Below are 288358 nucleotides of genomic sequence, written 5' to 3' on the forward strand. Positions count from 1 at the left end.
CGAGTATACATTAAATTTTTATTTACATTTCTTTTTTATTCAACACTTATCTTTCAATGGTTTTAAGAGAAACAGCCCTTGATAGAGAGACTCTAAACTCGTAAAAAACTGAAACAAAATGGTTTTATAAACAGGCAGTGCAATTACACTGGCCTGTTGAGAAGAGAAGACCCCGTTGGAGAGGGAAAATATTAGGCCACACAGAGAGGAAAATGTTTAACCTCCTCCTCGTAATACGAAAGGGAAAAAATTACACCACAGCACTACTTTTGAAACCACTACGAAGCAACAGAACTCTAACAAATCTCAGACTTCTGATAATTATAGTGTGATTTAACAGTTCAACCACACTTCAAATATTACAATACAATATAGAGAAAGCACCAATTCAGACACTTCAATATGGAATTCAAAAACTTACGAAATTAATGCACAAATGCTACCCTAAACATTAAAACATAATGTGACGCGTTCATGTAAAATAAATAACTAGTAAAGCTCCAATATAAAGCAACATGTGAAAGAGGACGGACAAATTATAACATTCAAGCATTTCTAGTGGAAATAAAGTTAATATACAACAAGACTTACCAGCCACAGATGTCTTTTTGCCCTGCATTATTCCTCCGTTCTTTTCATCATTGTTCGTTTTCTTTCATGATATCATGTTCTGCATTCGAAGAGTGCACAAAAGTGATGACAAATTACACTAGAAAAGGCCAAAAGGGGAAAAAAGGAATCATTAGATTTTAACTACTTTGATATTAAAGAATAATTATACACAAAGAGAAATATCTAATATTGTTTCTTAATATATAAGACATCAAAAGTTGCCTTCTTTGTTTTAAACTCCAGCAATGTGCTACATTGTTACTAAAAGCATGACTGCAATCGATAGAAAAGCTGATTTTCCTAATACGACAGAAGTACAGTAAGCGAAAGAGGTTTTTAATATATGGGTACAACATGCATAATGAAAGAAAAAAAAAATTACACAGTTATTACGGATACACAGAATAAAAGGGGTAATGATTTTCGAGAAGAGTAAATAATTGCAGCGCTGGTAGAAAGATGGCACCAAAAGACAAAGAGCAGGTAATTTTAAATCACAAATAAACAAAATAAACTTTACTGCTAGCTTTGAAGCAGGTGTTATATATTAAACTATCTTAATTCACACACAGAATTAGTGACACAACAGATCAAAATAGAGTCAGAATTAAACTCGCAATACATTAACATTAAAAGAGCTATACATATATACTTTTAAAGATTTTTTTAATAAAAGGGCGCAAAAACACCACTCTAAAAACAGACTTAGAAGAACATATTGGAAATAAAAGTCATATACCATAAAAGAAATATTTCATTCAGAATTTTAACGTAAGAACCGTTTCTAATTTTAAGTTCTTTCAGGGTTCATAGCCACATTTTAGTTAAAAAAATAAGCACCTATAAGGACTTTTCAAGCACATTTTAAGAAAAAAAATAAGCGCTTGTCTAATTACATTATACGCAACTGCATAACCTTAAAAGAAAAATTAGACTTGCAATTCAAAATATGATCAATGCGATATTTATTAAAAGAATAAGCATTACCTCAACAATGGAAAATAATTAATTTTTTTTTTTTTTTTTTAATTTTAAATGACAGTTCAATTTACAGAATTCGTTTACAATGAGAGGAAAAAAAAACTGTGCAGAACTAAACTATATTACAAGATTTAATGATGAAATTTCAGTTCAAAATATAGAAAATAAATAATAATAAGCCATATTAATTGTATTCGCTTGGCACCTAATAATAAATACAATTTATTTTTCCTCTTATATTAATATTTAAAGAATTTAACTTGAATCAAAATTCTGAACATTTTCTAAATTTTCATTGCATAACTGTTTTTCCTTAACATATATTCCAAGCAAAGTAATTTAAGTAAAAAAGAGGAACATTTCTGAAATCAGGAGATGGGAAATTGCTTCATGCAGTCATCCTTTAACAGTAAAAGCTTAACTAACCCGCATACTCGGAAATTGCCGAATATTCCGTATAGTCGAGCGTAAGTGGAAAAAGAGGAGGAGGGGAGATTGTAGCCGTTTTTTAGATTGCTCGGCTAAATAAATGATTTTGACATTCCGATATGTACTTCATATAAAAATAGACCAACGGAACTGAGAAATATTCTGCTTAGAAAGAACAGTAAAACTCTTTTAAGTGTTCATAAATAAATCTCAGACTGAACATCAAAATTAATTATCTCTGCAATATACCGCAAACGTTATTGTGCAATACGTGCGGCGTAATTCTTCCATACGTGATATTACGCAATCGGAATCAAGAGCTGCCGGTATTCCGACAATAAAGAACTAAATAAAGGAAAAGAAAGAGACTTACTACTCTGGGGTGTTTTTGATTCTAATTTTGAACAGACTGTTAAATTTCCAGAATAGAATCATTCTTCGCTTGGGTTGGGTAGACCGCAAAACTTTTAGTCCTATTCAATCCAGATTGGACAGTGACAAAAAAAAGTCCGCTGCTTCAATATTAGAGATTTTGCGGAGAAAGGGGAGAACCTCCCAACCTCCGTACTGTATAATGTATTGAAAAAAAAAAAAATTATTATGACTATTCGATTACTTTCCTTTTATTTAAGCCATTCCGAATATTATTCCTTAGAAAGCTAATGTGTGTAAAAATAAACCCATTTTTGGAAGTTTATCTACACTTCAGTAGCTACTGCAACTATATTATAAATATTCATACATATGCTCACAATATAAGCATAACGAGCATAATAAACACGAATATGAACTGACCACGCGGAACAAGAATGTAAATTATTAAAATCTTGATAGAAATTCAAACATGTGTAGTATTTGGGTGGGAGGAAAAGAATACCGAATGTATTGGAATTTCTACGGTTTTCGCAATTCTTTGACCACTAGAACGACGTGCACCTGTCTGTACTCTCGCGCGCACCATAGGTTACGTTAATGCGGAGAAAGGGGGAAAAGCTATTTCCCGGAGTACGATTCACCATCTGACATTCCATGTAAGGAAGAAAAGTTGCTTATTTAGTTTTTTGGCTTTGGTACGGGGGGAAACAGCACGTTCATTAAAAAAAACACTAAAAGCAAAAAATAAGCACTAAAAACAAATAAATAAGGGCTTTAAAGAAAAAGTAAGCACCTATAAGGGCTTTATATTTTATTTTTAAATATAAGGACTTATAAGCACTTGTAAGGACCGCTACGAACCCTGTCTTCATTTAGGTACTCTCAGCCATGAGAGAGGACAGCTTAGTCCTATATACCAGAAATTAACCTGAAATATTACCAGGTGACTTTAATGTAATTATAGAAATATTTCACTCAGGGAAAGAACATATTGTCTAGCTGCCCGGGTTCGAGCCCAGCTTTAATATAGCAAGCCAAAACACATCAAATGCCATTGAATGATACAGCCTTTTGAAATGTTACAAAAAATTTAAATGCAATTTCGTGGAAGAGCTATTGCAATTATGTACATACTAAAATTTTGAACAAAAATTCAAGAAAACTAAGATACTTCTTTTTCTTTCGAAGAAATCAAAGTCATATACTAATGTAGGGATGCTCAACCTATTGTACTATGAAACCTAAACATAGGAATGAAATTTTGTCAGCCATGTGAGATGTCCAATACCGAGAAATTCCGTAAATTGTAGAATAGAACCTGCGTCTGAAAACAGACGAAAGGTAAAACATTATTCAAATACTTTAACCTTTAGCCTTGAAGCAGGTGTTCTATATTAAACTGTGTTAATTCACATACAGAATTAGTAAAATAATAGCTCAAAATATTTTAAGAACCAAACACGCATTAAACAAACATTAAAAAATCTATATACATCTATTAGTGTTACGAGGGTTTATTCTGAAATTTTGTAAGGTCACTTTCAAAGAAATGATAGAACTTTTCACTCAGGGAAGGGACATTCTGTCTTGCTTGCCGGGGTCCATCCCAGCTTCTGTTACAAAAGTTTCATAGAAGAATTTTCAAAATCCAGAAACAAAACTTATGAAGAAATTATTGAACATACCTGGTTCTATGATTTAGCCATTCTTACAGACATAGTAAATAAATCTTAAATTTGAGGGGGGACAAGAAAACTAAAGTCTTTGAATTAAAGGGTATTATAAATTCATTTTAAATCAAAATTAATTTTGGGAAAATATTACACAAATTTGAAGAATATACATTTTTACCATAATGTAATGTACGTTTTGCCCCTCTGAAAATCTGGGGAACTAAGGCATGAAATATAAGAAAACTGAAACAATCATTTGGAAAATCTCATCGAGCTTAAATTAGTTTCTAAATTAGATGTTTCGAGTGTATTTAAAATTAGGCTAACTACTTCATTCACTTCAAACCCATTACATAATACTAGTATTTAAGAAAAATGGTAAAAGATTGCAAATATGTTAAATAACAATTCTATTGATCTAGAAATGGAAATAACTGATTTTCATCCTAATTAAGATCAAGAATATCACAAAACGCCATTTGAAGAGTCCTAGAACAGAAAAATCATGAACAGTTAAACTTTTAAAAAGATAAATTCCTGCTTCCGATCTACTTAAAAATGTGAAAGAGGATTTTCAACAATGAACTTGTTAAAATCAATGTTTAGATACAGGATAACAAATCAACATCCCAACGACTGCAAGGATTTACCCATATCATCGCATGTACCAGAGGGAAAAAAAAAAAAAAAAAAACTCGCAGAAGAAATGCAGTGTTAAATTTCACATTAAAATATGATTTCCCTGTATTTAACTTTCATCTTGCTGAATTTTTTGTAAATAATACAAAGAGTATACCTTTTCTTTAACATATTATACCACACATATTTATACTTTGTGTAATGTATTTATAACTGAAATATTAAAAGTGCACTAGATACTTGTAGCTCGCCAAAATTTTATAAACTCAAAATTTGCTCCCTTTAAGTTAAAGTTGCGCATAACTGCACTAAGGGAAGGAATGCAATTTTATGTCTTTGTCTGTATTTGGTTTCATTTTCATATAAAAAGAGTTAAAAATAGGGTTATCTAATTTTGTTATCTAGGTAACAAAATTTAAACACATATTTTCAGTAAAAAATTACAGAATAAAAGATTTTGTTTCCCTGAAGACGCAACACCTCGCTATTCCAGGTATGGTACAGACTGCATACTGTCAGAGAGAAATTCCTTTCTTAAACAGGGAATCCATATACTTTAATCTGTTTTTACACAAGTACTGTTTATGACTAATCCATGTCCAGGAGTAAAATACTTTATAGTTAATCCGTCTAAATTTTTATTATTTTCGGTCAACTGTATAGACTGTTTATTTATCACGACTAAACTACCAATCTGCATTCTACATACCTCATATCATTCTTCAAGTCACGTTTCGTAGCCTATCATTTCTAATACAGCAGGTACTTGCTGAGTGCAGACTAGTAAAGCGTAATTTCGCGTATAGCAGCACCTTACAGGATTCCATTTAATTTGTCCACTGCTAGAATTTCATTCATACGTGGTTCAACATGCATCCATCAACACCGGAAAGAATTTATCTGCTATTTTAAACCATTTCCATCAACTGAAAATGAAGTCCAAAAAAATCTTACAAATCTCAAATGCAAAGCATTCCGAAGAATTGTCACATCTGGAAGATAGAGAAGTCAAACAATGAATCAGAAAATTACAAAAGAAGAATTGGGTGCTTATAAAACCCATTGATAATAAAAGCGCTTATTACGAGAAACAGCTTTTAACTGAAGATAAGATGAAGGAATCGTTAAATAACAGAGAAGCAATGTCTGATCTAGCGGAGATTGACACAATTAAAGAAAAAAACGGACACTTTAAAAGAGCTACTGGGAAACATGTGCTCTTTACAGCGACACGGTTACAGTTGTATCAGTCATTCTTATAAGCAAAATCATCAGCTTTTTCAAAAAATAATTCTGTCATGTATTTGCCAAGAGAACGAAAACAAGTCCAAAAGAAACTGTCAAAGTGCTTTTCAAAACCAAGTTGAAAGATAGTCTGCAGAATTTTACTTCGATAATAATAAAACATCTCTGATTTTTATTTCAAAATGAATTTTTATTTATCAAATCAATTTTAAAGAGATCTTTGCAAATTGGTTCATAAAACTTCACAATATGCCAATATTGTTCAGATTAGGGAAAAATATAATAAATAAAGTATGCTTAAAACAACTAAGAAAAAGCACATTTTGAGCATCCTTAACAGAAGACAATTTGGCTCCACTAACTTTCTTTACGAGTATACATTAAATTTTTATTTACATTTCTTTTTTATTCAACACTTATCTTTCAATGGTTTTAAGAGAAACAGCCCTTGATAGAGAGACTCTAAACTCGTAAAAAACTGAAACAAAATGGTTTTATAAACAGGCAGTGCAATTACACTGGCCTGTTGAGAAGAGAAGACCCCGTTGGAGAGGGAAAATATTAGGCCACACAGAGAGGAAAATGTTTAACCTCCTCCTCGTAATACGAAAGGGAAAAAATTACACCACAGCACTACTTTTGAAACCACTACGAAGCAACAGAACTCTAACAAATCTCAGACTTCTGATAATTATAGTGTGATTTAACAGTTCAACCACACTTCAAATATTACAATACAATATAGAGAAAGCACCAATTCAGACACTTCAATATGGAATTCAAAAACTTACGAAATTAATGCACAAATGCTACCCTAAACATTAAAACATAATGTGACGCGTTCATGTAAAATAAATAACTAGTAAAGCTCCAATATAAAGCAACATGTGAAAGAGGACGGACAAATTATAACATTCAAGCATTTCTAGTGGAAATAAAGTTAATATACAACAAGACTTACCAGCCACAGATGTCTTTTTGCCCTGCATTATTCCTCCGTTCTTTTCATCATTGTTCGTTTTCTTTCATGATATCATGTTCTGCATTCGAAGAGTGCACAAAAGTGATGACAAATTACACTAGAAAAGGCCAAAAGGGGAAAAAAGGAATCATTAGATTTTAACTACTTTGATATTAAAGAATAATTATACACAAAGAGAAATATCTAATATTGTTTCTTAATATATAAGACATCAAAAGTTGCCTTCTTTGTTTTAAACTCCAGCAATGTGCTACATTGTTACTAAAAGCATGACTGCAATCGATAGAAAAGCTGATTTTCCTAATACGACAGAAGTACAGTAAGCGAAAGAGGTTTTTAATATATGGGTACAACATGCATAATGAAAGAGAAAAAAAATTACACAGTTATTACGGATACACAGAATAAAAGGGGTAATGATTTTCGAGAAGAGTAAATAATTGCAGCGCTGGTAGAAAGATGGCACCAAAAGACAAAGAGCAGGTAATTTTAAATCACAAATAAACAAAATAAACTTTACTGCTAGCTTTGAAGCAGGTGTTATATATTAAACTATCTTAATTCACACACAGAATTAGTGACACAACAGATCAAAATAGAGTCAGAATTAAACTCGCAATACATTAACATTAAAAGAGCTATACATATATACTTTTAAAGATTTTTTTAATAAAAGGGCGCAAAAACACCACTCTAAAAACAGACTTAGAAGAACATATTGGAAATAAAAGTCATATACCATAAAAGAAATATTTCATTCAGAATTTTAACGTAAGAACCGTTTCTAATTTTAAGTTCTTTCAGGGTTCATAGCCACATTTTAGTTAAAAAAATAAGCACCTATAAGGACTTTTCAAGCACATTTTAAGAAAAAAAATAAGCGCTTGTCTAATTACATTATACGCAACTGCATAACCTTAAAAGAAAAATTAGACTTGCAATTCAAAATATGATCAATGCGATATTTATTAAAAGAATAAGCATTACCTCAACAATGGAAAATAATTAATTTTTTTTTTTTTTTTTTTTAATTTTAAATGACAGTTCAATTTACAGAATTCGTTTACAATGAGAGGAAAAAAAACTGTGCAGAACTAAACTATATTACAAGATTTAATGATGAAATTTCAGTTCAAAATATAGAAAATAAATAATAATAAGCCATATTAATTGTATTCGCTTGGCACCTAATAATAAATACAATTTATTTTTCCTCTTATATTAATATTTAAAGAATTTAACTTGAATCAAAATTCTGAACATTTTCTAAATTTTCATTGCATAACTGTTTTTCCTTAACATATATTCCAAGCAAAGTAATTTAAGTAAAAAAGAGGAACATTTCTGAAATCAGGAGATGGGAAATTGCTTCATGCAGTCATCCTTTAACAGTAAAAGCTTAACTAACCCGCATACTCGGAAATTGCCGAATATTCCGTATAGTCGAGCGTAAGTGGAAAAAGAGGAGGAGGGGAGATTGTAGCCGTTTTTTAGATTGCTCGGCTAAATAAATGATTTTGACATTCCGATATGTACTTCATATAAAAATAGACCAACGGAACTGAGAAATATTCTGCTTAGAAAGAACAGTAAAACTCTTTTAAGTGTTCATAAATAAATCTCAGACTGAACATCAAAATTAATTATCTCTGCAATATACCGCAAACGTTATTGTGCAATACGTGCGGCGTAATTCTTCCATACGTGATATTACGCAATCGGAATCAAGAGCTGCCGGTATTCCGACAATAAAGAACTAAATAAAGGAAAAGAAAGAGACTTACTACTCTGGGGTGTTTTTGATTCTAATTTTGAACAGACTGTTAAATTTCCAGAATAGAATCATTCTTCGCTTGGGTTGGGTAGACCGCAAAACTTTTAGTCCTATTCAATCCAGATTGGACAGTGACAAAAAAAAGTCCGCTGCTTCAATATTAGAGATTTTGCGGAGAAAGGGGAGAACCTCCCAACCTCCGTACTGTATAATGTATTGAAAAAAAAAAAAATTATTATGACTATTCGATTACTTTCCTTTTATTTAAGCCATTCCGAATATTATTCCTTAGAAAGCTAATGTGTGTAAAAATAAACCCATTTTTGGAAGTTTATCTACACTTCAGTAGCTACTGCAACTATATTATAAATATTCATACATATGCTCACAATATAAGCATAACGAGCATAATAAACACGAATATGAACTGACCACGCGGAACAAGAATGTAAATTATTAAAATCTTGATAGAAATTCAAACATGTGTAGTATTTGGGTGGGAGGAAAAGAATACCGAATGTATTGGAATTTCTACGGTTTTCGCAATTCTTTGACCACTAGAACGACGTGCACCTGTCTGTACTCTCGCGCGCACCATAGGTTACGTTAATGCGGAGAAAGGGGGAAAAGCTATTTCCCGGAGTACGATTCACCATCTGACATTCCATGTAAGGAAGAAAAGTTGCTTATTTAGTTTTTTGGCTTTGGTACGGGGGGAAACAGCACGTTCATTAAAAAAAACACTAAAAGCAAAAAATAAGCACTAAAAACAAATAAATAAGGGCTTTAAAGAAAAAGTAAGCACCTATAAGGGCTTTATATTTTATTTTTAAATATAAGGACTTATAAGCACTTGTAAGGACCGCTACGAACCCTGTCTTCATTTAGGTACTCTCAGCCATGAGAGAGGACAGCTTAGTCCTATATACCAGAAATTAACCTGAAATATTACCAGGTGACTTTAATGTAATTATAGAAATATTTCACTCAGGGAAAGAACATATTGTCTAGCTGCCCGGGTTCGAGCCCAGCTTTAATATAGCAAGCCAAAACACATCAAATGCCATTGAATGATACAGCCTTTTGAAATGTTACAAAAAATTTAAATGCAATTTCGTGGAAGAGCTATTGCAATTATGTACATACTAAAATTTTGAACAAAAATTCAAGAAAACTAAGATACTTCTTTTTCTTTCGAAGAAATCAAAGTCATATACTAATGTAGGGATGCTCAACCTATTGTACTATGAAACCTAAACATAGGAATGAAATTTTGTCAGCCATGTGAGATGTCCAATACCGAGAAATTCCGTAAATTGTAGAATAGAACCTGCGTCTGAAAACAGACGAAAGGTAAAACATTATTCAAATACTTTAACCTTTAGCCTTGAAGCAGGTGTTCTATATTAAACTGTGTTAATTCACATACAGAATTAGTAAAATAATAGCTCAAAATATTTTAAGAACCAAACACGCATTAAACAAACATTAAAAAATCTATATACATCTATTAGTGTTACGAGGGTTTATTCTGAAATTTTGTAAGGTCACTTTCAAAGAAATGATAGAACTTTTCACTCAGGGAAGGGACATTCTGTCTTGCTTGCCGGGGTCCATCCCAGCTTCTGTTACAAAAGTTTCATAGAAGAATTTTCAAAATCCAGAAACAAAACTTATGAAGAAATTATTGAACATACCTGGTTCTATGATTTAGCCATTCTTACAGACATAGTAAATAAATCTTAAATTTGAGGGGGGACAAGAAAACTAAAGTCTTTGAATTAAAGGGTATTATAAATTCATTTTAAATCAAAATTAATTTTGGGAAAATATTACACAAATTTGAAGAATATACATTTTTACCATAATGTAATGTACGTTTTGCCCCTCTGAAAATCTGGGGAACTAAGGCATGAAATATAAGAAAACTGAAACAATCATTTGGAAAATCTCATCGAGCTTAAATTAGTTTCTAAATTAGATGTTTCGAGTGTATTTAAAATTAGGCTAACTACTTCATTCACTTCAAACCCATTACATAATACTAGTATTTAAGAAAAATGGTAAAAGATTGCAAATATGTTAAATAACAATTCTATTGATCTAGAAATGGAAATAACTGATTTTCATCCTAATTAAGATCAAGAATATCACAAAACGCCATTTGAAGAGTCCTAGAACAGAAAAATCATGAACAGTTAAACTTTTAAAAAGATAAATTCCTGCTTCCGATCTACTTAAAAATGTGAAAGAGGATTTTCAACAATGAACTTGTTAAAATCAATGTTTAGATACAGGATAACAAATCAACATCCCAACGACTGCAAGGATTTACCCATATCATCGCATGTACCAGAGGGAAAAAAAAAAAAAAAAAACTCGCAGAAGAAATGCAGTGTTAAATTTCACATTAAAATATGATTTCCCTGTATTTAACTTTCATCTTGCTGAATTTTTTGTAAATAATACAAAGAGTATACCTTTTCTTTAACATATTATACCACACATATTTATACTTTGTGTAATGTATTTATAACTGAAATATTAAAAGTGCACTAGATACTTGTAGCTCGCCAAAATTTTATAAACTCAAAATTTGCTCCCTTTAAGTTAAAGTTGCGCATAACTGCACTAAGGGAAGGAATGCAATTTTATGTCTTTGTCTGTATTTGGTTTCATTTTCATATAAAAAGAGTTAAAAATAGGGTTATCTAATTTTGTTATCTAGGTAACAAAATTTAAACACATATTTTCAGTAAAAAATTACAGAATAAAAGATTTTGTTTCCCTGAAGACGCAACACCTCGCTATTCCAGGTATGGTACAGACTGCATACTGTCAGAGAGAAATTCCTTTCTTAAACAGGGAATCCATATACTTTAATCTGTTTTTACACAAGTACTGTTTATGACTAATCCATGTCCAGGAGTAAAATACTTTATAGTTAATCCGTCTAAATTTTTATTATTTTCGGTCAACTGTATAGACTGTTTATTTATCACGACTAAACTACCAATCTGCATTCTACATACCTCATATCATTCTTCAAGTCACGTTTCGTAGCCTATCATTTCTAATACAGCAGGTACTTGCTGAGTGCAGACTAGTAAAGCGTAATTTCGCGTATAGCAGCACCTTACAGGATTCCATTTAATTTGTCCACTGCTAGAATTTCATTCATACGTGGTTCAACATGCATCCATCAACACCGGAAAGAATTTATCTGCTATTTTAAACCATTTCCATCAACTGAAAATGAAGTCCAAAAAAATCTTACAAATCTCAAATGCAAAGCATTCCGAAGAATTGTCACATCTGGAAGATAGAGAAGTCAAACAATGAATCAGAAAATTACAAAAGAAGAATTGGGTGCTTATAAAACCCATTGATAATAAAAGCGCTTATTACGAGAAACAGCTTTTAACTGAAGATAAGATGAAGGAATCGTTAAATAACAGAGAAGCAATGTCTGATCTAGCGGAGATTGACACAATTAAAGAAAAAAACGGACACTTTAAAAGAGCTACTGGGAAACATGTGCTCTTTACAGCGACACGGTTACAGTTGTATCAGTCATTCTTATAAGCAAAATCATCAGCTTTTTCAAAAAATAATTCTGTCATGTATTTGCCAAGAGAACGAAAACAAGTCCAAAAGAAACTGTCAAAGTGCTTTTCAAAACCAAGTTGAAAGATAGTCTGCAGAATTTTACTTCGATAATAATAAAACATCTCTGATTTTTATTTCAAAATGAATTTTTATTTATCAAATCAATTTTAAAGAGATCTTTGCAAATTGGTTCATAAAACTTCACAATATGCCAATATTGTTCAGATTAGGGAAAAATATAATAAATAAAGTATGCTTAAAACAACTAAGAAAAAGCACATTTTGAGCATCCTTAACAGAAGACAATTTGGCTCCACTAACTTTCTTTACGAGTATACATTAAATTTTTATTTACATTTCTTTTTTATTCAACACTTATCTTTCAATGGTTTTAAGAGAAACAGCCCTTGATAGAGAGACTCTAAACTCGTAAAAAACTGAAACAAAATGGTTTTATAAACAGGCAGTGCAATTACACTGGCCTGTTGAGAAGAGAAGACCCCGTTGGAGAGGGAAAATATTAGGCCACACAGAGAGGAAAATGTTTAACCTCCTCCTCGTAATACGAAAGGGAAAAAATTACACCACAGCACTACTTTTGAAACCACTACGAAGCAACAGAACTCTAACAAATCTCAGACTTCTGATAATTATAGTGTGATTTAACAGTTCAACCACACTTCAAATATTACAATACAATATAGAGAAAGCACCAATTCAGACACTTCAATATGGAATTCAAAAACTTACGAAATTAATGCACAAATGCTACCCTAAACATTAAAACATAATGTGACGCGTTCATGTAAAATAAATAACTAGTAAAGCTCCAATATAAAGCAACATGTGAAAGAGGACGGACAAATTATAACATTCAAGCATTTCTAGTGGAAATAAAGTTAATATACAACAAGACTTACCAGCCACAGATGTCTTTTTGCCCTGCATTATTCCTCCGTTCTTTTCATCATTGTTCGTTTTCTTTCATGATATCATGTTCTGCATTCGAAGAGTGCACAAAAGTGATGACAAATTACACTAGAAAAGGCCAAAAGGGGAAAAAAGGAATCATTAGATTTTAACTACTTTGATATTAAAGAATAATTATACACAAAGAGAAATATCTAATATTGTTTCTTAATATATAAGACATCAAAAGTTGCCTTCTTTGTTTTAAACTCCAGCAATGTGCTACATTGTTACTAAAAGCATGACTGCAATCGATAGAAAAGCTGATTTTCCTAATACGACAGAAGTACAGTAAGCGAAAGAGGTTTTTAATATATGGGTACAACATGCATAATGAAAGAAAAAAAAAATTACACAGTTATTACGGATACACAGAATAAAAGGGGTAATGATTTTCGAGAAGAGTAAATAATTGCAGCGCTGGTAGAAAGATGGCACCAAAAGACAAAGAGCAGGTAATTTTAAATCACAAATAAACAAAATAAACTTTACTGCTAGCTTTGAAGCAGGTGTTATATATTAAACTATCTTAATTCACACACAGAATTAGTGACACAACAGATCAAAATAGAGTCAGAATTAAACTCGCAATACATTAACATTAAAAGAGCTATACATATATACTTTTAAAGATTTTTTTAATAAAAGGGCGCAAAAACACCACTCTAAAAACAGACTTAGAAGAACATATTGGAAATAAAAGTCATATACCATAAAAGAAATATTTCATTCAGAATTTTAACGTAAGAACCGTTTCTAATTTTAAGTTCTTTCAGGGTTCATAGCCACATTTTAGTTAAAAAAATAAGCACCTATAAGGACTTTTCAAGCACATTTTAAGAAAAAAAATAAGCGCTTGTCTAATTACATTATACGCAACTGCATAACCTTAAAAGAAAAATTAGACTTGCAATTCAAAATATGATCAATGCGATATTTATTAAAAGAATAAGCATTACCTCAACAATGGAAAATAATTAATTTTTTTTTTTTTTTTTTAATTTTAAATGACAGTTCAATTTACAGAATTCGTTTACAATGAGAGGAAAAAAAACTGTGCAGAACTAAACTATATTACAAGATTTAATGATGAAATTTCAGTTCAAAATATAGAAAATAAATAATAATAAGCCATATTAATTGTATTCGCTTGGCACCTAATAATAAATACAATTTATTTTTCCTCTTATATTAATATTTAAAGAATTTAACTTGAATCAAAATTCTGAACATTTTCTAAATTTTCATTGCATAACTGTTTTTCCTTAACATATATTCCAAGCAAAGTAATTTAAGTAAAAAAGAGGAACATTTCTGAAATCAGGAGATGGGAAATTGCTTCATGCAGTCATCCTTTAACAGTAAAAGCTTAACTAACCCGCATACTCGGAAATTGCCGAATATTCCGTATAGTCGAGCGTAAGTGGAAAAAGAGGAGGAGGGGAGATTGTAGCCGTTTTTTAGATTGCTCGGCTAAATAAATGATTTTGACATTCCGATATGTACTTCATATAAAAATAGACCAACGGAACTGAGAAATATTCTGCTTAGAAAGAACAGTAAAACTCTTTTAAGTGTTCATAAATAAATCTCAGACTGAACATCAAAATTAATTATCTCTGCAATATACCGCAAACGTTATTGTGCAATACGTGCGGCGTAATTCTTCCATACGTGATATTACGCAATCGGAATCAAGAGCTGCCGGTATTCCGACAATAAAGAACTAAATAAAGGAAAAGAAAGAGACTTACTACTCTGGGGTGTTTTTGATTCTAATTTTGAACAGACTGTTAAATTTCCAGAATAGAATCATTCTTCGCTTGGGTTGGGTAGACCGCAAAACTTTTAGTCCTATTCAATCCAGATTGGACAGTGACAAAAAAAAGTCCGCTGCTTCAATATTAGAGATTTTGCGGAGAAAGGGGAGAACCTCCCAACCTCCGTACTGTATAATGTATTGAAAAAAAAAAAATTATTATGACTATTCGATTACTTTCCTTTTATTTAAGCCATTCCGAATATTATTCCTTAGAAAGCTAATGTGTGTAAAAATAAACCCATTTTTGGAAGTTTATCTACACTTCAGTAGCTACTGCAACTATATTATAAATATTCATACATATGCTCACAATATAAGCATAACGAGCATAATAAACACGAATATGAACTGACCACGCGGAACAAGAATGTAAATTATTAAAATCTTGATAGAAATTCAAACATGTGTAGTATTTGGGTGGGAGGAAAAGAATACCGAATGTATTGGAATTTCTACGGTTTTCGCAATTCTTTGACCACTAGAACGACGTGCACCTGTCTGTACTCTCGCGCGCACCATAGGTTACGTTAATGCGGAGAAAGGGGGAAAAGCTATTTCCCGGAGTACGATTCACCATCTGACATTCCATGTAAGGAAGAAAAGTTGCTTATTTAGTTTTTTGGCTTTGGTACGGGGGGAAACAGCACGTTCATTAAAAAAAACACTAAAAGCAAAAAATAAGCACTAAAAACAAATAAATAAGGGCTTTAAAGAAAAAGTAAGCACCTATAAGGGCTTTATATTTTATTTTTAAATATAAGGACTTATAAGCACTTGTAAGGACCGCTACGAACCCTGTCTTCATTTAGGTACTCTCAGCCATGAGAGAGGACAGCTTAGTCCTATATACCAGAAATTAACCTGAAATATTACCAGGTGACTTTAATGTAATTATAGAAATATTTCACTCAGGGAAAGAACATATTGTCTAGCTGCCCGGGTTCGAGCCCAGCTTTAATATAGCAAGCCAAAACACATCAAATGCCATTGAATGATACAGCCTTTTGAAATGTTACAAAAAATTTAAATGCAATTTCGTGGAAGAGCTATTGCAATTATGTACATACTAAAATTTTGAACAAAAATTCAAGAAAACTAAGATACTTCTTTTTCTTTCGAAGAAATCAAAGTCATATACTAATGTAGGGATGCTCAACCTATTGTACTATGAAACCTAAACATAGGAATGAAATTTTGTCAGCCATGTGAGATGTCCAATACCGAGAAATTCCGTAAATTGTAGAATAGAACCTGCGTCTGAAAACAGACGAAAGGTAAAACATTATTCAAATACTTTAACCTTTAGCCTTGAAGCAGGTGTTCTATATTAAACTGTGTTAATTCACATACAGAATTAGTAAAATAATAGCTCAAAATATTTTAAGAACCAAACACGCATTAAACAAACATTAAAAAATCTATATACATCTATTAGTGTTACGAGGGTTTATTCTGAAATTTTGTAAGGTCACTTTCAAAGAAATGATAGAACTTTTCACTCAGGGAAGGGACATTCTGTCTTGCTTGCCGGGGTCCATCCCAGCTTCTGTTACAAAAGTTTCATAGAAGAATTTTCAAAATCCAGAAACAAAACTTATGAAGAAATTATTGAACATACCTGGTTCTATGATTTAGCCATTCTTACAGACATAGTAAATAAATCTTAAATTTGAGGGGGGACAAGAAAACTAAAGTCTTTGAATTAAAGGGTATTATAAATTCATTTTAAATCAAAATTAATTTTGGGAAAATATTACACAAATTTGAAGAATATACATTTTTACCATAATGTAATGTACGTTTTGCCCCTCTGAAAATCTGGGGAACTAAGGCATGAAATATAAGAAAACTGAAACAATCATTTGGAAAATCTCATCGAGCTTAAATTAGTTTCTAAATTAGATGTTTCGAGTGTATTTAAAATTAGGCTAACTACTTCATTCACTTCAAACCCATTACATAATACTAGTATTTAAGAAAAATGGTAAAAGATTGCAAATATGTTAAATAACAATTCTATTGATCTAGAAATGGAAATAACTGATTTTCATCCTAATTAAGATCAAGAATATCACAAAACGCCATTTGAAGAGTCCTAGAACAGAAAAATCATGAACAGTTAAACTTTTAAAAAGATAAATTCCTGCTTCCGATCTACTTAAAAATGTGAAAGAGGATTTTCAACAATGAACTTGTTAAAATCAATGTTTAGATACAGGATAACAAATCAACATCCCAACGACTGCAAGGATTTACCCATATCATCGCATGTACCAGAGGGAAAAAAAAAAAAAAAAAAACTCGCAGAAGAAATGCAGTGTTAAATTTCACATTAAAATATGATTTCCCTGTATTTAACTTTCATCTTGCTGAATTTTTTGTAAATAATACAAAGAGTATACCTTTTCTTTAACATATTATACCACACATATTTATACTTTGTGTAATGTATTTATAACTGAAATATTAAAAGTGCACTAGATACTTGTAGCTCGCCAAAATTTTATAAACTCAAAATTTCCTCCCTTTAAGTTAAAGTTGCGCATAACTGCACTAAGGGAAGGAATGCAATTTTATGTCTTTGTCTGTATTTGGTTTCATTTTCATATAAAAAGAGTTAAAAATAGGGTTATCTAATTTTGTTATCTAGGTAACAAAATTTAAACACATATTTTCAGTAAAAAATTACAGAATAAAAGATTTTGTTTCCCTGAAGACGCAACACCTCGCTATTCCAGGTATGGTACAGACTGCATACTGTCAGAGAGAAATTCCTTTCTTAAACAGGGAATCCATATACTTTAATCTGTTTTTACACAAGTACTGTTTATGACTAATCCATGGTCCAGGAGTAAAATACTTTATAGTTAATCCGTCTAAATTTTTATTATTTTCGGTCAACTGTATAGACTGTTTATTTATCACGACTAAACTACCAATCTGCATTCTACATACCTCATATCATTCTTCAAGTCACGTTTCGTAGCCTATCATTTCTAATACAGCAGGTTCTTGCTGAGTGCAGACTAGTAAAGCGTGATTTCGCGTATAGCAGTACCTTACAGGATTCCATTTAATTTGTCCACTGCTAGAATTTCATTCATACGTGGTTCAGCATGCATCTATCAACACCGGAAAGAATTTATCTGCTATTTTAAACCATTTCCATCAACTGAAAATGAAGTCCAAAAAAATCTTACAAATCTCAAATGCAAAGCATTCCGAAGAATTGTCACATCTGGAAGATAGAGAAGTCAAACAATGAATCAGAAAACTACAAAAGAAGAATTGGGTGCTTATAAAACCCCTTGATAATAAAAGCGCTTATTACGAGGAACAGCTTTTAACTGAAGATAAGATGAAGGAATCGTTAAATAACAGAGAAGCAATGTCTGATCTAGCGGAGATTGACACAATTAAAGAAAAAAACGGACACTTTAAAAGAGCTACTGGGAAACATGTGCTCTTTACAGCGACACGGTTACAGTTGTATCAGTCATTCTGATAAGCAAAAGACATCAGCTTTTTCAAAAAATAATTCTGTCATGTATTTGCCAAGAGAACAAAAACAAGTCCAAAACAAACTTTCAGAGTGCTTTTGAAAACCAAGTAGAAAGTTAGTCTGCAGAATTTTACTTTGATAATAATAAAACATCTCTGATTTTATTTCAAAATGAATTTTATTTATCAAATCAATTTTAAAGAGATCTTTGCAAATTGGTTCATAAAACTTCACAATATGCCAAAATTGTTCAGGTTAGGGAAAAAATATAATAAAGTATTGCTTAAAATAACTAAGAAAAAGCACATTTTGAGCATCCTTAACAGAAGACAATTTGGCTCCACTAAATTTCTTTACGAGTATACATTAAATTTTTATTTACATTTCTTTTTTATTCAACACTTATCTTTCAATGGTTTTAAGAAAAACAGCACTTGATAGAGAGACTCTAAATTCGTAAAAAACTGAAACAAAATTGTTTTATACACAGGCAGTGCAATTACACTGGCCTGTTGAGAAGAGAAGACCCCGTTGGAGAGGGAAAATATTAGGCCACACAGAGAGGAAAATGTTTAACCTCCTCCTCGTAATACGAAAGGGAAAAAATTACACCACAGCACTACTTTTGAAACCACTACGAAGCAACAGAACTCTAACAAATCTCAGACTTCTGATAATTATAGTGTGGTTTAACAGTTCAACCTCACTTCGAATATTACAATACAATATAGAGAAAGCACCAATTCAGACACTTCAATATGGAATTCAAAAACCTACGAAATTAATGCACAAATGCTACCCTAAACATTAAAACATAATGTGACGCGTTCATGTAAAATAAATAACTAGTAAAGCTCCAATATAAAGCAACATGTGAAAAAGGACGGACAAATTATAACATTCAAGCATTTCTAGTGGAAATAAAGTTGATATAAAACAAGACTTACCAGCCACAGATGTCTTTTTGCCCTGCATTATTCCTCCGTTCTTTTCATCATGGTTCGTTTTCTTTCATGATATCATGTTCTGCATTCGAAGAGTGCACAAAAGTGATGACAAATTACACTAGAAGAGGACAAAAGGGGAAAAAAAAGGAATCATTAGATTTTAACTACTTTGATATTAAAGAATTATTATACACAAAGAGAAATATCTAATATTGTTTCTTAATATATAAGACTTCAAAAGTCGCCTTCTTTGTTTTAAACTCCAGCTACATTGTTACTAAAAGCATGACTGCAATCGATAGAAAAGCTGATTTTCCCAATACGACAGAAGTACAGTAAGCGAAAGGGGTTTTTAATATATGGGTACAACATGAATAATGAAAGAAAAAAAATTACACAGTTATTACGGATACACAGAATAAAAGGGATAATGATTTTCGAGAAGAGTAAATAATTGCAGCGCTGGTAGAAAGATGGCACCAAAAGACAAAGAGCAGGTAATTTTAAATCACAAATAAACAAAATAAACTTTACTGCTAGCTTTGAAGCAGGTGTTATATATTAAACTATCTTAATTCACACACAGAATTAGTGACACAACAAATCAAAATAGAGTCAGAATTAAACTCGCAATACTATAACATTAAAAGAGCTATACATATATACTTTTAAAGATTTTTTTAATAAAAGGGCACAAAAACACCACTCTAAAAACAGACTTCGATGAACATATTGGAAATAAAAGTCATATAGACTAGAAGAGAAAGACGCTAATGTGACAATCAAAATCGTAAAAAACAACCTTATATTTAGCGTAGGTATAATGAAACACTCAATCGATTTCGAGGGCAGCTAAAGGTCCCTCCTCATCAGGAGAAAGAAATACATAGAAAGAAGAAAATAGGAGAAGGAGTCACAGAAACACGTAGTGCTTATCAGCACTGCACGTGGTTATAACTAGATTTTTAATCAGAGTTGCACTGGCCGCCCATTTTTACTGAGCCAGGCTGTCTGATCAAGCATAAAGAAATATTAGCGAAGTTAAAATAGGGAGCGAGGGGCAAATGCACATTATGCTCAAAATCTGAACTTCAAATAATGGAAAGCAACCACTGAACGGATTTTTATACCCTCTGGTAGTACCAAGCGCGAGGAGGTAACGCCATCTATCGGCAAAAATAATGAATTAAGATAGTAGAATTTTAAAGGCATTAGGAAGGACTGGATTGGACTTGAAATCATTAACTAAACTTTCTAAATCTTTGTGAATGTGAAAAGCCTCAAGAAAATCCAATTCGCCTACGGAAGAAGCCTTTTGGATGATTTTGCAGACCCAAAATCAAAATTTTGGTTAAAAGTCCAGCTATGATACGCTATTGAAGACTTGTTAATTTCGCCTTTTTTGACATAAGATTCATGTTCCTTGATACGAAACTTCAAAGCTCTATTTGTTTGGCCAATATATCTTAAACCACACTGACATGGTATACTATAAATTCCCCAAGAATTCAAGACAGAAACGCAATCTTTTAGAATCGAAGGGTGAATTTTATTAATAGGGGAGAAACCGACTTGAAAATTGAATTTCTGGAGAATCCGTGCAATTTTATAGCTAACAGAAGGATAAAATGGAAGCACGACAAGGTCATTAATATTATTTCTAACAGTGGAATGTCTTCTTTGATGGGAATCTGAAAATTTTTTGACGGCTTTATCAATAATCACGGGAGAAAATCCACGGTCAATCGCAACTGCTCTCAAATAATTAAGTTCATTGGTAAGCAAAGATTCAGAGGAACAAACTTTTAGCGCGCGGAAAACATAATAGTAAAAAGAAGCCATTTTTTGCTTAACAGGGTGGCATGACTTGGCATGGGGTGGTAAACAAACTGCAAAGGTTTTACGGTACACAGTGGTGCTAAAATCGGTTTCATTGCGGATTATAAGAATATCGAGGAAGGGGAAGGAATTGTTGGATTCAATTTCAAGAGTGAATTGGATGGCTGGATCAATTGAATTCATAATAGATAGAATCTCGGATAAATCCTCTTTATAACCGTCAAAAAGTGCGAAAGTGTCGTCAACATACCGAATCCAAAGACGAAAAGATAATTTATCAAATAATTTCATCTCAAAATAGTGCATATAAATGTCAGCAAGTACCGGACTGAGAGGATTACCCATAGCCAATCCTTCAACTTGACGAAAATATGCATTTTGGAAAACAAAGTGGGTTTGACTTAGAGAAACTTTAGTAAGCGAAACCAACTCATTAATTTCAGTATGTGTGAAGTGAAATTCCCGAAGCCTAGTTTCAAGACAATTTAGTGCTCCTTCGACCGGAACATTAGTAAACAATGATTTGACATCAAATGAAACCATAATGGAACGAAGTGGGGAAATTTTTTTTATATATATATTTAAAAAAAAATTTTGCATAAATTCAAAAAAAAAAAATTTTTTTTGCATAAATTCAAAAAATTTTGCATAAATTCAAATTGGCACTTCTTCGTCACATTATAAGGGACACACGCAAATGTTTATCTAAAATTGAATTTGAATTATATTACCTCCATTTAAAAATTGCTAATTCCACTGAAAATTTTTCCTCATTTGAACATACATCCTGGTCTAGAACCGATACCGTTTGTCAACGGCATAAAAATGTGCTCATTTATAAATTCCTAAAACTCACACACCAGTTGGATAGTCCCAATTATCTAGCTGATCTTCCCACTGTAAACGTTAACTCCATCGTTAATATCTCCAATAGGAATCTTTCGGAGGATCAGTTAAAAGTATTAAAATATAATTTCAACTTTTCAAAGACATCTAAACCTTCAATTCCTCAAATCATCGCCCCTATAGAGAAAGCCTTTAAATTCTCCAAAATTTCGGAAACGCAGAAGGATACAATCCGCCACCTAATTACTCATAACGTTAATTTTAACAATAAATCTTTGGGTTCTAATCTTAGCAAAAAGGAAAATGAGATCTTACGTGAAATTCATTCTGATACTAATATCATTATCTCTAAAGCTGATAAGGGCGGACAGATCGTTGTTATGGACAAACACACATATATTACTGGAGTCTCTAAATTGATAAATGAAGGCCCATACTGCTCTCCCTAAAGATCCTTCAACTTCGGACCTCATGAAAGTAAAAAGTGCTATTAATTCTTCCCACATTCTGCCAACTCAGTTGAAGAAATCACTTATTCCGCCTATTACTAATTGCGCTAGACTTTATGCTCTTCCAAAAGTCCACAAAACCGGTATTCCTTTTCGACCAATTGTTTCAAACTTAGGTACTGCTTCATGTCCTTTGGCCAAATATTTAGTTTCCAGATTTTCTCCTCTACTTGCTAACAATATTCACACTGTAAAAAATTCTGTTGAAGTCATTGATAAACTTAAAAATATTTCCCCACTTCGTTCCATTATGGTTTCATTTGATTTCAAATCATTGTTTACTAATGTTCCGGTCGAAGGAGCACTAAATTGTCTTGAAACTAGGCTTCGGGAATTTCACTTCACACATACTGAAATTAATGAGTTGGTTTCGCTTACTAAAGTTTCTCTAAGTCAAACCCACTTTGTTTTCCAAAATGCATATTTTCGTCAAGTTGAAGGATTGGCTATGGGTAATCCTCTCAGTCCGGTACTTGCTGACATTTATATGCACTATTTTGAGATGAAATTATTTGATAAATTATCTTTTCGTCTTTGGATTCGGTATGTTGACGACACTTTCGCACTTTTTGACGGTTATAAAGAGGATTTATCCGAGATTCTATCTATTATGAATTCAATTGATCCAGCCATCCAATTCACTCTTGAAATTGAATCCAACAATTCCTTCCCCTTCCTCGATATTCTTATAATCCGCAATGAAACCGATTTTAGCACCACTGTGTACCGTAAACCCTTTGCAGTTTGTTTACCACCCCATGCCAAGTCATGCCACCCTGTTAAGCAAAAAATGGCTTCTTTTTACTATAATGTTTTCCGCGCGCTAAAAGTTTGTTCCTCTGAATCTTTGCTTACCAATGAACTTAATTATTTGAGAGCAGTTGCGATTGACCGTGGATTTTCTCCCGTGATTATTGATAAAGCCGTCAAAAAATTTTCAGATTCCCATCAAAGAAGACATTCCACTGTTAGAAATAATATCAATGACCTTGTCGTGCTTCCATTTTATCCTTCTGTTAGCTATAAAATTGCACGGATTCTCCAGAAATTCAATTTTCAAGTCGGTTTCTCCCCTATTAATAAAATTCACCCTTCGATTCTAAAAGATTGCGTTTCTGTCTTGAATTCTTGGGGAATTTATAGTATATCATGTCAGTGTGGTTTAAGATATATTGGCCAAACAAAAAGAGCTTTGAAGTTTCGTATCAAGGAACATGAATCTTATGTCAAAAAAGGGGAAATTAACAAGTCTTCAATAGCGTATCATAGCTGGACTTTTAACCATAATTTTGATTTTGGGTCTGCAAAATCATCCAAAAGGCTTCTTCCGTAGGCGAATTGGATTTTCTTGAGGCTTTTCACATTCACAAAGATTTAGAAAGTTTAGTTAATGATTTCAAGTCCAATCCAGTCCTTCCTAATGCCTTTAAAATTCTACCATCTTAATTCATTATTTTTGCCGATAGATGGCGTTACCTCCTCGCGCTTGGAACTACCAGAGGGTATAAAAATCCGTTCAGTGGTTGCTTTCCATTATTTGAAGTTCAGATTTTGAGCATAATGTGCATTTGCCCCTCGCTCCCTATTTTAACTTCGCTAATATTTCTTTATGCTTGATCAGACAGCCTGGCTCAGTAAAAGTGGGCGGCCAGTGCAACTCTGATTAAAAATCTCGTTATAACCACGTGCAGTGCTGATAAGCACTACGTGTTTCTGTGACTCCTTCTCCTATTTTCTTCTTTCTATGTATTTCTTTCTCCTGATGAGGAGGGAACTTTAGCTGCCCTCGAAATCGATTGAGTGTTTCATTATACCTACGCTAAATATAAGGTTGTTTTTTACGATTTTGATTGTCACATTAGCGTCTTTCTCTTCTAGTCTATATGACTTTTATTTCCAATATGTTCATCGAAGTCTGTTTTTAGAGTGGTGTTTTTGTGCCCTTTTATTAAAAAAATCTTTAAAAGTATATATGTATAGCTCTTTTAATGTTAATGTACTGCGAGTTTAATTCTGACTCTATTTTGATCTGTTGTGTCACTAATTCTGTGTGTGAATTAAGATAGTTTAATATATAACACCTGCTTCAAAGCTAGCAGTAAAGTTTATTTTGTTTATTTGTGATTTAAAATTACCTGCTCTTTGTCTTTTGGTGCCATCTTTCTACCAGCGCTGCAATTATTTACTCTTCTCGAAAATCATTATCCCTTTTATTATGTGTATCCGTAATAACTGTGTAATTTTTTTTTCTTTCATTATTCATGTTGTACCCATATATTAAAAACCCCTTTCGCTTACTGTACTTCTGTCGTATTGGGAAAATCAGCTTTTCTATCGATTGCAGTCATGCTTTTAGTAACAATGTAGCACATTGCTGGAGTTTAAAACAAAGAAGGCGACTTTTGAAGTCTTATATATTAAGAAACAATATTAGATATTTCTCTTTGTGTATAATAATTCTTTAATATCAAAGTAGTTAAAATCTAATGATTCCTTTTTTTCCCCTTTTGGCCTTTTCTAGTGTAATTTGTCATCACTTTTGTGCACTCTTCGAATGCAGAACATGATATCCTGAAAGAAAAAGAACGATGATGAAAAGAACGGAGGAATAATGCAGAGCAAAAAGACATCTGTGGCTGGTAAGTCTTGTTTTATATCAACTTTATTTCCACTAGAAATGCTTGAATGTTATAATTTGTCCGTCCTTTTTCACATGTTGCTTTATATTGGAGCTTTACTAGTTATTTATTTTACATGAACGCGTCACATTATGTTTTAATGTTTAGGGTAGCATTTGTGCATTAATTTCGTAGGTTTTTGAATTCCATATTGAAGTGTCTGAATTGGTGCTTTCTCTATATTGTATTGTAATATTCGAAGTGAGGTTGAACTGTTAAACCACACTATAATTATCAGAAGTCTGAGATTTGTTAGAGTTCTGTTGCTTCGTAGTGGTTTCAAAAGTAGTGCTGTGGTGTAATTTTTTCCCTTTCGTATTACGAGGAGGAGGTTAAACATTTTCCTCTCTGTGTGGCCTAATATTTTCCCTCTCCAACGGGGTCTTCTCTTCTCAACAGGCCAGTGTAATTGCACTGCCTGTGTATAAAACAATTTTGTTTCACTTTTTTACGAATTTAGAGTCTCTCTATCAAGTGCTGTTTTTCTTAAAACCATTGAAAGATAAGTGTTGAATAAAAAAGAAATGTAAATAAAAATTTAATGTATACTCGTAAAGAAATTTAGTGGAGCCAAATTGTCTTCTGTTAAGGATGCTCAAAATGTGCTTTTTCTTAGTTATTTTAAGCAATACTTTATTATATTTTTTTCCTAACCTGAACAATTTTGGCATATTGTGAAGTTTTATGAACCAATTTGCAAAGATCTCTTTAAAATTGATTTGATAAATAAAATTCATTTTGAAATAAAATCAGAGATGTTTTATTATTATCAAAGTAAAATTCTGCAGACTAACTTTCTACTTGGTTTTCAAAAGCACTCTGAAAGTTTGTTTTGGACTTGTTTTTGTTCTCTTGGCAAATACATGACAGAATTATTTTTTGAAAAAGCTGATGTCTTTTGCTTATCAGAATGACTGATACAACTGTAACTGTGTCGCTGTAAAGAGCACATGTTTCCCAGTAGCTCTTTTAAAGTGTCCGTTTTTTTCTTTAATTGTGTCAATCTCCGCTAGATCAGACATTGCTTCTCTGTTATTTAACGATTCCTTCATCTTATCTTCAGTTAAAAGCTGTTCCGCGTAATAAGCGCTTTTATTATCAAGGGGTTTTATAAGCACCCAATTCTTCTTTTGTAATTTTCTGATTCATTGTTTGACTTCTCTATCTTCCAGCTGTGACAATTCTTCGGAATGCTTTGCATTTGAGATTTGTAAGATTTTTTTGGACTTCATTTTCAGTTGATGGAAATGGTTTAAAATAGCAGATAAATTCTTTCCGGTGTTGATGGATGCATGTTGAACCACGTATGAATGAAATTCTAGCAGTGGACAAATTAAATGGAATCCTGTAAGGTACTGCTATACGCGAAATCACGCTTTACAAGTCTGCGATCAGCAAGTACCTGCTGTATTAGAAATGATAGGCTACGAAACGTGACTTGAAGAATGATATGAGGTATGTAGAATGCAGATTGGTAGTTTAGTCGTGATAAATAAACAGTCTATACAGTTGACCGAAAATAATAAAAATTTAGACGGATTAACTATAAAGGATTTTACTCATGGACCATGGATTAGTCATAAACAGTACTTGTGTAAAAACAGATTAAAGTATATGGATTCCCTGTTTAAGAAAGGAATTTCTCTCTGACAGTATGCAGTCTGTACCATACCTGGAATAGCGAGGTGTTGCGTCTTCAGGGAAACAAAATCTTTTATTCTGTAATTTTTTACTGAAAATATGTGTTTAAATTTTGTTACCTAGATAACAAAATTAGATAACCCTATTTTTAACTCTTTTTATATGAAAATGAAACCAAATACAGACAAAGACATAAAATTGCATTCCTTCCCTTAGTGCAGTTATGCGCAACTTTAACTTAAAGGGAGCAAATTTTGAGTTCATAAAATTTTGGCGAGCTACAAGTATCTAGTGCACTTTTAATATTTCAGTTATAAATACATTACACAAAGTATAAATATGTGTGGTATAATATGTTAAAGAAAAGGTATACTCTTTGTATTATTTACAAAAAATTCAGCAAGATGAAAGTTAAATACAGGGAAATCATATTTTAATGTGAAATTTAACACTGCATTTCTTCTGCGAGTTTTTTTTTTTTTCCCTCTGGTACATGCGATGATATGGCTAAATCCTTGCAGTCGTTGGGATGTTGATTTGTTATCCTGTATCTAAACATTGATTTTAACAAGTTCATTGTTGAAAATCCTCTTTCACATTTTTAAGTAGATCGGAAGCAGGAATTTATCTTTTTAAAAGTTTAACTGTTCATGATTTTTCTGTTCTAGGACTCTTCAAATGGCGTTTTGTGATATTCTTGATCTTAATTAGGATGAAAATCAGTTATTTCCATTTCTAGATCAATAGAATTGTTATTTAACATATTTGCAATCTTTTACCATTTTTCTTAAATACTAGTATTATGTAATGGGTTTGAAGTGAATGAAGTAGTTAGCCTAATTTTAAATACACTCGAAACATCTAATTTAGAAACTAATTTAAGCTCGATGAGATTTTCCAAATGATTGTTTCAGTTTTCTTATATTTCATGCCTTAGTTCTCCAGATTTTCAAAGGGGCAAAACGTACATTACATTATGGTAAATATGTATATTCCTCATATTTGTGTAATATTTTCCCAAAATTAATTTTGATTTAAAATGAATTTATAATACCCTTTAATTCAAAGACTTTAGTTCTCTTGTCCCCCCTCAAATTTAAGATTTATTTACTATGTCTGTAAGAATGGCTAAATCATAGAACCAGGTATGTTCGATAATTTCTTCATAAGTTTCGTTTCTGGATTTTTAAAATTTTTCTATGAAACTTTTGTAACAGAATCTGGGATGGAACCCGGGCAGCCAGACAGAATGTCCCTTCCCTGAGTAAAAAGTTCTATCATTTCTTTGAAAGTGACCTTATAATATTTCAGAATAAATCCTCATAACACTAATAAATGTATATAGATTTTTTAATGTTTATTTAATGCGTGTTTGGTTCTCTTACAAAATTTTGAGCTATTATATTACTAATTCTGTATGTGAATTAACACAGTTTAATATAGAGCACCTGCTTCAAGGCTAAAAGTTAAGTATTTGAATAACGTTTTACCTTTCGTCTGTTTTCAGACGCAGGTTCTATTCTACAATTTACGGAATTTCTCGGTATTGGACATCTCACATAGCTGACAAAATTTCATTCCTATATTTAGGTTTCATAGTACAATAGGTTGAGCATCCCTACATTAGTATATGACTTTGATTCCTTCGAAAGAAAAAGGTTTATCTTAGTTTTCTTGAATTTTTGGTCAAAATTTTAGTGTGTAGGTAATTGCAATAGCTCTTCCACGAAATTGCATTTAAATTTTTTGTAACATTTCAAAATGCTGTATCATTCAATGGCATTTGATGTGTTTTGGCTTGCTATATTAAAGCTGGGCTCGAACCTGGGCAGCTAAACACAGGGTTGCCACGCTACCTGGAGAACCGGGAAAAGTCAGGGAATTCGAAAATTGACCCAAAATATTCAGGGAAAAGTCGGGGAATTTAAGTATTTTTGTCAAAATCTGGAAAAGTCAGGGAAGTTCATACAACGATCCAGCCAAAAAAAGCGATTTTTGCACCGACGTCGGAAGAGGTAACTTTTTTGGCGAATTATGTATCACGTGAGTGTCATTCGGGTAGCTGGCATAGAGCCAATTTTCGCAGCTCCAATTTGATTGTCTTTTAGAAAGGCAAAGCAACTTTTGGTTTCCAATATTCTCGAGAATCGCATCTACAGTGCATGAACTAAAGAAAGTACCTGTTCTCGTATAAAACAAAGTGGGTTTAATCCTATTATACGGTACCATGGAGGTTAGAATCAAAGAATATGTATTGTAAAGAAGGAAAACCTCTCTGCAACAGACGTGGCTGTGGCTCCGTTCCATCATAGAGGGAAAACAGCTGTGCATGTCTGATATATCTGTTGCCAAAGCTCGAAACCGATGTCGAATTTCGAAGTTCACGTTATCAAGAGTTCATAAAATGAATATCGTTTAAAATTTCTTTAACCACTTGCGCTAAAAAGACGTGCCGCGCACGTCAAGATGCTTTTGTCTCAAACCGCGAGCGACGTGAACACGTTGATAAGCATTTTTCGCAAAAATGAAAATAACGTGGTGCACACGTCGCCTAATAACGAGATTGTTTATTTCTCGAGTTACAGCTCTGGATTGCACTCGCAGATGCGGAGCGGCGTAAATGAGACACTTTACCGCTTGTTATATTGTAGCGCACGGCACCGCAACCGTGAAGTTTAGTCTTAGCGCAAGTGGTTAAACTCTAAAGGAAAAGAAAATATTTTTTGTCGCAAGTAAATTAATTCATGGATTAGTTATTGTCAGGGGAAGAAAAAAACTACGAAAATCCGTTTTTAAAATTATTGCGAAAAATCCAAGAAGAAACGTCCTTTGATAAAACGTTTCTTCTTGGATTTTTCGCAATAATTTAAAAACGGATTTTCGTAGTTTTCTTTTTGTCAAAAAGCGTTTCTTCTTAACACGTGTTTCTCAATTTCCTGTACACATCGCGGAGAGGGAAATTCTGGCCGCCAGGTTCCGTCGCCAAATCCGTTGGCAAATTTTCCCTCCGCATTCTAGCGGCGTAATAGCATTTTACTTGTATGGAACCTTTTCTTCTTTACATAGACGTTCTTTGGTTAGAATAATAATGGGATTTTGCGACATCTTGATGCGCAGAAAACGGGTCATTTTGGTCTTGGCGACAATTTTCAAAATCGTGCCAAAGCCTTACCGTATACTAGAATTTTACCGCAAAATCTTTTTAAACCTTTTTTTTTTTTTTTTTTTTTTTTCTTTTTAATAAATATCTTGCCATTTTGCAGTAAAATAAAAAAATAATAATCAGTCATCTAGGCTAGCCATGTAATATAACTATATTCGCTAAAATATCGTTGATTATTCTAATTCAATTTTAAGTAATTATTTTTATGTTATTCATATAATTTAATGTCGCTTCTTCCCTCTAAATTTATTTATTATTAGTAAATAATATTTCCAAATTTCAGGAAATTTTCTCTGGCATAATCTGGAAATTTTTTATAGCAGTATGATGACATACCAAATTTAATACAAATTTAATGCACATATTTTTTCCTTATGTATGCTGTGAAATAAATATAAAATACCTCAATTTATTAAAATAGATTTCTTTCTTTCGTTTAACTGCAGAATGTCTGCAAAAAGAGCCTTATTTTATTCCAGATTGGGAAGATTCTAATTTCAATCTTCAGTGGAGAAAACAACAACTATTATAATTATATTTGTGTTTTCAAGTGTTAAGGTGACTTTTAAGAACATACCTCACGCAAATTAAATTTACCTAAAATCTAACCCAACTATTTAGCATTCCATTGTTAAGGACCGGATTAGCCTTGTGTTGAACTGGTGATGATCATGAGTAATAATTAAATAAAACATACATTTGTTATCCAATATATATATGTTAAATTTTATTAAGTTTAAGTGGAAAACTAAACAAAATTATCAAACAAAGTATACCAAGAATAATTAAGAATAAATGTCCTCTGGGATTTATTAAATAATTAAGTGAATTTGCTACACAATACAAGTAATACCATAATTAATTTACCTCTTAGTACAGCCAACGTACATTACGCGGATAGACTGGAATTTTCTTGAAACACACCTGGAAAACCTGGAAAAGTCAGGGAATTTCTTTCTCCTGTTTGAGTGGCAACCCTGTAAACAATATATTCTTTCCCTGAGTGAAATATTTCTATAATTACATTAAAGTCACCTGGTAATATTTCAGGATAATTTCTGGTATATCGAACTAAGCTGTCCTCTCTCATGGATGAGAGTACCTAAGTAAAGAACTTAAAATTAGAAACGGTTCTTACGTTAAAATTCTGAATGAAATATTTCTTTTATGGTATATGACTTTTATTTCCAAGATGTTCTTCAAAGTCTGTTTTTAGAGTGGTGTTTTTGTGCCCTTTTTTTAAAAAAATCTTTAAAAGTATATATGTATAGCTCTTTTAATGTTAATGTATTGCGAGTTTGATTCTTAAGGCCTCATTCAATTGAAACAGCGATCGTTGTATCCAGCATTAGCAATCACTTTTGAAAACGAGTGATTTTTCGTATTCATTTGAAACACTTCCCTACCAGTCGAACTCGTAGGGGCTGCCAGAGGTTACTTGATGCGCAATGCTGTTTGTCACGTGGTCGGAAGTTGCGTTTGTTTCGAAATAACCAATGAAAGAGCTACCAGATGTGCAGGTTGACTCCTCGTAACCGTTCTTTAAGGTTGCAGTTCACGTTTTGTGTGCCATCTTTGGCTTTTCAGCGCTATTGTTTTAAAGTTTTATCTATGAAAATTCTTCAAAGGTATTATTTTATTTTAATTCCTTTATGAAAACAGCTAACCTAAAAGACACATTCCATTCACATAAATCATATACATGTGAAAAATATAGGTCAAGTAAGTTTTGCATACTGAAAAAAAAGTGATTCAAAAGACCTTTTAAAGCAAAAGAAAAGAAAAATGTACCTAGTTCTATTAACAACTCAAAAAATACAATGTAATATATTCTAAAAGGAAAATTATATAATACGCAATGATGTAGATTACATATATTTAATAAATACATAAAACTCTATAATGACTCTAATGTTCATAACTATATAATAAACGCCAACACATATCACATCATGGTACATAACACTGCTATGAAAGGAAGAATTTTTAATTAGAAACATACCTTTTATATTTATTTGATAAAATAGACGAATAAAATATAAAGATGACAAGAAGTTATGAAAACACGTTATGCAACTTAAGAAACAGTAAGAAGCCTTTCAAGTTATTGCAATATCATAAGGCACTGATTAGCAAGTAAATATCATTTTTTCATTCTTTTACATCAGTAATACGTTTTTCATCAAAAACTTTAGCAGTTAAAGCCAAAACAAATTTATTATTGGCTCCTCTGATGCAAGGTCACACAAAAATAAACTTGATTTAGCAAATTTCTAAAACATTAAAATCAAAAATAGTAAATTACAGTAACATATATTATTAAATTATTTTAATTACACATAAAAAATTGTCTGAATTAAATTAAGAATCACTGACTAAGCTTGTACAGCATTTTAAAACATATTTTATGTTGATACATTGGAAATAAATTGACGGCAATCGCAGTTAAATGAAAGAGCTGGAAATACAGTCTACATGGGGTATAAAAGTAGTCAAAATTATTCGTTAAATACCTAAATTGATGCTTACCTTCTTCAAAATGAATATAAATACGATATATTAATGTTACTTTAAGGGAAACATTATATAATGCATAATTTCAATCATATTATCCAATGTTTACATTTTTTTTTCTTTTTTTTTACATTGGAAGCCGACTGACAGATTTGGCGACAATATAATAAGGTCAGAAAATAACATACGAATTTAAACCATGAATTCCGCATTAAAATTTAAATAAAAAGTGCACTTCATAGTTATAATCACGCACAAAATTGAAATCAAATGTATAATATAATTATTTAAACTTTGTCCTTTCGCGATATTAACAATAAAGAAAATCACATCGGCATCTACTTATCGCCGTCGGTATCTGTGTATTGACTATACACATTCTGATATTCATTTTGTACATATAAATGAGTTTGTCATTAATTAGTAATACTTAAATGATAATACACATTTCGCTGAAACATGAACACTTATTTTTTTAACAATTATAAAAACATACGAAGCTGAACTTACTTCAAAAGCGCACGGTCTTGCGATCGGAATCTATTCCAATGGACAAGAATTAATTACCCATTTTCTTCGTATTTCTTGGGAAATAGAACGTCCTAAAGTTATTTCTGGAATGATATGAATAATTTAATGCAGTGTATCCACGCATATTTCTCTGAATGAGGTAGCAATCCATCAACACAAATGTAAACAACACAATGCTAAATCAATGTCCACTAGCAACAAGTGCACTTAATTTGGATACAAAACAGATGATGTGTTGGCTACCCTTGCTAGGATCCTTATACACCCTATTCTTTGATATAAGTTGCTGCTCACTCAGCAGATCTAAAGCATTTTCTTTAGCACACTTGATTTCTGTCCTCGTGAAAGCACAAACAACACAGCCGCCATATTGATTCGATCGTCTTTCGCCGCGGAATGATGGGTTCCAAGTGATCGCTATGAGAACGAGCGATCGCGAGCTCAGAGTGATCGTTGCGTTTCAATTGAATACCAAAACAGCAAAATCAATCGCAACTGATGACGTATGACGACTAACGATCGCTAAATGTTTCAATTGAATGAGGCCTTTACTCTATTTTGATCTGTTATGTCACTAATTCTGTGTGTGAATTAAGATAGTTTAATATATAACACCTGCTTCAAAGCTAGCAGTAAAGTTTATTTTGTTTATTTGTGATTTAAAATTACCTGCTCTTTGTCTTTTGGTGCCATCTTTCTACCAGTGCTGCAATTATTTACTCTTTTCGAAGATCATTATCCCTTTTATTCTGTGTATCCGTAATAACTGTCTAATTTTTTTTTCTTTCATTATTCATGTTGTACCCATATATTAAAAACCCCTTTCGCTTACTGTACTTCTGTCCTATTAGGAAAATCAGCTTTTCTATCGATTGCAGTCATGCTTTTAGTAACTATGTAGCACATTGCTGGAGTTTAAAACAAAAAAGGCGACTTTTGAAGTCTTATATATTAAGAAACAATATTAGATATTTCTCTTTGTGTATAATTATTCTTTAATATCAAAGTAGTTAAAATCTAATGATTCTTTTTTTTCCCCTTTTGGCCTTTTCTAGTGTAATTTGTCATCACTTTTGTGCACTCTTCGAATGCAGAACATGATATCCTGAAAGAAAAAGAACGATGATGAAAAGAACGGAGGAATAATACAGAGCAAAAAGACATCTATGGCTGGTAAGTCTTGTTTTATATCAACTTTATTTCCACTAGAAATGCTTGAATGTTATAATTTGTCCGTCCTTTTTCACATGTTGCTTTATATTGGAGCTTTACTAGTTATTCATTTTACATGAACGCGTCACATTATGTTTTAATGTTTATGGTAGCATTTGTGCATTAATTTCATAGGTTTTTGAATTCCATATTGAAGTGTCTGAATTGGTGCTTTCTCTATATTGCATTGTAATATTCGAAGTGAGGTTGAACTGTTAATCACACTATAATTATCAGAAGTCTGTGATTTGTTAGAGTTCTGTTGCTTCGTAGTGGTTTCAAAAGTACTGCTGTGGTGTAATTTTTTCCCTTTTGCATTACGAGGACGGGGCTAAACATTTTCCTCTCTGTGTGGCCTAATATTTTCCCTGTCCAACGAGGTCTTCTCTTCCCAACAGGCCAGTGTAATTGCTCTGCCTGTGTATAAAACATATTTGTTTCAGTTTTTTCCGAATTTAGAGTCTCTCTATCAAGTGCTGTTTCTCTTAACCCCTTAACGCATTTGCACGTATCTCACACAGGCGAAAGTTTCTGGCAAATTTGCACATGCCCGTGTCTCACACGGGGGCCCTTGTATCTCGCGTTATTTTATTTCTAATGCTTGTCTGAGATCCGTTCCAGTAAAAATAAATAGGCTAGATTATAATTAAACTTATTTGACATAGATGGCACCACTATTCAGCATTTTTCTTGTGTAAACCACGTGGCGCATTTTGATGATTAGCTATAAGTTTGCTAGGAATTCTTTGCTATAAAGTAGTCGTTTGGTGTGGAAAAGGTAATATATCCATTTTTATTACATAAATATAATAAAAGTTAGCAGTTAACTGCAAATTATATTACTAAGTGTTTTTGTAATTTAAAAAAAGTTATCTGATAATTAGCGACTCTGACGATGACAATTTTGAATATGCCAATTTATCAGACAGTTTCAGCGATGTGAGTGATGGAAGTGAATCGGAAGATAATGACAACGAGATTTTGGATATAGCAAGGAATTGGTATGAAATTAGTATAAATCAACCAAACGTTGCACCACCGAGATTTCGATTTGAAGCTAACCCTGGCATGATTATGCAAGAAAAAAAATAGGTGATTTTTTGACCGAAAATTAGAAATTAATGTGTGCCTTAAGGGGTTAAAACCATTGAAAGATAAGTGTTGAATAAAAAAGAAATATAAATAAAAATTTAATGTATACTCGTAAAGAAAGTTAGTGGAGCCAAATTGTCTTCTGTTAAGGATGCTCAAAATGTGCTTTTTCTTAGTTGTTTTAAGCATACTTTATTATATTTTTTCCCTAATCTGAACAATTTTGGCATATTGTGAAGTTTTATGAACCAATTTGCAAACATCTCTTTGAAATTGATTTGATAAATAAAAATTCATTTTGAAATAAAATCAGAGATGTTTTATTATTATCAAAGTAAAATTCTGCAGACTAACTTTCAACTTGGTTTTGAAAAGCACTCTGAAAGTTTGTTTTGGACTTGTTTTTGTTCTCTTGGCAAATACATGACTGAATTATTTTTTGAAAAAGCTGATGAGTTTTGCTTATAAGAATGACTGATACAACTGTAAGCGTGTCGCTGTAAGGAGCACGGTCCCCAGTAGCTCTTTTAAAGTGTCCGTTTTTTTCTTTAATTGTGTCAATCTCCGCTAGAAGATCAGACATTGCTTCTCTGTTATTTAACGATTCCTTCATCTTATCTTCAGTTAAAAGCTGCTCCTCGTAATAAGCGCTTTCATTATCAAGGGGTTTTATAAGCACCCAATTCTTCTTTTGTAATTTTCTGATTCATTGTTTGACTTCTCTATCTTCCAGATATGACAATTCTTTGGAATGCTTTGCATTTGAGATTTGTAAGATTTTTTTGGACTTCATTTTCTGTTGATGGAAATGGTTTAAAATAGCAGATAAATTCTTTCCGGTGTTGATGGATGCATGTGGAACCACGTATGAATGAAATTCTAGCAGTGGACAAATTAAATGGAATACTATAAGGTACTGCTATACGCGAAATCACTCTTTACAAGTCTGCGATCAGCAAGTACCTGCTGTATTAGAAATGATAGGCTACGAAACGTGACTTGAAGAATCATATGAGGTATGTAGAATGCAGATCGGTAGTTTAGTCAAGATAAATAAAGAGTCTATACAGATGATCGAAAATAATAAAAATTTAGATGGATTAACTATAAAGTATTTTACTCCTGGTTGATGGATTAGTCATAAACAGTACTTGTGTAAAAACAGATTAAAGTATATGGATTCCCTGTTTAAGAAAGGAATTTCTCTCTGACAGTATGCAGTCTGTACCATACCTGGATAGCGAGGTGTTGCGTCTTCAGATAAACAGAATCTTTTATTCTGTAATTTTTACCGAAAATGTGTGTTTAAATTTTGTTACCTAGATAACAAAATTAGATAACTCTATTTTTAACTCTTTTTATATGAAAATGAAACCAAATGTAGACAAAGAAATAAAATTGCATTCCTTCCCTTAGTGCAGTTATGTGCAACTTTAACTTAAAGGGAGCCAATTTTGAGTTTATAAAATTTTGGCGAGTTAGAAGTATCTAGTGCACTTTTAATATTTCAGTTATAAATGAATTACACAAAGTATAAGAATGTGTGGTATAATATGTTAAAAAAAAAGGTATACTCTTTGTATTATTTACAAAAAATTCAGCAAGATGAAAGTTAAATACAGGGAAATCATATTTTAATGTGAAATTTAACACTGCATTTCTTCTGCGAGTTTTTTTTTTTTTTCCCTCTGGTACATGCGATGATATGGCTAAATCCTTGCAGTCGTTGGGATGTTGATTTGTTATCCTGTATCTAAACATTGATTTTAACAAGTTCATTGTTGAAAATCCTCTTTCACATTTTTAAGTAGATCGGAAGCAGGAATTTATCTTTTTAAAAGTTTAACTGTTCATGATTTTTCTGTTCTAGGACTATTCAAATGGCTTTTTGTGATATTCTTGATCTTAGTTAGGATGAAAATCAGTTATTTCCAATTCTAGATCAACAGAATTTTTACTTAACATATTTGCAATCTTTTACCATTTTTCTTAAATACTAGTATTATGTAATTCGTTTGAAGTGAATGAAGTAGTTAGCCTAATTTTAAATATACTCAAAACATCTAATTTAGAAACTAATTTAAGCTCGATGACATTTTCCAAATGATTGTTTCAGTTTTCTTATATTTCACGCTTTAGTTTTCCAGATTTTCAGAGGGGCAAAACGTACATTACATTATGGTAAAAATTTATATTGCTCATATTTGTGTAATATTTTCATAAAATTAATTTAGATTTAAAATGAATTTATAATACCCTTTAATTCAAAGACTTTAGTTATCTCCCCCACCCCATCAAGTTTAAGATTTATTTACTATGTCTGTAAGAATGGCTAAATCATAGAACCAGGTATGTTCAATAATTTCTTCATAAGTTTCGTTTCTGGATTTTGAAAATTCTTCTATGAAACTTTTGTAACAGAATCTGGGATGGAACCTGGGCAGCCAGACAGAATGTCCCTTCCCTGAGTGAAAAGTTCTATCATTTCTTTGAAAGTGACCTTATAATATTTCAGAATAAACCCTCGTGACACTAATAAATGTATATAGATTTTTTAATGTTTATTTAATGCGTGTTTGGTTCTTACAAAATTTTGAGCTATTATATTACTAATTCTGTATGTGAATTAACACAGTTTAATATAGAACACCTGCTTCAAGGCTAAAAGTTAAGTATTTGAATAATGTTTTACCTTTCGTCTGTTTTCAGACGCAGGTTCTATTCTACAATTTACGGAATTTCTCGGTATTGGACATCTCACATAGCTGACAAAATTTCATTCCTATGTTTAGGTTTCATAGTACAATAGGTTGAGCATCCCTACATTAGTATATGACTTTGATTCCTTCGAAAGAAAAAGAAGTATCTTAGTTTTCTTGAATTTTTGGTCAAAATTTTAGTATGTAGGTAATTGCAATAGCTCTTCCACGAAATTGCATTTAAATATTTTGTAAGATTTCAAAATGCTGTATCATTCAATGGCATTTGATGTGTTTTGGCATGCTATATTAAAGCTGGGCTCGAACCCGGGCAGCTAGACAATATGTTCCTTCCCTGAATGAAATACTTCTATAATTACATTAATGTCACCTGGTAATATTTCAGGATAATTTCTGGTATATCGGACTAAGCTGTCCTCTCTCATGGATGAGAGTACCTAAGTAAAGAACTTAAAATTAGAAATGGTTATTGCGTTAAAATTCTGAATGAAATATTTCTTTTATGGTATATGACTTTTATTTCCAAGATGTTCTTCGAAGTCTGTTTTTAGAGTGGTGTTTTTGTGCCCTTTTTTTAAAAAAATCTTTAAAAGTATACATGTATAGCTCTTTTAATGTTAATGTATTGCGAGTTTGATTCTTACTCTATTTTGATCTGTTATGTCACTAATTCTGTGTGTTAATTAAGATAGTTTAATATATAACACCTGCTTCAAAGCTAGCAGTAAAGTTTATTTTGTTTATTTGTGATTTAAAATTACCTGCTCTTTGTGTTTTGGGGCCATCTTTCTACCAGCACTGCAATTATTTACTCTCCTCGAAGATCATTATCCCTTTTATTCTGTGTATCCGTAATAACTGTCTAATTTTTTTTTTCTTTCATTATTCATGTTGTACCCATACATTAAAAACCCCTTTCGCTTACTGTACTTCTGTCGTATTTGGAAAATCAGCTTTTCTATCGATTCTCCAGATTTTCAAAGGGGCAAGACACACTGTAAGAAATTTTATGTGGAAATATATTTTAATCGCTAAAGAGGGCATAAATTTTCCATGATGTATACTTCTTGTTCTTGGATCTGGCACCGCCAGTTGAATGTGTGTTAAACATGAATAAACTTGGGAGTTTAGAAACCTGATTTGTAGTATTCATGTATCTTGATGTTATGTGTGATTCGAATTAGTGTTTTTTGAACTAAGATATCTTGCAATTCTTGACAGTTAATATAATGTTTTATATTTTTTGGCACCCAACAGTTGCGCACAATTAATTTTTTTTATTTAGAATGCGGTGTTTTTCGTGTTACTGAAAAATTATTCCTTTGCACTGAACGTGGCAGGATTAACGTTCGGAATACGTGTGAATGTGTTTCAGCGGGAAAGTGAGTTACCAAATTAGGAATTAACTTAACCATTTGGAGACTGCACCAGGTAAGAGAATAAAAATTACTTTTGTTGTTATTATGGCAGACGATATTATTAAATTGAAAGCTACTAGAAAAGTCATGAGACAAGCTATTTCTAAAATAATAAATGTTGTAGAACCTGAAATTAAAAAAGACATTTTGGATAAGAATATGGTAGAAGAAAATGTGTTTTTACTTACTTCTAAACAGTCTGCGTTAAAAGAAATTAATGAAAAAACATTGCATTGTTTTAAAGGGGATGAGTCTGAAATTGAGAAAGAATGTAATACTGTGTTAGAGCAGTGCTCCGCAACCGCTGTGCCGCAATCAAATACATGTATTTGACTATTTGCAATTTTTTATCATGTATTTAATACACAATGACAATTTTTTTCCTTAATAATGTCTATTTTAAATGTTTTTATAATTTCACTGTTGTGTGTGTGATTGTAAGTGTGTCAGCATTTGAATTTTTTCGGCACTTCCTTGATAACTCGGAACTCTTTGGTGTGCCACGAAATTCCAGAAAGATTTTTTGTGCGTCGTAGGTGAGAAAAGGTTGCGGAGCACTGTGTTAGAGTATGATGAAAAAATAAGTTTATGTATTTTTAGGGCTGAAAAGAAACTTAATTTAAATTCTCAGATAGTGAGCATTGAAAGTGAATCGCCTGGTAACCATACTGCTGCCGTAAAGGTCGAAAACAAAACTAACATTCGATTACCTAAAATTTCAATTCCTAAATATTATGGTGATCCTAGTTTATTTTTGGAATTTTATAATTCCTTTGAAAATGCTATTGGTAATAATAATGAGTTAACAAAGGTCGAGAAGTTTACCTATCTTAAATCCTTACTCGCAGGACCTGCTTTAAGTGCAGTATCCGGGTTTGCACTACCTAATGAAAATTATGACGCTTCTATAAGTTTAATTAAAGAAAGATTTGGTAATATCTTTGCACATGAATAAACTCTTGAATCTTGAACCGGTTAGAAGTTCGTCCAATGTGAAAGCACTAAGAACACTATACGATTCCTGTGAAATCAATATAAGAAGCTTAAATTCATTGGGTATTGTGTCGGAAGCTTATGGAACCCTTTTAGCACCTGTTATTTTAAAACTTTTACCAAACGATATGAATCTGTAGTTTAATAGAAAAAGAAACTCTAAACAGCAATATAGCCTAACAGAACTTCTCGAATTCATTAGATTGGAAGTTGAGAGTCGGGAAGCTTCTAATTTAATAATAAACTCGAAGAAAAGGGACACAAATTACGGTGTTAAACAGAATAAAAATAATTACTTAAAAGGGGCAAGTGTTCCTACTGCTTCGGCGTTAGCTACAGTGACTAAGCCGTATTGTTTCTATTGTAATCAAAATACACATGATGTAGGAAAATGTGAGAAAACAAATGAGCAAAAAAGAGCGATATTAAAATACGATGGACGTTGTTACTAATGTTTTAAGAGAGGTCATGTAGCTTCCAGATGTAAAATGAAACTTCAACCTTGTGAGTTGTGTAATGGTTTAAATCATAATAAGCTATTTTGTAAAAATATTCTTCCTAAAGTGGAAGCAGTTTCAGATGTTAAACAGAAAGTAGTTACAGTATCAGATTCTAAGCAGAATGTAGTTGCATCCCTGTTGTTTAACTCTGAGACTGTTTCTGAAACTGCTGATAAAGGTGTATATTTACAAACTTGCACTGTTAACGCTTCAGATACAGATAATACTAGAAGCCAAATAGTAAAAATCTTAATTGATGGTGGATCACAGAGGTCATTTATTAGATCTGATTTGGCTAAAGAACTAAAATTAAGGACTTTAAGGAAAGAAAGGTTATATATTTATTCATTTGGGTATAGCCAAGGTAGACTAATAGAATATAATGTTGTTCAAATTTCCCTGAAAAGTATGTATTTCCATAATGACTCAATCACTATTGAAGCTCTTGTTACAGATACAATTTCTGGAACGATCATAAAAATTCCCTCCAAAACATTTTAGAAATATTAAAATCAGAAAATCTAAAATTAACCGATAGTGGTGAAGCAGTTGAAATAAAAATATTGTTAGGATCTGATTCATGTTGGGAAGTGCAAACAGGCTAAAAGAAAAGAGAAACTAATAAATTATTTGTGGTGTCTTCTATATTTGGTTGGTCCGTAGTTGGATCTTTAGAAGGTGATCAGTCTAGTGCCTGTATTTTTACAACTAGTGCTTCTCATTGCTTGAAGGAAGATAATAATTCAGTTAATGACTGTTTGCGAAGGTTTTGGACTCTGGACTATTTGGGCTTAGAGGAGAACAAGAATCCTGACGATAAATCAGTCATTGAGAAATTTGAAAAAGAATTGCATTTTACTAATGGTAGATATGTATCTCGTTTGTTATGGAAATCACATCATGCAAATTTGGGTAATAATTTAGAAAATTCCAAGCGACGTCTAGTATCTTTGGTTAATAAACTAAAAAGTGATGAATGGCTTAGGGAAGAATTATGATAGCATAATAAACGAACAGTTAAAAAATGATATTGAAGAGTGCGAAATTGAAAGTTGTGATAGTAGTAAAATGTATTACGTGCCACATGCTCCAGTTGTAAGAAAAAATGTATAAAAAACTAAAGCCCGTATTGTGTTTGACGCATCTTCGAAGTGTAATGGGGTATGTCTGAACAATTGTTTGATGCCTGGCCCAAATTTGAATCCTTCTGTTTTGGACTTGATATTGCGGTTCAGACAATACAAACATGCGTTCTCAGCAGACATTGAAAAGGTCTTTCTCCAGATTGGAATCTCTGAAATTGATAGAGATGTATTACGGTTTTTATACTTTGATACTAATTACAATTTGAAACATTATAGAATGACTCACGTTCCTTTCGGTGTATCATGTAGCCCTTTCATTCTGGCTTGCACTATAAAAAAGCATATAAAGAAAATAGAGTTAGAAAATCCAGATATTTTTGAGATGTTGAACTGTTCGATCTACGTAGATGATGTTTTCTATGGTGCAGATTCTGTGGAACAGGCTTTTAAGTTAAGTACTGGAGCCTATTGCATGCTTAAAGATGCCGGAATGAATTTGCATCAGTTTAATACAAATTCCAAGAAACTAAAGAAACTTTGGGATGATTGTGGAATAATTAAATCAGAAAATGAACTAAATAGTTCTTTAAAAGTATTAGGGCTTAACTGGCGTACGAGTAAAGATGTAATTTCCTTGAACATAGACAACTTGTGCGAAACATTAAATAGTTGTAGAAAAACCAGAAAAAGAAATGTATTAAAGGTGACTGCTACTATTTTCGATCCAGTAGGTTTCTTGGCGCCATTTGTATTACGTGCAAAATTGATAATGCAGAACCTTTGGCAGTTGAGTTTAGAATTTGACGATGAAGTTCCAACTGAAAGTAAGCAGTTGTGGTCCAAGTGGAGCGGTGAAATTGAAAAGTTAAAGAAATTTGAAATTTCTCGAGAATATTTCCCCGGAAAATTGAATCAAAATAAGGATATCGAACTTCATTTATTTTGTGATGTATCTATTAAAGCGTATGGTTCAGTTGCATATTTTAGGTCAGTTGAAGAAGGACAGGTAGCATTCATTATGGCAAAATCTAGAATTGTGCCAATAAAACAAAAACTCACACTTCCAAGGTTAGAGTTGCTAGGAGCATTAACATCAGCAAGACTTGCTAAACATTTAAAAGAGCTGTTTTCAATTCATGAAGAAAATATTTACCTGCGGACTGACAGTATGATAGTGGTTCACTGGATTCATAGTTCACTGAACGATGGAAAAAGTTTATAAAAAATCGAGTATCTGAAATACAATCATTAACTTGCCCAAATAACTGGAGACATTGTAATGCGAAGTCCAATCCAGCGGACATTTTATCTCGAGGATGTTCAGCCGAATATTTGTTGTCTTCAAGATTATGGCAGTCTGGGCCAGACTGGTTAGTTGAATCAGTGAGTGCTTGGCCTAGTAAATTTATCGTGACAACGGAGTTTTCTGATGCTGAATTAAAGCGCAAAAAGTGTATAAATGAAACGACAATACTACCGTCTATTGCAGAAAAATCTAATTCTCTGTTGAATCTTGAAAATTATAGTAAATTAATTAGAGCTATAAAGTAACTACATGGATATTTAGGTTTATTCACAATCTGAAAAATAAAACTGACAAGAAAACCGGACCCTTGATAGCGGAATAACTTTTTGCCACAGAATTATATTTTATAAAAGAAGTTCAATATGAACATTTTTCTGATGAAATTAATAGTTTAAAGTCGGGACAGTTGATTTCAAAACATTTATGAAGTAAATCCTTTTCTAAGTGGGGAAAGAGTTTTGTTAGTAGGAGGAAGACTACAAAAATCAACTTTAAGTTTTCATGAAAAGCAACCTATAATTATTCCTTCAAAAACTCATTTTACAGATCTTCTAGTACGTGATGCACATGAACGAGTTCTTCATACAGGTGTAGCTAGTACTCTCATGTTCCTCTGTGAAAAGTACTGGATAATTAGATCCAGACAAAATGTGAAACGTGTTATAAGAAACTGTGTACTGTGTCAGCGTTATGTGTCAGCGTTATCCCGACCAATGCGACAAGTCATAGCACCATTACCTCCATCTAGAATAGAAAAAGCAAACCCTTTTGATGTTATAGGACTAGATTCTGCAGGTCCACTTTTTGTGAAAAATGAAGATACGAAGTATTATATCCTATTATTTACTTGCGCAGTAACTAGAGGCATTCATCTTGAACTAACAAAAGATCTCACAACTAAATCTTTCTTACTTGCTTTTCGTCGATTCATATCAAGAAGAGGGTTGTGCTCTCTGATATACTCAGATAACGTGCATACATTCAAGGCAGCTGATGCAGAGCTCAAAAAGATGTGGCAGGTATTAAGCCACCCCGATGTAAAGAATTATTATGCAGCAAAGGGCATTCAATGGAGGTATATCATTGAAAGAGGAGCCTGGTGGGACGGATTTTACGAGAGACTTGTGCGATCCGTCAAAACAATATTAAGAAAAATTCTTGGTAGAACATCACTGCTACCTGAAGAATTGGAAACTGTAGTGACTGAAATTGAAGCGATGATAAATCGTCGACCCTTGACTTATGTCCAAGATAATGAGCCCCAAGTTCTGTCACCTGCTCATTTTCTGCTAGGGCAGAAACTTGCTAATTTGCCTCCTGTCAAATACACTCATGAAGTGTGCAGTATTAAAGAAATTCTTTTAAAAGCGCATCTATATCGGGAAAAATTATTAAATAACTTTTGGAAAATCTTTTATAAAGATTATTTGTTGAATCTGAAATCTGCAAATTGTGTGAACAATCACCGTGCAAAACACGACTTAAGTTTGAACAATATCGTGATTTTACAGGATGAACATTTACCAAGTAACATGTGGAGATTAGGAAAGGTTTAAGGTTGTTGAAATGTATAAGTGTATTTAAAAATTTTAATTTAATTCTGAAAATAAGACAGGTTTCTTGTAATATTTTCTAGTATTTTAGTTGAATTATGATAATCTTGATTTTGAAATAATTTGTTTAATATTATCTTGAGGTTAATAAATTCTTGATTTAAATCCTGATGCTTGAACAGGAATGCAATTATAACAATAATTCTTGATGAAATTTACTTGATATTTTTGAAACATATGGTAAGTTTTACATGTTCTTGATATTTCTGTGACATTTCTTTATTACAAAACTTGAATTTGTATTGAAATGCATAATGATTCTTGAAAATAATTCTTGAAATGTTCATGTAACACTGATAATCTTGATTGTTCTGAACTACAGTTCAGCCAGGCCCAGTGTGTAAGAAATTTTATGTGGAAATATATTTTAATCGCCAAAGAGGGTGTAAATTTTTCATGATGTATACTTCTTGTTCTTGGATTTGGCACTGCCAGTTGAATTTGTGTTAGACATGAATAAACTTGGTAGTTTAGAAACCTGATTTGTAGTATTCATGTATCTTGATGTTATGTGCAATTCGAATTAGTGTTTTTTGAACTAAGATATCTTGCAATTCTTGGCAGTTAATATAATATTTTATACGTACATTACATTATGGTATAAATGTATATTCTTATATTTGTGTAATATTTTCACAAAATTAATTTAGATTTAAAATGAATTTATAATACCCTTTAATTCAAAGACTTTAGTTATCTCCCCCCCCCCATCAAGTTTAAGATTTAGTTACTATATCTGTAAGAATGGCTAAATCATAGAACCAGGTATGTTCAATAATTTCTTCATAAGTTTCGTTTCTGGATTTTTAAAATTCTTCTATGAAACTTTTATAACAGAAGCTGGGATGGTACCTGGGCAGCCAGACAGAATGTCCCTTACCTGAGTGAAAAGTTCTATCATTTCTTTGAAAGTGACCTTATAATATTTCAGAATAAACCCTCGTAACACTAATAAATGTATATAGATTTTTTAATGTTTATATAATGCGTGTTTGGTTCTTACAATATTTTGAGCTTTTACATTACTAATTCTGTATGTGAATCAACACAGTTTAATATAGAACACCTGCTTCAAGGCTAAAAGTGAAGTATTTGAATAACGTTTTACCTTTCGTCTGTTTCCAGACGCAGGTTCTATTCTACAATTTACGGAATTTCTCGGTATTGGACATCTCACATAGCTGACGAAATTTCATTCCTATGTTTAGGTTTTATAGTACAATAGGTTGAGCATCCCTATATTAGTATATGACATTGATTCCTTCGAAAGAAAAAGAAGTATCTTAGTTTTGAATTTTTGGTCAAAATTTTAGTATGTAGGTAATTGCAATAGCTCTTTCACGAAATTGCATTTAAATTTCTTGTAACATTCCAAAATGCTGTATCATTCAATGGCATTTGATGTGTTTTGGCTTTCTGTATTAAAGCTGGGCTGAAACCCGGGCAGCTAGGCAACATGTTCTTTCCCTGAGTAAAAATAAATTCTGTTAAAAATACATTTAAATCACTAAATGAAGAGGCTAAATGAAATATTCAAATCGTCTAGCTTCTACATTTAGTGTGACAGTAAAAAGTCTGAAAATAATATTAATTCTTTGGTAAAAATATCTTTATTTATACCAAGTGTTGCAAATCAATCTCAAGTTATTTCTCAGAATGATATATAAAGCTACATCCCTGAAAGTAAGCATTAAGTATGTAAAAAATAGATTTGATCATATTTTATGCATCATGCAGCCTATATTTCCAACTCTTTCATTTAACCCTTTAACTGTCAAGTTATTTTGCTGATTTGGGTACACAAATCGTCAAATTTTTTTATTGGAAAAACCAAATGTAGCCGAAATAAACATCTCCCGATATATATTCGGGTATGACAATACGATGCACTCAAAAAAAATTTACCCCGAGAAATACTCGGGCGTGTCATTTTCGAATACTATCTCGGGCATGACAGTTAAAAGGTTAAGTGCAATTTATTTCCAGTGTATGAACATGAAATATCTTCTAAACAACTGTACAAGCTTAGTCACTTATTCGTAATTTATTCAGTTTTCATGTGAGAATTAAAATTTACCAGACTATTGCTTTCTTAACATCTATTAAACTAAAAATAGTTTAATAGATGTTGCTGTAATTTAACAGTTTTGATTTTAATGTTTTCAGAAATTTGCTAAATCAAGTTTATCTTTGTGTGACCTTGCATCAAAGGCACCGACGTTAAATTTGTTTTGGCATTCACTGGTTAAATTTTTAAATAAAAACTTATTGATGTAGAACAGGATGATGTAAAAAAAGGAACAAATTATATTTATGTTGGTAATATGTCTCATGTTATTGTGTCTTATGGTTATTTATGGTATCTCATGATATTGCAGTAACTTAAAGGGCATTTCATAGAACTTGTTGTTTTTTAAGTTGCATAACATGTTTTCATAACTTCTTGTCATCTTTATGTTCTACTGTTCCATGTTATGAAATATATATAAAAGGTAAATTTCTAATCAAATATTCTTCCATTCACAGCACAGTAATATAATGTGTGTTTGCATTTATTATACAGTACTGATCATTATTCATTATTGAGTTTTATATATTATATATATTTAATTTATATCATTCTGTATTATATGATTTTGCTTTATAGAATATATCACAATATATATTTCGAGTTGCTAATAGAACTATTATGTTTTTCGTATGTTAATGAGATCTGTGTGTCTTTCAGGTTAATTATTTTCATAAAGGAATTAAAATAAAATCATACCCTTTTAGTGTAATTCACATTTTATCATATAAAAAAAAAAAAAGAATTTTTTAAAGTCACATTTGATAACATTATAAAAAATGTTGGTAGAAACTTTAAAATTATTCCTATTTTTATTCGCAAGTATTAAATATTCTTCACAAAATTCCATTTTTCAGCACACACCATCACAATTACATACCTGCCAACTTTTACGAATTTATCGTAATTTTTACGAAAATGTGTTTGTATTTACGATTTTACGATCGTAATCCATTTTTTACGATTTTTTTTTTTCTTTTCTCAAGTGTTTTTAGTGATTTTTGTCGAAATTTTAGAATTTTTTGCCAATTGCATCGACTACTTCGAATCCAGTAACCTGCGGTTTCTCCCAACTCGCCGCTTAACCAGCCAATCCAATGCGCTGAACTTGTTTCTCCCACTCTTTTCTTTGTGGGCGCCAGATTATTTTTTTCGCGTTCGCTTCAGCAGCAAGGGAATTACTCAGCAAGCGTGGATTGTCGCATTCTGTTTTTTTTTTTTTTTGTTGTTTTTGTTTGTTTGCACGTGCTAGGAATTTTCTTAATACGTCGTTGTTACGAAATGAGTTCAAAAAAACCGTACTCTCAATATTTTCGGCCTGCCTACAAAGCCGAATTTCCAACAATTAAAGAATCCTTCAAAGGAAATAACTATGTATTTTGCAACGTGTGCGTGTGTGACTTCATAATAAGTCACGGTGGAAGAAACGACATTGTGAAGCATGTTAAGTCTAAAAAGCATGAAGTTAATGCTTCGGCTTCGACAACGTCAAAGAAAGTGGATGATTTTTTTCCAATTCGGATGCCGATGTCATTTTGGCAGAGTGTTTGTTTACTGCATTCCTCATCGAACACAATGTGCCGCTGAGCGCTGCCGATCACGCCGGTCAACTTTTCAGACAGATGTTTCCCAACTCCAAGATTGCTCAGAAATATGCTTGTGCTCGCACAAAAACATCTTCTATTGTGAACGAAATTGCTTGCGATGCACAAAGTAAAACGATAGCTGCACTCCAGAATTCAGCATTTTTGTTGTCAATCGATGGCAGCAACGACAGCGATTGGAAGCTTTACCCCATCGTTGTCACATATTTCTGTGATGTTTCTAATGAAATGAAAACTCATCTTTTGTGTTTTCTATTGTTAAATGGAGACGCTACGGGGGAAAATATTGCCTCCTTGGTAATTAATGAGTTGAAACAACTTAACATCCCAATATCAAACTGCATTTCATTTGGTGCAGATAATGCTCATGCCATGGTGGGTGACAAAAACGGTGTAGCCTCTTTCCTCAAAAAAGAACAAAATGAATTAATTGTTATTGGATGCCCATGTCACTTAATTAATTTGGCAGCAGAAAAAGCTGCAGCTGCTTTACCATTAAATATTGACCAGCTTCTGATTGATGTGTTTTTCTATCTGGAAAAAAGTGTAAAAAGGAAAGAAAACCTAAAGAATTTCCGAGAACTGTGCTCTGGTGAAACGAGAAAAATTCTGAAACATGTATACACGAGATGGTTATCCTTAGGAAGGTTTATTGAACAGTGGGATGCATTGCTAAAATATTTCCACGAAGAGACCAAAACGAAACCACAGATCCCATCAAATTTGTCGGCATATAAGATTCCGAAAACCAACTTTGCTTCTAATCAAAATGCTTTAAAAGGGAAAAGCCAACACACAGAATCAACCCCTTTAAAAAGAAAATGCTTAGAAGACTCCTCAAAGGTCAACTTTGTTAAAGACTAGAAACTAGAAAACATTTTAATTGCTAAATGTTATGAGGAAACTAATTGTTAAGACAGGAAATTTTCCAAAGAATTTTTGGCTAAAGTCAAAAAATGCACTCTAAATTCATTGCAATAATTTTTTTTGTGTGTAACATAAGGTTCTTGTTTTATGTTTCCTAATAAATTTTTTAGTTACTACTTAATTGAGATTTACTAATGTAAGTACAATTTTCTTTCTTCTATTTGTATAAATTGTTATTTTTTTAATATCAAAGCATGATATTAATTCTTCGTGTTCTTCTGAATTTTTATCTTTAGAGGTTGGCAGGTCTGCAATTAATTTAATCGGTTTCCAAATAAAAATGAAATTCAGTATGTCGCAGAGTAAGTACCAAAAGTAGAACTGCATGAAACACACAAGAACATATCCATATTTAGCCAATCACTGTTCACTTCTAACTGTTACTAATTGAATAAAAAAAATACAAGTTCTATGAATAAAAGAACAGTTACACTAAAGAAAAAAAAATTAATATACATTACATCTTAATTCTATATAATTATTCTTTTGTTTTTCACTTGCCCTTGACATTACTTGATGACAACTGATTCATGTCAGAAATATTGTTCCTTATAAAAAAAAACATAAATTTTATGTTTTATATATAGAAAAATCTATGTACTCTTCTGTTATAGGGACTGGATTCAGAAATGTATGTATGTGTGTATGCACTTTTATATGTGTGTTTATACACAAACATACATACACTTCTGAATTCGGTCCTGATAACAGAAGTGTACCATATTTTGCCACAGTTGTTAAATGAATAGTCTAAGGCAGAATGGCTTTGGTTTATTTGATTACAGCAAAGCTTTCTCGGGCTCATCTATACCTAAGGGTATAGATGATGCCTTTGTGTAGTACTTTCCATTGAAAACTGGCACACATTAATATTACATGTGTATAACCAGCTATGAAATATGCACCAAGAAACTGAAATTGTCAACAGTAATTTAATATACTTTATTCTGTGTTACATACGAATAGTACACTGTTTTTGGACAAAGCTATATGAAGCATACACAATCAACCTCATTCAAATACTAAATATTTAAGTATTTTCTGAATATTCAACCCCTAGTTTCAGCATTTTATAAAAGTGTTAGGTTTTTTTTATGCATTCCTGTTACACGTGCGACCAAAGACAGCGCATACAAATGGTTATTATTTTATAGTTAACCGTCATTTCACTGGCAAATAGTTTTTTCATCATAATGAATTACAATAGAATTCTGGAGTCTATGTACTTTTAAGAAAGAAAGTGTTGGATTTCTTTAAAAATACAATGTTTTCCCTAAGAATAAAGAACCAAAAATGTGCATTCTTTGAAATTGTACTTTTTAAATGATAAAATTTTAAAATCTACAATCTAAATATTAGAATATGGTTGAAAAATTACCGTAAAATTTCTTGTTTCTACCAAAGTGCTTTTAATATTCTGTGATGGAATGGGATTGCTCTTATGAAAATTATGTTATGGTACTTGAAATGGTTTCTTGTTTGCTTAAGAATTATAACCAGATAATGAAGCTCTTACAACAAGTTTTATCTGATTAATATAATTTATGCCTTTTTTTTAATGAAATGGCTGTTGTATATAATGATTGTAGTTGTTTATCTAAGAGGTGTGTTATATTTTCCCATGAAACTGTTACGGCATACTAAAATTCATTTGATAAGTATAATTTTTTTCGTTGTTGCGTATTATATTTTTATTGCAAAGATATTATGGTATATTGATGATTATCTTGAAACTCCTAATATTTTTACTCAACCTTCGACCATTTTTGGCAAACAAAAACTGATAACAATGTATGTTAGCCCCAATAATGGATAAACGTGATATCAAAACATACTCATAAATTCTCGGTGGTTTCTTATAACACTGTCGTGAACATTGTGAGTTTAAGAGAAAATAATGAGCGGTTTGCTAAAATTTAGATCAGATGAAACATCTTTTAATATATAGCATTTTAATACTATTTAGCACAGTGTAATAAGTTCATTTTACAGTACGCAACATCCTCGAAAATGATCGTTACAACGCAGTTCGATCATTCATTTTTAGAACAACACTAACACTCCATACACTTTTGTCTCCACCTACATTCCTCCCATGAGACCTGTGGCTGTCGTTCAGGCAGACCTTGAAATTCTACTCACACTTGGTACACATGTTATTATTGGTGGAGACTTGAACGCAAGACACCGCGCATGGAACTGCTACACTTCTAATGCAACAGGCAGACTGATTTATTCCTTGGCCGCGTCGGCACGGTTTAAATTGGCAGTTCCAAGTATCCCAACACGGTATGCTGCTGGGTCCACCGCAATTATTGATTTTTTCCTGTTGCGGAACACCAGTTCTCCACTGGATATTTACGTACTGGACGAACTTTCAAGTGATCACAATCCTGTTAGGATTATTCTGGACCTCAGCAGATATACTACATCAGACACCAGGGCCTTTCGTACAGACTGGCAGGTCTTTGCCAAAGCCCTCTCCAACACCCAGTACGCTTTACCCACGATACACAAGGGGAGTGACATAGATAGTTTGGTCAAGGACCTCACTGAAAATATACAAAATGCTTATGCGAAAGCACAAGTTGAAGTTAAACCTGGTATGAAACACAAGCCTCAAGAGCTCAGATTATTGATTAAAGAGAGAAATGCTGCAAGACGAGCGTATCAACGTACCAGACACCGTGATGATAAAAGGAACTTCAATCGCCTGTGCGAAGCGGTCAAATTTCTTACAAATAAACTCTCACAAGATCGCTGGACTAACCACCTCAGATCTCTTTCTGCAGAGGATAACTCCTTATGGAAAGCAGTGAAGAGGTACAAAAAATGCTATAACGCCATTCCGCCCCTTCACGGCCCTCAACGGATCCATTACACCGGAACTGAGAAAGCAGAACTTTAAGCTCAGCATCTGGAATCTCAGTTCTGCATTAACAACATTTCAGACTCAGACACTGAACAGCTTATTGCTGACTTCCACTCCAATTTTACCACACAGCCATGCACAGACAACATTATATCAGCCATGCCATCGGAGGTCTGTCTCTATATCATGCGAATTGCGAAAAGGAAGAGCCCTGGAGTAGACGGGGTCACAAATGAGATGATCAAGCACTTCCCTGTCAAGATAATACTCTACTTCACCAAGTTAGTGAATATCATACTACGATGGCAGTACTTCCCAACTTGTTGGAAAACTGCCAAGATTGTCCCTCTGCTAAAGCCCAACAAGCCTGCGACTGCTCCTGAGAGTTACCGACCAATCAGTTTGCTAAGCTCAATTAGCAAAATCGTGGAAGCAGTTATTCTACATAGACTAAACATCTTCCTGGATGAGCAGAAGATCCTCATACCCTATCAGTTTGGGTTCAGGCGTAAGCACTCGACAACGCATCAACTCTACAGAGTTGTTGAATTAATAAGCAGTGGGATGCAACAACATCGTGTCACTGGTGGACTTTTCTTAGATGTCGCCAAAGCCTTCGATAGAGTATGGCTGGATGCCCTCATATACAAATTACACAACCTGGGACTCCCAGGTTACATCAAAAACATAATTAAATCCTACCTAACCGGTAGACACTTTGTCGTTCATGTTTCTGGTTCATTATCCACAAACCGGCCTACACGGGCTGGTTTTCCACAGGGATCCCTTCTGGGCCCTACCCTATTCAATATTTACGTGAACGACATCCCCACTACACACAACACAACACTAGCCATGTATGCAGACGACACAGCGATCCTAACTCAAAGTGCATTTGTTAGCTCAGCAATACAACAGCTACAACACCACATCCATTCGCTAGAGACTTGGCTGACCAAATGGAAAGTCAAAGTGAATGTCGACAAGACACATGCCATACTGTTTACTACTAAGAAGAATTTCCCGACTCACCTGCAAATGTATGGTGTGGACATTCCCTGGGTCAAGCAGGTCCCTTATCTTGGGGTGATCCTCAGTAAATCTCTTACATGGAACCCACACGTTACACATATTCTCAGGAAGTTTCGAGCTAGTAAAGCTTCACTCTTCCCCTTAATTGCTCGAAACAGTGTTCTATCTATTGATAATAAGTTGCTCATTTACAAAACCATGTTGCGTCCAATTCTTAGTTATGCATGCCCTGTCTGGGCATACTCGTGCAAAAGTTTGAAAAGGCAGTTACAAGCTGCCCAAAACGGGGTATTGCGTATGATATGTAATGCCCCCTGGTACATTCGGAATAGCCAAATTCGTAAAGAGTTAAGAATAGAGGATCTTTGTGATTTTTATTGCCGCCTATCTAGGGCATTTTATGATAAACAGGAACTTCTGGACAATCCTGTGGTTGTTAACTATTGTTATGATGCTAGGGACCCCAATTTCAGGAAACGCCCAAGGGCGATCCTAAATGTTAGTAATGTGTAATTTTGTATATGTGTTATGCAAATTGTTGCTCAGATTCTTTATTGTATATTGTTCTTTTTTTCTCCTGATTGCTTTTTGTTTTTACTAGTGGCACTAAGGCGTCGCACTTCGTATTTTGTTTCTCTTGTGTGTACATATATTCTTCTGTAAAATAGTTGTTAAAAAAATAGTTAATTATGTATGGATTAGTAATTAGGTACTTAAGGAAAAAAATTTGTATTTAACTATTAGCAATTATGAATTTAAACTCTTGCTCATTTAATTATTTAGCACATTCAGTTATATTTCTCATAATTCGAAACTTTTATCATGTTATTCGATGAGGGGTAGGGCTATGGCGCCCAGGCACCCTGGTGGTTAAGCACCGCAGTTCAACAGTTCAATCTCTCTCGTTGCCATTCCGTAACAGAGAAACTTACCTCTCATGGAGTTCGATAGTGGCGCGACATTCTCCCCACCTTGAGTTTGGGGATACAAACTCAAAACAGTAATATAATGATAATACATACATACAATTTTGAGATAACAATAACGTACATAATAATAATAGAAATATTTCAAAATATTAGAATGCAAATTGAAATCAATATTTTAGAGTTCAAACACAGAAAGTTCAAAAGTTTGTTTAGAAGTTTATAAATCCAGTCTTTTAACTGGTTTTAATTTTCGTCCTGAGCGAGACACGCGAACAGTTTCATTAGAGTCAGTATTAAGCTCAGGATTTTCAGCTACCACTTCCGGAACCTTCTGAGGTTCCGATACGACTTGCTCGTAATTTGGGGTCAATTCCAAAGGGTACAGTCGTTGGATTGGTCTTAATATGTTTCCCTTTTCAGTTCGCAGTTTCACAAGTCTGATGATTCCATCTTTTCCTGGAAAGAGTTCCAGTACTCTCCCTAGCAGCCAATGGAGCCTTTTTTTATCATCTGTACCAATTAACACTACGTCACCTACATTTATTTTATCTTCTCTTTTGTTAACTGAAGAACGAAGGAAGCCCAGATACTCCCTTTTAAACCTTCGTTTTAGATTTTCACGAACCTTTTGAATATGTCTCCATCTCAAAACAATATTAGTCTTTTCAATTTGATCCAAATCAGGAACATCATTTAATGGAATGTCCTGAAGAAACATTGAGGGGGTCAAGGTCTTCAGATCTTGTTCCTCGGATATGTAAGTTAATGGTCTGCTGTTCATGATAGATTCGCATTCACAGACGAGAGTCTGCAATTCCTCGTAAGACAAACAGGAGCATCCAAGATTTTTTCTCAAAAGATCTTTCAAAATCCCAATCAAGCATTCCCAGAAGCCTCCCAACCATGGAGAGGAAGGTGAGTTAAACTTCCAACGAATTTCGTTGACTCTAAATTCACTTTCAATTGTAGTCCAATGTAATTGTTTCAGAGCATTATTTAGTCCTGTAAAATTAGTACCATTGTCTGAATACATCACAGAAATTCGTCCTCTTCTGGCTATAAACCTACGCATAGCTTGGATGAAGTCATTGGTACTCAGTGAAGGTATTAGCTGAAGATGGACAGCTCTAAATACGGCGCAAGTAAAAAGTACTATCCACACCTTTTGTTTAGATTTAGTCAACAGAGGTCCAGCTATATCTACACCTGATACTTGAAAAACTGCTGCTACTTCTGTTCGGTCTTTTGGAAGAGGCGGAAAAGGTACCTCAAGATGTTTTACCTTTTGCCTTTTACATGTTAAGCATTCTTTGATAACACTCCGGACAGTTCTTTTCCCTTTCACTATCCAAAATCATTCCCGTAAAACAGTAAGAAGAGTTAATGTCCCAGCATGCTTGTTAGCAATATGTTCTTGGGCTATAAATCTTCTCACTGCCAGGTGTTTCGATGGTAGAATTATTGGAGAAATAAAATCTTTCGATTCTTCCTCATTTATCAATCTGGACTTCAATCGTAAAATTCCTTCTTCATTTTCAAATATTAGAAGACCTATCAAATTTTTTCGTGTTTCTTCATTAGAGTAACATTCCTTTTGTATTACACGGAAAATAGTCCTTTGTGCATTTAACAATTCTTCATTTTGAAGTTCCTTACATTTTCTTAAGTCCTTGGCCTTTGGTTGAAAATGCAGTATCCAAGCCATAACCATAATCATCTTTGAAAATCTAGAGAATCTTCTGGCTAACTGTAATGGAATTGACTCTAGCTCTGTGTTACTAGCAGAGATGACTGACTTTCGTTTCTCTATCTTTACTTCTTTTTCGTTAATATTTACAGCTGACTTTGGCCACTGCTCCTTCGGATTCTTCAACCAGGCTGGCCCCACCACTTGCCTTTCTGAAGTTGCCTGGGTCCACAACCTCTTGACAAAATGTCTGCTGGATTCTGGTCAGTTGAAATATGGAACCAATCTTCCGAAATTGTCAATTTTCTAATTTCGCTTATTCTGTTTGTAACGAATACCGACCACTGTTCTCGACGAGTTATCCACACAAGAACTGTGGAAGAATCTGTCCAAAACTAAGTCTTGATGTTGGGAGATTTTAGAGCTTGCTTCACAGAACTAAACAGCCTAGCACCTATGGTAGCAGCCATTAGTTCAAGACGTGGTATAGTACAGTCAAAAGTCGTTAATCCGGACTCGTCGGGACTTCGGCGATTCCGGATTATAGATCATCAGTTTAAATCTGGTAAGATGGCATGCAGAAATTACAAAATTAAAAATATGAAACCGTAATTTATGAAATAAAGAACAATTATGATCTAAAGGGTATCAAAATTTACAAAAAGAAAAAGCTTAATATTTATTTGTTTACTTTATTAAACATTTCCTTCAATGTAAGTTGCTTCGTTTCATGTGATAATACTTTCTCTTTAATTCTATTAAACAGACATAATTTCTTGTTTAGTTACAAAGTTCCGCTGTTTAAGTCCTATAATTGCTGTGTTGAGAATACCGACTAATTTGTCAATCGAAATGTTTTCGTTTTCAATAACCTCTGGGTCACTTTCTTCACTATCGGAAGCGAATTATAATGACGAGGAACTTGATTTAAATCATATCAAAGACGGAGTATATCGAGATGAAATACTACACTTAGTACGGAATTATAAACAAAATAAAATAAAAGCATCTACTCTGAAGATAAGGATAGTGCTGACAGATCAACTTCCAATCCACAGCCTGAAATTGATAAACAGATTTCGGATTTCAAAACATATTTTCGCTTTGTAGATACAAATTACATATTAGTAAATATATATCGGAAATTCTACTTGACATAATCTTTCTAATCTATCATAATCTAATAATGACGTTTCTGCCCCCCCCCCTCTGCCGCAGAGCAGCGTGAAATTGATAAACAGATTTCGGATTTCAAAACATACTTTCGCTTTGTAGTAAATATATATCGGAAATTCTATTTGACATAATCGAAAGTTCAAGCTTACTTTTATAAAATTGCTCTAACAGTCTGCAAAAAATAATAAGCCGGATCCAATTCGAAGATTAAGGAACAACGCAATCTGCAACATTAACTGAATTAGATAACTTTAGCTTAGCGTATAACTCCGTTACACATTAAACGCGCATGCGCACAAACATATTCGCAGCTGTAAGGGTCTTATGCGCTCTCGTAAACGCCTGTGCGCATGCGTGAACGCGACGCATGCGCAGAAAGTTTGTAGCTTTGAGGTCCGGATTATAGATCATTTCGGATTATGGGTGTCCTAATTAACGACTTTTGACTGTAATAGTCTTTCCTACCTCCATGGTTTCCAACAAACACGCCCACCCGGGGGCGCCAGAAATGTCGTGAACATTGGGAGTTTAAGAGAAAATAATGAGCGGTTTGTTAAAATTTAGATCAGATGAAAGATCTTTTAATATATAGCATTTTAATACTATTTAGCACAGTGTAATAAGTTCATTTTACAGTACGCAACATCCTCAAAAATGATCGTTACAACGCAGCTCGATCATTCATCTTTAGAACAACAATCTCTCTCGTTGCCATTCCGTAACAGAGAAACTTACCTCTCATGGAGTTCGATAGTGGCGCGACAACACTGAGAAATCTTTAATAAACCACTTTTATCTGTTGATTATCGAACCAAATAAATAGTTCCTCCCAAATTTCCACAAGTTTCAACATATAATTTTTCAAAGTTTTTTATATGCTATATCAGTATAGTTCCTGTTGATCATGTAACTCAAAAAGAAATATTTGTTTCTCCAAATATATGTCAGAATAATTTTTGTAAGGACAATATTTCCATCAAACTTCTTGACTGACAGGAAAGTGTGTAGATAATGTGTGAAGTTACTATAGCATAGGGAAAGACATGGCACACATTTTGCAACAAATCTGAAATTTTTTTTGTGTGTCTTTGGTTACTCTAAATGCTATAATTTATTTAGGAAATTTAAATAATTCTTTCGCATAATGTAATTCACATCATCTATGTTGCTACAATTCTGTTTCAATGCAAGAGCATCATGTCAGTGTAAGATTTCCTAAGTGGAGACTTGGTTTCTAATCTTTGTGTAATATAATATGGAGAAGCTCGTACTGTGAATTTTGATATGTATAATTTATTCTTGTATTAGATTGGAATGGACTCGGTGTTTTCATTTAGGATGTTTCATATTCAAAGAGTTAGTTCAGTGTTTCATATTCAAAGATGATGAAGTTCATACAATGTAATTAATTAATAGACTTATCACACAGATATTTTTAATAGACTCATTCTTAAATTTTTGGTTCAGACATAAAGTTAATAATTAAAAACAGCATTAGAAAAGCAAAACTGGTTAAAAGAAAACTTCAGTTACTTTTAAAATTGATATTTTATATTTAAATGCTTTTGTTAATATAAAAACAACAATAAACACATTTCTAAATAATAAGGTATTAAGAATCCTTAAGAAAATTTGGAACATTTATAAAGGTTTGCAAGGTGAAAACATAATCGATTTTGTTATAAATCACATGGTTTTGACATGTTTTGAGTATGCTCTTGCTGGAATGGTAGGAGCTTGGTGGTCCTGTTATGAACAAATCTTAACAGATAAAGATATAATATGTGAATATAGAATCTAAAGGAAAGGTAAGGTTAGATTAGGGTCTTTGAATATGACTAAGCACATTGGTTATCAGCCTGAAGAAGAATGTCTTTATGAAGAACTTTATAGGGAAAAGTAGTTCGTATTAAAAAAAAAAAAAAAAAAAAAAAAAACTGCACTGCTTGTTTACCCGGATTTGAGCTGAGATTGAACTACCACTTTTAACCACTCGTAGGACAAATCTAAAGAAAATGCTTGTAATAGTATGTAATCAAAAGTTAACTACATGTTATATGGCAGGATTGCTTTCTCAAGTACTGAGGTAGGGAATACTTAATCTGCTCTTTTTTTTAATTGTTTGATAATGGTATTATTCATTGCATGTATTTTCTGTAATACTTATAGAACACTAATATTTCTATTACAAGTGTCTTTTTTCATTTTTAAGTGCTTTGCTTGTTGATATTCTCAAAATTGCATCTGATAATTAGTGCTATTATGTATATAATAAATACATATATATTATGTCTAAATTAAAATATAATGCTAATACATATAATGCTATGCATTATGTGTGCTATTATTTATAAATACAATAAACGCATATATAGATCAATATATTTTTAGTATATAATGATTCAAAATAATTTTTATGGAAAAAAAAAAAAAAAGACACTTTTGATAGCAAAGTTTTTTTGGAAATCCCAAGTTAAACACATATGAAATCATTTGTTTACAATCAGTGAACGTTAAAATTAAAACAGCGACACAATACTTACAACAGCCAGCAGTTCCTCCTTTTCATGAACAAGAAATGTTTTTCAAAAAATTTTATTTCACCTTTTTCAACAATGAAATGTCCTTCGATTTCATGCGATTATTATGCTATAGAACTTATCCTTCAATAGGAAGCCAAAATTTGTGCATTGGGTTTTTCATGTAAAATTCCGTGCTTTACCAAATGATGTGCTTTTTAAAATTCTCTCTGCTTCAGTAATACAACGAGAATTTACGCCTCCTTGAACAAATCAAACCTTTCGGGAAAGCTAAGCAACTCCATTTTTAGATGGGCGAAATTAGATCACAAAACAAAATACCGGTTTTTATCCCACATAGTAATGTGTGAAAGTGCCACCTATATGTGAATTAAATCGCGGATAAAAAGAAAAGGAAAAGTAGTAGAAAATATCCTAAAAATATTATTGTGTCCATGGGTGTAGTCAAAAGGAGAGGAAGCTGTGATCATTTACAATAAATAGTGTCTCACAGTTGCATGTAGTGAGTATGTTTGCTAAGGCTGAATAGATGTGATGATGGGGGGGGGAAATGGATAGTGTTGAGATGCTTCATATTCAAGGTATTTAGCATGGAATACAAGGCAATATGTATGCTTTCATCCTAAGACACACAGCAAAAGACCTATAACATCAGACAAAAATATGTACAGTCAAAAGTCGTTAATCCGGACTCGTCGGGACTTCGGCGATTCCGGATTATAGATCATCAGTTTAAATCTGGTAAAATGGCATGCAGGAATTATAAAATTAAAAATATGAAACCGTAATTTACGAAATAAAGAACAATTATGATCTAAAGGGTATCAAAATTTACAAAAAAAAAACTTAATATTTATTTGTTTACTTTATTAAACATTTCTTTCAATGTAAGTTGTTTAAGTTGCTTCGTTTTTTATGTGATAATACATTCTCTTTAATTCTATAAACAGACATAATTTCTTGTTCAGTTACAAAGTTCCGCTGTTCAAGTCCTATAATTGCTGTGTCGAGAATACCGACTAATTTGTCAATCGAAATTTTTTCGTTTTCAATAACCTCTGTCACTTTCTTCGCTATCGGAAGCGAATTATAATGACGAGGCATTTGATTTAAATCATATCAAAGACGGAGTACTACATTTAGTAAGCAATTATAAGCCAAATAAAATAAAAACATCTGCTCTTAAGATAAGGATAGTGCTAACAGATCAACTTCCAATTCATTGCGCGGCGCCGCAGCGTTAAAGATAAACAAAGTTTAGATAGATAAACAAACGTTAAAGTTTAGATAAACAAAGGTTTTAACCTTTATCCATTTTTGCAGCAATTCCACTTTTTGTTGAATGGACTCCGAAAGATACTTTCGCTTTGTATATCCTTTATATATTAGTAAATATATATCGGAAATTCTATTTGACATAATCGAAAGTTCAAGCTTACTTTTATAAAATTGCTCTAACAGTCTTCAAAAAATAATACGCCGGATCCAATTCGAAGATTAAGAAACAACGCAATCTGCAACATTAACTGAAATAGATAATTAGATAATTTTAGCTTAGCTTATCCCGTCCGTTATACATTAAACGCGCATTCGTAAACGTATTTTGCGCACACGCAAATTCGCAGCCGTAAAGGTCTTACGCGCATGCGTCAACGCGACGCATGCGCAGAAAGTTTGTAGCTTTGAGGTCCGGATTATAGATCATTCCGGATTATGGGTGTCCGAATTAACGAGTCTTTAATCCGGACTCGGCAGGACTTTGCCCCCCCTTAGAGCAGCGTGAAATTGATAAACATATTTCGGAATGGTTAGAGAATCAAAGGATATGCCTTTATCCGTTTTTTGCAGCAATTCCACTTTTTGTTTGATGGCGAAACATGCTTTCGCTTTGTAGATCCTTTAGTAGCTCCAGAATCAGAAATTCTTTTTGACATAATCCAAAGTTCAAGCTTACTTTTATAAAGTTGCGCTAACAGTCTGCAAAAAATAGCCGGATTCAAATAGAAGATTAAGGAACAATGCAATCTGCAACATTAACTGAAATAGATAATTAGATAATTTTAGCTTAGCTTATACCGTCCGTTATACATTTAACGTGCATGTGTCAATGTAGTATGCACATGCGTAAAGGTATTATGTGCATGCGCTAACGCATTATGTCTTGACGCATTCGCAGAAGGTTTGTAGCTTTGAGGTCTGGATTATAGATCATTCCGGATTAAAGACTTTTGACTGTATTACTTTAACTAAAATAACTAAAGACAATAAACATAGATCCGTGGTATGTAGTAATATATTTATCGTAATTTATTACAAGTTTATGGATAAGGTTCGGAGAACAGCCTTAATGCCAAAACAGGGAGAAACAGCTTATTATGGTAGACCACGTTATGGTTGTCATCCGATGACGTACTTCTTCTAGGAGGACAGCGTGATACTTTTTCCCTGCTAAGGGATTATTCGTAGCAGCAGATTGGGATACGTATTCGGAAAATATTAATATGTTTGCTTATCAAGCAAAGAGTATTAAATTAGAAATAGCACATAACTGAATAAAATATAAAATATTTATAATATATGTAAAAATAAGTGTGTTGCACCTGTAAATATTTATTTAATGCTTTATTTTCTGTTTTTATTTGCTTTGTTATGCTTCCCTGTACTCATCGATGTTCAAACATTGTTTATTCTATAGTTTTTTAGTATTTATTTTATGTGCATTGATTGCAAGTAATCTATAAACATTTTATTGTACTTTCTTTCTTGCAATGTGTGCTTTCATATCGTAGTGCAATAAAATAAGTCAATGTGTGGTTTCATATCATATTCATAGTTATGTACAGTAATCTGAATTCAGAGGAACTTTAAATTTGCCTATAGAGTGGCAGTTTTACTTCACAGTTGCTAGAAATATCTGGCTTAAACAGACCTAAGTTCGCAGACTAAACATATTTGCAGTATATTTGTTCTGGGACATTTGTAGCCTCAGTCTGATATTTAGTTTATAGCACATTTAATATTTTTAGTATTTATTGTACGAATTAGAAATAATAATGACTTTTTAGAAATATGTATGCGATAAATTTGTGTGCTGTTAGACATGGTAATGCTCTCAAGTCTTAATTGTTCAAAATTCGACAAAATGCAATGGTATTGTATTTCATTTTTTAACTGCAGTATAAATATAAAAATTTCATTAAACCTGCTAGAAGGATACATATTTTGTAGTATTTAAACACATATTTAATTACATGCATTATGTAATGGAAAGAGTAATTTGCATTAAACATTTCCTCATCTTTATAGTATTTTATATATATATATATATAATGCATTATAAACTGAGAAGTCTCAATAAATTTTAATAAATTAATATTTCCTGATGTCATAAAATAAAGCTGTATGCAGTTAATAAAAGTGGCTTTAAATGCTATAAGAATAAACTAAAAATAGTTTGTTTCATTTTTTATTTTAATTGTCATAAATATAAATCATCTCCAACTTGCAGAATGTGATAGTGAAAATTTTGCAGCATTTTCTTCATGATTTATTTAATTTAATTAAGTAAACTGAAGTCCTTGGTAATTGTTTATGATTATAGCAAGATATTTGAGAATTATTATAAATGAATTGTACAAATAGATAATGCAAACTTCCTGCATTACAATGACAGTGGATCTTGTTTACAAAACAGAGATTGATTCTACTGCAGACCTTGTCAGCCAATTAGCATCACTGCAGCAGAGACTTGCTGGATCAAGGATCAAGGAAGTGCAATTTACGGAGTTCATAGGCAATTACGCCTTTACCTCCACATCTTCAAAGGAAATTAAATCATCCGAAAGAGGGTATTGTCAAATAGGGTAAAAATTTTGATAAGCCGAATGACTTGGAGTAAGTGCCTTCACACTGAGTCAAAAAAAGGCAAAAAACTCAGAAGGTCTTAATTTTGCGCCGAAAAAGGGCCAGAATAATTTAGATAGGGGCAGCCAGAAAAATTTTGACTAGAAAAATAATAGGTGAAGTTTCCTTGAACCTTGATAATCATTTTCTTTGCATACGTCAGATGAAGAACACGCAGGGGAATTCCGATGCGCGTTCTTCGAGGTGGGAGGGAGGGGGGAACCTGTTTACAGGTCGAAATCGAAAAAGTAGTTCTGTCAGTGATCAGCTGGGAGGGAGAAGTTTCATTTTTGACCGCTATTCAATGCGGTTTTTAAAAGCCAAAAGGACGGACGCTGTTAAGCGCCTAAGAAAGTTCCTTTTTAAAGGAAGAGAGAAGTTAAAGTTTAAAGAATCTTTTTCCATTTTAAAAACCTTTTTCAGTTTTATTGCAGTTGATAGATTAAAGTATGTTAAGTCAGTCCTATTTGACTGTGATGTTTCTTGTTAAAGAAACGTTAAGGAGGTTCCTCGAGTTAATGCCGTGTGCATTAAAGAACTTTAGAGGCGGGGGGGGGGGTTAAGGAACGAGAGATAGTTATTCACGTGGCTATCAGTGTGCTCATATCTAGCCCGTTTAAATGGCAGAGCTGAATATTCCCTGTTAAGAACCGCTCGGGGTCTTTTTCGGGAAGAAGCAACAGCAGGATCGTATACGGGTAGCATATGAAGCACAGGATTTGCAACACGTTGAATATTTTGAAAAATTTTTCCGAAAGTCGTTGTATATAGCGATTAATGGGCATAATTTTGAGGTCATTATGAATCTCTTCGTTCCGTACAAACCTTTTAGCTTTTAGAATTTGCCGAAGCATTTAAATTGAAAAATTTGGACATGTTTTCTGTTAGTCAGTGCACATGGGCCCCATACGGGACACGCATACGTAAGAACCGGCCTAATCATTGATTTGTAGAGCAAGATTTTGTTATCAGTTGACAGGTCGCTATGACTAGCTAAAAGGGGGCGTAGGGCGGTTTTGACAGCTGTCGCACCCGCTATGATTTTGCGGATGTGAGGCTGCCAAGTTAATTTTGAGTCTAGTAAAACACCTAGATATTTGTAAGAAGAGACCCAGGGAATGGGTTCACCGAAGAGCATTAAGTTAGGTAAATTTGGGATGTTTCTTCGGATGAACATGGTGGCAGCACATTTTGCGACATTAATTTTGATTTTATACAGACCGAGCCAGAGTTCTAAGGTCGAAAGGTAACTCTGCAATTGTGAGATTACCTGGAGGGTGTTGGAGTGTTGAGAAATGATGGCTGTATCGTCTGCGTATAATGCAAGATCTATATTTGGGTCCTAAGGAATATCATTTACATAAAGGTTAAAGATTGCGGGGGCGAGGAGATTTCCTTGAGCCACCCCAGGATAGATTGGGCGGGGAGAGGAGAATTCGTGGTTAACTCGTACGCGGAAACTGCGTCCGGTCAAGTACGAGTTAATAATTTTAATGAGATGAGCCGAAAAACCAAGCCGCATGAGCTTGTAGATAATCCCGTCATGCCAAGTCCTGTCAAAAGCTTTGGCAACGTCTAGATAGACAATTCCAGTTCTCTCTCGCTTACGAAAGCCTTCATGAATGAATTCCACTACACGGAGTAACTGGTGTACCGTGGAGTGTTTAGGTCGGAAGCCGAATTGTTCCGGGATTAGTAAATTTTGATCCCGACAGAATTCATTCAGGCGATTAAGTAAGACAAATTCATAGATCTTAGAGAAAGAAGATAACAGACTGATGGGTCTGTAATTGACGGGCAGGTTTAAATTTTGTCCCGGTTTTGGAATGGGGACGACTGCTGCAATTTTCCAGCAGTCGGGGAAATAGTTTCTCCTGAGCATTAAATTTATGAGTACCGTGATCCATACGATAAACATAGGGGGGAAGTTTTTGATCATGCGATTCGAAATAGAATCTATGCCAGGTGCCTTGTCAGGTTTCAGTTTGTCTATGAAAACCATGACTTCAGAAGGGTCCGTCGGCCTGAGTTCAGATGTGGTAGGTTGTGTTAAAAAATCTTTAACCCGTGCTTGTATGCGCCCGTGTAACCGGGCGGTTACAGTAGGAGTCGTGGTTTGTTGTGAATTGAGTTGCAAGGCTGTCAGCTATGACATTCGCCTTTTCTGAGTCAGTGTAGGCCATCTGCGCGCCATCGGCCGTTTGAAGGGGCGGAATGTGTGTTTTATGTTTACATAATCGGGCGGCTGCGCGCCAAATCGATTTGTCTTCAGTCGTTAGGGACTCAATGAATGTTTTCCACTCCGCTTGTTTTAATAAGCGGGTTTCGGTCCTTATCTCGTTCTGTATCTTGCGAAATTGGGCACGGATACTGGGATCTCGTGTCCTTTGCCAAATTCTTCGCAAATAATTTCGCTGCTTAATTTTGAATTTAGTCTCAGGTGGGAGCCTAGCACCTGGATGTTTGCGTGGTTTTGAAGCCGCAGCTCTCGCTTCTTTCAGTAAAGACTCCAAACTTTTGATATGCCTGTCAAAGTCCGAATTGCTGGAAAGTTTGATGGGAGAGAGTGAAGTTTTTTCCAAAATAAATCTAAAGTCGTCCCAATTTGTTGAGACTTGCTGCTCTAATTTTGAGTATCGATTTTGAATATCTAGGGATATCAAAACGGGGTAGTGATCAGAGTCCAATTCCTGAATCACTTTTATCTCATGCCGAAAACATATATTATAAAAGGCAGCCAGATCAAGAACTGCAGGGGACCCTCTGATAGGGTAAAAAGTCGGGAGGGTAGGAGCTATGATCTGTACATGGTTACTCTGGCACCATGAATTTAGACCAATACCATACCTGTTCCTATTAGAACAAAACCATGCGGTATGGCGTGAATTTAGATCACCAGCAATTATTAGGTGATTTGAAATATTCAAAAGTTTATCAAAATCACTGACAGGAAAAACTGGCCTTCCACGTGCTGTAGACATTGGAGGTAGATAAGCTGAGACTATTGTCAGCGGGGAGGAATTTTGAAGGAAAATTTTGATGGTTGTCGCTTCCAAAAAATTAAAATCAGGGGACGGTATCATGTGGTGCTTTAACGAACGCTTCACATAGATACAAGTGCCACCACAGGGATTTCTGCCCTGTGACATCCTGTCAGTACAATAAATGTCATAATTCCCAATTTTGGGAGTATTCCCTGGGGTAAGGTGAGTCTCTTGGACTAAAAACACGTCAATATCGTGCTCTGCTACAAAATCACGAACTTCGTGAATTTTTGATGTTAATTCATTGGCATTCCACATGCAAATGGTCAGTTCTCTGGTGGTATTTGAACTGTTATTCATACAATTGAATTTTAAGCCGTTATTAGAGGTTCATCACTGAAAAACAGAAGACATGGGTCTAAAAAAGCCTAATTAGGTTGAAAGCTCAACATAGCTTTCATAAATATAAAATGCCCTCATTAAAGCATCTGCATGCCTGAGTTTAGGCATTGCTTTTTTGAAGGCAAGGAGCAGAATATGCTTGTCTACCGCTGGGTCGCGGGAGATTTCGATTAAGCATTTTAGTGTAGATGAGAAGACATCGTCTGAATCATTGCTACACTCTGCTGTGGCTGACACTGCTGGGGCTGCAGGGGCTTCTGCAGCCGGCAGTCTTGGATTCGTGGATTTGAATCCGTGCTCGGTGGTGTTCTTCACCTTCTGTGCATAAGATGGTGAACTGACGTTGCTTGGGGGAGCAGGCATGGGACGTCTTGTCTCAGCATTTGCTGGGGGCTTAGAAGAACCCTGCGGGGGGGGGGGGGCTGTCTGAGCAGCTGCCCTAGTCCTAGGCGCGGAATTTTTACCGCGAGCCCGTTTATTACCTGGGTATCGGGGACAAGATTTATATGAAGCTGGATGATCTCCACCGCAGTTGCAGCAAGTGGCAGGTACGTCTAATCCTTTGGTACACTCACGTGCCCAATGGGGTCCAGAACATCTGACACAACGGATTGGAAGGGTGCAGAGTTCCGAAGAATGGAAAAAGCCCTGGCACCGAAAGCACTGAGTAGGGCCCTTGCGGCCGCGGTAACGCTCAATGCTGATCTCTGTGCCCCACATGTCAGTGACGGCAAACAGATGATCGAAGAAGGGGTGTGGGATAACTTGTAAATAAACAAGTGGCATTGGGTGTCTGGAGCCAGGCTGAGTAAGCCGAACGATGCGATGCACTTTAAATCCCATCGCCTCAACTTCCTCTTTGATATCCCCGATTTCAGTTTCAACAGGGAGGCCTCTGATAACAATTTTGACTGGCCGGTCCTGCTTTAGATCGAAAGTTTTGAACTGGATGCCGGCTTGCTTCATCCAGCAGGTGACCTCCCTGAACTCCAGCTCTGTCTGAACAAAAATTTTGAGATAAGGTCCAGTCAGGATGCTCCGTAAATTAGGGGCAAAAGACACTTGTGTCTTCCAGTTTTTGCTGCTTTTGAGATGTATTGCCGGAATCTCAGACTGCGGTGGGGGGGGGGTACGTTCCGTGCCTGCTCGGAATTAACTCCCTCACTAGTACCTGCAGTAGCAATTTCTGCGTCATTGGATTGATCATTGATTAATGAATTTTTGATATTTTCATACTTGTTAGTATTCCTCTCCTTTTTAGGAGTAGCATTTTTTGAAGTGGCTGTCAATTTGGAATTTGGAATAATATTATTTGCATCTTTAGTGTTTAAAGCCAAATCATCTATTGTGAGATCCACAATAGGCGCCTTCCCTTGCTTTCGAGCCACGGGGGTGATAAACCAAGGAGGTTAGAATAGAAGGAGGGAAGGTTCAACTCAAACGGTGAAGCTTCGCGGCCATCTTCCTGTTATCACCCTGACTTGTGCAAGGAAGTCTGTCATTGCAACATTTTTTCTTTTCTTTTTGAAGCATGTCAGCTTGTATTGCATATGGATGCATAAATAGATTTTCGAAAAAAATTCCGGGCATTATTTTTCCCACGTAAGTATTAATTTTCTTTTTTTTATGTAATATGACAACTATGTCAAAAAATATCACAATGTCACGTGGTTTTCTTTCCAGATGTGAAAAAAAGGACTTAAAATAGGTTATTTAATATAACTATAATCAAAATATATTAAATACATTTTAATGTTTCTGTTTATAGCTGGTATCTTCGTTCCTTAAGATACAATGCTATATGGTAGGATTTAAATTTTATAATTTGAACGTTTTAGTTAATTCGTTTTATAACTTTCATGAAAAGTAAGAAATCAATTGTTACTATTTTTATTAATTGTAAAGGTGTTAAATAAAGCAATGCTTTTCTTTATATATTCATTATTATTCACTTTTTTAAGTTAAGATAAACTGTTCTGTTGTTAAAAATTTTTTGCATAAACTTACAAATTTCTGGGCAGTATAGTGATAAAATTAAGTAAAATATTTACACAATTGAACATGTGGAAAAATGTATCCAAAAACTTATATAGGTGTATTTCTGTAATTCAACTTAATTAAAGGCAGTTTCTTTGAGATTAATAAATATGAAATGAGCATAAACTGAAATCAATGAATTCTGTTTTATTTTATTAAGATTTATTTTCTAACCTAAGCGAATCCTTGAAATATGCAGAAACATCATTTTTTAAAGGCTTTAATGTTATGCGCATGCATTTAGATTTCGAACTATTTCTTAACAATTTGCTGTACATAGTAAATTATGGATATCATCTTTATTAATTTAAAACAAAAATTCAACAATAGCGGGGGATTTCATTATAAATTTAACATAATTTTACTGGAAAATAAATGCACGGAACAGCTTAGAAACACGTACATGTCCCTGCCGTAATGTAATGCTTTGAAGTCACAAACATGGACGCCGCTTGTTCCGCGGAGTTTCATTCCCCGATAGTGGAGGAAACTGCGAACCCTCCCTCCTTCTATTCTAACCTCCTTGTGATAAACCCGTCGGAGTCGATAGTCTGCGTCTTTCGCTTCCGCGATGACGTCGATTGGACCGGTTTTCCCCGCACCTCGTGCGTGGGCAAGGTCCGTAGAAGGAACAGGTTAGCTCACTTGGAGTAAACAAACGAAAAGCCAGCGACTCGTTCGGCTGTGACATCACTGAAGTTCACTGTAGCATCTCCTAATAGTAGTTTCGTATTTACTTTTGAAAATATTTTCTGTTTTTCATCGGAAAAGTAAAAATTCGAATATTTGGAGTCGAAACTTAACTACCTAAAATATTCTTTACTGTGTAGAATAAGTCTTAATTACGAAAAGTTCTCTGAGTAATTTATTGTTTCACCGAAAGTCTTTCAAACTTCCTTACAGAATTTGCTATTCAAGGTTCAGCTGTTTATACCGTTACTCATTTTAGCTTCAACAGACTGAAAACCCACATTTCACAAGAACTGGAAAATACGTAGTGATGTTTAAATGTTGCAATAGAAGAAGTTCAAATTAAGAACATTTATTCTATAAAGCTGTACAAACTTGACCCTAATGTTTGGAATCTAATTTGGCTGAAATTTAAATTTATTTTAATTTGCTAAAGCCTACTTTGGGTCCATTTGTTTCTGCAGTACTTGTTTTATTTAGAAATCTTAGTTTACTTTTTTTTTTTTTTTTCAGATTAACTCGCATAAGCTTTTCCTGTAATATATGATTAATTTTAATACATAAAAAAGAAATTGCAAAAAATTATAAGTCACTAGATTCTAAAGCATGTTTGTAATTTCTTGATGTAAAGCAGCAACAAGAAACATGGACAATGAACTATTCAAGCTATAACTGAAAGGAAGTGTAATACTTAATCAGCATACTTTTAAATTCAGCAGTTGTATCATGTAATTCTATATAAAAATTGAGACTACATTTAATCCTTTGAATTTTACTTTTTAGCAAGCATAAAAAATAAAATTTTCCAAAAGTATTCAGATAGAAGATGTTAACTTTTTATATTAAAAATATAAGTAAAAGATATTCAAAGAATATTTGCATATCCTCTATTATTTTTTTGTTATTAATACTGTATATTTAGAATTTTATCTTTTAGGTTTCTATATTTATTTCACTTATGTATTATTTAATGTATAAAAATAATAACGAAATGAAGCGTGTAGTCATTTTCTGAATTGTTATCCTCATTTTTTATTTCAGGGAAGTAAATCCTAGATATTAATAGGACTAAATGCTGTATGTGTTTGTTTTGGTATTAAAAAAGAAATTTTTTTATATAATAACTTAAATATTACATTTCATTTAACATATTCAGTTTATCCATTCTATGAATAAAAAATTAGAGTTTATCAGTTTAGTTGGGGACAAATATTATTCATACACAGATAAATGCACTCATTAAAACATTATGCAATTTTTATTAACATCATTTGACTGTCATTGTACTTTCTGTGAACACATGGAAAAAGGGTGGATGTTTATTTAGTATGATGACCTGTATACAATATCACCACAGACATAATGATTACATTTGTAGATACCAACAAATATATTTTGCACATTTTGCTGGTAAATTTATATAATTAAATGCAAAAGTCAGAATTGGTACTAAATTTTAAACACTACTTTCAACAAAATCTTAGTAAATATGGATCTTAATTTTATAAATGAAATATATCATGATGCACTGTATAGTCAAGGAATGCATATTTTAAAACTATAATAAATAAAATATTTGCTTAAGTTACATTATTCATTCATAATACAAATCATTACAAAGTATAAATACAGATGGAAAATGAAATTTTATATTTTGCAAGAATTTTGGCATATTTGTTTTTTAAACTTTTCTATATTCTTAAATTATACATTTAGTCCTTCTTATTACTTACATGTATCCCGTGTATTACTGATATTTTAATTCTGGTATGTACCTTATTAACAGTTTAAGCATAATAATACAACTTAATTTGCTTGCCAACTGAATTGTGGACTTCTAAAATGTTGTTGTCTGTACTCTGCAATGTTGTTAGTCCTTCTTATTACTTACATGTATCCCGTGTATCACTCATATTTTATTTCTGGTATGTACCTTATTAACAGTACAATAGGCTCAAATTCTAAGTAATTGACGAGGCCCATCAGCTGAACACTGGTGGTTTGACTTCAATTCCTGGAGAATGGGCTGGTTGCATGGCAGTTTTTCCATGTGTAACAAAAGTTAGTTAATGCAGTGAGTTACATACACATTATTTAAAACTATTTAAGCATATTTGGTACTGTGTGTATTTTATGTAATATTATTTATATCTATCTCTACTCTACATATTTTTATTTACATTCAGTTTAACAACACTCAAGTATAGCTATAGTCTACATGTTACTGTGTACTTTGATTATTATAAAATGAAAAAGGTCTAAACACAAAGAATTATGACTACCTGATACTATACTAATGGTACACAATGTTTACAATTACTTTTTTTAAACACTCAGTGCATTTATGTACATAGCATCACTTGCATTTAATATATTCAAACTCAAGTGTAAAGTTTCTGTACATATAATAATGGTATTTATAATATTACAAATTGCATTAGTATATTGCTGTTTGTACATATATAGTAATGCTATATATTAATGCTATTTGCACTTACAAGCAATGCATAATATAACATGCTTGCACATAAGAGTACTAAAGGAATTGTATCAGATATTTTCTTATTTATTGTACATAATCGTACATACGGTATTTTATGTATGGAGTGTTATTACATATACTGTATTTGTAAGTATGTGCAACATCTCACCAATGCCCACTGTGGCCCAGCATTTAACTTGCTAACACTGGTAGGTCAACCCAGGTTCATATCCTGATGAATGGGCTGGCTGCATTTGAGTTTTCGTGTTTTTTTTATGTGTTATAGGTATAAAAGGCAAATTCTCTTAAAAAGGAATACACAAAGGCCTCCATTCCCTCGATGGACACGCTTGTATGCATCGGGGAAAAACATGCAGATTACTAAAACTATGTATCTTTAATAGATTTGTACTTATACACCCTTGAACTCGCTGTATTTTGTGAATTTTGATTTTAGCCATAGATGCATTATAACCAGTGTAATTTCAATCAATGCGATACTGTATCTTTAGTATCGCATTAACTAGTCGCATTAATTAGTTGCATTAACTTGTGATCTAGCCAAATTGTAATAAGCTAACATAGATTTAAATTTCCCTGTTATTCATGATATAGTGTTTTCTTTATTATGCATTTCTAAGCTTATGGTATTTTTGTTTACATTGGATTACTGAAAGTGTATGTGATATTATATAATTATATGCTATGTAATACTGTATTCCTTGCAGTATATGACATGTTTTGATGCTTTTTACCTCCATAAAAACTCTGATCGTAAAATCTAAAATGATATGCATAAAAACTAGGACTTGTATGCCCATGTAACTTTTTTTTAAATAATTCATTAGCTGCTGTCTGGTCTGCCACTTCAGACCCTGGTCATGGCTTCCATGGAGATATATGTATCACTAAACATTTCTGTTATGCAGCCATAGCTGGGAGTTGCTTCAGTAGTAAAAATGTTGTTACTTGATAAGTAATGCTTTATATTTATATGCATTTGTCACAATTCACAACAATATTGAAGACCGTTGGCATTTAAATATACCTAATACAATGCATAAAAGTTCTACATATATTAATGAATCAATTAATTTAAGTAACGCGAAAATTCAAAATGAACTTATATCACCACTATTTAAACATTAACTCGAATCAAAACACACTATAAGTTTCTATACCTATGAAATGATACATTTTGCTGATTATTTTTTATTTTGCCTGCATTATTGGTGCATAATGCAATCGCGCAGTGTGTACCAACCATTATACTATATAAATTTAATTATATTTGAGAACGCAAAAAAAAAAAAAAAAAAAAAAAAAAAAAAAAAAAGAACTAATGAGTTTCCACAGTCGATCATAAGCTTACGTTCAGCTTAATGCGGAAATCTCTGTTGATCTGAGGAGAGAGAACTTCAGTGACGTCACAGCCAATAGACGGCGAGAACGCATTTTCGTTTGTTTACCCAAGGCCAACTTATACTCAAGGCCTGCCAGACTGAACGAAATTCCGGTTCCCAGTTTTCAGTGGCTTTCGCAAAATTAATCACTAGGTGGCGCTCGCATTCTGCTACACGCTCACTATTTGTAACGTGGTTCGTTATTAACAAAAAGTGTATTTTTATGGCTAGCTGCTGTATATTTAATGGCTATACTTAACGAGCTTGGGTTTTTTGCGTAACTTTATATGCATATAGGTTTAAAATTGTGTATATACATCATTGAACTCAGTTCTGAAATTCCTCATTCTGCTTATTTAATTCTGAAATCTTTGTGCATCTAATGCTGTTATTTTCAAAACTTTGTTTGTAACTTTCTTCTGATTAATCTGCGCCCACCAGCGGCCGAGCGGTAAAGTCGCTGAACACTGGTAGTTCGGTCCGAGGTTCGAATCCCGCGAACGGGCTGGCTGCATGGGCGTTTTCGTGGTTTTCCCCATGTGTAACGTGTATACGAGCCAGTTTCCCTTAGAAAGTCCTCCACGAAAGGCATCCCTCCCCTTAGGCAGATAGCCCTCGTGTGCTTTGCCATAATTAAATACACCAACACCTTCTGATTAATCTGGAATGGGAATAATACACATGGATGTCAGCTAGTTACATGTAGGTAAGGTATCAAGATGGCACTCATGTATATGTGTGCTTAATAGTGATAATATTGTTTTGTGAAATTCAGTAATTTTATTTCATGTATACATTTTTCTTGATAATAAACTATATCAGTATCTCACGCTGCCAGCCATAAAATTTTGTACACATGTCATTCTGATTAATGTTGTATGTGTGTAAAAATGTCTAGCTGCTGTATATGTAAGGGCTATACTTAATAAGCTTGTTTTTTTTTTTGCCTAACTTTATATGCATATAGGTTTGAAATTTTGTATATACCTGTCATTTTATTTCATGTATACATTATTCTTGATAATGAACTATATCAGTATCTCACGCTGCCAGCCATAAAATTTTGTACACGTCATTCTGATTAATGTTGTATATGTGTAAAAAATGTCTAGCTGCTGTATATTTAAGGGCTATACTTAATAAGCTTGTTTTTTTGCCTAACTTTATATGCATATAGGTTTAAAATTGTGTATATACCTCATCGAACTCAGTTCTGAAATTCCTCATTCTGCTTATTTAATTCTGAAATCTTTCTGCATCTAATGCTGTTATTTTCAAAACTTTGTGTGGAATTTATTATTATCTTATTATTATACTATTAATCATCTTCTGATTAATCTGGAATGGGAATGCTACACATGGATTTATGTCATGTAGGTAATGTATCAAGATGGCACTTATGTGTATGTGTGCTTAATAGTGATAATATTGTTTTGTGAAATTCAGTAATTTTATTTCATGTATACATTATTCTTGATAATGAACTATATCAGTATCTCACGCTGCCAGCGTGTAAATAAATAAATTTTGTAAATAAAATTTTGTACACATGTCATTCTGATAAATGTTGTATGTGTGTAAAAATGTCTACCTGCTGTATATTTAAGTGATGCATTTAATAAGCTTGTTTTTTTGCCTAACTTTAAATGCATATATATCTAAAATTGTGTATATACCTCATTCTACTTTGCATTGTGGGCATGTGTGATGGATATATTATTTATATTCAGCCATTGCAAGTTTTCAAATTTTATCCTTGATATACAGAACTGAACTTTTCTTAAGTATATATTGTGATTATGAGAGTTATTATTTTTTTGTGTGCTGTTAAAATATATTTTATAATGCCTGTGTCTCTTTTATTTATAACAAACAGATTGATTTGATCAATAGCTTTATCAAAAATGTCATTATTTTCATTTGAAAAATTGAAGTTTCTCTAACACTGAAAATGTAAATTGATGCAGTGCACTTAATTCAGTAACTAGTTTCTTAATGTTAACATCAATGAAATTTAGAATACAAATGAAAGTGAAGAGAAACACACCTGTGTAATATTAAAATTAGTCAAAAAAGCAACTTTGGGTTTGAGTTTCATTCAAAATCTATGCCACAGTAAGACCCCCCCCCCTTTTTTTTTTTTTTGACTAATAATTTTATAATGTCTTTGAATATCTGCAATGCAAATACTGCACAGAGATCAAAATCTGCATTATTTAAACTTTTATTGTTTAAGATTTCCTAAAAACAGGTATTTAATAATTAAAAAAAATTCTTCAGTATGTAAAATTTAATCTCTTTAAGTAATATTCTTACTTTAATCTAAAGTAATATTTTTACTCCAATGTCGTGGAAACAGATATACAAATTTTAGATCACGGTGTATTAATATGTTAATTACATCTTTGATAGGGGATACTAAATTATTTTTTGGCCCAGTACAGCCGATAGAAATATTTTGAAAATTTTTCACTGAAATAGTACATGATCTGAAGCTATCTGTTAACTTCTTACTATATACATAATTAAAAAATAAGGTGTATACTCTGAATTACCTTTAAATTAGAATAAGTAGTTGTAATGCGTACAATTCAGAATAGCGCATGTCTAGATCAAAGCAGGAATTAAAATCGAGATCAAATAGCTGGTGTTTATGTGTGAAAAAAAAAGGTGAGATAGCTTAAAATTCCATGCTTTCCTTCTAATTAAAATATTTTTACTAATAAGAAATCAACAATTTCTTACTACTATGGATTAATCGTTTTTAAACTTTGCATATAACAAGACAGAATTCGTTTTTGGTACTTTTCCGATCTTTGTAAACATCGCAAAGTGTAGCAGAATTGCAGCGCCATCTTGCGATCAGTAGGAATATCACTCAGGCAACCGAAAACACAAAAGAATATTTTCACACTGGCAGGCCTTGAGTATAAGTTGGCCTTGGTTTACCCCAAGGAGGTTAGAATAGAAGGAGGGAGGGTTCGCAGTTTCCCCTCCACTATCGGGGAATGAAACTCCGCGGAACAAGCGGCGTCCATGTTTGTGACTTCAAAACATTACATTACGGCAGGGACATGTTCGTGTTTCTAAGCTGTTCCGTGCATTTATTTTCCAGTAAAATTATGTTAAATTTATAATGAAATCCCCCGCTATTGTTGAACTTTTGTTTTAAATTAATAAAGATGATATCCATAATTTACTATGTACAGCAAATTGTTAAGAAATAGTTCGAAATCTAAATGCATGCGCATAACATTAAAGCCTTTAAAAAATGATGTTTCTGCATATTTCAAGGATTCGCTTAGGTTAGAAAATAAATCTTAATAAAATAAAACAGAATTCATTGATTTCAGTTTATGCGCATTTCATATTTATTAATCTCAAAGAAACTGCCTTTAATTAAGTTGAATTACAGAAATACACCTATATAAGTTTTTGGATACATTTTTCCACATGTTCAATTGTGTAAATATTTTACTTAATTTTATCACTATACTGCCCAGAAATTTGTAAGTTTATGCAAAAAATTTTTAACAACAGAACAGTTTATCTTAACTTAAAAAAGTGAATAATAATGAATATATAAAGAAAAGCATTGCTTTATTTAACACCTTTACAATTAATAAAAATAGTAACAATTGATTTCTTACTTTTCATGAAAGTTATAAAACGAATTAACTAAAACGTTCAAATTATAAAATTTAAATCCTACCATATAGCATTGTATCTTAAGGAACGAAGATACCAGCTATAAACAGAAACATTAAAATGTATTTAATATATTTTGATTATAGTTATATTAAATAACCTATTTTAAGTCCTTTTTTTCACATTTGGAAAGAAAACCACGTGACATTGTGATATTTTTTGACATAGTTGTCATATTACATAAAAAAAGAAAATTAATACTTACGTGGGAAAAATAATGCCCGGAATTTTTTTCGAAAATCTATTTATGCATCCATATGCAATACAAGCTGACATGCTTCAAAAAGAAAAGAAAAAAATGTTGCAATGACAGACTTCCTTGCACAAGTCACGGTGATAACAGGAAGATGGCCGCGAAGCTTCACCGTTTGAGTTGAACCTTCCCTCCTTCTATTCGAACGTCCTTGGTTTACCCCATGTGAGCTAACCTTTTCTTTCTACGGACCTTGGTGCGTGGGAATAGATGCCTCGTGCTTTCTAGGATCTTCTGCGGATTGAGCGGCAGCCATCTTTGCTAAGCGCTCGCTGTCCAATATATTTAGAAATTCCTCTCTGGTTGAGGGAAGGTGAAAAATGGGTACATCTAGAGCATTAGCAATGTCATTAATCTTATGGAAAAGTGACTTACTCGCCCGGTCGAGCTGGTCGTATCCATTTTGATCCAGTGGCGTTGGCGTCTTCTTCATAAAATTCTTCTGACGCTGTATGGCCTCAAACTGCTGTTTCATATCATAAAACTTGATGACCAGGTCCATGCGTTCGTCATCTGGCGACACTGATTGCACAGAGGGAGCTTGATCCCTAATTTCATTCATATCTTCATCAATAATATCACTATTATCGCAAAAATTCGGAGAATTGCCCTGCGTTGGGAGGAGCTCGTTACACGAGCGACCGTCACCCTCGCCGTCCATCCTCGGAATCCCAGAGACTTGCTGAATAGCTTTCAAAGTATATGCCAATCACTTCTTTGTCATTGTGATGCATCAGGGATAAATAGAAGGGCTAGCTCATTTCTTTGTTCGACTCCTCGCCGACGCGAGCCTAATGGGGGGACATAACAGGCAATAATCTGACGTCACTGTGATGCCACCTGTCCTGATTTCCCGCGTTTAAAACAGTAGTTTCATTGAGCTGCGAGACGATTTTCTAGAGGTTACACATCCCAAATTAATTTTAATTTGGGATGAATTTATATATCTGTTTTCTAATAATGTATATATTTAAAATAATTTATACATATGTAATTTTAGTCAGTTTTTATTTTAAATTCTATATTGTAAAGTATCGTTTACGTAATATGGCTTTTTACGCTGCAGTAACGTGCCGTAGCACTTACAGAAGTATGAAAGGATGAGATATTTTATTTCATGGGACCAAAGGATCCAAATGACAGTTTACTTTTGACGAAAGAATGGATACACAAATGTTCAAGAGAAGATTCTATTATGTGAAGAGCGGAAAAATCTGCAGCGAACATTTTCTATGCAGTGTTTATGAAGATGATATGAAAAATCGCTTGTTTGGATAGCCACAAAAAGAAACTGTTGAAATAGAATGCTGTGCCAAAAGTAAATTATGATGACAATAATGAATCGAAATTGATGATGACAATAATAAATCAAATTTTAATGATTTTGAAATAAAACTCACAAATGAAAATGTAGATCATCCTGAATGTTTAAGGATAAACAAGAATGCATTGATAATTTGAAGAACAAAATAATATCCTTAGAAAATTGTATTAAATTGTATTAAAGTATTGAAAAATAGAGAGAAGAAAAATTTTAGAATGTTTGTTCAGCGACAAAGAAGGTGGACGACATCTAGACAGAAATTGGTATCAGAAATTAAAATATCAAATAGCGAAATTTGGGGGGGGGGAAGCACAAATTGGAGAATTTGGAAAAATTTCTAAGGCCTATTTTTATAAAGACTTAGATTAATGCATTACTGAAAAAGAAGAAAAAAATCAGGTGGACTAGTGAAAATATTTCACGTTGCATTGTCATAAGAGCTCTGTCATCTTAAAGCTATGATTTTTGGAAAGAAAAAAAATTAAGAAAAAAATTGGAATATCTTTACCTAGTATTATCAAATTAAAGAAATGGTGTTTATTTTATTTTTTAGTGTTTTCTAAATCTTAGTGTAGTCCAAGAATTCAAAGTAATGTTCTTACTCTAAAGAAGGAAAGAGGCGAATATTTGTATTCTGTAGAAAAAATATGCGTTCTCAGTTTCGACGAAATGCATATAGATTGGAAACTCTGCTATGACTCTAAATTGGACTAAGTTGGTTCTTTTTAAAAAGTGTGCAGTTTCTTTTAATCAGAGGTCTCATTTCGCGCTCTGCCTCAAATTGCTGAGAAACCGCGTTTTAGATAGAGAATTTGTTTTAGAAGATGTAACTGTTTTAAATTTTGATATTATTAAAGAGGTTTTAAATAGAGATTGAGAAGAAATCAAACTGTGTCACAAACTAAAACCAAATTATTTAATGGTCAAGGGAAACGAGAGACAAAAAGTCGCTCCAGAGAAGACATTATTTTCAAAAAGTACCGAAGCATCTGACTTCTATGAGTTAATCGATATCTTCGGTATTATGAATAGTACCAACAAGAATAACAAGTATTTAACAAACTAATTTTGTTAAGTACTTGTTAAAGTTATTCTTATTGTATCCATTGGCGCGCTCAGTGTCATCATGGCTACGTCATCACTTCTCACTTTCTGCTTCAGGGGGAAAAGCTCTATGAGCTATCCTTCTCTTCTAAGTCCTGGTGATGCATGTATTGCAGTTAGTAAAAGTTCATCTGAACAATTCTGATAAATATCAATCATTATTTCTTGTAAATATCTATGATTAAAATGGCATTTTATTCTCTATGTTCTTTTCACTTAATATGTTTCTATATTCAAGTTTCACATTCCACCATACATTGTATTGCAAAAATTATTACTTAAGCCATGCTATATTATACTTTAGAGAGTTGACTATAGAGGCAAATAAAAATTAAATTTTATGTATATTAGGAATAGTATTTATATGATAGTTGAATATAGAGTTCATAAGTCATATACATAACTACCTATCAAAATGTTTTGCAATGAAATTTATTATCCCCCTTTTTACTAAATAAAAACAAAATGAGGCATTTAACACCTGTAAGCTATGTAAATAATGAGGCATAAAAAATCTGTAAGGCATGTAAATAAGGAAACATGTAAAATCTGTTACTCATGTAAGAGCAATACAGTTATTCAACTAATATGTTTAACAATAATATTGATTCTAGATTAGCTAATTGCCCCCCTTCTTGAAAAAAAAAACATATAATGCATAGGGCATTTTAAAAAATTACAGCTAAACTCAAATTACATACTTTTTAATTTACTTATTTAGTAATAGTTTGACTTATTTTATTGTGATTTTCATTTTTATTTTAATTTGATTTGGCTTGGTCTGCATGATTTGTTTATAGCAAAGTATGTGAGAGCTATTTGCATAAGCAGAAGCATGCTTTCATAGAGGACTTTCTAAAAGACATTCACTCGTATCCTCATTACACATGCAGCCAATCTGTTTACCTAGAATTGCAGTTAGGTCAAACTACCAGCTTTGAGCTGTGATATTGAGACTATTGTGGTGTCATTTTGCAAATGACTTGTATTCATACATGTGCCCCCAATAATGTGTGTAATTAAAAACTTGCTCAATGCTTATTATGCAAAGTATTCAGTTTAAAAGTGTACCCTTCATAAAAATCATAATTGTACACATTCATAAGACATACCTTGTATATACATTCAGGTTTCAGCCTTAGAAGGCCAGCGAGTGATGTTGTTCCATTTGGAAAGATTGATTGGAATGAGCCTGTGCGTGAATACTTCATAACAAGATAGATACTTCATTTACTGAAGAATACTACTGAATTATATAGATATTGAAACTATCAAAGTGGTAGTACAAGAATTGGATCAGAGTATGGAATCATTAATCAAGGGATACTATGTATGGCTCGACAAATCTACTCCATAGATTGATCTTTGCATAAATTCACCTTTGACAACTGCCAAAAATATTTAACAAAAAAAGGGGGGGAAGAACTCTTAATGTTATGCAATGAAAGGAATGGGTTTTTATTTCTATAGCAGGCTTCTATAGCACACTTCCTGACAATAGATAAATTAAGTACACAAAGTAATGAAATCTTGCATCTTAAAATAATAAAAAATAGTGATTAAAATAATGAATAATTAAAGTAACATAATAATTAGCAACTGAAATATAAAATTTAATAAAAATGTAAAAACAAATAAAAATTTAAATAATTTTTAAATTTATGATGACTAATTAAATAATAAAGTAAAATACCAGATCTTGTCTTATTGGCTTAGTATCGTTTCGTCCTTTCTCATTTCATCCCCAGCTCGAAAAAGTGTTATTTCGTTCGCTGCCTTTCCCCCACCAATTCCCTCTTTTCCGTTTCATCCGCTGTTTGAAAAATAGGTGTTTACTTTACGATAAGGCAAACGTCTGTTTACTTCAATTAAAATGGTTTAGAAGAGATGACTGTTTCTACTTCGACTTAGCTTTTGATTTTTTAATAATATTTAATATTTTATGCTGACACATTATGTTTAGCAGAATAATGAATTTCAGACGTGTTCAAAAGGTGTGTATCTGAATATAATAACATTTTTGTTATATAGTATCCATTTTCTTAATTTCACACATTTCTAAAGCAACAGAAGTAAGGTATCACTATTTTGGCACACACATCAAAAATATGTATAATTAAGATTAATGTTACATTCCTTATTAAAAGTAATGGGTCCTCTTTAAATGCAACCATTCATGCTTCTAGAGGATTTTACATGTGGTGGTCTTAAAAAGATGATTTCACTACCAATGTTTGTTTATGTTCCCAAAAATAGAGATCTCTTAAAAGGTGACCTCTTAGAGATGTCGTAAATAGATGATTTGCTATAATTATTTTCCAATAGATAATAGAATTAATGTAATTTAATGTCAATAACTCGAGGAAGCAAGTTAAAATACGGTGCAACAAAAATACAGAAGTATATTAAATGATGAAAATATTCATATTTTGTCAATGTCAAATTTAAAAAAGAATTAATTTTGGACAAATTATGAAATCTAACTTTTAATGTCGTCTTCTGGTTTCTACATTTATATCTGGCAAAGTTTTATACTCGGTATGAAAAAATAAAAATACAAGAGGTTTGAGTCCCGTAGGACAAGGATTGACCGGGAAATTTAGTTTCAAAATTTGCAATGTTTGATGCCATTTGTAACTTGCCTTCAGGTATCGCTTAATTGAGTTAGAATAATTCGAGGAAATAAGTTTAAATGAAGTGCAGAAAAAATAAGCATAATTTAAATAGTCATAGAAGGAAGTCATGCGGAATCCATATCAAATTTTCACTTTTTCATAATGACCATAAAACTTTCCCAAATACTTATACAGAAACTGGGAAACCGCATTAAAGATTACCTTGCGTTATTTGTCCGTTATTCGTTATTTCGTTTGCTGCTTCCCCCATTCCCTTCATCAGAACCGCTAATGACGAAAAGGTGAAATTTCCCCGATTCATCCCCTTTCCCAAAACTTGTTGAGACTGTTATTTGTTGAGACAAGGAATGCTATATTATAAATGTCAACTTGCTTTCTACACTTAACAATAAAATCGATAAAAACATTCGCAAATGTATAGGTTAAGTACGAATAAGAACTTAAAAGAAATTTAGAAATCTATAAAATGTAAGGAAAGTTTTATGTTACTTTATTAGAGATAATAGTGAAGCACTAAATATTTCAATCAGTGTTATTTCATAATGCTATGAGTATACCTTTATTCATTTAAGAAATGGCCCACGAGCGGTCGAGCGGTAAAATCGCTGAACACTGGTAGTTCCGACCTGAGTTCGATCTCAGGCAAACGGGTTGGCTTCATAAGCGTTTCGTGGTTTTTTTCCCTTACCAGCTTACAAGCCAGCTTACCACGTACCATACGAGCCAGCTTTCCTAAGAAAGTGCTCTACGAAGGCATTTTTCCTTTTAGGCACATAGCCCCAGTGTGTTTTGTCATAATCAACTAAACCAAATCATTTAAGAAATATATCAGTTGATCACTGCTCAGTGTACATCTGCTGTTTGCTTATAAAAACACTTTGTAAAGACGTTTCCACTATTTTGCTAATAATTCTGGAAGGCTCATAGAATCCGAAATTATGTTACACTAACATCCGAAATTATGTTACACTAGCTAACAGAGAACTTAAGTCTGCTTAATACAACAAAAGTCTGCTTGACTTGCTTTCGTGTCTTTGGGAAACGTAAGTATATGCAGAAATAAATATTAAAATCTATCACGTATATTTGTAAGGATGTAAAGCATACTGTTTTGGTTCACGATAATGATAAATATGCATCATGTTACGACAGTTTTAAAAGATCACAAATAACTATACATATGCTAGACTTCTAACAAAATTTCTGTTACAATATGAATATGCGTTTATTATTATATGAGTCGTAAGACGGCCCACCAGCGGCCGAGCGGTAAAGTCGCTGAACATTGGTAGTTCGGTCCGAGGTTCGAATCCCGCGAACGGTCCGGCTACATGGGTATTTTTCCTCATGTGTAACGTGTATACGAGCCAGTTTCCCTTAGAAAGTCCTCCACGAAGACATCCCCCCTTAGGCACATAGCCATAGTGTGCCTTGCCATACTTAAATACACCACACATGAGTCGTAAAATTTAGTATTCGTCATTTTTAGATTCTAGGTATATGAAAAAAAAAAAAATTTTAATTTTCGTTTTGTTTTTAAAAATTAATTCACTTTATAGCTTTTCTTCAATTTATTATAAAGGAATAGGAGTTTAAATTTTGATTTATATATAATATGATATAAATTCATCATTCATTAATAATATTCTATGTATAACAAAAAATTATCATTAATGTTCCAAATTTAAATTTTTTTAATGATTTGTCTTACATTTGTTGTATATTTGTTGAATGCATAGCTAAATATTTCAATTATACACAATAAAGGTTATGCAGAAAACAATTTAGCTGGCATGATAGCTAATTGCGAAAGAAAAATTAGAGTCTTATTGCTCTTAACTCTTAGTACAAGCAGCCATTTTTAAATTGATCTTAAAATAAATTTATTCTATGGTCTATTAGAAAATAACTATACTGAATCATTTATTGACGACCTATAAGAGGTCGCTTTCTGAAAGAAACCTGTATTTTTGAGAACATAAACATACGTTGATACTGAACATAATTTTTTTAAGATGCCAGAGCAAATGCACAGAGCTCCAAAAATCCTGTAAAAGCATAGACGGTCACGTTTTAAAAGGCTGACTACTTTTAATAAAGCCTGTATATTAATGTTCATTATACATTTCTCACATTTTTACTTTCTTTCAAAACAGCGATGCTGTGGTTCATTTGCTTTAGAACTATGTAAAACTAATAAAATGTGCCCTATGTTATAAAAACCTAATTATATTCAGATACACAACTTTTGAACATGTTTGAAATCTATTATTCTAATCAGAATACTTTGTCTACAGAAAACATTGAATCAATATTAGAAATCAAAAGCTAAGTGAGATTAAAGTAGGAAGAGTCATATCGTCTAACCCATTTTAATTGAAGTAAACAGGTGCTTACTTTATCGTAAAGTGAACACCCGTTTTTCAAACAGCGAATGAAAAGAAAAAAAGAGCCCACCAGAGCTCGAGCGGTAAAGTCGCTGAGCACTAATAGTTCGGTTCGGGGTTCAATTCCCGTCTAACGGCTAGCTGCACGGGCGTTTTCATTGTTATTCCGTGTGTAACTTGCATATGAGTCAGTTCCCTTTAAAAAATCCTACACGAAGGCCTCCCTCCCCGTAGGCAATAGCCTAGTGCTTTGCTGTAACCGAATAAACCGAAACTGGGAAAAAAAAAAAAAGGGGGGGGAATTGGTGGTGGAAGGCAGCTACGGAACGTCGTTTTAGAAGAATGGGCTACATAACCAAATTTCTATCTATACTCTGGTAAACAGTACATTATTTGCTCATCAAAAGCCTAAATTTATCTAATGCTCGGCTTAGTTCTTAAATTGTAATTTTAGCCACAGCCCCCAAACAAGACGATGTCAGGTATTTTATTTCATTACTTAGTTATTCATCATTAATTTAATAATTAATTAAATTTTCATTTGTCTTTAAATTTTTATTGAATTATAATAATAATCATTTAATATTCTAGTTGCTAATTATTTTATTATTGTAATAGTTATTTTATTTTTATTTATTTATTTATTTATTTATTCATCTTTCCTGATGGCCTTCCATAGAGCTCCAGCACTTCTAATTTTAAAACTTAAGTCCTGACTACAACCAATGATTGCGAAAATAAAAGTCAAGTAACTTATTTAGTGATAATTAAATAAAATAAAAGCCAAGGCTTTTATTTTCGCCTTACTTGGCTTTTATTTTATATTTATATATATGTGTGTGTACTTTACATTTAATTATAAGGACATATATATATGTACTTTACATTTAATTATAATTTATTTGATATATATATACATATTTACGTCTGGTAGTATTACCGATTGCAATAAAAAGGGAGGTGCACATCTAGATGTTATAACGGACCCATATACAAAATTTCAACGTTCTATAACTAACCGTTTTTGAGTTATGCAAAATGCATACATAGTACTTACACATCACGAAAAAAATCCCTTTCAAGTATCAACTTAAAGTCATAATCATTAGTCATAAGTATCAGCTTAGAGTAAATGGGATTACATTTAACAATAAGTTTTTTTGAAAAAAAAAAAAAAAAAAAAAGAGAGAGAGAGAGAGAGAGAGTGTCCTTCATTATGTTCGTACGTACAGGCGTCAGCCCAAAAAATAATTCACATGGATTCCGTAATCATCAAAAACGGATATTTCCGTTAAAATATGATACCCAAAAGTTTTCTCGATTACAATAATTACTACCATTTTATTTGATACAAGGAAGTAAAGAACCTATATTAACCTACATATTCTTATGTAAACAATACCTAAGTGCAGTATATAAATATTTCAAATCAATAAAATCTGACTATGGCACGCTCAAAGAAAAAAAAAAAAAAAAAAGATGAATCATCTAAATTTTCAAATTACAAACATAAATAGGAATAGTAAAAAGCAAATACAAAATAACGCTTCACGCTATCAAAATTGCTCATTTTCTTAAATATCAACAACTAAATAGTATTTCAACTAAAACACATAATGTAAACAAGAGTTTGCCCGATGCCCAAAAAAATTCAAAATTATCTATGAAAAATATGAGCGCATTGTGACGCAACCGTATCATTCGTATTCGAACAGCAACCGCATCATTCGTATACGCATAGAAACCGCATCATTCGTATTCGCATAGCAACCGCATGATTCGTACTCGAACAAACCGCATCGTATGACAGATGCGAGTAACGAACAGATGCGAGTAATGAAATGAATTTGTGAGTACCGAATCGGTACTTCGAGTCAACCGATGTACCCGTTACTCAGTAACGAATACATGCAGTTTGCTCCAGCTCTATTCTAAAGATGAATGATCGAACTGCGTTGTAACGATCATTTTTGAGGATGTTGCGTACTGTAAAATGAACTTATTACACTGTGCTAAATAGTATTAAAATACTATATATTAAAAGATCTTTCATCTGATCTAAATTTTAACAAACCGCTCATTATTTTCTCTTAAACTCACAATGTTCACGACAGTGTTATAAGAAACCACCGAGAATTTATGAGTATGTTTTGATATCACGTTTATCCATTATTGGGGCTAACATACATTGTTATCAGTTTTTGTTTGCGAAAAATGGTCGAAGGTTGAGTAAAAATATTAGGAGTTTGAAGATAATCATTAATATACCATAATATCTTTGCAATAGAAATATAATACGCAAAAACCAAAAAAAAATTATACTTATCAAATGAATTTTAGTATGCCATAACAATTTCATGGGAAAATATAACACTCCTCTTAGATAAACAACTACAATCATTATATACAACAGCCATTTCATTAAAAAAAGGCATAAATTATATTAATCAGATAAAACTTGTTGTAAGAGCTTCATTATCTGGTTATAATTCTTAAGCAAACAAGAAACCATTTCAAGTACCATAACATAATTTTCATAAGAGCAATCCCATTCCATCACAGAATATTAAAAGCACTTTGGTAGAAACAAGAAATTTTACGGTAATTTTCCAACCATATTCTAATATTTAGATTGTAGATTTTAAAATTTTATCATTTATCAAAAGTACAATTTCAAAGAATGCACATTTTTGATTCTTTATTCTTAGGGAAAACATTGTATTTTTAAAGAAATCCAACACTTTCTTTCTTAAAAGTACATAGACTCCAGAATTCTATTGTAATTCATTATGATAAAAAACCTATTTGCCAGTGAAATGATGGTTAACTATAAAATCATAACCATTTGTATGTGCTGTCTTTGGTCGCATGTGTAACAGGAATGCATAAAAAAAACCTAACACTTTTATAAAATGCTGAAACTAGGGGTTGAATATTCAGAAAATACTTAAATATTTAGTATTTGAATGAGGTTGATTGTGTATGCTTCATATAGCTTTGTCCAAAAACAGTGTACTATTCGTATGTAACACAGAATAAAGTATATGAAATTACTATTGACAATTTCAGTTTCTTGGTGCATATTTCATAGCTGATTATACACATGTAATATTAATGTGTGCCAGTTTTCAATGGAAAGTACTACACAAAGGCATCATCAATACCCTTAGGTATAGATGAGCCCGAGAAAGCTTTGCTGTAATCAAATAAACCAAAGCCATTCTGCCTTAGACTATTCATTTAAGAACTGTGGCAAAATATGGTACACTTCTGTTATCAGGACCGATTTCAGAAATGTATGTATGAGTGCGTTCAGATATGCATGTATGTTTGTGTATAAACACACATATAAACGTGCATACACACATACATACATTTCTGAATCCAGTCCCTATAACAGAAGAGTACATAGATTTTTCTATATATAAAACATAAAATTTATGTTTTTTTTTATAAGGAACAATATTTCTGACATGAATGAGTTGTCATCAACTAATGTCAAGGGCATGTGAAAAACAAAAGAATAATTATATAGAATTAAGATGTAATGTATATTAAATTTTTTTTTCTTTAGTGTAACTGTTCTTTTATTCATAGAACTTGTATTTTTTTTATTCAATTAGTAACAGTTAGAAGTGAACAGTGATTGGCTAAATATGGATATGTTCTTGTGTGTTTCAAGCAGTTCTACTTTTGGTACTTACTCTGCGACATACTGAATTTCATTTTTATTTGGAAACTGATTAAATTAATTGCAGACCTGCCAACCTCTAAAGATAAAAATTCAGAAGAACACGAAGAATTAATATCATGCTTTGATATTAAAAAAATAACAATTTATACAAATAGAAGAAAGAAAATTGTACTTACATTAGTAAATCTCAATTAAGTAGTAACTAAAAAATTTATTAGGAAACATAAAACAAGAACTTAATGTTACACACAAAAAAAAATTATTGCAATGAATTTAGAGTGCATTTTTTGACTATAGCCAAAAATTCTTTGGAAAATTTCCTGTCATAACAATTAGTTTCCTCATAACATTTAGCAATTAAAATTCTGAAATTTCGACAAAAATCACTAAAAACACTTGAAAAAGGAAAAAAAATCGTAAAAAATGGATTACGATCGTAAAATCGTAAAGACAAACGCATTTTCGTAAAAATTACGATAAATTCGTAAAAGTTGGCAGGTATGTAATTGTGATGGTGTGTGCTGAAAAATGGAATTTTGTGAAGAATATTTAATACTTGCGAATAAAAATAGGAATAATTTTAATGTTTCTACCAACATTTTTTATAATGTTATCAAATGTGACTTTAAAAAATTCTTTTTTTATGATAAAATGTGAATTATATTAAAAGGGTATGATTTTATTTTAATTCCTTTATGAAAATAATTAACCTAAAAGACACACAGATCTCATTAACATACGAAAAACATAATAGTTCTATCAGCAACTCGAAATATATATTGTGATATATTCTATAAAGCAAAATCATATAATACAGAATGATATAAATTAAATATATATAATATATAAAACTCAATAATGAATAATGATCAGTACTGTATAATAAATGCAAACACACATTATATTACTGTGCTGTGAATGGAAGAATATTTGATTAGAAATTTACCTTTTATATATATTTCACAACATGGAACAGTAGAACATAAAGATGACAAGAAGTTATGAAAACATGTTACGCAACTTAAAAAACAACAAGTTCTATGAAATGCCCTTTAAGTTACTGCAATATCATGAGATACCATAAATAATCATAAGACACAATAACATGAGACACATTACCAACATAAATATAATTTGTTCCTTTTTTTACATCATCCTGTTCTACATCAATAAGTTTTTATTTAAAAATTTAACCAGTGAATGCCAAAACAAATTTAATATCGGTGCTTTTGATGCAAGGTCACACAAAGATAAACTTGATTTAGCAAATTTCTGAAAACATTAAAATCAAAACTGTTAAATTACAGCAACATCTATTAAACTATTTTTAGTTTAATAGATGTTAAGAAAGCAATAGTCTGGTAAATTTTAATTCTCACATGAAAACTGAATTAAATTACGAATAAGTGACTAAGCCTGTACAGTTTTTTAGAAGATATTTCATGTTCATACACTGGAAATAAATTGCACTTAAATGAAAGAGTTGGAAGTATAGTCTGCATGATGCATAAAATATGATCAAATCTATTTGTTACATACTTAATGCTTACTTTCAGGGATGTAGCTTTATATATTATTCTGAGAAATAACTTGAGATTGATTTGCAACACTTGGTATAAATAAAGATATTTTTACCAAAGAATTAATATTATTTTCAGACTTTTTACTGTCACACTAAATGTCTTTTCCTTTCGAAGGAATCAATGTCATATACTTATATAGGGATGCTCAACCTATTGTACTATAAAACCTAAACATAGGAATGAAATTTCGTCAGCTATGTGAGATGTCCAATACCGAGAAATTCCATAAATTGTAGAATAGAACCTGCGTCTGAAAACAGACGAAAGGTAAAACATTATTCAAATACTTCACTTTTAGCCTTGAAGCAGGTGTTCTATATTAAACTGTGTTAATTCACATACAGAATTAGTAATATAATAGCTCAGAATTTTGTAAGAACCAAACACGCATTAAATAAACATTAAAAAATCTATATACATTTATTAGTGTTACGAGGGTTTATTCTGAAATATTATGAGGTCATTTTCAAAGAAATGATAGAACTTTTCACTCAGGGAAGGGACATTCTATCTGGCTGCCCGGGTTCCACCCCAGCTTCTGTTACAAAAGTTTCATAGAAGAATTTTAAAAATCCAGAAACGAAACTTATAAAGAAATTATTGAACATACCTGGTTCTATGATTTAGCCATTCTTACAGACATAGTAACTAAATCTTAAATTTGAGGAGGGGCGAGAGAACTTTGAAATAATAAAAGTCTTTGAATTAAAGGGTATTATAAATTCATTTTAAATCAAAATTAATTTTGTGAAAATATAACCCAAATAGGAGGAATATACATTTTTACCATAATGTAATGTACGTGTTGCCCCTTTGAAAATCTGGAGAACTTAAGCGTGAAATATAAGAAAACTGAAACAATCATTTGGAAAATCTCATCGAGCTTAAATTAGTTTCTAAATTAGATGTTTTGAGTGTATTTAAAATTAGGCTAACTACTTCATTCACTTCAAACCAATTACATAACACTAGTATTTAAGAAAAATGGTAAAAGATTGCAAATATTTTAAATAACAATTCTATTGATCTAGAAATGGAAATAACTGATTTTCATCCTAATTAAGATCAAGAATATCACAAAATGCCATTTGAATAGTCCTAGAACAGAAAAATCATGAACAGTTAAACTTTTAAAAAGATAAATTCCTGCTTCTGATCTACTTAAAAATGTGAAAGAGGATTTTCAACACTGAACTTGTTAAAATCAATGTTTAGATACAGGATAACAAATGAACTCCCAACGACTGCAAGGATTTAGCCATATCACTGCATGTACCAAAGGAAAAAAAAAAAAAAAAAAAACTCGCAGAAAAAATGCAGTGTTAAATTTCACATTAAAATATGATTTCCCTGTATTTAACTTTCATCTTGCTGAATTTTTTGTAAATAATACAAAGAGTATACCTTTTTTTAACATATTATACCACACATTTTTATACTTTGTGTAATGCATTTATAACTGAAATATTAAAAGTGCACTAGATACTTGTAGCTCGCCAAAATTTTATAAACTCAAAATTGGCTCCCTTTAAGTTAAAGTTGCACATAACTGCACTAAGGGAAGGAATGCAATTTTATGTCTTTGTCTGTATTTGATTTCATTTTCATATAAAAAGAGTTAAAAATAGGGTTATCTAATTTTGTTATCTAGGTAACAAAATTTAAACACACATTTTCAGTAAAAAATTACAGAATAAAAGATTTTGTTTCCCTGAAGACGCAACACCTCGCTATTCCAGGTATGGTACAGACTGCATACTGTCAGAGAGAAATTCCTTTCTTAAACAGGGAATCCATATACTTTAATCTGTTTTTACACAAGTACTGTGTATGACTAATCCATGGTCCAGGAGTAAAATACTTTATAGCTAATCCCTCTAAAATTTTATTATTTTCGGTCATCTGTATAGACTGTTTATTTATCACGACTAAATTACCAATCTGCATTCTACATACCTCATATGATTCTTCAAGTCACGTTTCGTAGCCTATCATTTCTAATACAGCAGGTACTTGCTGAGCGCAGACTTGTAAAGCGTGATTTCGCGTATAGCAGTACCTTACAGGATTCCATTTAATTTGTCCACTGCTAGAATTTCATTCATACGTGGTTCAACATGCATCCATCAACACCGGAAAGAATTTATCTGCTATTTTAAACAATTTCCATCAACTGAAAATGAAGTCCAAAAAAATCTTACAAATCTCAAATGCAAAGCATTCCGAAGAATTTTCATATATGGAAGATAGAGAAGTCAAACAATGAATCAGAAAATTACAAAGGAAGAATTGGGTGCTTATAAAACCCCTTGATAATAAAAGCGCTTATTACGAGGAACAGCTTTTAACTGAAGATAAGATGAAGGAATCGTTAAATAACAGAGAAGCCATGTCTGATCTTCTAGCGGAGATTGACACAATTAAAGAAAAAAACGGACACTTTAAAAGAGCTACTGGGAAACATGTGCTCTTTACAGCGACACAGTTACAGTTGTATCAGTCATTCTTATAAGCAAAATCATCAGCTTTTTCAAAAAATAATTCTGTCATGTATTTGCCAAGAGAACGAAAACAAGTCCAAAAGAAACTTTCAGAGTGCTTTTCAAAACCAAGTTGAAAGTTAGTCTGCAGAATTTTACTTCGATAATAATAAAACATCTCTGATTTTATTTCAAAATGAATTTTTATTTATTAAATTAATTTTAAAGAGATCTTTGCAAATTGGTTCATAAAACTTCACAATATGCCAAAATTGTTCAGATTAGGGGAAAAATATAATAAAGTATTGCTTAACACAACTAAGAAAAAGCACATTTTGAGCATCCTTAACAGAAGACAATTTGGCTCCACTAACTTTCTTTACGAGTATACATTAAATTTTTATTTACATTTCTTTTTTATTCAACACTTATCTTTCAATGGTTTTAAGAGAAACAGCACTTGATAGAGACTTTAAATTCGGAAAAAACTGAAACAAAATTGTTTTATACACAGGCAGTGCAATTACACTGGCCTGTTGGGAAGAGAAGACCCCGTTGGACAGGGAAAATATTAGGCCACACAGAGAGGAAAATGTTTAGCCTCCTCCTTGTAATGCGAAAGGAAAAAAGTAACACCACTGCAGTACTTTTGAAACCACTACGAAGCAACAGAACTCTAACAAATCACAGACTTCTGATAATTATAGTGTGATTAACAGTTCGACCTAACTTCGAATATTACTATACAATATAAAGAAAGCACCAATTCAGACACTTCAATATGGAATTCAAAAACCTACGAAATTAATGCACAAATGCTACCCTAAACATCAAAACATAATGTGACACGCGTTTATGTAAAATAAATAACTAGTAAAGCTCCAATATAAAGCAACATGTGAAAAAGGACTGACAAATTATAACATTCAAGCATTTCTGGTGGAAATAAAGTTGATATAAAACAAGATTTACCAGCCACAGATGACTTTTTGCTCTGAATTATTCCTCCGTTCTCTTTCTTTCACGATATCATGTTCTGCATTCGAAGAGTGCACAAAAGTGATGACAAATTACACTAGAAGAGGCCAAAAGGGGAAAAAAAGGAATCATTAGATTTTAACTACTTTGATATTAAAGAATAATTATACACAAAGAGAAATATCTAATATTGTTTCTTAATATATAAGACTTCAAAAATCGCCTCCTTTGTTTTAAACTCCAGCAATGTGCTACATTGTTACTAAAAGCACGACTGCAATCGATAGAAAAGCTGATTTTCCTAATACGACAGAAGTACAGTGAGCGAAAGGGGTTTTTAATATATGGGTACAACATGAATAATAAAAGAAAAAAAAAATTAGACAGTTATTACGGATACACAGAATGAAAGGGATAATGATCTTCGAGAAGAGTAAATAATTGCAGTGCTGGTAGAAAGATGGCCCCAAAAGACAAAGAGCAGGTAATTTTAAATCACAAATAAACAAAAGAAACTTTACTGCTAGCTTTGAAGCAGGTGTTATATATTAAACTATCTTAATTAACACACAGAATTAGTGACATAACAGATCAAAATAGAGTAAGAATGAAACTCGCAATACATTAACATTAAAAGAGCTATTATACATGTATACTTTTAAAGATTTTTTTAAAAAAAGGGCACAAAAACACCACTCTAAAAACAGACTTCGAAGAACATCTTGGAAATAAAAGTCATATACCATAAAAGAAATATTTCATTCAGAATTTTAACGCAATAACCATTTCTAATTTTAAGTTCTTTACTTAGGTACTCTCAACCATGAGAGAGGACAGCTTAGTCCGATATACCAGAAATTATCCTGAAATATTACCAGGTGACTTTAATGTAATTGTAGAAACATTTCACTCAGGGAAAGAACATATTATCTAGCTGCCCGGGTTCAAGCCCAGCTTTAATATAGCAAGCCAAAACACATCAAATGCCATTGAATGATACAGCATTTTGAAATGTTACAAAAAATTTAAATGCAATTTCGTGGAAGAGCTATTGCAATTACCTACATTCTAAAATTTTGACCAAAAATTCAAGAAAACTAAGATACTCCTTTTTCTTTCGAAGGAATCAAAGCCATATACTAATGTAGGGATGCTCAACCTATTGTAGTATGAAACCTAAACATAGGAATGAAATTTTGTCAGCTATGTGAAATGTCCAATACCGAGAAATTCCGTAAATTCTAGAATAGAACCTGCGTCTGAAAACAGATGAAAGGTAAAACATTATTCAAATACTTAACTTTTAGCCTTGAAGCAGGTGTTCTATATTAAACTGTGTTAATTCACATACAGAATTAGTAATATAATAGCTCAGAATTTTGTAAGAGACCCAAACACGCATTAAATAAACATTAAAAAATCTTTATACATTTATTAGTGTTACGAGGATTTATTCTGAAATATTATAAGGTCACTTTCAAAGAAATGATAGAACTTTTCACTCAGGGAAGGGACATTCTGTCTGGCTGCCCGGGTTCCATCCCAGCTTCTGTTACAAAAGTTTCATAGAAGAATTTTAAAAATCCAGAAACGAAACTTACGAAGAAATTATTGAACATACCTGGTTCTATGATTTAGCCATTCTTACAGACATAGTAACTAAATCTTAAATTTGAGAGGGGGCGAGAGAACTAAAGTCTTTGAATTAAAGAGTATTATAAATTCATTTTAAATCAAAATTAATTTTGTGAAAATATAACCCAAATAGGAGGAATATACATTTTTACCATAATGTAATGTACGTGTTGCCCCTTTGAAAATCTGGAGAACTTAAGCGTGAAATATAAGAAAACTGAAACAATCATTTGGAAAATCTCATCGAGCTTAAATTAGTTTCTAAATTAGATGTTTTGAGTGTATTTAAAATTAGGCTAACTACTTCATTCACTTCAAACCAATTACATAACACTAGTATTTAAGAAAAATGGTAAAAGATTGCAAATATTTTAAATAACAATTCTATTGATCTAGAAATGGAAATAACTGATTTTCATCCTAATTAAGATCAAGAATATCACAAAATGCCATTTGAATAGTCCTAGAACAGAAAAATCATGAACAGTTAAACTTTTAAAAAGATAAATTCCTGCTTCTGATCTACTTAAAAATGTGAAAGAGGATTTTCAACACTGAACTTGTTAAAATCAATGTTTAGATACAGGATAACAAATGAACTCCCAACGACTGCAAGGATTTAGCCATATCATTGCATGTACCAAAGGAAAAAAAAAAAAAAAAAAAAACTCGCAGAAAAAATGCAGTGTTAAATTTCACATTAAAATATGATTTCCCTGTATTTAACTTTCATCTTGCTGAATTTTTTGTAAATAATACAAAGAGTATACCTTTTTTTAACATATTATACCACACATTTTTATACTTTGTGTAATGCATTTATAACTGAAATATTAAAAGTGCACTAGATACTTGTAGCTCGCCAAAATTTTATAAACTCAAAATTGGCTCCCTTTAAGTTAAAGTTGCACATAACTGCACTAAGGGAAGGAATGCAATTTTATGTCTTTGTCTGTATTTGATTTCATTTTCATATAAAAAGAGTTAAAAATAGGGTTATCTAATTTTGTTATCTAGGTAACAAAATTTAAACACACATTTTCAGTAAAAAATTACAGAATAAAAGATTTTGTTTCCCTGAAGACGCAACACCTCGCTATTCCAGGTATGGTACAGACTGCATACTGTCAGAGAGAAATTCCTTTCTTAAACAGGGAATCCATATACTTTAATCTGTTTTTACACAAGTACTGTGTATGACTAATCCATGGTCCAGGAGTAAAATACTTTATAGCTAATCCCTCTAAATTTTTATTATTTTCGGTCATCTGTATAGACTGTTTATTTATCACGACTAAATTACCAATCTGCATTCTACATACCTCATATGATTCTTCAAGTCACGTTTCGTAGCCTATCATTTCTAATACAGCAGGTACTTGCTGAGCGCAGACTTGTAAAGCGTGATTTCGCGTATAGCAGTACCTTACAGGATTCCATTTAATTTGTCCACTGCTAGAATTTCATTCATACGTGGTTCAACATGCATCCATCAACACCGGAAAGAATTTATCTGCTATTTTAAACAATTTCCATGTACTGAAAATGAAGTCCAAAAAAATCTTACAAATCTCAAATGCAAAGTATTCCGAAGAATTTTCATATATGGAAGATAGAGAAGTCAAACAATGAATCAGAAAATTACAAAGGAAGAATTGGGTGCTTATAAAACCCCTTGATAATAAAAGCGCTTATTACGAGGAACAGCTTTTAACTGAAGATAAGATGAAGGAATCGTTAAATAACACAGAAGCAATGTCTGATCTTCTAGCGGAGATTGACACAATTAAAGAAAAAAACGGACACTTTAAAAGAGCTACTGGGAAACATGTGCTCTTTACAGCGACACGGTTACAGTTGTATCAGTCATTCTTATAAGCAAAATCATCAGCTTTTTCAAAAAATAATTCTGTCATGTATTTGCCAAGAGAACGAAAACAAGTCCAAAAGAAACTTTCAGAGTGCTTTTCAAAACCAAGTTGAAAGTTAGTCTGCAGAATTTTACTTCGATAATAATAAAACATCTCTGATTTTATTTCAAAATGAATTTTTATTTATTAAATTAATTTTAAAGAGATCTTTGCAAATTGGTTCATAAAACTTCACAATATGCCAAAATTGTTCAGATTAGGGGAAAAATATAATAAAGTATTGCTTAACACAACTAAGAAAAAGCACATTTTGAGCATCCTTAACAGAAGACAATTTGGCTCCACTAACTTTCTTTACGAGTATACATTAAATTTTTATTTACATTTCTTTTTTATTCAACACTTATCTTTCAATGGTTTTAAGAGAAACAGCACTTGACAGAGACTTTAAATTCGGAAAAAACTGAAACAAAATTGTTTTATACACAGGCAGTGCAATTACACTGGCCTGTTGGGAAGAGAAGACCCCGTTGGACAGGGAAAATATTAGGCCACACAGAGAGGAAAATGTTTAGCCTCCTCCTCGTAATGCGAAAGGGAAAAAGTTACACCACTGCAGTACTTTTGAAACCACTACGAAGCAACAGAACTCTAACAAATCACAGACTTCTGATAATTATAGTGTGATTAACAGTTCAACATCACTTCGAATATTACAATACAATATAGAGAAAGCAGCAATTCAGACACTTCAATATGGAATTCAAAAACCTACGAAATTAATGCACAAATGCTACCCTAAACATCAAAACATAATGTGACGCGTTTATGTAAAATAAATAACTAGTAAAGCTCCAATATAAAGCAACATGTGAAAAAGGACGGACAAATTATAACATTCAAGCATTTCTAGTGGAAATAAAGTTGATATAAAACAAGACTTACCAGCCACAGATGTCTTTTTGCTCTGAATTATTCCTCCGTTCTCTTTCTTTCACGATATCATGTTCTGCATTCGAAGAGTGCACAAAAGTGATGACAAATTACACTAGAAGAGGCCAAAAGGGGAAAAAAAGGAATCGTTAGATTTTAACTACTTTGATATTAAAGAATAATTATACACAAAGAGAAATATCTAATATTGTTTCTTAATATATAAGACTTCAAAAGTCGCCTTCTTTGTTTTAAACTCCAGCAATGTGCTACATTGTTACTAAAAGCACGACTGCAATCGATAGAAAAGCTGATTTTCCTAATACGACAGAAGTACAGTGAGCGAAAGGGGTTTTTAATATATGGGTACAACATGAATAATAAAAGAAAAAAAAAACTTTACTGCTAGCTTTGAAGCAGGTGTTATATATTAAACTATCTTAATTAACACACAGAATTAGTGACATAACAGATCAAAATAGAGTAAGAATGAAACTCGCAATACATTAACATTAAAAGAGCTATTATACATGTATACTTTTAAAGATTTTTTTAAAAAAAGGGCACAAAAACACCACTCTAAAAACAGACTTCGAAGAACATCTTGGAAATAAAAGTCATATACCATAAAAGAAATATTTCATTCAGAATTTTAACGCAATAACCATTTCTAATTTTAAGTTCTTTACTTAGGTACTCTCAACCATGAGAGAGGACAGCTTAGTCCGATATACCAGAAATTATCCTGAAATATTACCAGGTGACTTTAATGTAATTGTAGAAACATTTCACTCAGGGAAAGAACATATTGTCTAGCTGCCCGGGTTCAAGCCCAGCTTTAACATAGCAAGCCAAAACACATCAAATGCCATTGAATGACACAGCATTTTGAAATGTTACAAAAAATTTAAATGCAATTTCGTGGAAGAGCTATTGCAATTACCTACATTCTAAAATTTTGACCAAAATTTCAAGAAAACTAAGATACTCCTTTTTCTTTCGAAGGAATCAAAGCCATATACTAATGTAGGGATGCTCAACCTATTGTAGTATGAAACCTAAACATAGGAATGAAATTTTGTCAGCTATGTGAAATGTCCAATACCGAGAAATTCCGTAAATTCTAGAATAGAACCTGCGTCTGAAAACAGACGAAAGGTAAAACATTATTCAAATACTTAACTTTTAGCCTTGAAGCAGGTGTTCTATATTAAACTGTGTTAATTCACATACAGAATTAGTAATATAATAGCTCAGAATTTTGTAAGAGACCCAAACACGCATTAAATAAACATTAAAAAATCTTTATACATTTATTAGTGTTACGAGGATTTATTCTGAAATATTATAAGGTCACTTTCAAAGAAATGATAGAACTTTTCACTCAGGGAAGGGACATTCTGTCTGGCTGCCCGGGTTCCATCCCAGCTTCTGTTACAAAAGTTTCATAGAAGAATTTTAAAAATCCAGAAACGAAACTTACGAAGAAATTATTGAACATACCTGGTTCTATGATTTAGCCATTCTTACAGACATAGTAACTAAATCTTAAATTTGAGAGGGGGCGAGAGAACTAAAGTCTTTGAATTAAAGAGTATTATAAATTCATTTTAAATCAAAATTAATTTTGTGAAAATATAACCCAAATAGGAGGAATATACATTTTTACCATAATGTAATGTACGTGTTGCCCCTTTGAAAATCTGGAGAACTTAAGCGTGAAATATAAGAAAACTGAAACAATCATTTGGAAAATCTCATCGAGCTTAAATTAGTTTCTAAATTAGATGTTTTGAGTGTATTTAAAATTAGGCTAACTACTTCATTCACTTCAAACCAATTACATAACACTAGTATTTAAGAAAAATGGTAAAAGATTGCAAATATTTTAAATAACAATTCTATTGATCTAGAAATGGAAATAACTGATTTTCATCCTAATTAAGATCAAGAATATCACAAAATGCCATTTGAATAGTCCTAGAACAGAAAAATCATGAACAGTTAAACTTTTAAAAAGATAAATTCCTGCTTCTGATCTACTTAAAAATGTGAAAGAGGATTTTCAACACTGAACTTGTTAAAATCAATGTTTAGATACAGGATAACAAATGAACTCCCAACGACTGCAAGGATTTAGCCATATCATTGCATGTACCAAAGGAAAAAAAAAAAAAAAAAAAACTCGCAGAAAAAATGCAGTGTTAAATTTCACATTAAAATATGATTTCCCTGTATTTAACTTTCATCTTGCTGAATTTTTTGTAAATAATACAAAGAGTATACCTTTTTTTAACATATTATACCACACATTTTTATACTTTGTGTAATGCATTTATAACTGAAATATTAAAAGTGCACTAGATACTTGTAGCTCGCCAAAATTTTATAAACTCAAAATTGGCTCCCTTTAAGTTAAAGTTGCACATAACTGCACTAAGGGAAGGAATGCAATTTTATGTCTTTGTCTGTATTTGATTTCATTTTCATATAAAAAGAGTTAAAAATAGGGTTATCTAATTTTGTTATCTAGGTAACAAAATTTAAACACACATTTTCAGTAAAAAATTACAGAATAAAAGATTTTGTTTCCCTGAAGACGCAACACCTCGCTATTCCAGGTATGGTACAGACTGCATACTGTCAGAGAGAAATTCCTTTCTTAAACAGGGAATCCATATACTTTAATCTGTTTTTACACAAGTACTGTGTATGACTAATCCATGGTCCAGGAGTAAAATACTTTATAGCTAATCCCTCTAAATTTTTATTATTTTCGGTCATCTGTATAGACTGTTTATTTATCACGACTAAATTACCAATCTGCATTCTACATACCTCATATGATTCTTCAAGTCACGTTTCGTAGCCTATCATTTCTAATACAGCAGGTACTTGCTGAGCGCAGACTTGTAAAGCGTGATTTCGCGTATAGCAGTACCTTACAGGATTCCATTTAATTTGTCCACTGCTAGAATTTCATTCATACGTGGTTCAACATGCATCCATCAACACCGGAAAGAATTTATCTGCTATTTTAAACAATTTCCATGTACTGAAAATGAAGTCCAAAAAAATCTTACAAATCTCAAATGCAAAGTATTCCGAAGAATTTTCATATATGGAAGATAGAGAAGTCAAACAATGAATCAGAAAATTACAAAGGAAGAATTGGGTGCTTATAAAACCCCTTGATAATAAAAGCGCTTATTACGAGGAACAGCTTTTAACTGAAGATAAGATGAAGGAATCGTTAAATAACACAGAAGCAATGTCTGATCTTCTAGCGGAGATTGACACAATTAAAGAAAAAAACGGACACTTTAAAAGAGCTACTGGGAAACATGTGCTCTTTACAGCGACACGGTTACAGTTGTATCAGTCATTCTTATAAGCAAAATCATCAGCTTTTTCAAAAAATAATTCTGTCATGTATTTGCCAAGAGAACGAAAACAAGTCCAAAAGAAACTTTCAGAGTGCTTTTCAAAACCAAGTTGAAAGTTAGTCTGCAGAATTTTACTTCGATAATAATAAAACATCTCTGATTTTATTTCAAAATGAATTTTTATTTATTAAATTAATTTTAAAGAGATCTTTGCAAATTGGTTCATAAAACTTCACAATATGCCAAAATTGTTCAGATTAGGGGAAAAATATAATAAAGTATTGCTTAACACAACTAAGAAAAAGCACATTTTGAGCATCCTTAACAGAAGACAATTTGGCTCCACTAACTTTCTTTACGAGTATACATTAAATTTTTATTTACATTTCTTTTTTATTCAACACTTATCTTTCAATGGTTTTAAGAGAAACAGCACTTGACAGAGACTTTAAATTCGGAAAAAACTGAAACAAAATTGTTTTATACACAGGCAGTGCAATTACACTGGCCTGTTGGGAAGAGAAGACCCCGTTGGACAGGGAAAATATTAGGCCACACAGAGAGGAAAATGTTTAGCCTCCTCCTCGTAATGCGAAAGGGAAAAAGTTACACCACTGCAGTACTTTTGAAACCACTACGAAGCAACAGAACTCTAACAAATCACAGACTTCTGATAATTATAGTGTGATTAACAGTTCAACATCACTTCGAATATTACAATACAATATAGAGAAAGCAGCAATTCAGACACTTCAATATGGAATTCAAAAACCTACGAAATTAATGCACAAATGCTACCCTAAACATCAAAACATAATGTGACGCGTTTATGTAAAATAAATAACTAGTAAAGCTCCAATATAAAGCAACATGTGAAAAAGGACGGACAAATTATAACATTCAAGCATTTCTAGTGGAAATAAAGTTGATATAAAACAAGACTTACCAGCCACAGATGTCTTTTTGCTCTGAATTATTCCTCCGTTCTCTTTCTTTCACGATATCATGTTCTGCATTCGAAGAGTGCACAAAAGTGATGACAAATTACACTAGAAGAGGCCAAAAGGGGAAAAAAAGGAATCGTTAGATTTTAACTACTTTGATATTAAAGAATAATTATACACAAAGAGAAATATCTAATATTGTTTCTTAATATATAAGACTTCAAAAGTCGCCTTCTTTGTTTTAAACTCCAGCAATGTGCTACATTGTTACTAAAAGCACGACTGCAATCGATAGAAAAGCTGATTTTCCTAATACGACAGAAGTACAGTGAGCGAAAGGGGTTTTTAATATATGGGTACAACATGAATAATAAAAGAAAAAAAAAACTTTACTGCTAGCTTTGAAGCAGGTGTTATATATTAAACTATCTTAATTAACACACAGAATTAGTGACATAACAGATCAAAATAGAGTAAGAATGAAACTCGCAATACATTAACATTAAAAGAGCTATTATACATGTATACTTTTAAAGATTTTTTTAAAAAAAGGGCACAAAAACACCACTCTAAAAACAGACTTCGAAGAACATCTTGGAAATAAAAGTCATATACCATAAAAGAAATATTTCATTCAGAATTTTAACGCAATAACCATTTCTAATTTTAAGTTCTTTACTTAGGTACTCTCAACCATGAGAGAGGACAGCTTAGTCCGATATACCAGAAATTATCCTGAAATATTACCAGGTGACTTTAATGTAATTGTAGAAACATTTCACTCAGGGAAAGAACATATTGTCTAGCTGCCCGGGTTCAAGCCCAGCTTTAACATAGCAAGCCAAAACACATCAAATGCCATTGAATGACACAGCATTTTGAAATGTTACAAAAAATTTAAATGCAATTTCGTGGAAGAGCTATTGCAATTACCTACATTCTAAAATTTTGACCAAAATTTCAAGAAAACTAAGATACTCCTTTTTCTTTCGAAGGAATCAAAGCCATATACTAATGTAGGGATGCTCAACCTATTGTAGTATGAAACCTAAACATAGGAATGAAATTTTGTCAGCTATGTGAAATGTCCAATACCGAGAAATTCCGTAAATTCTAGAATAGAACCTGCGTCTGAAAACAGACGAAAGGTAAAACATTATACAAATACTTAACTTTTAGCCTTGAAGCAGGTGTTCTATATTAAACTGTGTTAATTCACATACAGAATTAGTAATATAATAGCTCAGAATTTTGTAAGAGACCCAAACACGCATTAAATAAACATTAAAAAATCTTTATACATTTATTAGTGTTACGAGGATTTATTCTGAAATATTATAAGGTCACTTTCAAAGAAATGATAGAACTTTTCACTCAGGGAAGGGACATTCTGTCTGGCTGCCCGGGTTCCATCCCAGCTTCTGTTACAAAAGTTTCATAGAAGAATTTTAAAAATCCAGAAACGAAACTTACGAAGAAATTATTGAACATACCTGGTTCTATGATTTAGCCATTCTTACAGACATAGTAACTAAATCTTAAATTTGAGAGGGGGCGAGAGAACTAAAGTCTTTGAATTAAAGGGTATTATAAATTCATTTTAAATCAAAATTAATTTTGTGAAAATATAACCCAAATAGGAGGAATATACATTTTTACCATAATGTAATGTACGTGTTGCCCCTTTGAAAATCTGGAGAACTTAAGCGTGAAATATAAGAAAACTGAAACAATCATTTGGAAAATCTCATCGAGCTTAAATTAGTTTCTAAATTAGATGTTTTGAGTGTATTTAAAATTAGGCTAACTACTTCATTCACTTCAAACCAATTACATAACACTAGTATTTAAGAAAAATGGTAAAAGATTGCAAATATTTTAAATAACAATTCTATTGATCTAGAAATGGAAATAACTGATTTTCATCCTAATTAAGATCAAGAATATCACAAAATGCCATTTGAATAGTCCTAGAACAGAAAAATCATGAACAGTTAAACTTTTAAAAAGATAAATTCCTGCTTCTGATCTACTTAAAAATGTGAAAGAGGATTTTCAACACTGAACTTGTTAAAATCAATGTTTAGATACAGGATAACAAATGAACTCCCAACGACTGCAAGGATTTAGCCATATCATTGCATGTACCAAAAGAAAAAAAAAAAAAAAAAAAAAAAACTCGCAGAAAAAATGCAGTGTTAAATTTCACATTAAAATATGATTTCCCTGTATTTAACTTTCATCTTGCTGAATTTTTTGTAAATAATACAAAGAGTATACCTTTTTTTAACATATTATACCACACATTTTTATACTTTGTGTAATGCATTTATAACTGAAATATTAAAAGTGCACTAGATACTTGTAGCTCGCCAAAATTTTATAAACTCAAAATTGGCTCCCTTTAAGTTAAAGTTGCACATAACTGCACTAAGGGAAGGAATGCAATTTTATGTCTTTGTCTGTATTTGATTTCATTTTCATATAAAAAGAGTTAAAAATAGGGTTATCTAATTTTGTTATCTAGGTAACAAAATTTAAACACACATTTTCAGTAAAAAATTACAGAATAAAAGATTTTGTTTCCCTGAAGACGCAACACCTCGCTATTCCAGGTATGGTACAGACTGCATACTGTCAGAGAGAAATTCCTTTCTTAAACAGGGAATCCATATACTTTAATCTGTTTTTACACAAGTACTGTGTATGACTAATCCATGGTCCAGGAGTAAAATACTTTATAGCTAATCCCTCTAAATTTTTATTATTTTCGGTCATCTGTATAGACTGTTTATTTATCACGACTAAATTACCAATCTGCATTCTACATACCTCATATGATTCTTCAAGTCACGTTTCGTAGCCTATCATTTCTAATACAGCAGGTACTTGCTGAGCGCAGACTTGTAAAGCGTGATTTCGCGTATAGCAGTACCTTACAGGATTCCATTTAATTTGTCCACTGCTAGAATTTCATTCATACGTGGTTCAACATGCATCCATCAACACCGGAAAGAATTTATCTGCTATTTTAAACAATTTCCATGTACTGAAAATGAAGTCCAAAAAAATCTTACAAATCTCAAATGCAAAGTATTCCGAAGAATTTTCATATATGGAAGATAGAGAAGTCAAACAATGAATCAGAAAATTACAAAGGAAGAATTGGGTGCTTATAAAACCCCTTGATAATAAAAGCGCTTATTACGAGGAACAGCTTTTAACTGAAGATAAGATGAAGGAATCGTTAAATAACACAGAAGCAATGTCTGATCTTCTAGCGGAGATTGACACAATTAAAGAAAAAAACGGACACTTTAAAAGAGCTACTGGGAAACATGTGCTCTTTACAGCGACACGGTTACAGTTGTATCAGTCATTCTTATAAGCAAAATCATCAGCTTTTTCAAAAAATAATTCTGTCATGTATTTGCCAAGAGAACGAAAACAAGTCCAAAAGAAACTTTCAGAGTGCTTTTCAAAACCAAGTTGAAAGTTAGTCTGCAGAATTTTACTTCGATAATAATAAAACATCTCTGATTTTATTTCAAAATGAATTTTTATTTATTAAATTAATTTTAAAGAGATCTTTGCAAATTGGTTCATAAAACTTCACAATATGCCAAAATTGTTCAGATTAGGGGAAAAATATAATAAAGTATTGCTTAACACAACTAAGAAAAAGCACATTTTGAGCATCCTTAACAGAAGACAATTTGGCTCCACTAACTTTCTTTACGAGTATACATTAAATTTTTATTTACATTTCTTTTTTATTCAACACTTATCTTTCAATGGTTTTAAGAGAAACAGCACTTGACAGAGACTTTAAATTCGGAAAAAACTGAAACAAAATTGTTTTATACACAGGCAGTGCAATTACACTGGCCTGTTGGGAAGAGAAGACCCCGTTGGACAGGGAAAATATTAGGCCACACAGAGAGGAAAATGTTTAGCCTCCTCCTCGTAATGCGAAAGGGAAAAAGTTACACCACTGCAGTACTTTTGAAACCACTACGAAGCAACAGAACTCTAACAAATCACAGACTTCTGATAATTATAGTGTGATTAACAGTTCAACATCACTTCGAATATTACAATACAATATAGAGAAAGCAGCAATTCAGACACTTCAATATGGAATTCAAAAACCTACGAAATTAATGCACAAATGCTACCCTAAACATCAAAACATAATGTGACGCGTTTATGTAAAATAAATAACTAGTAAAGCTCCAATATAAAGCAACATGTGAAAAAGGACGGACAAATTATAACATTCAAGCATTTCTAGTGGAAATAAAGTTGATATAAAACAAGACTTACCAGCCACAGATGTCTTTTTGCTCTGAATTATTCCTCCGTTCTCTTTCTTTCACGATATCATGTTCTGCATTCGAAGAGTGCACAAAAGTGATGACAAATTACACTAGAAGAGGCCAAAAGGGGAAAAAAAGGAATCGTTAGATTTTAACTACTTTGATATTAAAGAATAATTATACACAAAGAGAAATATCTAATATTGTTTCTTAATATATAAGACTTCAAAAGTCGCCTTCTTTGTTTTAAACTCCAGCAATGTGCTACATTGTTACTAAAAGCACGACTGCAATCGATAGAAAAGCTGATTTTCCTAATACGACAGAAGTACAGTGAGCGAAAGGGGTTTTTAATATATGGGTACAACATGAATAATAAAAGAAAAAAAAACTTTACTGCTAGCTTTGAAGCAGGTGTTATATATTAAACTATCTTAATTAACACACAGAATTAGTGACATAACAGATCAAAATAGAGTAAGAATGAAACTCGCAATACATTAACATTAAAAGAGCTATTATACATGTATACTTTTAAAGATTTTTTTAAAAAAAGGGCACAAAAACACCACTCTAAAAACAGACTTCGAAGAACATCTTGGAAATAAAAGTCATATACCATAAAAGAAATATTTCATTCAGAATTTTAACGCAATAACCATTTCTAATTTTAAGTTCTTTACTTAGGTACTCTCAACCATGAGAGAGGACAGCTTAGTCCGATATACCAGAAATTATCCTGAAATATTACCAGGTGACTTTAATGTAATTGTAGAAACATTTCACTCAGGGAAAGAACATATTGTCTAGCTGCCCGGGTTCAAGCCCAGCTTTAACATAGCAAGCCAAAACACATCAAATGCCATTGAATGACACAGCATTTTGAAATGTTACAAAAAATTTAAATGCAATTTCGTGGAAGAGCTATTGCAATTACCTACATTCTAAAATTTTGACCAAAATTTCAAGAAAACTAAGATACTCCTTTTTCTTTCGAAGGAATCAAAGCCATATACTAATGTAGGGATGCTCAACCTATTGTAGTATGAAACCTAAACATAGGAATGAAATTTTGTCAGCTATGTGAAATGTCCAATACCGAGAAATTCCGTAAATTCTAGAATAGAACCTGCGTCTGAAAACAGACGAAAGGTAAAACATTATTCAAATACTTAACTTTTAGCCTTGAAGCAGGTGTTCTATATTAAACTGTGTTAATTCACATACAGAATTAGTAATATAATAGCTCAGAATTTTGTAAGAGACCCAAACACGCATTAAATAAACATTAAAAAATCTTTATACATTTATTAGTGTTACGAGGATTTATTCTGAAATATTATAAGGTCACTTTCAAAGAAATGATAGAACTTTTCACTCAGGGAAGGGACATTCTGTCTGGCTGCCCGGGTTCCATCCCAGCTTCTGTTACAAAAGTTTCATAGAAGAATTTTAAAAATCCAGAAACGAAACTTACGAAGAAATTATTGAACATACCTGGTTCTATGATTTAGCCATTCTTACAGACATAGTAACTGAATCTTAAATTTGAGAGGGGGCGAGAGAACTAAAGTCTTTGAATTAAAGGGTATTATAAATTCATTTTAAATCAAAATTAATTTTGTGAAAATATAACCCAAATAGGAGGAATATACATTTTTACCATAATGTAATGTACGTGTTGCCCCTTTGAAAATCTGGAGAACTTAAGCGTGAAATATAAGAAAACTGAAACAATCATTTGGAAAATCTCATCGAGCTTAAATTAGTTTCTAAATTAGATGTTTTGAGTGTATTTAAAATTAGGCTAACTACTTCATTCACTTCAAACCAATTACATAACACTAGTATTTAAGAAAAATGGTAAAAGATTGCAAATATTTTAAATAACAATTCTATTGATCTAGAAATGGAAATAACTGATTTTCATCCTAATTAAGATCAAGAATATCACAAAATGCCATTTGAATAGTCCTAGAACAGAAAAATCATGAACAGTTAAACTTTTAAAAAGATAAATTCCTGCTTCTGATCTACTTAAAAATGTGAAAGAGGATTTTCAACACTGAACTTGTTAAAATCAATGTTTAGATACAGGATAACAAATGAACTCCCAACGACTGCAAGGATTTAGCCATATCATTGCATGTACCAAAGGAAAAAAAAAAAAAAAAAAAAAACTCGCAGAAAAAATGCAGTGTTAAATTTCACATTAAAATATGATTTCCCTGTATTTAACTTTCATCTTGCTGAATTTTTTGTAAATAATACAAAGAGTATACCTTTTTTTAACATATTATACCACACATTTTTATACTTTGTGTAATGCATTTATAACTGAAATATTAAAAGTGCACTAGACACTTGTAGCTCGCCAAAATTTTATAAACTCAAAATTGGCTTCCTTTAAGTTAAAGTTGCACATAACTGCACTAAGGGAAGGAATGCAATTTTATGTCTTTGTCTGTATTTGATTTCATTTTCATATAAAAAGAGTTAAAAATAGGGTTATCTAATTTTGTTATCTAGGTAACAAAATTTAAACACACATTTTCAGTAAAAAATTACAGAATAAAAGATTTTGTTTCCCTGAAGACGCAACACCTCGCTATTCCAGGTATGGTACAGACTGCATACTGTCAGAGAGAAATTCCTTTCTTAAACAGGGAATCCATATACTTTAATCTGTTTTTACACAAGTACTGTGTATGACTAATCCATGGTCCAGGAGTAAAATACTTTATAGCTAATCCCTCTAAATTTTTATTATTTTCGGTCATCTGTATAGACTGTTTATTTATCACGACTAAATTACCAATCTGCATTCTACATACCTCATATGATTCTTCAAGTCACGTTTCGTAGCCTATCATTTCTAATACAGCAGGTACTTGCTGAGCGCAGACTTGTAAAGCGTGATTTCGCGTATAGCAGTACCTTACAGGATTCCATTTAATTTGTCCACTGCTAGAATTTCATTCATACGTGGTTCAACATGCATCCATCAACACCGGAAAGAATTTATCTGCTATTTTAAACAATTTCCATGTACTGAAAATGAAGTCCAAAAAAATCTTACAAATCTCAAATGCAAAGTATTCCGAAGAATTTTCATATATGGAAGATAGAGAAGTCAAACAATGAATCAGAAAATTACAAAGGAAGAATTGGGTGCTTATAAAACCCCTTGATAATAAAAGCGCTTATTACGAGGAACAGCTTTTAACTGAAGATAAGATGAAGGAATCGTTAAATAACACAGAAGCAATGTCTGATCTTCTAGCGGAGATTGACACAATTAAAGAAAAAAACGGACACTTTAAAAGAGCTACTGGGAAACATGTGCTCTTTACAGCGACACGGTTACAGTTGTATCAGTCATTCTTATAAGCAAAATCATCAGCTTTTTCAAAAAATAATTCTGTCATGTATTTGCCAAGAGAACGAAAACAAGTCCAAAAGAAACTTTCAGAGTGCTTTTCAAAACCAAGTTGAAAGTTAGTCTGCAGAATTTTACTTCGATAATAATAAAACATCTCTGATTTTATTTCAAAATGAATTTTTATTTATTAAATTAATTTTAAAGAGATCTTTGCAAATTGGTTCATAAAACTTCACAATATGCCAAAATTGTTCAGATTAGGGGAAAAATATAATAAAGTATTGCTTAACACAACTAAGAAAAAGCACATTTTGAGCATCCTTAACAGAAGACAATTTGGCTCCACTAACTTTCTTTACGAGTATACATTAAATTTTTATTTACATTTCTTTTTTATTCAACACTTATCTTTCAATGGTTTTAAGAGAAACAGCACTTGACAGAGACTTTAAATTCGGAAAAAACTGAAACAAAATTGTTTTATACACAGGCAGTGCAATTACACTGGCCTGTTGGGAAGAGAAGACCCCGTTGGACAGGGAAAATATTAGGCCACACAGAGAGGAAAATGTTTAGCCTCCTCCTCGTAATGCGAAAGGGAAAAAGTTACACCACTGCAGTACTTTTGAAACCACTACGAAGCAACAGAACTCTAACAAATCACAGACTTCTGATAATTATAGTGTGATTAACAGTTCAACATCACTTCGAATATTACAATACAATATAGAGAAAGCAGCAATTCAGACACTTCAATATGGAATTCAAAAACCTACGAAATTAATGCACAAATGCTACCCTAAACATCAAAACATAATGTGACGCGTTTATGTAAAATAAATAACTAGTAAAGCTCCAATATAAAGCAACATGTGAAAAAGGACGGACAAATTATAACATTCAAGCATTTCTAGTGGAAATAAAGTTGATATAAAACAAGACTTACCAGCCACAGATGTCTTTTTGCTCTGAATTATTCCTCCGTTCTCTTTCTTTCACGATATCATGTTCTGCATTCGAAGAGTGCACAAAAGTGATGACAAATTACACTAGAAGAGGCCAAAAGGGGAAAAAAAGGAATCGTTAGATTTTAACTACTTTGATATTAAAGAATAATTATACACAAAGAGAAATATCTAATATTGTTTCTTAATATATAAGACTTCAAAAGTCGCCTTCTTTGTTTTAAACTCCAGCAATGTGCTACATTGTTACTAAAAGCACGACTGCAATCGATAGAAAAGCTGATTTTCCTAATACGACAGAAGTACAGTGAGCGAAAGGGGTTTTTAATATATGGGTACAACATGAATAATAAAAGAAAAAAAAAACTTTACTGCTAGCTTTGAAGCAGGTGTTATATATTAAACTATCTTAATTAACACACAGAATTAGTGACATAACAGATCAAAATAGGGTAAGAATGAAACTCGCAATACATTAACATTAAAAGAGCTATTATACATGTATACTTTTAAAGATTTTTTTAAAAAAAGGGCACAAAAACACCACTCTAAAAACAGACTTCGAAGAACATCTTGGAAATAAAAGTCATATACCATAAAAGAAATATTTCATTCAGAATTTTAACGCAATAACCATTTCTAATTTTAAGTTCTTTACTTAGGTACTCTCAACCATGAGAGAGGACAGCTTAGTCCGATATACCAGAAATTATCCTGAAATATTACCAGGTGACTTTAATGTAATTGTAGAAACATTTCACTCAGGGAAAGAACATATTGTCTAGCTGCCCGGGTTCAAGCCCAGCTTTAACATAGCAAGCCAAAACACATCAAATGCCATTGAATGACACAGCATTTTGAAATGTTACAAAAAATTTAAATGCAATTTCGTGGAAGAGCTATTGCAATTACCTACATTCTAAAATTTTGACCAAAATTTCAAGAAAACTAAGATACACCTTTTTCTTTCGAAGGAATCAAAGCCATATACTAATGTAGGGATGCTCAACCTATTGTAGTATGAAACCTAAACATAGGAATGAAATTTTGTCAGCTATGTGAAATGTCCAATACCGAGAAATTCCGTAAATTCTAGAATAGAACCTGCGTCTGAAAACAGACGAAAGGTAAAACATTATTCAAATACTTAACTTTTAGCCTTGAAGCAGGTGTTCTATATTAAACTGTGTTAATTCACATACAGAATTAGTAATATAATAGCTCAGAATTTTGTAAGAGACCCAAACACGCATTAAATAAACATTAAAAAATCTTTATACATTTATTAGTGTTACGAGGATTTATTCTGAAATATTATAAGGTCACTTTCAAAGAAATGATAGAACTTTTCACTCAGGGAAGGGACATTCTGTCTGGCTGCCCGGGTTCCATCCCAGCTTCTGTTACAAAAGTTTCATAGAAGAATTTTAAAAATCCAGAAACGAAACTTACGAAGAAATTATTGAACATACCTGGTTCTATGATTTAGCCATTCTTACAGACATAGTAACTAAATCTTAAATTTGAGAGGGGGCGAGAGAACTAAAGTCTTTGAATTAAAGGGTATTATAAATTCATTTTAAATCAAAATTAATTTTGTGAAAATATAACCCAAATAGGAGGAATATACATTTTTACCATAATGTAATGTACGTGTTGCCCCTTTGAAAATCTGGAGAACTTAAGCGTGAAATATAAGAAAACTGAAACAATCATTTGGAAAATCTCATCGAGCTTAAATTAGTTTCTAAATTAGATGTTTTGAGTGTATTTAAAATTAGGCTAACTACTTCATTCACTTCAAACCAATTACATAACACTAGTATTTAAGAAAAATGGTAAAAGATTGCAAATATTTTAAATAACAATTCTATTGATCTAGAAATGGAAATAACTGATTTTCATCCTAATTAAGATCAAGAATATCACAAAATGCCATTTGAATAGTCCTAGAACAGAAAAATCATGAACAGTTAAACTTTTAAAAAGATAAATTCCTGCTTCTGATCTACTTAAAAATGTGAAAGAGGATTTTCAACACTGAACTTGTTAAAATCAATGTTTAGATACAGGATAACAAATGAACTCCCAACGACTGCAAGGATTTAGCCATATCATTGCATGTACCAAAGGAAAAAAAAAAAAAAAAAAAAAACTCGCAGAAAAAATGCAGTGTTAAATTTCACATTAAAATATGATTTCCCTGTATTTAACTTTCATCTTGCTGAATTTTTTGTAAATAATACAAAGAGTATACCTTTTTTTAACATATTATACCACACATTTTTATACTTTGTGTAATGCATTTATAACTGAAATATTAAAAGTGCACTAGACACTTGTAGCTCGCCAAAATTTTATAAACTCAAAATTGGCTCCCTTTAAGTTAAAGTTGCACATAACTGCACTAAGGGAAGGAATGCAATTTTATGTCTTTGTCTGTATTTGATTTCATTTTCATATAAAAAGAGTTAAAAATAGGGTTATCTAATTTTGTTATCTAGGTAACAAAATTTAAACACACATTTTCAGTAAAAAATTACAGAATAAAAGATTTTGTTTCCCTGAAGACGCAACACCTCGCTATTCCAGGTATGGTACAGACTGCATACTGTCAGAGAGAAATTCCTTTCTTAAACAGGGAATCCATATACTTTAATCTGTTTTTACACAAGTACTGTGTATGACTAATCCATGGTCCAGGAGTAAAATACTTTATAGCTAATCCCTCTAAATTTTTATTATTTTCGGTCATCTGTATAGACTGTTTATTTATCACGACTAAATTACCAATCTGCATTCTACATACCTCATATGATTCTTCAAGTCACGTTTCGTAGCCTATCATTTCTAATACAGCAGGTACTTGCTGAGCGCAGACTTGTAAAGCGTGATTTCGCGTATAGCAGTACCTTACAGGATTCCATTTAATTTGTCCACTGCTAGAATTTCATTCATACGTGGTTCAACATGCATCCATCAACACCGGAAAGAATTTATCTGCTATTTTAAACAATTTCCATGTACTGAAAATGAAGTCCAAAAAAATCTTACAAATCTCAAATGCAAAGTATTCCGAAGAATTTTCATATATGGAAGATAGAGAAGTCAAACAATGAATCAGAAAATTACAAAGGAAGAATTGGGTGCTTATAAAACCCCTTGATAATAAAAGCGCTTATTACGAGGAACAGCTTTTAACTGAAGATAAGATGAAGGAATCGTTAAATAACACAGAAGCAATGTCTGATCTTCTAGCGGAGATTGACACAATTAAAGAAAAAAACGGACACTTTAAAAGAGCTACTGGGAAACATGTGCTCTTTACAGCGACACGGTTACAGTTGTATCAGTCATTCTTATAAGCAAAATCATCAGCTTTTTCAAAAAATAATTCTGTCATGTATTTGCCAAGAGAACGAAAACAAGTCCAAAAGAAACTTTCAGAGTGCTTTTCAAAACCAAGTTGAAAGTTAGTCTGCAGAATTTTACTTCGATAATAATAAAACATCTCTGATTTTATTTCAAAATGAATTTTTATTTATTAAATTAATTTTAAAGAGATCTTTGCAAATTGGTTCATAAAACTTCACAATATGCCAAAATTGTTCAGATTAGGGGAAAAATATAATAAAGTATTGCTTAACACAACTAAGAAAAAGCACATTTTGAGCATCCTTAACAGAAGACAATTTGGCTCCACTAACTTTCTTTACGAGTATACATTAAATTTTTATTTACATTTCTTTTTTATTCAACACTTATCTTTCAATGGTTTTAAGAGAAACAGCACTTGACAGAGACTTTAAATTCGGAAAAAACTGAAACAAAATTGTTTTATACACAGGCAGTGCAATTACACTGGCCTGTTGGGAAGAGAAGACCCCGTTGGACAGGGAAAATATTAGGCCACACAGAGAGGAAAATGTTTAGCCTCCTCCTCGTAATGCGAAAGGGAAAAAGTTACACCACTGCAGTACTTTTGAAACCACTACGAAGCAACAGAACTCTAACAAATCACAGACTTCTGATAATTATAGTGTGATTAACAGTTCAACATCACTTCGAATATTACAATACAATATAGAGAAAGCAGCAATTCAGACACTTCAATATGGAATTCAAAAACCTACGAAATTAATGCACAAATGCTACCCTAAACATCAAAACATAATGTGACGCGTTTATGTAAAATAAATAACTAGTAAAGCTCCAATATAAAGCAACATGTGAAAAAGGACGGACAAATTATAACATTCAAGCATTTCTAGTGGAAATAAAGTTGATATAAAACAAGACTTACCAGCCACAGATGTCTTTTTGCTCTGAATTATTCCTCCGTTCTCTTTCTTTCACGATATCATGTTCTGCATTCGAAGAGTGCACAAAAGTGATGACAAATTACACTAGAAGAGGCCAAAAGGGGAAAAAAAGGAATCGTTAGATTTTAACTACTTTGATATTAAAGAATAATTATACACAAAGAGAAATATCTAATATTGTTTCTTAATATATAAGACTTCAAAAGTCGCCTTCTTTGTTTTAAACTCCAGCAATGTGCTACATTGTTACTAAAAGCACGACTGCAATCGATAGAAAAGCTGATTTTCCTAATACGACAGAAGTACAGTGAGCGAAAGGGGTTTTTAATATATGGGTACAACATGAATAATAAAAGAAAAAAAAAACTTTACTGCTAGCTTTGAAGCAGGTGTTATATATTAAACTATCTTAATTAACACACAGAATTAGTGACATAACAGATCAAAATAGGGTAAGAATGAAACTCGCAATACATTAACATTAAAAGAGCTATTATACATGTATACTTTTAAAGATTTTTTTAAAAAAAGGGCACAAAAACACCACTCTAAAAACAGACTTCGAAGAACATCTTGGAAATAAAAGTCATATACCATAAAAGAAATATTTCATTCAGAATTTTAACGCAATAACCATTTCTAATTTTAAGTTCTTTACTTAGGTACTCTCAACCATGAGAGAGGACAGCTTAGTCCGATATACCAGAAATTATCCTGAAATATTACCAGGTGACTTTAATGTAATTGTAGAAACATTTCACTCAGGGAAAGAACATATTGTCTAGCTGCCCGGGTTCAAGCCCAGCTTTAACATAGCAAGCCAAAACACATCAAATGCCATTGAATGACACAGCATTTTGAAATGTTACAAAAAATTTAAATGCAATTTCGTGGAAGAGCTATTGCAATTACCTACATTCTAAAATTTTGACCAAAATTTCAAGAAAACTAAGATACACCTTTTTCTTTCGAAGGAATCAAAGCCATATACTAATGTAGGGATGCTCAACCTATTGTAGTATGAAACCTAAACATAGGAATGAAATTTTGTCAGCTATGTGAAATGTCCAATACCGAGAAATTCCGTAAATTCTAGAATAGAACCTGCGTCTGAAAACAGACGAAAGGTAAAACATTATTCAAATACTTAACTTTTACCCTTGAAGCAGGTGTTCTATATTAAACTGTGTTAATTCACATACAGAATTAGTAATATAATAGCTCAGAATTTTGTAAGAGACCCAAACACGCATTAAATAAACATTAAAAAATCTTTATACATTTATTAGTGTTACGAGGATTTATTCTGAAATATTATAAGGTCACTTTCAAAGAAATGATAGAACTTTTCACTCAGGGAAGGGACATTCTGTCTGGCTGCCCAGGTTCCATCCCAGCTTCTGTTACAAAAGTTTCATAGAAGAATTTTAAAAATCCAGAAACGAAACTTACGAAGAAATTATTGAACATACCTGGTTCTATGATTTAGCCATTCTTACAGACATAGTAACTAAATCTTAAATTTGAGAGGGGGCGAGAGAACTAAAGTCTTTGAATTAAAGGGTATTATAAATTCATTTTAAATCAAAATTAATTTTGTGAAAATATAACCCAAATAGGAGGAATATACATTTTTACCATAATGTAATGTACGTGTTGCCCCTTTGAAAATCTGGAGAACTTAAGCGTGAAATATAAGAAAACTGAAACAATCATTTGGAAAATCTCATCGAGCTTAAATTAGTTTCTAAATTAGATGTTTTGAGTGTATTTAAAATTAGGCTAACTACTTCATTCACTTCAAACCAATTACATAACACTAGTATTTAAGAAAAATGGTAAAAGATTGCAAATATTTTAAATAACAATTCTATTGATCTAGAAATGGAAATAACTGATTTTCATCCTAATTAAGATCAAGAATATCACAAAATGCCATTTGAATAGTCCTAGAACAGAAAAATCATGAACAGTTAAACTTTTAAAAAGATAAATTCCTGCTTCTGATCTACTTAAAAATGTGAAAGAGGATTTTCAACACTGAACTTGTTAAAATCAATGTTTAGATACAGGATAACAAATGAACTCCCAACGACTGCAAGGATTTAGCCATATCATTGCATGTACCAAAGGAAAAAAAAAAAAAAAAAAAAACTCGCAGAAAAAATGCAGTGTTAAATTTCACATTAAAATATGATTTCCCTGTATTTAACTTTCATCTTGCTGAATTTTTTGTAAATAATACAAAGAGTATACCTTTTTTTAACATATTATACCACACATTTTTATACTTTGTGTAATGCATTTATAACTGAAATATTAAAAGTGCACTAGACACTTGTAGCTCGCCAAAATTTTATAAACTCAAAATTGGCTCCCTTTAAGTTAAAGTTGCACATAACTGCACTAAGGGAAGGAATGCAATTTTATGTCTTTGTCTGTATTTGATTTCATTTTCATATAAAAAGAGTTAAAAATAGGGTTATCTAATTTTGTTATCTAGGTAACAAAATTTAAACACACATTTTCAGTAAAAAATTACAGAATAAAAGATTTTGTTTCCCTGAAGACGCAACACCTCGCTATTCCAGGTATGGTACAGACTGCATACTGTCAGAGAGAAATTCCTTTCTTAAACAGGGAATCCATATACTTTAATCTGTTTTTACACAAGTACTGTGTATGACTAATCCATGGTCCAGGAGTAAAATACTTTATAGCTAATCCCTCTAAATTTTTATTATTTTCGGTCATCTGTATAGACTGTTTATTTATCACGACTAAATTACCAATCTGCATTCTACATACCTCATATGATTCTTCAAGTCACGTTTCGTAGCCTATCATTTCTAATACAGCAGGTACTTGCTGAGCGCAGACTTGTAAAGCGTGATTTCGCGTATAGCAGTACCTTACAGGATTCCATTTAATTTGTCCACTGCTAGAATTTCATTCATACGTGGTTCAACATGCATCCATCAACACCGGAAAGAATTTATCTGCTATTTTAAACAATTTCCATGTACTGAAAATGAAGTCCAAAAAAATCTTACAAATCTCAAATGCAAAGTATTCCGAAGAATTTTCATATATGGAAGATAGAGAAGTCAAACAATGAATCAGAAAATTACAAAGGAAGAATTGGGTGCTTATAAAACCCCTTGATAATAAAAGCGCTTATTACGAGGAACAGCTTTTAACTGAAGATAAGATGAAGGAATCGTTAAATAACACAGAAGCAATGTCTGATCTTCTAGCGGAGATTGACACAATTAAAGAAAAAAACGGACACTTTAAAAGAGCTACTGGGAAACATGTGCTCTTTACAGCGACACGGTTACAGTTGTATCAGTCATTCTTATAAGCAAAATCATCAGCTTTTTCAAAAAATAATTCTGTCATGTATTTGCCAAGAGAACGAAAACAAGTCCAAAAGAAACTTTCAGAGTGCTTTTCAAAACCAAGTTGAAAGTTAGTCTGCAGAATTTTACTTCGATAATAATAAAACATCTCTGATTTTATTTCAAAATGAATTTTTATTTATTAAATTAATTTTAAAGAGATCTTTGCAAATTGGTTCATAAAACTTCACAATATGCCAAAATTGTTCAGATTAGGGGAAAAATATAATAAAGTATTGCTTAACACAACTAAGAAAAAGCACATTTTGAGCATCCTTAACAGAAGACAATTTGGCTCCACTAACTTTCTTTACGAGTATACATTAAATTTTTATTTACATTTCTTTTTTATTCAACACTTATCTTTCAATGGTTTTAAGAGAAACAGCACTTGACAGAGACTTTAAATTCGGAAAAAACTGAAACAAAATTGTTTTATACACAGGCAGTGCAATTACACTGGCCTGTTGGGAAGAGAAGACCCCGTTGGACAGGGAAAATATTAGGCCACACAGAGAGGAAAATGTTTAGCCTCCTCCTCGTAATGCGAAAGGGAAAAAGTTACACCACTGCAGTACTTTTGAAACCACTACGAAGCAACAGAACTCTAACAAATCACAGACTTCTGATAATTATAGTGTGATTAACAGTTCAACATCACTTCGAATATTACAATACAATATAGAGAAAGCAGCAATTCAGACACTTCAATATGGAATTCAAAAACCTACGAAATTAATGCACAAATGCTACCCTAAACATCAAAACATAATGTGACGCGTTTATGTAAAATAAATAACTAGTAAAGCTCCAATATAAAGCAACATGTGAAAAAGGACGGACAAATTATAACATTCAAGCATTTCTAGTGGAAATAAAGTTGATATAAAACAAGACTTACCAGCCACAGATGTCTTTTTGCTCTGAATTATTCCTCCGTTCTCTTTCTTTCACGATATCATGTTCTGCATTCGAAGAGTGCACAAAAGTGATGACAAATTACACTAGAAGAGGCCAAAAGGGGAAAAAAAGGAATCGTTAGATTTTAACTACTTTGATATTAAAGAATAATTATACACAAAGAGAAATATCTAATATTGTTTCTTAATATATAAGACTTCAAAAGTCGCCTTCTTTGTTTTAAACTCCAGCAATGTGCTACATTGTTACTAAAAGCACGACTGCAATCGATAGAAAAGCTGATTTTCCTAATACGACAGAAGTACAGTGAGCGAAAGGGGTTTTTAATATATGGGTACAACATGAATAATAAAAGAAAAAAAAAACTTTACTGCTAGCTTTGAAGCAGGTGTTATATATTAAACTATCTTAATTAACACACAGAATTAGTGACATAACAGATCAAAATAGGGTAAGAATGAAACTCGCAATACATTAACATTAAAAGAGCTATTATACATGTATACTTTTAAAGATTTTTTTAAAAAAAGGGCACAAAAACACCACTCTAAAAACAGACTTCGAAGAACATCTTGGAAATAAAAGTCATATACCATAAAAGAAATATTTCATTCAGAATTTTAACGCAATAACCATTTCTAATTTTAAGTTCTTTACTTAGGTACTCTCAACCATGAGAGAGGACAGCTTAGTCCGATATACCAGAAATTATCCTGAAATATTACCAGGTGACTTTAATGTAATTGTAGAAACATTTCACTCAGGGAAAGAACATATTGTCTAGCTGCCCGGGTTCAAGCCCAGCTTTAACATAGCAAGCCAAAACACATCAAATGCCATTGAATGACACAGCATTTTGAAATGTTACAAAAAATTTAAATGCAATTTCGTGGAAGAGCTATTGCAATTACCTACATTCTAAAATTTTGACCAAAATTTCAAGAAAACTAAGATACACCTTTTTCTTTCGAAGGAATCAAAGCCATATACTAATGTAGGGATGCTCAACCTATTGTAGTATGAAACCTAAACATAGGAATGAAATTTTGTCAGCTATGTGAAATGTCCAATACCGAGAAATTCCGTAAATTCTAGAATAGAACCTGCGTCTGAAAACAGACGAAAGGTAAAACATTATTCAAATACTTAACTTTTACCCTTGAAGCAGGTGTTCTATATTAAACTGTGTTAATTCACATACAGAATTAGTAATATAATAGCTCAGAATTTTGTAAGAGACCCAAACACGCATTAAATAAACATTAAAAAATCTTTATACATTTATTAGTGTTACGAGGATTTATTCTGAAATATTATAAGGTCACTTTCAAAGAAATGATAGAACTTTTCACTCAGGGAAGGGACATTCTGTCTGGCTGCCCAGGTTCCATCCCAGCTTCTGTTACAAAAGTTTCATAGAAGAATTTTAAAAATCCAGAAACGAAACTTACGAAGAAATTATTGAACATACCTGGTTCTATGATTTAGCCATTCTTACAGACATAGTAACTAAATCTTAAATTTGAGAGGGGGCGAGAGAACTAAAGTCTTTGAATTAAAGGGTATTATAAATTCATTTTAAATCAAAATTAATTTTGTGAAAATATAACCCAAATAGGAGGAATATACATTTTTACCATAATGTAATGTACGTGTTGCCCCTTTGAAAATCTGGAGAACTTAAGCGTGAAATATAAGAAAACTGAAACAATCATTTGGAAAATCTCATCGAGCTTAAATTAGTTTCTAAATTAGATGTTTTGAGTGTATTTAAAATTAGGCTAACTACTTCATTCACTTCAAACCAATTACATAACACTAGTATTTAAGAAAAATGGTAAAAGATTGCAAATATTTTAAATAACAATTCTATTGATCTAGAAATGGAAATAACTGATTTTCATCCTAATTAAGATCAAGAATATCACAAAATGCCATTTGAATAGTCCTAGAACAGAAAAATCATGAACAGTTAAACTTTTAAAAAGATAAATTCCTGCTTCTGATCTACTTAAAAATGTGAAAGAGGATTTTCAACACTGAACTTGTTAAAATCAATGTTTAGATACAGGATAACAAATGAACTCCCAACGACTGCAAGGATTTAGCCATATCATTGCATGTACCAAAGGAAAAAAAAAAAAAAAAAAAAAAAACTCGCAGAAAAAATGCAGTGTTAAATTTCACATTAAAATATGATTTCCCTGTATTTAACTTTCATCTTGCTGAATTTTTTGTAAATAATACAAAGAGTATACCTTTTTTTAACATATTATACCACACATTTTTATACTTTGTGTAATACATTTATAACTGAAATATTAAAAGTGCACTAGACACTTGTAGCTCGCCAAAATTTTATAAACTCAAAATTGGCTCCCTTTAAGTTAAAGTTGCACATAACTGCACTAAGGGAAGGAATGCAATTTTATGTCTTTGTCTGTATTTGATTTCATTTTCATATAAAAAGAGTTAAAAATAGGGTTATCTAATTTTGTTATCTAGGTAACAAAATTTAAACACACATTTTCAGTAAAAAATTACAGAATAAAAGATTTTGTTTCCCTGAAGACGCAACACCTCGCTATTCCAGGTATGGTACAGACTGCATACTGTCAGAGAGAAATTCCTTTCTTAAACAGGGAATCCATATACTTTAATCTGTTTTTACACAAGTACTGTGTATGACTAATCCATGGTCCAGGAGTAAAATACTTTATAGCTAATCCCTCTAAATTTTTATTATTTTCGGTCATCTGTATAGACTGTTTATTTATCACGACTAAATTACCAATCTGCATTCTACATACCTCATATGATTCTTCAAGTCACGTTTCGTAGCCTATCATTTCTAATACAGCAGGTACTTGCTGAGCGCAGACTTGTAAAGCGTGATTTCGCGTATAGCAGTACCTTACAGGATTCCATTTAATTTGTCCACTGCTAGAATTTCATTCATACGTGGTTCAACATGCATCCATCAACACCGGAAAGAATTTATCTGCTATTTTAAACAATTTCCATGTACTGAAAATGAAGTCCAAAAAAATCTTACAAATCTCAAATGCAAAGTATTCCGAAGAATTTTCATATATGGAAGATAGAGAAGTCAAACAATGAATCAGAAAATTACAAAGGAAGAATTGGGTGCTTATAAAACCCCTTGATAATAAAAGCGCTTATTACGAGGAACAGCTTTTAACTGAAGATAAGATGAAGGAATCGTTAAATAACACAGAAGCAATGTCTGATCTTCTAGCGGAGATTGACACAATTAAAGAAAAAAACGGACACTTTAAAAGAGCTACTGGGAAACATGTGCTCTTTACAGCGACACGGTTACAGTTGTATCAGTCATTCTTATAAGCAAAATCATCAGCTTTTTCAAAAAATAATTCTGTCATGTATTTGCCAAGAGAACGAAAACAAGTCCAAAAGAAACTTTCAGAGTGCTTTTCAAAACCAAGTTGAAAGTTAGTCTGCAGAATTTTACTTCGATAATAATAAAACATCTCTGATTTTATTTCAAAATGAATTTTTATTTATTAAATTAATTTTAAAGAGATCTTTGCAAATTGGTTCATAAAACTTCACAATATGCCAAAATTGTTCAGATTAGGGGAAAAATATAATAAAGTATTGCTTAACACAACTAAGAAAAAGCACATTTTGAGCATCCTTAACAGAAGACAATTTGGCTCCACTAACTTTCTTTACGAGTATACATTAAATTTTTATTTACATTTCTTTTTTATTCAACACTTATCTTTCAATGGTTTTAAGAGAAACAGCACTTGACAGAGACTTTAAATTCGGAAAAAACTGAAACAAAATTGTTTTATACACAGGCAGTGCAATTACACTGGCCTGTTGGGAAGAGAAGACCCCGTTGGACAGGGAAAATATTAGGCCACACAGAGAGGAAAATGTTTAGCCTCCTCCTCGTAATGCGAAAGGGAAAAAGTTACACCACTGCAGTACTTTTGAAACCACTACGAAGCAACAGAACTCTAACAAATCACAGACTTCTGATAATTATAGTGTGATTAACAGTTCAACATCACTTCGAATATTACAATACAATATAGAGAAAGCAGCAATTCAGACACTTCAATATGGAATTCAAAAACCTACGAAATTAATGCACAAATGCTACCCTAAACATCAAAACATAATGTGACGCGTTTATGTAAAATAAATAACTAGTAAAGCTCCAATATAAAGCAACATGTGAAAAAGGACGGACAAATTATAACATTCAAGCATTTCTAGTGGAAATAAAGTTGATATAAAACAAGACTTACCAGCCACAGATGTCTTTTTGCTCTGAATTATTCCTCCGTTCTCTTTCTTTCACGATATCATGTTCTGCATTCGAAGAGTGCACAAAAGTGATGACAAATTACACTAGAAGAGGCCAAAAGGGGAAAAAAAGGAATCGTTAGATTTTAACTACTTTGATATTAAAGAATAATTATACACAAAGAGAAATATCTAATATTGTTTCTTAATATATAAGACTTCAAAAGTCGCCTTCTTTGTTTTAAACTCCAGCAATGTGCTACATTGTTACTAAAAGCACGACTGCAATCGATAGAAAAGCTGATTTTCCTAATACGACAGAAGTACAGTGAGCGAAAGGGGTTTTTAATATATGGGTACAACATGAATAATAAAAGAAAAAAAAAACTTTACTGCTAGCTTTGAAGCAGGTGTTATATATTAAACTATCTTAATTAACACACAGAATTAGTGACATAACAGATCAAAATAGGGTAAGAATGAAACTCGCAATACATTAACATTAAAAGAGCTATTATACATGTATACTTTTAAAGATTTTTTTAAAAAAAGGGCACAAAAACACCACTCTAAAAACAGACTTCGAAGAACATCTTGGAAATAAAAGTCATATACCATAAAAGAAATATTTCATTCAGAATTTTAACGCAATAACCATTTCTAATTTTAAGTTCTTTACTTAGGTACTCTCAACCATGAGAGAGGACAGCTTAGTCCGATATACCAGAAATTATCCTGAAATATTACCAGGTGACTTTAATGTAATTGTAGAAACATTTCACTCAGGGAAAGAACATATTGTCTAGCTGCCCGGGTTCAAGCCCAGCTTTAACATAGCAAGCCAAAACACATCAAATGCCATTGAATGACACAGCATTTTGAAATGTTACAAAAAATTTAAATGCAATTTCGTGGAAGAGCTATTGCAATTACCTACATTCTAAAATTTTGACCAAAATTTCAAGAAAACTAAGATACACCTTTTTCTTTCGAAGGAATCAAAGCCATATACTAATGTAGGGATGCTCAACCTATTGTAGTATGAAACCTAAACATAGGAATGAAATTTTGTCAGCTATGTGAAATGTCCAATACCGAGAAATTCCGTAAATTCTAGAATAGAACCTGCGTCTGAAAACAGACGAAAGGTAAAACATTATTCAAATACTTAACTTTTACCCTTGAAGCAGGTGTTCTATATTAAACTGTGTTAATTCACATACAGAATTAGTAATATAATAGCTCAGAATTTTGTAAGAGACCCAAACACGCATTAAATAAACATTAAAAAATCTTTATACATTTATTAGTGTTACGAGGATTTATTCTGAAATATTATAAGGTCACTTTCAAAGAAATGATAGAACTTTTCACTCAGGGAAGGGACATTCTGTCTGGCTGCCCAGGTTCCATCCCAGCTTCTGTTACAAAAGTTTCATAGAAGAATTTTAAAAATCCAGAAACGAAACTTACGAAGAAATTATTGAACATACCTGGTTCTATGATTTAGCCATTCTTACAGACATAGTAACTAAATCTTAAATTTGAGAGGGGGCGAGAGAACTAAAGTCTTTGAATTAAAGGGTATTATAAATTCATTTTAAATCAAAATTAATTTTGTGAAAATATAACCCAAATAGGAGGAATATACATTTTTACCATAATGTAATGTACGTGTTGCCCCTTTGAAAATCTGGAGAACTTAAGCGTGAAATATAAGAAAACTGAAACAATCATTTGGAAAATCTCATCGAGCTTAAATTAGTTTCTAAATTAGATGTTTTGAGTGTATTTAAAATTAGGCTAACTACTTCATTCACTTCAAACCAATTACATAACACTAGTATTTAAGAAAAATGGTAAAAGATTGCAAATATTTTAAATAACAATTCTATTGATCTAGAAATGGAAATAACTGATTTTCATCCTAATTAAGATCAAGAATATCACAAAATGCCATTTGAATAGTCCTAGAACAGAAAAATCATGAACAGTTAAACTTTTAAAAAGATAAATTCCTGCTTCTGATCTACTTAAAAATGTGAAAGAGGATTTTCAACACTGAACTTGTTAAAATCAATGTTTAGATACAGGATAACAAATGAACTCCCAACGACTGCAAGGATTTAGCCATATCATTGCATGTACCAAAGGAAAAAAAAAAAAAAAAAAAAAACTCGCAGAAAAAATGCAGTGTTAAATTTCACATTAAAATATGATTTCCCTGTATTTAACTTTCATCTTGCTGAATTTTTTGTAAATAATACAAAGAGTATACCTTTTTTTAACATATTATACCACACATTTTTATACTTTGTGTAATGCATTTATAACTGAAATATTAAAAGTGCACTAGACACTTGTAGCTCGCCAAAATTTTATAAACTCAAAATTGGCTCCCTTTAAGTTAAAGTTGCACATAACTGCACTAAGGGAAGGAATGCAATTTTATGTCTTTGTCTGTATTTGATTTCATTTTCATATAAAAAGAGTTAAAAATAGGGTTATCTAATTTTGTTATCTAGGTAACAAAATTTAAACACACATTTTCAGTAAAAAATTACAGAATAAAAGATTTTGTTTCCCTGAAGACGCAACACCTCGCTATTCCAGGTATGGTACAGACTGCATACTGTCAGAGAGAAATTCCTTTCTTAAACAGGGAATCCATATACTTTAATCTGTTTTTACACAAGTACTGTGTATGACTAATCCATGGTCCAGGAGTAAAATACTTTATAGCTAATCCCTCTAAATTTTTATTATTTTCGGTCATCTGTATAGACTGTTTATTTATCACGACTAAATTACCAATCTGCATTCTACATACCTCATATGATTCTTCAAGTCACGTTTCGTAGCCTATCATTTCTAATACAGCAGGTACTTGCTGAGCGCAGACTTGTAAAGCGTGATTTCGCGTATAGCAGTACCTTACAGGATTCCATTTAATTTGTCCACTGCTAGAATTTCATTCATACGTGGTTCAACATGCATCCATCAACACCGGAAAGAATTTATCTGCTATTTTAAACAATTTCCATGTACTGAAAATGAAGTCCAAAAAAATCTTACAAATCTCAAATGCAAAGTATTCCGAAGAATTTTCATATATGGAAGATAGAGAAGTCAAACAATGAATCAGAAAATTACAAAGGAAGAATTGGGTGCTTATAAAACCCCTTGATAATAAAAGCGCTTATTACGAGGAACAGCTTTTAACTGAAGATAAGATGAAGGAATCGTTAAATAACAGAGAAGCAATGTCTGATCTTCTAGCGGAGATTGACACAATTAAAGAAAAAAAACGGACACTTTAAAAGAGCTACTGGGAAACATGTGCTCTTTACAGCGACACGGTTACAGTTGTATCAGTCATTCTTATAAGCAAAATCATCAGCTTTTTCAAAAAATAATTCTGTCATGTATTTGCCAAGAGAACGAAAACAAGTCCAAAAGAAACTTTCAGAGTGCTTTTCAAAACCAAGTTGAAAGTTAGTCTGCAGAATTTTACTTCGATAATAATAAAACATCTCTGATTTTATTTCAAAATGAATTTTTATTTATTAAATTAATTTTAAAGAGATCTTTGCAAATTGGTTCATAAAACTTCACAATATGCCAAAATTGTTCAGATTAGGGGAAAAATATAATAAAGTATTGCTTAACACAACTAAGAAAAAGCACATTTTGAGCATCCTTAACAGAAGACAATTTGGCTCCACTAACTTTCTTTACGAGTATACATTAAATTTTTATTTACATTTCTTTTTTATTCAACACTTATCTTTCAATGGTTTTAAGAGAAACAGCACTTGACAGAGACTTTAAATTCGGAAAAAACTGAAACAAAATTGTTTTATACACAGGCAGTGCAATTACACTGGCCTGTTGGGAAGAGAAGACCCCGTTGGACAGGGAAAATATTAGGCCACACAGAGAGGAAAATGTTTAGCCTCCTCCTCGTAATGCGAAAGGGAAAAAGTTACACCACTGCAGTACTTTTGAAACCACTACGAAGCAACAGAACTCTAACAAATCACAGACTTCTGATAATTATAGTGTGATTAACAGTTCAACATCACTTCGAATATTACAATACAATATAGAGAAAGCAGCAATTCAGACACTTCAATATGGAATTCAAAAACCTACGAAATTAATGCACAAATGCTACCCTAAACATCAAAACATAATGTGACGCGTTTATGTAAAATAAATAACTAGTAAAGCTCCAATATAAAGCAACATGTGAAAAAGGACGGACAAATTATAACATTCAAGCATTTCTAGTGGAAATAAAGTTGATATAAAACAAGACTTACCAGCCACAGATGTCTTTTTGCTCTGAATTATTCCTCCGTTCTCTTTCTTTCACGATATCATGTTCTGCATTCGAAGAGTGCACAAAAGTGATGACAAATTACACTAGAAGAGGCCAAAAGGGGAAAAAAAGGAATCGTTAGATTTTAACTACTTTGATATTAAAGAATAATTATACACAAAGAGAAATATCTAATATTGTTTCTTAATATATAAGACTTCAAAAGTCGCCTTCTTTGTTTTAAACTCCAGCAATGTGCTACATTGTTACTAAAAGCACGACTGCAATCGATAGAAAAGCTGATTTTCCTAATACGACAGAAGTACAGTGAGCGAAAGGGGTTTTTAATATATGGGTACAACATGAATAATAAAAGAAAAAAAAAACTTTACTGCTAGCTTTGAAGCAGGTGTTATATATTAAACTATCTTAATTAACACACAGAATTAGTGACATAACAGATCAAAATAGAGTAAGAATGAAACTCGCAATACATTAACATTAAAAGAGCTATTATACATGTATACTTTTAAAGATTTTTTTTAAAAAAAGGGCACAAAAACACCACTCTAAAAACAGACTTCGAAGAACATCTTGGAAATAAAAGTCATATACCATAAAAGAAATATTTCATTCAGAATTTTAACGCAATAACCATTTCTAATTTTAAGTTCTTTACTTAGGTACTCTCAACCATGAGAGAGGACAGCTTAGTCCGATATACCAGAAATTATCCTGAAATATTACCAGGTGACTTTAATGTAATTATAGAAACATTTCACTCAGGGAAAGAACATATTGTCTAGCTGCCCGGGTTCAAGCCCAGCTTTAATATAGCAAGCCAAAACACATCAAATGCCATTGAATGATACAGCATTTTGAAATGTTACAAAAAATTTAAATGCAATTTCGTGGAAGAGCTATTGCAATTACCTACATACTAAAATTTTGACTAAAAATTCAAGAAAACTAAGATACTCCTTTTTCTTTCGAAGGAATCAAAGCCATATACTAATGTAGGGATGCTCAACCTATTGTACTATGAAACATAAACATAGGAATGAAATTTTGTCAGCTATGTGAGATGTCCAATACCGAGAAATTCCGTAAATTCTAGAATAGAACCTGCGTCTGAAAACAGACGAAAGGTAAAACATTATTCAAATACTTAACTTTTAGCCTTGAAGCAGGTGTTCTATATTAAACTGTGTTAATTCACATACAGAATTAGTAATATAATAGCTCAGAATTTTGTAAGAGACCCAAACACGCATTAAATAAACATTAAAAAATCTTTATACATTTATTAGTGTTACGAGGATTTATTCTGAAATATTATAAGGTCACTTTCAAAGAAATGATAGAACTTTTCACTCAGGGAAGGGACATTCTGTCTGGCTGCCCGGGTTCCATCCCAGCTTCTGTTACAAAAGTTTCATAGAAGAATTTTAAAAATCCAGAAACGAAACTTACGAAGAAATTATTGAACATACCTGGTTCTATGATTTAGCCATTCTTACAGACATAGTAACTAAATCTTAAATTTGAGAGGGGGCGAGAGAACTAAAGTCTTTGAATTAAAGGGTATTATAAATTCATTTTAAATCAAAATTAATTTTGTGAAAATATAACCCAAATAGGAGGAATATACATTTTTACCATAATGTAATGTACGTGTTGCCCCTTTGAAAATCTGGAGAACTTAAGCGTGAAATATAAGAAAACTGAAACAATCATTTGGAAAATCTCATCGAGCTTAAATTAGTTTCTAAATTAGATGTTTTGAGTGTATTTAAAATTAGGCTAACTACTTCATTCACTTCAAACCAATTACATAACACTAGTATTTAAGAAAAATGGTAAAAGATTGCAAATATTTTAAATAACAATTCTATTGATCTAGAAATGGAAATAACTGATTTTCATCCTAATTAAGATCAAGAATATCACAAAATGCCATTTGAATAGTCCTAGAACAGAAAAATCATGAACAGTTAAACTTTTAAAAAGATAAATTCCTGCTTCTGATCTACTTAAAAATGTGAAAGAGGATTTTCAACACTGAACTTGTTAAAATCAATGTTTAGATACAGGATAACAAATGAACTCCCAACGACTGCAAGGATTTAGCCATATCATTGCATGTACCAAAGGAAAAAAAAAAAAAAAAAAAAACTCGCAGAAAAAATGCAGTGTTAAATTTCACATTAAAATATGATTTCCCTGTATTTAACTTTCATCTTGCTGAATTTTTTGTAAATAATACAAAGAGTATACCTTTTTTTAACATATTATACCACACATTTTTATACTTTGTGTAATGCATTTATAACTGAAATATTAAAAGTGCACTAGACACTTGTAGCTCGCCAAAATTTTATAAACTCAAAATTGGCTCCCTTTAAGTTAAAGTTGCACATAACTGCACTAAGGGAAGGAATGCAATTTTATGTCTTTGTCTGTATTTGATTTCATTTTCATATAAAAAGAGTTAAAAATAGGGTTATCTAATTTTGTTATCTAGGTAACAAAATTTAAACACACATTTTCAGTAAAAAATTACAGAATAAAAGATTTTGTTTCCCTGAAGACGCAACACCTCGCTATTCCAGGTATGGTACAGACTGCATACTGTCAGAGAGAAATTCCTTTCTTAAACAGGGAATCCATATACTTTAATCTGTTTTTACACAAGTACTGTGTATGACTAATCCATGGTCCAGGAGTAAAATACTTTATAGCTAATCCCTCTAAATTTTTATTATTTTCGGTCATCTGTATAGACTGTTTATTTATCACGACTAAATTACCAATCTGCATTCTACATACCTCATATGATTCTTCAAGTCACGTTTCGTAGCCTATCATTTCTAATACAGCAGGTACTTGCTGAGCGCAGACTTGTAAAGCGTGATTTCGCGTATAGCAGTACCTTACAGGATTCCATTTAATTTGTCCACTGCTAGAATTTCATTCATACGTGGTTCAACATGCATCCATCAACACCGGAAAGAATTTATCTGCTATTTTAAACAATTTCCATGTACTGAAAATGAAGTCCAAAAAAATCTTACAAATCTCAAATGCAAAGTATTCCGAAGAATTTTCATATATGGAAGATAGAGAAGTCAAACAATGAATCAGAAAATTACAAAGGAAGAATTGGGTGCTTATAAAACCCCTTGATAATAAAAGCGCTTATTACGAGGAACAGCTTTTAACTGAAGATAAGATGAAGGAATCGTTAAATAACACAGAAGCAATGTCTGATCTTCTAGCGGAGATTGACACAATTAAAGAAAAAAACGGACACTTTAAAAGAGCTACTGGGAAACATGTGCTCTTTACAGCGACACGGTTACAGTTGTATCAGTCATTCTTATAAGCAAAATCATCAGCTTTTTCAAAAAATAATTCTGTCATGTATTTGCCAAGAGAACGAAAACAAGTCCAAAAGAAACTTTCAGAGTGCTTTTCAAAACCAAGTTGAAAGTTAGTCTGCAGAATTTTACTTCGATAATAATAAAACATCTCTGATTTTATTTCAAAATGAATTTTTATTTATTAAATTAATTTTAAAGAGATCTTTGCAAATTGGTTCATAAAACTTCACAATATGCCAAAATTGTTCAGATTAGGGGAAAAATATAATAAAGTATTGCTTAACACAACTAAGAAAAAGCACATTTTGAGCATCCTTAACAGAAGACAATTTGGCTCCACTAACTTTCTTTACGAGTATACATTAAATTTTTATTTACATTTCTTTTTTATTCAACACTTATCTTTCAATGGTTTTAAGAGAAACAGCACTTGACAGAGACTTTAAATTCGGAAAAAACTGAAACAAAATTGTTTTATACACAGGCAGTGCAATTACACTGGCCTGTTGGGAAGAGAAGACCCCGTTGGACAGGGAAAATATTAGGCCACACAGAGAGGAAAATGTTTAGCCTCCTCCTCGTAATGCGAAAGGGAAAAAGTTACACCACTGCAGTACTTTTGAAACCACTACGAAGCAACAGAACTCTAACAAATCACAGACTTCTGATAATTATAGTGTGATTAACAGTTCAACATCACTTCGAATATTACAATACAATATAGAGAAAGCAGCAATTCAGACACTTCAATATGGAATTCAAAAACCTACGAAATTAATGCACAAATGCTACCCTAAACATCAAAACATAATGTGACGCGTTTATGTAAAATAAATAACTAGTAAAGCTCCAATATAAAGCAACATGTGAAAAAGGACGGACAAATTATAACATTCAAGCATTTCTAGTGGAAATAAAGTTGATATAAAACAAGACTTACCAGCCACAGATGTCTTTTTGCTCTGAATTATTCCTCCGTTCTCTTTCTTTCACGATATCATGTTCTGCATTCGAAGAGTGCACAAAAGTGATGACAAATTACACTAGAAGAGGCCAAAAGGGGAAAAAAAGGAATCGTTAGATTTTAACTACTTTGATATTAAAGAATAATTATACACAAAGAGAAATATCTAATATTGTTTCTTAATATATAAGACTTCAAAAGTCGCCTTCTTTGTTTTAAACTCCAGCAATGTGCTACATTGTTACTAAAAGCACGACTGCAATCGATAGAAAAGCTGATTTTCCTAATACGACAGACGTACAGTGAGCGAAAGGGGTTTTTAATATATGGGTACAACATGAATAATAAAAGAAAAAAAAAACTTTACTGCTAGCTTTGAAGCAGGTGTTATATATTAAACTATCTTAATTAACACACAGAATTAGTGACATAACAGATCAAAATAGGGTAAGAATGAAACTCGCAATACATTAACATTAAAAGAGCTATTATACATGTATACTTTTAAAGATTTTTTTAAAAAAAGGGCACAAAAACACCACTCTAAAAACAGACTTCGAAGAACATCTTGGAAATAAAAGTCATATACCATAAAAGAAATATTTCATTCAGAATTTTAACGCAATAACCATTTCTAATTTTAAGTTCTTTACTTAGGTACTCTCAACCATGAGAGAGGACAGCTTAGTCCGATATACCAGAAATTATCCTGAAATATTACCAGGTGACTTTAATGTAATTGTAGAAACATTTCACTCAGGGAAAGAACATATTGTCTAGCTGCCCGGGTTCAAGCCCAGCTTTAACATAGCAAGCCAAAACACATCAAATGCCATTGAATGACACAGCATTTTGAAATGTTACAAAAAATTTAAATGCAATTTCGTGGAAGAGCTATTGCAATTACCTACATTCTAAAATTTTGACCAAAATTTCAAGAAAACTAAGATACACCTTTTTCTTTCGAAGGAATCAAAGCCATATACTAATGTAGGGATGCTCAACCTATTGTAGTATGAAACCTAAACATAGGAATGAAATTTTGTCAGCTATGTGAAATGTCCAATACCGAGAAATTCCGTAAATTCTAGAATAGAACCTGCGTCTGAAAACAGACGAAAGGTAAAACATTATTCAAATACTTAACTTTTACCCTTGAAGCAGGTGTTCTATATTAAACTGTGTTAATTCACATACAGAATTAGTAATATAATAGCTCAGAATTTTGTAAGAGACCCAAACACGCATTAAATAAACATTAAAAAATCTTTATACATTTATTAGTGTTACGAGGATTTATTCTGAAATATTATAAGGTCACTTTCAAAGAAATGATAGAACTTTTCACTCAGGGAAGGGACATTCTGTCTGGCTGCCCAGGTTCCATCCCAGCTTCTGTTACAAAAGTTTCATAGAAGAATTTTAAAAATCCAGAAACGAAACTTACGAAGAAATTATTGAACATACCTGGTTCTATGATTTAGCCATTCTTACAGACATAGTAACTAAATCTTAAATTTGAGAGGGGGCGAGAGAACTAAAGTCTTTGAATTAAAGGGTATTATAAATTCATTTTAAATCAAAATTAATTTTGTGAAAATATAACCCAAATAGGAGGAATATACATTTTTACCATAATGTAATGTACGTGTTGCCCCTTTGAAAATCTGGAGAACTTAAGCGTGAAATATAAGAAAACTGAAACAATCATTTGGAAAATCTCATCGAGCTTAAATTAGTTTCTAAATTAGATGTTTTGAGTGTATTTAAAATTAGGCTAACTACTTCATTCACTTCAAACCAATTACATAACACTAGTATTTAAGAAAAATGGTAAAAGATTGCAAATATTTTAAATAACAATTCTATTGATCTAGAAATGGAAATAACTGATTTTCATCCTAATTAAGATCAAGAATATCACAAAATGCCATTTGAATAGTCCTAGAACAGAAAAATCATGAACAGTTAAACTTTTAAAAAGATAAATTCCTGCTTCTGATCTACTTAAAAATGTGAAAGAGGATTTTCAACACTGAACTTGTTAAAATCAATGTTTAGATACAGGATAACAAATGAACTCCCAACGACTGCAAGGATTTAGCCATATCATTGCATGTACCAAAGGAAAAAAAAAAAAAAAAAAAAAACTCGCAGAAAAAATGCAGTGTTAAATTTCACATTAAAATATGATTTCCCTGTATTTAACTTTCATCTTGCTGAATTTTTTGTAAATAATACAAAGAGTATACCTTTTTTTAACATATTATACCACACATTTTTATACTTTGTGTAATGCATTTATAACTGAAATATTAAAAGTGCACTAGACACTTGTAGCTCGCCAAAATTTTATAAACTCAAAATTGGCTCCCTTTAAGTTAAAGTTGCACATAACTGCACTAAGGGAAGGAATGCAATTTTATGTCTTTGTCTGTATTTGATTTCATTTTCATATAAAAAGAGTTAAAAATAGGGTTATCTAATTTTGTTATCTAGGTAACAAAATTTAAACACACATTTTCAGTAAAAAATTACAGAATAAAAGATTTTGTTTCCCTGAAGACGCAACACCTCGCTATTCCAGGTATGGTACAGACTGCATACTGTCAGAGAGAAATTCCTTTCTTAAACAGGGAATCCATATACTTTAATCTGTTTTTACACAAGTACTGTGTATGACTAATCCATGGTCCAGGAGTAAAATACTTTATAGCTAATCCCTCTAAATTTTTATTATTTTCGGTCATCTGTATAGACTGTTTATTTATCACGACTAAATTACCAATCTGCATTCTACATACCTCATATGATTCTTCAAGTCACGTTTCGTAGCCTATCATTTCTAATACAGCAGGTACTTGCTGAGCGCAGACTTGTAAAGCGTGATTTCGCGTATAGCAGTACCTTACAGGATTCCATTTAATTTGTCCACTGCTAGAATTTCATTCATACGTGGTTCAACATGCATCCATCAACACCGGAAAGAATTTATCTGCTATTTTAAACAATTTCCATGTACTGAAAATGAAGTCCAAAAAAATCTTACAAATCTCAAATGCAAAGTATTCCGAAGAATTTTCATATATGGAAGATAGAGAAGTCAAACAATGAATCAGAAAATTACAAAGGAAGAATTGGGTGCTTATAAAACCCCTTGATAATAAAAGCGCTTATTACGAGGAACAGCTTTTAACTGAAGATAAGATGAAGGAATCGTTAAATAACAGAGAAGCAATGTCTGATCTTCTAGCGGAGATTGACACAATTAAAGAAAAAAAACGGACACTTTAAAAGAGCTACTGGGAAACATGTGCTCTTTACAGCGACACGGTTACAGTTGTATCAGTCATTCTTATAAGCAAAATCATCAGCTTTTTCAAAAAATAATTCTGTCATGTATTTGCCAAGAGAACGAAAACAAGTCCAAAAGAAACTTTCAGAGTGCTTTTCAAAACCAAGCTGAAAGTTAGTCTGCAGAATTTTACTTCGATAATAATAAAACATCTCTGATTTTATTTCAAAATGAATTTTTATTTATTAAATTAATTTTAAAGAGATCTTTGCAAATTGGTTCATAAAACTTCACAATATGCCAAAATTGTTCAGATTAGGGGAAAAATATAATAAAGTATTGCTTAACACAACTAAGAAAAAGCACATTTTGAGCATCCTTAACAGAAGACAATTTGGCTCCACTAACTTTCTTTACGAGTATACATTAAATTTTTATTTACATTTCTTTTTTATTCAACACTTATCTTTCAATGGTTTTAAGAGAAACAGCACTTGACAGAGACTTTAAATTCGGAAAAAACTGAAACAAAATTGTTTTATACACAGGCAGTGCAATTACACTGGCCTGTTGGGAAGAGAAGACCCCGTTGGACAGGGAAAATATTAGGCCACACAGAGAGGAAAATGTTTAGCCTCCTCCTCGTAATGCGAAAGGGAAAAAGTTACACCACTGCAGTACTTTTGAAACCACTACGAAGCAACAGAACTCTAACAAATCACAGACTTCTGATAATTATAGTGTGATTAACAGTTCAACATCACTTCGAATATTACAATACAATATAGAGAAAGCAGCAATTCAGACACTTCAATATGGAATTCAAAAACCTACGAAATTAATGCACAAATGCTACCCTAAACATCAAAACATAATGTGACGCGTTTATGTAAAATAAATAACTAGTAAAGCTCCAATATAAAGCAACATGTGAAAAAGGACGGACAAATTATAACATTCAAGCATTTCTAGTGGAAATAAAGTTGATATAAAACAAGACTTACCAGCCACAGATGTCTTTTTGCTCTGAATTATTCCTCCGTTCTCTTTCTTTCACGATATCATGTTCTGCATTCGAAGAGTGCACAAAAGTGATGACAAATTACACTAGAAGAGGCCAAAAGGGGAAAAAAAGGAATCGTTAGATTTTAACTACTTTGATATTAAAGAATAATTATACACAAAGAGAAATATCTAATATTGTTTCTTAATATATAAGACTTCAAAAGTCGCCTTCTTTGTTTTAAACTCCAGCAATGTGCTACATTGTTACTAAAAGCACGACTGCAATCGATAGAAAAGCTGATTTTCCTAATACGACAGAAGTACAGTGAGCGAAAGGGGTTTTTAATATATGGGTACAACATGAATAATAAAAGAAAAAAAAAACTTTACTGCTAGCTTTGAAGCAGGTGTTATATATTAAACTATCTTAATTAACACACAGAATTAGTGACATAACAGATCAAAATAGAGTAAGAATGAAACTCGCAATACATTAACATTAAAAGAGCTATTATACATGTATACTTTTAAAGATTTTTTTTAAAAAAAGGGCACAAAAACACCACTCTAAAAACAGACTTCGAAGAACATCTTGGAAATAAAAGTCATATACCATAAAAGAAATATTTCATTCAGAATTTTAACGCAATAACCATTTCTAATTTTAAGTTCTTTACTTAGGTACTCTCAACCATGAGAGAGGACAGCTTAGTCCGATATACCAGAAATTATCCTGAAATATTACCAGGTGACTTTAATGTAATTATAGAAACATTTCACTCAGGGAAAGAACATATTGTCTAGCTGCCCGGGTTCAAGCCCAGCTTTAATATAGCAAGCCAAAACACATCAAATGCCATTGAATGATACAGCATTTTGAAATGTTACAAAAAATTTAAATGCAATTTCGTGGAAGAGCTATTGCAATTACCTACATACTAAAATTTTGACCAAAAATTCAAGAAAACTAAGATACTCCTTTTTCTTTCGAAGGAATCAAAGCCATATACTAATGTAGGGATGCTCAACCTATTGTACTATGAAACATAAACATAGGAATGAAATTTTGTCAGCTATGTGAGATGTCCAATACCGAGAAATTCCGTAAATTCTAGAATAGAACCTGCGTCTGAAAACAGACGAAAGGTAAAACATTATTCAAATACTTAACTTTTAGCCTTGAAGCAGGTGTTCTATATTAAACTGTGTTAATTCACATACAGAATTAGTAATATAATAGCTCAGAATTTTGTAAGAGACCCAAACACGCATTAAATAAACATTAAAAAATCTTTATACATTTATTAGTGTTACGAGGATTTATTCTGAAATATTATAAGGTCACTTTCAAAGAAATGATAGAACTTTTCACTCAGGGAAGGGACATTCTGTCTGGCTGCCCGGGTTCCATCCCAGCTTCTGTTACAAAAGTTTCATAGAAGAATTTTAAAAATCCAGAAACGAAACTTACGAAGAAATTATTGAACATACCTGGTTCTATGATTTAGCCATTCTTACAGACATAGTAACTAAATCTTAAATTTGAGAGGGGGCGAGAGAACTAAAGTCTTTGAATTAAAGGGTATTATAAATTCATTTTAAATCAAAATTAATTTTGTGAAAATATAACCCAAATAGGAGGAATATACATTTTTACCATAATGTAATGTACGTGTTGCCCCTTTGAAAATCTGGAGAACTTAAGCGTGAAATATAAGAAAACTGAAACAATCATTTGGAAAATCTCATCGAGCTTAAATTAGTTTCTAAATTAGATGTTTTGAGTGTATTTAAAATTAGGCTAACTACTTCATTCACTTCAAACCAATTACATAACACTAGTATTTAAGAAAAATGGTAAAAGATTGCAAATATTTTAAATAACAATTCTATTGATCTAGAAATGGAAATAACTGATTTTCATCCTAATTAAGATCAAGAATATCACAAAATGCCATTTGAATAGTCCTAGAACAGAAAAATCATGAACAGTTAAACTTTTAAAAAGATAAATTCCTGCTTCTGATCTACTTAAAAATGTGAAAGAGGATTTTCAACACTGAACTTGTTAAAATCAATGTTTAGATACAGGATAACAAATGAACTCCCAACGACTGCAAGGATTTAGCCATATCATTGCATGTACCAAAGGAAAAAAAAAAAAAAAAAAAAAAAAACTCGCAGAAAAAATGCAGTGTTAAATTTCACATTAAAATATGATTTCCCTGTATTTAACTTTCATCTTGCTGAATTTTTTGTAAATAATACAAAGAGTATACCTTTTTTTAACATATTATACCACACATTTTTATACTTTGTGTAATGCATTTATAACTGAAATATTAAAAGTGCACTAGATACTTGTAGCTCGCCAAAATTTTATAAACTCAAAATTGGCTCCCTTTAAGTTAAAGTTGCACATAACTGCACTAAGGGAAGGAATGCAATTTTATGTCTTTGTCTGTATTTGATTTCATTTTCATATAAAAAGAGTTAAAAATAGGGTTATCTAATTTTGTTATCTAGGTAACAAAATTTAAACACACATTTTCAGTAAAAAATTACAGAATAAAAGATTTTGTTTCCCTGAAGACGCAACACCTCGCTATTCCAGGTATGGTACAGACTGCATACTGTCAGAGAGAAATTCCTTTCTTAAACAGGGAATCCATATACTTTAATCTGTTTTTACACAAGTACTGTGTATGACTAATCCATGGTCCAGGAGTAAAATACTTTATAGCTAATCCCTCTAAATTTTTATTATTTTCGGTCATCTGTATAGACTGTTTATTTATCACGACTAAATTACCAATCTGCATTCTACATACCTCATATGATTCTTCAAGTCACGTTTCGTAGCCTATCATTTCTAATACAGCAGGTACTTGCTGAGCGCAGACTTGTAAAGCGTGATTTCGCGTATAGCAGTACCTTACAGGATTCCATTTAATTTGTCCACTGCTAGAATTTCATTCATACGTGGTTCAACATGCATCCATCAACACCGGAAAGAATTTATCTGCTATTTTAAACAATTTCCATGTACTGAAAATGAAGTCCAAAAAAATCTTACAAATCTCAAATGCAAAGTATTCCGAAGAATTTTCATATATGGAAGATAGAGAAGTCAAACAATGAATCAGAAAATTACAAAGGAAGAATTGGGTGCTTATAAAACCCCTTGATAATAAAAGCGCTTATTACGAGGAACAGCTTTTAACTGAAGATAAGATGAAGGAATCGTTAAATAACAGAGAAGCAATGTCTGATCTTCTAGCGGAGATTGACACAATTAAAGAAAAAAACGGACACTTTAAAAGAGCTACTGGGAAACATGTGCTCTTTACAGCGACACAGTTACAGTTGTATCAGTCATTCTTATAAGCAAAAGACATCAGCTTTTTCAAAAAATAATTCTGTCATGTATTTGCCAAGAGAACGAAAACAAGTCCAAAACAAACTTTCAGAGTGCTTTTCAAAACCAAGCTGAAAGTTAGTCTGCAGAATTTTACTTCGATAATAATAAAACATCTCTGATTTTATTTCAAAATGAATTTTTATTTATCAAATTAATTTTAAAGAGATCTTTGCAAATTGGTTCATAAAACTTCACAATATGCCAAAATTGCTCAGATTAGGGAAAAAATATAATAAAGTATTGCTTTACACAACTAAGAAAAAGCACATTTTGAGCATCCTTAACAGAAGACAATTTGGCTCCACTAACTTTCTTTACGAGTTTACATTAAATTTTTATTTACATTTCTTTTTTATTCAACACTTATCTTTCAATGGTTTTAAGAGAAACAGCACTTGATAGAGACTTTAAATTCGGAAAAAACTGAAACAAAATTGTTTTATACACAGGCAGTGCAATTACACTGGCCTGTTGGGAAGAGAAGACCCCGTTGGACAGGGAAAATATTAGGCCACACAGAGAACAAAATGTTTAGCCTCCTCCTTGTAATGCGAAAGGAGGCCACTTGGGAAAAAATTACACCACAGCAGTACTTTTGAAACCACTAAGAAGCAACAGAACTCTAACAAATCACAGACTTCTGATAATTATAGTGTGATTAACAGTTCAACATCACTTCGAATATTACAATACAATATAGAGAAAGCAGCAATTCAGACACTTCAATATGGAATTCAAAAACCTACGAAATTAATGCACAAATGCTACCCTAAACATCAAAACATAATGTGACGCGTTTATGTAAAATAAATAACTAGTAAAGCTCCAATATAAAGCAACATGTGAAAAAGGACGGACAAATTATAACATTCAAGCATTTCTAGTGGAAATAAAGTTGATATAAAACAAGACTTACCAGCCACAGATGTCTTTTTGCTCTGAATTATTCCTCCGTTCTCTTTCTTTCACGATATCATGTTCTGCATTCGAAGAGTGCACAAAAGTGATGACAAATTACACTAGAAGAGGCCAAAAGGGGAAAAAAAGGAATCGTTAGATTTTAACTACTTTGATATTAAAGAATAATTATACACAAAGAGAAATATCTAATATTGTTTCTTAATATATAAGACTTCAAAAGTCGCCTTCTTTGTTTTAAACTCCAGCAATGTGCTACATTGTTACTAAAAGCACGACTGCAATCGATAGAAAAGCTGATTTTCCTAATACGACAGAAGTACAGTGAGCGAAAGGGGTTTTTAATATATGGGTACAACATGAATAATAAAAGAAAAAAAAAACTTTACTGCTAGCTTTGAAGCAGGTGTTATATATTAAACTATCTTAATTAACACACAGAATTAGTGACATAACAGATCAAAATAGAGTAAGAATGAAACTCGCAATACATTAACATTAAAAGAGCTATTATACATGTATACTTTTAAAGATTTTTTTTAAAAAAAGGGCACAAAAACACCACTCTAAAAACAGACTTCGAAGAACATCTTGGAAATAAAAGTCATATACCATAAAAGAAATATTTCATTCAGAATTTTAACGCAATAACCATTTCTAATTTTAAGTTCTTTACTTAGGTACTCTCAACCATGAGAGAGGACAGCTTAGTCCGATATACCAGAAATTATCCTGAAATATTACCAGGTGACTTTAATGTAATTATAGAAACATTTCACTCAGGGAAAGAACATATTGTCTAGCTGCCCGGGTTCAAGCCCAGCTTTAATATAGCAAGCCAAAACACATCAAATGCCATTGAATGATACAGCATTTTGAAATGTTACAAAAAATTTAAATGCAATTTCGTGGAAGAGCTATTGCAATTACCTACATACTAAAATTTTGACCAAAAATTCAAGAAAACTAAGATACTCCTTTTTCTTTCGAAGGAATCAAAGCCATATACTAATGTAGGGATGCTCAACCTATTGTACTATGAAACATAAACATAGGAATGAAATTTTGTCAGCTATGTGAGATGTCCAATACCGAGAAATTCCGTAAATTCTAGAATAGAACCTGCGTCTGAAAACAGACGAAAGGTAAAACATTATTCAAATACTTAACTTTTAGCCTTGAAGCAGGTGTTCTATATTAAACTGTGTTAATTCACATACAGAATTAGTAATATAATAGCTCAGAATTTTGTAAGAGACCCAAACACGCATTAAATAAACATTAAAAAATCTTTATACATTTATTAGTGTTACGAGGATTTATTCTGAAATATTATAAGGTCACTTTCAAAGAAATGATAGAACTTTTCACTCAGGGAAGGGACATTCTGTCTGGCTGCCCGGGTTCCATCCCAGCTTCTGTTACAAAAGTTTCATAGAAGAATTTTAAAAATCCAGAAACGAAACTTACGAAGAAATTATTGAACATACCTGGTTCTATGATTTAGCCATTCTTACAGACATAGTAACTAAATCTTAAATTTGAGAGGGGGCGAGAGAACTAAAGTCTTTGAATTAAAGGGTATTATAAATTCATTTTAAATCAAAATTAATTTTGTGAAAATATAACCCAAATAGGAGGAATATACATTTTTACCATAATGTAATGTACGTGTTGCCCCTTTGAAAATCTGGAGAACTTAAGCGTGAAATATAAGAAAACTGAAACAATCATTTGGAAAATCTCATCGAGCTTAAATTAGTTTCTAAATTAGATGTTTTGAGTGTATTTAAAATTAGGCTAACTACTTCATTCACTTCAAACCAATTACATAACACTAGTATTTAAGAAAAATGGTAAAAGATTGCAAATATTTTAAATAACAATTCTATTGATCTAGAAATGGAAATAACTGATTTTCATCCTAATTAAGATCAAGAATATCACAAAATGCCATTTGAATAGTCCTAGAACAGAAAAATCATGAACAGTTAAACTTTTAAAAAGATAAATTCCTGCTTCTGATCTACTTAAAAATGTGAAAGAGGATTTTCAACACTGAACTTGTTAAAATCAATGTTTAGATACAGGATAACAAATGAACTCCCAACGACTGCAAGGATTTAGCCATATCATTGCATGTACCAAAGGAAAAAAAAAAAAAAAAAAAACTCGCAGAAAAAATGCAGTGTTAAATTTCACATTAAAATATGATTTCCCTGTATTTAACTTTCATCTTGCTGAATTTTTTGTAAATAATACAAAGAGTATACCTTTTTTTAACATATTATACCACACATTTTTATACTTTGTGTAATGCATTTATAACTGAAATATTAAAAGTGCACTAGATACTTGTAGCTCGCCAAAATTTTATAAACTCAAAATTGGCTCCCTTTAAGTTAAAGTTGCACATAACTGCACTAAGGGAAGGAATGCAATTTTATGTCTTTGTCTGTATTTGATTTCATTTTCATATAAAAAGAGTTAAAAATAGGGTTATCTAATTTTGTTATCTAGGTAACAAAATTTAAACACACATTTTCAGTAAAAAATTACAGAATAAAAGATTTTGTTTCCCTGAAGACGCAACACCTCGCTATTCCAGGTATGGTACAGACTGCATACTGTCAGAGAGAAATTCCTTTCTTAAACAGGGAATCCATATACTTTAATCTGTTTTTACACAAGTACTGTGTATGACTAATCCATGGTCCAGGAGTAAAATACTTTATAGCTAATCCCTCTAAATTTTTATTATTTTCGGTCATCTGTATAGACTGTTTATTTATCACGACTAAATTACCAATCTGCATTCTACATACCTCATATGATTCTTCAAGTCACGTTTCGTAGCCTATCATTTCTAATACAGCAGGTACTTGCTGAGCGCAGACTTGTAAAGCGTGATTTCGCGTATAGCAGTACCTTACAGGATTCCATTTAATTTGTCCACTGCTAGAATTTCATTCATACGTGGTTCAACATGCATCCATCAACACCGGAAAGAATTTATCTGCTATTTTAAACAATTTCCATGTACTGAAAATGAAGTCCAAAAAAATCTTACAATTCTCAAATGCAAAGCATTCCGAAGAATTTTCATATATGGAAGATAGAGAAGTCAAACAATGAATCAGAAAATTACAAAGGAAGAATTGGGTGCTTATAAAACCCCTTGATAATAAAAGCGCTTATTACGAGGAACAGCTTTTAACTGAAGATAAGATGAAGGAATCGTTAAATAACAGAGAAGCAATGTCTGATCTTCTAGCGGAGATTGACACAATTAAAGAAAAAAACGGACACTTTAAAAGAGCTACTGGGAAACATGTGCTCTTTACAGCGACACAGTTACAGTTGTATCAGTCATTCTTATAAGCAAAAGACATCAGCTTTTTCAAAAAATAATTCTGTCATGTATTTGCCAAGAGAACGAAAACAAGTCCAAAACAAACTTTCAGAGTGCTTTTCAAAACCAAGCTGAAAGTTAGTCTGCAGAATTTTACTTCGATAATAATAAAACATCTCTGATTTTATTTCAAAATGAATTTTTATTTATCAAATTAATTTTAAAGAGATCTTTGCAAATTGGTTCATAAAACTTCACAATATGCCAAAATTGCTCAGATTAGGGAAAAAATATAATAAAGTATTGCTTTACACAACTAAGAAAAAGCACATTTTGAGCATCCTTAACAGAAGACAATTTGGCTCCACTAACTTTCTTTACGAGTTTACATTAAATTTTTATTTACATTTCTTTTTTATTCAACACTTATCTTTCAATGGTTTTAAGAGAAACAGCACTTGATAGAGACTTTAAATTCGGAAAAAACTGAAACAAAATTGTTTTATACACAGGCAGTGCAATTACACTGGCCTGTTGGGAAGAGAAGACCCCGTTGGACAGGGAAAATATTAGGCCACACAGAGAACAAAATGTTTAGCCTCCTCCTTGTAATGCGAAAGGAGGCCACTTGGGAAAAAATTACACCACAGCAGTACTTTTGAAACCACTAAGAAGCAACAGAACTCTAACAAATCACAGACTTCTGATAATTATAGTGTGATTAACAGTTCAACATCACTTCGAATATTACAATACAATATAGAGAAAGCAGCAATTCAGACACTTCAATATGGAATTCAAAAACCTACGAAATTAATGCACAAATGCTACCCTAAACATCAAAACATAATGTGACGCGTTTATGTAAAATAAATAACTAGTAAAGCTCCAATATAAAGCAACATGTGAAAAAGGACGGACAAATTATAACATTCAAGCATTTCTAGTGGAAATAAAGTTGATATAAAACAAGACTTACCAGCCACAGATGTCTTTTTGCTCTGAATTATTCCTCCGTTCTCTTTCTTTCACGATATCATGTTCTGCATTCGAAGAGTGCACAAAAGTGATGACAAATTACACTAGAAGAGGCCAAAAGGGGAAAAAAAGGAATCGTTAGATTTTAACTACTTTGATATTAAAGAATAATTATACACAAAGAGAAATATCTAATATTGTTTCTTAATATATAAGACTTCAAAAGTCGCCTTCTTTGTTTTAAACTCCAGCAATGTGCTACATTGTTACTAAAAGCACGACTGCAATCGATAGAAAAGCTGATTTTCCTAATACGACAGAAGTACAGTGAGCGAAAGGGGTTTTTAATATATGGGTACAACATGAATAATAAAAGAAAAAAAAAACTTTACTGCTAGCTTTGAAGCAGGTGTTATATATTAAACTATCTTAATTAACACACAGAATTAGTGACATAACAGATCAAAATAGAGTAAGAATGAAACTCGCAATACATTAACATTAAAAGAGCTATTATACATGTATACTTTTAAAGATTTTTTTAAAAAAAGGGCACAAAAACACCACTCTAAAAACAGACTTCGAAGAACATCTTGGAAATAAAAGTCATATACCATAAAAGAAATATTTCATTCAGAATTTTAACGCAATAACCATTTCTAATTTTAAGTTCTTTACTTAGGTACTCTCAACCATGAGAGAGGACAGCTTAGTCCGATATACCAGAAATTATCCTGAAATATTACCAGGTGACTTTAATGTAATTATAGAAACATTTCACTCAGGGAAAGAACATATTGTCTAGCTGCCCGGGTTCAAGCCCAGCTTTAATATAGCAAGCCAAAACACATCAAATGCCATTGAATGATACAGCATTTTGAAATGTTACAAAAAATTTAAATGCAATTTCGTGGAAGAGCTATTGCAATTACCTACATACTAAAATTTTGACCAAAAATTCAAGAAAACTAAGATACTCCTTTTTCTTTCGAAGGAATCAAAGCCATATACTAATGTAGGGATGCTCAACCTATTGTACTATGAAACATAAACATAGGAATGAAATTTTGTCAGCTATGTGAGATGTCCAATACCGAGAAATTCCGTAAATTCTAGAATAGAACCTGCGTCTGAAAACAGACGAAAGGTAAAACATTATTCAAATACTTAACTTTTAGCCTTGAAGCAGGTGTTCTATATTAAACTGTGTTAATTCACATACAGAATTAGTAATATAATAGCTCAGAATTTTGTAAGAGACCCAAACACGCATTAAATAAACATTAAAAAATCTTTATACATTTATTAGTGTTACGAGGATTTATTCTGAAATATTATAAGGTCACTTTCAAAGAAATGATAGAACTTTTCACTCAGGGAAGGGACATTCTGTCTGGCTGCCCGGGTTCCATCCCAGCTTCTGTTACAAAAGTTTCATAGAAGAATTTTAAAAATCCAGAAACGAAACTTACGAAGAAATTATTGAACATACCTGGTTCTATGATTTAGCCATTCTTACAGACATAGTAACTAAATCTTAAATTTGAGAGGGGGCGAGAGAACTAAAGTCTTTGAATTAAAGGGTATTATAAATTCATTTTAAATCAAAATTAATTTTGTGAAAATATAACCCAAATAGGAGGAATATACATTTTTACCATAATGTAATGTACGTGTTGCCCCTTTGAAAATCTGGAGAACTTAAGCGTGAAATATAAGAAAACTGAAACAATCATTTGGAAAATCTCATCGAGCTTAAATTAGTTTCTAAATTAGATGTTTTGAGTGTATTTAAAATTAGGCTAACTACTTCATTCACTTCAAACCAATTACATAACACTAGTATTTAAGAAAAATGGTAAAAGATTGCAAATATTTTAAATAACAATTCTATTGATCTAGAAATGGAAATAACTGATTTTCATCCTAATTAAGATCAAGAATATCACAAAATGCCATTTGAATAGTCCTAGAACAGAAAAATCATGAACAGTTAAACTTTTAAAAAGATAAATTCCTGCTTCTGATCTACTTAAAAATGTGAAAGAGGATTTTCAACACTGAACTTGTTAAAATCAATGTTTAGATACAGGATAACAAATGAACTCCCAACGACTGCAAGGATTTAGCCATATCATTGCATGTACCAAAGGAAAAAAAAAAAAAAAAAAAAACTCGCAGAAAAAATGCAGTGTTAAATTTCACATTAAAATATGATTTCCCTGTATTTAACTTTCATCTTGCTGAATTTTTTGTAAATAATACAAAGAGTATACCTTTTTTTAACATATTATACTACACATTTTTATACTTTGTGTAATGCATTTATAACTGAAATATTAAAAGTGCACTAGATACTTGTAGCTCGCCAAAATTTTATAAACTCAAAATTGGCTCCCTTTAAGTTAAAGTTGCACATAACTGCACTAAGGGAAGGAATGCAATTTTATGTCTTTGTCTGTATTTGATTTCATTTTCATATAAAAAGAGTTAAAAATAGGGTTATCTAATTTTGTTATCTAGGTCACAAAATTTAAACACACATTTTCAGTAAAAAATTACAGAATAAAAGATTTTGTTTCCCTGAAGACGCAACACCTCGCTATTCCAGGTATGGTACAGACTGCATACTGTCAGAGAGAAATTCCTTTCTTAAACAGGGAATCCATATACTTTAATCTGTTTTTACACAAGTACTGTGTATGACTAATCCATGGTCCAGGAGTAAAATACTTTATAGCTAATCCCTCTAAATTTTTATTATTTTCGGTCATCTGTATAGACTGTTTATTTATCACGACTAAATTACCAATCTGCATTCTACATACCTCATATGATTCTTCAAGTCACGTTTCGTAGCCTATCATTTCTAATACAGCAGGTACTTGCTGAGCGCAGACTTGTAAAGCGTGATTTCGCGTATAGCAGTACCTTACAGGATTCCATTTAATTTGTCCACTGCTAGAATTTCATTCATACGTGGTTCAACATGCATCCATCAACACCGGAAAGAATTTATCTGCTATTTTAAACAATTTCCATGTACTGAAAATGAAGTCCAAAAAAATCTTACAATTCTCAAATGCAAAGCATTCCGAAGAATTTTCATATATGGAAGATAGAGAAGTCAAACAATGAATCAGAAAATTACAAAGGAAGAATTGGGTGCTTATAAAACCCCTTGATAATAAAAGCGCTTATTACGAGGAACAGCTTTTAACTGAAGATAAGATGAAGGAATCGTTAAATAACAGAGAAGCAATGTCTGATCTTCTAGCGGAGATTGACACAATTAAAGAAAAAAACGGACACTTTAAAAGAGCTACTGGGAAACATGTGCTCTTTACAGCGACACAGTTACAGTTGTATCAGTCATTCTTATAAGCAAAAGACATCAGCTTTTTCAAAAAATAATTCTGTCATGTATTTGCCAAGAGAACGAAAACAAGTCCAAAACAAACTTTCAGAGTGCTTTTCAAAACCAAGCTGAAAGTTAGTCTGCAGAATTTTACTTCGATAATAATAAAACATCTCTGATTTTATTTCAAAATGAATTTTTATTTATCAAATTAATTTTAAAGAGATCTTTGCAAATTGGTTCATAAAACTTCACAATATGCCAAAATTGCTCAGATTAGGGAAAAAATATAATAAAGTATTGCTTTACACAACTAAGAAAAAGCACATTTTGAGCATCCTTAACAGAAGACAATTTGGCTCCACTAACTTTCTTTACGAGTTTACATTAAATTTTTATTTACATTTCTTTTTTATTCAACACTTATCTTTCAATGGTTTTAAGAGAAACAGCACTTGATAGAGACTTTAAATTCGGAAAAAACTGAAACAAAATTGTTTTATACACAGGCAGTGCAATTACACTGGCCTGTTGGGAAGAGAAGACCCCGTTGGACAGGGAAAATATTAGGCCACACAGAGAACAAAATGTTTAGCCTCCTCCTTGTAATGCGAAAGGAGGCCACTTGGGAAAAAATTACACCACAGCAGTACTTTTGAAACCACTAAGAAGCAACAGAACTCTAACAAATCACAGACTTCTGATAATTATAGTGTGATTAACAGTTCAACATCACTTCGAATATTACAATACAATATAGAGAAAGCAGCAATTCAGACACTTCAATATGGAATTCAAAAACCTACGAAATTAATGCACAAATGCTACCCTAAGCATCAAAACATAATGTGACGCGTTTATGTAAAATAAATAACTAGTAAAGCTCCAATATAAAGCAACATGTGAAAAAGGACGGACAAATTATAACATTCAAGCATTTCTAGTGGAAATAAAGTTGATATAAAACAAGACTTACCAGCCACAGATGTCTTTTTGCTCTGAATTATTCCTCCGTTCTCTTTCTTTCACGATATCATGTTCTGCATTCGAAGAGTGCACAAAAGTGATGACAAATTACACTAGAAGAGGCCAAAAGGGGAAAAAAAGGAATCGTTAGATTTTAACTACTTTGATATTAAAGAATAATTATACACAAAGAGAAATATCTAATATTGTTTCTTAATATATAAGACTTCAAAAGTCGCCTTCTTTGTTTTAAACTCCAGCAATGTGCTACATTGTTACTAAAAGCACGACTGCAATCGATAGAAAAGCTGATTTTCCTAATACGACAGAAGTACAGTGAGCGAAAGGGGTTTTTAATATATGGGTACAACATGAATAATAAAAGAAAAAAAAAACTTTACTGCTAGCTTTGAAGCAGGTGTTATATATTAAACTATCTTAATTAACACACAGAATTAGTGACATAACAGATCAAAATAGAGTAAGAATGAAACTCGCAATACATTAACATTAAAAGAGCTATTATACATGTATACTTTTAAAGATTTTTTTAAAAAAAGGGCACAAAAACACCACTCTAAAAACAGACTTCGAAGAACATCTTGGAAATAAAAGTCATATACCATAAAAGAAATATTTCATTCAGAATTTTAACGCAATAACCATTTCTAATTTTAAGTTCTTTACTTAGGTACTCTCAACCATGAGAGAGGACAGCTTAGTCCGATATACCAGAAATTATCCTGAAATATTACCAGGTGACTTTAATGTAATTGTAGAAACATTTCACTCAGGGAAAGAACATATTGTCTAGCTGCCCGGGTTCAAGCCCAGCTTTAACATAGCAAGCCAAAACACATCAAATGCCATTGAATGATACAGCATTTTGAAATGTTACAAAAAATTTAAATGCAATTTCGTGGAAGAGCTATTGCAATTACCTACATTCTAAAATTTTGACCAAAATTTCAAGAAAACTAAGATACTCCTTTTTCTTTCGAAGGAATCAAAGCCATATACTAATGTAGGGATGCTCAACCTATTGTAGTATGAAACCTAAACATAGGAATGAAATTTTGTCAGCTATGTGAGATGTCCAATACCGAGAAATTCCGTAAATTCTAGAATAGAACCTGCGTCTGAAAACAGACGAAAGGTAAAACATTATTCAAATACTTAACTTTTACCCTTGAAGCAGGTGTTCTATATTAAACTGTGTTAATTCACATACAGAATTAGTAATATAATAGCTCAGAATTTTGTAAGAGACCCAAACACGCATTAAATAAACATTAAAAAATCTTTATACATTTATTAGTGTTACGAGGATTTATTCTGAAATATTATAAGGTCACTTTCAAAGAAATGATAGAACTTTTCACTCAGGGAAGGGACATTCTGTCTGGCTGCCCAGGTTCCATCCCAGCTTCTGTTACAAAAGTTTCATAGAAGAATTTTAAAAATCCAGAAACGAAACTTACGAAGAAATTATTGAACATACCTGGTTCTATGATTTAGCCATTCTTACAGACATAGTAACTAAATCTTAAATTTGAGAGGGGGCGAGAGAACTAAAGTCTTTGAATTAAAGGGTATTATAAATTCATTTTAAATCAAAATTAATTTTGTGAAAATATAACCCAAATAGGAGGAATATACATTTTTACCATAATGTAATGTACGTGTTGCCCCTTTGAAAATCTGGAGAACTTAAGCGTGAAATATAAGAAAACTGAAACAATCATTTGGAAAATCTCATCGAGCTTAAATTAGTTTCTAAATTAGATGTTTTGAGTGTATTTAAAATTAGGCTAACTACTTCATTCACTTCAAACCAATTACATAACACTAGTATTTAAGAAAAATGGTAAAAGATTGCAAATATTTTAAATAACAATTCTATTGATCTAGAAATGGAAATAACTGATTTTCATCCTAATTAAGATCAAGAATATCACAAAATGCCATTTGAATAGTCCTAGAACAGAAAAATCATGAACAGTTAAACTTTTAAAAAGATAAATTCCTGCTTCTGATCTACTTAAAAATGTGAAAGAGGATTTTCAACACTGAACTTGTTAAAATCAATGTTTAGATACAGGATAACAAATGAACTCCCAACGACTGCAAGGATTTAGCCATATCATTGCATGTACCAAAGGAAAAAAAAAAAAAAAAAAAAACTCGCAGAAAAAATGCAGTGTTAAATTTCACATTAAAATATGATTTCCCTGTATTTAACTTTCATCTTGCTGAATTTTTTGTAAATAATACAAAGAGTATACCTTTTTTTAACATATTATACCACACATTTTTATACTTTGTGTAATGCATTTATAACTGAAATATTAAAAGTGCACTAGATACTTGTAGCTCGCCAAAATTTTATAAACTCAAAATTGGCTCCCTTTAAGTTAAAGTTGCACATAACTGCACTAAGGGAAGGAATGCAATTTTATGTCTTTGTCTGTATTTGATTTCATTTTCATATAAAAAGAGTTAAAAATAGGGTTATCTAATTTTGTTATCTAGGTAACAAAATTTAAACACACATTTTCAGTAAAAAATTACAGAATAAAAGATTTTGTTTCCCTGAAGATGCAACACCTCGCTATTCCAGGTATGGTACAGACTGCATACTGTCAGAGAGAAATTCCTTTCTTAAACAGGGAATCCATATACTTTAATCTGTTTTTACACAAGTACTGTGTATGACTAATCCATGGTCCAGGAGTAAAATACTTTATAGCTAATCCCTCTAAATTTTTATTATTTTCGGTCATCTGTATAGACTGTTTATTTATCACGACTAAATTACCAATCTGCATTCTACATACCTCATATGATTCTTCAAGTCACGTTTCGTAGCCTATCATTTCTAATACAGCAGGTACTTGCTGAGCGCAGACTTGTAAAGCGTGATTTCGCGTATAGCAGTACCTTACAGGATTCCATTTAATTTGTCCACTGCTAGAATTTCATTCATACGTGGTTCAACATGCATCCATCAACACCGGAAAGAATTTATTTGCTATTTTAAACAATTTCCATGTACTGAAAATGAAGTCCAAAAAAATCTTACAATTCTCAAATGCAAAGCATTCCGAAGAATTTTCATATATGGAAGATAGAGAAGTCAAACAATGAATCAGAAAATTACAAAGGAAGAATTGGGTGCTTATAAAACCCCTTGATAATAAAAGCGCTTATTACGAGGAACAGCTTTTAACTGAAGATAAGATGAAGGAATCGTTAAATAACAGAGAAGCAATGTCTGATCTTCTAGCGGAGATTGACACAATTAAAGAAAAAAACGGACACTTTAAAAGAGCTACTGGGAAACATGTGCTCTTTACAGCGACACAGTTACAGTTGTATCAGTCATTCTTATAAGCAAAAGACATCAGCTTTTTCAAAAAATAATTCTGTCATGTATTTGCCAAGAGAACGAAAACAAGTCCAAAACAAACTTTCAGAGTGCTTTTCAAAACCAAGCTGAAAGTTAGTCTGCAGAATTTTACTTCGATAATAATAAAACATCTCTGATTTTATTTCAAAATGAATTTTTATTTATCAAATTAATTTTAAAGAGATCTTTGCAAATTGGTTCATAAAACTTCACAATATGCCAAAATTGCTCAGATTAGGGAAAAAATATAATAAAGTATTGCTTTACACAACTAAGAAAAAGCACATTTTGAGCATCCTTAACAGAAGACAATTTGGCTCCACTAACTTTCTTTACGAGTTTACATTAAATTTTTATTTACATTTCTTTTTTATTCAACACTTATCTTTCAATGGTTTTAAGAGAAACAGCACTTGATAGAGACTTTAAATTCGGAAAAAACTGAAACAAAATTGTTTTATACACAGGCAGTGCAATTACACTGGCCTGTTGGGAAGAGAAGACCCCGTTGGACAGGGAAAATATTAGGCCACACAGAGAACAAAATGTTTAGCCTCCTCCTTGTAATGCGAAAGGAGGCCACTTGGGAAAAAATTACACCACAGCAGTACTTTTGAAACCACTAAGAAGCAACAGAACTCTAACAAATCACAGACTTCTGATAATTATAGTGTGATTAACAGTTCAACATCACTTCGAATATTACAATACAATATAGAGAAAGCAGCAATTCAGACACTTCAATATGGAATTCAAAAACCTACGAAATTAATGCACAAATGCTACCCTAAACATCAAAACATAATGTGACGCGTTTATGTAAAATAAATAACTAGTAAAGCTCCAATATAAAGCAACATGTGAAAAAGGACGGACAAATTATAACATTCAAGCATTTCTAGTGGAAATAAAGTTGATATAAAACAAGACTTACCAGCCACAGATGTCTTTTTGCTCTGAATTATTCCTCCGTTCTCTTTCTTTCACGATATCATGTTCTGCATTCGAAGAGTGCACAAAAGTGATGACAAATTACACTAGAAGAGGCCAAAAGGGGAAAAAAAGGAATCGTTAGATTTTAACTACTTTGATATTAAAGAATAATTATACACAAAGAGAAATATCTAATATTGTTTCTTAATATATAAGACTTCAAAAGTCGCCTTCTTTGTTTTAAACTCCAGCAATGTGCTACATTGTTACTAAAAGCACGACTGCAATCGATAGAAAAGCTGATTTTCCTAATACGACAGAAGTACAGTGAGCGAAAGGGGTTTTTAATATATGGGTACAACATGAATAATAAAAGAAAAAAAAAACTTTACTGCTAGCTTTGAAGCAGGTGTTATATATTAAACTATCTTAATTAACACACAGAATTAGTGACATAACAGATCAAAATAGAGTAAGAATGAAACTCGCAATACATTAACATTAAAAGAGCTATTATACATGTATACTTTTAAAGATTTTTTTAAAAAAAGGGCACAAAAACACCACTCTAAAAACAGACTTCGAAGAACATCTTGGAAATAAAAGTCATATACCATAAAAGAAATATTTCATTCAGAATTTTAACGCAATAACCATTTCTAATTTTAAGTTCTTTACTTAGGTACTCTCAACCATGAGAGAGGACAGCTTAGTCCGATATACCAGAAATTATCCTGAAATATTACCAGGTGACTTTAATGTAATTGTAGAAACATTTCACTCAGGGAAAGAACATATTGTCTAGCTGCCCGGGTTCAAGCCCAGCTTTAACATAGCAAGCCAAAACACATCAAATGCCATTGAATGACACAGCATTTTGAAATGTTACAAAAAATTTAAATGCAATTTCGTGGAAGAGCTATTGCAATTACCTACATTCTAAAATTTTGACCAAAATTTCAAGAAAACTAAGATACTCCTTTTTCTTTCGAAGGAATCAAAGCCATATACTAATGTAGGGATGCTCAACCTATTGTAGTATGAAACCTAAACATAGGAATGAAATTTTGTCAGCTATGTGAAATGTCCAATACCGAGAAATTCCGTAAATTCTAGAATAGAACCTGCGTCTGAAAACAGACGAAAGGTAAAACATTATTCAAATACTTAACTTTTACCCTTGAAGCAGGTGTTCTATATTAAACTGTGTTAATTCACATACAGAATTAGTAATATAATAGCTCAGAATTTTGTAAGAGACCCAAACACGCATTAAATAAACATTAAAAAATCTTTATACATTTATTAGTGTTACGAGGATTTATTCTGAAATATTATAAGGTCACTTTCAAAGAAATGATAGAACTTTTCACTCAGGGAAGGGACATTCTGTCTGGCTGCCCAGGTTCCATCCCAGCTTCTGTTACAAAAGTTTCATAGAAGAATTTTAAAAATCCAGAAACGAAACTTACGAAGAAATTATTGAACATACCTGGTTCTATGATTTAGCCATTCTTACAGACATAGTAACTAAATCTTAAATTTGAGAGGGGGCGAGAGAACTAAAGTCTTTGAATTAAAGGGTATTATAAATTCATTTTAAATCAAAATTAATTTTGTGAAAATATAACCCAAATAGGAGGAATATACATTTTTACCATAATGTAATGTACGTGTTGCCCCTTTGAAAATCTGGAGAACTTAAGCGTGAAATATAAGAAAACTGAAACAATCATTTGGAAAATCTCATCGAGCTTAAATTAGTTTCTAAATTAGATGTTTTGAGTGTATTTAAAATTAGGCTAACTACTTCATTCACTTCAAACCAATTACATAACACTAGTATTTAAGAAAAATGGTAAAAGATTGCAAATATTTTAAATAACAATTCTATTGATCTAGAAATGGAAATAACTGATTTTCATCCTAATTAAGATCAAGAATATCACAAAATGCCATTTGAATAGTCCTAGAACAGAAAAATCATGAACAGTTAAACTTTTAAAAAGATAAATTCCTGCTTCTGATCTACTTAAAAATGTGAAAGAGGATTTTCAACACTGAACTTGTTAAAATCAATGTTTAGATACAGGATAACAAATGAACTCCCAACGACTGCAAGGATTTAGCCATATCATTGCATGTACCAAAGGAAAAAAAAAAAAAAAAAAAAACTCGCAGAAAAAATGCAGTGTTAAATTTCACATTAAAATATGATTTCCCTGTATTTAACTTTCATCTTGCTGAATTTTTTGTAAATAATACAAAGAGTATACCTTTTTTTAACATATTATACCACACATTTTTATACTTTGTGTAATGCATTTATAACTGAAATATTAAAAGTGCACTAGATACTTGTAGCTCGCCAAAATTTTATAAACTCAAAATTGGCTCCCTTTAAGTTAAAGTTGCACATAACTGCACTAAGGGAAGGAATGCAATTTTATGTCTTTGTCTGTATTTGATTTCATTTTCATATAAAAAGAGTTAAAAATAGGGTTATCTAATTTTGTTATCTAGGTAACAAAATTTAAACACACATTTTCAGTAAAAAATTACAGAATAAAAGATTTTGTTTCCCTGAAGACGCAACACCTCGCTATTCCAGGTATGGTACAGACTGCATACTGTCAGAGAGAAATTCCTTTCTTAAACAGGGAATCCATATACTTTAATCTGTTTTTACACAAGTACTGTGTATGACTAATCCATGGTCCAGGAGTAAAATACTTTATAGCTAATCCCTCTAAATTTTTATTATTTTCGGTCATCTGTATAGACTGTTTATTTATCACGACTAAATTACCAATCTGCATTCTACATACCTCATATGATTCTTCAAGTCACGTTTCGTAGCCTATCATTTCTAATACAGCAGGTACTTGCTGAGCGCAGACTTGTAAAGCGTGATTTCGCGTATAGCAGTACCTTACAGGATTCCATTTAATTTGTCCACTGCTAGAATTTCATTCATACGTGGTTCAACATGCATCCATCAACACCGGAAAGAATTTATCTGCCATTTTAAACAATTTCCATGTACTGAAAATGAAGTCCAAAAAAATCTTACAAATCTCAAATGCAAAGTATTCCGAAGAATTTTCATATATGGAAGATAGAGAAGTCAAACAATGAATCAGAAAATTACAAAGGAAGAATTGGGTGCTTATAAAACCCCTTGATAATAAAAGCGCTTATTTCGAGGAACAGCTTTTAACTGAAGATAAGATGAAGGAATCGTTAAATAACACAGAAGCAATGTCTGATCTTCTAGCGGAGATTGACACAATTAAAGAAAAAAACGGACACTTTAAAAGAGCTACTGGGAAACATGTGCTCTTTACAGCGACACGGTTACAGTTGTATCAGTCATTCTTATAAGCAAAATCATCAGCTTTTTCAAAAAATAATTCTGTCATGTATTTGCCAAGAGAACGAAAACAAGTCCAAAAGAAACTTTCAGAGTGCTTTTCAAAACCAAGTTGAAAGTTAGTCTGCAGAATTTTACTTCGATAATAATAAAACATCTCTGATTTTATTTCAAAATGAATTTTTATTTATTAAATTAATTTTAAAGAGATCTTTGCAAATTGGTTCATAAAACTTCACAATATGCCAAAATTGTTCAGATTAGGGGAAAAATATAATAAAGTATTGCTTAACACAACTAAGAAAAAGCACATTTTGAGCATCCTTAACAGAAGACAATTTGGCTCCACTAACTTTCTTTACGAGTATACATTAAATTTTTATTTACATTTCTTTTTTATTCAACACTTATCTTTCAATGGTTTTAAGAGAAACAGCACTTGACAGAGACTTTAAATTCGGAAAAAACTGAAACAAAATTGTTTTATACACAGGCAGTGCAATTACACTGGCCTGTTGGGAAGAGAAGACCCCGTTGGACAGGGAAAATATTAGGCCACACAGAGAGGAAAATGTTTAGCCTCCTCCTCGTAATGCGAAAGGGAAAAAGTTACACCACTGCAGTACTTTTGAAACCACTACGAAGCAACAGAACTCTAACAAATCACAGACTTCTGATAATTATAGTGTGATTAACAGTTCAACATCACTTCGAATATTACAATACAATATAGAGAAAGCAGCAATTCAGACACTTCAATATGGAATTCAAAAACCTACGAAATTAATGCACAAATGCTACCCTAAACATCAAAACATAATGTGACGCGTTTATGTAAAATAAATAACTAGTAAAGCTCCAATATAAAGCAACATGTGAAAAAGGACGGACAAATTATAACATTCAAGCATTTCTAGTGGAAATAAAGTTGATATAAAACAAGACTTACCAGCCACAGATGTCTTTTTGCTCTGAATTATTCCTCCGTTCTCTTTCTTTCACGATATCATGTTCTGCATTCGAAGAGTGCACAAAAGTGATGACAAATTACACTAGAAGAGGCCAAAAGGGGAAAAAAAGGAATCGTTAGATTTTAACTACTTTGATATTAAAGAATAATTATACACAAAGAGAAATATCTAATATTGTTTCTTAATATATAAGACTTCAAAAGTCGCCTTCTTTGTTTTAAACTCCAGCAATGTGCTACATTGTTACTAAAAGCACGACTGCAATCGATAGAAAAGCTGATTTTCCTAATACGACAGAAGTACAGTGAGCGAAAGGGGTTTTTAATATATGGGTACAACATGAATAATAAAAGAAAAAAAAAACTTTACTGCTAGCTTTGAAGCAGGTGTTATATATTAAACTATCTTAATTAACACACAGAATTAGTGACATAACAGATCAAAATAGAGTAAGAATGAAACTCGCAATACATTAACATTAAAAGAGCTATTATACATGTATACTTTTAAAGATTTTTTTAAAAAAAGGGCACAAAAACACCACTCTAAAAACAGACTTTGAAGAACATCTTGGAAATAAAAGTCATATACCATAAAAGAAATATTTCATTCAGAATTTTAACGCAATAACCATTTCTAATTTTAAGTTCTTTACTTAGGTACTCTCAACCATGAGAGAGGACAGCTTAGTCCGATATACCAGAAATTATCCTGAAATATTACCAGGTGACTTTAATGTAATTGTAGAAACATTTCACTCAGGGAAAGAACATATTGTCTAGCTGCCCGGGTTCAAGCCCAGCTTTAACATAGCAAGCCAAAACACATCAAATGCCATTGAATGACACAGCATTTTGAAATGTTACAAAAAATTTAAATGCAATTTCGTGGAAGAGCTATTGCAATTACCTACATTCTAAAATTTTGACCAAAATTTCAAGAAAACTAAGATACTCCTTTTTCTTTCGAAGGAATCAAAGCCATATACTAATGTAGGGATGCTCAACCTATTGTAGTATGAAACCTAAACATAGGAATGAAATTTTGTCAGCTATGTGAAATGTCCAATACCGAGAAATTCCGTAAATTCTAGAATAGAACCTGCGTCTGAAAACAGACGAAAGGTAAAACATTATTCAAATACTTAACTTTTACCCTTGAAGCAGGTGTTCTATATTAAACTGTGTTAATTCACATACAGAATTAGTAATATAATAGCTCAGAATTTTGTAAGAGACCCAAACACGCATTAAATAAACATTAAAAAATCTTTATACATTTATTAGTGTTACGAGGATTTATTCTGAAATATTATAAGGTCACTTTCAAAGAAATGATAGAACTTTTCACTCAGGGAAGGGACATTCTGTCTGGCTGCCCAGGTTCCATCCCAGCTTCTGTTACAAAAGTTTCATAGAAGAATTTTAAAAATCCAGAAACGAAACTTACGAAGAAATTATTGAACATACCTGGTTCTATGATTTAGCCATTCTTACAGACATAGTAACTAAATCTTAAATTTGAGAGGGGGCGAGAGAACTAAAGTCTTTGAATTAAAGGGTATTATAAATTCATTTTAAATCAAAATTAATTTTGTGAAAATATAACCCAAATAGGAGGAATATACATTTTTACCATAATGTAATGTACGTGTTGCCCCTTTGAAAATCTGGAGAACTTAAGCGTGAAATATAAGAAAACTGAAACAATCATTTGGAAAATCTCATCGAGCTTAAATTAGTTTCTAAATTAGATGTTTTGAGTGTATTTAAAATTAGGCTAACTACTTCATTCACTTCAAACCAATTACATAACACTAGTATTTAAGAAAAATGGTAAAAGATTGCAAATATTTTAAATAACAATTCTATTGATCTAGAAATGGAAATAACTGATTTTCATCCTAATTAAGATCAAGAATATCACAAAATGCCATTTGAATAGTCCTAGAACAGAAAAATCATGAACAGTTAAACTTTTAAAAAGATAAATTCCTGCTTCTGATCTACTTAAAAATGTGAAAGAGGATTTTCAACACTGAACTTGTTAAAATCAATGTTTAGATACAGGATAACAAATGAACTCCCAACGACTGCAAGGATTTAGCCATATCATTGCATGTACCAAAGGAAAAAAAAAAAAAAAAAAAAACTCGCAGAAAAAATGCAGTGTTAAATTTCACATTAAAATATGATTTCCCTGTATTTAACTTTCATCTTGCTGAATTTTTTGTAAATAATACAAAGAGTATACCTTTTTTTAACATATTATACCACACATTTTTATACTTTGTGTAATGCATTTATAACTGAAATATTAAAAGTGCACTAGATACTTGTAGCTCGCCAAAATTTTATAAACTCAAAATTGGCTCCCTTTAAGTTAAAGTTGCACATAACTGCACTAAGGGAAGGAATGCAATTTTATGTCTTTGTCTGTATTTGATTTCATTTTCATATAAAAAGAGTTAAAAATAGGGTTATCTAATTTTGTTATCTAGGTAACAAAATTTAAACACACATTTTCAGTAAAAAATTACAGAATAAAAGATTTTGTTTCCCTGAAGACGCAACACCTCGCTATTCCAGGTATGGTACAGACTGCATACTGTCAGAGAGAAATTCCTTTCTTAAACAGGGAATCCATATACTTTAATCTGTTTTTACACAAGTACTGTGTATGACTAATCCATGGTCCAGGAGTAAAATACTTTATAGCTAATCCCTCTAAATTTTTATTATTTTCGGTCATCTGTATAGACTGTTTATTTATCACGACTAAATTACCAATCTGCATTCTACATACCTCATATGATTCTTCAAGTCACGTTTCGTAGCCTATCATTTCTAATACAGCAGGTACTTGCTGAGCGCAGACTTGTAAAGCGTGATTTCGCGTATAGCAGTACCTTACAGGATTCCATTTAATTTGTCCACTGCTAGAATTTCATTCATACGTGGTTCAACATGCATCCATCAACACCGGAAAGAATTTATCTGCCATTTTAAACAATTTCCATGTACTGAAAATGAAGTCCAAAAAAATCTTACAAATCTCAAATGCAAAGTATTCCGAAGAATTTTCATATATGGAAGATAGAGAAGTCAAACAATGAATCAGAAAATTACAAAGGAAGAATTGGGTGCTTATAAAACCCCTTGATAATAAAAGCGCTTATTACGAGGAACAGCTTTTAACTGAAGATAAGATGAAGGAATCGTTAAATAACACAGAAGCAATGTCTGATCTTCTAGCGGAGATTGACACAATTAAAGAAAAAAACGGACACTTTAAAAGAGCTACTGGGAAACATGTGCTCTTTACAGCGACACGGTTACAGTTGTATCAGTCATTCTTATAAGCAAAATCATCAGCTTTTTCAAAAAATAATTCTGTCATGTATTTGCCAAGAGAACGAAAACAAGTCCAAAAGAAACTTTCAGAGTGCTTTTCAAAACCAAGTTGAAAGTTAGTCTGCAGAATTTTACTTCGATAATAATAAAACATCTCTGATTTTATTTCAAAATGAATTTTTATTTATTAAATTAATTTTAAAGAGATCTTTGCAAATTGGTTCATAAAACTTCACAATATGCCAAAATTGTTCAGATTAGGGGAAAAATATAATAAAGTATTGCTTAACACAACTAAGAAAAAGCACATTTTGAGCATCCTTAACAGAAGACAATTTGGCTCCACTAACTTTCTTTACGAGTATACATTAAATTTTTATTTACATTTCTTTTTTATTCAACACTTATCTTTCAATGGTTTTAAGAGAAACAGCACTTGACAGAGACTTTAAATTCGGAAAAAACTGAAACAAAATTGTTTTATACACAGGCAGTGCAATTACACTGGCCTGTTGGGAAGAGAAGACCCCGTTGGACAGGGAAAATATTAGGCCACACAGAGAGGAAAATGTTTAGCCTCCTCCTCGTAATGCGAAAGGGAAAAAGTTACACCACTGCAGTACTTTTGAAACCACTACGAAGCAACAGAACTCTAACAAATCACAGACTTCTGATAATTATAGTGTGATTAACAGTTCAACATCACTTCGAATATTACAATACAATATAGAGAAAGCAGCAATTCAGACACTTCAATATGGAATTCAAAAACCTACGAAATTAATGCACAAATGCTACCCTAAACATCAAAACATAATGTGACGCGTTTATGTAAAATAAATAACTAGTAAAGCTCCAATATAAAGCAACATGTGAAAAAGGACGGACAAATTATAACATTCAAGCATTTCTAGTGGAAATAAAGTTGATATAAAACAAGACTTACCAGCCACAGATGTCTTTTTGCTCTGAATTATTCCTCCGTTCTCTTTCTTTCACGATATCATGTTCTGCATTCGAAGAGTGCACAAAAGTGATGACAAATTACACTAGAAGAGGCCAAAAGGGGAAAAAAAGGAATCGTTAGATTTTAACTACTTTGATATTAAAGAATAATTATACACAAAGAGAAATATCTAATATTGTTTCTTAATATATAAGACTTCAAAAGTCGCCTTCTTTGTTTTAAACTCCAGCAATGTGCTACATTGTTACTAAAAGCACGACTGCAATCGATAGAAAAGCTGATTTTCCTAATACGACAGAAGTACAGTGAGCGAAAGGGGTTTTTAATATATGGGTACAACATGAATAATAAAAGAAAAAAAAAACTTTACTGCTAGCTTTGAAGCAGGTGTTATATATTAAACTATCTTAATTAACACACAGAATTAGTGACATAACAGATCAAAATAGAGTAAGAATGAAACTCGCAATACATTAACATTAAAAGAGCTATTATACATGTATACTTTTAAAGATTTTTTTAAAAAAAGGGCACAAAAACACCACTCTAAAAACAGACTTTGAAGAACATCTTGGAAATAAAAGTCATATACCATAAAAGAAATATTTCATTCAGAATTTTAACGCAATAACCATTTCTAATTTTAAGTTCTTTACTTAGGTACTCTCAACCATGAGAGAGGACAGCTTAGTCCGATATACCAGAAATTATCCTGAAATATTACCAGGTGACTTTAATGTAATTGTAGAAACATTTCACTCAGGGAAAGAACATATTGTCTAGCTGCCCGGGTTCAAGCCCAGCTTTAACATAGCAAGCCAAAACACATCAAATGCCATTGAATGACACAGCATTTTGAAATGTTACAAAAAATTTAAATGCAATTTCGTGGAAGAGCTATTGCAATTACCTACATTCTAAAATTTTGACCAAAATTTCAAGAAAACTAAGATACTCCTTTTTCTTTCGAAGGAATCAAAGCCATATACTAATGTAGGGATGCTCAACCTATTGTAGTATGAAACCTAAACATAGGAATGAAATTTTGTCAGCTATGTGAAATGTCCAATACCGAGAAATTCCGTAAATTCTAGAATAGAACCTGCGTCTGAAAACAGACGAAAGGTAAAACATTATTCAAATACTTAACTTTTACCCTTGAAGCAGGTGTTCTATATTAAACTGTGTTAATTCACATACAGAATTAGTAATATAATAGCTCAGAATTTTGTAAGAGACCCAAACACGCATTAAATAAACATTAAAAAATCTTTATACATTTATTAGTGTTACGAGGATTTATTCTGAAATATTATAAGGTCACTTTCAAAGAAATGATAGAACTTTTCACTCAGGGAAGGGACATTCTGTCTGGCTGCCCAGGTTCCATCCCAGCTTCTGTTACAAAAGTTTCATAGAAGAATTTTAAAAATCCAGAAACGAAACTTACGAAGAAATTATTGAACATACCTGGTTCTATGATTTAGCCATTCTTACAGACATAGTAACTAAATCTTAAATTTGAGAGGGGGCGAGAGAACTAAAGTCTTTGAATTAAAGGGTATTATAAATTCATTTTAAATCAAAATTAATTTTGTGAAAATATAACCCAAATAGGAGGAATATACATTTTTATCATAATGTAATGTACGTGTTGCCCCTTTGAAAATCTGGAGAACTTAAGCGTGAAATATAAGAAAACTGAAACAATCATTTGGAAAATCTCATCGAGCTTAAATTAGTTTCTAAATTAGATGTTTTGAGTGTATTTAAAATTAGGCTAACTACTTCATTCACTTCAAACCAATTACATAACACTAGTATTTAAGAAAAATGGTAAAAGATTGCAAATATTTTAAATAACAATTCTATTGATCTAGAAATGGAAATAACTGATTTTCATCCTAATTAAGATCAAGAATATCACAAAATGCCATTTGAATAGTCCTAGAACAGAAAAATCATGAACAGTTAAACTTTTAAAAAGATAAATTCCTGCTTCTGATCTACTTAAAAATGTGAAAGAGGATTTTCAACACTGAACTTGTTAAAATCAATGTTTAGATACAGGATAACAAATGAACTCCCAACGACTGCAAGGATTTAGCCATATCATTGCATGTACCAAAGGAAAAAAAAAAAAAAAAAAAAACTCGCAGAAAAAATGCAGTGTTAAATTTCACATTAAAATATGATTTCCCTGTATTTAACTTTCATCTTGCTGAATTTTTTGTAAATAATACAAAGAGTATACCTTTTTTTAACATATTATACCACACATTTTTATACTTTGTGTAATGCATTTATAACTGAAATATTAAAAGTGCACTAGATACTTGTAGCTCGCCAAAATTTTATAAACTCAAAATTGGCTCCCTTTAAGTTAAAGTTGCACATAACTGCACTAAGGGAAGGAATGCAATTTTATGTCTTTGTCTGTATTTGATTTCATTTTCATATAAAAAGAGTTAAAAATAGGGTTATCTAATTTTGTTATCTAGGTAACAAAATTTAAACACACATTTTCAGTAAAAAATTACAGAATAAAAGATTTTGTTTCCCTGAAGACGCAACACCTCGCTATTCCAGGTATGGTACAGACTGCATACTGTCAGAGAGAAATTCCTTTCTTAAACAGGGAATCCATATACTTTAATCTGTTTTTACACAAGTACTGTGTATGACTAATCCATGGTCCAGGAGTAAAATACTTTATAGCTAATCCCTCTAAATTTTTATTATTTTCGGTCATCTGTACAGACTGTTTATTTATCACGACTAAATTACCAATCTGCATTCTACATACCTCATATGATTCTTCAAGTCACGTTTCGTAGCCTATCATTTCTAATACAGCAGGTACTTGCTGAGCGCAGACTTGTAAAGCGTGATTTCGCGTATAGCAGTACCTTACAGGATTCCATTTAATTTGTCCACTGCTAGAATTTCATTCATACGTGGTTCAACATGCATCCATCAACACCGGAAAGAATTTATCTGCCATTTTAAACAATTTCCATGTACTGAAAATGAAGTCCAAAAAAATCTTACAAATCTCAAATGCAAAGTATTCCGAAGAATTTTCATATATGGAAGATAGAGAAGTCAAACAATGAATCAGAAAATTACAAAGGAAGAATTGGGTGCTTATAAAACCCCTTGATAATAAAAGCGCTTATTACGAGGAACAGCTTTTAACTGAAGATAAGATGAAGGAATCGTTAAATAACACAGAAGCAATGTCTGATCTTCTAGCGGAGATTGACACAATTAAAGAAAAAAACGGACACTTTAAAAGAGCTACTGGGAAACATGTGCTCTTTACAGCGACACGGTTACAGTTGTATCAGTCATTCTTATAAGCAAAATCATCAGCTTTTTCAAAAAATAATTCTGTCATGTATTTGCCAAGAGAACGAAAACAAGTCCAAAAGAAACTTTCAGAGTGCTTTTCAAAACCAAGTTGAAAGTTAGTCTGCAGAATTTTACTTCGATAATAATAAAACATCTCTGATTTTATTTCAAAATGAATTTTTATTTATTAAATTAATTTTAAAGAGATCTTTGCAAATTGGTTCATAAAACTTCACAATATGCCAAAATTGTTCAGATTAGGGGAAAAATATAATAAAGTATTGCTTAACACAACTAAGAAAAAGCACATTTTGAGCATCCTTAACAGAAGACAATTTGGCTCCACTAACTTTCTTTACGAGTATACATTAAATTTTTATTTACATTTCTTTTTTATTCAACACTTATCTTTCAATGGTTTTAAGAGAAACAGCACTTGACAGAGACTTTAAATTCGGAAAAAACTGAAACAAAATTGTTTTATACACAGGCAGTGCAATTACACTGGCCTGTTGGGAAGAGAAGACCCCGTTGGACAGGGAAAATATTAGGCCACACAGAGAGGAAAATGTTTAGCCTCCTCCTCGTAATGCGAAAGGGAAAAAGTTACACCACTGCAGTACTTTTGAAACCACTACGAAGCAACAGAACTCTAACAAATCACAGACTTCTGATAATTATAGTGTGATTAACAGTTCAACATCACTTTGAATATTACAATACAATATAGAGAAAGCAGCAATTCAGACACTTCAATATGGAATTCAAAAACCTACGAAATTAATGCACAAATGCTACCCTAAACATCAAAACATAATGTGACGCGTTTATGTAAAATAAATAACTAGTAAAGCTCCAATATAAAGCAACATGTGAAAAAGGACGGACAAATTATAACATTCAAGCATTTCTAGTGGAAATAAAGTTGATATAAAACAAGACTTACCAGCCACAGATGTCTTTTTGCTCTGAATTATTCCTCCGTTCTCTTTCTTTCACGATATCATGTTCTGCATTCGAAGAGTGCACAAAAGTGATGACAAATTACACTAGAAGAGGCCAAAAGGGGAAAAAAAGGAATCGTTAGATTTTAACTACTTTGATATTAAAGAATAATTATACACAAAGAGAAATATCTAATATTGTTTCTTAATATATAAGACTTCAAAAGTCGCCTTCTTTGTTTTAAACTCCAGCAATGTGCTACATTGTTACTAAAAGCACGACTGCAATCGATAGAAAAGCTGATTTTCCTAATACGACAGAAGTACAGTGAGCGAAAGGGGTTTTTAATATATGGGTACAACATGAATAATAAAAGAAAAAAAAAACTTTACTGCTAGCTTTGAAGCAGGTGTTATATATTAAACTATCTTAATTAACACACAGAATTAGTGACATAACAGATCAAAATAGAGTAAGAATGAAACTCGCAATACATTAACATTAAAAGAGCTATTATACATGTATACTTTTAAAGATTTTTTTAAAAAAAGGGCACAAAAACACCACTCTAAAAACAGACTTTGAAGAACATCTTGGAAATAAAAGTCATATACCATAAAAGAAATATTTCATTCAGAATTTTAACGCAATAACCATTTCTAATTTTAAGTTCTTTACTTAGGTACTCTCAACCATGAGAGAGGACAGCTTAGTCCGATATACCAGAAATTATCCTGAAATATTACCAGGTGACTTTAATGTAATTGTAGAAACATTTCACTCAGGGAAAGAACATATTGTCTAGCTGCCCGGGTTCAAGCCCAGCTTTAACATAGCAAGCCAAAACACATCAAATGCCATTGAATGACACAGCATTTTGAAATGTTACAAAAAATTTAAATGCAATTTCGTGGAAGAGCTATTGCAATTACCTACATTCTAAAATTTTGACCAAAATTTCAAGAAAACTAAGATACTCCTTTTTCTTTCGAAGGAATCAAAGCCATATACTAATGTAGGGATGCTCAACCTATTGTAGTATGAAACCTAAACATAGGAATGAAATTTTGTCAGCTATGTGAAATGTCCAATACCGAGAAATTCCGTAAATTCTAGAATAGAACCTGCGTCTGAAAACAGACGAAAGGTAAAACATTATTCAAATACTTAACTTTTACCCTTGAAGCAGGTGTTCTATATTAAACTGTGTTAATTCACATACAGAATTAGTAATATAATAGCTCAGAATTTTGTAAGAGACCCAAACACGCATTAAATAAACATTAAAAAATCTTTATACATTTATTAGTGTTACGAGGATTTATTCTGAAATATTATAAGGTCACTTTCAAAGAAATGATAGAACTTTTCACTCAGGGAAGGGACATTCTGTCTGGCTGCCCAGGTTCCATCCCAGCTTCTGTTACAAAAGTTTCATAGAAGAATTTTAAAAATCCAGAAACGAAACTTACGAAGAAATTATTGAACATACCTGGTTCTATGATTTAGCCATTCTTACAGACATAGTAACTAAATCTTAAATTTGAGAGGGGGCGAGAGAACTAAAGTCTTTGAATTAAAGGGTATTATAAATTCATTTTAAATCAAAATTAATTTTGTGAAAATATAACCCAAATAGGAGGAATATACATTTTTACCATAATGTAATGTACGTGTTGCCCCTTTGAAAATCTGGAGAACTTAAGCGTGAAATATAAGAAAACTGAAACAATCATTTGGAAAATCTCATCGAGCTTAAATTAGTTTCTAAATTAGATGTTTTGAGTGTATTTAAAATTAGGCTAACTACTTCATTCACTTCAAACCAATTACATAACACTAGTATTTAAGAAAAATGGTAAAAGATTGCAAATATTTTAAATAACAATTCTATTGATCTAGAAATGGAAATAACTGATTTTCATCCTAATTAAGATCAAGAATATCACAAAATGCCATTTGAATAGTCCTAGAACAGAAAAATCATGAACAGTTAAACTTTTAAAAAGATAAATTCCTGCTTCTGATCTACTTAAAAATGTGAAAGAGGATTTTCAACACTGAACTTGTTAAAATCAATGTTTAGATACAGGATAACAAATGAACTCCCAACGACTGCAAGGATTTAGCCATATCATTGCATGTACCAAAGGAAAAAAAAAAAAAAAAAAAAACTCGCAGAAAAAATGCAGTGTTAAATTTCACATTAAAATATGATTTCCCTGTATTTAACTTTCATCTTGCTGAATTTTTTGTAAATAATACAAAGAGTATACCTTTTTTTAACATATTATACCACACATTTTTATACTTTGTGTAATGCATTTATAACTGAAATATTAAAAGTGCACTAGATACTTGTAGCTCGCCAAAATTTTATAAACTCAAAATTGGCTCCCTTTAAGTTAAAGTTGCACATAACTGCACTAAGGGAAGGAATGCAATTTTATGTCTTTGTCTGTATTTGATTTCATTTTCATATAAAAAGAGTTAAAAATAGGGTTATCTAATTTTGTTATCTAGGTAACAAAATTTAAACACACATTTTCAGTAAAAAATTACAGAATAAAAGATTTTGTTTCCCTGAAGACGCAACACCTCGCTATTCCAGGTATGGTACAGACTGCATACTGTCAGAGAGAAATTCCTTTCTTAAACAGGGAATCCATATACTTTAATCTGTTTTTACACAAGTACTGTGTATGACTAATCCATGGTCCAGGAGTAAAATACTTTATAGCTAATCCCTCTAAATTTTTATTATTTTCGGTCATCTGTATAGACTGTTTATTTATCACGACTAAATTACCAATCTGCATTCTACATACCTCATATGATTCTTCAAGTCACGTTTCGTAGCCTATCATTTCTAATACAGCAGGTACTTGCTGAGCGCAGACTTGTAAAGCGTGATTTCGCGTATAGCAGTACCTTACAGGATTCCATTTAATTTGTCCACTGCTAGAATTTCATTCATACGTGGTTCAACATGCATCCATCAACACCGGAAAGAATTTATCTGCCATTTTAAACAATTTCCATGTACTGAAAATGAAGTCCAAAAAAATCTTACAAATCTCAAATGCAAAGTATTCCGAAGAATTTTCATATATGGAAGATAGAGAAGTCAAACAATGAATCAGAAAATTACAAAGGAAGAATTGGGTGCTTATAAAACCCCTTGATAATAAAAGCGCTTATTACGAGGAACAGCTTTTAACTGAAGATAAGATGAAGGAATCGTTAAATAACACAGAAGCAATGTCTGATCTTCTAGCGGAGATTGACACAATTAAAGAAAAAAACGGACACTTTAAAAGAGCTACTGGGAAACATGTGCTCTTTACAGCGACACGGTTACAGTTGTATCAGTCATTCTTATAAGCAAAATCATCAGCTTTTTCAAAAAATAATTCTGTCATGTATTTGCCAAGAGAACGAAAACAAGTCCAAAAGAAACTTTCAGAGTGCTTTTCAAAACCAAGTTGAAAGTTAGTCTGCAGAATTTTACTTCGATAATAATAAAACATCTCTGATTTTATTTCAAAATGAATTTTTATTTATTAAATTAATTTTAAAGAGATCTTTGCAAATTGGTTCATAAAACTTCACAATATGCCAAAATTGTTCAGATTAGGGGAAAAATATAATAAAGTATTGCTTAACACAACTAAGAAAAAGCACATTTTGAGCATCCTTAACAGAAGACAATTTGGCTCCACTAACTTTCTTTACGAGTATACATTAAATTTTTATTTACATTTCTTTTTTATTCAACACTTATCTTTCAATGGTTTTAAGAGAAACAGCACTTGACAGAGACTTTAAATTCGGAAAAAACTGAAACAAAATTGTTTTATACACAGGCAGTGCAATTACACTGGCCTGTTGGGAAGAGAAGACCCCGTTGGACAGGGAAAATATTAGGCCACACAGAGAGGAAAATGTTTAGCCTCCTCCTCGTAATGCGAAAGGGAAAAAGTTACACCACTGCAGTACTTTTGAAACCACTACGAAGCAACAGAACTCTAACAAATCACAGACTTCTGATAATTATAGTGTGATTAACAGTTCAACATCACTTTGAATATTACAATACAATATAGAGAAAGCAGCAATTCAGACACTTCAATATGGAATTCAAAAACCTACGAAATTAATGCACAAATGCTACCCTAAACATCAAAACATAATGTGACGCGTTTATGTAAAATAAATAACTAGTAAAGCTCCAATATAAAGCAACATGTGAAAAAGGACGGACAAATTATAACATTCAAGCATTTCTAGTGGAAATAAAGTTGATATAAAACAAGACTTACCAGCCACAGATGTCTTTTTGCTCTGAATTATTCCTCCGTTCTCTTTCTTTCACGATATCATGTTCTGCATTCGAAGAGTGCACAAAAGTGATGACAAATTACACTAGAAGAGGCCAAAAGGGGAAAAAAAGGAATCGTTAGATTTTAACTACTTTGATATTAAAGAATAATTATACACAAAGAGAAATATCTAATATTGTTTCTTAATATATAAGACTTCAAAAGTCGCCTTCTTTGTTTTAAACTCCAGCAATGTGCTACATTGTTACTAAAAGCACGACTGCAATCGATAGAAAAGCTGATTTTCCTAATACGACAGAAGTACAGTGAGCGAAAGGGGTTTTTAATATATGGGTACAACATGAATAATAAAAGAAAAAAAAAACTTTACTGCTAGCTTTGAAGCAGGTGTTATATATTAAACTATCTTAATTAACACACAGAATTAGTGACATAACAGATCAAAATAGAGTAAGAATGAAACTCGCAATACATTAACATTAAAAGAGCTATTATACATGTATACTTTTAAAGATTTTTTTAAAAAAAGGGCACAAAAACACCACTCTAAAAACAGACTTTGAAGAACATCTTGGAAATAAAAGTCATATACCATAAAAGAAATATTTCATTCAGAATTTTAACGCAATAACCATTTCTAATTTTAAGTTCTTTACTTAGGTACTCTCAACCATGAGAGAGGACAGCTTAGTCCGATATACCAGAAATTATCCTGAAATATTACCAGGTGACTTTAATGTAATTGTAGAAACATTTCACTCAGGGAAAGAACATATTGTCTAGCTGCCCGGGTTCAAGCCCAGCTTTAACATAGCAAGCCAAAACACATCAAATGCCATTGAATGACACAGCATTTTGAAATGTTACAAAAAATTTAAATGCAATTTCGTGGAAGAGCTATTGCAATTACCTACATTCTAAAATTTTGACCAAAATTTCAAGAAAACTAAGATACTCCTTTTTCTTTCGAAGGAATCAAAGCCATATACTAATGTAGGGATGCTCAACCTATTGTAGTATGAAACCTAAACATAGGAATGAAATTTTGTCAGCTATGTGAAATGTCCAATACCGAGAAATTCCGTAAATTCTAGAATAGAACCTGCGTCTGAAAACAGACGAAAGGTAAAACATTATTCAAATACTTAACTTTTACCCTTGAAGCAGGTGTTCTATATTAAACTGTGTTAATTCACATACAGAATTAGTAATATAATAGCTCAGAATTTTGTAAGAGACCCAAACACGCATTAAATAAACATTAAAAAATCTTTATACATTTATTAGTGTTACGAGGATTTATTCTGAAATATTATAAGGTCACTTTCAAAGAAATGATAGAACTTTTCACTCAGGGAAGGGACATTCTGTCTGGCTGCCCAGGTTCCATCCCAGCTTCTGTTACAAAAGTTTCATAGAAGAATTTTAAAAATCCAGAAACGAAACTTACGAAGAAATTATTGAACATACCTGGTTCTATGATTTAGCCATTCTTACAGACATAGTAACTAAATCTTAAATTTGAGAGGGGGCGAGAGAACTAAAGTCTTTGAATTAAAGGGTATTATAAATTCATTTTAAATCAAAATTAATTTTGTGAAAATATAACCCAAATAGGAGGAATATACATTTTTACCATAATGTAATGTACGTGTTGCCCCTTTGAAAATCTGGAGAACTTAAGCGTGAAATATAAGAAAACTGAAACAATCATTTGGAAAATCTCATCGAGCTTAAATTAGTTTCTAAATTAGATGTTTTGAGTGTATTTAAAATTAGGCTAACTACTTCATTCACTTCAAACCAATTACATAACACTAGTATTTAAGAAAAATGGTAAAAGATTGCAAATATTTTAAATAACAATTCTATTGATCTAGAAATGGAAATAACTGATTTTCATCCTAATTAAGATCAAGAATATCACAAAATGCCATTTGAATAGTCCTAGAACAGAAAAATCATGAACAGTTAAACTTTTAAAAAGATAAATTCCTGCTTCTGATCTACTTAAAAATGTGAAAGAGGATTTTCAACACTGAACTTGTTAAAATCAATGTTTAGATACAGGATAACAAATGAACTCCCAACGACTGCAAGGATTTAGCCATATCATTGCATGTACCAAAGGAAAAAAAAAAAAAAAAACTCGCAGAAAAAATGCAGTGTTAAATTTCACATTAAAATATGATTTCCCTGTATTTAACTTTCATCTTGCTGAATTTTTTGTAAATAATACAAAGAGTATACCTTTTTTTAACATATTATACCACACATTTTTATACTTTGTGTAATGCATTTATAACTGAAATATTAAAAGTGCACTAGATACTTGTAGCTCGCCAAAATTTTATAAACTCAAAATTGGCTCCCTTTAAGTTAAAGTTGCGCATAAGTGGACTAAGGGAAGGAATGCAATTTTATGTCTTTGTCTGTATTTGATTTCATTTTCATATAAAAAGAGTTAAAAATAGGGTTATCTAATTTTGTTATCTAGGTAACAAAATTTAAACACACATTTTCAGTAAAAAATTACAGAATAAAAGATTTTGTTTCCCTGAAGACGCAACACCTCGCTATTCCAGGTATGGTACAGACTGCATACTGTCAGAGAGAAATTCCTTTCTTAAACAGGGAATCCATATACTTTAATCTGTTTTTACACAAGTACTGTGTATGACTAATCCATGGTCCAGGAGTAAAATACTTTATAGCTAATCCCTCTAAATTTTTATTATTTTCGGTCATCTGTATAGACTGTTTATTTATCACGACTAAATTACCAATCTGCATTCTACATACCTCATATGATTCTTCAAGTCACGTTTCGTAGCCTATCATTTCTAATACAGCAGGTACTTGCTGAGCGCAGACTTGTAAAGCGTGATTTCGCGTATAGCAGTACCTTACAGGATTCCATTTAATTTGTCCACTGCTAGAATTTCATTCATACGTGGTTCAACATGCATCCATCAACACCGGAAAGAATTTATCTGCTATTTTAAACAATTTCCATGTACTGAAAATGAAGTCCAAAAAAATCTTACAATTCTCAAATGCAAAGCATTCCGAAGAATTTTCATATATGGAAGATAGAGAAGTCAAACAATGAATCAGAAAATTACAAAGGAAGAATTGGGTGCTTATAAAACCCCTTGATAATAAAAGCGCTTATTACGAGGAACAGCTTTTAACTGAAGATAAGATGAAGGAATCGTTAAATAACAGAGAAGCAATGTCTGATCTTCTAGCGGAGATTGACACAATTAAAGAAAAAAACGGACACTTTAAAAGAGCTACTGGGAAACATGTGCTCTTTACAGCGACACAGTTACAGTTGTATCAGTCATTCTTATAAGCAAAATCATCAGCTTTTTCAAAAAATAATTCTGTCATGTATTTGCCAAGAGAACGAAAACAAGTCCAAAAGAAACTTTCAGAGTGCTTTTCAAAACCAAGTTGAAAGTTAGTCTGCAGAATTTTACTTCGATAATAATAAAACATCTCTGATTTTATTTCAAAATGAATTTTTATTTATTAAATTAATTTTAAAGAGATCTTTGCAAATTGGTTCATAAAACTTCACAATATGCCAAAATTGTTCAGATTAGGGGAAAAATATAATAAAGTATTGCTTAACACAACTAAGAAAAAGCACATTTTGAGCATCCTTAACAGAAGACAATTTGGCTCCACTAACTTTCTTTACGAGTATACATTAAATTTTTATTTACATTTCTTTTTTATTCAACACTTATCTTTCAATGGTTTTAAGAGAAACAGCACTTGACAGAGACTTTAAATTCGGAAAAAACTGAAACAAAATTGTTTTATACACAGGCAGTGCAATTACACTGGCCTGTTGGGAAGAGAAGACCCCGTTGGACAGGGAAAATATTAGGCCACACAGAGAGGAAAATGTTTAGCCTCCTCCTCGTAATGCGAAAGGGAAAAAGTTACACCACTGCAGTACTTTTGAAACCACTACGAAGCAACAGAACTCTAACAAATCACAGACTTCTGATAATTATAGTGTGATTAACAGTTCAACATCACTTCGAATATTACAATACAATATAGAGAAAGCAGCAATTCAGACACTTCAATATGGAATTCAAAAACCTACGAAATTAATGCACAAATGCTACCCTAAACATCAAAACATAATGTGACGCGTTTATGTAAAATAAATAACTAGTAAAGCTCCAATATAAAGCAACATGTGAAAAAGGACGGACAAATTATAACATTCAAGCATTTCTAGTGGAAATAAAGTTGATATAAAACAAGACTTACCAGCCACAGATGTCTTTTTGCTCTGAATTATTCCTCCGTTCTCTTTCTTTCACGATATCATGTTCTGCATTCGAAGAGTGCACAAAAGTGATGACAAATTACACTAGAAGAGGCCAAAAGGGGAAAAAAAGGAATCGTTAGATTTTAACTACTTTGATATTAAAGAATAATCATACACAAAGAGAAATATCTAATATTGTTTCTTAATATATAAGACTTCAAAAGTCGCCTTCTTTGTTTTAAACTCCAGCAATGTGCTACATTGTTACTAAAAGCACGACTGCAATCGATAGAAAAGCTGATTTTCCTAATACGACAGAAGTACAGTGAGCGAAAGGGGTTTTTAATATATGGGTACAACATGAATAATAAAAGAAAAAAAAACTTTACTGCTAGCTTTGAAGCAGGTGTTATATATTAACTATCTTAATTAACACACAGAATTAGTGACATAACAGATCAAAATAGAGTAAGAATGAAACTCGCAATACATTAACATTAAAAGAGCTATTATACATGTATACTTTTAAAGATTTTTTTAAAAAAAGGGCACAAAAACACCACTCTAAAAACAGACTTCAAAGAACATCTTGGAAATAAAAGTCATATACCATAAAAGAAATATTTCATTCAGAATTTTAACGCAATAACCATTTCTAATTTTAAGTTCTTTACTTAGGTACTCTCAACCATAAGAGAGGACAGCTTAGTCCGATATACCAGAAATTATCCTGAAATATTACCAGGTGACTTTAATGTAATTGTAGAAACATTTCACTCAGGGAAAGAACATATTGTCTAGCTGCCCGGGTTCAAGCCCAGCTTTAACATAGCAAGCCAAAACACATCAAATGCCATTGAATGATACAGCATTTTGAAATGTTACAAAAAATTTAAATGCAATTTCGTGGAAGAGCTATTGCAATTACCTACATTCTAAAATTTTGACCAAAAATTCAAGAAAACTAAGATACTCCGTTTTCTTTCGAAGGAATCAAAGCCATATACTAATGTAGGGATGCTCAACCTATTGTAGTATGAAACCTAAACATAGGAATGAAATTTCATCAGCTATGTGAGATGTCCAATACCGAGAAATTCCGTAAATTCTAGAATAGAACCTGCGTCTGAAAACAGACGAAAGGTAAAACATTATTCAAATACTTAACTTTTAGCCTTGAAGCAGGTGTTCTATATTAAACTGTGTTAATTCACATACAGAATTAGTAATATAATAGCTCAGAATTTTGTAAGAGACCCAAACACGCATTAAATAAACATTAAAAAATCTTTATACATTTATTAGTGTTACGAGGATTTATTCTGAAATATTATAAGGTCACTTTCAAAGAAATGATAGAACTTTTCACTCAGGGAAGGGACATTCTGTCTGGCTGCCCAGGTTCCATCCCAGCTTCTGTTACAAAAGTTTCATAGAAGAATTTTAAAAATCCAGAAACGAAACTTACGAAGAAATTATTGAACATACCTGGTTCTATGATTTAGCCATTCTTACAGACATAGTAACTAAATCTTAAATTTGAGAGGGGGCGAGAGAACTAAAGTCTTTGAATTAAAGGGTATTATAAATTCATTTTAAATCAAAATTAATTTTGTGAAAATATAACCCAAATAGGAGGAATATACATTTTTACCATAATGTAATGTACGTGTTGCCCCTTTGAAAATCTGGAGAACTTAAGCGTGAAATATAAGAAAACTGAAACAATCATTTGGAAAATCTCATCGAGCTTAAATTAGTTTCTAAATTAGATGTTTTGAGTGTATTTAAAATTAGGCTAACTACTTCATTCACTTCAAACCAATTACATAACACTAGTATTTAAGAAAAATGGTAAAAGATTGCAAATATTTTAAATAACAATTCTATTGATCTAGAAATGGAAATAACTGATTTTCATCCTAATTAAGATCAAGAATATCACAAAATGCCATTTGAATAGTCCTAGAACAGAAAAATCATGAACAGTTAAACTTTTAAAAAGATAAATTCCTGCTTCTGATCTACTTAAAAATGTGAAAGAGGATTTTCAACACTGAACTTGTTAAAATCAATGTTTAGATACAGGATAACAAATGAACTCCCAACGACTGCAAGGATTTAGCCATATCATTGCATGTACCAAAGGAAAAAAAAAAAAAAAAAAAAAACTCGCAGAAAAAATGCAGTGTTAAATTTCACATTAAAATATGATTTCCCTGTATTTAACTTTCATCTTGCTGAATTTTTTGTAAATAATACAAAGAGTATACCTTTTTTTAACATATTATACCACACATTTTTATACTTTGTGTAATGCATTTATAACTGAAACATTAAAAGTGCACTTGATACTTGTAGCTCGCCAAAATTTTATAAACTCAAAATTGGCTCCCTTTAAGTTAAAGTTGCACATAACTGCACTAAGGGAAGGAATGCAATTTTATGTCTTTGTCTGTATTTGATTTCATTTTCATATAAAAAGAGTTAAAAATAGGGTTATCTAATTTTGTTATCTAGGTAACAAAATTTAAACACACATTTTCAGTAAAAAATTACAGAATAAAAGATTTTGTTTCCCTGAAGACGCAACACCTCGCTATTCCAGGTATGGTACAGACTGCATACTGTCAGAGAGAAATTCCTTTCTTAAACAGGGAATCCATATACTTTAATCTGTTTTTACACAAGTACTGTGTATGACTAATCCATGGTCCAGGAGTAAAATACTTTATAGCTAATCCCTCTAAATTTTTATTATTTTCGGTCATCTGTATAGACTGTTTATTTATCACGACTAAATTACCAATCTGCATTCTACATACCTCATATGATTCTTCAAGTCACGTTTCGTAGCCTATCATTTCTAATACAGCAGGTACTTGCTGAGCGCAGACTTGTAAAGCGTGATTTCGCGTATAGCAGTACCTTACAGGATTCCATTTAATTTGTCCACTGCTAGAATTTCATTCATACGTGGTTCAACATGCATCCATCAACACCGGAAAGAATTTATCTGCCATTTTAAACAATTTCCATGTACTGAAAATGAAGTCCAAAAAAATCTTACAAATCTCAAATGCAAAGTATTCCGAAGAATTTTCATATATGGAAGATAGAGAAGTCAAACAATGAATCAGAAAATTACAAAGGAAGAATTGGGTGCTTATAAAACCCCTTGATAATAAAAGCGCTTATTACGAGGAACAGCTTTTAACTGAAGATAAGATGAAGGAATCGTTAAATAACACAGAAGCAATGTCTGATCTTCTAGCGGAGATTGACACAATTAAAGAAAAAAACGGACACTTTAAAAGAGCTACTGGGAAACATGTGCTCTTTACAGCGACACGGTTACAGTTGTATCAGTCATTCTTATAAGCAAAATCATCAGCTTTTTCAAAAAATAATTCTGTCATGTATTTGCCAAGAGAACGAAAACAAGTCCAAAAGAAACTTTCAGAGTGCTTTTCAAAACCAAGTTGAAAGTTAGTCTGCAGAATTTTACTTCGATAATAATAAAACATCTCTGATTTTATTTCAAAATGAATTTTTATTTATTAAATTAATTTTAAAGAGATCTTTGCAAATTGGTTCATAAAACTTCACAATATGCCAAAATTGTTCAGATTAGGGGAAAAATATAATAAAGTATTGCTTAACACAACTAAGAAAAAGCACATTTTGAGCATCCTTAACAGAAGACAATTTGGCTCCACTAACTTTCTTTACGAGTATACATTAAATTTTTATTTACATTTCTTTTTTATTCAACACTTATCTTTCAATGGTTTTAAGAGAAACAGCACTTGACAGAGACTTTAAATTCGGAAAAAACTGAAACAAAATTGTTTTATACACAGGCAGTGCAATTACACTGGCCTGTTGGGAAGAGAAGACCCCGTTGGACAGGGAAAATATTAGGCCACACAGAGAGGAAAATGTTTAGCCTCCTCCTCGTAATGCGAAAGGGAAAAAGTTACACCACTGCAGTACTTTTGAAACCACTACGAAGCAACAGAACTCTAACAAATCACAGACTTCTGATAATTATAGTGTGATTAACAGTTCAACATCACTTTGAATATTACAATACAATATAGAGAAAGCAGCAATTCAGACACTTCAATATGGAATTCAAAAACCTACGAAATTAATGCACAAATGCTACCCTAAACATCAAAACATAATGTGACGCGTTTATGTAAAATAAATAACTAGTAAAGCTCCAATATAAAGCAACATGTGAAAAAGGACGGACAAATTATAACATTCAAGCATTTCTAGTGGAAATAAAGTTGATATAAAACAAGACTTACCAGCCACAGATGTCTTTTTGCTCTGAATTATTCCTCCGTTCTCTTTCTTTCACGATATCATGTTCTGCATTCGAAGAGTGCACAAAAGTGATGACAAATTACACTAGAAGAGGCCAAAAGGGGAAAAAAAGGAATCGTTAGATTTTAACTACTTTGATATTAAAGAATAATTATACACAAAGAGAAATATCTAATATTGTTTCTTAATATATAAGACTTCAAAAGTCGCCTTCTTTGTTTTAAACTCCAGCAATGTGCTACATTGTTACTAAAAGCACGACTGCAATCGATAGAAAAGCTGATTTTCCTAATACGACAGAAGTACAGTGAGCGAAAGGGGTTTTTAATATATGGGTACAACATGAATAATAAAAGAAAAAAAAAACTTTACTGCTAGCTTTGAAGCAGGTGTTATATATTAAACTATCTTAATTAACACACAGAATTAGTGACATAACAGATCAAAATAGAGTAAGAATGAAACTCGCAATACATTAACATTAAAAGAGCTATTATACATGTATACTTTTAAAGATTTTTTTAAAAAAAGGGCACAAAAACACCACTCTAAAAACAGACTTTGAAGAACATCTTGGAAATAAAAGTCATATACCATAAAAGAAATATTTCATTCAGAATTTTAACGCAATAACCATTTCTAATTTTAAGTTCTTTACTTAGGTACTCTCAACCATGAGAGAGGACAGCTTAGTCCGATATACCAGAAATTATCCTGAAATATTACCAGGTGACTTTAATGTAATTGTAGAAACATTTCACTCAGGGAAAGAACATATTGTCTAGCTGCCCGGGTTCAAGCCCAGCTTTAACATAGCAAGCCAAAACACATCAAATGCCATTGAATGACACAGCATTTTGAAATGTTACAAAAAATTTAAATGCAATTTCGTGGAAGAGCTATTGCAATTACCTACATTCTAAAATTTTGACCAAAATTTCAAGAAAACTAAGATACTCCTTTTTCTTTCGAAGGAATCAAAGCCATATACTAATGTAGGGATGCTCAACCTATTGTAGTATGAAACCTAAACATAGGAATGAAATTTTGTCAGCTATGTGAAATGTCCAATACCGAGAAATTCCGTAAATTCTAGAATAGAACCTGCGTCTGAAAACAGACGAAAGGTAAAACATTATTCAAATACTTAACTTTTACCCTTGAAGCAGGTGTTCTATATTAAACTGTGTTAATTCACATACAGAATTAGTAATATAATAGCTCAGAATTTTGTAAGAGACCCAAACACGCATTAAATAAACATTAAAAAATCTTTATACATTTATTAGTGTTACGAGGATTTATTCTGAAATATTATAAGGTCACTTTCAAAGAAATGATAGAACTTTTCACTCAGGGAAGGGACATTCTGTCTGGCTGCCCAGGTTCCATCCCAGCTTCTGTTACAAAAGTTTCATAGAAGAATTTTAAAAATCCAGAAACGAAACTTACGAAGAAATTATTGAACATACCTGGTTCTATGATTTAGCCATTCTTACAGACATAGTAACTAAATCTTAAATTTGAGAGGGGGCGAGAGAACTAAAGTCTTTGAATTAAAGGGTATTATAAATTCATTTTAAATCAAAATTAATTTTGTGAAAATATAACCCAAATAGGAGGAATATACATTTTTACCATAATGTAATGTACGTGTTGCCCCTTTGAAAATCTGGAGAACTTAAGCGTGAAATATAAGAAAACTGAAACAATCATTTGGAAAATCTCATCGAGCTTAAATTAGTTTCTAAATTAGATGTTTTGAGTGTATTTAAAATTAGGCTAACTACTTCATTCACTTCAAACCAATTACATAACACTAGTATTTAAGAAAAATGGTAAAAGATTGCAAATATTTTAAATAACAATTCTATTGATCTAGAAATGGAAATAACTGATTTTCATCCTAATTAAGATCAAGAATATCACAAAATGCCATTTGAATAGTCCTAGAACAGAAAAATCATGAACAGTTAAACTTTTAAAAAGATAAATTCCTGCTTCTGATCTACTTAAAAATGTGAAAGAGGATTTTCAACACTGAACTTGTTAAAATCAATGTTTAGATACAGGATAACAAATGAACTCCCAACGACTGCAAGGATTTAGCCATATCATTGCATGTACCAAAGGAAAGAAAAAAAAAAAAACTCGCAGAAAAAATGCAGTGTTAAATTTCACATTAAAATATGATTTCCCTGTATTTAACTTTCATCTTGCTGAATTTTTTGTAAATAATACAAAGAGTATACCTTTTTTTAACATATTATACCACACATTTTTATACTTTGTGTAATGCATTTATAACTGAAATATTAAAAGTGCACTAGATACTTGTAGCTCGCCAAAATTTTATAAACTCAAAATTGGCTCCCTTTAAGTTAAAGTTGCGCATAAGTGGACTAAGGGAAGGAATGCAATTTTATGTCTTTGTCTGTATTTGATTTCATTTTCATATAAAAAGAGTTAAAAATAGGGTTATCTAATTTTGTTATCTAGGTAACAAAATTTAAACACACATTTTCAGTAAAAAATTACAGAATAAAAGATTTTGTTTCCCTGAAGACGCAACACCTCGCTATTCCAGGTATGGTACAGACTGCATACTGTCAGAGAGAAATTCCTTTCTTAAACAGGGAATCCATATACTTTAATCTGTTTTTACACAAGTACTGTGTATGACTAATCCATGGTCCAGGAGTAAAATACTTTATAGCTAATCCCTCTAAATTTTTATTATTTTCGGTCATCTGTATAGACTGTTTATTTATCACGACTAAATTACCAATCTGCATTCTACATACCTCATATGATTCTTCAAGTCACGTTTCGTAGCCTATCATTTCTAATACAGCAGGTACTTGCTGAGCGCAGACTTGTAAAGCGTGATTTCGCGTATAGCAGTACCTTACAGGATTCCATTTAATTTGTCCACTGCTAGAATTTCATTCATACGTGGTTCAACATGCATCCATCAACACCGGAAAGAATTTATCTGCTATTTTAAACAATTTCCATGTACTGAAAATGAAGTCCAAAAAAATCTTACAATTCTCAAATGCAAAGCATTCCGAAGAATTTTCATATATGGAAGATAGAGAAGTCAAACAATGAATCAGAAAATTACAAAGGAAGAATTGGGTGCTTATAAAACCCCTTGATAATAAAAGCGCTTATTACGAGGAACAGCTTTTAACTGAAGATAAGATGAAGGAATCGTTAAATAACAGAGAAGCAATGTCTGATCTTCTAGCGGAGATTGACACAATTAAAGAAAAAAACGGACACTTTAAAAGAGCTACTGGGAAACATGTGCTCTTTACAGCGACACGGTTACAGTTGTATCAGTCATTCTTATAAGCAAAATCATCAGCTTTTTCAAAAAATAATTCTGTCATGTATTTGCCAAGAGAACGAAAACAAGTCCAAAAGAAACTTTCAGAGTGCTTTTCAAAACCAAGTTGAAAGTTAGTCTGCAGAATTTTACTTCGATAATAATAAAACATCTCTGATTTTATTTCAAAATGAATTTTTATTTATTAAATTAATTTTAAAGAGATCTTTGCAAATTGGTTCATAAAACTTCACAATATGCCAAAATTGTTCAGATTAGGGGAAAAATATAATAAAGTATTGCTTAACACAACTAAGAAAAAGCACATTTTGAGCATCCTTAACAGAAGACAATTTGGCTCCACTAACTTTCTTTACGAGTATACATTAAATTTTTATTTACATTTCTTTTTTATTCAACACTTATCTTTCAATGGTTTTAAGAGAAACAGCACTTGACAGAGACTTTAAATTCGGAAAAAACTGAAACAAAATTGTTTTATACACAGGCAGTGCAATTACACTGGCCTGTTGGGAAGAGAAGACCCCGTTGGACAGGGAAAATATTAGGCCACACAGAGAGGAAAATGTTTAGCCTCCTCCTCGTAATGCGAAAGGGAAAAAGTTACACCACTGCAGTACTTTTGAAACCACTACGAAGCAACAGAACTCTAACAAATCACAGACTTCTGATAATTATAGTGTGATTAACAGTTCAACATCACTTTGAATATTACAATACAATATAGAGAAAGCAGCAATTCAGACACTTCAATATGGAATTCAAAAACCTACGAAATTAATGCACAAATGCTACCCTAAACATCAAAACATAATGTGACGCGTTTATGTAAAATAAATAACTAGTAAAGCTCCAATATAAAGCAACATGTGAAAAAGGACGGACAAATTATAACATTCAAGCATTTCTAGTGGAAATAAAGTTGATATAAAACAAGACTTACCAGCCACAGATGTCTTTTTGCTCTGAATTATTCCTCCGTTCTCTTTCTTTCACGATATCATGTTCTGCATTCGAAGAGTGCACAAAAGTGATGACAAATTACACTAGAAGAGGCCAAAAGGGGAAAAAAAGGAATCGTTAGATTTTAACTACTTTGATATTAAAGAATAATTATACACAAAGAGAAATATCTAATATTGTTTCTTAATATATAAGACTTCAAAAGTCGCCTTCTTTGTTTTAAACTCCAGCAATGTGCTACATTGTTACTAAAAGCACGACTGCAATCGATAGAAAAGCTGATTTTCCTAATACGACAGAAGTACAGTGAGCGAAAGGGGTTTTTAATATATGGGTACAACATGAATAATAAAAGAAAAAAAAAACTTTACTGCTAGCTTTGAAGCAGGTGTTATATATTAAACTATCTTAATTAACACACAGAATTAGTGACATAACAGATCAAAATAGAGTAAGAATGAAACTCGCAATACATTAACATTAAAAGAGCTATTATACATGTATACTTTTAAAGATTTTTTTAAAAAAAGGGCACAAAAACACCACTCTAAAAACAGACTTTGAAGAACATCTTGGAAATAAAAGTCATATACCATAAAAGAAATATTTCATTCAGAATTTTAACGCAATAACCATTTCTAATTTTAAGTTCTTTACTTAGGTACTCTCAACCATGAGAGAGGACAGCTTAGTCCGATATACCAGAAATTATCCTGAAATATTACCAGGTGACTTTAATGTAATTGTAGAAACATTTCACTCAGGGAAAGAACATATTGTCTAGCTGCCCGGGTTCAAGCCCAGCTTTAACATAGCAAGCCAAAACACATCAAATGCCATTGAATGACACAGCATTTTGAAATGTTACAAAAAATTTAAATGCAATTTCGTGGAAGAGCTATTGCAATTACCTACATTCTAAAATTTTGACCAAAATTTCAAGAAAACTAAGATACTCCTTTTTCTTTCGAAGGAATCAAAGCCATATACTAATGTAGGGATGCTCAACCTATTGTAGTATGAAACCTAAACATAGGAATGAAATTTTGTCAGCTATGTGAAATGTCCAATACCGAGAAATTCCGTAAATTCTAGAATAGAACCTGCGTCTGAAAACAGACGAAAGGTAAAACATTATTCAAATACTTAACTTTTACCCTTGAAGCAGGTGTTCTATATTAAACTGTGTTAATTCACATACAGAATTAGTAATATAATAGCTCAGAATTTTGTAAGAGACCCAAACACGCATTAAATAAACATTAAAAAATCTTTATACATTTATTAGTGTTACGAGGATTTATTCTGAAATATTATAAGGTCACTTTCAAAGAAATGATAGAACTTTTCACTCAGGGAAGGGACATTCTGTCTGGCTGCCCAGGTTCCATCCCAGCTTCTGTTACAAAAGTTTCATAGAAGAATTTTAAAAATCCAGAAACGAAACTTACGAAGAAATTATTGAACATACCTGGTTCTATGATTTAGCCATTCTTACAGACATAGTAACTAAATCTTAAATTTGAGAGGGGGCGAGAGAACTAAAGTCTTTGAATTAAAGGGTATTATAAATTCATTTTAAATCAAAATTAATTTTGTGAAAATATAACCCAAATAGGAGGAATATACATTTTTACCATAATGTAATGTACGTGTTGCCCCTTTGAAAATCTGGAGAACTTAAGCGTGAAATATAAGAAAACTGAAACAATCATTTGGAAAATCTCATCGAGCTTAAATTAGTTTCTAAATTAGATGTTTTGAGTGTATTTAAAATTAGGCTAACTACTTCATTCACTTCAAACCAATTACATAACACTAGTATTTAAGAAAAATGGTAAAAGATTGCAAATATTTTAAATAACAATTCTATTGATCTAGAAATGGAAATAACTGATTTTCATCCTAATTAAGATCAAGAATATCACAAAATGCCATTTGAATAGTCCTAGAACAGAAAAATCATGAACAGTTAAACTTTTAAAAAGATAAATTCCTGCTTCTGATCTACTTAAAAATGTGAAAGAGGATTTTCAACACTGAACTTGTTAAAATCAATGTTTAGATACAGGATAACAAATGAACTCCCAACGACTGCAAGGATTTAGCCATATCATTGCATGTACCAAAGGAAAGAAAAAAAAAAAAACTCGCAGAAAAAATGCAGTGTTAAATTTCACATTAAAATATGATTTCCCTGTATTTAACTTTCATCTTGCTGAATTTTTTGTAAATAATACAAAGAGTATACCTTTTTTTAACATATTATACCACACATTTTTATACTTTGTGTAATGCATTTATAACTGAAATATTAAAAGTGCACTAGATACTTGTAGCTCGCCAAAATTTTATAAACTCAAAATTGGCTCCCTTTAAGTTAAAGTTGCGCATAAGTGGACTAAGGGAAGGAATGCAATTTTATGTCTTTGTCTGTATTTGATTTCATTTTCATATAAAAAGAGTTAAAAATAGGGTTATCTAATTTTGTTATCTAGGTAACAAAATTTAAACACACATTTTCAGTAAAAAATTACAGAATAAAAGATTTTGTTTCCCTGAAGACGCAACACCTCGCTATTCCAGGTATGGTACAGACTGCATACTGTCAGAGAGAAATTCCTTTCTTAAACAGGGAATCCATATACTTTAATCTGTTTTTACACAAGTACTGTGTATGACTAATCCATGGTCCAGGAGTAAAATACTTTATAGCTAATCCCTCTAAATTTTTATTATTTTCGGTCATCTGTATAGACTGTTTATTTATCACGACTAAATTACCAATCTGCATTCTACATACCTCATATGATTCTTCAAGTCACGTTTCGTAGCCTATCATTTCTAATACAGCAGGTACTTGCTGAGCGCAGACTTGTAAAGCGTGATTTCGCGTATAGCAGTACCTTACAGGATTCCATTTAATTTGTCCACTGCTAGAATTTCATTCATACGTGGTTCAACATGCATCCATCAACACCGGAAAGAATTTATCTGCTATTTTAAACAATTTCCATGTACTGAAAATGAAGTCCAAAAAAATCTTACAATTCTCAAATGCAAAGCATTCCGAAGAATTTTCATATATGGAAGATAGAGAAGTCAAACAATGAATCAGAAAATTACAAAGGAAGAATTGGGTGCTTATAAAACCCCTTGATAATAAAAGCGCTTATTACGAGGAACAGCTTTTAACTGAAGATAAGATGAAGGAATCGTTAAATAACAGAGAAGCAATGTCTGATCTTCTAGCGGAGATTGACACAATTAAAGAAAAAAACGGACACTTTAAAAGAGCTACTGGGAAACATGTGCTCTTTACAGCGACACGGTTACAGTTGTATCAGTCATTCTTATAAGCAAAATCATCAGCTTTTTCAAAAAATAATTCTGTCATGTATTTGCCAAGAGAACGAAAACAAGTCCAAAAGAAACTTTCAGAGTGCTTTTCAAAACCAAGTTGAAAGTTAGTCTGCAGAATTTTACTTCGATAATAATAAAACATCTCTGATTTTATTTCAAAATGAATTTTTATTTATTAAATTAATTTTAAAGAGATCTTTGCAAATTGGTTCATAAAACTTCACAATATGCCAAAATTGTTCAGATTAGGGGAAAAATATAATAAAGTATTGCTTAACACAACTAAGAAAAAGCACATTTTGAGCATCCTTAACAGAAGACAATTTGGCTCCACTAACTTTCTTTACGAGTATACATTAAATTTTTATTTACATTTCTTTTTTATTCAACACTTATCTTTCAATGGTTTTAAGAGAAACAGCACTTGACAGAGACTTTAAATTCGGAAAAAACTGAAACAAAATTGTTTTATACACAGGCAGTGCAATTACACTGGCCTGTTGGGAAGAGAAGACCCCGTTGGACAGGGAAAATATTAGGCCACACAGAGAGGAAAATGTTTAGCCTCCTCCTCGTAATGCGAAAGGGAAAAAGTTACACCACTGCAGTACTTTTGAAACCACTACGAAGCAACAGAACTCTAACAAATCACAGACTTCTGATAATTATAGTGTGATTAACAGTTCAACATCACTTTGAATATTACAATACAATATAGAGAAAGCAGCAATTCAGACACTTCAATATGGAATTCAAAAACCTACGAAATTAATGCACAAATGCTACCCTAAACATCAAAACATAATGTGACGCGTTTATGTAAAATAAATAACTAGTAAAGCTCCAATATAAAGCAACATGTGAAAAAGGACGGACAAATTATAACATTCAAGCATTTCTAGTGGAAATAAAGTTGATATAAAACAAGACTTACCAGCCACAGATGTCTTTTTGCTCTGAATTATTCCTCCGTTCTCTTTCTTTCACGATATCATGTTCTGCATTCGAAGAGTGCACAAAAGTGATGACAAATTACACTAGAAGAGGCCAAAAGGGGAAAAAAAGGAATCGTTAGATTTTAACTACTTTGATATTAAAGAATAATTATACACAAAGAGAAATATCTAATATTGTTTCTTAATATATAAGACTTCAAAAGTCGCCTTCTTTGTTTTAAACTCCAGCAATGTGCTACATTGTTACTAAAAGCACGACTGCAATCGATAGAAAAGCTGATTTTCCTAATACGACAGAAGTACAGTGAGCGAAAGGGGTTTTTAATATATGGGTACAACATGAATAATAAAAGAAAAAAAAAACTTTACTGCTAGCTTTGAAGCAGGTGTTATATATTAAACTATCTTAATTAACACACAGAATTAGTGACATAACAGATCAAAATAGAGTAAGAATGAAACTCGCAATACATTAACATTAAAAGAGCTATTATACATGTATACTTTTAAAGATTTTTTTAAAAAAAGGGCACAAAAACACCACTCTAAAAACAGACTTTGAAGAACATCTTGGAAATAAAAGTCATATACCATAAAAGAAATATTTCATTCAGAATTTTAACGCAATAACCATTTCTAATTTTAAGTTCTTTACTTAGGTACTCTCAACCATGAGAGAGGACAGCTTAGTCCGATATACCAGAAATTATCCTGAAATATTACCAGGTGACTTTAATGTAATTGTAGAAACATTTCACTCAGGGAAAGAACATATTGTCTAGCTGCCCGGGTTCAAGCCCAGCTTTAACATAGCAAGCCAAAACACATCAAATGCCATTGAATGACACAGCATTTTGAAATGTTACAAAAAATTTAAATGCAATTTCGTGGAAGAGCTATTGCAATTACCTACATTCTAAAATTTTGACCAAAATTTCAAGAAAACTAAGATACTCCTTTTTCTTTCGAAGGAATCAAAGCCATATACTAATGTAGGGATGCTCAACCTATTGTAGTATGAAACCTAAACATAGGAATGAAATTTTGTCAGCTATGTGAAATGTCCAATACCGAGAAATTCCGTAAATTCTAGAATAGAACCTGCGTCTGAAAACAGACGAAAGGTAAAACATTATTCAAATACTTAACTTTTACCCTTGAAGCAGGTGTTCTATATTAAACTGTGTTAATTCACATACAGAATTAGTAATATAATAGCTCAGAATTTTGTAAGAGACCCAAACACGCATTAAATAAACATTAAAAAATCTTTATACATTTATTAGTGTTACGAGGATTTATTCTGAAATATTATAAGGTCACTTTCAAAGAAATGATAGAACTTTTCACTCAGGGAAGGGACATTCTGTCTGGCTGCCCAGGTTCCATCCCAGCTTCTGTTACAAAAGTTTCATAGAAGAATTTTAAAAATCCAGAAACGAAACTTACGAAGAAATTATTGAACATACCTGGTTCTATGATTTAGCCATTCTTACAGACATAGTAACTAAATCTTAAATTTGAGAGGGGGCGAGAGAACTAAAGTCTTTGAATTAAAGGGTATTATAAATTCATTTTAAATCAAAATTAATTTTGTGAAAATATAACCCAAATAGGAGGAATATACATTTTTACCATAATGTAATGTACGTGTTGCCCCTTTGAAAATCTGGAGAACTTAAGCGTGAAATATAAGAAAACTGAAACAATCATTTGGAAAATCTCATCGAGCTTAAATTAGTTTCTAAATTAGATGTTTTGAGTGTATTTAAAATTAGGCTAACTACTTCATTCACTTCAAACCAATTACATAACACTAGTATTTAAGAAAAATGGTAAAAGATTGCAAATATTTTAAATAACAATTCTATTGATCTAGAAATGGAAATAACTGATTTTCATCCTAATTAAGATCAAGAATATCACAAAATGCCATTTGAATAGTCCTAGAACAGAAAAATCATGAACAGTTAAACTTTTAAAAAGATAAATTCCTGCTTCTGATCTACTTAAAAATGTGAAAGAGGATTTTCAACACTGAACTTGTTAAAATCAATGTTTAGATACAGGATAACAAATGAACTCCCAACGACTGCAAGGATTTAGCCATATCATTGCATGTACCAAAGGAAAAAAAAAAAAAAAAACTCGCAGAAAAAATGCAGTGTTAAATTTCACATTAAAATATGATTTCCCTGTATTTAACTTTCATCTTGCTGAATTTTTTGTAAATAATACAAAGAGTATACCTTTTTTTAACATATTATACCACACATTTTTATACTTTGTGTAATGCATTTATAACTGAAATATTAAAAGTGCACTAGATACTTGTAGCTCGCCAAAATTTTATAAACTCAAAATTGGCTCCCTTTAAGTTAAAGTTGCGCATAAGTGGACTAAGGGAAGGAATGCAATTTTATGTCTTTGTCTGTATTTGATTTCATTTTCATATAAAAAGAGTTAAAAATAGGGTTATCTAATTTTGTTATCTAGGTAACAAAATTTAAACACACATTTTCAGTAAAAAATTACAGAATAAAAGATTTTGTTTCCCTGAAGACGCAACACCTCGCTATTCCAGGTATGGTACAGACTGCATACTGTCAGAGAGAAATTCCTTTCTTAAACAGGGAATCCATATACTTTAATCTGTTTTTACACAAGTACTGTGTATGACTAATCCATGGTCCAGGAGTAAAATACTTTATAGCTAATCCCTCTAAATTTTTATTATTTTCGGTCATCTGTATAGACTGTTTATTTATCACGACTAAATTACCAATCTGCATTCTACATACCTCATATGATTCTTCAAGTCACGTTTCGTAGCCTATCATTTCTAATACAGCAGGTACTTGCTGAGCGCAGACTTGTAAAGCGTGATTTCGCGTATAGCAGTACCTTACAGGATTCCATTTAATTTGTCCACTGCTAGAATTTCATTCATACGTGGTTCAACATGCATCCATCAACACCGGAAAGAATTTATCTGCTATTTTAAACAATTTCCATGTACTGAAAATGAAGTCCAAAAAAATCTTACAATTCTCAAATGCAAAGCATTCCGAAGAATTTTCATATATGGAAGATAGAGAAGTCAAACAATGAATCAGAAAATTACAAAGGAAGAATTGGGTGCTTATAAAACCCCTTGATAATAAAAGCGCTTATTACGAGGAACAGCTTTTAACTGAAGATAAGATGAAGGAATCGTTAAATAACAGAGAAGCAATGTCTGATCTTCTAGCGGAGATTGACACAATTAAAGAAAAAAACGGACACTTTAAAAGAGCTACTGGGAAACATGTGCTCTTTACAGCGACACAGTTACAGTTGTATCAGTCATTCTTATAAGCAAAATCATCAGCTTTTTCAAAAAATAATTCTGTCATGTATTTGCCAAGAGAACGAAAACAAGTCCAAAAGAAACTTTCAGAGTGCTTTTCAAAACCAAGTTGAAAGTTAGTCTGCAGAATTTTACTTCGATAATAATAAAACATCTCTGATTTTATTTCAAAATGAATTTTTATTTATTAAATTAATTTTAAAGAGATCTTTGCAAATTGGTTCATAAAACTTCACAATATGCCAAAATTGTTCAGATTAGGGGAAAAATATAATAAAGTATTGCTTAACACAACTAAGAAAAAGCACATTTTGAGCATCCTTAACAGAAGACAATTTGGCTCCACTAACTTTCTTTACGAGTATACATTAAATTTTTATTTACATTTCTTTTTTATTCAACACTTATCTTTCAATGGTTTTAAGAGAAACAGCACTTGACAGAGACTTTAAATTCGGAAAAAACTGAAACAAAATTGTTTTATACACAGGCAGTGCAATTACACTGGCCTGTTGGGAAGAGAAGACCCCGTTGGACAGGGAAAATATTAGGCCACACAGAGAGGAAAATGCTTAGCCTCCTCCTCGTAATGCGAAAGGGAAAAAGTTACACCACTGCAGTACTTTTGAAACCACTACGAAGCAACAGAACTCTAACAAATCACAGACTTCTGATAATTATAGTGTGATTAACAGTTCAACATCACTTCGAATATTACAATACAATATAGAGAAAGCAGCAATTCAGACACTTCAATATGGAATTCAAAAACCTACGAAATTAATGCACAAATGCTACCCTAAACATCAAAACATAATGTGACGCGTTTATGTAAAATAAATAACTAGTAAAGCTCCAATATAAAGCAACATGTGAAAAAGGACGGACAAATTATAACATTCAAGCATTTCTAGTGGAAATAAAGTTGATATAAAACAAGACTTACCAGCCACAGATGTCTTTTTGCTCTGAATTATTCCTCCGTTCTCTTTCTTTCACGATATCATGTTCTGCATTCGAAGAGTGCACAAAAGTGATGACAAATTACACTAGAAGAGGCCAAAAGGGGAAAAAAAGGAATCGTTAGATTTTAACTACTTTGATATTAAAGAATAATCATACACAAAGAGAAATATCTAATATTGTTTCTTAATATATAAGACTTCAAAAGTCGCCTTCTTTGTTTTAAACTCCAGCAATGTGCTACATTGTTACTAAAAGCACGACTGCAATCGATAGAAAAGCTGATTTTCCTAATACGACAGAAGTACAGTGAGCGAAAGGGGTTTTTAATATATGGGTACAACATGAATAATAAAAGAAAAAAAAACTTTACTGCTAGCTTTGAAGCAGGTGTTATATATTAAACTATCTTAATTAACACACAGAATTAGTGACATAACAGATCAAAATAGAGTAAGAATGAAACTCGCAATACATTAACATTAAAAGAGCTATTATACATGTATACTTTTAAAGATTTTTTTAAAAAAAGGGCACAAAAACACCACTCTAAAAACAGACTTCGAAGAACATCTTGGAAATAAAAGTCATATACCATAAAAGAAATATTTCATTCAGAATTTTAACGCAATAACCATTTCTAATTTTAAGTTCTTTACTTAGGTACTCTCAACCATAAGAGAGGACAGCTTAGTCCGATATACCAGAAATTATCCTGAAATATTACCAGGTGACTTTAATGTAATTGTAGAAACATTTCACTCAGGGAAAGAACATATTGTCTAGCTGCCCGGGTTCAAGCCCAGCTTTAACATAGCAAGCCAAAACACATCAAATGCCATTGAATGATACAGCATTTTGAAATGTTACAAAAAATTTAAATGCAATTTCGTGGAAGAGCTATTGCAATTACCTACATTCTAAAATTTTGACCAAAAATTCAAGAAAACTAAGATACTCCGTTTTCTTTCGAAGGAATCAAAGCCATATACTAATGTAGGGATGCTCAACCTATTGTAGTATGAAACCTAAACATAGGAATGAAATTTCATCAGCTATGTGAGATGTCCAATACCGAGAAATTCCGTAAATTCTAGAATAGAACCTGCGTCTGAAAACAGACGAAAGGTAAAACATTATTCAAATACTTAACTTTTAGCCTTGAAGCAGGTGTTCTATATTAAACTGTGTTAATTCACATACAGAATTAGTAATATAATAGCTCAGAATTTTGTAAGAGACCCAAACACGCATTAAATAAACATTAAAAAATCTTTATACATTTATTAGTGTTACGAGGATTTATTCTGAAATATTATAAGGTCACTTTCAAAGAAATGATAGAACTTTTCACTCAGGGAAGGGACATTCTGTCTGGCTGCCCAGGTTCCATCCCAGCTTCTGTTACAAAAGTTTCATAGAAGAATTTTAAAAATCCAGAAACGAAACTTACGAAGAAATTATTGAACATACCTGGTTCTATGATTTAGCCATTCTTACAGACATAGTAACTAAATCTTAAATTTGAGAGGGGGCGAGAGAACTAAAGTCTTTGAATTAAAGGGTATTATAAATTCATTTTAAATCAAAATTAATTTTGTGAAAATATAACCCAAATAGGAGGAATATACATTTTTACCATAATGTAATGTACGTGTTGCCCCTTTGAAAATCTGGAGAACTTAAGCGTGAAATATAAGAAAACTGAAACAATCATTTGGAAAATCTCATCGAGCTTAAATTAGTTTCTAAATTAGATGTTTTGAGTGTATTTAAAATTAGGCTAACTACTTCATTCACTTCAAACCAATTACATAACACTAGTATTTAAGAAAAATGGTAAAAGATTGCAAATATTTTAAATAACAATTCTATTGATCTAGAAATGGAAATAACTGATTTTCATCCTAATTAAGATCAAGAATATCACAAAATGCCATTTGAATAGTCCTAGAACAGAAAAATCATGAACAGTTAAACTTTTAAAAAGATAAATTCCTGCTTCTGATCTACTTAAAAATGTGAAAGAGGATTTTCAACACTGAACTTGTTAAAATCAATGTTTAGATACAGGATAACAAATGAACTCCCAACGACTGCAAGGATTTAGCCATATCATTGCATGTACCAAAGGAAAAAAAAAAAAAAAAAAAAAACTCGCAGAAAAAATGCAGTGTTAAATTTCACATTAAAATATGATTTCCCTGTATTTAACTTTCATCTTGCTGAATTTTTTGTAAATAATACAAAGAGTATACCTTTTTTTAACATATTATACCACACATTTTTATACTTTGTGTAATGCATTTATAACTGAAATATTAAAAGTGCACTAGATACTTGTAGCTCGCCAAAATTTTATAAACTCAAAATTGGCTCCCTTTAAGTTAAAGTTGCACATAACTGCACTAAGGGAAGGAATGCAATTTTATGTCTTTGTCTGTATTTGATTTCATTTTCATATAAAAAGAGTTAAAAATAGGGTTATCTAATTTTGTTATCTAGGTAACAAAATTTAAACACACATTTTCAGTAAAAAATTACAGAATAAAAGATTTTGTTTCCCTGAAGACGCAACACCTCGCTATTCCAGGTATGGTACAGACTGCATACTGTCAGAGAGAAATTCCTTTCTTAAACAGGGAATCCATATACTTTAATCTGTTTTTACACAAGTACTGTGTATGACTAATCCATGGTCCAGGAGTAAAATACTTTATAGCTAATCCCTCTAAATTTTTATTATTTTCGGTCATCTGTATAGACTGTTTATTTATCACGACTAAATTACCAATCTGCATTCTACATACCTCATATGATTCTTCAAGTCACGTTTCGTAGCCTATCATTTCTAATACAGCAGGTACTTGCTGAGCGCAGACTTGTAAAGCGTGATTTCGCGTATAGCAGTACCTTACAGGATTCCATTTAATTTGTCCACTGCTAGAATTTCATTCATACGTGGTTCAACATGCATCCATCAACACCGGAAAGAATTTATCTGCCATTTTAAACAATTTCCATGTACTGAAAATGAAGTCCAAAAAAATCTTACAAATCTCAAATGCAAAGTATTCCGAAGAATTTTCATATATGGAAGATAGAGAAGTCAAACAATGAATCAGAAAATTACAAAGGAAGAATTGGGTGCTTATAAAACCCCTTGATAATAAAAGCGCTTATTACGAGGAACAGCTTTTAACTGAAGATAAGATGAAGGAATCGTTAAATAACACAGAAGCAATGTCTGATCTTCTAGCGGAGATTGACACAATTAAAGAAAAAAACGGACACTTTAAAAGAGCTACTGGGAAACATGTGCTCTTTACAGCGACACGGTTACAGTTGTATCAGTCATTCTTATAAGCAAAATCATCAGCTTTTTCAAAAAATAATTCTGTCATGTATTTGCCAAGAGAACGAAAACAAGTCCAAAAGAAACTTTCAGAGTGCTTTTCAAAACCAAGTTGAAAGTTAGTCTGCAGAATTTTACTTCGATAATAATAAAACATCTCTGATTTTATTTCAAAATGAATTTTTATTTATTAAATTAATTTTAAAGAGATCTTTGCAAATTGGTTCATAAAACTTCACAATATGCCAAAATTGTTCAGATTAGGTGAAAAATATAATAAAGTATTGCTTAACACAACTAAGAAAAAGCACATTTTGAGCATCCTTAACAGAAGACAATTTGGCTCCACTAACTTTCTTTACGAGTATACATTAAATTTTTATTTACATTTCTTTTTTATTCAACACTTATCTTTCAATATTTTTAAGAGAAACAGCACTTGACAGAGACTTTAAATTCGGAAAAAACTGAAACAAAATTGTTTTATACACAGGCAGTGCAATTACACTGGCCTGTTGGGAAGAGAAGACCCCGTTGGACAGGGAAAATATTAGGCCACACAGAGAGGAAAATGTTTAGCCTCCTCCTCGTAATGCGAAAGGGAAAAAGTTACACCACTGCAGTACTTTTGAAACCACTACGAAGCAACAGAACTCTAACAAATCACAGACTTCTGATAATTATAGTGTGATTAACAGTTCAACATCACTTCGAATATTACAATACAATATAGAGAAAGCAGCAATTCAGACACTTCAATATGGAATTCAAAAACCTACGAAATTAATGCACAAATGCTACCCTAAACATCAAAACATAATGTGACGCGTTTATGTAAAATAAATAACTAGTAAAGCTCCAATATAATGCAACATGTGAAAAAGGACGGACAAATTATAACATTCAAGCATTTCTAGTGGAAATAAAGTTGATATAAAACAAGACTTACCAGCCACAGATGTCTTTTTGCTCTGAATTATTCCTCCGTTCTCTTTCTTTCACGATATCATGTTCTGCATTCGAAGAGTGCACAAAAGTGATGACAAATTACACTAGAAGAGGCCAAAAGGGGAAAAAAAGGAATCGTTAGATTTTAACTACTTTGATATTAAAGAATAATTATACACAAAGAGAAATATCTAATATTGTTTCTTAATATATAAGACTTCAAAAGTCGCCTTCTTTGTTTTAAACTCCAGCAATGTGCTACATTGTTACTAAAAGCACGACTGCAATCGATAGAAAAGCTGATTTTCCTAATACGACAGAAGTACAGTGAGCGAAAGGGGTTTTTAATATATGGGTACAACATGAATAATAAAAGAAAAAAAAAACTTTACTGCTAGCTTTGAAGCAGGTGTTATATATTAAACTATCTTAATTAACACACAGAATTAGTGACATAACAGATCAAAATAGAGTAAGAATGAAACTCGCAATACATTAACATTAAAAGAGCTATTATACATGTATACTTTTAAAGATTTTTTTAAAAAAAGGGCACAAAAACACCACTCTAAAAACAGACTTCGAAGAACATCTTGGAAATAAAAGTCATATACCATAAAAGAAATATTTCATTCAGAATTTTAACGCAATAACCATTTCTAATTTTAAGTTCTTTACTTAGGTACTCTCAACCATAAGAGAGGACAGCTTAGTCCGATATACCAGAAATTATCCTGAAATATTACCAGGTGACTTTAATGTAATTGTAGAAACATTTCACTCAGGGAAAGAACATATTGTCTAGCTGCCCGGGTTCAAGCCCAGCTTTAACATAGCAAGCCAAAACACATCAAATGCCATTGAATGATACAGCATTTTGAAATGTTACAAAAAATTTAAATGCAATTTCGTGGAAGAGCTATTGCAATTACCTACATTCTAAAATTTTGACCAAAAATTCAAGAAAACTAAGATACTCCGTTTTCTTTCGAAGGAATCAAAGCCATATACTAATGTAGGGATGCTCAACCTATTGTAGTATGAAACCTAAACATAGGAATGAAATTTCATCAGCTATGTGAGATGTCCAATACCGAGAAATTCCGTAAATTCTAGAATAGAACCTGCGTCTGAAAACAGACGAAAGGTAAAACATTATTCAAATACTTAACTTTTAGCCTTGAAGCAGGTGTTCTATATTAAACTGTGTTAATTCACATACAGAATTAGTAATATAATAGCTCAGAATTTTGTAAGAGACCCAAACACGCATTAAATAAACATTAAAAAATCTTTATACATTTATTAGTGTTACGAGGATTTATTCTGAAATATTATAAGGTCACTTTCAAAGAAATGATAGAACTTTTCACTCAGGGAAGGGACATTCTGTCTGGCTGCCCAGGTTCCATCCCAGCTTCTGTTACAAAAGTTTCATAGAAGAATTTTAAAAATCCAGAAACGAAACTTACGAAGAAATTATTGAACATACCTGGTTCTATGATTTAGCCATTCTTACAGACATAGTAACTAAATCTTAAATTTGAGAGGGGGCGAGAGAACTAAAGTCTTTGAATTAAAGGGTATTATAAATTCATTTTAAATCAAAATTAATTTTGTGAAAATATAACCCAAATAGGAGGAATATACATTTTTACCATAATGTAATGTACGTGTTGCCCCTTTGAAAATCTGGAGAACTTAAGCGTGAAATATAAGAAAACTGAAACAATCATTTGGAAAATCTCATCGAGCTTAAATTAGTTTCTAAATTAGATGTTTTGAGTGTATTTAAAATTAGGCTAACTACTTCATTCACTTCAAACCAATTACATAACACTAGTATTTAAGAAAAATGGTAAAAGATTGCAAATATTTTAAATAACAATTCTATTGATCTAGAAATGGAAATAACTGATTTTCATCCTAATTAAGATCAAGAATATCACAAAATGCCATTTGAATAGTCCTAGAACAGAAAAATCATGAACAGTTAAACTTTTAAAAAGATAAATTCCTGCTTCTGATCTACTTAAAAATGTGAAAGAGGATTTTCAACACTGAACTTGTTAAAATCAATGTTTAGATACAGGATAACAAATGAACTCCCAACGACTGCAAGGATTTAGCCATATCATTGCATGTACCAAAGGAAAAAAAAAAAAAAAAAAAAAAACTCGCAGAAAAAATGCAGTGTTAAATTTCACATTAAAATATGATTTCCCTGTATTTAACTTTCATCTTGCTGAATTTTTTGTAAATAATACAAAGAGTATACCTTTTTTTAACATATTATACCACACATTTTTATACTTTGTGTAATGCATTTATAACTGAAATATTAAAAGTGCACTAGATACTTGTAGCTCGCCAAAATTTTATAAACTCAAAATTGGCTCCCTTTAAGTTAAAGTTGCACATAACTGCACTAAGGGAAGGAATGCAATTTTATGTCTTTGTCTGTATTTGATTTCATTTTCATATAAAAAGAGTTAAAAATAGGGTTATCTAATTTTGTTATCTAGGTAACAAAATTTAAACACACATTTTCAGTAAAAAATTACAGAATAAAAGATTTTGTTTCCCTGAAGACGCAACACCTCGCTATTCCAGGTATGGTACAGACTGCATACTGTCAGAGAGAAATTCCTTTCTTAAACAGGGAATCCATATACTTTAATCTGTTTTTACACAAGTACTGTGTATGACTAATCCATGGTCCAGGAGTAAAATACTTTATAGCTAATCCCTCTAAATTTTTATTATTTTCGGTCATCTGTATAGACTGTTTATTTATCACGACTAAATTACCAATCTGCATTCTACATACCTCATATGATTCTTCAAGTCACGTTTCGTAGCCTATCATTTCTAATACAGCAGGTACTTGCTGAGCGCAGACTTGTAAAGCGTGATTTCGCATATAGCAGTACCTTACAGGATTCCATTTAATTTGTCCACTGCTAGAATTTCATTCATACGTGGTTCAACATGCATCCATCAACACCGGAAAGAATTTATCTGCCATTTTAAACAATTTCCATGTACTGAAAATGAAGTCCAAAAAAATCTTACAAATCTCAAATGCAAAGTATTCCGAAGAATTTTCATATATGGAAGATAGAGAAGTCAAACAATGAATCAGAAAATTACAAAGGAAGAATTGGGTGCTTATAAAACCCCTTGATAATAAAAGCGCTTATTACGAGGAACAGCTTTTAACTGAAGATAAGATGAAGGAATCGTTAAATAACACAGAAGCAATGTCTGATCTTCTAGCGGAGATTGACACAATTAAAGAAAAAAACGGACACTTTAAAAGAGCTACTGGGAAACGTGCTCTTTACAGCGACACGGTTACAGTTGTATCAGTCATTCTTATAAGCAAAATCATCAGCTTTTTCAAAAAATAATTCTGTCATGTATTTGCCAAGAGAACGAAAACAAGTCCAAAAGAAACTTTCAGAGTGCTTTTCAAAACCAAGTTGAAAGTTAGTCTGCAGAATTTTACTTCGATAATAATAAAACATCTCTGATTTTATTTCAAAATGAATTTTTATTTATTAAATTAATTTTAAAGAGATCTTTGCAAATTGGTTCATAAAACTTCACAATATGCCAAAATTGTTCAGATTAGGGGAAAAATATAATAAAGTATTGCTTAACACAACTAAGAAAAAGCACATTTTGAGCATCCTTAACAGAAGACAATTTGGCTCCACTAACTTTCTTTACGAGTATACATTAAATTTTTATTTACATTTCTTTTTTATTCAACACTTATCTTTCAATGGTTTTAAGAGAAACAGCACTTGACAGAGACTTTAAATTCGGAAAAAACTGAAACAAAATTGTTTTATACACAGGCAGTGCAATTACACTGGCCTGTTGGGAAGAGAAGACCCCGTTGGACAGGGAAAATATTAGGCCACACAGAGAGGAAAATGTTTAGCCTCCTCCTCGTAATGCGAAAGGGAAAAAGTTACACCACTGCAGTACTTTTGAAACCACTACGAAGCAACAGAACTCTAACAAATCACAGACTTCTGATAATTATAGTGTGATTAACAGTTCAACATCACTTCGAATATTACAATACAATATAGAGAAAGCAGCAATTCAGACACTTCAATATGGAATTCAAAAACCTACGAAATTAATGCACAAATGCTACCCTAAACATCAAAACATAATGTGACGCGTTTATGTAAAATAAATAACTAGTAAAGCTCCAATATAAAGCAACATGTGAAAAAGGACGGACAAATTATAACATTCAAGCATTTCTAGTGGAAATAAAGTTGATATAAAACAAGACTTACCAGCCACAGATGTCTTTTTGCTCTGAATTATTCCTCCGTTCTCTTTCTTTCACGATATCATGTTCTGCATTCGAAGAGTGCACAAAAGTGATGACAAATTACACTAGAAGAGGCCAAAAGGGGAAAAAAAGGAATCGTTAGATTTTAACTACTTTGATATTAAAGAATAATTATACACAAAGAGAAATATCTAATATTGTTTCTTAATATATAAGACTTCAAAAGTCGCCTTCTTTGTTTTAAACTCCAGCAATGTGCTACATTGTTACTAAAAGCACGACTGCAATCGATAGAAAAGCAGATTTTCCTAATACGACAGAAGTACAGTGAGCGAAAGGGGTTTTTAATATATGGGTACAACATGAATAATAAAAGAAAAAAAAAATTAGACAGTTATTACGGATACACAGAATGAAAGGGATAATGATCTTCGAGAAGAGTAAATAATTGCAGTGCTTGTAGAAAGATGGCCCCAAAAGACAAAGAGCAGGTAATTTTAAATCACAAATAAACAAAAGAAACTTTACTGCTAGCTTTGAAGCAGGTGTTATATATTAAACTATCTTAATTAACACACAGAATTAGGGACATAACAGATCAAAATAGAGTAAGAATGAAACTCGCAATACATTAACATTAAAAGAGCTATTATACATGTATACTTTTAAAGATTTTTTTAAAAAAAGGGCACAAAAACACCACTCTAAAAACAGACTTCGAAGAACATCTTGGAAATAAAAGTCATATACCATAAAAGAAATATTTCATTCAGAATTTTAACGCAATAACCATTTCTAATTTTAAGTTCTTTACTTAGGTACTCTCAACCATGAGAGAGGACAGCTTAGTCCGATATACCAGAAATTATCCTGAAATATTACCAGGTGACTTTAATGTAATTGTAGAAACATTTCACTCAGGGAAAGAACATATTGTCTAGCTGCCCGGGTTCAAGCCCAGCTTTAACATAGCAAGCCAAAACACATCAAATGCCATTGAATGACACAGCATTTTGAAATGTTACAAAAAATTTAAATGCAATTTCGTGGAAGAGCTATTGCAATTACCTACATTCTAAAATTTTGACCAAAATTTCAAGAAAACTAAGATACTCCTTTTTCTTTCGAAGGAATCAAAGCCATATACTAATGTAGGGATGCTCAACCTATATTAGTATGAAACCTAAACATAGGAATGAAATTTTGTCAGCTATGTGAAATGTCCAATACCGAGAAATTCCGTAAATTCTAGAACAGAACCTGCGTCTGAAAACAGACGAAAGGTAAAACATTATTCAAATACTTAACTTTTAGCCTTGAAGCAGGTGTTCTATATTAAACTGTGTTAATTCACATACAGAATTAGTAATATAATAGCTCAGAATTTTGTAAGAGACCCAAACACGCATTAAATAAACATTAAAAAATCTTTATACATTTATTAGTGTTACGAGGATTTATTCTGAAATATTATAAGGTCACTTTCAAAGAAATGATAGAACTTTTCACTCAGGGAAGGGACATTCTGTCTGGCTGCCCGGGTTCCATCCCAGCTTCTGTTACAAAAGTTTCATAGAAGAATTTTAAAAATCCAGAAACGAAACTTACGAAGAAATTATTGAACATACCTGGTTCTATGATTTAGCCATTCTTACAGACATAGTAACTAAATCTTAAATTTGAGAGGGGGCGAGAGAACTAAAGTCTTTGAATTAAAGGGTATTATAAATTCATTTTAAATCAAAATTAATTTTGTGAAAATATAACCCAAATAGGAGGAATATACATTTTTACCATAATGTAATGTACGTGTTGCCCCTTTGAAAATCTGGAGAACTTAAGCGTGAAATATAAGAAAACTGAAACAATCATTTGGAAAATCTCATCGAGCTTAAATTAGTTTCTAAATTAGATGTTTTGAGTGTATTTAAAATTAGGCTAACTACTTCATTCACTTCAAACCAATTACATAACACTAGTATTTAAGAAAAATGGTAAAAGATTGCAAATATTTTAAATAACAATTCTATTGATCTAGAAATGGAAATAACTGATTTTCATCCTAATTAAGATCAAGAATATCACAAAATGCCATTTGAATAGTCCTAGAACAGAAAAATCATGAACAGTTAAACTTTTAAAAAGATAAATTCCTGCTTCGGATCTACTTAAAAATGTGAAAGAGGATTTTCAACAGTGAACTTGTTAAAATCAATGTTTAGATACAGGATAACAAATGAACTCCCAACGACTGCAAGGATTTAGCCATATCATTGCATGTACCAAAGGAAAAAAAAAAAAAAAAACTCGCAGAAAAAATGCAGTGTTATATTTCACATTAAAATATGATTTCCCTGTATTTAACTTTCATCTTGCTGAATTTTTTGTAAATAATACAAAGAGTATACCTTTTTTTAACATATTATACCACACATTTTTATACTTTGTGTAATGCATTTATAACTGAAATATTAAAAGTGCACTAGATACTTGTAGCTCGCCAAAATTTTATAAACTCAAAATTGGCTCCCTTTAAGTTAAAGTTGCACATAACTGCACTAAGGGAAGGAATGCAATTTTATGTCTTTGTCTGTATTTGATTTCATTTTCATATAAAAAGAGTTAAAAATAGGGTTATCTAATTTTGTTATCTAGGTAACAAAATTTAAACACACATTTTCAGTAAAAAATTACAGAATAAAAGATTTTGTTTCCCTGAAGACGCAACACCTCGCTATTCCAGGTATGGTACAGACTGCATACTGTCAGAGAGAAATTCCTTTCTTAAACAGGGAATCCATATACTTTAATCTGTTTTTACACAAGTACTGTGTATGACTAATCCATGGTCCAGGAGTAAAATACTTTATAGCTAATCCCTCTAAATTTTTATTATTTTCGGTCATCTGTATAGACTGTTTATTTATCATGACTAAATTACCAATCTGCATTCTACATACCTCATATGATTCTTCAAGTCACGTTTCGTAGCCTATCATTTCTAATACAGCAGGTACTTGCTGAGCGCAGACTTGTAAAGCGTGATTTCGCGTATAGCAGTACCTTACAGGATTCCATTTAATTTGTCCACTGCTAGAATTTCATTCATACGTGGTTCAACATGCATCCATCAACACCGGAAAGAATTTATCTGCTATTTTAAACAATTTCCATGTACTGAAAATGAAGTCCAAAAAAATCTTACAAATCTCAAATGCAAAGTATTCCGAAGAATTTTCATATATGGAAGATAGAGAAGTCAAACAATGAATCAGAAAATTACAAAGGAAGAATTGGGTGCTTATAAAACCCCTTGATAATAAAAGCGCTTATTACGAGGAACAGCTTTTAACTGAAGATAAGATGAAGGAATCGTTAAATAACACAGAAGCAATGTCTGATCTTCTAGCGGAGATTGACACAATTAAAGAAAAAAACGGACACTTTAAAAGAGCTACTGGGAAACATGTGCTCTTTACAGCGACACGGTTACAGTTGTATCAGTCATTCTTATAAGCAAAATCATCAGCTTTTTCAAAAAATAATTCTGTCATGTATTTGCCAAGAGAACGAAAACAAGTCCAAAAGAAACTTTCAGAGTGCTTTTCAAAACCAAGTTGAAAGTTAGTCTGCAGAATTTTACTTCGATAATAATAAAACATCTCTGATTTTATTTCAAAATGAATTTTTATTTATTAAATTAATTTTAAAGAGATCTTTGCAAATTGGTTCATAAAACTTCACAATATGCCAAAATTGTTCAGATTAGGGGAAAAATATAATAAAGTATTGCTTAACACAACTAAGAAAAAGCACATTTTGAGCATCCTTAACAGAAGACAATTTGGCTCCACTAACTTTCTTTACGAGTATACATTAAATTTTTATTTACATTTCTTTTTTATTCAACACTTATCTTTCAATGGTTTTAAGAGAAACAGCACTTGACAGAGACTTTAAATTCGGAAAAAACTGAAACAAAATTGTTTTATACACAGGCAGTGCAATTACACTGGCCTGTTGGGAAGAGAAGACCCCGTTGGACAGGGAAAATATTAGGCCACACAGAGAGGAAAATGTTTAGCCTCCTCCTCGTAATGCGAAAGGGAAAAAGTTACACCACTGCAGTACTTTTGAAACCACTACGAAGCAACAGAACTCTAACAAATCACAGACTTCTGATAATTATAGTGTGATTAACAGTTCAACATCACTTCGAATATTACAATACAATATAGAGAAAGCAGCAATTCAGACACTTCAATATGGAATTCAAAAACCTACGAAATTAATGCACAAATGCTACCCTAAACATCAAAACATAATGTGACGCGTTTATGTAAAATAAATAACTAGTAAAGCTCCAATATAAAGCAACATGTGAAAAAGGACGGACAAATTATAACATTCAAGCATTTCTAGTGGAAATAAAGTTGATATAAAACAAGACTTACCAGCCACAGATGTCTTTTTGCTCTGAATTATTCCTCCGTTCTCTTTCTTTCACGATATCATGTTCTGCATTCGAAGAGTGCACAAAAGTGATGACAAATTACACTAGAAGAGGCCAAAAGGGGAAAAAAAGGAATCGTTAGATTTTAACTACTTTGATATTAAAGAATAATTATACACAAAGAGAAATATCTAATATTGTTTCTTAATATATAAGACTTCAAAAGTCGCCTTCTTTGTTTTAAACTCCAGCAATGTGCTACATTGTTACTAAAAGCACGACTGCAATCGATAGAAAAGCTGATTTTCCTAATACGACAGAAGTACAGTGAGCGAAAGGGGTTTTTAATATATGGGTACAACATGAATAATAAAAGAAAAAAAAAATTAGACAGTTATTACGGATACACAGAATGAAAGGGATAATGATCTTCGAGAAGAGTAAATAATTGCAGTGCTTGTAGAAAGATGGCCCCAAAAGACAAAGAGCAGGTAATTTTAAATCACAAATAAACAAAAGAAACTTTACTGCTAGCTTTGAAGCAGGTGTTATATATTAAACTATCTTAATTAACACACAGAATTAGTGACATAACAGATCAAAATAGAGTAAGAATGAAACTCGCAATACATTAACATTAAAAGAGCTATTATACATGTATACTTTTAAAGATTTTTTTAAAAAAAGGGCACAAAAACACCACTCTAAAAACAGACTTCGAAGAACATCTTGGAAATAAAAGTCATATACCATAAAAGAAATATTTCATTCAGAATTTTAACGCAATAACCATTTCTAATTTTAAGTTCTTTACTTAGGTACTCTCAACCATAAGAGAGGACAGCTTAGTCCGATATACCAGAAATTATCCTGAAATATTACCAGGTGACTTTAATGTAATTGTAGAAACATTTCACTCAGGGAAAGAACATATTGTCTAGCTGCCCGGGTTCAAGCCCAGCTTTAACATAGCAAGCCAAAACACATCAAATGCCATTGAATGACACAGCATTTTGAAATGTTACAAAAAATTTAAATGCAATTTCGTGGAAGAGCTATTGCAATTACCTAAATTCTAAAATTTTGACCAAAAATTCAAGAAAACTAAGATACTCCGTTTTCTTTCGAAGGAATCAAAGCCATATACTAATGTAGGGATGCTCAACCTATTGTAGTATGAAACCTAAACATAGGAATGAAATTTCATCAGCTATGTGAGATGTCCAATACCGAGAAATTCCGTAAATTCTAGAATAGAACCTGCGTCTGAAAACAGACGAAAGGTAAAACATTATTCAAATACTTAACTTTTAGCCTTGAAGCAGGTGTTCTATATTAAACTGTGTTAATTCACATACAGAATTAGTTATATAATAGCTCAGAATTTTGTAAGAGACCCAAACACGCATTAAATAAACATTAAAAAATCTTTATACATTTATTAGTGTTACGAGGATTTATTCTGAAATATTATAAGGTCACTTTCAAAGAAATGATAGAACTTTTCACTCAGGGAAGGGACATTCTGTCTGGCTGCCCGGGTTCCATCCCAGCTTCTGTTACAAAAGTTTCATAGAAGAATTTTAAAAATCCAGAAACGAAACTTACGAAGAAATTATTGAACATACCTGGTTCTATGATTTAGCCATTCTTACAGACATAGTAACTAAATCTTAAATTTGAGAGGGGGCGAGAGAACTAAAGTCTTTGAATTAAAGGGTATTATAAATTCATTTTAAATCAAAATTAATTTTGTGAAAATATAACCCAAATAGGAGGAATATACATTTTTACCATAATGTAATGTACGTGTTGCCCCTTTGAAAATCTGGAGAACTTAAGCGTGAAATATAAGAAAACTGAAACAATCATTTGGAAAATCTCATCGAGCTTAAATTAGTTTCTAAATTAGATGTTTTGAGTGTATTTAAAATTAGGCTAACTACTTCATTCACTTCAAACCAATTACATAACAGTAGTATTTAAGAAAAATGGTAAAAGATTGCAAATATTTTAAATAACAATTCTATTGATCTAGAAATGGAAATAACTGATTTTCATCCTAATTAAGATCAAGAATATCACAAAATGCCATTTGAATAGTCCTAGAACAGAAAAATCATGAACAGTTAAACTTTTAAAAAGATAAATTCCTGCTTCTGATCTACTTAAAAATGTGAAAGAGGATTTTCAACACTGAACTTGTTAAAATCAATGTTTAGATACAGGATAACAAATGAACTCCCAACGACTGCAAGGATTTAGCCATATCATTGCATGTACCAAAGGAAAAAAAAAAAAAAAAAAAACTCGCAGAAAAAATGCAGTGTTAAATTTCACATTAAAATATGATTTCCCTGTATTTAACTTTCATCTTGCTGAATTTTTTGTAAATAATACAAAGAGTATACCTTTTTTTAACATATTATACCACACATTTTTATACTTTGTGTAATGCATTTATAACTGAAATATTAAAAGTGCACTAGATACTTGTAGCTCGCCAAAATTTTATAAACTCAAAATTGGCTCCCTTTAAGTTAAAGTTGCACATAACTGCACTAAGGGAAGGAATGCAATTTTATGTCTTTGTCTGTATTTGATTTCATTTTCATATAAAAAGAGTTAAAAATAGGGTTATCTAATTTTGTTATCTAGGTAACAAAATTTAAACACACATTTTCAGTAAAAAATTACAGAATAAAAGATTTTGTTTCCCTGAAGACGCAACACCTCGCTATTCCAGGTATGGTACAGACTGCATACTGTCAGAGAGAAATTCCTTTCTTAAACAGGGAATCCATATACTTTAATCTGTTTTTACACAAGTACTGTGTATGACTAATCCATGGTCCAGGAGTAAAATACTTTATAGCTAATCCCTCTAAATTTTTATTATTTTCGGTCATCTGTATAGACTGTTTATTTATCACGACTAAATTACCAATCTGCATTCTACATACCTCATATGATTCTTCAAGTCACGTTTCGTAGCCTATCATTTCTAATACAGCAGGTACTTGCTGAGCGCAGACTTGTAAAGCGTGATTTCGCGTATAGCGGTACCTTACAGGATTATTATTAAGGATTATTATTAAATTACAAAGGAAGAATTGGGTGCCTATAAAACCCCTTGATAATAAAAGCGCTTATTACGAGGAACAGCTTTTAACTGAAGATAAGATGAAGGAATCGTTAAATAACAGAGAAGCAATGTCTGATCTTCTAGCGGAGATTGACACAATTAAAGAAAAAAATGGACACTTTAAAAGAGCTACTGGGAAACATGTGCTCTTTACAGCGACACAGTTACAGTTGTATCAGTCATTCTTATAAGCAAAAGACATCAGCTTTTTCAAAAAATAATTCTGTCATGTATTTGCCAAGAGAACGAAAACAAGTCCAAAAGAAACTTTCAGAGTGCTTTTGAAAACCAAGTTGAAAGTTAGTCTGCAGAATTTTACTTCGATAATAATAAAACATCTCTGATTTTATTTCAAAATGAATTTTTATTTATCAAATCAATTTTAAAGAGATCTTTGCAAATTGGTTCATAAAATTTCACAATATGCCAAAATTGTTCAGATTAGGGAAAAAATATAATAAAGTATTGCTTAAAACAACTAAGAAAAAGCACATTTTGAGCATCCTTAACAGAAGACAATTTGGCTCCACTAACTTTCTTTACGAGTATACATTAAATTTTTATTTACATTTCTTTTTTATTCAACACTTATCTTTCAATGGTTTTAAGAGAAACAGCACTTGATAGAGACTTTAAATTCGGAAAAAACTGAAACAAAATTGTTTTATACACAGGCAGTGCAATTACACTGGCCTGTTGGGAAGAGAAGACCCCGTTGGACAGGGAAAATATTAGGCCACACAGAGAGGAAAATGTTTAGCCTCCTCCTCGTAATGCGAAAGGGAAAAAGTTACACCACTGCAGTACTTTTGAAACCACTACGAAGCAACAGAACTCTAACAAATCGCAGACTTCTGATAATTATAGTGTGATTAACAGTTCAACATCACTTCGAATATTACAATACAATATAGAGAAAGCAGCAATTCAGACACTTCAATATGGAATTCAAAAACCTACGAAATTAATGCACAAATGCTACCCTAAACATCAAAACATAATGTGACGCGTTTATGTAAAATAAAGAACTAGTAAAGCTCCAATATAAAGCAACATGTGAAAAAGGACGGACAAATTTTAACATTCAAGCATTTCTGGTGGAAATAAAGTTGATATAAAACAAGACTTACCAGCCACAGATGTCTTTTTGCTCTGAATTATTCCTCCGTTCTCTTTCTTTCACGATATCATGTTCTGCATTCGAAGAGTGCACAAAAGTGATGACAAATTACACTAGAAGAGGCCAAAAGGGGAAAAAAAGGAATCATTAGATTTTAACTACTTTGATATTAAAGAATAATTATACACAAAGAGAAATATCTAATATTGTTTCTTAATATATAAGACTTCAAAAGTCGCCTTCTTTGTTTTAAACTCCAGCAATGTGCTACATTGTTACTAAAAGCACGACTGCAATCGATAGAAAAGCTGATTTTCCTAATACGACAGAAGTACAGTGAGCGAAAGGGGTTTTTAATATATGGGTACAACATGAATAATAAAAGAAAAAAAAATTAGACAGTTATTACGGATACACAGAATGAAAGGGATAATGATCTTCGAGAAGAGTAAATAATTGCAGTGCTGGTAGAAAGATGGCCCCTAAAGACAAAGAGCAGGTAATTTTAAATCACAAATAAACAAAAGAAACTTTACTGCTAGCTTTGAAGCAGGTGTTATATATTAAACTATCTTAATTAACACACAGAATTAGTGACATAACAGATCAAAATAGAGTAAGAATGAAACTCGCAATACATTAACATTAAAAGAGCTATTATACATGTATACTTTTAAAGATTTTTTTAAAAAAAGGGCACAAAAACACCACTCTAAAAACAGACTTCGAAGAACATCTTGGAAATAAAAGTCATATACCATAAAAGAAATATTTCATTCAGAATTTTAACGCAATAACCATTTCTAATTTTAAGTTCTTTACTTAGGTACTCTCAACCATAAGAGAGGACAGCTTAGTCCGATATACCAGAAATTATCCTGAAATATTACCAGGTGACTTTAATGTAATTGTAGAAACATTTCACTCAGGGAAAGAACATATTGTCTAGCTGCCCGGGTTCAAGCCCAGCTTTAACATAGCAAGCCAAAACACATCAAATGCCATTGAATGATACAGCATTTTGAAATGTTACAAAAAATTTAAATGCAATTTCGTGGAAGAGCTATTGCAATTACCTACATTCTAAAATTTTGACCAAAAATTCAAGAAAACTAAGATACTCCGTTTTCTTTCGAAGGAATCAAAGCCATATACTAATGTAGGGATGCTCAACCTATTGTAGTATGAAACCTAAACATAGGAATGAAATTTTGTCAGCTATGTGAGATGTCCAATACCGAGAAATTCCGTAAATTCTAGAATAGAACCTGCGTCTGAAAACAGACGAAAGGTAAAACATTATTCAAATACTTAACTTTTAGCCTTGAAGCAGGTGTTCTATATTAAACTGTGTTAATTCACATACAGAATTAGTAATATAATAGCTCAGAATTTTGTAAGAGACCCAAACACGCATTAAATAAACATTAAAAAATCTTTATACATTTATTAGTGTTACGAGGATTTATTCTGAAATATTATAAGGTCACTTTCAAAGAAATGATAGAACTTTTCACTCAGGGAAGGGACATTCTGTCTGGCTGCCCGGGTTCCATCCCAGCTTCTGTTACAAAAGTTTCATAGAAGAATTTTAAAAATCCAGAAACGAAACTTACGAAGAAATTATTGAACATACCTGGTTCTATGATTTAGCCATTCTTACAGACATAGTAACTAAATCTTAAATTTGAGAGGGGGCGAGAGAACTAAAGTCTTTGAATTAAAGGGTATTATAAATTCATTTTAAATCAAAATTAATTTTGTGAAAATATAACCCAAATAGGAGGAATATACATTTTTACCATAATGTAATGTACGTGTTGCCCCTTTGAAAATCTGGAGAACTTAAGCGTGAAATATAAGAAAACTGAAACAATCATTTGGAAAATCTCATCGAGCTTAAATTAGTTTCTAAATTAGATGTTTTGAGTGTATTTAAAATTAGGCTAACTACTTCATTCACTTCAAACCAATTACATAACACTAGTATTTAAGAAAAATGGTAAAAGATTGCAAATATTTTAAATAACAATTCTATTGATCTAGAAATGGAAATAACTGATTTTCATCCTAATTAAGATCAAGAATATCACAAAATGCCATTTGAATAGTCCTAGAACAGAAAAATCATGAACAGTTAAACTTTTAAAAAGATAAATTCCTGCTTCTGATCTACTTAAAAATGTGAAAGAGGATTTTCAACACTGAACTTGTTAAAATCAATGTTTAGATACAGGATAACAAATGAACTCCCAACGACTGCAAGGATTTAGCCATATCATTGCATGTACCAAAGGAAAAAAAAAAAAAAAAACTCGCAGAAAAAATGCAGTGTTATATTTCACATTAAAATATGATTTCCCTGTATTTAACTTTCATCTTGCTGAATTTTTTGTAAATAATACAAAGAGTATACCTTTTTTTAACATATTATACCACACATTTTTATACTTTGTGTAATGCATTTATAACTGAAATATTAAAAGTGCACTAGATACTTGTAGCTCGCCAAAATTTTATAAACTCAAAATTGGCTCCCTTTAAGTTAAAGTTGCACATAACTGCACTAAGGGAAGGAATGCAATTTTATGTCTTTGTCTGTATTTGATTTCATTTTCATATAAAAAGAGTTAAAAATAGGGTTATCTAATTTTGTTATCTAGGTAACAAAATTTAAACACACATTTTCAGTAAAAAATTACAGAATAAAAGATTTTGTTTCCCTGAAGACGCAACACCTCGCTATTCCAGGTATGGTACAGACTGCATACTGTCAGAGAGAAATTCCTTTCTTAAACAGGGAATCCATATACTTTAATCTGTTTTTACACAAGTACTGTGTATGACTAATCCATGGTCCAGGAGTAAAATACTTTATAGCTAATCCCTCTAAATTTTTATTATTTTCGGTCATCTGTATAGACTGTTTATTTATCATGACTAAATTACCAATCTGCATTCTACATACCTCATATGATTCTTCAAGTCACGTTTCGTAGCCTATCATTTCTAATACAGCAGGTACTTGCTGAGCGCAGACTTGTAAAGCGTGATTTCGCGTATAGCAGTACCTTACAGGATTCCATTTAATTTGTCCACTGCTAGAATTTCATTCATACGTGGTTCAACATGCATCCATCAACACCGGAAAGAATTTATCTGCTATTTTAAACAATTTCCATGTACTGAAAATGAAGTCCAAAAAAATCTTACAAATCTCAAATGCAAAGTATTCCGAAGAATTTTCATATATGGAAGATAGAGAAGTCAAACAATGAATCAGAAAATTACAAAGGAAGAATTGGGTGCTTATAAAACCCCTTGATAATAAAAGCGCTTATTACGAGGAACAGCTTTTAACTGAAGATAAGATGAAGGAATCGTTAAATAACACAGAAGCAATGTCTGATCTTCTAGCGGAGATTGACACAATTAAAGAAAAAAACGGACACTTTAAAAGAGCTACTGGGAAACATGTGCTCTTTACAGCGACACGGTTACAGTTGTATCAGTCATTCTTATAAGCAAAATCATCAGCTTTTTCAAAAAATAATTCTGTCATGTATTTGCCAAGAGAACGAAAACAAGTCCAAAAGAAACTTTCAGAGTGCTTTTCAAAACCAAGTTGAAAGTTAGTCTGCAGAATTTTACTTCGATAATAATAAAACATCTCTGATTTTATTTCAAAATGAATTTTTATTTATTAAATTAATTTTAAAGAGATCTTTGCAAATTGGTTCATAAAACTTCACAATATGCCAAAATTGTTCAGATTAGGGGAAAAATATAATAAAGTATTGCTTAACACAACTAAGAAAAAGCACATTTTGAGCATCCTTAACAGAAGACAATTTGGCTCCACTAACTTTCTTTACGAGTATACATTAAATTTTTATTTACATTTCTTTTTTATTCAACACTTATCTTTCAATGGTTTTAAGAGAAACAGCACTTGACAGAGACTTTAAATTCGGAAAAAACTGAAACAAAATTGTTTTATACACAGGCAGTGCAATTACACTGGCCTGTTGGGAAGAGAAGACCCCGTTGGACAGGGAAAATATTAGGCCACACAGAGAGGAAAATGTTTAGCCTCCTCCTCGTAATGCGAAAGGGAAAAAGTTACACCACTGCAGTACTTTTGAAACCACTACGAAGCAACAGAACTCTAACAAATCACAGACTTCTGATAATTATAGTGTGATTAACAGTTCAACATCACTTCGAATATTACAATACAATATAGAGAAAGCAGCAATTCAGACACTTCAATATGGAATTCAAAAACCTACGAAATTAATGCACAAATGCTACCCTAAACATCAAAACATAATGTGACGCGTTTATGTAAAATAAATAACTAGTAAAGCTCCAATATAAAGCAACATGTGAAAAAGGACGGACAAATTATAACATTCAAGCATTTCTAGTGGAAATAAAGTTGATATAAAACAAGACTTACCAGCCACAGATGTCTTTTTGCTCTGAATTATTCCTCCGTTCTCTTTCTTTCACGATATCATGTTCTGCATTCGAAGAGTGCACAAAAGTGATCACAAATTACACTAGAAGAGGCCAAAAGGGGAAAAAAAGGAATCGTTAGATTTTAACTACTTTGATATTAAAGAATAATTATACACAAAGAGAAATATCTAATATTGTTTCTTAATATATAAGACTTCAAAAGTCGCCTTCTTTGTTTTAAACTCCAGCAATGTGCTACATTGTTACTAAAAGCACGACTGCAATCGATAGAAAAGCTGATTTTCCTAATACGACAGAAGTACAGTGAGCGAAAGGGGTTTTTAATATATGGGTACAACATGAATAATAAAAGAAAAAAAAAAAAATTAGACAGTTATTACGGATACACAGAATGAAAGGGATAATGATCTTCGAGAAGAGTAAATAATTGCAGTGCTTGTAGAAAGATGGCCCCAAAAGACAAAGAGCAGGTAATTTTAAATCACAAATAAACAAAAGAAACTTTACTGCTAGCTTTGAAGCAGGTGTTATATATTAAACTATCTTAATTAACACACAGAATTAGTGACATAACAGATCAAAATAGAGTAAGAATGAAACTCGCAATACATTAACATTAAAAGAGCTATTATACATGTATACTTTTAAAGATTTTTTTAAAAAAAGGGCACAAAAACACCACTCTAAAAACAGACTTCGAAGAACATCTTGGAAATAAAAGTCATATACCATAAAAGAAATATTTCATTCAGAATTTTAACGCAATAACCATTTCTAATTTTAAGTTCTTTACTTAGGTACTCTCAACCATAAGAGAGGACAGCTTAGTCCGATATACCAGAAATTATCCTGAAATATTACCAGGTGACTTTAATGTAATTGTAGAAACATTTCACTCAGGGAAAGAACATATTGTCTAGCTGCCCGGGTTCAAGCCCAGCTTTAACATAGCAAGCCAAAACACATCAAATGCCATTGAATGACACAGCATTTTGAAATGTTACAAAAAATTTAAATGCAATTTCGTGGAAGAGCTATTGCAATTACCTAAATTCTAAAATTTTGACCAAAAATTCAAGAAAACTAAGATACTCCGTTTTCTTTCGAAGGAATCAAAGCCATATACTAATGTAGGGATGCTCAACCTATTGTAGTATGAAACCTAAACATAGGAATGAAATTTCATCAGCTATGTGAGATGTCCAATACCGAGAAATTCCGTAAATTCTAGAATAGAACCTGCGTCTGAAAACAGACGAAAGGTAAAACATTATTCAAATACTTAACTTTTAGCCTTGAAGCAGGTGTTCTATATTAAACTGTGTTAATTCACATACAGAATTAGTTATATAATAGCTCAGAATTTTGTAAGAGACCCAAACACGCATTAAATAAACATTAAAAAATCTTTATACATTTATTAGTGTTACGAGGATTTATTCTGAAATATTATAAGGTCACTTTCAAAGAAATGATAGAACTTTTCACTCAGGGAAGGGACATTCTGTCTGGCTGCCCGGGTTCCATCCCAGCTTCTGTTACAAAAGTTTCATAGAAGAATTTTAAAAATCCAGAAACGAAACTTACGAAGAAATTATTGAACATACCTGGTTCTATGATTTAGCCATTCTTACAGACATAGTAACTAAATCTTAAATTTGAGAGGAGGCGAGAGAACTAAAGTCTTTGAATTAAAGGGTATTATAAATTCATTTTAAATCAAAATTAATTTTGTGAAAATATAACCCAAATAGGAGGAATATACATTTTTACCATAATGTAATGTACGTGTTGCCCCTTTGAAAATCTGGAGAACTTAAGCGTGAAATATAAGAAAACTGAAACAATCATTTGGAAAATCTCATCGAGCTTAAATTAGTTTCTAAATTAGATGTTTTGAGTGTATTTAAAATTAGGCTAACTACTTCATTCACTTCAAACCAATTACATAACACTAGTATTTAAGAAAAATGGTAAAAGATTGCAAATATTTTAAATAACAATTCTATTGATCTAGAAATGGAAATAACTGATTTTCATCCTAATTAAGATCAAGAATATCACAAAATGCCATTTGAATAGTCCTAGAACAGAAAAATCATGAACAGTTAAACTTTTAAAAAGATAAATTCCTGCTTCTGATCTACTTAAAAATGTGAAAGAGGATTTTCAACACTGAACTTGTTAAAATCAATGTTTAGATACAGGATAACAAATGAACTCCCAACGACTGCAAGGATTTAGCCATATCATTGCATGTACCAAAGGAAAAAAAAAAAAAAAAACTCGCAGAAAAAATGCAGTGTTAAATTTCACATTAAAATATGATTTCCCTGTATTTAACTTTCATCTTGCTGAATTTTTTGTAAATAATACAAAGAGTATACCTTTTTTTAACATATTATACCACACATTTTTATACTTTGTGTAATGCATTTATAACTGAAATATTAAAAGTGCACTAGATACTTGTAGCTCGCCAAAATTTTATAAACTCAAAATTGGCTCCCTTTAAGTTAAAGTTGCACATAACTGCACTAAGGGAAGGAATGCAATTTTATGTCTTTGTCTGTATTTGATTTCATTTTCATATAAAAAGAGTTAAAAATAGGGTTATCTAATTTTGTTATCTAGGTAACAAAATTTAAACACACATTTTCAGTAAAAAATTACAGAATAAAAGATTTTGTTTCCCTGAAGACGCAACACCTCGCTATTCCAGGTATGGTACAGACTGCATACTGTCAGAGAGAAATTCCTTTCTTAAACAGGGAATCCATATACTTTAATCTGTTTTTACACAAGTACTGTGTATGACTAATCCATGGTCCAGGAGTAAAATACTTTATAGCTAATCCCTCTAAATTTTTATTATTTTCGGTCATCTGTATAGACTGTTTATTTATCATGACTAAATTACCAATCTGCATTCTACATACCTCATATGATTCTTCAAGTCACGTTTCGTAGCCTATCATTTCTAATACAGCAGGTACTTGCTGAGCGCAGACTTGTAAAGCGTGATTTCGCGTATAGCAGTACCTAACAGGATTCCATTTAATTTGTCCACTGCTAGAATTTCATTCATACGTGGTTCAACATGCATCCATCAACACCGGAAAGAATTTATCTGCTATTTTAAACAATTTCCATGTACTGAAAATGAAGTCCAAAAAAATCTTACAAATCTCAAATGCAAAGTATTCCGAAGAATTTTCATATATGGAAGATAGAGAAGTCAAACAATGAATCAGAAAATTACAAAGGAAGAATTGGGTGCTTATAAAACCCCTTGATAATAAAAGCGCTTATTACGAGGAACAGCTTTTAACTGAAGATAAGATGAAGGAATCGTTAAATAACAGAGAAGCAATGTCTGATCTTCTAGCGGAGATTGACACAATTAAAGAAAAAAACGGACACTTTAAAAGAGCTACTGGGAAACTTGTGCTCTTTACAGCGACACGGTTACAGTTGTATCAGTCATTCTTATAAGCAAAATCATCAGCTTTTTCAAAAAATAATTCTGTCATGTATTTGCCAAGAGAACGAAAACAAGTCCAAAAGAAACTTTCAGAGTGCTTTTCAAAACCAAGTTGAAAGTTAGTCTGCAGAATTTTACTTCGATAATAATAAAACATCTCTGATTTTATTTCAAAATGAATTTTTATTTATTAAATTAATTTTAAAGAGATCTTTGCAAATTGGTTCATAAAACTTCACAATATGCCAAAATTGTTCAGATTAGGGGAAAAATATAATAAAGTATTGCTTAACACAACTAAGAAAAAGCACATTTTGAGCATCCTTAACAGAAGACAATTTGGCTCCACTAACTTTCTTAACGAGTATACATTAAATTTTTATTTACATTTCTTTTTTATTCAACACTTATCTTTCAATGGTTTTAAGAGAAACAGCACTTGACAGAGACTTTAAATTCGGAAAAAACTGAAACAAAATTGTTTTATACACAGGCAGTGCAATTACACTGGCCTGTTGGGAAGAGAAGACCCCGTTGGACAGGGAAAATATTAGGCCACACAGAGAGGAAAATGTTTAGCCTCCTCCTCGTAATGCGAAAGGGAAAAAGTTACACAACTGCAGTACTTTTGAAACCACTACGAAGCAACAGAACTCTAACAAATCACAGACTTCTGATAATTATAGTGTGATTAACAGTTCAACATCACTTCGAATATTACAATACAATATAGAGAAAGCAGCAATTCAGACACTTCAATATGGAATTCAAAAACCTACGAAATTAATGCACAAATGCTACCCTAAACATCAAAACATAATGTGACGCGTTTATGTAAAATAAATAACTAGTAAAGCTCCAATATAAAGCAACATGTGAAAAAGGACGGACAAATTATAACATTCAAGCATTTCTAGTGGAAATAAAGTTGATATAAAACAAGACTTACCAGCCACAGATGTCTTTTTGCTCTGAATTATTCCTCCGTTCTCTTTCTTTCACGATATCATGTTCTGCATTCGAAGAGTGCACAAAAGTGATGACAAATTACACTAGAAGAGGCCAAAAGGGGAAAAAAAGGAATCGTTAGATTTTAACTACTTTGATATTAAAGAATAATTATACACAAAGAGAAATATCTAATATTGTTTCTTAATATATAAGACTTCAAAAGTCGCCTTCTTTGTTTTAAACTCCAGCAATGTGCTACATTGTTACTAAAAGCACGACTGCAATCGATAGAAAAGCTGATTTTCCTAATACGACAGAAGTACAGTGAGCGAAAGGGGTTTTTAATATATGGGTACAACATGAATAATAAAAGAAAAAAAAAAAAATTAGACAGTTATTACGGATACACAGAATGAAAGGGATAATGATCTTCGAGAAGAGTAAATAATTGCAGTGCTTGTAGAAAGATGGCCCCAAAAGACAAAGAGCAGGTAATTTTAAATCACAAATAAACAAAAGAAACTTTACTGCTAGCTTTGAAGCAGGTGTTATATATTAAACTATCTTAATTAACACACAGAATTAGTGACATAACAGATCAAAATAGAGTAAGAATGAAACTCGCAATACATTAACATTAAAAGAGCTATTATACATGTATACTTTTAAAGATTTTTTTAAAAAAAGGGCACAAAAACACCACTCTAAAAACAGACTTCGAAGAACATCTTGGAAATAAAAGTCATATACCATAAAAGAAATATTTCATTCAGAATTTTAACGCAATAACCATTTCTAATTTTAAGTTCTTTACTTAGGTACTCTCAACCATAAGAGAGGACAGCTTAGTCCGATATACCAGAAATTATCCTGAAATATTACCAGGTGACTTTAATGTAATTGTAGAAACATTTCACTCAGGGAAAGAACATATTGTCTAGCTGCCCGGGTTCAAGCCCAGCTTTAACATAGCAAGCCAAAACACATCAAATGCCATTGAATGACACAGCATTTTGAAATGTTACAAAAAATTTAAATGCAATTTCGTGGAAGAGCTATTGCAATTACCTAAATTCTAAAATTTTGACCAAAAATTCAAGAAAACTAAGATACTCCGTTTTCTTTCGAAGGAATCAAAGCCATATACTAATGTAGGGATGCTCAACCTATTGTAGTATGAAACCTAAACATAGGAATGAAATTTCATCAGCTATGTGAGATGTCCAATACCGAGAAATTCCGTAAATTCTAGAATAGAACCTGCGTCTGAAAACAGACGAAAGGTAAAACATTATTCAAATACTTAACTTTTAGCCTTGAAGCAGGTGTTCTATATTAAACTGTGTTAATTCACATACAGAATTAGTTATATAATAGCTCAGAATTTTGTAAGAGACCCAAACACGCATTAAATAAACATTAAAAAATCTTTATACATTTATTAGTGTTACGAGGATTTATTCTGAAATATTATAAGGTCACTTTCAAAGAAATGATAGAACTTTTCACTCAGGGAAGGGACATTCTGTCTGGCTGCCCGGGTTCCATCCCAGCTTCTGTTACAAAAGTTTCATAGAAGAATTTTAAAAATCCAGAAACGAAACTTACGAAGAAATTATTGAACATACCTGGTTCTATGATTTAGCCATTCTTACAGACATAGTAACTAAATCTTAAATTTGAGAGGGGGCGAGAGAACTAAAGTCTTTGAATTAAAGGGTATTATAAATTCATTTTAAATCAAAATTAATTTTGTGAAAATATAACCCAAATAGGAGGAATATACATTTTTACCATAATGTAATGTACGTGTTGCCCCTTTGAAAATCTGGAGAACTTAAGCGTGAAATATAAGAAAACTGAAACAATCATTTGGAAAATCTCATCGAGCTTAAATTAGTTTCTAAATTAGATGTTTTGAGTGTATTTAAAATTAGGCTAACTACTTCATTCACTTCAAACCAATTACATAACAGTAGTATTTAAGAAAAATGGTAAAAGATTGCAAATATTTTAAATAACAATTCTATTGATCTAGAAATGGAAATAACTGATTTTCATCCTAATTAAGATCAAGAATATCACAAAATGCCATTTGAATAGTCCTAGAACAGAAAAATCATGAACAGTTAAACTTTTAAAAAGATAAATTCCTGCTTCTGATCTACTTAAAAATGTGAAAGAGGATTTTCAACACTGAACTTGTTAAAATCAATGTTTAGATACAGGATAACAAATGAACTCCCAACGACTGCAAGGATTTAGCCATATCATTGCATGTACCAAAGGAAAAAAAAAAAAAAAAAAAAAAACTCGCAGAAAAAATGCAGTGTTAAATTTCACATTAAAATATGATTTCCCTGTATTTAACTTTCATCTTGCTGAATTTTTTGTAAATAATACAAAGAGTATACCTTTTTTTAACATATTATACCACACATTTTTATACTTTGTGTAATGCATTTATAACTGAAATATTAAAAGTGCACTAGATACTTGTAGCTCGCCAAAATTTTATAAACTCAAAATTGGCTCCCTTTAAGTTAAAGTTGCACATAACTGCACTAAGGGAAGGAATGCAATTTTATGTCTTTGTCTGTATTTGATTTCATTTTCATATAAAAAGAGTTAAAAATAGGGTTATCTAATTTTGTTATCTAGGTAACAAAATTTAAACACACATTTTCAGTAAAAAATTACAGAATAAAAGATTTTGTTTCCCTGAAGACGCAACACCTCGCTATTCCAGGTATGGTACAGACTGCATACTGTCAGAGAGAAATTCCTTTCTTAAACAGGGAATCCATATACTTTAATCTGTTTTTACACAAGTACTGTGTATGACTAATCCATGGTCCAGGAGTAAAATACTTTATAGCTAATCCCTCTAAATTTTTATTATTTTCGGTCATCTGTATAGACTGTTTATTTATCACGACTAAATTACCAATCTGCATTCTACATACCTCATATGATTCTTCAAGTCACGTTTCGTAGCCTATCATTTCTAATACAGCAGGTACTTGCTGAGCGCAGACTTGTAAAGCGTGATTTCGCGTATAGCGGTACCTTACAGGATTATTATTAAGGATTATTATTAAATTACAAAGGAAGAATTGGGTGCCTATAAAACCCCTTGATAATAAAAGCGCTTATTACGAGGAACAGCTTTTAACTGAAGATAAGATGAAGGAATCGTTAAATAACAGAGAAGCAATGTCTGATCTTCTAGCGGAGATTGACACAATTAAAGAAAAAAATGGACACTTTAAAAGAGCTACTGGGAAACATGTGCTCTTTACAGCGACACAGTTACAGTTGTATCAGTCATTCTTATAAGCAAAAGACATCAGCTTTTTCAAAAAATAATTCTGTCATGTATTTGCCAAGAGAACGAAAACAAGTCCAAAAGAAACTTTCAGAGTGCTTTTGAAAACCAAGTTGAAAGTTAGTCTGCAGAATTTTACTTCGATAATAATAAAACATCTCTGATTTTATTTCAAAATGAATTTTTATTTATCAAATCAATTTTAAAGAGATCTTTGCAAATTGGTTCATAAAATTTCACAATATGCCAAAATTGTTCAGATTAGGGAAAAAATATAATAAAGTATTGCTTAAAACAACTAAGAAAAAGCACATTTTGAGCATCCTTAACAGAAGACAATTTGGCTCCACTAACTTTCTTTACGAGTATACATTAAATTTTTATTTACATTTCTTTTTTATTCAACACTTATCTTTCAATGGTTTTAAGAGAAACAGCACTTGATAGAGACTTTAAATTCGGAAAAAACTGAAACAAAATTGTTTTATACACAGGCAGTGCAATTACACTGGCCTGTTGGGAAGAGAAGACCCCGTTGGACAGGGAAAATATTAGGCCACACAGAGAGGAAAATGTTTAGCCTCCTCCTCGTAATGCGAAAGGGAAAAAGTTACACCACTGCAGTACTTTTGAAACCACTACGAAGCAACAGAACTCTAACAAATCGCAGACTTCTGATAATTATAGTGTGATTAACAGTTCAACATCACTTCGAATATTACAATACAATATAGAGAAAGCAGCAATTCAGACACTTCAATATGGAATTCAAAAACCTACGAAATTAATGCACAAATGCTACCCTAAACATCAAAACATAATGTGACGCGTTTATGTAAAATAAAGAACTAGTAAAGCTCCAATATAAAGCAACATGTGAAAAAGGACGGACAAATTTTAACATTCAAGCATTTCTGGTGGAAATAAAGTTGATATAAAACAAGACTTACCAGCCACAGATGTCTTTTTGCTCTGAATTATTCCTCCGTTCTCTTTCTTTCACGATATCATGTTCTGCATTCGAAGAGTGCACAAAAGTGATGACAAATTACACTAGAAGAGGCCAAAAGGGGAAAAAAAGGAATCATTAGATTTTAACTACTTTGATATTAAAGAATAATTATACACAAAGAGAAATATCTAATATTGTTTCTTAATATATAAGACTTCAAAAGTCGCCTTCTTTGTTTTAAACTCCAGCAATGTGCTACATTGTTACTAAAAGCACGACTGCAATCGATAGAAAAGCTGATTTTCCTAATACGACAGAAGTACAGTGAGCGAAAGGGGTTTTTAATATATGGGTACAACATGAATAATAAAAGAAAAAAAAATTAGACAGTTATTACGGATACACAGAATGAAAGGGATAATGATCTTCGAGAAGAGTAAATAATTGCAGTGCTGGTAGAAAGATGGCCCCTAAAGACAAAGAGCAGGTAATTTTAAATCACAAATAAACAAAAGAAACTTTACTGCTAGCTTTGAAGCAGGTGTTATATATTAAACTATCTTAATTAACACACAGAATTAGTGACATAACAGATCAAAATAGAGTAAGAATGAAACTCGCAATACATTAACATTAAAAGAGCTATTATACATGTATACTTTTAAAGATTTTTTTAAAAAAAGGGCACAAAAACACCACTCTAAAAACAGACTTCGAAGAACATCTTGGAAATAAAAGTCATATACCATAAAAGAAATATTTCATTCAGAATTTTAACGCAATAACCATTTCTAATTTTAAGTTCTTTACTTAGGTACTCTCAACCATAAGAGAGGACAGCTTAGTCCGATATACCAGAAATTATCCTGAAATATTACCAGGTGACTTTAATGTAATTGTAGAAACATTTCACTCAGGGAAAGAACATATTGTCTAGCTGCCCGGGTTCAAGCCCAGCTTTAACATAGCAAGCCAAAACACATCAAATGCCATTGAATGATACAGCATTTTGAAATGTTACAAAAAATTTAAATGCAATTTCGTGGAAGAGCTATTGCAATTACCTACATTCTAAAATTTTGACCAAAAATTCAAGAAAACTAAGATACTCCGTTTTCTTTCGAAGGAATCAAAGCCATATACTAATGTAGGGATGCTCAACCTATTGTAGTATGAAACCTAAACATAGGAATGAAATTTTGTCAGCTATGTGAGATGTCCAATACCGAGAAATTCCGTAAATTCTAGAATAGAACCTGCGTCTGAAAACAGACGAAAGGTAAAACATTATTCAAATACTTAACTTTTAGCCTTGAAGCAGGTGTTCTATATTAAACTGTGTTAATTCACATACAGAATTAGTAATATAATAGCTCAGAATTTTGTAAGAGACCCAAACACGCATTAAATAAACATTAAAAAATCTTTATACATTTATTAGTGTTACGAGGATTTATTCTGAAATATTATAAGGTCACTTTCAAAGAAATGATAGAACTTTTCACTCAGGGAAGGGACATTCTGTCTGGCTGCCCAGGTTCCATCCCAGCTTCTGTTACAAAAGTTTCATAGAAGAATTTTAAAAATCCAGAAACGAAACTTACGAAGAAATTATTGAACATACCTGGTTCTATGATTTAGCCATTCTTACAGACATAGTAACTAAATCTTAAATTTGAGAGGGGGCGAGAGAACTAAAGTCTTTGAATTAAAGGGTATTATAAATTCATTTTAAATCAAAATTAATTTTGTGAAAATATAACCCAAATAGGAGGAATATACATTTTTACCATAATGTAATGTACGTGTTGCCCCTTTGAAAATCTGGAGAACTTAAGCGTGAAATATAAGAAAACTGAAACAATCATTTGGAAAATCTCATCGAGCTTAAATTAGTTTCTAAATTAGATGTTTTGAGTGTATTTAAAATTAGGCTAACTACTTCATTCACTTCAAACCAATTACATAACACTAGTATTTAAGAAAAATGGTAAAAGATTGCAAATATTTTAAATAACAATTCTATTGATCTAGAAATGGAAATAACTGATTTTCATCCTAATTAAGATCAAGAATATCACAAAATGCCATTTGAATAGTCCTAGAACAGAAAAATCATGAACAGTTAAACTTTTAAAAAGATAAATTCCTGCTTCTGATCTACTTAAAAATGTGAAAGAGGATTTTCAACACTGAACTTGTTAAAATCAATGTTTAGATACAGGATAACAAATGAACTCCCAACGACTGCAAGGATTTAGCCATATCATTGCATGTACCAAAGGAAAAAAAAAAAAAAAAAAAAAAACTCGCAGAAAAAATGCAGTGTTAAATTTCACATTAAAATATGATTTCCCTGTATTTAACTTTCATCTTGCTGAATTTTTTGTAAATAATACAAAGAGTATACCTTTTTTTAACATATTATACCACACATTTTTATACTTTGTGTAATGCATTTATAACTGAAATATTAAAAGTGCACTAGATACTTGTAGCTCGCCAAAATTTTATAAACTCAAAATTGGCTCCCTTTAAGTTAAAGTTGCGCATAACTGCACTAAGGGAAGGAATGCAATTTTATGTCTTTGTCTGTATTTGATTTCATTTTCATATAAAAAGAGTTAAAAATAGGGTTATCTAATTTTGTTATCTAGGTAACAAAATTTAAACACACATTTTCAGTAAAAAATTACAGAATAAAAGATTTTGTTTCCCTGAAGACGCAACACCTCGCTATTCCAGGTATGGTACAGACTGCATACTGTCAGAGAGAAATTCCTTTCTTAAACAGGGAATCCATATACTTTAATCTGTTTTTACACAAGTACTGTGTATGACTAATCCATGGTCCAGGAGTAAAATACTTTATAGCTAATCCCTCTAAATTTTTATTATTTTCGGTCATCTGTATAGACTGTTTATTTATCACGACTAAATTACCAATCTGCATTCTACATACCTCATATGATTCTTCAAGTCACGTTTCGTAGCCTATCATTTCTAATACAGCAGGTACTTGCTGAGCGCAGACTTGTAAAGCGTGATTTCGCGTATAGCAGTACCTTACAGGATTATTATTAAATTACAAAGGAAGAATTGGGTGCTTATAAAACCCCTTGATAATAAAAGCGCTTATTACGAGGAACAGCTTTTAACTGAAGATAAGATGAAGGAATCGTTAAATAACACAGAAGCAATGTCTGATCTTCTAGCGGAGATTGACACAATTAAAGAAAAAAACGGACACTTTAAAAGAGCTACTGGGAAACATGTGCTCTTTACAGCGACACGGTTACAGTTGTATCAGTCATTCTTATAAGCAAAATCATCAGCTTTTTCAAAAAATAATTCTGTCATGTATTTGCCAAGAGAACGAAAACAAGTCCAAAAGAAACTTTCAGAGTGCTTTTCAAAACCAAGTTGAAAGTTAGTCTGCAGAATTTTACTTCGATAATAATAAAACATCTCTGATTTTATTTCAAAATGAATTTTTATTTATTAAATTAATTTTAAAGAGATCTTTGCAAATTGGTTCATAAAACTTCACAATATTCCAAAATTGTTCAGATTAGGGGAAAAATATAATAAAATATTGCTTAACACAACTAAGAAAAAGCACATTTTGAGCATCCTTAACAGAAGACAATTTGGCTCCACTAACTTTCTTTACGAGTATACATTAAATTTTTATTTACATTTCTTTTTTATTCAACACTTATCTTTCAATGGTTTTAAGAGAAACAGCACTTGACAGAGACTTTAAATTCGGAAAAAACTGAAACAAAATTGTTTTATACACAGGCAGTGCAATTACACTGGCCTGTTGGGAAGAGAAGACCCCGTTGGACAGGGAAAATATTAGGCCACACAGAGAGGAAAATGTTTAGCCTCCTCCTCGTAATGCGAAAGGGAAAAAGTTACACTACTGCAGTACTTTTGAAACCACTACGAAGCAACAGAACTCTAACAAATCACAGACTTCTGATAATTATAGTGTGATTAACAGTTCAACATCACTTCGAATATTACAATACAATATAGAGAAAGCAGCAATTCAGACACTTCAATATGGAATTCAAAAACCTACGAAATTAATGCACAAATGCTACCCTAAACATCAAAACATAATGTGACACGTTTATGTAAAATAAATAACTAGTAAAGCTCCAATATAAAGCAACATGTGAAAAAGGACGGACAAATTATAACATTCAAGCATTTCTAGTGGAAATAAAGTTGATATAAAACAAGACTTACCAGCCACAGATGTCTTTTTGCTCTGAATTATTCCTCCGTTCTCTTTCTTTCACGATATCATGTTCTGCATTCGAAGAGTGCACAAAAGTGATGACAAATTACACTAGAAGAGGCCAAAAGGGGAAAAAAAGGAATCGTTAGATTTTAACTACTTTGATATTAAAGAATAATTATACACAAAGAGAAATATCTAATATTGTTTCTTAATATATAAGACTTCAAAAGTCGCCTTCTTTGTTTTAAACTCCAGCAATGTGCTACATTGTTACTAAAAGCACGACTGCAATCGATAGAAAAGCCGATTTTCCTAATACGACAGAAGTACAGTGAGCGAAAGGGGTTTTTAATATATGGGTACAACATGAATAATAAAAGAAAAAAAAAATTAGACAGTTATTACGGATACACAGAATGAAAGGGATAATGATCTTCGAGAAGAGTAAATAATTGCAGTGCTTGTAGAAAGATGGCCCCAAAAGACAAAGAGCAGGTAATTTTAAATCACAAATAAACAAAAGAAACTTTACTGCTAGCTTTGAAGCAGGTGTTATATATTAAACTATCTTAATTAACACACAGAATTAGTGACATAACAGATCAAAATAGAGTAAGAATGAAACTCGCAATACATTAACATTAAAAGAGCTATTATACATGTATACTTTTAAAGATTTTTTAAAAAAAAGGGCACAAAAACACCACTCTAAAAACAGACTTCGAAGAACATCTTGGAAATAAAAGTCATATACCATAAAAGAAATATTTCATTCAGAATTTTAACGCAATAACCATTTCTAATTTTAAGTTCTTTACTTAGGTACTCTCAACCATAAGAGAGGACAGCTTAGTCCGATATACCAGAAATTATCCTGAAATATTACCAGGTGACTTTAATGTAATTATAGAAACATTTCACTCAGGGAAAGAACATATTGTCTAGCTGCCCGGGTTCAAGCCCAGCTTTAACATAGCAAGCCAAAACACATCAAATGCCATTGAATGACACAGCATTTTGAAATGTTACAAAAAATTTAAATGCAATTTCGTGGAAGAGCTATTGCAATTACCTAAATTCTAAAATTTTGACCAAAAATTCAAGAAAACTAAGATACTCCGTTTTCTTTCGAAGGAATCAAAGCCATATACTAATGTAGGGATGCTCAACCTATTGTAGTATGAAACCTAAACATAGGAATGAAATTTCATCAGCTATGTGAGATGTCCAATACCGAGAAATTCCGTAAATTCTAGAATAGAACCTGCGTCTGAAAACAGACGAAAGGTAAAACATTATTCAAATACTTAACTTTTAGCCTTGAAGCAGGTGTTCTATATTAAACTGTGTTAATTCACATACAGAATTAGTTATATAATAGCTCAGAATTTTGTAAGAGACCCAAACACGCATTAAATAAACATTAAAAAATCTTTATACATTTATTAGTGTTACGAGGATTTATTCTGAAATATTATAAGGTCACTTTCAAAGAAATGATAGAACTTTTCACTCAGGGAAGGGACATTCTGTCTGGCTGCCCGGGTTCCATCCCAGCTTCTGTTACAAAAGTTTCATAGAAGAATTTTAAAAATCCAGAAACGAAACTTACGAAGAAATTATTGAACATACCTGGTTCTATGATTTAGCCATTCTTACAGACATAGTAACTAAATCTTAAATTTGAGAGGGGGCGAGAGAACTAAAGTCTTTGAATTAAAGGGTATTATAAATTCATTTTAAATCAAAATTAGTTTTGTGAAAATATAACCCAAATAGGAGGAATATACATTTTTACCATAATGTAATGTACGTGTTGCCCCTTTGAAAATCTGGAGAACTTAAGCGTGAAATATAAGAAAACTGAAACAATCATTTGGAAAATCTCATCGAGCTTAAATTAGTTTCTAAATTAGATGTTTTGAGTGTATTTAAAATTAGGCTAACTACTTCATTCACTTCAAACCAATTACATAACAGTAGTATTTAAGAAAAATGGTAAAAGATTGCAAATATTTTAAATAACAATTCTATTGATCTAGAAATGGAAATAACTGATTTTCATCCTAATTAAGATCAAGAATATCACAAAATGCCATTTGAATAGTCCTAGAACAGAAAAATCATGAACAGTTAAACTTTTAAAAAGATAAATTCCTGCTTCTGATCTACTTAAAAATGTGAAAGAGGATTTTCAACACTGAACTTGTTAAAATCAATGTTTAGATACAGGATAACAAATGAACTCCCAACGACTGCAAGGATTTAGCCATATCATTGCATGTACCAAAGGAAAAAAAAAAAAAAAAACTCGCAGAAAAAATGCAGTGTTAAATTTCACATTAAAATATGATTTCCCTGTATTTAACTTTCATCTTGCTGAATTTTTTGTAAATAATACAAAGAGTATACCTTTTTTTAACATATTATACCACACATTTTTATACTTTGTGTAATGCATTTATAACTGAAATATTAAAAGTGCACTAGATACTTGTAGCTCGCCAAAATTTTATAAACTCAAAATTGGCTCCCTTTAAGTTAAAGTTGCGCATAACTGCACTAAGGGAAGGAATGCAATTTTATGTCTTTGTCTGTATTTGATTTCATTTTCATATAAAAAGAGTTAAAAATAGGGTTATCTAATTTTGTTATCTAGGTAACAAAATTTAAACACACATTTTCAGTAAAAAATTACAGAATAAAAGATTTTGTTTCCCTGAAGACGCAACACCTCGCTATTCCAGGTATGGTACAGACTGCATACTGTCAGAGAGAAATTCCTTTCTTAAACAGGGAATCCATATACTTTAATCTGTTTTTACACAAGTACTGTGTATGACTAATCCATGGTCCAGGAGTAAAATACTTTATAGCTAATCCCTCTAAATTTTTATTATTTTCGGTCATCTGTATAGACTGTTTATTTATCACGACTAAATTACCAATCTGCATTCTACATACCTCATATGATTCTTCAAGTCACGTTTCGTAGCCTATCATTTCTAATACAGCAGGTACTTGCTGAGCGCAGACTTGTAAAGCGTGATTTCGCGTATAGCAGTACCTTACAGGATTATTATTAAATTACAAAGGAAGAATTGGGTGCTTATAAAACCCCTTGATAATAAAAGCGCTTATTACGAGGAACAGCTTTTAACTGAAGATAAGATGAAGGAATCGTTAAATAACACAGAAGCAATGTCTGATCTTCTAGCGGAGATTGACACAATTAAAGAAAAAAACGGACACTTTAAAAGAGCTACTGGGAAACATGTGCTCTTTACAGCGACACGGTTACAGTTGTATCAGTCATTCTTATAAGCAAAATCATCAGCTTTTTCAAAAAATAATTCTGTCATGTATTTGCCAAAAGAACGAAAACAAGTCCAAAAGAAACTTTCAGACTGCTTTTCAAAACCAAGTTGAAAGTTAGTCTGCAGAATTTTACTTCGATAATAATAAAACATCTCTGATTTTATTTCAAAATGAATTTTTATTTATTAAATTAATTTTAAAGAGATCTTTGCAAATTGGTTCATAAAACTTCACAATATTCCAAAATTGTTCAAATTAGGGGAAAAATATAATAAAGTATTGCTTAACACAACTAAGAAAAAGCACATTTTGAGCATCCTTAACAGAAGACAATTTGGCTCCACTAACTTTCTTTACGAGTATACATTAAATTTTTATTTACATTTCTTTTTTATTCAACACTTATCTTTCAATGGTTTTAAGAGAAACAGCACTTGACAGAGACTTTAAATTCGGAAAAAACTGAAACAAAATTGTTTTATACACAGGCAGTGCAATTACACTGGCCTGTTGGGAAGAGAAGACCCCGTTGGACAGGGAAAATATTAGGCCACACAGAGAGGAAAATGTTTAGCCTCCTCCTCGTAATGCGAAAGGGAAAAAGTTACACTACTGCAGTACTTTTGAAACCACTACGAAGCAACAGAACTCTAACAAATCACAGACTTCTGATAATTATAGTGTGATTAACAGTTCAACATCACTTCGAATATTACAATACAATATAGAGAAAGCAGCAATTCAGACACTTCAATATGGAATTCAAAAACCTACGAAATTAATGCACAAATGCTACCCTAAACATCAAAACATAATGTGACGCGTTTATGTAAAATAAATAACTAGTAAAGCTCCAATATAAAGCAACATGTGAAAAAGGACGGACAAATTATAACATTCAAGCATTTCTAGTGGAAATAAAGTTGATATAAAACAAGACTTACCAGCCACAGATGTCTTTTTGCTCTGAATTATTCCTCCGTTCTCTTTCTTTCACGATATCATGTTCTGCATTCGAAGAGTGCACAAAAGTGATGACAAATTACACTAGAAGAGGCCAAAAGGGGAAAAAAAGGAATCGTTAGATTTTAACTACTTTGATATTAAAGAATAATTATACACAAAGAGAAATATCTAATATTGTTTCTTAATATATAAGACTTCAAAAGTCGCCTTCTTTGTTTTAAACTCCAGCAATGTGCTACATTGTTACTAAAAGCACGACTGCAATCGATAGAAAAGCTGATTTTCCTAATACGACAGAAGTACAGTGAGCGAAAGGGGTTTTTAATATATGGGTACAACATGAATAATAAAAGAAAAAAAAAAATTAGACAGTTATTACGGATACACAGAATGAAAGGGATAATGATCTTCGAGAAGAGTAAATAATTGCAGTGCTTGTAGAAAGATGGCCCCAAAAGACAAAGAGCAGGTAATTTTAAATCACAAATAAACAAAAGAAACTTTACTGCTAGCTTTGAAGCAGGTGTTATATATTAAACTATCTTAATTAACACACAGAATTAGTGACATAACAGATCAAAATAGAGTAAGAATGAAACTCGCAATACATTAACATTAAAGAGCTATTATACATGTATACTTTTAAAGATTTTTTTAAAAAAAGGGCACAAAAACACCACTCTAAAAACAGACTTCGAAGAACATCTTGGAAATAAAAGTCATATACCATAAAAGAAATATTTCATTCAGAATTTTAACGCAATAACCATTTCTAATTTTAAGTTCTTTACTTAGGTACTCTCAACCATAAGAGAGGACAGCTTAGTCCGATATACCAGAAATTATCCTGAAATATTACCAGGTGACTTTAATGTAATTGTAGAAACATTTCACTCAGGGAAAGAACATATTGTCTAGCTGCCCGGGTTCAAGCCCAGCTTTAACATAGCAAGCCAAAACACATCAAATGCCATTGAATGACACAGCATTTTGAAATGTTACAAAAAATTTAAATGCAATTTCGTGGAAGAGCTATTGCAATTACCTAAATTCTAAAATTTTGACCAAAAATTCAAGAAAACTAAGATACTCCGTTTTCTTTCGAAGGAATCAAAGCCATATACTAATGTAGGGATGCTCAACCTATTGTAGTATGAAACCTAAACATAGGAATGAAATTTCATCAGCTATGTGAGATGTCCAATACCGAGAAATTCCGTAAATTCTAGAATAGAACCTGCGTCTGAAAACAGACGAAAGGTAAAACATTATTCAAATACTTAACTTTTAGCCTTGAAGCAGGTGTTCTATATTAAACTGTGTTAATTCACATACAGAATTAGTTATATAATAGCTCAGAATTTTGTAAGAGACCCAAACACGCATTAAATAAACATTAAAAAATCTTTATACATTTATTAGTGTTACGAGGATTTATTCTGAAATATTATAAGGTCACTTTCAAAGAAATGATAGAACTTTTCACTCAGGGAAGGGACATTCTGTCTGGCTGCCCGGGTTCCATCCCAGCTTCTGTTACAAAAGTTTCATAGAAGAATTTTAAAAATCCAGAAACGAAACTTACGAAGAAATTATTGAACATACCTGGTTCTATGATTTAGCCATTCTTACAGACATAGTAACTAAACCTTAAATTTGAGAGGGGGCGAGAGAACTAAAGTCTTTGAATTAAAGGGTATTATAAATTCATTTTAAATCAAAATTAATTTTGTGAAAATATAACCCAAATAGGAGGAATATACATTTTTACCATAATGTAATGTACGTGTTGCCCCTTTGAAAATCTGGAGAACTTAAGCGTGAAATATAAGAAAACTGAAACAATCATTTGGAAAATCTCATCGAGCTTAAATTAGTTTCTAAATTAGATGTTTTGAGTGTATTTAAAATTAGGCTAACTACTTCATTCACTTCAAACCAATTACATAACACTAGTATTTAAGAAAAATGGTAAAAGATTGCAAATATTTTAAATAACAATTCTATTGATCTAGAAATGGAAATAACTGATTTTCATCCTAATTAAGATCAAGAATATCACAAAATGCCATTTGAATAGTCCTAGAACAGAAAAATCATGAACAGTTAAACTTTTAAAAAGATAAATTCCTGCTTCTGATCTACTTAAAAATGTGAAAGAGGATTTTCAACACTGAACTTGTTAAAATCAATGTTTAGATACAGGATAACAAATGAACTCCCAACGACTGCAAGGATTTAGCCATATCATTGCATGTACCAAAGGAAAAAAAAAAAAAAAAAACTCGCAGAAAAAATGCAGTGTTAAATTTCACATTAAAATATGATTTCCCTGTATTTAACTTTCATCTTGCTGAATTTTTTGTAAATAATACAAAGAGTATACCTTTTTTTAACATATTATACCACACATTTTTATACTTTGTGTAATGCATTTATAACTGAAATATTAAAAGTGCACTAGATACTTGTAGCTCGCCAAAATTTTATAAACTCAAAATTGGCTCCCTTTAAGTTAAAGTTGCACATAACTGCACTAAGGGAAGGAATGCAATTTTATGTCTTTGTCTGTATTTGATTTCATTTTCATATAAAAAGAGTTAAAAATAGGGTTATCTAATTTTGTTATCTAGGTAACAAAATTTAAACACACATTTTCAGTAAAAAATTACAGAATAAAAGATTTTGTTTCCCTGAAGACGCAACACCTCGCTATTCCAGGTATGGTACAGACTGCATACTGTCAGAGAGAAATTCCTTTCTTAAACAGGGAATCCATATACTTTAATCTGTTTTTACACAAGTACTGTGTATGACTAATCCATGGTCCAGGAGTAAAATACTTTATAGCTAATCCCTCTAAATTTTTATTATTTTCGGTCATCTGTATAGACTGTTTATTTATCACGACTAAATTACCAATCTGCATTCTACATACCTCATATGATTCTTCAAGTCACGTTTCGTAGCCTATCATTTCTAATACAGCAGGTACTTGCTGAGCGCAGACTTGTAAAGCGTGATTTCGCGTATAGCAGTACCTTACAGGATTATTATTAAATTACAAAGGAAGAATTGGGTGCTTATAAAACCCCTTGATAATAAAAGCGCTTATTACGAGGAACAGCTTTTAACTGAAGATAAGATGAAGGAATCGTTAAATAACACAGAAGCAATGTCTGATCTTCTAGCGGAGATTGACACAATTAAAGAAAAAAACGGACACTTTAAAAGAGCTACTGGGAAACATGTGCTCTTTACAGCGACACGGTTACAGTTGTATCAGTCATTCTTATAAGCAAAATCATCAGCTTTTTCAAAAAATAATTCTGTCATGTATTTGCCAAGAGAACGAAAACAAGTCCAAAAGAAACTTTCAGAGTGCTTTTCAAAACCAAGTTGAAAGTTAGTCTGCAGAATTTTACTTCGATAATAATAAAACATCTCTGATTTTATTTCAAAATGAATTTTTATTTATTAAATTAATTTTAAAGAGATCTTTGCAAATTGGTTCATAAAACTTCACAATATGCCAAAATTGTTCAGATTAGGGGAAAAATATAATAAAGTATTGCTTAACACAACTAAGAAAAAGCACATTTTGAGCATCCTTAACAGAAGACAATTTGGCTCCACTAACTTTCTTTACGAGTATACATTAAATTTTTATTTACATTTCTTTTTTATTCAACACTTATCTTTCAATGGTTTTAAGAGAAACAGCACTTGACAGAGACTTTAAATTCGGAAAAAACTGAAACAAAATTGTTTTATACACAGGCAGTGCAATTACACTGGCCTGTTGGGAAGAGAAGACCCCGTTGGACAGGGAAAATATTAGGCCACACAGAGAGGAAAATGTTTAGCCTCCTCCTCGTAATGCGAAAGGGAAAAAGTTACACCACTGCAGTACTTTTGAAACCACTACGAAGCAACAGAACTCTAACAAATCACAGACTTCTGATAATTATAGTGTGATTAACAGTTCAACATCACTTCGAATATTACAATACAATATAGAGAAAGCAGCAATTCAGACACTTCAATATGGAATTCAAAAACCTACGAAATTAATGCACAAATGCTACCCTAAACATCAAAACATAATGTGACGCGTTTATGTAAAATAAATAACTAGTAAAGCTCCAATATAAAGCAACATGTGAAAAAGGACGGACAAATTATAACATTCAAGCATTTCTAGTGGAAATAAAGTTGATATAAAACAAGACTTACCAGCCACAGATGTCTTTTTGCTCTGAATTATTCCTCCGTTCTCTTTCTTTCACGATATCATGTTCTGCATTCGAAGAGTGCACAAAAGTGATGACAAATTACACTAGAAGAGGCCAAAAGGGGAAAAAAAGGAATCGTTAGATTTTAACTACTTTGATATTAAAGAATAATTATACACAAAGAGAAATATCTAATATTGTTTCTTAATATATAAGACTTCAAAAGTCGCCTTCTTTGTTTTAAACTCCAGCAATGTGCTACATTGTTACTAAAAGCACGACTGCAATCGATAGAAAAGCTGATTTTCCTAATACGACAGAAGTACAGTGAGCGAAAGGGGTTTTTAATATATGGGTACAACATGAATAATAAAAGAAAAAAAAAACTTTACTGCTAGCTTTGAAGCAGGTGTTATATATTAAACTATCTTAATTAACACACAGAATTAGTGACATAACAGATCAAAATAGGGTAAGAATGAAACTCGCAATACATTAACATTAAAAGAGCTATTATACATGTATACTTTTAAAGATTTTTTTAAAAAAAGGGCACAAAAACACCACTCTAAAAACAGACTTCGAAGAACATCTTGGAAATAAAAGTCATATACCATAAAAGAAATATTTCATTCAGAATTTTAACGCAATAACCATTTCTAATTTTAAGTTCTTTACTTAGGTACTCTCAACCATGAGAGAGGACAGCTTAGTCCGATATACCAGAAATTATCCTGAAATATTACCAGGTGACTTTAATGTAATTGTAGAAACATTTCACTCAGGGAAAGAACATATTGTCTAGCTGCCCGGGTTCAAGCCCAGCTTTAACATAGCAAGCCAAAACACATCAAATGCCATTGAATGATACAGCATTTTGAAATTTTACAAAAAATTTAAATGCAATTTCGTGGAAGAGCTATTGCAATTACCTACATTCTAAAATTTTGACCAAAAATTCAAGAAAACTAAGATACTCCGTTTTCTTTCGAAGGAATCAAAGCCATATACTAATGTAGGGATGCTCAACCTATTGTAGTATGAAACCTAAACATAGGAATGAAATTTCATCAGCTATGTGAGATGTCCAATACCGAGAAATTCCGTAAATTCTAGAATAGAACCTGCGTCTGAAAACAGACGAAAGGTAAAACATTATTCAAATACTTAACTTTTAGCCTTGAAGCAGGTGTTCTATATTAAACTGTGTTAATTCACATACAGAATTAGTAATATAATAGCTCAGAATTTTGTAAGAGACCCAAACACGCATTAAATAAACATTAAAAAATCTTTATACATTTATTAGTGTTACGAGGATTTATTCTGAAATATTATAAGGTCACTTTCAAAGAAATGATAGAACTTTTCACTCAGGGAAGGGACATTCTGTCTGGCTGCCCGGGTTCCATCCCAGCTTCTGTTACAAAAGTTTCATAGAAGAATTTTAAAAATCCAGAAACGAAACTTACGAAGAAATTATTGAACATACCTGGTTCTATGATTTAGCCATTCTTACAGACATAGTAACTAAATCTTAAATTTGAGAGGGGGCGAGAGAACTAAAGTCTTTGAATTAAAGGGTATTATAAATTCATTTTAAATCAAAATTAATTTTGTGAAAATATAACCCAAATAGGAGGAATATACATTTTTACCATAATGTAATGTACGTGTTGCCCCTTTGAAAATCTGGAGAACTTAAGCGTGAAATATAAGAAAACTGAAACAATCATTTGGAAAATCTCATCGAGCTTAAATTAGTTTCTAAATTAGATGTTTTGAGTGTATTTAAAATTAGGCTAACTACTTCATTCACTTCAAACCAATTACATAACACTAGTATTTAAGAAAAATGGTAAAAGATTGCAAATATTTTAAATAACAATTCTATTGATCTAGAAATGGAAATAACTGATTTTCATCCTAATTAAGATCAAGAATATCACAAAATGCCATTTGAATAGTCCTAGAACAGAAAAATCATGAACAGTTAAACTTTTAAAAAGATAAATTCCTGCTTCTGATCTACTTAAAAATGTGAAAGAGGATTTTCAACACTGAACTTGTTAAAATCAATGTTTAGATACAGGATAACAAATGAACTCCCAACGACTGCAAGGATTTAGCCATATCATTGCATGTACCAAAGGAAAAAAAAAAAAAAAAACTCGCAGAAAAAATGCAGTGTTAAATTTCACATTAAAATATGATTTCCCTGTATTTAACTTTCATCTTGCTGAATTTTTTGTAAATAATACAAAGAGTATACCTTTTTTTAACATATTATACCACACATTTTTATACTTTGTGTAATGCATTTATAACTGAAATATTAAAAGTGCACTAGATACTTGTAGCTCGCCAAAATTTTATAAACTCAAAATTGGCTCCCTTTAAGTTAAAGTTGCGCATAACTGCACTAAGGGAAGGAATGCAATTTTATGTCTTTGTCTGTATTTGATTTCATTTTCATATAAAAAGAGTTAAAAATAGGGTTATCTAATTTTGTTATCTAGGTAACAAAATTTAAACACACATTTTCAGTAAAAAATTACAGAATAAAAGATTTTGTTTCCCTGAAGACGCAACACCTCGCTATTCCAGGTATGGTACAGACTGCATACTGTCAGAGAGAAATTCCTTTCTTAAACAGGGAATCCATATACTTTAATCTGTTTTTACACAAGTACTGTGTATGACTAATCCATGGTCCAGGAGTAAAATACTTTATAGCTAATCCCTCTAAATTTTTATTATTTTCGGTCATCTGTATAGACTGTTTATTTATCACGACTAAATTACCAATCTGCATTCTACATACCTCATATGATTCTTCAAGTCACGTTTCGTAGCCTATCATTTCTAATACAGCAGGTACTTGCTGAGCGCAGACTTGTAAAGCGTGATTTCGCGTATAGCAGTACCTTACAGGATTATTATTAAATTACAAAGGAAGAATTGGGTGCTTATAAAACCCCTTGATAATAAAAGCGCTTATTACGAGGAACAGCTTTTAACTGAAGATAAGATGAAGGAATCGTTAAATAACACAGAAGCAATGTCTGATCTTCTAGCAGAGATTGACACAATTAAAGAAAAAAACGGACACTTTAAAAGAGCTACTGGGAAACATGTGCTCTTTACAGCGACACGGTTACAGTTGTATCAGTCATTCTTATAAGCAAAATCATCAGCTTTTTCAAAAAATAATTCTGTCATGTATTTGCCAAGAGAACGAAAACAAGTCCAAAAGAAACTTTCAGACTGCTTTTCAAAACCAAGTTGAAAGTTAGTCTGCAGAATTTTACTTCGATAATAATAAAACATCTCTGATTTTATTTCAAAATGAATTTTTATTTATTAAATTAATTTTAAAGAGATCTTTGCAAATTGGTTCATAAAACTTCACAATATGCCAAAATTGTTCAGATTAGGGGAAAAATATAATAAAGTATTGCTTAACACAACTAAGAAAAAGCACATTTTGAGCATCCTTAACAGAAGACAATTTGGCTCCACTAACTTTCTTTACGAGTATACATTAAATTTTTATTTACATTTCTTTTTTATTCAACACTTATCTTTCAATGGTTTTAAGAGAAACAGCACTTGATAGAGACTTTAAATTCGGAAAAAACTGAAACAAAATTGTTTTATACACAGGCAGTGCAATTACACTGGCCTGTTGGGAAGAGAAGACCCCGTTGGACAGGGAAAATATTAGGCCACACAGAGAGGAAAATGTTTAGCCTCCTCCTTGTAATGCGAAAGGAAAAAAGTAACACCACTGCAGTACTTTTGAAACCACTACGAAGCAACAGAACTCTAACAAATCACAGACTTCTGATAATTATAGTGTGATTAACAGTTCGACCTAACTTCGAATATTACTATACAATATAAAGAAAGCACCAATTCAGACACTTCAATATGGAATTCAAAAACCTACGAAATTAATGCACAAATGCTACCCTAAACATCAAAACATAATGTGACACGCGTTTATGTAAAATAAATAACTAGTAAAGCTCCAATATAAAGCAACATGTGAAAAAGGACGGACAAATTATAACATTCAAGCATTTCTAGTGGAAATAAAGTTGATATAAAACAAGATTTACCAGCCACAGATGACTTTTTGCTCTGAATTATTCCTCCGTTCTCTTTCTTTCACGATATCATGTTCTGCATTCGAAGAGTGCACAAAAGTGATGACAAATTACACTAGAAGAGGCCAAAAGGGGAAAAAAAGGAATCATTAGATTTTAACTACTTTGATATTAAAGAATAATTATACACAAAGAGAAATATCTAATATTGTTTCTTAATATATAAGACTTCAAAAATCGCCTCCTTTGTTTTAAACTCCAGCAATGTGCTACATTGTTACTAAAAGCACGACTGCAATCGATAGAAAAGCTGATTTTCCTAATACGACAGAAGTACAGTGAGCGAAAGGGGTTTTTAATATATGGGTACAACAAGAATAATAAAAGAAAAAAAAATTAGACAGTTATTACGGATACACAGAATGAAAGGGATAATGATCTTCGAGAAGAGTAAATAATTGCAGTGCTGGTAGAAAGATGGCCCCAAAAGACAAAGAGCAGGTAATTTTAAATCACAAATAAACAAAAGAAACTTTACTGCTAGCTTTGAAGCAGGTGTTATATATTAAACTATCTTAATTAACACACAGAATTAGTGACATAACAGATCAAAATAGAGTAAGAATGAAACTCGCAATACATTAACATTAAAAGAGCTATTATACATGTATACTTTTAAAGATTTTTTTAAAAAAAGGGCACAAAAACACCACTCTAAAAACAGACTTCGAAGAACATCTTGGAAATAAAAGTCATATACCATAAAAGAAATATTTCATTCAGAATTTTAACGCAATAACCATTTCTAATTTTAAGTTCTTTACTTAGGTACTCTCAACCATGAGAGAGGACAGCTTAGTCCGATATACCAGAAATTATCCTGAAATATTACCAGGTGACTTTAATGTAATTGTAGAAACATTTCACTCAGGGAAAGAACATATTGTCTAGCTGCCCGGGTTCAAGCCCAGCTTTAACATAGCAAGCCAAAACACATCAAATGCCATTGAATGACACAGCATTTTGAAATGTTACAAAAAATTTAAATGCAATTTCGTGGAAGAGCTATTGCAATTACCTACATTCTAAAATTTTGACCAAAATTTCAAGAAAACTAAGATACTCCTTTTTCTTTCGAAGGAATCAAAGCCATATACTAATGTAGGGATGCTCAACCTATTGTAGTATGAAACCTAAACATAGGAATGAAATTTTGTCAGCTATGTGAAATGTCCAATACCGAGAAATTCCGTAAATTCTAGAATAGAACCTGCGTCTGAAAACAGACGAAAGGTAAAACATTATTCAAATACTTAACTTTTACCCTTGAAGCAGGTGTTCTATATTAAACTGTGTTAATTCACATACAGAATTAGTAATATAATAGCTCAGAATTTTGTAAGAGACCCAAACACGCATTAAATAAACATTAAAAAATCTTTATACATTTATTAGTGTTACGAGGATTTATTCTGAAATATTATAAGGTCACTTTCAAAGAAATGATAGAACTTTTCACTCAGGGAAGGGACATTCTGTCTGGCTGCCCAGGTTCCATCCCAGCTTCTGTTACAAAAGTTTCATAGAAGAATTTTAAAAATCCAGAAACGAAACTTACGAAGAAATTATTGAACATACCTGGTTCTATGATTTAGCCATTCTTACAGACATAGTAACTAAATCTTAAATTTGAGAGGGGGCGAGAGAACTAAAGTCTTTGAATTAAAGGGTATTATAAATTCATTTTAAATCAAAATTAATTTTGTGAAAATATAACCCAAATAGGAGGAATATACATTTTTACCATAATGTAATGTACGTGTTGCCCCTTTGAAAATCTGGAGAACTTAAGCGTGAAATATAAGAAAACTGAAACAATCATTTGGAAAATCTCATCGAGCTTAAATTAGTTTCTAAATTAGATGTTTTGAGTGTATTTAAAATTAGGCTAACTACTTCATTCACTTCAAACCAATTACATAACACTAGTATTTAAGAAAAATGGTAAAAGATTGCAAATATTTTAAATAACAATTCTATTGATCTAGAAATGGAAATAACTGATTTTCATCCTAATTAAGATCAAGAATATCACAAAATGCCATTTGAATAGTCCTAGAACAGAAAAATCATGAACAGTTAAACTTTTAAAAAGATAAATTCCTGCTTCTGATCTACTTAAAAATGTGAAAGAGGATTTTCAACACTGAACTTGTTAAAATCAATGTTTAGATACAGGATAACAAATGAACTCCCAACGACTGCAAGGATTTAGCCATATCATTGCATGTACCAAAGGAAAAAAAAAAAAAAAAAAAAAACTCGCAGAAAAAATGCAGTGTTAAATTTCACATTAAAATATGATTTCCCTGTATTTAACTTTCATCTTGCTGAATTTTTTGTAAATAATACAAAGAGTATACCTTTTTTTAACATATTATACCACACATTTTTATACTTTGTGTAATGCATTTATAACTGAAATATTAAAAGTGCACTAGATACTTGTAGCTCGCCAAAATTTTATAAACTCAAAATTGGCTCCCTTTAAGTTAAAGTTGCACATAACTGCACTAAGGGAAGGAATGCAATTTTATGTCTTTGTCTGTATTTGATTTCATTTTCATATAAAAAGAGTTAAAAATAGGGTTATCTAATTTTGTTATCTAGGTAACAAAATTTAAACACACATTTTCAGTAAAAAATTACAGAATAAAAGATTTTGTTTCCCTGAAGACGCAACACCTCGCTATTCCAGGTATGGTACAGACTGCATACTGTCAGAGAGAAATTCCTTTCTTAAACAGGGAATCCATATACTTTAATCTGTTTTTACACAAGTACTGTGTATGACTAATCCATGGTCCAGGAGTAAAATACTTTATAGCTAATCCCTCTAAATTTTTATTATTTTCGGTCATCTGTATAGACTGTTTATTTATCACGACTAAATTACCAATCTGCATTCTACATACCTCATATGATTCTTCAAGTCACGTTTCGTAGCCTATCATTTCTAATACAGCAGGTACTTGCTGAGCGCAGACTTGTAAAGCGTGATTTCGCGTATAGCAGTACCTTACAGGATTCCATTTAATTTGTCCACTGCTAGAATTTCATTCATACGTGGTTCAACATGCATCCATCAACACCGGAAAGAATTTATCTGCTATTTTAAACAATTTCCATGTACTGAAAATGAAGTCCAAAAAAATCTTACAAATCTCAAATGCAAAGTATTCCGAAGAATTTTCATATATGGAAGATAGAGAAGTCAAACAATGAATCAGAAAATTACAAAGGAAGAATTGGGTGCTTATAAAACCCCTTGATAATGAAAGCGCTTATTACGAGGAACAGCTTTTAACTGAAGATAAGATGAAGGAATCGTTAAATAACACAGAAGCAATGTCTGATCTTCTAGCGGAGATTGACACAATTAAAGAAAAAAAACGGACACTTTAAAAGAGCTACTGGGAAACATGTGCTCTTTACAGCGACACGGTTACAGTTGTATCAGTCATTCTTATAAGCAAAATCATCAGCTTTTTCAAAAAATAATTCTGTCATGTATTTGCCAAGAGAACGAAAACAAGTCCAAAAGAAACTTTCAGAGTGCTTTTCAAAACCAAGTTGAAAGTTAGTCTGCAGAATTTTACTTCGATAATAATAAAACATCTCTGATTTTATTTCAAAATGAATTTTTATTTATTAAATTAATTTTAAAGAGATCTTTGCAAATTGGTTCATAAAACTTCACAATATGCCAAAATTGTTCAGATTAGGGGAAAAATATAATAAAGTATTGCTTAACACAACTAAGAAAAAGCACATTTTGAGCATCCTTAACAGAAGACAATTTGGCTCCACTAACTTTCTTTACGAGTATACATTAAATTTTTATTTACATTTCTTTTTTATTCAACACTTATCTTTCAATGGTTTTAAGAGAAACAGCACTTGACAGAGACTTTAAATTCGGAAAAAACTGAAACAAAATTGTTTTATACACAGGCAGTGCAATTACACTGGCCTGTTGGGAAGAGAAGACCCCGTTGGACAGGGAAAATATTAGGCCACACAGAGAGGAAAATGTTTAGCCTCCTCCTCGTAATGCGAAAGGGAAAAAGTTACACCACTGCAGTACTTTTGAAACCACTACGAAGCAACAGAACTCTAACAAATCACAGACTTCTGATAATTATAGTGTGATTAACAGTTCAACATCACTTTGAATATTACAATACAATATAGAGAAAGCAGCAATTCAGACACTTCAATATGGAATTCAAAAACCTACGAAATTAATGCACAAATGCTACCCTAAACATCAAAACATAATGTGACGCGTTTATGTAAAATAAATAACTAGTAAAGCTCCAATATAAAGCAACATGTGAAAAAGGACGGACAAATTATAACATTCAAGCATTTCTAGTGGAAATAAAGTTGATATAAAACAAGACTTACCAGCCACAGATGTCTTTTTGCTCTGAATTATTCCTCCGTTCTCTTTCTTTCACGATATCATGTTCTGCATTCGAAGAGTGCACAAAAGTGATGACAAATTACACTAGAAGAGGCCAAAAGGGGAAAAAAAGGAATCGTTAGATTTTAACTACTTTGATATTAAAGAATAATTATACACAAAGAGAAATATCTAATATTGTTTCTTAATATATAAGACTTCAAAAGTCGCCTTCTTTGTTTTAAACTCCAGCAATGTGCTACATTGTTACTAAAAGCACGACTGCAATCGATAGAAAAGCTGATTTTCCTAATACGACAGAAGTACAGTGAGCGAAAGGGGTTTTTAATATATGGGTACAACATGAATAATAAAAGAAAAAAAAAACTTTACTGCTAGCTTTGAAGCAGGTGTTATATATTAAACTATCTTAATTAACACACAGAATTAGTGACATAACAGATCAAAATAGAGTAAGAATGAAACTCGCAATACATTAACATTAAAAGAGCTATTATACATGTATACTTTTAAAGATTTTTTTAAAAAAAGGGCACAAAAACACCACTCTAAAAACAGACTTCGAAGAACATCTTGGAAATAAAAGTCATATACCATAAAAGAAATATTTCATTCAGAATTTTAACGCAATAACCATTTCTAATTTTAAGTTCTTTACTTAGGTACTCTCAACCATGAGAGAGGACAGCTTAGTCCGATATACCAGAAATTATCCTGAAATATTACCAGGTGACTTTAATGTAATTATAGAAACATTTCACTCAGGGAAAGAACATATTGTCTAGCTGCCCGGGTTCAAGCCCAGCTTTAATATAGCAAGCCAAAACACATCAAATGCCATTGAATGATACAGCATTTTGAAATGTTACAAAAAATTTAAATGCAATTTCGTGGAAGAGCTATTGCAATTACCTACATACTAAAATTTTGACCAAAAATTCAAGAAAACTAAGATACTCCTTTTTCTTTCGAAGGAATCAAAGCCATATACTAATGTAGGGATGCTCAACCTATTGTACTATGAAACATAAACATAGGAATGAAATTTTGTCAGCTATGTGAGATGTCCAATACCGAGAAATTCCGTAAATTCTAGAATAGAACCTGCGTCTGAAAACAGACGAAAGGTAAAACATTATTCAAATACTTAACTTTTAGCCTTGAAGCAGGTGTTCTATATTAAACTGTGTTAATTCACATACAGAATTAGTAATATAATAGCTCAGAATTTTGTAAGAGACCCAAACACGCATTAAATAAACATTAAAAAATCTTTATACATTTATTAGTGTTACGAGGATTTATTCTGAAATATTATAAGGTCACTTTCAAAGAAATGATAGAACTTTTCACTCAGGGAAGGGACATTCTGTCTGGCTGCCCGGGTTCCATCCCAGCTTCTGTTACAAAAGTTTCATAGAAGAATTTTAAAAATCCAGAAACGAAACTTACGAAGAAATTATTGAACATACCTGGTTCTATGATTTAGCCATTCTTACAGACATAGTAACTAAATCTTAAATTTGAGAGGGGGCGAGAGAACTAAAGTCTTTGAATTAAAGGGTATTATAAATTCATTTTAAATCAAAATTAATTTTGTGAAAATATAACCCAAATAGGAGGAATATACATTTTTACCATAATGTAATGTACGTGTTGCCCCTTTGAAAATCTGGAGAACTTAAGCGTGAAATATAAGAAAACTGAAACAATCATTTGGAAAATCTCATCGAGCTTAAATTAGTTTCTAAATTAGATGTTTTGAGTGTATTTAAAATTAGGCTAACTACTTCATTCACTTCAAACCAATTACATAACACTAGTATTTAAGAAAAATGGTAAAAGATTGCAAATATTTTAAATAACAATTCTATTGATCTAGAAATGGAAATAACTGATTTTCATCCTAATTAAGATCAAGAATATCACAAAATGCCATTTGAATAGTCCTAGAACAGAAAAATCATGAACAGTTAAACTTTTAAAAAGATAAATTCCTGCTTCTGATCTACTTAAAAATGTGAAAGAGGATTTTCAACACTGAACTTGTTAAAATCAATGTTTAGATACAGGATAACAAATGAACTCCCAACGACTGCAAGGATTTAGCCATATCATTGCATGTACCAAAGGAAAAAAAAAAAAAAAAAAAACTCGCAGAAAAAATGCAGTGTTAAATTTCACATTAAAATATGATTTCCCTGTATTTAACTTTCATCTTGCTGAATTTTTTGTAAATAATACAAAGAGTATACCTTTTTTTAACATATTATACCACACATTTTTATACTTTGTGTAATGCATTTATAACTGAAATATTAAAAGTGCACTAGATACTTGTAGCTCGCCAAAATTTTATAAACTCAAAATTGGCTCCCTTTAAGTTAAAGTTGCACATAACTGCACTAAGGGAAGGAATGCAATTTTATGTCTTTGTCTGTATTTGATTTCATTTTCATATAAAAAGAGTTAAAAATAGGGTTATCTAATTTTGTTATCTAGGTAACAAAATTTAAACACACATTTTCAGTAAAAAATTACAGAATAAAAGATTTTGTTTCCCTGAAGACGCAACACCTCGCTATTCCAGGTATGGTACAGACTGCATACTGTCAGAGAGAAATTCCTTTCTTAAACAGGGAATCCATATACTTTAATCTGTTTTTACACAAGTACTGTGTATGACTAATCCATGGTCCAGGAGTAAAATACTTTATAGCTAATCCCTCTAAATTTTTATTATTTTCGGTCATCTGTATAGACTGTTTATTTATCACGACTAAATTACCAATCTGCATTCTACATACCTCATATGATTCTTCAAGTCACGTTTCGTAGCCTATCATTTCTAATACAGCAGGTACTTGCTGAGCGCAGACTTGTAAAGCGTGATTTCGCGTATAGCAGTACCTTACAGGATTCCATTTAATTTGTCCACTGCTAGAATTTCATTCATACGTGGTTCAACATGCATCCATCAACACCGGAAAGAATTTATCTGCTATTTTAAACAATTTCCATGTACTGAAAATGAAGTCCAAAAAAATCTTACAATTCTCAAATGCAAAGCATTCCGAAGAATTTTCATATATGGAAGATAGAGAAGTCAAACAATGAATCAGAAAATTACAAAGGAAGAATTGGGTGCTTATAAAACCCCTTGATAATAAAAGCGCTTATTACGAGGAACAGCTTTTAACTGAAGATAAGATGAAGGAATCGTTAAATAACAGAGAAGCAATGTCTGATCTTCTAGCGGAGATTGACACAATTAAAGAAAAAAACGGACACTTTAAAAGAGCTACTGGGAAACATGTGCTCTTTACAGCGACACGGTTACAGTTGTATCAGTCATTCTTATAAGCAAAATCATCAGCTTTTTCAAAAAATAATTCTGTCATGTATTTGCCAAGAGAACGAAAACAAGTCCAAAAGAAACTTTCAGAGTGCTTTTCAAAACCAAGTTGAAAGTTAGTCTGCAGAATTTTACTTCGATAATAATAAAACATCTCTGATTTTATTTCAAAATGAATTTTTATTTATTAAATTAATTTTAAAGAGATCTTTGCAAATTGGTTCATAAAACTTCACAATATGCCAAAATTGCTCAGATTAGGGAAAAAATATAATAAAGTATTGCTTTACACAACTAAGGAAAAGCACATTTTGAGCATCCTTAACAGAAGACAATTTGGCTCCACTAACTTTCTTTACGAGTTTACATTAAATTTTTATTTACATTTCTTTTTTATTCAACACTTATCTTTCAATGGTTTTAAGAGAAACAGCACTTGATAGAGACTTTAAATTCGGAAAAAACTGAAACAAAATTGTTTTATACACAGGCAGTGCAATTACACTGGCCTGTTGGGAAGAGAAGACCCCGTTGGACAGGGAAAATATTAGGCCACACAGAGAACAAAATGTTTAGCCTCCTCCTTGTAATGCGAAAGGAGGCCACTTGGGAAAAAATTACACCACAGCAGTACTTTTGAAACCACTAAGAAGCAACAGAACTCTAACAAATCACAGACTTCTGATAATTATAGTGTGATTAACAGTTCAACATCACTTCGAATATTACAATACAATATAGAGAAAGCAGCAATTCAGACACTTCAATATGGAATTCAAAAACCTACGAAATTAATGCACAAATGCTACCCTAAACATCAAAACATAATGTGACGCGTTTATGTAAAATAAATAACTAGTAAAGCTCCAATATAAAGCAACATGTGAAAAAGGACGGACAAATTATAACATTCAAGCATTTCTAGTGGAAATAAAGTTGATATAAAACAAGACTTACCAGCCACAGATGTCTTTTTGCTCTGAATTATTCCTCCGTTCTCTTTCTTTCACGATATCATGTTCTGCATTCGAAGAGTGCACAAAAGTGATGACAAATTACACTAGAAGAGGCCAAAAGGGGAAAAAAAGGAATCGTTAGATTTTAACTACTTTGATATTAAAGAATAATTATACACAAAGAGAAATATCTAATATTGTTTCTTAATATATAAGACTTCAAAAGTCGCCTTCTTTGTTTTAAACTCCAGCAATGTGCTACATTGTTACTAAAAGCACGACTGCAATCGATAGAAAAGCTGATTTTCCTAATACGACAGAAGTACAGTGAGCGAAAGGGGTTTTTAATATATGGGTACAACATGAATAATAAAAGAAAAAAAAAACTTTACTGCTAGCTTTGAAGCAGGTGTTATATATTAAACTATCTTAATTAACACACAGAATTAGTGACATAACAGATCAAAATAGAGTAAGAATGAAACTCGCAATACATTAACATTAAAAGAGCTATTATACATGTATACTTTTAAAGATTTTTTTAAAAAAAGGGCACAAAAACACCACTCTAAAAACAGACTTCGAAGAACATCTTGGAAATAAAAGTCATATACCATAAAAGAAATATTTCATTCAGAATTTTAACGCAATAACCATTTCTAATTTTAAGTTCTTTACTTAGGTACTCTCAACCATGAGAGAGGACAGCTTAGTCCGATATACCAGAAATTATCCTGAAATATTACCAGGTGACTTTAATGTAATTGTAGAAACATTTCACTCAGGGAAAGAACATATTGTCTAGCTGCCCGGGTTCAAGCCCAGCTTTAACATAGCAAGCCAAAACACATCAAATGCCATTGAATGACACAGCATTTTGAAATGTTACAAAAAATTTAAATGCAATTTCGTGGAAGAGCTATTGCAATTACCTACATTCTAAAATTTTGACCAAAATTTCAAGAAAACTAAGATACTCCTTTTTCTTTCGAAGGAATCAAAGCCATATACTAATGTAGGGATGCTCAACCTATTGTAGTATGAAACCTAAACATAGGAATGAAATTTTGTCAGCTATGTGAAATGTCCAATACCGAGAAATTCCGTAAATTCTAGAATAGAACCTGCGTCTGAAAACAGACGAAAGGTAAAACATTATTCAAATACTTAACTTTTACCCTTGAAGCAGGTGTTCTATATTAAACTGTGTTAATTCACATACAGAATTAGTAATATAATAGCTCAGAATTTTGTAAGAGACCCAAACACGCATTAAATAAACATTAAAAAATCTTTATACATTTATTAGTGTTACGAGGATTTATTCTGAAATATTATAAGGTCACTTTCAAAGAAATGATAGAACTTTTCACTCAGGGAAGGGACATTCTGTCTGGCTGCCCAGGTTCCATCCCAGCTTCTGTTACAAAAGTTTCATAGAAGAATTTTAAAAATCCAGAAACGAAACTTACGAAGAAATTATTGAACATACCTGGTTCTATGATTTAGCCATTCTTACAGACATAGTAACTAAATCTTAAATTTGAGAGGGGGCGAGAGAACTAAAGTCTTTGAATTAAAGGGTATTATAAATTCATTTTAAATCAAAATTAATTTTGTGAAAATATAACCCAAATAGGAGGAATATACATTTTTACCATAATGTAATGTACGTGTTGCCCCTTTGAAAATCTGGAGAACTTAAGCGTGAAATATAAGAAAACTGAAACAATCATTTGGAAAATCTCATCGAGCTTAAATTAGTTTCTAAATTAGACGTTTTGAGTGTATTTAAAATTAGGCTAACTACTTCATTCACTTCAAACCAATTACATAACACTAGTATTTAAGAAAAATGGTAAAAGATTGCAAATATTTTAAATAACAATTCTATTGATCTAGAAATGGAAATAACTGATTTTCATCCTAATTAAGATCAAGAATATCACAAAATGCCATTTGAATAGTCCTAGAACAGAAAAATCATGAACAGTTAAACTTTTAAAAAGATAAATTCCTGCTTCTGATCTACTTAAAAATGTGAAAGAGGATTTTCAACACTGAACTTGTTAAAATCAATGTTTAGATACAGGATAACAAATGAACTCCCAACGACTGCAAGGATTTAGCCATATCATTGCATGTACCAAAGGAAAAAAAAAAAAAAAAAAAACTCGCAGAAAAAATGCAGTGTTAAATTTCACATTAAAATATGATTTCCCTGTATTTAACTTTCATCTTGCTGAATTTTTTGTAAATAATACAAAGAGTATACCTTTTTTTAACATATTATACCACACATTTTTATACTTTGTGTAATGCATTTATAACTGAAATATTAAAAGTGCACTAGATACTTGTAGCTCGCCAAAATTTTATAAACTCAAAATTGGCTCCCTTTAAGTTAAAGTTGCGCATAAGTGGACTAAGGGAAGGAATGCAATTTTATGTCTTTGTCTGTATTTGATTTCATTTTCATATAAAAAGAGTTAAAAATAGGGTTATCTAATTTTGTTATCTAGGTAACAAAATTTAAACACACATTTTCAGTAAAAAATTACAGAATAAAAGATTTTGTTTCCCTGAAGACGCAACACCTCGCTATTCCAGGTATGGTACAGACTGCATACTGTCAGAGAGAAATTCCTTTCTTAAACAGGGAATCCATATACTTTAATCTGTTTTTACACAAGTACTGTGTATGACTAATCCATGGTCCAGGAGTAAAATACTTTATAGCTAATCCCTCTAAATTTTTATTATTTTCGGTCATCTGTATAGACTGTTTATTTATCACGACTAAATTACCAATCTGCATTCTACATACCTCATATGATTCTTCAAGTCACGTTTCGTAGCCTATCATTTCTAATACAGCAGGTACTTGCTGAGCGCAGACTTGTAAAGCGTGATTTCGCATATAGCAGTACCTTACAGGATTCCATTTAATTTGTCCACTGCTAGAATTTCATTCATACGTGGTTCAACATGCATCCATCAACACCGGAAAGAATTTATCTGCTATTTTAAACAATTTCCATGTACTGAAAATGAAGTCCAAAAAAATCTTACAAATCTCAAATGCAAAGTATTCCGAAGAATTTTCATATATGGAAGATAGAGAAGTCAAACAATGAATCAGAAAATTACAAAGGAAGAATTGGGTGCTTATAAAACCCCTTGATAATAAAAGCGCTTATTACGAGGAACAGCTTTTAACTGAAGATAAGATGAAGGAATCGTTAAATAACACAGAAGCAATGTCTGATCTTCTAGCGGAGATTGACACAATTAAAGAAAAAAACGGACACTTTAAAAGAGCTACTGGGAAACATGTGCTCTTTACAGCGACACGGTTACAGTTGTATCAGTCATTCTTATAAGCAAAATCATCAGCTTTTTCAAAAAATAATTCTGTCATGTATTTGCCAAGAGAACGAAAACAAGTCCAAAAGAAACTTTCAGAGTGCTTTTCAAAACCAAGTTGAAAGTTAGTCTGCAGAATTTTACTTCGATAATAATAAAACATCTCTGATTTTATTTCAAAATGAATTTTTATTTATTAAATTAATTTTAAAGAGATCTTTGCAAATTGGTTCATAAAACTTCACAATATGCCAAAATTGTTCAGATTAGGGGAAAAATATAATAAAGTATTGCTTAACACAACTAAGAAAAAGCACATTTTGAGCATCCTTAACAGAAGACAATTTGGCTCCACTAACTTTCTTTACGAGTATACATTAAATTTTTATTTACATTTCTTTTTTATTCAACACTTATCTTTCAATGGTTTTAAGAGAAACAGCACTTGACAGAGACTTTAAATTCGGAAAAAACTGAAACAAAATTGTTTTATACACAGGCAGTGCAATTACACTGGCCTGTTGGGAAGAGAAGACCCCGTTGGACAGGGAAAATATTAGGCCACACAGAGAGGAAAATGTTTAGCCTCCTCCTCGTAATGCGAAAGGGAAAAAGTTACACCACTGCAGTACTTTTGAAACCACTACGAAGCAACAGAACTCTAACAAATCACAGACTTCTGATAATTATAGTGTGATTAACAGTTCAACATCACTTCGAATATTACAATACAATATAGAGAAAGCAGCAATTCAGACACTTCAATATGGAATTCAAAAACCTACGAAATTAATGCACAAATGCTACCCTAAACATCAAAACATAATGTGACGCGTTTATGTAAAATAAATAACTAGTAAAGCTCCAATATAAAGCAACATGTGAAAAAGGACGGACAAATTATAACATTCAAGCATTTCTAGTGGAAATAAAGTTGATATAAAACAAGACTTACCAGCCACAGATGTCTTTTTGCTCTGAATTATTCCTCCGTTCTCTTTCTTTCACGATATCATGTTCTGCATTCGAAGAGTGCACAAAAGTGATGACAAATTACACTAGAAGAGGCCAAAAGGGGAAAAAAAGGAATCGTTAGATTTTAACTACTTTGATATTAAAGAATAATCATACACAAAGAGAAATATCTAATATTGTTTCTTAATATATAAGACTTCAAAAGTCGCCTTCTTTGTTTTAAACTCCAGCAATGTGCTACATTGTTACTAAAAGCACGACTGCAATCGATAGAAAAGCTGATTTTCCTAATACGACAGAAGTACAGTGAGCGAAAGGGGTTTTTAATATATGGGTACAACATGAATAATAAAAGAAAAAAAAACTTTACTGCTAGCTTTGAAGCAGGTGTTATATATTAAACTATCTTAATTAACACACAGAATTAGTGACATAACAGATCAAAATAGAGTAAGAATGAAACTCGCAATACATTAACATTAAAAGAGCTATTATACATGTATACTTTTAAAGATTTTTTTAAAAAAAGGGCACAAAAACACCACTCTAAAAACAGACTTCGAAGAACATCTTGGAAATAAAAGTCATATACCATAAAAGAAATATTTCATTCAGAATTTTAACGCAATAACCATTTCTAATTTTAAGTTCTTTACTTAGGTACTCTCAACCATAAGAGAGGACAGCTTAGTCCGATATACCAGAAATTATCCTGAAATATTACCAGGTGACTTTAATGTAATTGTAGAAACATTTCACTCAGGGAAAGAACATATTGTCTAGCTGCCCGGGTTCAAGCCCAGCTTTAACATAGCAAGCCAAAACACATCAAATGCCATTGAATGATACAGCATTTTGAAATGTTACAAAAAATTTAAATGCAATTTCGTGGAAGAGCTATTGCAATTACCTACATTCTAAAATTTTGACCAAAAATTCAAGAAAACTAAGATACTCCGTTTTCTTTCGAAGGAATCAAAGCCATATACTAATGTAGGGATGCTCAACCTATTGTAGTATGAAACCTAAACATAGGAATGAAATTTTGTCAGCTATGTGAAATGTCCAATACCGAGAAATTCCGTAAATTCTAGAATAGAACCTGCGTCTGAAAACAGACGAAAGGTAAAACATTATTCAAATACTTAACTTTTACCCTTGAAGCAGGTGTTCTATATTAAACTGTGTTAATTCACATACAGAATTAGTAATATAATAGCTCAGAATTTTGTAAGAGACCCAAACACGCATTAAATAAACATTAAAAAATCTTTATACATTTATTAGTGTTACGAGGATTTATTCTGAAATATTATAAGGTCACTTTCAAAGAAATGATAGAACTTTTCACTCAGGGAAGGGACATTCTGTCTGGCTGCCCAGGTTCCATCCCAGCTTCTGTTACAAAAGTTTCATAGAAGAATTTTAAAAATCCAGAAACGAAACTTACGAAGAAATTATTGAACATACCTGGTTCTATGATTTAGCCATTCTTACAGACATAGTAACTAAATCTTAAATTTGAGAGGGGGCGAGAGAACTAAAGTCTTTGAATTAAAGGGTATTATAAATTCATTTTAAATCAAAATTAATTTTGTGAAAATATAACCCAAATAGGAGGAATATACATTTTTACCATAATGTAATATACGTGTTGCCCCTTTGAAAATCTGGAGAACTTAAGCGTGAAATATAAGAAAACTGAAACAATCATTTGGAAAATCTCATCGAGCTTAAATTAGTTTCTAAATTAGATGTTTTGAGTGTATTTAAAATTAGGCTAACTACTTCATTCACTTCAAACCAATTACATAACACTAGTATTTAAGAAAAATGGTAAAAGATTGCAAATATTTTAAATAACAATTCTATTGATCTAGAAATGGAAATAACTGATTTTCATCCTAATTAAGATCAAGAATATCACAAAATGCCATTTGAATAGTCCTAGAACAGAAAAATCATGAACAGTTAAACTTTTAAAAAGATAAATTCCTGCTTCTGATCTACTTAAAAATGTGAAAGAGGATTTTCAACACTGAACTTGTTAAAATCAATGTTTAGATACAGGATAACAAATGAACTCCCAACGACTGCAAGGATTTAGCCATATCATTGCATGTACCAAAGGGAAAAAAAAAAAAAAAAACTCGCAGAAAAAATGCAGTGTTAAATTTCACATTAAAATATGATTTCCCTGTATTTAACTTTCATCTTGCTGAATTTTTTGTAAATAATACAAAGAGTATACCTTTTTTTAACATATTATACCACACATTTTTATACTTTGTGTAATGCATTTATAACTGAAATATTAAAAGTGCACTAGATACTTGTAGCTCGCCAAAATTTTATAAACTCAAAATTGGCTCCCTTTAAGTTAAAGTTGCACATAACTGCACTAAGGGAAGGAATGCAATTTTATGTCTTTGTCTGTATTTGATTTCATTTTCATATAAAAAGAGTTAAAAATAGGGTTATCTAATTTTGTTATCTAGGTAACAAAATTTAAACACACATTTTCAGTAAAAAATTACAGAATAAAAGATTTTGTTTCCCTGAAGACGCAACACCTCGCTATTCCAGGTATGGTACAGACTGCATACTGTCAGAGAGAAATTCCTTTCTTAAACAGGGAATCCATATACTTTAATCTGTTTTTACACAAGTACTGTGTATGACTAATCCATGGTCCAGGAGTAAAATACTTTATAGCTAATCCCTCTAAATTTTTATTATTTTCGGTCATCTGTATAGACTGTTTATTTATCACGACTAAATTACCAATCTGCATTCTACATACCTCATATGATTCTTCAAGTCACGTTTCGTAGCCTATCATTTCTAATACAGCAGGTACTTGCTGAGCGCAGACTTGTAAAGCGTGATTTCGCATATAGCAGTACCTTACAGGATTCCATTTAATTTGTCCACTGCTAGAATTTCATTCATACGTGGTTCAACATGCATCCATCAACACCGGAAAGAATTTATCTGCTATTTTAAACAATTTCCATGTACTGAAAATGAAGTCCAAAAAAATCTTACAAATCTCAAATGCAAAGTATTCCGAAGAATTTTCATATATGGAAGATAGAGAAGTCAAACAATGAATCAGAAAATTACAAAGGAAGAATTGGGTGCTTATAAAACCCCTTGATAATAAAAGCGCTTATTACGAGGAACAGCTTTTAACTGAAGATAAGATGAAGGAATCGTTAAATAACACAGAAGCAATGTCTGATCTTCTAGCGGAGATTGACACAATTAAAGAAAAAAACGGACACTTTAAAAGAGCTACTGGGAAACATGTGCTCTTTACAGCGACACGGTTACAGTTGTATCAGTCATTCTTATAAGCAAAATCATCAGCTTTTTCAAAAAATAATTCTGTCATGTATTTGCCAAGAGAACGAAAACAAGTCCAAAAGAAACTTTCAGAGTGCTTTTCAAAACCAAGTTGAAAGTTAGTCTGCAGAATTTTACTTCGATAATAATAAAACATCTCTGATTTTATTTCAAAATGAATTTTTATTTATTAAATTAATTTTAAAGAGATCTTTGCAAATTGGTTCATAAAACTTCACAATATGCCAAAATTGTTCAGATTAGGGGAAAAATATAATAAAGTATTGCTTAACACAACTAAGAAAAAGCACATTTTGAGCATCCTTAACAGAAGACAATTTGGCTCCACTAACTTTCTTTACGAGTATACATTAAATTTTTATTTACATTTCTTTTTTATTCAACACTTATCTTTCAATGGTTTTAAGAGAAACAGCACTTGACAGAGACTTTAAATTCGGAAAAAACTGAAACAAAATTGTTTTATACACAGGCAGTGCAATTACACTGGCCTGTTGGGAAGAGAAGACCCCGTTGGACAGGGAAAATATTAGGCCACACAGAGAGGAAAATGTTTAGCCTCCTCCTCGTAATGCGAAAGGGAAAAAGTTACACCACTGCAGTACTTTTGAAACCACTACGAAGCAACAGAACTCTAACAAATCACAGACTTCTGATAATTATAGTGTGATTAACAGTTCAACATCACTTCGAATATTACAATACAATATAGAGAAAGCAGCAATTCAGACACTTCAATATGGAATTCAAAAACCTACGAAATTAATGCACAAATGCTACCCTAAACATCAAAACATAATGTGACGCGTTTATGTAAAATAAATAACTAGTAAAGCTCCAATATAAAGCAACATGTGAAAAAGGACGGACAAATTATAACATTCAAGCATTTCTAGTGGAAATAAAGTTGATATAAAACAAGACTTACCAGCCACAGATGTCTTTTTGCTCTGAATTATTCCTCCGTTCTCTTTCTTTCACGATATCATGTTCTGCATTCGAAGAGTGCACAAAAGTGATGACAAATTACACTAGAAGAGGCCAAAAGGGGAAAAAAAGGAATCGTTAGATTTTAACTACTTTGATATTAAAGAATAATCATACACAAAGAGAAATATCTAATATTGTTTCTTAATATATAAGACTTCAAAAGTCGCCTTCTTTGTTTTAAACTCCAGCAATGTGCTACATTGTTACTAAAAGCACGACTGCAATCGATAGAAAAGCTGATTTTCCTAATACGACAGAAGTACAGTGAGCGAAAGGGGTTTTTAATATATGGGTACAACATGAATAATAAAAGAAAAAAAAACTTTACTGCTAGCTTTGAAGCAGGTGTTATATATTAAACTATCTTAATTAACACACAGAATTAGTGACATAACAGATCAAAATAGAGTAAGAATGAAACTCGCAATACATTAACATTAAAAGAGCTATTATACATGTATACTTTTAAAGATTTTTTTAAAAAAAGGGCACAAAAACACCACTCTAAAAACAGACTTCGAAGAACATCTTGGAAATAAAAGTCATATACCATAAAAGAAATATTTCATTCAGAATTTTAACGCAATAACCATTTCTAATTTTAAGTTCTTTACTTAGGTACTCTCAACCATAAGAGAGGACAGCTTAGTCCGATATACCAGAAATTATCCTGAAATATTACCAGGTGACTTTAATGTAATTGTAGAAACATTTCACTCAGGGAAAGAACATATTGTCTAGCTGCCCGGGTTCAAGCCCAGCTTTAACATAGCAAGCCAAAACACATCAAATGCCATTGAATGATACAGCATTTTGAAATGTTACAAAAAATTTAAATGCAATTTCGTGGAAGAGCTATTGCAATTACCTACATTCTAAAATTTTGACCAAAAATTCAAGAAAACTAAGATACTCCGTTTTCTTTCGAAGGAATCAAAGCCATATACTAATGTAGGGATGCTCAACCTATTGTAGTATGAAACCTAAACATAGGAATGAAATTTCATCAGCTATGTGAGATGTCCAATACCGAGAAATTCCGTAAATTCTAGAATAGAACCTGCGTCTGAAAACAGACGAAAGGTAAAACATTATTCAAATACTTAACTTTTAGCCTTGAAGCAGGTGTTCTATATTAAACTGTGTTAATTCACATACAGAATTAGTAATATAATAGCTCAGAATTTTGTAAGAGACCCAAACACGCATTAAATAAACATTAAAAAATCTTTATACATTTATTAGTGTTACGAGGATTTATTCTGAAATATTATAAGGTCACTTTCAAAGAAATGATAGAACTTTTCACTCAGGGAAGGGACATTCTGTCTGGCTGCCCAGGTTCCATCCCAGCTTCTGTTACAAAAGTTTCATAGAAGAATTTTAAAAATCCAGAAACGAAACTTACGAAGAAATTATTGAACATACCTGGTTCTATGATTTAGCCATTCTTACAGACATAGTAACTAAATCTTAAATTTGAGAGGGGGCGAGAGAACTAAAGTCTTTGAATTAAAGGGTATTATAAATTCATTTTAAATCAAAATTAATTTTGTGAAAATATAACCCAAATAGGAGGAATATACATTTTTACCATAATGTAATATACGTGTTGCCCCTTTGAAAATCTGGAGAACTTAAGCGTGAAATATAAGAAAACTGAAACAATCATTTGGAAAATCTCATCGAGCTTAAATTAGTTTCTAAATTAGATGTTTTGAGTGTATTTAAAATTAGGCTAACTACTTCATTCACTTCAAACCAATTACATAACACTAGTATTTAAGAAAAATGGTAAAAGATTGCAAATATTTTAAATAACAATTCTATTGATCTAGAAATGGAAATAACTGATTTTCATCCTAATTAAGATCAAGAATATCACAAAATGCCATTTGAATAGTCCTAGAACAGAAAAATCATGAACAGTTAAACTTTTAAAAAGATAAATTCCTGCTTCTGATCTACTTAAAAATGTGAAAGAGGATTTTCAACACTGAACTTGTTAAAATCAATGTTTAGATACAGGATAACAAATGAACTCCCAACGACTGCAAGGATTTAGCCATATCATTGCATGTACCAAAGGAAAAAAAAAAAAAAAAAACTCGCAGAAAAAATGCAGTGTTAAATTTCACATTAAAATATGATTTCCCTGTATTTAACTTTCATCTTGCTGAATTTTTTGTAAATAATACAAAGAGTATACCTTTTTTTAACATATTATACCACACATTTTTATACTTTGTGTAATGCATTTATAACTGAAATATTAAAAGTGCACTAGATACTTGTAGCTCGCCAAAATTTTATAAACTCAAAATTGGCTCCCTTTAAGTTAAAGTTGCACATAACTGCACTAAGGGAAGGAATGCAATTTTATGTCTTTGTCTGTATTTGATTTCATTTTCATATAAAAAGAGTTAAAAATAGGGTTATCTAATTTTGTTATCTAGGTAACAAAATTTAAACACACATTTTCAGTAAAAAATTACAGAATAAAAGATTTTGTTTCCCTGAAGACGCAACACCTCGCTATTCCAGGTATGGTACAGACTGCATACTGTCAGAGAGAAATTCCTTTCTTAAACAGGGAATCCATATACTTTAATCTGTTTTTACACAAGTACTGTGTATGACTAATCCATGGTCCAGGAGTAAAATACTTTATAGCTAATCCCTCTAAATTTTTATTATTTTCGGTCATCTGTATAGACTGTTTATTTATCACGACTAAATTACCAATCTGCATTCTACATACCTCATATGATTCTTCAAGTCACGTTTCGTAGCCTATCATTTCTAATACAGCAGGTACTTGCTGAGCGCAGACTTGTAAAGCGTGATTTCGCATATAGCAGTACCTTACAGGATTCCATTTAATTTGTCCACTGCTAGAATTTCATTCATACGTGGTTCAACATGCATCCATCAACACCGGAAAGAATTTATCTGCTATTTTAAACAATTTCCATGTACTGAAAATGAAGTCCAAAAAAATCTTACAAATCTCAAATGCAAAGTATTCCGAAGAATTTTCATATATGGAAGATAGAGAAGTCAAACAATGAATCAGAAAATTACAAAGGAAGAATTGGGTGCTTATAAAACCCCTTGATAATAAAAGCGCTTATTACGAGGAACAGCTTTTAACTGAAGATAAGATGAAGGAATCGTTAAATAACACAGAAGCAATGTCTGATCTTCTAGCGGAGATTGACACAATTAAAGAAAAAAACGGACACTTTAAAAGAGCTACTGGGAAACGTGCTCTTTACAGCGACACGGTTACAGTTGTATCAGTCATTCTTATAAGCAAAATCATCAGCTTTTTCAAAAAATAATTCTGTCATGTATTTGCCAAGAGAACGAAAACAAGTCCAAAAGAAACTTTCAGAGTGCTTTTCAAAACCAAGTTGAAAGTTAGTCTGCAGAATTTTACTTCGATAATAATAAAACATCTCTGATTTTATTTCAAAATGAATTTTTATTTATTAAATTAATTTTAAAGAGATCTTTGCAAATTGGTTCATAAAACTTCACAATATGCCAAAATTGTTCAGATTAGGGGAAAAATATAATAAAGTATTGCTTAACACAACTAAGAAAAAGCACATTTTGAGCATCCTTAACAGAAGACAATTTGGCTCCACTAACTTTCTTTACGAGTATACATTAAATTTTTATTTACATTTCTTTTTTATTCAACACTTATCTTTCAATGGTTTTAAGAGAAACAGCACTTGACAGAGACTTTAAATTCGGAAAAAACTGAAACAAAATTGTTTTATACACAGGCAGTGCAATTACACTGGCCTGTTGGGAAGAGAAGACCCCGTTGGACAGGGAAAATATTAGGCCACACAGAGAGGAAAATGTTTAGCCTCCTCCTCGTAATGCGAAAGGGAAAAAGTTACACCACTGCAGTACTTTTGAAACCACTACGAAGCAACAGAACTCTAACAAATCACAGACTTCTGATAATTATAGTGTGATTAACAGTTCAACATCACTTCGAATATTACAATACAATATAGAGAAAGCAGCAATTCAGACACTTCAATATGGAATTCAAAAACCTACGAAATTAATGCACAAATGCTACCCTAAACATCAAAACATAATGTGACGCGTTTATGTAAAATAAATAACTAGTAAAGCTCCAATATAAAGCAACATGTGAAAAAGGACGGACAAATTATAACATTCAAGCATTTCTAGTGGAAATAAAGTTGATATAAAACAAGACTTACCAGCCACAGATGTCTTTTTGCTCTGAATTATTCCTCCGTTCTCTTTCTTTCACGATATCATGTTCTGCATTCGAAGAGTGCACAAAAGTGATGACAAATTACACTAGAAGAGGCCAAAAGGGGAAAAAAAGGAATCGTTAGATTTTAACTACTTTGATATTAAAGAATAATCATACACAAAGAGAAATATCTAATATTGTTTCTTAATATATAAGACTTCAAAAGTCGCCTTCTTTGTTTTAAACTCCAGCAATGTGCTACATTGTTACTAAAAGCACGACTGCAATCGATAGAAAAGCTGATTTTCCTAATACGACAGAAGTACAGTGAGCGAAAGGGGTTTTTAATATATGGGTACAACATGAATAATAAAAGAAAAAAAAACTTTACTGCTAGCTTTGAAGCAGGTGTTATATATTAAACTATCTTAATTAACACACAGAATTAGTGACATAACAGATCAAAATAGAGTAAGAATGAAACTCGCAATACATTAACATTAAAAGAGCTATTATACATGTATACTTTTAAAGATTTTTTTAAAAAAAGGGCACAAAAACACCACTCTAAAAACAGACTTCGAAGAACATCTTGGAAATAAAAGTCATATACCATAAAAGAAATATTTCATTCAGAATTTTAACGCAATAACCATTTCTAATTTTAAGTTCTTTACTTAGGTACTCTCAACCATAAGAGAGGACAGCTTAGTCCGATATACCAGAAATTATCCTGAAATATTACCAGGTGACTTTAATGTAATTGTAGAAACATTTCACTCAGGGAAAGAACATATTGTCTAGCTGCCCGGGTTCAAGCCCAGCTTTAACATAGCAAGCCAAAACACATCAAATGCCATTGAATGATACAGCATTTTGAAATGTTACAAAAAATTTAAATGCAATTTCGTGGAAGAGCTATTGCAATTACCTACATTCTAAAATTTTGACCAAAAATTCAAGAAAACTAAGATACTCCGTTTTCTTTCGAAGGAATCAAAGCCATATACTAATGTAGGGATGCTCAACCTATTGTAGTATGAAACCTAAACATAGGAATGAAATTTCATCAGCTATGTGAGATGTCCAATACCGAGAAATTCCGTAAATTCTAGAATAGAACCTGCGTCTGAAAACAGACGAAAGGTAAAACATTATTCAAATACTTAACTTTTAGCCTTGAAGCAGGTGTTCTATATTAAACTGTGTTAATTCACATACAGAATTAGTAATATAATAGCTCAGAATTTTGTAAGAGACCCAAACACGCATTAAATAAACATTAAAAAATCTTTATACATTTATTAGTGTTACGAGGATTTATTCTGAAATATTATAAGGTCACTTTCAAAGAAATGATAGAACTTTTCACTCAGGGAAGGGACATTCTGTCTGGCTGCCCAGGTTCCATCCCAGCTTCTGTTACAAAAGTTTCATAGAAGAATTTTAAAAATCCAGAAACGAAACTTACGAAGAAATTATTGAACATACCTGGTTCTATGATTTAGCCATTCTTACAGACATAGTAACTAAATCTTAAATTTGAGAGGGGGCGAGAGAACTAAAGTCTTTGAATTAAAGGGTATTATAAATTCATTTTAAATCAAAATTAATTTTGTGAAAATATAACCCAAATAGGAGGAATATACATTTTTACCATAATGTAATATACGTGTTGCCCCTTTGAAAATCTGGAGAACTTAAGCGTGAAATATAAGAAAACTGAAACAATCATTTGGAAAATCTCATCGAGCTTAAATTAGTTTCTAAATTAGATGTTTTGAGTGTATTTAAAATTAGGCTAACTACTTCATTCACTTCAAACCAATTACATAACACTAGTATTTAAGAAAAATGGTAAAAGATTGCAAATATTTTAAATAACAATTCTATTGATCTAGAAATGGAAATAACTGATTTTCATCCTAATTAAGATCAAGAATATCACAAAATGCCATTTGAATAGTCCTAGAACAGAAAAATCATGAACAGTTAAACTTTTAAAAAGATAAATTCCTGCTTCTGATCTACTTAAAAATGTGAAAGAGGATTTTCAACACTGAACTTGTTAAAATCAATGTTTAGATACAGGATAACAAATGAACTCCCAACGACTGCAAGGATTTAGCCATATCATTGCATGTACCAAAGGAAAAAAAAAAAAAAAAAACTCGCAGAAAAAATGCAGTGTTAAATTTCACATTAAAATATGATTTCCCTGTATTTAACTTTCATCTTGCTGAATTTTTTGTAAATAATACAAAGAGTATACCTTTTTTTAACATATTATACCACACATTTTTATACTTTGTGTAATGCATTTATAACTGAAATATTAAAAGTGCACTAGATACTTGTAGCTCGCCAAAATTTTATAAACTCAAAATTGGCTCCCTTTAAGTTAAAGTTGCACATAACTGCACTAAGGGAAGGAATGCAATTTTATGTCTTTGTCTGTATTTGATTTCATTTTCATATAAAAAGAGTTAAAAATAGGGTTATCTAATTTTGTTATCTAGGTAACAAAATTTAAACACACATTTTCAGTAAAAAATTACAGAATAAAAGATTTTGTTTCCCTGAAGACGCAACACCTCGCTATTCCAGGTATGGTACAGACTGCATACTGTCAGAGAGAAATTCCTTTCTTAAACAGGGAATCCATATACTTTAATCTGTTTTTACACAAGTACTGTGTATGACTAATCCATGGTCCAGGAGTAAAATACTTTATAGCTAATCCCTCTAAATTTTTATTATTTTCGGTCATCTGTATAGACTGTTTATTTATCACGACTAAATTACCAATCTGCATTCTACATACCTCATATGATTCTTCAAGTCACGTTTCGTAGCCTATCATTTCTAATACAGCAGGTACTTGCTGAGCGCAGACTTGTAAAGCGTGATTTCGCATATAGCAGTACCTTACAGGATTCCATTTAATTTGTCCACTGCTAGAATTTCATTCATACGTGGTTCAACATGCATCCATCAACACCGGAAAGAATTTATCTGCTATTTTAAACAATTTCCATGTACTGAAAATGAAGTCCAAAAAAATCTTACAAATCTCAAATGCAAAGTATTCCGAAGAATTTTCATATATGGAAGATAGAGAAGTCAAACAATGAATCAGAAAATTACAAAGGAAGAATTGGGTGCTTATAAAACCCCTTGATAATAAAAGCGCTTATTACGAGGAACAGCTTTTAACTGAAGATAAGATGAAGGAATCGTTAAATAACACAGAAGCAATGTCTGATCTTCTAGCGGAGATTGACACAATTAAAGAAAAAAACGGACACTTTAAAAGAGCTACTGGGAAACGTGCTCTTTACAGCGACACGGTTACAGTTGTATCAGTCATTCTTATAAGCAAAATCATCAGCTTTTTCAAAAAATAATTCTGTCATGTATTTGCCAAGAGAACGAAAACAAGTCCAAAAGAAACTTTCAGAGTGCTTTTCAAAACCAAGTTGAAAGTTAGTCTGCAGAATTTTACTTCGATAATAATAAAACATCTCTGATTTTATTTCAAAATGAATTTTTATTTATTAAATTAATTTTAAAGAGATCTTTGCAAATTGGTTCATAAAACTTCACAATATGCCAAAATTGTTCAGATTAGGGGAAAAATATAATAAAGTATTGCTTAACACAACTAAGAAAAAGCACATTTTGAGCATCCTTAACAGAAGACAATTTGGCTCCACTAACTTTCTTTACGAGTATACATTAAATTTTTATTTACATTTCTTTTTTATTCAACACTTATCTTTCAATGGTTTTAAGAGAAACAGCACTTGACAGAGACTTTAAATTCGGAAAAAACTGAAACAAAATTGTTTTATACACAGGCAGTGCAATTACACTGGCCTGTTGGGAAGAGAAGACCCCGTTGGACAGGGAAAATATTAGGCCACACAGAGAGGAAAATGTTTAGCCTCCTCCTCGTAATGCGAAAGGGAAAAAGTTACACCACTGCAGTACTTTTGAAACCACTACGAAGCAACAGAACTCTAACAAATCACAGACTTCTGATAATTATAGTGTGATTAACAGTTCAACATCACTTCGAATATTACAATACAATATAGAGAAAGCAGCAATTCAGACACTTCAATATGGAATTCAAAAACCTACGAAATTAATGCACAAATGCTACCCTAAACATCAAAACATAATGTGACGCGTTTATGTAAAATAAATAACTAGTAAAGCTCCAATATAAAGCAACATGTGAAAAAGGACGGACAAATTATAACATTCAAGCATTTCTAGTGGAAATAAAGTTGATATAAAACAAGACTTACCAGCCACAGATGTCTTTTTGCTCTGAATTATTCCTCCGTTCTCTTTCTTTCACGATATCATGTTCTGCATTCGAAGAGTGCACAAAAGTGATGACAAATTACACTAGAAGAGGCCAAAAGGGGAAAAAAAGGAATCGTTAGATTTTAACTACTTTGATATTAAAGAATAATCATACACAAAGAGAAATATCTAATATTGTTTCTTAATATATAAGACTTCAAAAGTCGCCTTCTTTGTTTTAAACTCCAGCAATGTGCTACATTGTTACTAAAAGCACGACTGCAATCGATAGAAAAGCTGATTTTCCTAATACGACAGAAGTACAGTGAGCGAAAGGGGTTTTTAATATATGGGTACAACATGAATAATAAAAGAAAAAAAAAAAATTAGACAGTTATTACGGATACACAGAATGAAAGGGATAATGATCTTCGAGAAGAGTAAATAATTGCAGTGCTTGTAGAAAGATGGCCCCAAAAGACAAAGAGCAGGTAATTTTAAATCACAAATAAACAAAAGAAACTTTACTGCTAGCTTTGAAGCAGGTGTTATATATTAAACTATCTTAATTAACGCACAGAATTAGTGACATAACAGATCAAAATAGAGTAAGAATGAAACTCGCAATACATTAACATTAAAAGAGCTATTATACATGTATACTTTTAGAGATTTTTTTAAAAAAAGGGCACAAAAACACCACTCTAAAAACAGACTTCGAAGAACATCTTGGAAATAAAAGTCATATACCATAAAAGAAATATTTCATTCAGAATTTTAACGCAATAACCATTTCTAATTTTAAGTTCTTTACTTAGGTACTCTCAACCATAAGAGAGGACAGCTTAGTCCGATATACCAGAAATTATCCTGAAATATTACCAGGTGACTTTAATGTAATTGTAGAAACATTTCACTCAGGGAAAGAACATATTGTCTAGCTGCCCGGGTTCAAGCCCAGCTTTAACATAGCAAGCCAAAACACATCAAATGCCACTAAATGATACAGCATTTTGAAATGTTACAAAAAATTTAAATGCAATTTCGTGGAAGAGCTATTGCAATTACCTACATTCTAAAATTTTGACCAAAAATTCAAGAAAACTAAGATACTCCGTTTTCTTTCGAAGGAATCAAAGCCATATACTAATGTAGGGATGCTCAACCTATTGTAATATGAAACCTAAACATAGGAATGAAATTTCATCAGCTATGTGAGATGTCCAATACCGAGAAATTCCGTAAATTCTAGAATAGAACCTGCGTCTGAAAACAGACGAAAGGTAAAACATTATTCAAATACTTAACTTTTAGCCTTGAAGCAGGTGTTCTATATTAAACTGTGTTAATTCACATACAGAATTAGTAATATAATAGCTCAGAATTTTGTAAGAGACCCAAACACGCATTAAATAAACATTAAAAAATCTTTATACATTTATTAGTGTTACGAGGATTTATTCTGAAATATTATAAGGTCACTTTCAAAGAAATGATAGAACTTTTCACTCAGGGAAGGGACATTCTGTCTGGCTGCCCGGGTTCCATCCCAGCTTCTGTTATAAAAGTTTCATAGAAGAATTTTAAAAATCCAGAAACGAAACTTACGAAGAAATTATTGAACATACCTGGTTCTATGATTTAGCCATTCTTACAGACATAGTAACTAAATCTTAAATTTGAGAGGGGGCGAGAGAACTAAAGTCTTTGAATTAAAGGGTATTATAAATTCATTTTAAATCAAAATTAATTTTGTGAAAATATAACCCAAATAGGAGGAATATACATTTTTACCATAATGTAATGTACGTGTTGCCCCTTTGAAAATCTAGAGAACTTAAGCGTGAAATATAAGAAAACTGAAACAATCATTTGGAAAATCTCATCGAGCTTAAATTAGTTCCTAAATTAGATGTTTTGAGTGTATTTAAAATTAGGCTAACTACTTCATTCACTTCAAACCAATTACATAACACTAGTATTTAAGAAAAATGGTAAAAGATTGCAAATATTTTAAATAACAATTCTATTGATCTAGAAATGGAAATAACTGATTTTCATCCTAATTAAGATCAAGAATATCACAAAATGCCATTTGAATAGTCCTAGAACAGAAAAATCATGAACAGTTAAACTTTTAAAAAGATAAATTCCTGCTTCTGATCTACTTAAAAATGTGAAAGAGGATTTTCAACACTGAACTTGTTAAAATCAATGTTTAGATACAGGATAACAAATGAACTCCCAACGACTGCAAGGATTTAGCCATATCATTGCATGTACCAAACGAAAAAAAAAAAAAACTCGCAGAAAAAATGCAGTGTTAAATTTCACATTAAAATATGATTTCCCTGTATTTAACTTTCATCTTGCTGAATTTTTTGTAAATAATACAAAGAGTATACCTTTTTTTAACATATTATACCACACATTTTTATACTTTGTGTAATGCATTTATAACTGAAATATTAAAAGTGCACTAGATACTTGTAGCTCGCCAAAATTTTATAAACTCAAAATTGGCTCCCTTTAAGTTAAAGTTGCGCATAACTGCACTAAGGGAAGGAATGCAATTTTATGTCTTTGTCTGTATTTGATTTCATTTTCATATAAAAAGAGTTAAAAATAGGGTTATCTAATTTTGTTATCTAGGTAACAAAATTTAAACACACATTTTCAGTAAAAAATTACAGAATAAAAGATTTTGTTTCCCTGAAGACGCAACACCTCGCTATTCCAGGTATGGTACAGACTGCATACTGTCAGAGAGAAATTCCTTTCTTAAACAGGGAATCCATATACTTTAATCTGTTTTTACACAAGTACTGTGTATGACTAATCCATGGTCCAGGAGTAAAATACTTTATAGCTAATCCCTCTAAATTTTTATTATTTTCGGTCATCTGTATAGACTGTTTATTTATCACGACTAAATTACCAATCTGCATTCTACATACCTCATATGATTCTTCAAGTCACGTTTCGTAGCCTATCATTTCTAATACAGCAGGTACTTGCTGAGCGCAGACTTGTAAAGCGTGATTTCGCGTATAGCAGTACCTTACAGGATTATTATTAAATTACAAAGGAAGAATTGGGTGCTTATAAAACCCCTTGATAATAAAAGCGCTTATTACGAGGAACAGCTTTTAACTGAAGATAAGATGAAGGAATCGTTAAATAACACAGAAGCAATGTCTGATCTTCTAGCAGAGATTGACACAATTAAAGAAAAAAACGGACACTTTAAAAGAGCTACTGGGAAACATGTGCTCTTTACAGCGACACGGTTACAGTTGTATCAGTCATTCTTATAAGCAAAATCATCAGCTTTTTCAAAAAATAATTCTGTCATGTATTTGCCAAGAGAACGAAAACAAGTCCAAAAGAAACTTTCAGAGTGCTTTTCAAAACCAAGTTGAAAGTTAGTCTGCAGAATTTTACTTCGATAATAATAAAACATCTCTGATTTTATTTCAAAATGAATTTTTATTTATTAAATTAATTTTAAAGAGATCTTTGCAAATTGGTTCATAAAACTTCACAATATTCCAAAATTGTTCAGATTAGGGGAAAAATATAATAAAGTATTGCTTAACACAACTAAGAAAAAGCACATTTTGAGCATCCTTAACAGAAGACAATTTGGCTCCACTAACTTTCTTTACGAGTATACATTAAATTTTTATTTACATTTCTTTTTTATTCAACACTTATCTTTCAATGGTTTTAAGAGAAACAGCACTTGACAGAGACTTTAAATTCGGAAAAAACTGAAACAAAATTGTTTTATACACAGGCAGTGCAATTACACTGGCCTGTTGGGAAGAGAAGACCCCGTTGGACAGGGAAAATATTAGGCCACACAGAGAGGAAAATGTTTAGCCTCCTCCTCGTAATGCGAAAGGGAAAAAGTTACACTACTGCAGTACTTTTGAAACCACTACGAAGCAACAGAACTCTAACAAATCACAGACTTCTGATAATTATAGTGTGATTAACAGTTCAACATCACTTCGAATATTACAATACAATATAGAGAAAGCAGCAATTCAGACACTTCAATATGGAATTCAAAAACCTACGAAATTAATGCACAAATGCTACCCTAAACATCAAAACATAATGTGACGCGTTTATGTAAAATAAATAACTAGTAAAGCTCCAATATAAAGCAACATGTGAAAAAGGACGGACAAATTATAACATTCAAGCATTTCTAGTGGAAATAAAGTTGATATAAAACAAGACTTACCAGCCACAGATGTCTTTTTGCTCTGAATTATTCCTCCGTTCTCTTTCTTTCACGATATCATGTTCTGCATTCGAAGAGTGCACAAAAGTGATGACAAATTACACTAGAAGAGGCCAAAAGGGGAAAAAAAGGAATCATTAGATTTTAACTACTTTGATATTAAAGAATAATTATACACAAAGAGAAATATCTAATATTGTTTCTTAATATATAAGACTTCAAAAATCGCCTCCTTTGTTTTAAACTCCAGCAATGTGCTACATTGTTACTAAAAGCACGACTGCAATCGATAGAAAAGCTGATTTTCCTAATACGACAGAAGTACAGTGAGCGAAAGGGGTTTTTAATATATGGGTACAACATGAATAATAAAAGAAAAAAAAATTAGACAGTTATTACGGATACACAGAATGAAAGGGATAATGATCTTCGAGAAGAGTAAATAATTGCAGTGCTGGTAGAAAGATGGCCCCAAAAGACAAAGAGCAGGTAATTTTAAATCACAAATAAACAAAAGAAACTTTACTGCTAGCTTTGAAGCAGGTGTTATATATTAAACTATCTTAATTAACACACAGAATTAGTGACATAACAGATCAAAATAGAGTAAGAATGAAACTCGCAATACATTAACATTAAAAGAGCTATTATACATGTATACTTTTAAAGATTTTTTTAAAAAAAGGGCACAAAAACACCACTCTAAAAACAGACTTCGAAGAACATCTTGGAAATAAAAGTCATATACCATAAAAGAAATATTTCATTCAGAATTTTAACGCAATAACCATTTCTAATTTTAAGTTCTTTACTTAGGTACTCTCAACCATAAGAGAGGACAGCTTAGTCCGATATACCAGAAATTATCCTGAAATATTACCAGGTGACTTTAATGTAATTATAGAAACATTTCACTCAGGGAAAGAACATATTGTCTAGCTGCCCGGGTTCAAGCCCAGCTTTAACATAGCAAGCCAAAACACATCAAATGCCATTGAATGACACAGCATTTTGAAATGTTACAAAAAATTTAAATGCAATTTCGTGGAAGAGCTATTGCAATTACCTAAATTCTAAAATTTTGACCAAAAATTCAAGAAAACTAAGATACTCCGTTTTCTTTCGAAGGAATCAAAGCCATATACTAATGTAGGGATGCTCAACCTATTGTAGTATGAAACCTAAACATAGGAATGAAATTTCATCAGCTATGTGAGATGTCCAATACCGAGAAATTCCGTAAATTCTAGAATAGAACCTGCGTCTGAAAACAGACGAAAGGTAAAACATTATTCAAATACTTAACTTTTAGCCTTGAAGCAGGCGTTCTATATTAAACTGTGTTAATTCACATACAGAATTAGTTATATAATAGCTCAGAATTTTGTAAGAGACCCAAACACGCATTAAATAAACATTAAAAAATCTTTATACATTTATTAGTGTTACGAGGATTTATTCTGAAATATTATAAGGTCACTTTCAAAGAAATGATAGAACTTTTCACTCAGGGAAGGGACATTCTGTCTGGCTGCCCGGGTTCCATCCCAGCTTCTGTTACAAAAGTTTCATAGAAGAATTTTAAAAATCCAGAAACGAAACTTACGAAGAAATTATTGAACATACCTGGTTCTATCATTTAGCCATTCTTACAGACATAGTAACTAAATCTTAAATTTGAGAGGGGGCGAGAGAACTAAAGTCTTTGAATTAAAGGGTATTATAAATTCATTTTAAATCAAAATTAATTTTGTGAAAATATAACCCAAATAGGAGGAATATACATTTTTACCATAATGTAATGTACGTGTTGCCCCTTTGAAAATCTGGAGAACTTAAGCGTGAAATATAAGAAAACTGAAACAATCATTTGGAAAATCTCATCGAGCTTAAATTAGTTTCTAAATTAGATGTTTTGAGTGTATTTAAAATTAGGCTAACTACTTCATTCACTTCAAACCAATTACATAACAGTAGTATTTAAGAAAAATGGTAAAAGATTGCAAATATTTTAAATAACAATTCTATTGATCTAGAAATGGAAATAACTGATTTTCATCCTAATTAAGATCAAGAATATCACAAAATGCCATTTGAATAGTCCTAGAACAGAAAAATCATGAACAGTTAAACTTTTAAAAAGATAAATTCCTGCTTCTGATCTACTTAAAAATGTGAAAGAGGATTTTCAACACTGAACTTGTTAAAATCAATGTTTAGATACAGGATAACAAATGAACTCCCAACGACTGCAAGGATTTAGCCATATCATTGCATGTACCAAAGGAAAAAAAAAAAAAAAAAACTCGCAGAAAAAATGCAGTGTTAAATTTCACATTAAAATATGATTTCCCTGTATTTAACTTTCATCTTGCTGAATTTTTTGTAAATAATACAAAGAGTATACCTTTTTTTAACATATTATACCACACATTTTTATACTTTGTGTAATGCATTTATAACTGAAATATTAAAAGTGCACTAGATACTTGTAGCTCGCCAAAATTTTATAAACTCAAAATTGGCTCCCTTTAAGTTAAAGTTGCACATAACTGCACTAAGGGAAGGAATGCAATTTTATGTCTTTGTCTGTATTTGATTTCATTTTCATATAAAAAGAGTTAAAAATAGGGTTATCTAATTTTGTTATCTAGGTAACAAAATTTAAACACACATTTTCAGTAAAAAATTACAGAATAAAAGATTTTGTTTCCCTGAAGACGCAACACCTCGCTATTCCAGGTATGGTACAGACTGCATACTGTCAGAGAGAAATTCCTTTCTTAAACAGGGAATCCATATACTTTAATCTGTTTTTACACAAGTACTGTGTATTACTAATCCATGGTCCAGGAGTAAAATACTTTATAGCTAATCCCTCTAAATTTTTATTATTTTCGGTCATCTGTATAGACTGTTTATTTATCACGACTAAATTACCAATCTGCATTCTACATACCTCATATGATTCTTCAAGTCACGTTTCGTAGCCTATCATTTCTAATACAGCAGGTACTTGCTGAGCGCAGACTTGTAAAGCGTGATTTCGCGTATAGCAGTACCTTACAGGATTATTATTAAGGATTATTATTAAATTACAAAGGAAGAATTGGGTGCCTATAAAACCCCTTGATAATAAAAGCGCTTATTACGAGGAACAGCTTTTAACTGAAGATAAGATGAAGGAATCGTTAAATAACAGAGAAGCAATGTCTGATCTTCTAGCAGAGATTGACACAATTAAAGAAAAAAATGGACACTTTAGAAGAGCTACTAGGAAACATGTGCTCTTTACAGCGACACAGTTACAGTTGTATCAGTCATTCTTATAAGCAAAAGACATCAGCTTTTTCAAAAAATAATTCTGTCATGTATTTGCCAAGAGAACGAAAACAAGTCCAAAAGAAACTTTCAGAGTGCTTTTGAAAACCAAGTTGAAAGTTAGTCTGCAGAATTTTACTTCGATAATAATAAAACATCTCTGATTTTATTTCAAAATGAATTTTTATTTATCAAATCAATTTTAAAGAGATCTTTGCAAATTGGTTCATAAAATTTCACAATATGCCAAAATTGTTCAGATTAGGGAAAAAATATAATAAAGTATTGCTTAAAACAACTAAGAAAAAGCACATTTTGAGCATCCTTAACAGAAGACAATTTGGCTCCACTAACTTTCTTTACGAGTATACATTAAATTTTTATTTACATTTCTTTTTTATTCAACACTTATCTTTCAATGGTTTTAAGAGAAACAGCACTTGATAGAGACTTTAAATTCGGAAAAAACTGAAACAAAATTGTTTTATACACAGGCAGTGCAATTACACTGGCCTGTTGGGAAGAGAAGACCCCGTTGGACAGGGAAAATATTAGGCCACACAGAGAGGAAAATGTTTAGCCTCCTCCTCGTAATGCGAAAGGGAAAAAGTTACACCACTGCAGTACTTTTGAAACCACTACGAAGCAACAGAACTCTAACAAATCACAGACTTCTGATAATTATAGTGTGATTAACAGTTCAACATCACTTCGAATATTACAATACAATATAGAGAAAGCAGCAATTCAGACACTTCAATATGGAATTCAAAAACCTACGAAATTAATGCACAAATGCTACCCTAAACATCAAAACATAATGTGACGCGTTTATGTAAAATAAAGAACTAGTAAAGCTCCAATATAAAGCAACATGTGAAAAAGGACGGACAAATTTTAACATTCAAGCATTTCTGGTGGAAATAAAGTTGATATAAAACAAGACTTACCAGCCACAGATGTCTTTTTGCTCTGAATTATTCCTCCGTTCTCTTTCTTTCACGATATCATGTTCTGCATTCGAAGAGTGCACAAAAGTGATGACAAATTACACTAGAAGAGGCCAAAAGGGGAAAAAAAGGAATCATTAGATTTTAACTACTTTGATATTAAAGAATAATTATACACAAAGAGAAATATCTAATATTGTTTCTTAATATATAAGACTTCAAAAATCGCCTCCTTTGTTTTAAACTCCAGCAATGTGCTACATTGTTACTAAAAGCACGACTGCAATCGATAGAAAAGCTGATTTTCCTAATACGACAGAAGTACAGTGAGCGAAAGGGGTTTTTAATATATGGGTACAACATGAATAATAAAAGAAAAAAAAATTAGACAGTTATTACGGATACACAGAATGAAAGGGATAATGATCTTCGAGAAGAGTAAATAATTGCAGTGCTGGTAGAAAGATGGCCCCAAAAGACAAAGAGCAGGTAATTTTAAATCACAAATAAACAAAAGAAACTTTACTGCTAGCTTTGAAGCAGGTGTTATATATTAAACTATCTTAATTAACACACAGAATTAGTGACATAACAGATCAAAATAGAGTAAGAATGAAACTCGCAATACATTAACATTAAAAGAGCTATTATACATGTATACTTTTAAAGATTTTTTAAAAAAAAGGGCACAAAAACACCACTCTAAAAACAGACTTCGAAGAACATCTTGGAAATAAAAGTCATATACCATAAAAGAAATATTTCATTCAGAATTTTAACGCAATAACCATTTCTAATTTTAAGTTCTTTACTTAGGTACTCTCAACCATAAGAGAGGACAGCTTAGTCCGATATACCAGAAATTATCCTGAAATATTACCAGGTGACTTTAATGTAATTATAGAAACATTTCACTCAGGGAAAGAACATATTGTCTAGCTGCCCGGGTTCAAGCCCAGCTTTAACATAGCAAGCCAAAACACATCAAATGCCATTGAATGACACAGCATTTTGAAATGTTACAAAAAATTTAAATGCAATTTCGTGGAAGAGCTATTGCAATTACCTAAATTCTAAAATTTTGACCAAAAATTCAAGAAAACTAAGATACTCCGTTTTCTTTCGAAGGAATCAAAGCCATATACTAATGTAGGGATGCTCAACCTATTGTAGTATGAAACCTAAACATAGGAATGAAATTTCATCAGCTATGTGAGATGTCCAATACCGAGAAATTCCGTAAATTCTAGAATAGAACCTGCGTCTGAAAACAGACGAAAGGTAAAACATTATTCAAATACTTAACTTTTAGCCTTGAAGCAGGCGTTCTATATTAAACTGTGTTAATTCACATACAGAATTAGTTATATAATAGCTCAGAATTTTGTAAGAGACCCAAACACGCATTAAATAAACATTAAAAAATCTTTATACATTTATTAGTGTTACAAGGATTTATTCTGAAATATTATAAGGTCACTTTCAAAGAAATGATAGAACTTTTCACTCAGGGAAGGGACATTCTGTCTGGCTGCCCGGGTTCCATCCCAGCTTCTGTTACAAAAGTTTCATAGAAGAATTTTAAAAATCCAGAAACGAAACTTACGAAGAAATTATTGAACATACCTGGTTCTATGATTTAGCCATTCTTACAGACATAGTAACTAAATCTTAAATTTGAGAGGGGGCGAGAGAACTAAAGTCTTTGAATTAAAGGGTATTATAAATTCATTTTAAATCAAAATTAATTTTGTGAAAATATAACCCAAATAGGAGGAATATACATTTTTACCATAATGTAATGTACGTGTTGCCCCTTTGAAAATCTAGAGAACTTAAGCGTGAAATATAAGAAAACTGAAACAATCATTTGGAAAATCTCATCGAGCTTAAATTAGTTCCTAAATTAGATGTTTTGAGTGTATTTAAAATTAGGCTAACTACTTCATTCACTTCAAACCAATTACATAACACTAGTATTTAAGAAAAATGGTAAAAGATTGCAAATATTTTAAATAACAATTCTATTGATCTAGAAATGGAAATAACTGATTTTCATCCTAATTAAGATCAAGAATATCACAAAATGCCATTTGAATAGTCCTAGAACAGAAAAATCATGAACAGTTAAACTTTTAAAAAGATAAATTCCTGCTTCTGATCTACTTAAAAATGTGAAAGAGGATTTTCAACACTGAACTTGTTAAAATCAATGTTTAGATACAGGATAACAAATGAACTCCCAACGACTGCAAGGATTTAGCCATATCATTGCATGTACCAAAGGAAAAAAAAAAAAAAAAAACTCGCAGAAAAAATGCAGTGTTAAATTTCACATTAAAATATGATTTCCCTGTATTTAACTTTCATCTTGCTGAATTTTTTGTAAATAATACAAAGAGTATACCTTTTTTTAACATATTATACCACACATTTTTATACTTTGTGTAATGCATTTATAACTGAAATATTAAAAGTGCACTAGATACTTGTAGCTCGCCAAAATTTTATAAACTCAAAATTGGCTCCCTTTAAGTTAAAGTTGCACATAACTGCACTAAGGGAAGGAATGCAATTTTATGTCTTTGTCTGTATTTGATTTCATTTTCATATAAAAAGAGTTAAAAATAGGGTTATCTAATTTTGTTATCTAGGTAACAAAATTTAAACACACATTTTCAGTAAAAAATTACAGAATAAAAGATTTTGTTTCCCTGAAGACGCAACACCTCGCTATTCCAGGTATGGTACAGACTGCATACTGTCAGAGAGAAATTCCTTTCTTAAACAGGGAATCCATATACTTTAATCTGTTTTTACACAAGTACTGTGTATGACTAATCCATGGTCCAGGAGTAAAATACTTTATAGCTAATCCCTCTAAATTTTTATTATTTTCGGTCATCTGTATAGACTGTTTATTTATCACGACTAAATTACCAATCTGCATTCTACATACCTCATATGATTCTTCAAGTCACGTTTCGTAGCCTATCATTTCTAATACAGCAGGTACTTGCTGAGCGCAGACTTGTAAAGCGTGATTTCGCGTATAGCAGTACCTTACAGGATTATTATTAAGGATTATTATTAAATTACAAAGGAAGAATTGGGTGCCTATAAAACCCCTTGATAATAAAAGCGCTTATTACGAGGAACAGCTTTTAACTGAAGATAAGATGAAGGAATCGTTAAATAACAGAGAAGCAATGTCTGATCTTCTAGCGGAGATTGACACAATTAAAGAAAAAAATGGACACTTTAAAAGAGCTACTGGGAAACATGTGCTCTTTACAGCGACACAGTTACAGTTGTATCAGTCATTCTTATAAGCAAAAGACATCAGCTTTTTCAAAAAATAATTCTGTCATGTATTTGCCAAGAGAACGAAAACAAGTCCAAAAGAAACTTTCAGAGTGCTTTTGAAAACCAAGTTGAAAGTTAGTCTGCAGAATTTTACTTCGATAATAATAAAACATCTCTGATTTTATTTCAAAATGAATTTTTATTTATCAAATCAATTTTAAAGAGATCTTTGCAAATTGGTTCATAAAATTTCACAATATGCCAAAATTGTTCAGATTAGGGAAAAAATATAATAAAGTATTGCTTAAAACAACTAAGAAAAAGCACATTTTGAGCATCCTTAACAGAAGACAATTTGGCTCCACTAACTTTCTTTACGAGTATACATTAAATTTTTATTTACATTTCTTTTTTATTCAACACTTATCTTTCAATGGTTTTAAGAGAAACAGCACTTGATAGAGACTTTAAATTCGGAAAAAACTGAAACAAAATTGTTTTATACACAGGCAGTGCAATTACACTGGCCTGTTGGGAAGAGAAGACCCCGTTGGACAGGGAAAATATTAGGCCACACAGAGAGGAAAATGTTTAGCCTCCTCCTCGTAATGCGAAAGGGAAAAAGTTACACCACTGCAGTACTTTTGAAACCACTACGAAGCAACAGAACTCTAACAAATCACAGACTTCTGATAATTATAGTGTGATTAACAGTTCAACATCACTTCGAATATTACAATACAATATAGAGAAAGCAGCAATTCAGACACTTCAATATGGAATTCAAAAACCTACGAAATTAATGCACAAATGCTACCCTAAACATCAAAACATAATGTGACGCGTTTATGTAAAATAAAGAACTAGTAAAGCTCCAATATAAAGCAACATGTGAAAAAGGACGGACAAATTTTAACATTCAAGCATTTCTGGTGGAAATAAAGTTGATATAAAACAAGACTTACCAGCCACAGATGTCTTTTTGCTCTGAATTATTCCTCCGTTCTCTTTCTTTCATGATATCATGTTCTGCATTCGAAGAGTGCACAAAAGTGATGACAAATTACACTAGAAGAGGCCAAAAGGGGAAAAAAAGGAATCATTAGATTTTAACTACTTTGATATTAAAGAATAATTATACACAAAGAGAAATATCTAATATTGTTTCTTAATATATAAGACTTCAAAAGTCGCTTTCTTTGTTTTAAACTCCAGCAATGTGCTACATTGTTACTAAAAGCACGACTGCAATCGATAGAAAAGCTGATTTTCCTAATACGACAGAAGTACAGTGAGCGAAAGGGGTTTTTAATATATGGGTACAACATGAATAATAAAAGAAAAAAAAATTAGACAGTTATTACGGATACACAGAATGAAAGGGATAATGATCTTCGAGAAGAGTAAATAATTGCAGTGCTGGTAGAAAGATGGCCCCTAAAGACAAAGAGCAGGTAATTTTAAATCACAAATAAACAAAAGAAACTTTACTGCTAGCTTTGAAGCAGGTGTTATATATTAAACTATCTTAATTAACACACAGAATTAGTGACATAACAGATCAAAATAGAGTAAGAATGAAACTCGCAATACATTAACATTAAAAGAGCTATTATACATGTATACTTTTAAAGATTTTTTTAAAAAAAGGGCACAAAAACACCACTCTAAAAACAGACTTCGAAGAACATCTTGGAAATAAAAGTCATATACCATAAAAGAAATATTTCATTCAGAATTTTAACGCAATAACCATTTCTAATTTTAAGTTCTTTACTTAGGTACTCTCAACCATAAGAGAGGACAGCTTAGTCCGATATACCAGAAATTATCCTGAAATATTACCAGGTGACTTTAATGTAATTGTAGAAACATTTCACTCAGGGAAAGAACATATTGTCTAGCTGCCCGGGTTCAAGCCCAGCTTTAACATAGCAAGCCAAAACACATCAAATGCCATTGAATGATACAGCATTTTGAAATGTTACAAAAAATTTAAATGCAATTTCGTGGAAGAGCTATTGCAATTACCTACATTCTAAAATTTTGACCAAAAATTCAAGAAAACTAAGATACTCCGTTTTCTTTCGAAGGAATCAAAGCCATATACTAATGTAGGGATGCTCAACCTATTGTAGTATGAAACCTAAACATAGGAATGAAATTTTGTCAGCTATGTGAGATGTCCAATACCGAGAAATTCCGTAAATTCTAGAATAGAACCTGCGTCTGAAAACAGACGAAAGGTAAAACATTATTCAAATACTTAACTTTTAGCCTTGAAGCAGGTGTTCTATATTAAACTGTGTTAATTCACATACAGAATTAGTAATATAATAGCTCAGAATTTTGTAAGAGACCCAAACACGCATTAAATAAACATTAAAAAATCTTTATACATTTATTAGTGTTACGAGGATTTATTCTGAAATATTATAAGGTCACTTTCAAAGAAATGATAGAACTTTTCACTCAGGGAAGGGACATTCTGTCTGGCTGCCCGGGTTCCATCCCAGCTTCTGTTACAAAAGTTTCATAGAAGAATTTTAAAAATCCAGAAACGAAACTTACGAAGAAATTATTGAACATACCTGGTTCTATGATTTAGCCATTCTTACAGACATAGTAACTAAATCTTAAATTTGAGAGGGGGCGAGAGAACTAAAGTCTTTGAATTAAAGGGTATTATAAATTCATTTTAAATCAAAATTAATTTTGTGAAAATATAACCCAAATAGGAGGAATATACATTTTTACCATAATGTAATGTACGTGTTGCCCCTTTGAAAATCTGGAGAACTTAAGCGTGAAATATAAGAAAACTGAAACAATCATTTGGAAAATCTCATCGAGCTTAAATTAGTTTCTAAATTAGATGTTTTGAGTGTATTTAAAATTAGGCTAACTACTTCATTCACTTCAAACCAATTACATAACACTAGTATTTAAGAAAAATGGTAAAAGATTGCAAATATTTTAAATAACAATTCTATTGATCTAGAAATGGAAATAACTGATTTTCATCCTAATTAAGATCAAGAATATCACAAAATGCCATTTGAATAGTCCTAGAACAGAAAAATCATGAACAGTTAAACTTTTAAAAAGATAAATTCCTGCTTCTGATCTACTTAAAAATGTGAAAGAGGATTTTCAACACTGAACTTGTTAAAATCAATGTTTAGATACAGGATAACAAATGAACTCCCAACGACTGCAAGGATTTAGCCATATCATTGCATGTACCAAAGGAAAAAAAAAAAAAAAAACTCGCAGAAAAAATGCAGTGTTAAATTTCACATTAAAATATGATTTCCCTGTATTTAACTTTCATCTTGCTGAATTTTTTGTAAATAATACAAAGAGTATACCTTTTTTTAACATATTATACCACACATTTTTATACTTTGTGTAATGCATTTATAACTGAAATATTAAAAGTGCACTAGATACTTGTAGCTCGCCAAAATTTTATAAACTCAAAATTGGCTCCCTTTAAGTTAAAGTTGCACATAACTGCACTAAGGGAAGGAATGCAATTTTATGTCTTTGTCTGTATTTGATTTCATTTTCATATAAAAAGAGTTAAAAATAGGGTTATCTAATTTTGTTATCTAGGTAACAAAATTTAAACACACATTTTCAGTAAAAAATTACAGAATAAAAGATTTTGTTTCCCTGAAGACGCAACACCTCGCTATTCCAGGTATGGTACAGACTGCATACTGTCAGAGAGAAATTCCTTTCTTAAACAGGGAATCCATATACTTTAATCTGTTTTTACACAAGTACTGTGTATGACTAATCCATGGTCCAGGAGTAAAATACTTTATAGCTAATCCCTCTAAATTTTTATTATTTTCGGTCATCTGTATAGACTGTTTATTTATCACGACTAAATTACCAATCTGCATTCTACATACCTCATATGATTCTTCAAGTCACGTTTCGTAGCCTATCATTTCTAATACAGCAGGTACTTGCTGAGCGCAGACTTGTAAAGCGTGATTTCGCGTATAGCAGTACCTTACAGGATTCCATTTAATTTGTCCACTGCTAGAATTTCATTCATACGTGGTTCAACATGCATCCATCAACACCGGAAAGAATTTATCTGCTATTTTAAACAATTTCCATCAACTGAAAATGAAGTCCAAAAAAATCTTACAAATCTCAATTGCAAAGCATTCCGAAGAATTTTCATATATGGAAGATAGAGAAGTCAAACATTGAATCAGAAAATTACAAAGGAAGAATTGGGTGCTTATAAAACCCCTTGATAATAAAAGCGCTTATTACGAGGAACAGCTTTTAACTGAAGATAAGATGAAGGAATCGTTAAATAACAGAGAAGCAATGTCTGATCTTCTAGCGGAGATTGACACAATTAAAGAAAAAAATGGACACTTTAAAAAAGCTACTGAGAAACGTGCTCTTTACAGTGACACAGTTACAGTTGTATCAGTCATTCTTATAAGCAAAAGACATCAGCTTTTTCAAAAAATAATTCTGTCATGTATTTGCCAAGAGAACGAAAACAAGTCCAAAACAAACTTTTAGAGTGCTTTTCAAAACCAAGTTGAAAGTTAGTCTGCAGAATTTTACTTCGATAATAATAAAACATCTCTGATTTTATTTCAAAATGAATTTTTATTTATCAAATCAATTTTAAAGAGATCTTTGCAAATTGGTTCATAAAACTTCACAATATGCCAAAATTGTTCAGATTAGGGAAAAATTATAATAAAGTATTGCTTAAAACAACTAGGAAAAAGCCCATTTTGAGCATCCTTAACAGAAGACAATTTGGCTCCACTAACTTTCTTTACGAGTATACATTAAATTTTTATTTACATTTCTTTTTTATTCAACACTTATCTTTCAATGGTTTTAAGAGAAACAGCACTTGATAGAGACTTTAAATTCGGAAAAAACTGAAACAAAATTGTTTTATACACAGGCAGTGCAATTACACTGGCCTGTTGGGAAGAGAAGACCCCGTTGGACAGGGAAAATATTAGGCCACACAGAGAGGAAAATGTTTAGCCTCCTCCTCGTAATGCGAAAGGGAAAAAGTTACACCACTGCAGTACTTTTGAAACCACTACGAAGCAACAGAACTCTAACAAATCACAGACTTCTGATAATTATAGTGTGATTAACAGTTCAACCTCACTTCGAATATTATAATACAATATAGAGAAAGCAGCAATTCAGACACTTCAATATGGAATTCAAAAACCTACGAAATTAATGCTACCCTAAACATCAAAACATAATGTGACGCGTTCATGTAAAATAAATTACTAGTAAAGCTCCAATATAAAGCAACATGTGAAAAAGGACGGACAAATTATAACATTCAAGCATTCCTAGTGGAAATAAAGTTGATATAAAACAAGACTTATACCAGCCACAGATGTCTTTTTGCTCTGAATTATTCCTCCGTTCTTTTTCTTTCACGATATCATGTTCTGCATTCGAAGAGTGCACAAAAGTGATGACAAATTACACTAGAAGAGGCCAAAACGGGAAAAAAAAGGAATCATTAGATTTTAACTACTTTGATATTAAAGAATAATTATACACAAAGAGAAATATCTAATACTGTTTCTTAATATATAAGACTTCAAAAGTCGCCTTCTTTGTTTTAAACTCCAGCAATGTGCTACATTGTTACTAAAAGCACGACTGCAATCGATAGAAAAGCTGATTTTCCTAATACGACAGAAGTACAGTGAGCGAAAGGGGTTTTTAATATATGGGTACAACATGAATAATAAAAGAAAAAAAAATTAGACAGTTATTACGGATACACAGAATGAAAGGGATAATGATCTTAGAGAAGAGTAAATAATTGCAGTGCTGGTAGAAAGATGGCCCCAAAAGACAAAGAGCAGGTAATTTTAAATCACAAATAAAAAAAATAAACTTTACTGCTAGCTTTGAAGCAGGTGTTATATATTAAACTATCTTAATTAACACACAGAATTAGTGACAAAACAGATCAAAATAGAGTAAGAATGAAACTCGCAATACATTAACATTAAAAGAGCTATACATGTATACTTTTAAAGATTTTTTTAAAAAAAGGGCACAAAAACACCACTCTAAAAACAGACTTCGAAGAACATCTTGGAAATAAAAGTCATATACCATAAAAGAAATATTTCATTCAGAATTTTAACGCAGTAACCATTTCTAATTTTAAGTTCTTTACTTAGGTACTCTCAACCATGAGAGAGGACAGCTTAGTCCGATATACCAGAAATTATCCTGAAATATTACCAGGTGACTTTAATGTAATTATAGAAACATTTCACTCAAGGAAAGAACATATTGTCTAGCTGCCCTGGTTCAAGCCCAGCTTTAATATAGCAAGCCAAAACACATCAAATGCCATTGAATGATACAGCATTTTGAAATGTTACAAAAAATTTAAATGCAATTTCGTGGAAGAGCTATTGCAATTACCTACATACTAAAATTTTGACCAAAAATTCAAGAAAACTAAGATACTCCTTTTTCTTTCGAAGGAATCAAAGCCATATACTAATGTAGGGATGCTCAACCTATTGTACTATGAAACCTAAACATAGGAATGAAATTTTGTCAGCTATGTGAGATGTCCAATACCGAGAAATTCCGTAAATTGTAGAATAGAACCTGCGTCTGAAAACAGACGAAAGGTAAAACATTATTCAAATACTTAACTTTTAGCCTTGAAGCAGGTGTTCTATATTAAACTGTGTTAATTCACATACAGAATTAGTAATATAATAGCTCAGAATTTTGTAAGAGACCCAAACACGCATTAAATAAACATTAAATAATCTTTATACATTTATTAGTGTTACGAGGATTTATTCTGAAATATTATAAGGTCACTTTCAAAGAAATGATAGAACTTTTCACTCAGGGAAGGGACATTCTGTCTGGCTGCCCGGGTTCCATCCCAGCTTGTTACAAAAGTTTCATAGAAGAATTTTAAAAATCCAGAAACGAAACTTACGAAAAAATTATTGAACATACCTGGTTCTATGATTTAGAAAATCTTACAGACATAGTAACTAAATCTTAAATTTGAGGGGGGGGGCGAGAGAACTAAAGTCTTTGAATTAAAGGGTATTATAAATTCATTTTAAATCAAAATTAATTTTGTGAAAATATAACACAAATATGAGGAATATACATTTTTACCATAATGTAATGTACGTTTTCCCCCTTTGAAAATCTGGAGAACTTAAGCGTGAAATATAAGAAAACTGAAACAATCATTTGGAAAATCTCATCGAGCTTAAATTAGTTTCTAAATTAGATGTTTTGAGTGTATTTAAATTTAGGCTAACTACTTCATTCACTTCAAACCAATTACATAACACTAATATTTAAGAAAAATGGTAAAAGATTGCAAATATGTTAAATAACAATTCTATTGATCTAGAAATGGAAATAACTGATTTTCATCCTAATTAAGATCAAGAATATCACAAAAAGCCATTTGAATAGTCCTAGAACAGAAAAATCATGAACAGTTAAACTTTTAAAAAGATAAATTCCTGCTTCTGATCTACTTAAAAATGTGAAAGAGGATTTTCAACACTGAACTTGTTAAAATCAATGTTTAGATACAGGATAACAAATCAACTTCCAACGACTGCAAGGATTTAGCCATATCATTGCATGTACCAGAGGGTAAAAAAAAAAAAAAAAAAAAACTCGCAGAAAAAATGCAGTGTTAAATTTCACATTAAAATATGATTTCCCTGTATTTAACTTTCATCTTGCTGAATTTTTTGTAAATAATACAAAGAGTATACCTTTTTTTAACATATTATACCACACATTTTTATACTTTGTGTAATGCATTTATAACTGAAATATTAAAAGTGCACTAGATACTTGTAGCTCGCCAAAATTTTATAAACTCAAAATTGGCTCCCTTTAAGTTAAAGTTGCGCATAACTGCACTAAGGGAAAGAATGCAATTTTATGTCTTTGTCTGTATTTGATTTCATTTTCATATAAAAAGAGTTAAAAATAGGGTTATCTAATTTTGTTATCTAGGTAACAAAATTTAAACACACATTTTCAGTAAAAAATTACAGAATAAAAGATTTTGTTTCCCTGAAGACGCAACACCTCGCTATTCCAGCCATGGTACAGACTGCATACTGTCAGAGAGAAATTCCTTTCTTAAACAGGAAATCCATAGACTTTAATCTGTTTTTACACAAGTACTGTGTATGACTAATCCATGGTCCAGGAGTAAAATACTTTATAGCTAATCCCTCTAAATTTTTATTATCTTCGGTCATCTGTATGGACTGTTTATTTATCACGACTAAATTACCAATCTGCATTCTACATACCTCATATGATTCTTCAAGTCACGTTTCATAGCCTATCATTTCTAATACAGCAGGTACTTGCTGAGCGCAGACTTGTAAAGCGTGATTTCGCGTATAGCAGTACCTTACAGGATTCCATTTAATTTGTCCACTGCTAGAATTTCATTCATACGTGGTTCAACATGCATCCATCAACACCGGAAAGAATTTATCTGCTATTTTAAACAATTTCCATCAACTGAAAATGAAGTCCAAAAAAATCTTACAAATCTCAATTGCAAAGCATTCCGAAGAATTTTCATATATGGAAGATAGAGAAGTCAAACATTGAATCAGAAAATTACAAAGGAAGAATTGGGTGCTTATAAAACCCCTTGATAATAAAAGCGCTTATTACGAGGAACAGCTTTTAACTGAAGATAAGATGAAGGAATCGTTAAATAACAGAGAAGCAATGTCTGATCTTCTAGCGGAGATTGACACAATTAAAGAAAAAAAACGGACACTTTAAAAGAGCTACCAGGAAACATGTGCTCTTTACAGCGACACAGTTACAGTTGTATCAGTCATTGTTGTGTAATTTGAAGAAAAAGGCTAGAGGGCGCTGTTGCTCGCTTAGTTGTAAGAGAATAAAGTTTGTTCATGTTGAAGGCGGCGGCCTAAGAATACGCTCTGTATATAGTAATTAAAATATTGTCAAAAATGAAAAAGTGTTAAAATTAGTGAACTCACTGAACCACCATCATCTGACTTGGAGATGCACAAAATTATTAGATGGTGCATCGGCGTAAGGAATTAAGGCTTTGTGAAGATTTTAGGTGTTCGATCCAAGTGTTTCGATTTCAATGGATATTTCATACTCGAGGGACAATGGAATTCCAAATAAAGGTAGGGAAATCTTAAATTAATTATTTAGTGATTATTTGTAGTACATTAGTAAGTATTTATTATTGCTGTCGTGGGTGTATTTAAATTAAATAAAATGGAAGAGAAGTTAGA

This window comes from Stegodyphus dumicola, chromosome X2 (genome assembly GCF_044657685.1).
Source record: "Stegodyphus dumicola isolate Sdum_Otavi_A_Nest chromosome X2, ASM4465768v1".
Lineage (NCBI taxonomy): Eukaryota > Metazoa > Arthropoda > Arachnida > Araneae > Eresidae > Stegodyphus > Stegodyphus dumicola.